Below are 288,358 nucleotides of genomic sequence, written 5' to 3'. Positions count from 1 at the left end.
ATTTGTATTTATATGATACTTTTATTTATATGAAATGTTACCCACAAGAGGTAGTGAAATAAACGTTCCTTTTCTTTACTGCCCTAATTGTATATTTTTTCGACATTTTGCTACTTACAAGGCTTTACACTGACGTTCCCATTAATTTGACACTGGAAATAATCGAAAAAACCTTTTATAACATAAAAAACTGACAGAATAAAAACTCTCTGAACATATGAGTGCATTCACGCTGGTGCTGAAGTAAAATCATTTTATGTTTTAGCGGAAAGTATTCTAGAGGATATTTTGATCAATTCCCCAAAAGAATCGTTTCTGAAAATTAATTCCGAGCTGAGGAATAAGTTAAAGTACGACGCCCGTTATGTTGGCTTTATTTTCGTGTTCCATGGCACTGATCACGAAGTTGAACAGTTGCTTCAGATTTTCAAAAGGTGGCATGAATGAATTAAGTTTGAAAAACAAGTGCAAAATGAGAAAGGTGAATGTAATTTTCTCAATCTGAAATTTTCCATATAGAGTCACAAACTTTACTTCGACATTTGCAATGTTATTCCATCTAACGCTTTCGATCCACAAACCCATAAAGTAGCTTCCTTCCACATATTTATAATTCGTACCTTAATTACGCCACCATCCCTTAACTGTCTACACTCTGCAGGGAGGAATTAACTTGGTTAAAACGAGTGCGATTAATAACGGCTATGACCCATTTGTACTCAACGCGATCCTACGTAATGAAACGGCAGTAAGAAAAATCCACGATTAGCAATAACAAAAGCAAGAAAAGGAAGAAAGAAGGAAAATCGAAAAGTTTACTTCAATAACATTTTTGAATACTACTAAAAATTTGGGTGTAAGGTCACATAACCTAAAGATTAAAAATGTATTACACACGCTTGGGATAAATGAAGAACTTCTTAGCAACTTAGATCTTTACGTTATGGTGTGCGGCAGCCATTGCCCGAGATATTGTATGGGATGATACGGAAGGGTGTTAAAAATAGGTATAAAAATACTTCTATTCACGGGAGGTAATACACTAACACCGCATGTAATTCCAAAAACACAGAGTATTAGTTAAATTATGAACAATCGTCGATACAGCTAGACGAAACGCTAATTTTGCGTAACGAAGAAAAAAGGCTAAGAGTTAGGTTTATTAGGAGAATATGATATTTTTAAATAGATAGCTAATAGAGATGGTATTATCTTGAATGAATAGCTGCAGCTTCATGATAAGAATTTCCTCGATGACTTTAAGGCCTAACCCACGCTCACTCAACGGCTATTTACCGGCTGCGCGTGCTGTCTTGAGGGTGTCATTTACATCATGCACACTTCCTTACGCATCTTGCACAGCACTAGATAGTTTAGATTACAATCTAATTTCCAAATCGCGACCAATCAATTCCATGTTGACAACTATTTGAACATATCATGTTTTATTTCACTGCGTCAAATTTTTAACTACAATCTAAGATTTATTAGCTCTTCATGTATTGAACACAACAGGTTATGTTGCTGTAGAAGGAAGACATATCCACCGTGCCTGTAATTCTTTTAACTAGGTCATATATTTATGGAATATTTACTGTTACAAAGATATTTTAGGCGAATCTTGTAAATAACTTTTTGTAAACGTTATTTACATTGAAAAATATCCTACGTACTATATTGTAGTGCTTAATCTGGGCTTACAATATTCGGTAATCAAGCACTACTTTAGTTATTAACTATTAGATATAAACTATTCAGCGTGATTATCTGAGCCTAATCATGCGCAGTTCTTATTTGTCAACAGATTTTACACAAGCTTTAGAATATGCTTATTTGCGCATTACCCGCGCGTTGTACAACAGCCGAGTATATTAGTCAGTTGACAAGTCTTATTGCTGAAGTTCACATTGTAGTTATGTGTTGGCCATGGCTTGTTCTTTTATTATTTTTGAGATGAACTTTTTAACTTTGCAAGAGCCAAATATCTTTATTTTAAGCCATCCTTTGAACACAAGATGTAACAAGTAACTGTGTACTCTTGGCTTGTAGTATCTTATCCAGACTTGTTATTTCGGTTTTCTTGAAGGTTTTAGTAGCGATGTGTAATTTCTAGGCCTCACATCTTTTTTTAATGAAGATAATTTTATAATTATCGAAGTCTACGTCAGATATTCTAATGAATTTGTGTCACAATAGTGGTTGGCTGATTTTCTCATCTTTTTCAAGACAAATGAAGTATACTGGTATAAAAAAGCACCAACGCGGATGAAATATCAGCAAATCCACGTTCGGAGCACAGCATTGTTTGGGAAAATCATTTGCTACTGAAGGCTGCCGAAAGCTATGTGAGCTGATATGCTAAGAACTGTTGTGGTTAATCATAGTACCGACAAGGAAAGAAACACATATTGAACACTGAAATGGAGGACAGGGATGATAGGACTCTTTCTATTTCTGGCCATCTCCTTTACCGTCACGGGCTCTGAATTTTAATCTGAATTTGGGAGTCTTTGAGGTATAGAGTGGCCGCATGACTTCCTGTCACCAACTCCCCCCCCCCTCCCCCTCCGCCCAGGACGAAAATGTTTTCGTATTCTGTGGCTGAGGTACCAAGTGTGTACTAGGCCGGTATTCACCCAGACAGATGTGGAAAACAACCTAAAAGCCACTGCTAGGCTGGCCACCACGCTGGTCCTCATAGTTAATCCGTCGGGCATATTCCCTCTGGGTGCGGCGAGCCTTCCCAAATCCCGGAGGGGCCGTACTAAAGAGCAAGGCTATCCTGAAAGGTTAAAGGATGATAGGATACGTGTTATTAAATCATAGAATAACCTTCACGCTACTAAAGGAAGCTGTAGAGGGTAAAAAGTTTACTACAAGAAAGAGAAAGTAATATATCTAGTGTCACCATTGTTAACACCGTCCTACCTAGTACATTCTCTAACAACTATGAGATATCTCATTTCTGTTGCTTGTGTACAACTTTCTTACTGTTTATATATGGCCCATGAGAAGCTTCACACAACGAAGTTGAAGAAACCTATCTCGTCTCATTGTTTCCCACGCTCCTACAAATTGTGTCAAACATTTCTTTTTTATATAGTTTCGTATCCGTATGGTCTACAATATTAATACGCGATGTCACGCCTTAGTTTGTTAAGATATTTCACTTGTTCAGTAACTTATTTATAAACAATAGTGTGCCGTGTGCTAATGCGATTTGATTTTTCCGGTGTAGTGTGTTCCATGTCTTTCGATTTGCTTTGCGGTGCGCGGGTTGGTGCGCCATCTGGGATTCCGTGCGGGAAGCCGAAAGCGAGTCTCGGGCAGAGAGAGAGAGACGAGCGGGCCTGGGCGGAGCGACGCCGGAAGATCGCGGAAGTCGCGTCGGCAAGTGGTGTGTGTGGGGTAGTTGCATTGGGGCCGGCCGACCAGCCGAACTGGAGGTGCTGCAGTGACTCACTGTCATTCGTTCTGTTTACGAGTTCAACCATCCTCACGCTGTGGCTACGGGCTGGTGTTATTCTCGCCATTACCTTGTTAGCGATATTCGGATTAATATTGTTAAAGGTGAGCTGTTATTTTGGTGCATCTTGATCTCGTGGAGTTACAGCGAGACTTCTTTCTGTCGTATTCTGGCTTGCGCTGCTGAGCAGTGAGTGTTCCCACGTGGCGTGTCGAAATACTGACTTGTACCCTGGTTGATTTACGTATGAACTGGAGTGCCTATGAGGGCATGTTTGCTTAAATTGTTGATGAAGTGTTTCACAATATCCTTATTTGAGTGTCATTAAATTGCATTTCAGTTTGTTACTGAACGTATGTCAGTTAAGCGACGCCCAAATTGTCACGCTAGTCAAGTAAAGTTTAAGTCTACCGTGACACCACTGTTTACCTGTTGCATTAAAATTAATTCAATGTTAACCACAGCTAGGAGTAATTCAAGGCTAATTGTAAGTGCCGTGTGTGTTTGTTTTTTGTCCTTTTCTCTTACTCACTACTGTTGAGTGTTAAACTGTTTCGGAAACCCCTCTGACGTCATTTCACGGTGTGGTTTTAGTAAGAGTTCTGTGGGTGCTGCTGTTAACGGCTCCTGTTGCAACGGGGTTTCTGGCCCACACGTCTATCGCACGCCAGGGGTTTAGTGCCAACCACCAACAGTGCGTTAACTCGTTATCAGTGCTCCTCGAATCAACGTCTGGCCTACTACTATTGATGGATACCTGTGGTAAAATTCAAATGGAGGTACTGTTATTAACTTGCCTGAACTGAATGTGCTTGCCTTGTAAAACAGTTCGTTACTGAATCTGAGTAGTTTAGACAGTGGCAGGGCACTCGTTATTCTGGACCAGACTGTACTTGGCATTAATAGCATTGTCTCGGTAAACCGGTGTATACGTAAGATTATAACGCAAGTGTCATTGTGGTTAATATTTAACTTTTAACTATATGAGTTTGTTCTGTGAATCATTGTGGCACACAAGGTCACGTAAGACAGTGCTGTAGTAGGCAGATATTGCTATACGCCTGTGAAATTATTTCCTGTAAGCCATTGTGCCTTTTCGGTTATGTAAGGTTTAAATACAGTGACCAGTTTGGTAATTTTCTGTATTTCTTAATAACATTTTGGATTCATTAAAATTTTGGGAAGGGTTCTAATCTCATATTTGCAGATTGTTTGCTGTTAGATAACTTGTTGATGAGTCATGTAAAATCAGCTGATGTAAATTTACATTCAACACGTTATATGTCGATATGTTGTTACTAGTACCTTGCATGAATCTTCTTGCGAAATAAATTAAATTTTATATTCTATCCTCAATTTGTTGCTCAGCCTTCCACTCCAGCAGCTCCTGTATCCTGTTTCCAACCATATCAAATAGTCTTCGATGTTTTGGAGTCAGTCCTTCTAAAAGCCGTACGTATTCACTTCCACTTGGCATCTTTTAGATACATTGCTTATACAGTATTTTCTCCTCAACAAAGTAATCTGGTTGTTGTAGGATGTCTTCGTTTTCGGCCACAAGTGTGTGGTATTGTTTCTATATAAGGTGTATCTACCTATCCGAACACCGGAATCAAATTGTGCTTTCCATTATCATATTGCTTCGTTGGAATACATGTGAAAAATTTGTGGGAGCTTCTCACTAAAGAAGATATTAAGAACACTGTTTTACGCTTTTCCTCAAAATTATTCCAAAACATGGCTGCTGAATGTCACAAATAAACAGCCTATCAGTTGAAATCACTTTTACTGTCTCTCTCGCAATTTCCTGTGTATATGCAGGTTACGTCTGTGTATCGCTATGTTGGTGTTTTGTCTACAGAAGACGATAGCGAATCCAGGTTTTTTGCGCAATTAGAAACTGGATGCACAATTTCTTTTGAGTCTCATAATTACGAAATCGTCTTTGTACGTATTGTATTTATCTTGAATCAATGAATGTAAAATCCTCTTCATTTATTATATTAAGTGCTCCTCCATACGTCTGTAAATTCAATAATCACACAACGAAAACGATTCGTTCGGTTATCACACTATTACGTACTTAATCGAACATTATTTTAACCCCTAGAAGAAGTCATATGAGACCCAAGTGCCAATAAAGAACGTGCTAATTCCTCTGTCACTCTGAAAATTTCCTAGGAGTTTTATAGTACAATTTAACTACACCTGTCACATTAATCACTGAGATAGCGAGCAACAAAAGCCACCCTGAGGAAGGCCCCTTGCAACAGTCGCCGAAACTTCGGAATTTTATAGATGACAATGCGGCCTCAAACCCACAAAAATTTTATTGACTGTGACATCGGCCACGGAAACCTACGTTTACAAAGACCAATTCATTGCTATCGTTAGGTGCTTGACTATAACGATACATATTAGCCATTACGTCACTGTCTGGTGGAATTATACGGAGCTTCAAACTTGTTCCTTCGTACTTACTGTTTCATGGTATCAGTTTCTCCTTTCGGTTTTACGTTTGGTTTCAATGAGAATCTAAGCCCAGCAATAGTGAATGTAAAAGACATTTCTTACCTTATTAAGGAGGCGTGACCCCTTCGGGACATATTGCTTTCTCCAGAAAACACCAGTGGGTGCAATACAGCCTTGGGCCCCAATAATTATACTCGTAAAGTATTGACAAAGCCTCTCCATAATATGTAATACCAAAGTATAGACAGTAAAACAGGAAGGCCTTATATAAGATTAGCATGTGTGAAGAACTTAAGAATATGGAAGGTTAAATTTTCTAGATATTCGTTTTCTTACTGCTTCTACCGTTCCCATCACGTTTCACGCGTTTGTTAGGTATATTCTTCATTTCGGCTAACAATTTTTGAGTCATTTTCAAAGTTAATCGCCTGCGAGTTACACTCCTGGAAATTGAAATAAGAACACCGTGAATTCATTGTCCCAGGAAGGGGAAACTTTATTGACACATTCCTGGGGTCAGATACATCACATGATCACACTGACAGAACCACAGCCACATAGACACAGGCAACAGAGCATGCACAATGTCGGCACTAGTACAGTGTATATCCACCTTTCGCAGCAATGCAGGCTGCTATTCTCCCATGGAGACGATCGTAGAGATGCTGGATGTAGTCCTGTGGAACGGCTTGCCATGCCATTTCCACCTGGCGCCTCAGTTGGACCAGCGTTCGTGCTGGACGTGCAGACCGCGTGAGGCGACGCTTCATCCAGTCCCAAACATGCTCGATGGGGGACAGATCCGGAGATCTTGCTGGCCAAGGTAGTTGACTTACACCTTCTAGAGCACGTTGGGTGGCACGGGATACATGCGGACGTGCATTGTCCTGTTGGAACAGCAAGTTCCCTTGCCGGTCTAGGAATGGTAGAACGATGGGTTCGATGACGGTTTGGATGTACCGTGCACTATTCAGTGTCCCCTCGACGATCACCAGTGGTGTACGGCCAGTGTAGGAGATCGCTCCCCACACCATGATGCCGGGTGTTGGCCCTGTGTGCCTCGGTCGTATGCAGTCCTGATTGTGGCGCTCACCTGCACGGCGCCAAACACGCATAAGACCATCATTGGCACCAAGGCAGAAGCGACTCTCATCGCTGAAGACGACACGTCTCCATTCGTCCCTCCATTCACGCCTGTCGCGACACCACTGGAGGCGGGCTGCACGATTTTGGGGCGTGAGCGGAAGACGGTCTAACGGTGTGCGGGACCGTAGCCCAGCTTCATGGAGACGGTTGCGAATGGTCCTCGCCGATACCCCAGGAGGAACAGTGTCCCTAATTTGCTGGGAAGTGGCGGTGCGGTCCCCTACGGCACTGCGTAAGATCCTACGGTCTTGGCGTGCATCCGTGCGTCGCTGCGGTCCGGTCCCAGGTCGACGGGCACGTGCACCTTCCGCCGACCACTGGCGACAACATCGATGTACTGTGGAGACTTCACGCCCCACGTGTTGAGCAATTCGGCGGTACGTCCACCCGGCCTCCCGCATGCCCACTATACGCCCTCGCTCAATGTCCGTCGACTGCACATACGGTTCACGTCCACGCTGTCGCGGCATGCTACCAGTGTTAAAGACTGCGATGGAGCTCCGTATGCCACGGCAAACTGGCTGACACTGACGGCGGCGGTGCACAAATGCTGCGCAGCTAGCGCCATTCGACGGCCAACACCGCGGTTCCTGGTGTGTCCGCTGTGGCGTGTGTGTGATCATTGCTTGTACAGCCCTCTCGCAGTGTCCGGAGCAAGTATGGTGGGTCTGACACACCGGTGTCAATGTGTTCTTTTTTCCATTTCCAGGAGTGTATAATCACTTACGTGTGACGCATGAGCATATAGTACACTGTGTGTGACGTCATTTAAAACCTTGCAATCGACTACCCATGAGAATCGGAACAAAATCACATTAATTATATCCAGGATGCAGGACCCTAAAGTAATGGAGTATTGGATCCCGAGAGAAAACTTTAAGAAATACACTTCCGTGTTTGACGCTTGGACCCCTCTGCTCCGATATTCTTCAGGACTCTTGGCTAAGAAATGTAAAAACGAGTAACGTTTCAACTTATAAATAAGATGATGTTTTTCTCCCCGTTTCATCGGAAAAGTGTAATTATTCGGTAAAATATTACATGTTAATGTGGCTGCTCCATCAAAACTGTACAGGTCACGATAAGAGTGAGCGAGAGAGAGAGGGAATATTTAGCAATATATTTTTGTCGTGCCACCAAGGCAGATTTCTGGCTGTTCTATGTATTCCTCGCGCCCTGGGACTCGGTAGAATGTTCGTTGATGGTGGGAAGAGAGGACGCTGGAAACCCATAACGCTCATCTTTGTTGACATTACGTTCATTCTATTAGATCTCATTTCGTTTTCTTACTTCCTTTCTACAACTGTCACGTCTTTTTCCTAGCCCTCGTATGTTATTTGAATATGCGTCTTCACCACAGTCTTTCTGGAGTTCCGGTACCGCAAAGTTTCCGACCTCCCACGGTCGTGGTTGGCCACCCCCAAACGGGGGGCGTGTTATTTGGCCAAACTGGGAAGACAGACTGCGTGAACACCATGCACATTCGATACTGGGTTTCTTATCTTAGGTAGCGAAACACCAAATGAACTTGAGCTCTTAAATATATTTCAATAACGTTCGAGCGCTAGCCAATGAGAGTAACATTTATAAAAGGAAGTTCAGTTGACGGCAATAGGCAACCAGTGTCGTGAGTTCCTCCAAGCCGGCGGGAGTGGCCGAGTGGTTGGCCGAGTGGTTCTAGGCGCTACAGTCTGGAATCGCGCGACCGCTACGGTCGCAGGTTCGAATCCTGGCTCGGGCATGGATGTGTGTTTTGTCCTTAGGGTAGTTAGGTTTAAGTAGTTCTAAGTTATCGGGGACTGATAACGTCAGATGCTAAGTCTCATAGTGCTCAAAGCCGTTTGAACCATTTGAAGTTCCTGCAATCAGTGAATAAATTTCACTGCTACAGTTAGCAAGGAATACGAAACACTACCAGGACGCCACCGCAGTGGAACGACACACTTGTATTGGTAAGTATTTAGCCTCTCTTTGAAATAATATTAGTGTGTGATGTCCAATTACGATGCTTCGCAAATGGAAGACTTAATTATTCCTATAAAGATATATTTAATATTTTAGTACTATTTATATTTCTGTTTAGTTATCGTTGCCGTCCCTATTAGTAGACGACTGGGGATTCCCTTCATTCCTCATATTAATAATGGTAGTAATTTTGTCGGCCCTCTTTCCACTTACGGTTTTCTACAAACGATATAAGCGTGCAAGAGACTTGTAACCTACCCTGTCGAAGATAATAAAATCAGCCATCACAAAATGCTTAAAAATGGTGGGTTACATGGTGCCATACCTGACATTAATAAATTGCAAGCCCGAATGTCGGAAACATGGTGCCCCATTGTATCTGTCTCGTTTGACGTGCATAACATCTGATGTAAGTCTGATGGATGGAGTTAGAAGAAATTGTGAGGGTCTTAGAATACACTTCACGGGGGTAGGACGTCAAACGGGCCGACTTGGAGCAGAAGAGGCACCACAGGACATTTTAATTTCCACTGTCTCTACTTTTACAAATAAACTCATAAAACTTTGTCAGCGTGACTAGAACGAATACAGGATTCACACTCATAGCAGCGGAAGCTGAAATAAGTAACAAACTAAATTTATTGTACGTGTGAAATTTCTTTATTTCTTCACTTAGTGTTGGCTGCATTTGTTGCGTTGGGTACAGATTTCTTCACAAGTAAGAGAGATTATTCGATGATTTTTGCACACCATACAAACGATATGTCATGTTTAGAAAAACTCAAATGTTATAGTTAATTATCCCACTTATACCACAGTTTTTAATAAATTAGGAAAATTCTAGAGTTTGGCACTAAAGAGTTTGTGTTTAGTAAGCAGTGCAAAATTCATCAGAGAATCTCTCTTACTTATAAAGAAAAGTGTACCTTCAGCAACAAATGCAGCCAACAGTAAGTGAAAAAACCGTGAAATTTAACACGTAAAAAATTTATTTAGGACTTTAACTGCTATCTGTGTAAACCCTGATTCCTTCCTAGTCGTGCCGACAGTTTTATTAATTTAGTGGTAAAAGTATGTCAGTTATAAGATTCGAGGGGCATACAAAGGATTCAGTGGTTGAGAAGTGAGTGAGACAGGGCTGTAGCCTCTCCCCGATGTTATTCATCTGTATATTGAGCAAGCAAATGAAAAGAAAGTTTGGAGTAGGTATTAAAATCCATGGAGAAGAAATAAAAACTTTGAGGTTCACCAGTGACATTGTAATTCTTTAAGACACAGCAAAGGATTTGGAAGAGCAGTTGACCGGAATGGATAGTCTCTTGAAAGGAAGACATAAGATGAGCTTAAACAAAAGCCAAACGAGGGTAATGGAATGTAGTCCAATTAAGTCGGGTGATGCTGAGGGAATTAGATTAGGAAATGAGACACTTAAAGCAGTAAAGGAGTTTTGCTATTTGGGGAGCAAAATAACTGATGATGTTCGAAGTAGAGAGCACATTAAATGTAGATTGGCAATGGCAGGGAAGCATTTCTGAAGAAGGGAAATTAGTTAACATCAAATATAGATTGAAGTGTTAGGAAGCCGTTGCTGAAAGTATTTGTATGGAGTGTAGCCACGTATGGAAGTGAAACGTGGACGATAAATAGTTTAGACAAGAAGAGAATTGAAGCTTTCGAAATGTGCTGCTACAGAAGAATGCTTAAGATTAGATGGATAGATCACATAACTAATGAGGAAGTATTGAATAGAATAGGGGAGAAGAGGAGGTTGTGGCACACCTTGACTAGAAGAAGGGATCAGTTGGTAGGGCATGTTATGAGGCATCAAGGGTTCACCAATTTAGTATTGGAGGGCACCGTGGGGGATAAAAATGGTAGAGGGAGACCAAGAGATGAGTACACTAAACAGATTCAGAAGGATGTAGGTACTGGGAGATGAAGAAGCTTGCACAGGATCTACATCTACATCAACATCTACATCGACATGATTACTCTGCATTTCCCATTTAAGTGCTTGGCAGAGGTTTCTTCGAACCTCAATCATACTATCTCTCCACCATTCCACTCCCGAACAGCGCACGGGAAAAACGAACACCTAAACATTTCTGTTCGAGCTCTGATTTCTCTTATTTTATTTTAATGATCATTCCTACCTATGTAGGTTGGGCTCAACAAAATATTTTCGCATTCGGAAGAGAAAGTTGGTGATTGAAATTTCGTAAATAGATCTCGCCGTGACGAAAAACGTCTTTGCTTTAATTACTTCCATCCCAACAAGCGTATCGTATCTGCCACACTCCCTCCCCTATTACGTGATAGTACAAAACGAGCTGCCCCTTTTTGCACCCTTTCGAGGTCCTCCGTCAATCCCACCTGGTAAGGATCCCACACCGCGCAGCAATATTCTAACAGAGGACGAACGAGTGTAGTGTAAGCTGTGTCTTTAGTGGACTTGTTGCATCTTCTAAGTGACCTGCAAATGAAAGGCAACCTTTGGCTCGCCTTCCACACAATATTGTCTATGTGGTCTTTCCAACTGAAGTTGTTCGTAATTTTAACACCCAGGTACATAGTTGAATTGACAGCTTTGAGAATTGTACTATTTATCCAGTAATCGAATTCCAACGGATTTCTTTTGGAACTCATGTGGATCACCTCACACTTTTCGTTATTTAGCGTCAACTGCCACCTGCCACACCATACAGCAAAACACCCCCAGGGGATCCACAACTCTTTGGTGGATACGTGCGTAGTGAGCACGGGACCTCGAGCTAATGTGGCCTTCCTTCCTTTCCCGGCTGCATACCTTTCCTTTCCGCATCCTTCCCCATCCCCCATCTTCGCCCCCCCTCCCTCACCTCTGGCTCTTTCCTTCCCTTTCTCCCCCTCTGGGAGTAGGGTTTGTGCCTACGTCCGGAGACGGACGCTTGTAAATGTACCGTATTCTTCGCCGTTCCTTTGCCCTTCTCTTTTCCTTACCTCTTCTCTTTACCCTTTTCTCCGCTGCGGCGTTTGAGACCTCTCTTCTTTCCTTTCCCTTTCTCTTTCATCCTCCCTGTGCATGTCTGAAGGTCGACCCACGCACTTCCATGCGTAGCCGGTGACGGGGTAACGCGTAATTCCCCGCACCGGGTAGACAGGTAGGACACGTACGTACCCCCTGGTAACGGCCAGGCCAAGGGAGGGGTGATTACCCGAGCTGATACCTTCCGAAAGTGCCGATTGGTCCCTCCGTCCGTTTGTCGGGAGGTGTGACCTGAGGTGTGAACAATCACCTAAGGCGGGAGTGCCCTCAGAGAGGGCCCTCACAAGGGAGGAGCGCGCCATCGGAGACGCCGGTAATCATGGGGGATTCTTCCGCAATGGTTTCCTCACCTTCCACTATGTATGCTCACAAACGTAAGTTCACTGAGTCTCAGCCACAGTCAGTTCTTCCATCGTTCCCACAGTTCCTTGTTGTTTCTCGGTCTGACGAAGGTCACGACTTCTCCACAGTCAACCCTTTCATTATTCAGAAAGGTGTCGACGCAATTGCAGGTCCTGTAAAGTCTTGTTCGAGGTTACGGAATGGCACCCTGTTGTTAGAAACAGTCAGTGCCCTCCAGGCACAAAAATTGCTGCGTACCACACTTCTACACACCTTCCCTGTCCGGGTGGAACCGCACCGTACTTTAAATTCCTCGCGTGGAGTCGTTTATACACGCTCCCGCGATGGATTGTCTGACGAAGAAATTCAGCACCACCTGTCTGACCAGGGCGCAACGGCTGTTCATAGGGTTATGAAAAGGGTTGACACGAACATCATACCAACCTGCACTGTCTTCTTGACATTTGACAAAGTTCAACTCCCATCGAAAATCAAAGCAGGCTATGAGATAATTTCCGTTCGCCCTTTCTCCCAAACCCTACGCGTTGCTATCGGTGTCAGCGGTTCAATCACGCCAGCCAGTCCTGTTCCAATCCGGCCAAATGTGTTACGTGTGACAAGGATGCCCATGAGGGTGCTTGTCCACCTCCATCCCCTCGCTGCATCAACTGTATGGGTGACCACGCTGCTTCCTCTCGAGATTGTCCCGTTTTTAAGGACGAAAAGCTCGTCCAGGAAATTAGAGTAAAGGAAAAGGTGTCGACCTTTGTTGCTCGAAAATTATTCGCCAGTCGACAGCCCACCGTGCCTCAGAAAGGAAAATACAGCACTGTCCTTGCTTCTCCTCGGCCAACAAAGGAGGCGGCCACGCAGACTTGCGACCTCACCTTTAGTGCCACGGTCGTCAGATCGGCCAGCGCAAATATCGCCCGTTCAAACTCACCACTTTCGCCTGCCCACTCTCTGGCTCACCCTTCGTCGAGTTCTGCTAAATCTCGAGCCCAAAAGTCAGACACCAGGACTTCGAAAAAAGAGCATACTCGTGAAGAGTTTTTACGTACGGCAACTTCCCAACTATCGGTTCCTCCTTCCTCTAAACATCATACTTCCAAGAAGGCTACAAAGAAACCCAGTTCCTCTCGTTCTCCGCCAAGGCGTGTCCCATCTACAGCACCACCTGGCGGAAATCGCCCTCGGCCGTCTTCTGTGTCGCCGAGGCGCACTGCTGGCGGCCGATCAACCGGCCGATCGCTGGAGGCAGGAGCTGCTCCTGACCTTCGGCTGAATCCCATTCCATGCTGTCGGTCGCAAACTCAGAGCAGTCGTTGAGTTGACAGCGGCCTTGGTCACAATCCCCCATTTTCTGTTCACCCTATGTCCATTATCCACTGGAATATCCACGGTATTCGAGCCAATCGGGATGAATTGTCGATCCTCTTACGATCCTACTCGCCGGTCATCTTCTGTCATCAGGAAACAAAGCTGCGTCCCCATGACCGCTTTGTTCTCCCTCATTTACAGTCCGTCCGATATGATGTCCCCTCTGTTGAAGGCACTCCAGCGGATGGAGGACTCATGATTCTTCTCCATGAAACTCTCCATTATCACCCAGTCCATTTAAACACTTCCTTCCAAGCTGTCGCCGTCCGTCTTTCCCTTTCCGGATACACGTTCTCTCTTTGTACTGTGTGCATTCCATCGTCCACACCAATGGCACGAGCTGATCTTCATCATCTTGGTCAGCTTCCACCCCCATATTTGCTGGTTGGAGACTTCAATGCCCACCACCCGCTTTGGGGATCTCCACATCCTTGTCCACGTGGCTCACTATTGCTAGACGTCTTCCAACAAGCAGATCTAGTTTGCCTCAACACTGGGGTCCCTACATTTTTGTCTGCCTCCACGACAAATTTATCTCATTTGGACCTTGCGGTCGGTACTGTTCCGCTAGCTCGGCGCTTCGAACGGTTCGCCCTTGATGATACACACTCGAGTGACCACTTTACATGTGTCCTTAGACTGCAGCCTCAACTGCCCTACATGCGCCCGCGACGCTGGAAGTTTGCCCAAGCCGATCGGACACTTTTTTCGTCTCTAGCGACATTCGATGACCGTCACTTTCCCAGCGTCGACGATGAGGTCACACATATTACCGACGTTATTCTTACAGCTGCGGAACATTCAATACCACGCACCTACGAATTGCCCTGGCGCCCCCCAGTTCCTTGGTGGAACGAGGCATGCCGTGATGCAGTACGTGAGCGGCGACGTGCTCTCCGCGTTTTCCGCCACCATCCTACTTTGGCCAACTGTATCCGCTATAAGCAGTTCCGAGCGCGATGCCGTCGTGTCATCCGCGATAGCAAGAAGGCAAGCTGGAAATTCTTTATTAGCTCATTTAACTCCTTCACTCCCTCCTCGGAAGTTTGGAGTCGGCTTCGACGGTTCTCAGGCGCGCCTAGTTTCTCCCCGGTCTCTGGGCTCACTGTCGCGCATGACACATTAGTGGACCCCGTCGCAATTTCTAACTCGTTGTGTCAGCACTTTGCTGAGATTTCGAGCTCTTCAAATTACCCGCCAGCGTTTCTCCCGAAGAAACGTGCAGCGGAAGTGCGACCTCTTGCTTTCTCCTCTCAAAATCGCGAAAGCTACAATACTGTTTTCTCCTTGCGGGAACTCCAACATGCACTCTCTTCTTCTCGCTCCTCCGCCCCCGGACCGGATGGTATCCACGCCCAAATGTTGCTGCATTAATCAATCCATAGTCTGCGTTACCTCCTTCGCCTTTATAATCGAATTTGGACCGACAGTACTTTTCCCAGACGATGGCGGGAAGCTATCGCCGTTCCTGTTCCGAAACCTGGAAAGGACAAACATCTCCCCTCTAGCTATCGCCCCATTTCTCTCACGAGTAGTGTCTGTAAGGTTTTGGAGCGTATGGTGAACTACCGATTAGCGTGGTGGCTGGAATCCCGCAGTCTTTTAACGCCAGCCCAATGCTGATTCCGAAACCATCGTTCTGCAGTTGACCATCTTGTTGCTCTCTCCACTTATGTCATGAACAATTTTCTCCGGAAACGCCAAACACTAGCAATATTTTTTGATCTGGAGAGAGCATACGATACCTGTAGGAGGACAGGCATCCTCCGCACACTGTTCTGTTGGGGCTTTCGAGGTCGGCTGCCCCTTTTTCTTCGCGAATTTATGGCAGAGCGCACATTTAGGGTGCGGGTGAACACTACTCTCTCCCGTACTTTCTCCCAAGAAAACGGGGTACCCCAGGGATCCGTGCTGAGTGTTGTACTGTTTGCCATTGCCATCAATCCTATTATGGATTGTCTCCTTCCTGATGTCTCGGGCTCCCTCTTTGTGGACGATTTTGCGATCTACTACAGCTCTCAACGGACCAGCCTTCTTGAACGACGTCTTCAAGGATGTCTCGATCGCCTCCACTCGTGGAGCATCGAAACCGGCTTCCGTTTTTCTCCCAGTAAGACCGTTTGTGTTAAATTTTGGCGAAGTAAGGAGTTCCTTCCGCCCTCCTTACATCTAGGTCCTGTCAACCTTCCATTTTCAGACGTCGCTAAATTATTGGGTATTATGTTTGACAGAAAACTGTGCTGGTCCTCCCACTTTTACTATCTTTCGGCTCGCTGTCTGCGATCCCTCAACACCCTCCGTGTCCTGAATGGTACCTCCTGGGGAGCGGACCGAGTGGTCCTTCTCCGCCTCTATCGCGCCTTAGTGCGCTCGAAATTGGACTGTGGAAGCATAGTCTACTCCTCTGCTCGGCCGTCTATTCTTCGGCGTCTCGAGTCTATCCACCACCGTGGATTACGTTTAGTGTCTGGAGCTTTTTAAACCAGCCCTGTGGAAAGCCTTTATGCTGAGACTGCTGAATCTCCGCTGTCCAATCGGTGAGCAGTCCTTCTGAGTCGTTATGCTAGCCATATGTCTTCCATGCCTGCTAATCCAGCCCATGACATTTTTTTCGACGCCTCCTTTGTTGTAGGGTATGCAGGCCGCCCCTCCTCCCTACTACCACCGGCAGTCCGCTTCCGTCAACTGCTCCATTCTCTTTCCTTCAGCTTTCCTAAAACCTTCTTGACAACTTGGGGTACAGCACCGCCTTGGCTCCGTCCCCGGATCTGCCTGCTCCGTGAGCTTTGTCGATTTCCCAAGGATGGTACCCCTTCACTTGTTTATCGTCGGGCATTTGCTGCTCTATGTGCACAAATGACGGACGCCACATTTATTTACACCGACGGCTCGAAAACATCGTTAGGTGTAGGGAGTGCCTATATTGTTGGCGACACCCCAAATCACTTTCGGCTTCCCGACCAGTGTTCGGTTTATACTGCGGAGCTTTACGCTGTTCTCCAGGCTGTCCACTACAACCGCCGCCATCAGCGGATACAGTACGTTATCTGCTCAGATTCTCTCAGCTCTCTCCTCAGTCTCCAAGCTCTTTATCCTGTGCACCCTCTGGTCCACCGGATTCAGGACTGCCTGCGCTTGCTCCACCTGGGGGGCGTCTCGGTGGAGTTCCTCTGGCTCCGGGACACGTTGGTATCTGTGGAATTGAGGCGGCCGATATTGCAGCCAAGGCTGCAGTCTCTCTTCCTCGGCCAGCTATTCAATCGATTCCCTTCGCCGATCTACGGAGCGTTCTATGTCGACGTGTTGTTCATTTATGGCACACGTATTGGTCGACACTTCCCAATAATAAATTGCGGGACTGAAAGCTCTTCCTTGTGCTTGGACCTCTTCCTCCCGAACGCGTCGTCGGGAGGAGGTAATTTTAACAAGACTCCGGATGGGGCACTGTCTTTTTAGCCATCGACATCTTTTAAGCGGCGATCCTCCCCCACTCTGTCCCCACTGCTCTCAGCTGTGGACGGTAAGACACCTTTTAATTGAGTGCCCCTATCTTAATCCGTTACGCTCCCGTCTACAGCTTTCGCCTGATATATCGTCGATTTTAGCAGATGACACGCGCTCAGCCGACCGCGTTCTCAAGTTTATTAGTGCCAGTGAAATGACGTCAGTCATTTGAAGCTCTTTTTGGGGACAACCAACCCCTTTCTGTAGTGGATTTTTAAGCCTTCCTTCTGCTTTTAGTTTCTCCAATTTTATGACTTTCGTTCTCATTGCTGCTGGTTTTCAATTTCGGCTTTTTACTGTTTCCTAAGTCACGGACCGGGCGCTAATGACCATAGAAGTTTTGCGCCCTAAAACCAAAACAAACAAACAAAAACCATACAGCAATATTTTTTAAATCGCTTTGCAACTGATACTGGTCTTCGGATGACCTTACTAGACGGTAAATTACAGCATCATCTGCGAACGACCTAAGAGAACTGCTCAGATTGTCACCCAGGTCATTTTTATAGATCAGGAACAGCAGAGGTCCCAGGACGCTTCCCTGGGGAACACCTGATATCACTTCAGTTTTACTCGATGATTTGCCGTCTATTACTACGAACTGCGACCTTCGTGACAGGAAATCACGAATCCAGTCGCACAACTGAGACGATACCCCATAGGTCCGCAGCTTGATTAGAAGTCACTTGTGAGGAACGGTGTCAAAAGCCTTCCGGAAATCCAGAAACACGGAATCAGCTTGAGATCCCCTGTCGATTGCGGCCATTACTTCGTGCAAATAAAGAGCCAGCTGCGTTGCACAAGAACGATGTTTTCTGAAACCATGGTGATTACGTATCAATAGATCGTTCCCTTCGAAGTGATTCATAATGTTTGAATACAGCATATGCTCCAAAACCCTACTGCAAACCGACGTCAATTATTTAGGTCTATTGTTCGATGGATTACTCCTACTACCCTTCTTAAACACTGGTGTGACCTGCGCAATTCTGCGTACAGATCTATCGGTGAGCGAGGGGTTGTATATGATTGCTAAGCTGGGAGCTATTGTATCAGCGTAACCTGAAAGGAACCTAATTGGTACACAATCTGGACCTGAAGACTTGCTCGTAACTAGCGATTTCAGTTGCTTCGCAACCCCTAAGGTATCTACTTCTAAGAAACTCATGCTAGCAGCAGTTCGTAGCATGGAGAGGTGCATCACACCAGTCTCAGGACTGCAGACCACGACAACAACAACAACAGTAAAAGTATGGGCATTGGAAATTAAGATGTCATGTGGTGTCTCTCCTGCTGTAAGTCGGCCCGTTTGACATCCTACCAGGCTTAACGAACCAAGCAGTGCCAGTAGCGCTAGGTCTCGTTCAGGGAATTCGTAGCTGCAGTCAGCGACACATACTGACACAAGCACCTTCCGCCCCGAGATAGTTTCGCTCTACGCCCTACGTGCACGATGCAGTCACCGACCTTCGATGCTGCCAATCCATCTATAAACTTCCTCCTGTTCGACGAACGCAGCGATGTTCCTCCTTGCACATGATCGGTCTTCAGACAGCAGTATTTATACCCCCCTTGAGCAGTCATGACTGAACACTTGGGCTATATTGTGATGTCTGCACTGTGTCGGACGCTGACGTGACGGCGACATTTTCGCTGGGCCTGACCGCCCAAACTCTTGGTTACACCGTACCCCGCCGCCACTCGTCGGTATTTAGCCACCTTCACATATTACAGAGCTTGAATTAGTGTCTCCTCAGATCTGCGCCGCTGTGGCCTGACTCTGCCAGTTGTAGACGTCCATCCTCTGGTCAGGAGTCCGAGGCGCTGGGTCTCCCGGCCGTACTCCATGTTACGGCAGAGACCACGTGGCTTGGGGCGATATGGTGTCAGTACATCGCTTCAGTAAGAGAAATGAAGAGCAAAATCGGTGTGAAATCAGTGATAAGCTGTTTTGTGATTGCCCACATGAGAGGAAATCAGTGTTCAAGTTTTTGTCAGCTATGGGATCACAATTCAGTGGCAAGTAGAAGTATACCTGGTGAAGTAAAGTTGAATCCACTGTGCAAGGTTAAGCGACGTAAGAATTGGGGTAATGTCCATTCATTCGGTTTGGCAATGCTAAAGGTCCCTGTGGGGGGAGTAGCACCCGACTTCTTTATCAAGTATTCTCCACTTTCCGTGTTTGGACATTACGCCAAAGTTGACTTGTAATGGTGTATAGTAGGACTCAAATGGAACACCATCTCTTCTGGGTTTTGCAACCTGAAAAACCACGCTACTGCATTGAATACCCATAAACACTGCACAAAGTCACTTGAATTCATCTTGCGCGAAATATAGAAAATTACAGGAAGGCTGATCCGAGCAGCCGTAGGAGTAGATTTGCTGGTTAATACAAGCAGTTGGTTAAGCCTTTGGGAGAGAACGAAAAGTTAGATGAATCATAACGTTTCATAAGATGTTGTTTATCCTACTGAGCCGTGGTAAAAATTGCTATTTTGAAGAGCTCGCCGCAGCGCATAGTGTGAAGCAGTCGCCCTCCGTTTCTGGCGGTGGCGTCGCTGTGGCAATCGCGTCTTTGGGGTCTTCTTCTGGTGGATAAGGGGAAAGGTTGCCTCTTCACGTGCAGTTAAGGGGCGCTATGAGCTCGCCGGTCAGTCTGGGTCGGTCTGTCATCCCCAGCTTGCTAGTCCGACTCCCGCCCGCATTTGTGAGGCAGTGAGTGTCTGTCTGTCGTTCGGAGTGCTAATATGTTGGTGGTTCGGATCAACCTTTAAAGTCGGCAAAATGAGTCTTTCCACTCCGCCAGTAAGAGAACCCAGCGAGTGGTCACCCGGTCGGGATTTAGTTCCTGCACCTGAGTCTGTGCGTTAGGCCGCCAGTCTGCTCGAGTTTCCTCTGGCAAAGATAATTGGCGGCTAGATCGATTGGTTGGTCGGTCGCGCACTGAGACACGAGATAACTTGTCCGTCTTGAGCGTCGGCGCATGGGAGGTCGCCACGTGAGTCCAGTGGGCCGCGCCGTTTAGCGAGGGGTGTGGCTTCGCGGTCGACACGAGAGCAACAAGAGTCAACCAACGACATCAGTCTGGCCGGTGCGAGCTGCGACGCCGTGGTGCACGTGGCTCTCCGAGTGCTTCTGGGCCCCTTCAGTTACCTTTTGTGGAGCTTGGCTCGGTCTTTTCCTGGTGCGGGGATGTCGTTTTCCCAGTGGACGTGTTTCCTCTGCATGGTTGGGTCCGAGCCAGTATTTTCGCCGTCGTGTGCCTGGAAGTGAGTCGGAGACGCACCAGCAGGGCAGTCGCGACGGAGCAGCAGTCGCGGACGGAGCAGCGGGCAGTCGGTGGGTTGGTGCGGACCAGGAAAGACGGTAGATCGGCGCGCCTTCCTGCGTCCGTTAAAGCGGCTGGAAGCGGACGGTTCGTGAGAGCGATTTGGGGGTGCTGCGCCGGGTCTTCTAGAGAAATCGCAGTTTATTAGAAGTGATTGATGATATGTTGTGTGATTTACTCTTTTTAAATTCTACTTGTTTTCTTGGTCAGTCTCTCTTCGGCATTTGTTAGGCAGTTAGTGTCTGTCTGTCGTTCGGAGCTGCCTGTGTCATGTTTGTCGGATTTGGTGTGTTACCGAATTTTTTGCTTGCAGTGTAACGGCCCAATACCTGAAATATGTTTGATCTTGCCGATGATCTTGAGAGGCGGTGTCTGTGTACTGTAGAGCATCTTAACTTGTTTGGCCAACCTTGTAGAATTTTATTTAAGATTACATTTCATGGGCTTTTATTTAAATGATCATTTTAGTATATAAAGTAGCCACCCTTTAAGCGTAAGACTTTCCTTAGAGGTTAAAATCAAGTTGCAACTTCGGTGGCAAAGTGAATATTTTAATGTTTAGTGTTTTGCACCATTTCTATCCCTCCTACAGGGGTGCATGGTTTGTGTGCTTCTGTAAATTGTTAAAATCTTTAATTTAAAGTAATCTTGTGTGTTGCAAATTTGCACCAGTGTAGTCTTTCAGAGGCTGTTGTGAGCGGTCGTAACTTCGGCCGTGTCAAAAGGGAGCGGCATGGTTCTTTATCCTATAGCTCATACAATCAAAACTTGTTTCTATCTGCCTCTGAATAAATTGTAACTTGATATTTAGAGGGTGCTTTCTGATTATAATTTTAAATCTGTTTGTTTGAAAAAATGCTTTTCGACACTAGTAAAGTGAATAAAATTCCCATTTGTCAAAAGGAATTTGCTTATGATTTCATCAGTTACTCCCTGGCAGCTACTTCCACGCTCACCCAGCGTGATTAAATGTGTTAATGTTCTTGATGAACCGCTAGTAAATAAAATCTTACGAATATTTTTTGAGAATAAATCACGGTTCACCTACATTCAAGAACTCGATGTAAGCAAGGTTGCGCCCGTCATCTAAGAAGAAGAGCTATCACGTGGGGAGAAAGAAAGGGAAAAACAAAAGTTATTGACCCAAGACAGGGATAGCAGTTCCAGCACCAGGGATCAAGCACAGAACAAATGGACACAGAAAACCCTCGTCGTATGGGTGAGCCTGCTTTCGTTGTTGAGTTGTGACAGAAGCGTATAAGCTCATACAATCAAAACTTGTTTCTATCTGCCTCTGAATAAATTGTAACTTGATATTTAGAGGGTGCTTTCTGATTATAATTTTAAATCTGTTTGTTTAAAAATAATTCATATGACGCACGGAACCTGAGGTGGATTGCAATACATGGCGATGGAAAACAAAATAAAACAGTAGTTTGATCTCTTTAATACTGCAACTCGCGATAAGCGAAACAAGGGAATTACGCCACACTGCAGAAAGACTTCCGTAAGTCTCACGGTAGACGGTCTGGTAGAAGCATGTGGTCAATTCTCGAGAAAATTTTTGGTACAATGGAACAAAAGATCAGTAAGGCAGTACACAAATTGCAAGCGGATGTAGAAGACAGCCATGGAACCGTAGACCAATACCCCATACAGATTCGCAGCCTTGGTAAGGACGTACTAAGTAACACTGAACAGCTATGCTGATTGGCGGCCGCACTGATGATCCGTAAGTCGGTATCGAAGATACCACAAATAACGACTTGGGCATAACTATGGACCTTTTGGAAAGCGTGGACTTCCAGCTGAAAATTGCGAAGCTCCTTCGCAACCCTCACTTATAACATTACCAGCGCATTCATAGAAACCACAGAAACGCAGGCATCTCTTTCCCACGCTGTCCGAGATCGTCTAACCGTTTTATTCCTACCTCTGGATCAGTTCTTAGGAAGCTTACACAACGTTCCAGTTGAATTACCATTACACGGCGTTAGAGTGGAATTACCAACCAGCTGGAATTAGTATCAACTGTGGTGGATGAATTTTATTGCTGTACTATCGCGCAACCACCATCACTGGTACAAAAGAGGGTACATGGTTGAAAATTCAAAAACAAATAGAATTGACTTAACGGAGACTGAACATTTGAGTGTTTCGTCCTCCTTTCATACCCTGCGGAGTCCTGCTAATGTTTGTGCGTCTGGAAGCACACGACATGCAACTAGTGGCTCCTGCCAATGACACCAGGCTCTGCTCTCGGCCCAGGAATTATTGCACTGCCTACCTGGGCCAATCACCATCTTCCCCACACTACATATAGACACCATCCATAGGTCATGTCAGATGAAACGGAATTTTTACAAAGTATGGGTTTGTGTTGGTTGTTCTCCGTGTCAAACACAGTGGTCATTATTTTCACTTGTTACGAAAAAGGACGCTATGGTGCAGCACAGTGTATAGACACACAAGAGCAAGGGTTATTGGTCAGCGACTCCTGTCGTCGCCCTTCTGTACCCACCACAGACCTTGGTACCTGTCACTGTAATTCGAACCAAAACCCCAAATACAACCCGTATATTAACATATACTTTGAGATCCCACCCACAGAAAATTTGACCCATTGAATAACACATTAGATCCAACACTTACTGTATCCCACCGTCTCTGAAACCATCAATCTAAATATCGCCTACACTTCCAGATCCTCCTCGGTGAAAACTTGAGCTACCTTAATGGTTTATTAGACTCGACATTTCTCGCTTCCCTCGATTAGATGTTAGGTGCACAAAATGGCGGCAAGTCAGTGGAACACCTACTCTAGCAGATGACAAGGTACCGTACAGAATTTCTCCACCTTGTATCAGCGGGAAGCACAACATTGCCGCGATAAGTGAAGTTTATCCCCAGAATTGCTCTAGGAACTGAACTTGTTGTTTGTCGTTGTTGTGATCAGTCTGCGGACTGGTTTGCTGCAGCTCTCTACTATACTTCGTCCTGTGCACGCCTCTTCTTCTCCAAATGACTACTGTAACTCACATCTATCTGAATCTGCTTACTGTACTCGCCTCTTGGTTTCCATCTACGAGTTTTTCCCCCCTCCTCTCCCCGTGACGCTCCATTCAGTATTAAACCGACGATACTTTGGTTTCTCAGAATAAACCTAATCAAATGATCCCTTCGCTTACTCAAGTTGTGTCACAAATCTCTTTTCTCCCCAGTCCTCATTAGTTACACGGACCACAAATCTGTTGCTCGGCATTCTGTAGCACCACATTTCAAAACCGTCTACTCTCCTATCGTCTGATCTGCTCATCGACCGCAATTCACTTTCGTACAAGGCTACACTCCAGAAAAATGTCTTCAGAAAAGACTTTTTCACACTTAAATTTTGTATATGGGGTTAACACATTTGTCTTCTCCAGAAACGCTTTTCTTGCCATTGCCATTATGTAGCATGTATCTTCTCTATTTCATGCATTACTAGTCATTTACTGCCCAAATGGCAAAACTCATTAACTACATTTCCTCATCAGCGCCTGATTTAATCCAACAACCCTTCATTACTCTTCTTTTGTATTTGTTAATCCTCCTTCCAAGACACTGTCCATCCTATTCATATTCACCTCCATATCTTTTTCTGCCACTGGTTGAAATACAATGTCATCGGTAAGTATTTGTTTCTGATTTAATTCAGTTTCTTAATTTCTCCTTGGTATCCTTCACGGCTTGCTCGATGTAGAGACTGAACAACTTTGAGGAAAATCTACACACCTTCTCAAGCACTGCTTACCGTCCATCACATCGACACTTATAATGGCTGTATGGTTCCTGTACAATTTGACGCTCCCTGTAATCCCCTGTTACCTTCAGAAATTTAAGGAGTGTTTTCCAGTGAATATTTTCAAGAGTTTTATCCAAATCTACAAATCCTATAAATGTAGGTCTACATTTTCTTAACCTATGTTTTCAGGTAAGTCGAAGGATCAGTGTCGCTTCACTTATTCCAACTTTTCTCTGGAACCCAGACTTCCTGAGATGGGCTTCTACCTGTTTTTCAAGTCTTCTGTAATAAATCGTCTCAGTAATTTCGATCCGCGACTAATTCAACTGAAAGTTCGGTAACGTACATAGCTGCCAGTACCTGAGGGGGAAAACTTACATAAGTAGAAATAAATATTACAGTGGTTTTGTTGAGGTCAGTTCTCAAACAGGAATTTGTGGTCGGATTCAGGGGGGAAAAGAAAGAGTGTAACGAATCAGGTAATGATGTTAGTGGAGCGCTGTGTTCCAGTCACTGACCACCACAGTGAACGACCCACGCTGTCACAATCACCGTCCGCTGCCTCACGCTTCCACAGATCTGGCCTCGAACCTCGGCTGCCGCCTGATCACCTAGACTCTTGGCAGTCCCGCCCTCTGCCGCCACTGCCCGTCAACTCTTTCGGCTGTAGCAGCCGTCTCGCATTCCGTGGATTAAAAGGGGGTCTCCACAGCCCTGTGCCTCCTGGGTCTGACCCAGCGATCCATAGTCGTCCATCCCTTGGTGCGGGGTTTGGGAACGTGTGTCGTCCTGCCATTCTCTTTGGGACAGCTGCAGACGCAGCGGCCGAGCATGTTGCTCGCACGATTGCATGGGAGACGATTACGTGCTGACCGGTGTTAATCGGTAACGAAAGCTAGAATGGTGACTGATATAGAATCAGATGGCGCTCCGTAGCAACTGCCGCTTACGGAGCCATGTGGAGGGTATTTGCCGCACCCTCCGAGGTTCCAGAAATCATCAGTCGAAGACTGAGTGTTTGTAAATAATAAACAAAAAGAGCGTGCCTGTCCGCGGGCCTGCTTGCTCTGCACTACACGCATCCATCTCAGGCAGACAACCGCTCACCCACACCAAGCCACCTCAACACCTAATAAACTACCATCGATCTCTCTCTGAGGGAACTGCCTGATCTCGTATGGGCATCACCGTTTACCCTCTTACAGGGCTGTCAGGTGACTAATTTCGATTCAGAGTTGTAACCGAAAGGCGGTTGCTACAGACAGTGATCATTGGTTCGCTTAAGAATAGTGGTTGCAAAACGTTAATGGACGTTGTTTCTTACCCTTTTTGGAAGGAGTATTCTGGTGGAGATGGTGATATCGATATTTGCATCTAATTTGTACGCTAAGTCTGTTGCTCTTATACGCCTCTGCTACTACTGCTACAACCTCCTTTAAACACATATAGTGCACAAGCCACTGTAGATTGCTTGGAGGTTCATTGTGTTTAATATGATGCATAAAGCAACCGCGAGTGCAATGTAGATTTTGCAGCGAACTTGGTAACAACGGATGAAGAATGCAATAAGTGAACTGTTTAATTCCACGCAGTCCAGTACATTATGTCACTACTGCCTTCGTTCAACGCCAACGTATAATAAACACTCACAGACGGTAGGTGGCAACATTAACGGGGGAGAGCATATGTAACGTGTCGGGAGGAAGCAGAAAACAGTGGAGTTCTTGGAAAGATTTATCTAAAATCCAAGAGTATGTGATCAATGTATATCGGAGCAATGGGGGAAGCATTTCCGAAATGGCTAAGTTTGCCAGCTGTTCGCGTGCCGTCGTGGTTGAAGTACATAGAACATGGCAAAATGGCGCTATCGAGAACTGGCGCCGAGGCAAATATAGTCAGCTGCGAAGATGTGTATGGGTGAACAGACGTGCAGCTGTTGAGCTACTAACAACCCAGATGAATCAAGGAGCTACAAACAGTATCTTCTCAACGGCCGTTCACGAACACCTGCTGCGTATACGCCTGCGCAACGGGCGCCTAGCTCATGCACCCTTTCTAGCTGGTGTTAACCTTCAACGAAGGTTGGGACTTGCTTGGCAGTATCGTAATTGGATGTCGACTGTGTGGCGACGGGTAGCCTCTTCAGAGGAATCACTTTTTATGTCCCATCAGTATCAAACAGCTGGAAGCAAACACCCTGCAGTAATCGTCGGAACGGTCCAAGCTGGAGGAGGGAACGTTATGGCCTGGGGAATGTTTTCGTGGCATTTCCTGGGTGAACTCGTTATTCAGAAAAGCACAATGGTTCACCACAAGTATGCATTTATCCTTGGTAGTCATTCAGGCTTTTGAAAGATGGTCATATTAATGAGTGGACTGTCTATATGTTAGGTGGATGAGGTTTCAAGCCCTTATTCACTGTTTAAGCAAGGAAGGAAGACAGAAAGACTGCACACAATAAGGGATGCAAGTCTGTAATATTTGTTACAGAAATGGGTGGTTGCTTGTAGTGATAAACGGCTTGATAGGAAATAGCTACGTCGAAGTGCCGTACAATTGGAGTATGTAATTTTATCTATATATTAACGATAAGAGTGCATTACGATCACTGTATCGGGAAGATGACATGTCTCAAGCCGCCGAAGTCGAACACATCCTTATTGGTCACAAACTACTAAGAAAAACCTGTAAGATAATCCGTAACAATCTGCCGATCCCCAAGTCGTTGTAACTCCGTTCTACACTGTTACCTTGTTTCCATGACCAAAGTTGCAAATCAAGCGGGAGGACTCACGTGAAGTCAGGAAGTGAGGAGAGACTAGCTGGCGGAATTTATACTGTGGTAGCGGGTCGTGAGCCATTCAAGGGTAGCTCAGTCGGTAGAGAAATTGTGAATGAAAGACGAATGTTCCGGGATTGAACCCCAGATTGAAACATACTTTTAATTTACAAAGCAGTTGGTATATGATCTACTTTCCTCACCCACAGGTACTGTGGGCATTGCTAACATGCCACAATAATTTAAGGCAACTGGAACAACGTAGGCAATAATTTACAATAGAACGCGATACCAATATGTGTAGACTGACTTTCTTTAGGAGAGGGAGGCGGAGGAGGAGGAGACTAGTGTTTAACTCCCGTCGACAACAAGGTCATTAGAGACGGTGCACAATCTAGAATTAGAGAAGGATGGGGAAGGAAGTCGGCCATGCTTTTTCGAAGGATCGATCCCGGCATTTGCCTCTAGTGATACAGGGAAATCGCAGAAAAACTGAATCAGGATGACTGGATGCGGGTTTGAACCGTCGTCCTCCCGAATATGAGATCATTGTGCTGACAACTGCGCCACCTTGCTCGGTGTTTTGTTAGAAGAAGGAGTCAGTGTCTCATTCCAATTGGAGAAATAATTAGTCACGTGTTTATGGTAAAAGAAGTGTACATAGGTATTGTGTAAAGTAGAGAAAATGTTCTCGGTTTTCAAGTCATTTCAATTTCAATAAAATTCTCGACCTTTCGATGGCTAGCTCCACCGTCGTCGTCAGGAGTAAAACTACTGACTACTAGGACTGTTTTTTTTTCATTACGGTAATATCATTCCCTGTAACCATATGGTCAGGGTAGGGCTGTCAGCAGCATGCAGCATGGTCAGCCACCCTTCATCCGCACGACAGTACCAATAAAAAGGCGATAAAGAGAGGGGAACATAAAAACATAATAAGGGGAGACAGTGGGGGTTACAACATACACCCTACACAGAGGCGCCCGTTGTGGGACAGTTCAAAAAATCCACATGCACAGAAGTTGGCCAGTGTCCAAAAACACACCACAATAACTCCTTAAAACCACTGCACTAGATAGAGTAGACACAACGAAGAATAAAACCTGCTATGAGGGACCTGACGCAGGAATGGAGACCTGAGCAGAGGGGAAAGAGGTTAGACGATGGGGCAGCAGGGGTGGAGGGCATGACGGGGTGGGATGAACAGAAAATAGGTCAATGGGTCGCACCCAAGTAGCAGGAGACGGATGGGGTGGGAAAGCGAGAGGCTAGGCAAATCAGTAGGAAGCGCAGACCTGGAGAACGGGTGCTTGGGAAAGGGAAGGGATGGACGATAAAATTACTCAGCTGAGTAGGTGGGGGGCGATGGCGGGGTGAGAGATAGTAGGAAGGTTGTACATCAGAGTGAAGCTCGTGTGTTGTGAGCGGTAGATGCTGGAAGGTACATCGGTAAAGGACGTGAGAAGATGGTGATGAAGAGAGGGCGATACACAATGGTAAAGGCGTGATAATAGGCTGGTGTAAAGAGGGCAGGGTGCGGATGTGTTCAAGGAAAATGAGAAGATTTGGGAAGGAGATGAGGTGACAGAGAATCTCGGACGGGGATTGGAGGCAGGTACGGAAGGCGAGGTGGGGTGCATGGCGTTCATGCATTTGGAGGGCTTTATTGAAACTGGGTGGAGGGAAGTATAGTTAATGTTAGCTTAACAAAGGATGGGACAGATCAAGGATTTGTAGGTGTGAAGGATGCTGCAAGTATGCAGTCACCATATTCGACCGGACAGGAGATTCATGAGGCAGTTTATTGTGGGCTTCGTGTTGGATCATAAGGAGATGGGAAGTCCAGCGACTGCGACGGTTGAGGGCGAGGCCAAGGTATTTCAGTGTAGGAGTTAAGTGGATAGGATGACCATAAATAGTAAGGTAAAAACATGATGCCAAAAGGAAGGAATGGTGTTACCTATGATGATTAGCTGGGCCTAGGAAGTGTTAATGTCAAGGAGCCATTGCTTGCACCAGGCAGTAAACTGTTCAGTGTGGGTCTGAAGTATATAGTGGGACTGTTGAATGGTAGGGCAGAGGACCAAAAACGTGGTGTCATCAGCAAACTGGAAGAGGTGAATAGGTGACAGAGGTTTGTGCATATCTCCAGAAACAAGTTTACTAAGGTTAAGGTGGTGGTCATCAGCTGAAGATGGTCAGAAGCCATACTGGGTAGGAGAGGGACGTGGTGCTGGGTGGGGTGGTGATTAACATGGTGGAGGAGAATGGACTAGGAGCCCTCACTGAACATGGAGATGAGGCAGATGGAACGATAGGAAGAGCTGTCAGAGGGGGCATTTTGGGTATAGGAAACAGCAGGATGTGGCAAGCCGTGCACAGGTAAGGATAAAAGCTGATGGAAAGGATGACTTCCTAAAGGGTAGCAAATGTAGCCAGGTAGGAGGGGGAGGGGAATTCCTAGAAGTGGCGGTAGGTAACACTGTCGTGACCAGTGGCAGTGTTGCATTTGGAAGAGAGTACGAATTTGATGTCAATTGTGGTAACAGGTGTTTAAATCTGAAAGTTAACCGATCCAGATACTGAAATGTGAGGGCGAGTGGTGGGACAGATGTATCAGAGTGTTCAAGGACTATGGGGAAGAGGTATTAATCACATTGAGAACCGTCAGGAGTGGAGGTCCTAGGAGAGGTTGGAAGCAAAATCGCTAGGATTAACAATATTGTCAGAGAACTGGCGGTCCTTGTGGAGAGGTGGATAATGTGTGGTGGGATGGCTACCATTATGGCGGTAGAAAGGAGACCAGTGCTCGGAGGTGTTGGCAGGGAGGACAGAGTTGGCTTGTGTATATTTCTGGCACCAGTCCTGGCCTTTCTCTGCTATTAAGAGTTTGCGGATGTGTTGCTGTAACTACCGCTGGTGAAGGAGTGTATCCCAGTTATGGGTGCAGATGAAGTAGTGGAGCCCAAGGAATTCACAGAGAAGAAGGATGGCCTGTGGAGGAAGAAAAGGGAGGTGACGATGGATAAGTGTGGTAGGAATGTGAGTCCCAGTAACGGTCTTCTGGAGTAAGGACGACAGATGTATGACATTAGCAGGATGGAGGAAGGTATGTGAGAGGTTTTCTACCTGTGAGGCCAAGGATTTTCTGCAGACGTCCCAGTCAGTGTGGTGGGAACATCAGAGTCGGCAGAAGGGCAGGGGGCAGGAGGCAGCGATTGGCTGAGGAGGTGGTGAGAAGAATGGGGAAGTGGTCGCTACTACTGGGGTCGAAGATGTCCATGGCGGTACGACGAAGGAGGTTAGGGGAAGCGAAGACGACATCTGAGGTGTATCACTTTCAGGACAGGTGCGTTTTGGGAGTAGACCAGATCACCATGGAAGGTAGCGAGGAACTGGTGCCACCACTGAAGTCTTGGCTGGGCCACAGCTGTGGATGTTGATGTCTGTGCCCATTTCATACGTGGAGAAGGTGCAGTCAACAAGGGAGATGAATTCGTAGGGGAGAGGAGCTGCAGAACAGACAGAAAGTGTCACAAGGGATGGTGATGCAGCGAAAAAAACAGGACGAAGTGTTCAGTTGGGTAATTGAGAAGAAGTTGTGGATGGAGAGGGATTCATTGAGGTGGCCCCACCTAGTATGAGGTCAGTGTGATGAAGGGGGTAGGAAGAGGAGCAGACAACATGTTGAGGTTGGAGGAAGATTTCTTTAAGGTCAATCGAGTTGACATGGTGCTGGGATAGGAATGTATGAGAAGGTATTGTTGCCAGAGAGGAAGCGGATGTCTATGTATAGGAGACATTATTATTTGCGTGCCAGGGTGGGAGGGAAGAAGGGAGTGGAGGGAGGAGGAGGCTCAACAGAGGGTATCAACTTGGGTGAAGGTGAAGTCTGGCTGGTTGTGGGTGTTTGTGGTGTAGGTATTCATGTGAAACATGGTGTCGGCACCAAGGGAGTTCTTCTGGAGGGCATGGGGGCAATGGAAATTGTGGATATTTTGTAGTATAATGAGCTGGAACTCAATTATATCTTTGGCCATAGGAGGTGGGCAGAGGGAATGGTCAGTGGATGGGCTGATTGATGAGGCAAAGGGGAAGAGGTAGCTAGAGATTGGTGGGAGGGAGTGTGGTCTTGCTTTTCGTGGAGTAGGTAGGGAGGGGTGGGGTTCACTTCAGATGTCACAGAAAGGGGGATAGGCAGTTTGTGGAAGTCCAAGGTAGTACAGTGGGGGCAAATGAGGGATTTTTGCTGTTTTGTGTGAGGTGGTCATTGTAGAGGAGAAAAATTGGCAGCAGTCGAATTGAGGAGGAAATGGAGGGATCAATGGCCTGGTGACAGTTGAAAATCAGTGCTTCCTGCAAGGAGCTGTTCTGTGGAGCAGGGAGGTAGGGCTGGAGTGGGCATCCTATTCCACCAACACCCCCACCACCATGGCCATAAGTCTGAGTTTTGTTATCATGGCAGTGTGGGATGCTAGATGATGAGGGGGTTGGGGCAGCTGGGTAACGGAGGAAGTAAGGAAAGGTATAAGAGTTGCATGTGGCCCATAGGTGACACAGAAAAGTTTCCAAAGGAAGCAAGTACGGAAAGAAGGTGACGGGAAATTCATATGGATAGAGTTTCTGCAGGGAATAAGCTGTGCAAAGGTGGCACTACGGATATTCTTGTGGCTTTCGAGGGTGTGGGTATCGTGGAATTTAGTATCATGTCTGGAATGGACGAATGTAGGTGGGGCAGGGGTGGGGATGTAGGAAGAGGGGTGGTGCCCATAGGGGGATCAGGAGGAGGAGGAGTGGGCGGTGGTTTGTGGGAGGAAAGGGTGGAGATGTGGTAAGCATTCAGGCGTTTGGGGTTTTTGGTGGGGGTGGTCTGGAAGGAAGACTGAAGGACTGGTTGGAGAGGGAGGTGGTGGGAGGCAGATGGTAGCAGCAAGAGTGGGTGCAGTAGCATGAGTGGGAACAGGGGGGATGAGCAGTGGTAGGGACAGTATACAGGTGGGGATTCAGGGGAGGGTAGGAGAAGTTAGGGGAGGAGACTGTGAGGAGGGGAAGCCTGTAGGCGGCACTCCGGAAGTAGTGGTGGGAGCTGGGGATGGGGTGGTATATATGATTGTAGTGATGTGGGTGACCATGGTGGACTGTTGGGTCTGATGGAGGCAGGTGTCCCTGAGGGAGGGTAAGAGAACGGCCAACGAAGAGATGGGGACCGTGCGACGACGGCGGTGGCGGCGGCGGCAGCTGTGGCGAGAACCAGGCGGCGGCAGTGGGGTCGAGCACTGGACGGAGGCAGCGGTGGTGGCAGTGGCAGCGGAGAGCACCGGGTGGCAACAGCGGCGAGCACTGAGCGGCGGCGGCGGCGGCTGTGGAGGCGGCGGCAACGGTGGTGACGACGACTACGGATGGACAGACAGCAGCAGACGATGACAGACGGCACCAGACGACAACGGCCGGCATCAGATGGCAACAGACGGCAGCAGACAGCGATAGCGGTGAGCTTCCAAAGCGTCGATTTCGCCTTTCAGGGTAGCCCAGGAAGCGACCATCTTCCGGTTTGGGAGTTGTGGGACTCTAACCAACAGGATAACTGACTGGTGTTGTGCTATTTTTGGCTTATATACCGACGATTACGGCCGCTGGCACCAATTAGACGAGCGCGTGGAATTCGAGTTGGGCAGCTCCTAGCAGCAGCAAGACCGAGTCATTTCAAGTGGCGCGAGGAACGCGCCATGTTTGAAACTGCTGCTCCCACTTCCCTACAAGCATTGAGCACCTGCAGTTGCTTCTTTTCGACATCTAAAGCTCGTCCCCAGTCAGTAGTTCTACTTCTGATGACGATGGCGGAGCTAGCCATCAGGAGCTCGAGAACTGTACTGGAATTGACGCGGCATAATAAGCGAGAAGACTTTATCCAGTCTTGCCGCCGCGAAAGACTCCGTGGACACATCGTGCAAACTAAGCCCATGATGCGGAAATATTGAATATCTGATTTAGTCTCAGTTAAGATATCAGCCTGGGTGAATCTCAGGAGAGGATTACCTCGAAGCGAGGAATAAAGCTGAGATGAGGATTAGCTTGACATTTCCGTTTTCAGTGGTCGTTTCCGGCCACATATATGCCTTTCACTTCTGCCCACCTTTTGTTAGCGATGAAGTAGGAACGTACAACTAACTCCCGTTCTCATCTAATGTATAAGCACGACGAATAAGTACAAGGAGGAGTAGAGAGACATATCATAAAGATAACCAAGGTGAATCCTGAGGAAGTGTTCGTGTGTGAATGATGACAGTATTAGAGATTATGAACAAAAAAGTCAACTTTAACGTTTTCAGAGGGAGCTAATGAGAACAATGGGGAACAGAATCAATGCAGATGATAGCAAATGAAACATTGTCATCTAACGTTATATTTAATTGTGTACATTTTCTCAAAGAAGGTGTTCAAAAAGTCCACCGTCAACTGCAAGGTATTTTGCAGCTCTCGTAGAATATTTCTGTGTTGCCGATCTCAGCTCATTCGTACTGTCCCTTACTTGATCATATGCATGCGAAATGCAATTGAGAAGTTCAACTTTTTCGTCCACTATGCGCTTGTAGACTTCACTCTTAAGCAAAACCCACGAACAGTAATCTAATCGAGTAAGACAGGATGAACTTAGTGGTGAAGAAATTACTCCTCAGCGACAGACTTAACGCCCAGGATATGTTTCAGTGTGTTATCACTGAGTGCGTCACTGGCCGATCGGAATTTCCAGGAGCTCCATCGACCTGAAAGCACATACGAGGTCCTATTGAGAAACGAGAAGCCTCCAAACTTGTTGGTAACACAATTTGAAGGAAATCAACATACCGCACTTCATGAAGACCGTTATCTGAAATAACTGGACCGATGAGTTGGTCATCAGTGGTATCACACCAGACGTTCAGAGAGGAACGTCGCAGAATATTTGTTTCCACAACAGCGTGCAGGTTTTCATATGCCCAGACGCGAGAGATGTGAGTGTTATTGATGCCGTTGCGGCTAGATGTTGACTCATGAGTGAACTCAATAGTGGAATACAGCGTTCATTGGCAATGGACACTGACATAATTTCTTCGTTCGGTGTCATCTCCTACATGCAGGTGTTGCACACTCTGTCAATGAGACAGATGCAGACACTGCTGGTGTACTGCGGACTTCATTCCAGTTTATGGAACATCAATCTGTGCAGCAAATTTTCTAGAGGTGGTAGTTATAAGAATGTCCTCACCTTCACTATGATCTTGTTGGATAGAACATTCGGATGCAAAAGGTACGCTCGGAAGCGTACCAATGCTCACGCGATCTGTCAGATACCTGCTAAATACCCTGTTATCCAGAACTCTGAATTTAATTATTTGTACTCGCATACAGCGGCTTTTGAATTCCCATTGCAAAATCTGTAGACAAAGATCCTGCGACAGTATTCCGTATATGCCAACCCTGTGGCATTTCCAGTACACTGATCATTTCTGTTTTGACTCTAAAAATTAACAACACTGTAGTACACTGGTGCAACCACTGTTATATTCAGAAGTGAGGCAAACTGCTATACCACACATGGAAATACGTCGATAAGCGATAAAAAGAAACCGGTAAACTAAAACAAAGGTTTGCTATGATTGCAGCACAGAAATTTAATAACAAATGAAAAACTCTTCGAATAAATATACTACTTCTCAGACTCTATAACAGGCACACCGCTGGAACACGCAGTGAATATACGCAGGGGGACGCCACTGATAATCCATAACGACGGAGGTTGACCGATCGACGTAGTTGGACGAAGGCTCATCTCGGAATATCGTTGGAAAGTCGTAGCTTTTACTGCGGTGGGTTACGACCGGGTTCTGACTTATAGGCTGCTAAGACCCAAGGCATGGATGGCTCAGAGCTTTGGCGAAGTTTTGGCTTGCATCACCCTATATAGCCGGGGCGGGTAGGAATTCGTGGTGATCCAGTTCCGGACATTTGATACGGGGGAGGAAATAGGTTCCTAGAACGAAGGACCTCTGGCAGCGCTTGTTCTCCCTTCGCCGTCCTTGTCATCGATGCAGATCGGGGATATAATCCCTTGGCCATATGCATCTCCGTGAAGCTTCAAAGTTTGAGGAGCTGCCTAGGCGTTAGGCGAACATCAAGCCCATGGCGTAAACAACGCCTACACTTCCAGTACACGTCACCCCACCAGGTGAAAGTTAAGTGCACATTGAAGTAGTCAGTGAAGACAACACTACTTAGCGTAATGTCACTTTGTATTTGCATGTGAGTGCTGGTGAAGGAGGTTGTACGTCGGATTCGGGTAAGAAAAGAGCATATGTTCATTTGAAGTTTTAGCTTCAGAATCACCAATCTGTCACTCCTCAAATCATGTAACTATCCCATAGACCCATTCGGTATTGACATGTTGTTGTTGTGGTCCTCAGTCCAGAGATTGGTTTGATGCAGCTCTCCATACTACTCTATCCTGTGCAAGCTTCATCATCTCCCAGTACCTGCTGCAACCTACATCCTTCTTAATCTGTTTTGTGTATTCGTCTCTTGGTCTCTGTACGATTTTTAACCTCCACGCTGTCCTCCAATGCTAAACTGGTGATCTCTCCATACCTCCGAAGATGTCCTGCCTCTCGATCCATTCTTCTAGTCAAGTTGTGCCACAAATTTCTCTTCTCCTCAGTCCTATTCAGTAACTCCTCATTAGTTAAGTGATCTACCCATTTAACTTCAGCATTCTTCTGTAGCACCACATTTCGAAAGTTTGTATTCTCTTCTTGTCTAACTATTTATCATCGATGTTTCACTTAGATACATGGCTAAACTCCATAAAAATACCTTCAGAAACGACTTTCTGACACTTAAATCTATACTCGAAGTTAACCATTTTTCATTCTTAAAAAAAGCTTTCCTTGCCATTGCCAGTCTACATTTTATATCCTCCCTGCTTTGGCCATCATCATTTATTTTTCTACCCTAATAGCAAAACTCATTTACTGCTTTTAGTCTCTCATTTCCTAATCTCATTCCCTCAGCATCACCCGACTAAATTCGACTTTAATCCAATATACTAATTTTGCTTTTGTTGATGTTCATCTTTTATCCTCCTTTCAAGACATTGTCCATTCCGTTCAACTGCTCTTCCAAGTTCATTGCTGCCCCTGACAGAATGACAACGCCATCGTCGAACCTCCAAGTTTTTATTTTTCTCCATGGATTTTAATTCCTACTCCGAATTTTTCTTTTGTTTCCTTTACTACTTGCTCAATATACAGATTGCATAGCATCGGGGAGTGGCTACAACCCTGTCTCACTCCCTTCCCAACCACTGCTTCCCTTTCATGCCTCTCGATCCTCATAACTGCCATCTGATTTCCGTACAAATTGTAAATAGCATTTCGCTCCCTGTATTTCACCGCTGCCATCTTCAGCATTTGAAGGAGAGTATTCCTGTCAACATTGTCAAAAGCTTTCTCTAAGTCTATAAATTCCAGAGACGTAGGTTTATTTTTCCTTAATCTATCTTCTAACATAAGTCGTAGGGTCAATATTGCCTCACGTGTTCAACATTTCTGTGGAATCCAAACTCATCTACCCCGAGGTCAGCTTCTACCAGCTTTTCCATTCGTCTGTAAAGAATTGGCTTCAGTATTTCGCAGTCGTGACTTATTAAATTGATAGTTACGTAATTTTCACATCTGTCAACACCTGCTTTCTTTGGGATTTGAATTATTATACTCTTCTTGAAGTCTGAGGGTATTTCGCATGCCTCACACATCTTGCACACCACATGGCAGAGTGATGTCGGGGCTGACTCTCATAAGGCTGTCAGTAGTTCTAATGGAATGTTGTCTACTCCAAGGGGCTTGTTTCAACTTAGGTTTTTCAGCGCTCTTTCAAACTCTTCACGCAGTGTCATATCTCCCATTTAATTATCATCTACATCCTCTTCCATTTCCATAATAATGTCCTCAAGTATATCGCCCTCTATATACTCCTTCCAACTTTCTGCTTTCCCTTGCTTAGAACTGTGTTTCCATCTGATCTCTTAGTTCAAATGGCTCTGAGCACTATGGAACATAAATGCTTAGCTCATCAGTCCCATAGAACTTAGAACTACTTAAACCTAACTAACCTAAGAACATCACACACATCCATGCCCAAGGCAGGAGTCGAACCTGCGATCGTAGCGGTCGCGCGGTTACAGACTGTAGCGCCTAGAACCACACGGCCACTCTGGCTGGCTCTGAGCTGTTGATATTCATACAAGTGGTTCTCTTTTCTCCAAAGGTCTCATTAATTTTCCTGTAGGCAGTATCTATCCTTCCCGTAGTGAGATATTCCTCACTTTACACTTGTCCTCTAGACATCCCTGCTTAGCTATTTTGCACTCCTGTCGATCTCACTTTCGAGACGTTTGTATTCGTTTTTGCCTGCTTCATTTACTACAATTTTATATTTTCTCCTTTCATCAATTAAATTCAGTATTTCTCTTGTTACCCAAGGATATCTACCAGCCCTCGTCTTTTTAACTACTTGATTCTCTGCTGCCTTTACTATTTCAATCCTCAAAGCTACCCATTCTTCTTCTACTGTATTTTTCCCCATTCCTGTCAATCGTTCCTTGATGCTCTCCGTTAATCAGTCTACAACCTCTCGTTCTATCATTTATCGAGGTGCTATCTCTTTAAATTCCCACCTTCTTGCAGTTTCTTCAGTTTCAATCTTCAGTTCATAACCAATAGATTGTGGTCAGAGTCCAAATCTGCCCCCGGAAATGTCTTACAATTTAAAATCTGGTACTTAAATCTCTGACATACCATTATACAGGATGGTCCATTGATAGCGACCGGGCCAAATATCTCACGAAATAAGCATCAAACGATTAAATTACAAAGAACGAAACTCGTCTAGCTTCAAGGGGGAAGCCAGATTCCAGAAAGGTTGTCCCGCTAGATGGCGCTGCCATAGGTCAAAAGATACGAACTGCATTTTTAGATAGGAACCTCCCTTTTTATTACATATTTGTGTAGTACGTAAAGAAATTGAATGTTTTAGTTGGACCACTTTTTTCGGTTTGTGATAGATGGCGCTGTAATGGTCACAAACCTATAGGTACGAGGTATCACGTAACATTCCGCCAGTGCGGACGGTATCTCCTTCATTACCCGTGTTGAAATGGACAGTTTACTAACTGCGGAAAAGGTCGATATCGTGTTGATGAATGGCTATTGTAATCAAGATGCCCAATGGGCGTGTGCTACAAATCCTGCTCGGTATCCTGGACGACATCATCGAAGTGTTCGCCAGATAGTTACGTTATTTAAGGAAACAGGAAGTGCTCAGCCACATGTGAAACGTCAACCACGACCTGCTACAAATCATGATGCCCAAGTAGGTGTTTTAGCTGCTGTTGCGGCTAATCCGCTCATCAGTCGCAGACAAACTGCGCGAGAATCGGGAATCTCTAAAACATCGGTATTGATAATGCTACATCAACATCGACTGCACCCGTACCATATTTCTGTACCATATTTCCATACACCGAGAATTGCACGGCGACGACATTTTAACGTCGTGTACAGTTCTGCCACTGGGCACAACAGAAATTACGGGACGATGACAGATTTTTTGCACGCGTTCTATTTAGCGACGAAGCGACATTCACCAACAGCGGTAACGTAAACCGGCATAACATGCACTATTGGGCAACGCAAAATCCACGATGGCTGCGACAAGTAGAATATCAGGACCTTCGCGGGTTGACGTATGGTGCCTTATTATGGGAGGAAGGATAATTGGCACCCATTTTATCGATGGCTATCTAAATGGTGCAATGAATGCTGATTTCCTACGTAATATTCTATCGATATCACTGTAAGAGGTTTCACTGCAATGCAGAATGGCGATCTACTTCCAACATGATTGATGTCCGGCACATAGCTCGCGTGCGGTTGTAGCGATATTGAATAGCGTATTTCATGACAGTTGGATTGGTCATAGAAGCTCTATACCATGGCCCTTACATTCACCGGATCTGACGTCCCCGGATTTATTTCTGTGGGGAAAGTTGAAGTATACTTGCTATCTTGATCCACCGACAACGCCTGACAACATGCGTCAGCACATTGTCAATGCATGTGCGAACATTACGGAAGGCGAACTACTCGCTGTTGAGAGGACTGTCCTTACACATATTGCCACAAGCGTTGAGGTTGACGTACACCATTTTGAGCATTTATTGCATTAATGTGGTATTTACAGGTAATCACGCTGTAACAGTATGCGTTCTCAGAATTGATAAGTTCGCAAAGGGACATGTATCACATTGGAACAACCGAAATTAAATGTTCAATCGTATCCCTCCGCCTGGCTGCTGCTGTGTAGATTCTCCGACAACGCGTGCAACGCTTGCTGCTGATCGCACTGGGAGCCTCAGGCCACAAGTGCTCCGATGAAGTCAGGATGCCCTGTGGTTGAGATGAACTCGTCGCCGCTCGGCCGCGTCACCATATCAGCTGCCGATGCCTGCTGAACCGGCGGCTGGGAAGCCTTCAGTCGTGATGTCTGCGAGGTCCCGTCATGGACGGACCACACGCCGTGGGGCCAGGTTGCCGTGAAGTGTCCGCAGCTCGTGGTCGTGCGGTAGCGTTCTCGCTTCCCGCGCCCGGGTTCGATTCCCGGCGGGGTCAGGGATTTTCTCTGCCTCGTGACGACTGGATGTTGTGTGATGACCTTAGGTTAGTTAGGTGTAAGTAGTTCTAAGTTCTGTGGCACTGATGACCATAGATGTTAAGTCCCATAGTGCTCAGAGCCACAGAGCCATTCTAAATTTTTTTTTGTCGTGAAGTCCGAGCATCAGTCCCCGGCAGCGCCAGTGACCGCGCTGCGGCCGATCCTGCTGGAAGTCCTCGCTGTAGTTAGTCAGCCATGGTGCCGACCGAACTCAGGCCGACCTCCCGGAGCTGAAGTTGTCATCAGGCGGCGAATGGATGACTCCTGGGAGCTGGAACAGACTTCCGGAATCGTCACCTACGAAGATTGAACATTCGGACAGAACCACGTCCGTCCTCAGATCCGAACTGCTTCCTAATGGCTTCTGTCTGTTGCTGCCTGCGCTACACTGTTTATATCCGGCAGAAGGACGTTTTTTACCCTCGGTGGTAGCTTTTTGTTTTTACTCCCACAGTATATTGCAGCGTAACTTAGCTTGCTGGCCTCACTTCGCCTTACTCAGCACTCTCCGGGCTTCGCTCGCCGCTCGGTCTGTGCGCGTCCTTTCGTCAGATGGTTGGTAGACTGCTGCTCTCAGTGAGGCTATCTGTGCGTCCCTATTTCGCAACGCCTCGGTCGCCGGCGTGCCTTTGTTTTGCCATTCTCAACTGTGTGAAGCAACGCTTAGTACATGTGGCTGCAACACTATGCAAGGAAAGATATATAGCTTTTCGTTATGAGGTGGCTTGATGTTGCTTCCTGTGCCTGCTAAATGCAATTACGTTCCACACTATTACAATTTGCAGAACGTAGGCTAAGTAGTGTCTTCCTATTACTCATTACTGATGCTCTCGATGTCTGAGACTGAACTGGCACCGGCCAGTGGTGGGCGGATGGTTAAATCAGCGAAGACAGGGGACGCTTAACTCGGTTTCCTGATGGTTCGGTGCTGCCTATCTCTCCATTGTTGTGCAGGTCAGCTCCTTCTTGATCCCGTTTCGTTGCGTTACACTGGTCGGTGTGCAGTCCATGCTTTAGAACTGCACACTCAGTTGCTGTCATAACTAGTAAATCTAAAGGCTGATTGCTGTTTTTTAAGTATAACAACATTTACAACTGACGGTAATTAATTATACTATGGAACCAATAATTTTATTATTTTAGTGCTGCCTGAAATTTTTGAACACTTTCTGAGTGTTTTGGTGCTGCTGATTCCGAAAATGCCATCAATTTTGTTCTAGCAGGTCTAGTTTATTAGATATTGAAGTTATCAATACAAATTGCTATTAGGACTACCAGAATGACTTCGTTTTTGTCCCAACGTTTGTAAATTGATTGTTTCCATAATGCTAATTGATTTTATCCAAGGTCTATTCGTAATGTTTCATATGTACTTTAACTATTCTGAACTCATTTATGTTTGTTATAGATACCAACATAGCTTCATCAAGAAGAAATTTAATAAATAATGGTGATGTGATGTGTCTCATCTATGGTGAGTACACATTCATCCAGCAAATATTATAGTGAAGATAGATCTTCGTTAGTTTATGGTTTGACAAACTCCTTTTACATAACCGACTTATTAAAATGATGTTATTTGGCCTAGTTCAAAATAACACTGGGAGAGCAAGATAAACCTTGGGCATCTCACACTGCATATAATACGTGTACAGAGCATCTGCGAGAGTTCACAAATAGGTAACGGAAGTGACTGAAATAAAACAAATAAGCCGCAGTAATAGCTGTTACTTTTGTTCAGTGAATGTAAATGGCATCAATTACAATAAACAGAAGGGGTGGATGTATCCCGATCAACCCTTCGCAAAACACCACGTCCTCTACTCAGAGACGGTACCTGTTCCTATATTTCTCAGTCTTCCAGAATCATAAGAAGAAGAAGATGAATAAGCTAAACGCTGTGCTGAGCAGAATGACAGGACCTTCGTCAGTTGCCACCGACGTTAATCAAGCGTAATTGAGGGACCTCATTAAAGACGTAAATCTTCCAAAAGAGCAGTCAGAATCGTAATCTTCCAGGGTGGTACAGGAACACAGTTACATGGAACAAAGTCACATTTTGCTGAAAAAGGGAAACAAATTTCCTGCCATTCTTCACAATAGAAAGCCAATTTGGTTTTTGTACCATTGCTGATACTGACGGCAATTTTTTTGATAGTTAAAAACGCAGTGGCTTAACTGGATAGTTTGGCACCCAGTGCGGAGATTCAACTTGTAGCCCCCACTACCTCACAATCCCACCAATCACACAGACACATCTAATAATTATTTAGGGGATACAGCTATTGATACAAGTGCATAAGTAAGCACATTGTAATTTTAATTATTTTCTAAACAGTTTTCGTGGATTGGAAGTAATATATGTACAACATTTTTATAAGTAATTAAAATGAATTAATGTATTATAAACGAAGCAATAGAAGTAACAACATCTTCTTCGTCGTACGTGATTTTAACATGTAGCTTACAATACCTTCCTTCGAACTTTTCATGCTAAAAAATTTGAAGTTGTTTCATCAATGCAATACAATTAGCGACACTATATACCACCGATAAAATTCTACAATTAGAGAGACAAGCCTGGCTCATACTGGACCGAAGATAATTCTTTAATAGTTTATGTTCTGACAAACTCCTTTTCACATAACGCTACCGCAACATACAAAGTTAGGAAAAATCTTAACACCAGAAGAGGTTTAGAACGTAGCTGAAATATTAATATCCAGGTATAAAGAATCTTAATGATGACCAACCAAGAGAAACTTCCTTTAGAACTATGGCGGAAGTCTTCTTAAGCGGAGCGTGTGAGGATACCATCCTCAGAAATCCCATCATAGATGACAATCGTATGAAGTTCCTTTCCTGTCCTTTTCATCCGACTGCTGGGCTCTAAATCAGAAGAATGATCTGATAGACAGTCTTGATGCCTTGCAAACACATCTCGATCCACTATAACATTGACTTTACTATATCCTGATGCAAAGACAGCGTCTCATCTTCAGCCTTCTCTCTTCACATAATTTTCTTCTTCCTGTTAGTTCTACTTTTTCCACAGGAACGCATATCTCGTCATACGCATCATTCGAAAATTGAAGTGCTTCCTGAACAAGATAATTCGTCTTCGCTTTTAAAAAGAGCTTCAGACTTATCATATATACGCATTGCACATTCTGAAGCTGACTCGAAGAATTTGTAAATTCTTTTCTGCGTGGTTAACTTCTTGTAATGGAGTATTCTGTAAACACGAAAAAGAGAAATCGTGCAACTGAGACAATAGAATCTGAAAACTCCTCTGGTCTCATTTGCTCCCGAAAAATCTAATAGTTCCTCAGTGGCATCGATAATCTTTTTAAAGTGCTGAAACACAGGCTTAAAGGCTTAATGAGTACTCCATTGTGTTTTTAAAAGCCTTTTAAATGTAACTCCAACGTTTTTCACAAGGATCATCCATTTGTGGTCTGAAGATGAGTGAAACGCATACAAACCCTCTGAAGACCAAAAACGAGTCATGCATAGCACAAATGTTCCAAATGCGCTTAATCAAGACATTTGAGAGAGCGGTCTGCATATGGTAGAGACAGTGTCTCTGATAAGTTCACATACACTTGCTTGAACTGCTGTAGGCACTCCAACTATAGTAGAACCAGTACTGTATCCTTGTGATCAGCACATTGTTACGTCGAGACTATCCTGTTCTGAAATCTGTGAACTATCTTCTGCTGTCTTAACCGCTTTCTTCTACGTTCGTCGGAAATAATCTAGAAATAATTGCTTTACTTCTACTTGTACTTTCTGCATGTGAACGTAATGAATGATTTCACTGCTTTCATATCTGTGCGATATGTGGAAAGCATCGAAATAGACCAGAGAAAATTTTCTCACGTTACTGTAATCCGACGCAGGTGATTATCTATTTGCAGTATACAACTGAAAAATGTAAACAATTTTGAATAGAGCGTTGCGTCCAACAACGTGTTAACGCAATTATATGATACAACAGTCACTTACGTCGACTAGAGTACCTGATGTTGAAGAAATTGATAATTTAATATACATAATTATATATATAATTATTACATATAGTAATTGTGTGGAAAAACACATTTTTGTATACAGGTGCCCCTAAATCGGATAGTGTTGTTGCCACAACCTGAATTTCTTTACGATCACATTACGTTCGCTAACAAGGTATTGGCTTTCTTCACTTGACATTCTGGCATCAACACTTACAACAAAACAACAGCAGCACGAAAACCTCCAAGGCTCAACGAAATCACAAAAACATTTCACTGACTCAGATACTGTGTTAACAACGTCCTCGTGTTAAAAGAGGAAGAAATCAAACTGTGATAACTGGCATCATTATGTTATGTACTGCATGAGAAATTGTTTGTTTACACGATGTTTTACTGGAAAAATGCGTGTACACATGCGAAAGTATCAGGCTGAGTCCATAAGCTCTCTAGTTGGCGCCAGCACCCTTATGTATCAGGAATGACACAAAGAAAACATGTGTATTTCCAATACTCGTGCCACAAAACGTGGCAAGATTTGTCAGCCTTACGAAGCTGGTATCCTATGCGCACCGTACGTCACGGACGCCCCTTCGTAGGCCCCTGTCGAGACGCAACCTAAAATCTGCTCGTTTGCATAATGGGAGCATATGCAGGTCAGTCCCAGTTGATTTCTCAGTTCCTATGATTGAAATTCAAGACACCAGAGAAGCAGTCCTGGAGAACTTAGTCATCTGTGTCGATTTAAAGATGGTGAATTTTCTTCTTGGAAAACAAGGGGATTCACAAAATACATTTGCTTCATATGTCTATGGGACCTTAGAGCTAAAGATCGACACTGGGTGAGAAGACAGCGTGATCGTTGGAGACCGAAGCATCATCACAGAATCTTCGGTTCACAGAAACAATATCATATTGCCACAACTTCATCTCAAACTTTGACTAACGAAGCAGTTCATCAGGGCTTTGCACAGAGATGGAGAATACTTTGCCAACATAAGTATGAAATTTCTTGCATTCAATATGACGAAAACAGAAGCACGTATAGTTGACGGACCAAAAATGTGCCAAATCATAAATCACAAATGTCAAGTCCCGCAGAATGACACTGAGGCAGCTGCGTGATAGTTCTTCTATTTAGTAGTTAGAATTTCCATGGAAACTATAATACTCGTAACTATGAAGAAATAGACGAGATATGCTCGGTACTTTTAGTGCAGTCGGTCGTTACAAGACCGTAAAATTACAGTGCCAGCAGGGATTTCTAGATTGTCTTAGTGATGTGAGCGAGGGAAGAGGAGTGAACGCTTTCACCACGAAACAAGTTCAGGGGAAGAACAGTATAGTGAGCGATGGGATATGCGTATGATGGCGGACTATTGATGGAGCATCCACCGTGAATCTCCAACTACAATGAATAGGAGGAAATCACTACGAGTATTCAGTGACATAATGCAAGAAAATTAATGAACCAAATGCTACTTACGCATAGATAAATTATGGTGGTTACATTGATACAAGTGCTTACGAGAAAAGAAAACGATGGATCAATCGAAATGTCTTCAGAATTTAATTGGGTCTGTGTGAGATAGTTATATGTGCGGACCAGTATGATTAGGCTGGCATATGATGCGAATGAGCTACATCTAAAAAAAAGACACAAAATTGATGGGACAAAACAGAGAGAGTTTCTGGAAACAGTGACTAAAATGTAACCAGAAATAGCTCAGACTTGTGAGGTACCAAAACCTGCTCCCCAGTCTTACAAACAACTGAAAATACCCAGCTGCCTCTGTTAGGTAGTCCGGCTTTCAGGAAAAATGTCTGGCTTATTACAACACCTAGTTCGGCTTTTCTATGTTAGGATCTGGCAAACCTACCTGCGATTCCACCACACAAATTTTGCATTGCTGCAAGTACGAATGTTGCAATGAAGACTAAAAACAGAATTCGACAGATGATATATATTCAGGCTATTGTAAGTCCCAGACGTAACGTAACACGAGAAGGTGTTCAAGGAAAACTTCTTGTTAGCAGCATCAAAAAGAAGCATTTGTCATTCACATGTCTGAAACAAAGACAAATTTTGTGAGCTTGTTGCAATTTTATCTGACCAGATCGCACCGTCATAGCTCGCTATCACGGTGCTGGGTGAAATGTTGGTGTATAGTAAAGAACTGATTGGCAAGTAGTAGTGAAGAGAAATGTAGAAGGAATTAATGGCGCTATAGACCGAAGGAAAGAACCCGGAGATGAGGACGGCTGTGGGTTACGCAGGTACATACAAACAATATTGTGGCAGAAGGAGTAGAGGTTAATGAGACACGTACTAACAATTTCCGTAATTACTGACTCATGTTTAGAGTCAGGAATAGTACTCATCGACAAAAACAAAAAACAAAACAAAAAATCAATAACGTGTAGTCGAAGAAGTTATGTATATGAGTAGAGTCTTAATAATACCTTAAAGACAGACTTGTAACACATATATTCGGTTGCGTCACACTGTCTGAATAACTGTCTCCTATTGCTCTGATTCCTCGTATTCAGTATAGCGAGGCGTTAACTGTTAGCACTTACTTCTCAATTTGGGCGCGCGGAAATGGCCGCCTAAATCGCAGATATTGTCTTGCAGCGGTAGGAGCTATTAACGGCAAACAGGCCAAGCGACTCCTCGCAGTCGACAATGGAGACCGACAATAATATTAGGAAACAACAGAGGGCTTATTAGCAAGGGATATTAGGTTATCCCGGCAGTGGAGCAGCCGGCTAACGCTAAACGCCCTGCTGTGAGCCGATGTACGAGGAGGCGCGCTCGCGTAACAGGATTCACGTTATTTCTGATTAAATTCTGTGGATTATTTAAGTAACATCTATCATAAAGAAACCTTCTTACGAGAAACTACAATTTCTACTTTCACTTGCACTAACGTCGCTGTTCTGTTCCCTTTTACAGTGAAAATTACACGTTTGTGTCAGGTGTAACCAGACATTAAAATACTACATTCTACTAACATACATTTGGCATTGAGCTTTTGATACTAATTTCCGGTATGTTGTCGAAAACGTAATTTTTAAAAAGTCCTACAGTATAATAGCACTAATAATGATATGAAATATATTTCGTAGAAATCGTTTCACTGATCTTCGTCCCTTACTTTTTTTGTTACTTAAGCGATTGGAGTTTGCACAAACGTAGTAACATAAATATCTACAAGATCATAAAAATGAACAGAAAATTTTCGATACAGGCAATTACTTTTGAAACCCTTAACATTTATTTCCCAACATTTGTTCTTACTCTCTTACTCATTGCAGTTTGGACACGAGCAGGTGACACGTGTTGTGCGAATATGTTCATTATATTTAGCACACAATATGTTTGTTTTACTGTCACTCCTTGCTGGACGGAACATACAGCGTGCACACACAATAGGTTGTCCTGCAGTTACTAACACACTTGCCACACTCTCAGGGAGTTAGATGTTCATTACGATTCTCAGAGACCCTTCTGTTCTTAGGTAAAGCGTCCTTGAAGCTGTGTGTTCCGACATCGGTGACTTTCTAAGTTCATGCAGGAATCGAACATTTTCTGTATCCAGATAGGCCCGTAAAGGACCTGCAACATGCGGTCGTGCATTATCCTGCTGAAATGTAGCCCATTTTATTGCATCCCAATTAAGGCCAGTCGAACTACGCACCATAGATGCGTTACAAGCAGAAACACCAAGAAAATTGAAATACTATCATGTGTCACATTTTGTTTTCAGTTTGCATGTATTTATTAGCTAATCAAGAGTATATACAGCAACTTCCATCGAGTTGTAATCGAAAATAATTTTGAGCCTCTTATCAGCACTGTCACTGATTTTCTACGCTATGATGGAGCCGACTTATTAATAAAAGATTCTCATTCCTCTAAGGAATATAACGGACCACAGTAGTGTCATTTGGGAAGCAAACTTAAAAACTGAATTGAATGGTCGTATTTTGTGGAATCTCTGGTTTATTTTTCCCAGCAACTACCCACAATTCCTTATTTTTTATGGTGTCTCTCAGCTATCCTTTCCTGTATACATTTCGTTTTTCTGTAGGCATGAAGATTTGCTGTCACACTGTCCATACTTTGATCCCATAGTTTGTGAGTTTGCTTGGACTAAGCTCTTTTATGAATAGTGACAATAACAATTGACAATAACAATTTATGGTGTACTACAGAACATGCAAATCTGTCACTACGTCGTCCTTCCACTCTGGAGCATTTCTTATCAAATAGCATTCTTACAGAAATAGCCATTTGGCTTGATTTCTCGAAATACATTCCGCCAGTACTCGTGTTCTACGAAACTTTTGTAGATTCTCCATGTGACTGACATACACCAACAGGGAGTTAATGCCTCTAGAACAAAATGATGTTTGTCCACAATTGACCAAAACGTCGCCGCCATTCACTATGTGACATCTGTATTAATTCATATTGAAGCTCTGTAGAAAATATTACTTCATATGAGCTTTTACCGTCAGTTATTCTGCTAGTTGCACTCGTGGCAACATCTATGTTAACCTTGATGACATTCAAAGCTCGTAGGAGGCCATGTTGTGCTGGTGGATGAAAGTGCCATTCAGTATTCCCACTTTTGGAGGAAAAAAGTGTACATGGTTTTGTATAGGCTGTGCACTGTCATAACTGTCGTCAGGAAACTTAGTTTCAGACGCGCTGCTGTCTTGATCTTCAAACGAAGGAAGTTTGAACAGTGTCTGTTGAATAATGCATTAATTCTTCCAATTCATCAGTTATGTAATTACCACAGTGATTCAGTTCAACAGGAACAGAAACGATAACCATTTAGATAATTGAGAAGTGCTAAATAAATACTTGGAAACAACACGAAGAAAGCAAATGTTGGGATATCAGAGGCTTTGCTGATTGTTTAGAGTAATTTGGAACAAAGACCACATTATTAGTTTAATACCATCTATCGACATCACCCTACTGGCGTCTAGCAGTTGGCAGAGGAATTGCTCCTCTCCGTCCAATGCCGATAGTGGTCGCGCAGGATCCGGCAGTCCAAATGGTCCGCGTCCACCGAGCCACACCACCAGTGGCCCCTGCCTCCGCAATTTAGGACGGCCAGCAGCGGCCCCTCAGCGCACCCTAAATGGAGCCTTGTGTAGCTTTCTTGTGAAATCGATATTTGGACTCTGTTACTTGTTCCATCATTTGTAATGAGTCTTTACACAATTGGAGAAAGACAATTTAAATGAATCTTCTGATCGAGGTGTTATATTGTTCGCTAACCAGTTCTGCTCCAACTTTCCTACGATGACACTTACCACACCACTCTGCCGCAAAATTTCCTCACCGTTGGACACTAAGTCATGCACAACAATTACGGTAACGCATAACGCAAAACTAAGAAGTACACTGCTACCGACAGGAAGAAGATGCTGTGATATGCATATGATTAGCTTTTCAGATCATTCAGACAAGGTTGGCGCCGGTGGCGCACCTACAACGTTCTGACACGAGGAAAGTCTCCAACCGATTTCTCATACACTAAAAGCAGTTGGCCGGCGTTGCCTGGTGAAACGTTGTTGTGGTGCCTCGTGTAAGGAGGAGAATTGCGTACCATCACGTTTCCGACTTTAATAAAGGTCGGATTGTAGCCTATCGCGATTGCGGGTTATCGTATCGTGACATTGCTGCTCGCGTTGCTCGAGATCCAATGACTGGAATAGGTGGGCTCAGGAGGTAATACATAACACCGTGCTGGATCTCAACGGCCTCGTATCACTAGCAGTCGAGATGACAGTCATCTTATCCGCATGGCTGCAACGGATCGTGCAGCCCCGTCTCGATCCCTGAGTCAACAGATGGGGACGATTGCAGGACAACTACCATCTGCACGAACAGTTAGACGACGTTTGTAGCATCATGGACTATGAGATCGGAGACCATGGCTGTGGATAACCTTGACGCTGCATCACACACAGGAGCGCCTGCGATGGTGTACTCGACGACGAACCTGGGAGCACGATTGGCAAAACGACATTTTTTCGGATGAATCCATGTTCTGTTTACAGCATCATAATAATCGCATGCGTGTTTGGCAACATCTCAGTGAACGCACATTGGAAGTGTGTATTCGTGATGGCCATACTGGCGTATCACCCGGCGTGATTGTATGGGGTGCCATTGGTTACACGCCTCGGTCACCTCTTGTTCACATTGACGGCACTTTGAACAGTGTGTTACGATCCGTGGCTCTACCCTTCATTCGATCACGGCGAAACCCTACATTTCAGCAGGATAATGCACGACCGCATGTTGCAGGTCCTTTACGGGCCTATCTGGATACAGAAAATGTTCGATTGCTGCCCTGGCCAGCACATTCTCCAGATCTCTCACCAACTGAAAACGTCTGGTCAATAGTGGCCGAGCAACTGGCTCGTCATAATATACCAGTCACTACTCTTGATGAACTGTGGTATCGTGTTGAAGCTGCATGGGCAGCTGTACATGTACACGCCATCCAAGCTCGGTCTGACTCAATGCCCAGGCCTATCAAGGCCGTTATTACGGCCAGAGGCAGTTGTTCTGGGTACTGACTTCTCTGGATCTGTGCACCCAAATTGCGTGAAAATGTAATCACATGTCATTTCTAGTACAATATATTTGTCCAATGAAACCCGTTTATCATCTGCATTTCTTCTTGTTGTAGGAATATAGTGGCTAGTAGTGTATTTGACTTTAGAGTAGTCATTTTTATTTCACATCATTATGACCCGAACACTGCACGTACATAACTATTTTGTGTTTATTATCAAATTACTGAAAATATTGAAAAACGATTTTCTACCCGTATTTGCCATGCATTTTCAGACCTATTCACCTAATTCCATTAAGCTACCGTGCCATGTGAACAATGAGAAACGAAATTTATAATCGTTTTTGTCATATAGATGTGACGAGAACAGCAGGGTTAGGGCGTAAACAAACACTGGAAAAGTAGGGATTCTATCGTTCATCTCGACTGCTAAAGTTCTATCTTTAGCGAAGTACAATTCTGTATCTATACTGTATCATATTTGTTTGTATATTTGCACACGTGACATTGTAACTGTGAAAGAGTTGGCGAAGAACTTGCCAGAGCAGTTAATCTGAAAGGATAGAATTTTGAAATGAGATTATAATGTAAGCAGCAACAAAACAAGAGTAATGAACTGTAGCGGAATTAAATCAGGTGATAATGATAAAACTTGATTAGTACATGAGACACAAAAGGTACTAAAAGCATTTTTGCAGAAAAATAACTGTGTAAGGATAAATCAAACCGGATATAAAATGCCGACAAGTGGTAGCCAGAAAAGGTTTTATCAAAAGATAAATTTACTAACTCAGAATATAAATTTCGGTGTTACAGATGCAGGAACATCATTGGGTACATCGAGTAACTAATGAGAACGTATTGAATCCAAACGGATGAAGAAACATTTTGTGGCACTACTTGACTGAAAGACAATTGTCATTTTCAAGCATCAAGGAATCGTCATTTTAGCATTGGGAAACCAAGACCTGAACACAAGGAAGGAACATTTGGTTCTAATTTCCCTTCGAAAGTGCGGTGAATGAGAACAACCTCATATTACGAGAATATGGCAAAAGACATCAGTCCTGCACTTTTCAAAGGGTCCACTCTGGTGTTTACCTGGAGCAGTTTAGGGTGTTCACAAATGTCGTATATTTGGATCGCCGGTTGGAGATTTGACCTGTCGTCCTTCCAGATACGAGTCGAGTCTGCTAACACTGCACCATTTCAACACAGTAAATGGGTTCATATGCATAGAGGCACCACTGGCTACTCAAACAAGAGGAGACTAGCACAGAATAGACTAACGTGATGAGTTGCATCACACCACTCTTGAGACACATGTCAAAAGCAACAACAACAGCTAAGCGCCTGCTGGCCACTCTATATTATGATATTTTACAACCACAGACAACAAAGCATCCTCGTCAACATGCTTTTATGCTGTCCACAACGCTGGTAAGGAATTCACGTGAAAGGGCGTTCCATTTCTTCACCAGGGCCACTCGCTAGTGCTGCATCCTTATTGGTGCATTTTGTCGTGCTGCAATACACGTTACCAGCGCTTCCAGATCGAACTCGATGGGATTTAAGTCGGCGGAACGGACAAGTCAGTCAGTTCACCGAATGTCCTGTCGTTCATAGACCTGCTCCGTCTGCTTCTTTTCATTCTGTCTCACATTGTCATCCTTATAAATGAAGCCAGAGTCTAAAGCATCCCCGAAAAGACACTCATGGAAGAGGAGTGTATGTCACGGGGAGGTCGGCCAGTCCCCCTCGCCAGAACACCAGACTCACCAAACCCGCCATTATCGGCAAGGCTGAGGATGCTCTCATGTAGCGAGTGATGCGAACACGTCAACCACAAAGGATCATTGTCAAATGCGATCGTTTTTGGGGTCCAAGTGTCGTGGTGTGGGGACTCATAGATCTTCGCCGGCATACTAACCATCAAATATTTGAACACGATATTGTGACACTGTACTCGTTCGCCATGTGCATCTTTTCAGAGGTGCATTCGGGCCTGGCTTAGTTTTATAGAATGACAGAGCGCGACCTCATGGACCATTTTAGGCGGAGAAGCTATTGGAAAGAGAGGTTCAAATGGCTCTGAGCACTATGGGACTTAACATCGGAGGTCATCAGTCCCCTAGAACTTAGAACTACTTAAACCTAACTAACCTAAGGTCATCACATTCATCCATGCCCAAGGCAGGATTCGAACCTGCGACCGTAGCGGTCGCGCGGTTTCAGGCTGAAGCCCCTGGAACCGCTCCGCCACCAGCGGCTGGCGGAAAGAGAGGATATCCGGCGAATGGTCTGAGGTGCCCAACCCCCACCTTAAATCCCATTGAGCAATTGTGTCTGCGTTGCCGAGAAGAGGAATTGCAGAACCTCCACATGCAGAAGCAGGCGCCCAGGAGTTGTCAGCCGCCCTCATGGGGGTGTGGAAAACCCTGCCACAAGAATTCCTAAGCAAAGTGGCAGCCAGCTTGGCAGCCTGTTGCACTGCAGTCCGTCACGATCATGCACCTTACTAAAAATAGTGTGCTGCCTTATAATGTCTGAGTAGTGATCATAAGTACTACTTAAAGCCATATTCCGAACTCTAATCTTCAGCAAACGATCATATATCGCGGTGATTTCAATGTAGTTATTGTGTTTGAAAGAAAGTGTCCAGTCTCTTCGTGTCACTGCGTATTTCTTAAATTCTCGTTCTGCGGAACACTGCAAGACTTCTATCTACATTTAGTCCAAGTTTGGTAGAGCTTATTAACTTGTCAGTGACATATCAGGCGAAAGTTACTTTCGTCCTTGTGTTGCACAGCAGGCACTAATAATCAACTTGTAGGTTACTGCGCCTTGTACGGGTCTAGTGATATTGCCATGCGAAAATCTGAGCTTTATTCAATATTTCATCGCTGGGTTTTAAAAGTTTATTTTGTTCTCACACCTAAAAAAGAAACACGCGTATTCATAAATAGGAGCCCTCTTATTTTCAACGTTTATTTATTTACTCTATCAGCATTTACAAGGTCAAATATTAAACTGCGGAATTAAAGCATTGATATGAGATATTCAGCTTTACTTAATTACATAAAACAAAATTTGATACAATATGTTATTTCTTTAAGCCATTCAGTGGCATTGTCCGTGAGGTTACGTATATCCTCCAGTTCACTGCTAAACCCATGCACAGTACAATCGATCAAGTGGACCATTGATTGATTGAGTCCACATTCGAACTGAAGGTCGTTCGCTTGGCTCCATGTTGCCACCATTTCCCTGTATCTTCCAACACCCGTGCTCGCACGGTTCAGCGTATTCCACACACTCCTGGGAAGTTTAAAGCCCTGTAATTGGTATGCTTGGGTCAGTGAGCAGTTTTCTGTTCAATACTGTGCTTCTACTCCGTAATGTTTTCCATTCGTTTTCTGGCTCGAAGGGAAACATCTCTTCACCTAACTCTTCAGGCTTTCCCGTCGAGATCTCGACATGTGTAATAATTGGGTCTACTGCCGGATGTCTGTGTCGCTCAGACACAATATTTTGGCCACATAACTCTTTGCTTTCTTCAGGTGCTACCTGAGACTGCCGTGTTAGAGGATCTTGTCCAGTATTTATGCCCAGAGGGCGCTGGGTGCTCTCTTTGCCGTCGGCGCCCGCCTGGCGCTGCTTGTAATGTGTTGTCTCTTCCCCGGTGTTGCCTTAGACGTCCGCGCCCGACTTGGGCGCCATCTGTGCAGCTCTCTGAGGCCTGTCCTGTGTCGGGCGCTCTGTTCGCGGTCCGCGCCCTCCAGTTTCTGCTCCTGAGGTTTTTACCCCTCCCTGGTGCTCCCACGGACGTCCGCGCCCGGCTCGTCCACCATCTGTGGTCGTGGCAGTTGTCTGGGGGCAGGACCCACATGTGGCGTTCCGTTCATGGTCCGCGCCCGCTTGGCGCTGCTCCCGAGGTGTTGGCATTTCCCTGGTGCTCCGACGGATGTCCGCGCCCGCCTAGTCCACCATCTGCAGTTTGGCTGCTGTCTGAGACCCGTCTCGCGTCGGGGGCTCTGTTCGCGGTCCGCGCCCGCCTGGCGCTGCTTATAAGGTGTTGTTTCTTCCCTGGTGCTCCCTCGGACGTCCGCGCCCGACTCGGTCTACATCTGTGGCAGCTCTCTGAGGCCTGTCCATTGTTGGGCGCTCCATTCGCGGTCCGCGCCCACCTGGCGCTGATCCTGCGGTGTTGGCACATCCCTGGTGCTCCGACGATCGTCTGTGCTCGGCTCGTCCATCATCTGCGGTCGTGGCGGCTGTCAGAGGCCCGACCTGCGTCGGGTGTTGCGTTCGCGGTCTGCACCCGACACAGACAAGGCCTCAGAGAGCTGCCATAGACGGCGCCCAAGTCGGGCGCGGACGTCCGAGGGAACACCGGGGAAGAGACAACACATTACAAGCAGCGCCAGGTGGGCGCGGACGCCAAAGAGAGCACCCAGCGCCCTCTGGGCATAAATATTGGACAAGATCCTCCAACACGGTAGTCTCAGGTAGCACCTGAAAAAGGTAACGAGTTACGTGGCCGAATTATTGTGCCAGAGCGACACAAACATCCGGCAGTAGACCCGATTATTAAACATGTCATCTCTTCACCTGTTTTAGCGCTGCTACGTGATGGTAAGTTACACCGCTTAAACATTTCAGTGTTACTGCCACTTTTGGGGCTTCATGTTATCGTCGATGTCTAGTAAGCAGTTGTTGTAGTTTCCAGTTTGCATGTTGTATACTATGCTATTAGTTCGCAGTATACAGAATAACCGGTAACATGAGTCCGTGTCCTGAATACTGAATAGGGTAAAATATGTGAGAAAATGACGGAGGCCTCATTTTAGGCATGCTCATTGAAGAAAACTAAAATATTAAGTACAAAGAAGAAAGAAAAAAGAAAGAAAGCAATGCCGCGAGGATTGGATGCGCGGTTTTTGGCGTCATGTCACGGATTGCATGGCCACTCCCGTCTGAGGTTCGAGTCCTCCTTCGGGCATGGGTGTGTATCACGGGCTTAGAGCAAATTGGTTTAGGTTACTTTAACTAGTGTAAGTCCAGGGACCGCTGACCTCAGCAATTGGGTCCCTTAGGAATACACACACATTTGAACATTCGAAGAAAATCATTTTCGAGCACGTCCATATACTTCCATTTAACCGTTTGCTGCAAGGTCACGTTTTTCTTTGAGAAAATGTGATTTATCATAGTGACACTATTTATTTAAAAGCGCTTTGTAGCATCCTATCCATCAATGCAATTGCTTCTGCACTGTTTAGAAGACAAGCAAAGAAAAACGACGCCCGGCCTTCTCGGCATTGTCCACACGCACCGAGGCCGCCTCCATAATACATATTTAGCTTGAAACGACTTGTCCTTAATTAAAAGGCAAACGAGGATTTTATGTTTTCGCCAGCTAGAGATTACGCCTTTGTAAACATTGTTCCAGTCGCTGATGAGAAAAGAGGCCGCGAAGAGATGAGGGTGCTTCTCAAGCTTTTAATTAACTGTAATTAGCCAAAAAAAGAGCTTAGAAATATGGAAGCGTCCTGTACACAGAACAAGTTTCTTGCGATTAATTTTCGTCAAGGTTTGTGTAACGACAGCCGTAAATTATAAATGTAAATTTTAACGGATTTGTCACAACTAACAGAAGATAAAGGAATTAACTAATCCTATTTTAAGCTCACCAGGCAATTGGAAGCTGTGAATTAGACTCATTTGATAAGTCACTAAATAATTCACCGGATGTGAATTAAGTTTGGAAACGGTGGATCTCCTCCATAAGAAAAATGAATGGAAATGTGTTTAAAGCTTTTCCTCGTATAAGGGAATTCGTTTAATCACCACTGTGCTGTTCAATAAAGGTGTTGGTTTGATTACCACTTTGCTCTTAAATACTGTTGTAGTTGGTGCCACAGCCTTATTAACAAAGTATCTGTCTCCTTAGCTGCGTCATCGGCGCAGTTGACGGCTATGAGGCGTGACGCAAGTGAACGAGAGGGATGGGGTGCTGGTATGAGTGGACCGAGCCTAATGAGGCTAACTGAGGAGCTGTTCGACCGATTAGGAGTAATTCCAAGGCCAGGAAACGTGGCAACGTCGTGGAGAACGACCTGCTGACGTCAAGATCCTCCACACCGCATCCGATGACGCCATTAACAGAGGGCGACCACACCGCCGATCGGCCTCGATTGGCCTATCTAGGGCCAGAACGCGTAAGTTTACCTCTTTACTGACAAAGTACCGAAAACCTCAAACACGTACTGAGGGAACCAGTGCTACACACGGAAACTGCATGAGCCTCCAACAAATTTTTTACTAATACGTGGAATATTTCATGACTCGAATGTTGATTTGATCACAGGAAAACATTTTACAAACTTCCGGAGATATAGTGGCGGACGTCTACATTCTCAACAAAGTGAAAGAGCTCCCAGATTTCATGAAATTGTCTACGCACAGTTCGGCACATAACTGTAAATATCAGGACGAATGGTACTTTCTTTTCTGCCAACGGATAGGTTTCTTCACCTTTCAGCTATACATAGAATAATTTCTCTCGGTCTTCTATTTGATCTGATATTAGCCTACTTTCGTCTAGGCTACCAGCTATTGGTGTCTAACAAATAGCTGCAGACTGTGTCCTGGATAAAAGTTATTGGAACTTCTTACATATCTTTCCTGACTTACTTTTAGTATTTCGTGTCCTGAGCTGTCACGTTTTCGGCCCAAATAAGTCAAAAGGTTCAGGCTTGCTTAGCCAGAGGTTTTCTAGGGAGCAACGTAGAGGACAATTTCGAAGATGTTCCAAGTTTTGCGTTTCCCCACATTCAGAGTTATTGTCATTTGGCCATTGTCATAGGCCTCAATTTTTCAAATTGAATGTTACAGGGGCTACACCAGTTCTGATATGGTTTATCATTTTCATGCCTTGTGGTTCAGCTCAACACCGATTGGTGGATATTCTGAAACAGAATATCCGACAGGAGGTTCATCCATAGTGCTATTGAGGAACCGATATCTTGATTTTAATACTTTTAATTCATAAAGGGTACCATTTAGTGCATAACGCTCATTAAACGTCTTTTAGAACTGCTCGTTATTTTCATTACCTGCCCTGAATGCCACGAGACTGCTGAAACCAGAAGCTTAGTGGAGCTTTTCCAGCGGAGTGGGCTTCATGCATCCTGTAGACAGCTTACATCTTTCATTAAGCCTTACGTCGATCTTCTTTCTGTATACCGATCTAGAACAGACAGGGAACGCATACTCATCCACGGAAAAGCAAAGTGCTAAAGTGTGTAAGTAGACTGTTTAGTTTTTTATACTGGTAACGCCACGTAGCGCTCTGTATGAAAATCACTGGATGTGCTGTGTGCAGTCTGTGGCTGATCAGCATTGTTGTAATATTCGCTAATCTAGTGTTGGGCAGTTGGATGTGAACAGCGCGTAGCGTTGCGCAGTTGGAAGTGAGCCGCTAGCAGTGGTGGCTGTGGGGAGAGAGATGGCGGAGTTTTGAGAGCGGATGATCTGGACGTGTGTCCATCAGAGACAGTAAATTTGTAAGACTGGATGTCATGAAATGATATATATATATATATATATATATATATATATATATATATAATGACTTTTGCTCACTATTAAGGTAAATACATTGTTTGTCCCCTATCAAAATCTTTCATTTGCTAACTATGCCTATCAGTAGTTAGTGCCTTCAGTAGTTAAAATCTTTTATTTAGCTGGCCGTATGGGCCCTCGCTGTATTGCATAGTTTGAGTAACGTAGATTTTTGTGAGGTAAGTGATTCGCGAAACGTATACGTTATTGTTAGTCAGGGTCATTCTTTTGTAGGGATTATTAAAAGTCAGATTGCGTTGTGCTAAAAATATTGTGTGTCAGTTTAGTGTTGATCAGAATAAGTAAAGAGAGTAATGTCTGATTACGTTCAGTTTTGCTCAGCTGTTTGAAAAGCAAATGATGTGAGAGTTTTATCAGCACAGTAATTCATTAATTTATCTAAGGGGACGTTTCATAAGTGGTGTTTCTGAGCACAGCAGATTTGGCGCCAACTTACAAACAGTTATGTCTCTAAGGATATTGTTCCTTGAAGCTACATTATTTTGGTTTTCTTCCCACTGATGTATGTATGTGAGGCACCTGTCAAGCGTCAGTGCGAAGTATGTCGTCTGGTCTGTGTGCAAAAGGGTACACCAATTAGAGTTAACGCTCAGCTTTCTATTTGCTAGGCGTGTGTGCAGGTTAAAAGCTTTCTGTTTAGTGGAATTTGAATTGAAAGAGTGGCCTCCGTAATGTGTTGACATAGCTTCTAGGATATTCTCCAACTTCACCTCTACTTCCTCAAAGTTCCTTCTTTGCGCCGTGATACCCAAATCATCAGCATACAGATGACGTCTCCTATCTTTGCGTAATGGCCGACCTTTCGTATATTGAACAGGATGGGAGCATGAAGAAGGTCGTTTTTCTGTTTCCTCCAGCGACTATTTTTATCTTCGAGAGTGACGTAGAATTGTCGGTTCTGCAGCAAGGATTGTGTAACATTTATTAGTAGACGGTCCCTAGTAATTCATTAATTTTGAATAATAGTTTTCTTTGGTATGCTGTATCGCAGATGGCACTTAGATCGACCAGAGCCACGGCTGTCATTAAATTATTTTCATATTCCTCCTCTACACGCTTAGTGAGCCAGTGCAAGATTTAGCTGGGCTGAAGCCATCTTCCTACGCAGTTAACTTTGAATCAATGACGTTATTGATTCGATTAAGGATCAGCCTTCTATACTGTTTCAAAAGGAGGCACAAAAGGGATATGGGCCAAAAGATGCTTGGTGAGTCTGCTTCCTTTCGTAGTTTTTTTTTTTTTTTTTTTTTTTTTTGCGTTATTACCTTGGACTCCCTCCATAGTAGAGATTTTGGGTTTCTTCGCAGTTGTTCATTAGGCTTAAGACCAAGTTTTTGACATTCGCTCCATGATGCTTTTCCTGTTCCACACACACGTCATCAGCACCGTGTATGTGCAGAGGTTATTGTTGGCAACCGGAATAAAATAATAATTGAATCCATTTACCGACCTCCCAATTCAGATGACACAATTACTGAAAGAATCAAAGAAAACTTGAGTTTGATTTCACACACTAACCCAACTCATACGATTATAGTTAGTGGTGACTCTAATTTAAGCTCGGTATGTTGGCGAAAATATATCTCATATTCTGAGGTAAGAATGCAACACCACGTATTCTCTGAATATTATTTCGAGCACTTAGTTCATGAGAACATGCGTGTAGTAAACGGTTGTGAAAACGCATTTGACATCTTAGCAACAAATTATCCTGAGTTAATAACGAGCATCAAAACGGATACAGGAGGTAATAAACACAGGGTTGTCGTAGCGAGACTGAATGTTGTAACCCACAAATCCTCCAAAAACAAACGATAAACGTACCTGTTCAAAAAAGCAGATGTTCACTTCACGTCTTACTGCCTCCTACCAAATTAGCAATGTAAGCCTGGCTTGAATTCAGAGAAATAGCATCTACAGAAATTGAGAGATTTGTAGTCAATAAATTATCGAACGACGGAGCTGATCCTCCTTGGTACATAAAACGGGTCAAAACACTTTTTCAGAAACAACGAATCAAACATGCCCAATTTAAACAGACGGATAATCCCCAAGACTGGCGGTCATTTACAGATACTCAAAATTTAGCGCGGGCTTCAGTGCGAGATGCTTATAATAGTTTCCACATCGAAACTTTGTCTGGAAACTTGGCAGAAAATCTAAAGATATTGTGGACATATCTCAAGTATACTAGCGGCAAGATACAATCAATGCCTTCTGTGCGCAATAGAAATGAAGATACTATCGAAGACAGCGCTGCTAAAGCGGAGTTACTGAACACAGCCTTCCGAAATTCCTTCTCATGAGAAGCGAAGTAAATGTTCCAGAATTCTAAGCAAGAACAACTGACAACCTGAGTAACGTAGAAGTAAATATCCTCGGAGTACTGAAGCAACTTAAATCACTTAATACAAGCAAGTCTTCTGGTCCAAACGTTATACCGATTGGGTTGCTTTTCAGATTACGTTGATGCTCCATACCTAAAAATCATATACAACTGCATGCTCGACGAAAGATCTGAACCCAAAAACTGGAAAGTTGCACAGCGCACACCAGTAGAGAGAGAATGGTAGTAGGACTATCCCACTAATTTACCGGTCCATATCATTAAGATTGATGCCCAGCAGGATTTTTGGAACATATGTTGTGCTCAAACATTATGAATTACCACGAAGAAAACGGTCTACTGTCACACAGTCAACATGGATTTAGAAAACATCGGTCCTGTGAAACACAAATAGCTCTTTACTCGCATGAAGTGTTGGGTGCTATTGTCAAGGGATTGATTCCGTATTTCTGGAGTTCCGGAAGGCTTTTGACACTATACCACATAAGTGGTTTGTAGTGAAATTGCGTGCCTATAGACTACCCTCTCGGTTATGAGACTGGATTCATGATTTCCTATGAGAGAGGTCACAGTTCGTAGTAACTGATGGATAGTCTTCGAGTACACAGGAATGATATTTCTGGCGTTCCGCAAGGTAGCGTTATAGTCCCTTTGCTGTCCGTATCTATATAAACGATTTGGGAGACAATCTGAGCAGCCCTCTTAGGCTGTTTGCAAATGACGCTGTCATTTAAGTCATCAGAACATCAAAACAAATTTACAAAACCATTTAGAAAACATATATGTATGGTGCGCAGATTGTCAATTGACCCTAAATAAAGAAAAGTGTAAGGTCATCCAAATGATTGCTAAAAGAAATGCGTTAAACTTCGGTTCCACGATAAAACAGTCAAATCTAAAGGCCGTAAATTCAACTAAATATCTATGAATTACAATTACAAACAACTTAAATTGGAAGGAATACATTGAACACGTTCTTGGGAAGGCTAACCTAAGATTGAGTTTTATTGGCTGGACACTTACAAAATGTAGCAAATCTACTAAGGAGACTGCCTACACTACGCTTGTCCGTCCTATTTTTGAATACTGCTGATCGGTGTGGGATCTTTACCAGATAGGATTGACGGAGAACATAAAAAAGTTCAAAGGAGGTTAGCACGGTTTATATTATCGCGAAATAGCGGAGAGGGTGTCACTGAATTGATACAGGAATTGGGATGGACATCACCAAATGAAAGGCATTTATCGTTGAGGCGGAATCTCCTCACGAAATTCCAGTCACTAACTTTCTCCTCCGAATACGAAAATATTTAGTTGAAACGCACCTACATAGGGAGAAACGGTCACCATGATAAAATAAGGGAAATCAGAGTTCGTACGGTTCACTTTTTCATAGACTTTGTACTCTCATGTGAAATAAGTGGGGAAGTGTATTTGCGTGCGAATATCATATTGCAATTCCCTTTTCTCACATCTTTGGGTTATTTTCTGTCGACATTGAGCCTTCTAATCACAATCTATGCAATCCTGCTGTTGTTTCATGTCCATTTTCTCCAAGGTTTCGATCCATTACTTTTCCATTATTTCACTTAGGGCAGCCATAAGAATTTTTCCCGAAGTTGTTGTCTCGTCATTGAAAGGATCCTTTGAGAAGAATTCTTCGTACTTCACTAAGATATTTTTGTTACCATCATACAATCCTGATACGAAGTTCTGTCTATAGCCTCTCGGAATGTGTTTTTTTATTTTTATTTTTATTTTTGACACTTTACGGAGAATTTATATAGAAAGTGCGTATTTTTCAGGTACGCTTTTTGTGCTGTTAACTCTCATGTCTAGTTCCATGACGAAATCGGCCTGTCTGGACTTCTGTAAAACTGAATCTTCTTAGAAAGCATATGTTAACGGTTTTTACTATCGAAAAGACCTAAACTGCAATGGTCCTACAATGAGTTTCTGCATGAGTATGATATACATCTTTAACACAGCTATCTTGGATGTTGCTTCTGGCAAAACAGTTGTCAGTTACGCAGTCTCGTTTTCAAGTTTTGATCATGTTGTAGTAGATCATATTCGAGTCATGGAGGAGAAGGAAATTACTCTATTCCATTCATTCTTCTAGCAACTGACCTCTACCCTCAGTTTGGTTGTATCCCAGTTTGTTTTCTGACAGTTAAAGCCTTGTACGTAAACTTTGTCTTTTGGTTTCTGGTCTAGCATGATAAGTTTACCGAGCGAGGTGGCGCAGTGGTTAGCACACTGGGTTCGCATTCGGGAGGACGACGGTTCAATCCCGTCTCCGGCCATCCCGATTTCAGGCAAATGCCGGGGTGGTTCCTTTGAAAGGGCACGGCCGATTTCCTTCCCCGTCCTTCCCTAACCCGAGCTTGCACTCCGTCTCTAATGACCTCGTTGTCGACGGGACGTTAAACACTAATCTCCTCCTCCTCCATGAAAAGTTTAAGGTTTCGACGTGGAAGCTTATATACGCTAATATTAGTAGCAGGTCGTCATTGAGAGTGACCCTGTCATTCTGCAGTTGAAACGCTGACCTTGGACACAGTAGCCAGCTAGCCTACCTTGGACTGATGCCTTCCAGAGCTACGTAGAGCTGCCAGTAGTTGTGGCTACACAGAGAGTTTTCCTATAGACGCCGTGGGTCTCCTGGACAATGGTATCTCGGCCCATAACTGTGCATGTGTTTGGAGACTATCTTACTCTCAGGTCCTTCAGACTCAAACTTTCTCCCATTTTTCCTTGAATTACATAATGAGCAAGATAAGCTGTTAGCAACTTCTTCAATCCGATCAGAAGAGATTGTTATTTTCTACTGCTCAACTCCTTTCCATCATCAAGAAACCATTTCGTACTTTAGTTATGTTTTCATTGGTCTCGGTGTACTGGAGAACTTATTAATTCTGGTATTTGTCGCTACCAGTCACCAAGAGATATGACAGAAAATTAGACAATTTACCCATTCGAAGAAATAATAAACATTATATCTTTGTGGTTCGCAAAGAGAGGCCTTATCATCAGTTGTAAGGGAATCACTCTGAATGAGCAACTCGGTTTTGTAACTTGGCACACGTGACCGTGCTGTGTTGGTAATGCAAACTACATTCAAGAAAGGTCAATGGATGGGTTGACGTTACAAATAATAAAAATTAATGAAGTGCAATGGCAGGAAGAACAAGTGGGTAGAGGATTTAAAATGTAAAATTAAATGGAGGAAATATGGCAGGAAGGACAAGTGGGTAGAGGATTAAAAATATAAAATAAAATAGAGGAAATGTGGGAGTAGATCTAATAAGAAACAAGAAAATATGATTTTGGGTAAGCTAGTATGAAAGAATCTTGAACTCATTACAATAAGCAGAATAGACATGAAGCCAACACCCACCACAGTAGTAGACGATTAAGTGCAAACTAGCTCCGTACTTAAGTGTCAGCTGCCGCATGGAGTTTAAATTCGTCATTGCTAATACTTGGATAAGGAATAGTGTAAAAAGGCTGTATGCGTGGAAGGGACCTGTAGTCACCGGAAGGGTTTCGGTAGGTTAGGTAGTAGTAAGATAGCGATTTATAAACCAGAATTAACCCTTCAATTTATTCGCTATGAACAGTAGGTGAAGACAAAAAAATACGACAAAGGGAGGAAGTTAAATAGATGCGACCTGGATAAACTGAATGCATCAGCAACTTTGGAGTGTTTCAAAGGGAGTACTAGGGAATGGGAAAGCAATAGACGGTGGAAATACAACGGACGATTAAAAGGTAGAAGAGAAGAAATGGAGAAAGCTGCTGGTTAAAATAGAAAAGTAAAGGAGGTCTAGTGGGAACTTTGGATAACACAGGTTTTTTTTTCCTGTCAGAAAGACTGCAGTTCATGGTAATCGCTGGAAAGTCATCGAGTAAAACAGAAGTGAGGGCGGGGGCTATGCAAGGAGGTGTTTCATGCCATCTGCTGTTCCTAAAGTACATTAAGAAATTAGGAGACAATCAGAAGATACCAGTTAAATGGCTTGCGGATGAAGCTGTCATTTACCGTCTAGTAAGATCTGATGATTAAGAAAACAACTGCGAAAAGTGAATGTTGACTGAACTTATAAATTATAAGGTCCTCCACATGAGTACTAAAATGTTCTGCTGAATTTCGGCTTCGCGATAAGTAACAGACCGTTAAGTACTATAAATTCATCCATTTACCTACGAATTTGCGTTATGAAGAACTTAAACTGGAGCCATTACGTAGAAAATGTTGCGTGGGAAAGGCAAATCAAAGACTGCATTTTATTGGCAGAACTATTAGACGATGAAACAAATTTACTAATGAAACTGCCAAAACGACACTTGTCCGCTCTCTTCTGGAGTACTGCTCTTCTATATGTGATCCTTACGAGATATGATCGAAGAACGTCATAGGAGAAGTTCGAAGAAGGTCGGCTTCTTTTGTAGTTTCCCCAAATTAGTGAAGAACTGCCACGGATACTATCCGTATATTGGCGAAGCAATAATCAGGACAAATACATTTTTAGCTGCGATGAAAACTTTTCAAGGCATTTCGAATACCAACTTTCTCCTACACAGGTAAAATGACTACCATAATAAAACAACAGAAATCCGAGATCGCACGGAATGATATGTACACTTTTCCCACGTAGCGTTCGCAGTTGAAACAGTTTAGAAAGAATCTGAAAGTGGTTGTGTGAAATTTCTGCGAAGCACGTGATTGCGAATCACACATCAGTCACGTGCTAGTAGATGTGGAAGCAGATTACGAATTTAATTCACGGAAAGAGATAATATAAAACGCTGCAAATGTAGCAGGCGTAAGAGTCTACAGACGTCTTTAAATGACAGTGTCGGCAAGTCAAAATGTCGGAGCATCAATGAACACGGACAAATTTGAGGTTGTACAAGCGTACGCCGTGGCCAAGGGAAAGATAGATGTCACCCATAGGAAAATGAAATAGACCGTTGGAGAAAGAGCTGTATGATCATCAAAATCACAGATGACAATTCAGTACCAAGCATACAAAGAAAGATTGAAGACTGGAGGGTGGAAGGAACACACAGAAGGACTATGCAGGGGTATGAACTCGAAAACAGAGCTATAGAAGAGGACAGGATGTAGGTAAAGACGAGGTGGAAAATGTAATAATGTGAGAAGAATTTGACAGTATAATGACAGATCTACGCCCAACAAAGGCTCCTGAAGGGAACGACACACCTTAAAATTGTTATTGAGATCCGTTGGAGTGACAGCCATGACAACATTATTGTACCAGGTGCGCAAGATACCTGAGACTGCTGATATACCCTCAGATTCTATGAAGGATGTAATAATCCACTTACAGATGTGGCAGATGGAGACGATTATGAATATTACCTAAGTAACTGCTTGTAGCTCGTGGTTGCAAAATACTGACGAAAATTATTTGCAGAAGACTGGAAAATCTTTTAGAATCTGCTCTGGAGAAGATCAACCTCAGACTTATCTAAAATGAATAAAGGAGAATCTCCATTTATAAAACTGATAAATTTAGACAAAATGATTGTAAATATAAACTGGAAAACGGTCTTCGGAATTATGAAGGTAGCATGGATAAAATACATATAGAACAGAAATAAATTTAGACAAAGCTTTTGACAATATAGACTGGAAAACGGTCTTTGCAATTATGAAAGTAGCAGGGATAAAGTGCAGAAAGCGTGAAGTGTCTACAATTTGAACGGAATCCAGAGCACAGTTATTAGAGGTAAACGACGGGTAAGGGGCTCATCCCCAAATAGTAATCAATCTGCTCTTGTGCTAGCTTTAACAACGCGATGCCGATGTATGGAAAGGGATGTGCTGTTTGGGTAAAAGAAAAAAAGTTTTGAACTTTGCCTATGGCTTTGCAATGCCACATGGGCACAACGGGGCTTAGAAGAGCAGTTAAAAAGACATTATGAGATATTTATGAAGAAATGTAAGGTTCTAGAAACGTGTGTGACTAGGAGAATTCCCGGGTTCGATTCCCGGTGGGATCAGGGATTTTCTCTGCCTCGTGATGACTGAGTGTTGTGTGATGCCCTTAGGTTAGTTAGGTTTAAGTAGTTCTAAGTTCTAGGGGACTGATGACCATAGATGTTAAGTCCCATAGTGCTCAGAGCCATTTGAACCATTTGACTAGGAGAAACGAAACGGACCTTTGGAGCAAAGAAAAACGACTGTATGAAAATAAAGAGCTCAAATAAGTTCGGTTGATTGATGGAAGTGACTAAACATCGGGATCATCGGCCTCATCGGATTAGGGAAGGCCCGCGGGAAGAAAGCCGGCCGTGCACTTTCAAAGGAATCATCGCGGCAGTTGATTGAAGCGATTTAGGAAATTCACACAAAACCCAAATGAAGATGGACGGACGAGTGATTGAACCGTAGTCCTACCAAATGTGATTCAAGTGTGCTAAATACTGCGCCACCATTTTTTTTAAAGAAAGGTACAGATCAGAGGGCAGAGTGGGCAGGGATCGTGCTTGGATGTCTAGCCACGGGTACCCCTACTCCTGACCGAATAAGTGAGAGGCAGAAGGGCGGAAGCATTACACATTTATGTAATTCTTTTTATTTTTTATTTATTTAATTTTAATGTTCCAGAAAAAAATCACATACGAAAAAGAAAGGAAAGAAATATAGGGCCGAAGTTACACCCTTGTCATTTCGCTGGCAGTAATGTCCTATCCCGCGAAACTACATAAGCCTGGGACTCCCCACCGCTTCGGTGGCTCATGAAACATGCTGCCTAGAAGGTCTGAAACTGTGTTTTGTATTTAGAGTTACGTCGGACGATTTCGTGTTGTTCTGGTAGATAATGTCAATAGTCCATGCCCGATATCATGGTCCGCGAGGGCCCGTAGTGCGATGCGTGTCCTACAATCCAGCGGACTGTTGACGTTTTCTGTGAGGGGAAAAAGACAACGTCTGGGAAAAAATGAAAGCGTCCGTCGTGATCGTGGAGCCGTCGGTGCGTCGGAGGAGTACCATGATTCGTTGCGTCAGCTGCCAAAAATCCTTTGCCTCAGCGCACTGCAGAGAACGTCGGTGTCCTGCAGGCCACATGTAAGGCAGAGCGGGGAATCTACAATGTGAATGTCGTACAATCGTTAACGTAGGTCACTAGCTCAAATGACAAGCCAGTACTAAGCAAAGGGAAGACAGCTAGCGCAAAGAGATGTAGTCTAATAAAATTAGGCTGCTCTGAGGAAATCGGAATGGGAAATGAAACACTTAAAGCAGTAAATGAGTTTGGCCATTTTGGCAGCCAAAACCTGAAGTAGTGCAGAGGATATAAAATTGAACTGGCAACAGCAATAAAACAATCTTTTAAAAAGTATTGTTTGATGACATCGAATACAGATTTATGTGCTAGGAACTCGTTTTAGGTTATGTGTCTGGAGTGTAGACTTTTACGGGAGTGAAACACGAATTATAAAAGTTAAGACAATAATGGAGGGAAACTTCTGAAGCGTATATCTTTGGAAAACTGCTGTAAACAGGAGAGATAGATCGATTAATGTATGACAGGCTCCGAATGGAAGAGAATAGAAATTTATGGTACAGTTTGAGTAAAAGGAGGATTAGTTGATGACACTCATCGTTAATGATCAGGTCATCGTCATTATTGACTCTGAGTGTGGCTACGAATTGTTTTGCGTTTTGATGTTTGTGTTGATGCTGTTTGAAGAGCTGCGTACTTAGAATTTGTTGATTACTTTGATTAGGTGTTGCAGTCAAATGGTTCAAATGGTTCTGAGCACTATGGGACTTAACATCTGTGGTCATCAGTCCCCTAGAACTTAGAACTACTTAAACGTAACTAACATAAGGACATCACACACATCTATACCCGAGGCCGGATTCGAACCTGCGACCGTAGCAGTCCCGCAATTCCGGACGGTGTTGCAGTCGATGATTGAAATTCAACGATATTGAGTTTTTCTGCTGGTGCTAGTTATCGTTAAGCGAACACGAGCAGGGACTTAGAATTTATTACTTCCGGTGATATTTTGCTGTGCTTTTGCATTCTTCCTTGAGAGGAAACCATTCACGTTTGTTTATCGGTTGATAGCGTTGCCTTACTTGGTATTTAAATAATTATGTCTTTAAGTCCTGCACTGATTAACTTGGCACCTATTACGCCCAGTGCAATGATGATATGTCGTTGAAAATATACCACGTACAAGTTTGTCGGTGTTAGTAATATTTATCAGGAGCTACATCGAATCCAGCACAAGTGTATCATTTGGAGGGCCTTGCCTTTGTTTAGAAGTATTTCTCAAAATTGTGTGCTAGTAAATAGTATTACGGTGATGTTTCACTTGATTATATTCCAGTGTATCCAGAATTAAGTAGACTTACTTCATCAAATTCTTCTAACACGTCGCTGGACGCTGACATTCATTTTTATTCTTTTCTCATTAAGTTTCAGTAAGTGTGAGATTCTATGGTTTATCTGGGAGTCAATGGTTTTTAAATTAGTTAAGTAGGGCAGTTTCTGGAGTATTCAGCTGGAGATAAATTCTGTTGTAGTAGCAGTGTTGCCATTCTTTTCCTCCCCTTCACCTTTCAGTGGTTGTCAATTGCATCTCCGTTTAGCGACCTTTAGACGATTCTGAACTGCAGTGGAGGTAATGCCTGATATAAACAGGGTGAAGATTAATAAAACCGACAAACTGGAAGGACGCACTTCTGATTGGCAATGGAGGAAAAATATTCCTATTAACATGTGTCTGGAAATGCATCGTTGTCACCCTAGATGGCATTGAGAAATGAAAGTTCCTCTCACCACGTGTCATGCACTGTGTTCCTTGTCTGTTGCAGGTTGTGTGATTGACGCAGCCTACTATAAGCAGCGGAATGTTACGGCAGTCATATCGGGAACAAGTGGAGATGGTGTTTGTTACGGCCAAGCAGATAGAAACGGTCGAGTGGCAGCACGCCAATACCAAAACAAGTATCCTCAAAGACAGCAACCACATCACATAATATTTGAAGCGCTCTTTGAGCGTTTGTGTGATGATGGGTCCATTCAGAAAGATGAACGTACAGGAAGGCGGCGGACTGTTCGTAAACCAGTTTTGGATGAGCTGGTGCTACAGGATACTAAGACGAATCCTTAAATAAGCTCCAGGGTAGTGGCCCAGCAACATGATGTAAGCCAAAGTACAATTATGCGTATTATGATTAACATTCGCTACTATCCATGCCACCTGCAACGAGTGCAAAGATTATTTGAAGGGATTTGTCGATTGTTTTCTGCACCAGACCATCACAGTTATGGAATTTCTGTCATCAGACCTCGTTACCAATACCGGCATCATCATCTTTGGACCACAGGCAAGCCTCGGGGAATGGTTGAGGCGTCTCATCAGCATCGGATCAGCATCAATGTGTGGGCAGGAATTCTTGGCGACCACAACTAGGACTGCTCATTATTCCACAACGTCTCGATGAGGAAACGTACCTGATCTCCCTGCGAAATTCTCTGCCTGAGATGCTTGAGAATGTGACTGTGGGAATGCGCCAACAGGCAGTTGTGTTTTCTGGATGACGCAGAGCCACCCCTCTTTCTCCTTACAGCTCACCGACACCTCAGTAACACTTCTTCGGACGTTGGATAGGACGCGAATGTCCTACAGAGTAGCCTGCTGGATCACCTGACTTAGACCCCCCTCGATTTCTTACCTCTGGGGGCATCTGGAAACCAATGTGTCTGATGAGCCAGTACCTGGTGCGCGGATCCTTCAACTTCGTGTTCACGATGCGTGTGACGCTATTCGGAGAGAGAGCGGAACATGCAAAATAGTATGTATTGCATAACATGGAGGCCACTTTGAACATGTGTTGCGACGTGGACGCGATGCAGCTCTGTTCTCTGTTCCGGCACTATTTATTGTCGTTGCATGCACAGCGTTCATTCCCGGACACATGTTCATAGGACCTTTGTCCTCCATTTCCGGTCAGAAATCCGTCCCTGCTGTTTATCGGTTTTGTTACTGTCCGTTAAAGCGGCTCACTTTCTGTATTTCGTTGCTGGCCTCAATATGAGGTCGTGATTCAGCTACATTGTGAAACACGTATGACCTTAAGCCTTGCAGAGCTGTAATTGATGTGTGGAAGAATTGTCCTAGTTGGTTTTTGGTTCTGATCGCCTAGTTAGGTGTCATAATTACAGGTCGTTCAAATATCACGAAAGGGCTATCCAATGAAGTACTGCTCGTCGACCGAGGAGACGTTTCACATTTATGTGGATGACATTACGCCAATTAAGGGCTCGAACTACGTATTGCTATCATACTTCTCTCATACATGATATGCAGAACTCGTAATAATTAGTTGTTAGAAAGAAATCTTCCTGCCATGAATGTGCAATGGCACATCCTGAGGTTTGCATAAAAAGACCAAAGGGTACTCCATGTAAGAAGTAAAGGCAACGAATTGTATTTAATCAAGTAAACTGACATTTTTAAAAAAATTTATAAAACGACACAGATAAGCATTATGGTATACAACAATTTTGTTCACAGGTCATTGCATAGAATTAATAGAGAATCAGAAAACAATAGAAGTATCTTGCCTATGCCCAAAGTTATGATTAAAAAGTCAGAGAGCATTGTTAGGTAAATCAGTATTAAGTCCATATTATAGTAATGACCATATCTGAGTAGAAATTCGAATGAAATATATTGTATTTAGGCTGCAGATGAGCCCTTAAAAGCTTTTTATTTATATTTAACTGTCTTCCAACCAATATTTAAAATATTTATTTGTATACTACGTTGATAACCTCTTCAGAATAAGGTGTAAAAATCTTCATACTACGTTTTGATGTCACTCGTCACAGGGTCACATATAACTGGCGATATGAAAAACAATACACGCTTTGGTCAATTCCAGCAACGTTCAATGTGTGCCCCTTGCTTTGTTAATTGTCACACCAATGGCGAATTTAAAATTCATGGGTAAGTCTGCGGGTATCGTTAACATTATTGGTATCAAAACAGTTTGTGCAGTTCCACAGCCAGTTAGTGCTGTATACTCGTTCAAAAATTAATTAATTAATTAATTACATGAAATAAAAAATAAAAAGAAATAAGAAGTAAAAAAAAATCAGGGTGGTTATTCGGCTTCTTGTTCCGTTGCAATGTCGAGATGGGTTTAAATTTCTCAATAAAATAATATATGCAGCTACGTTTAGTAGAAATTTGTCTGGTGCAGTACCAGGCGGCATCAATGAGTTTAAAAATTAAGTAGCCTAATGCAGTGCTTTACCTCTAAGACCGTGTCAACAGAGTGATAAATACACTCCTGGAAATGGAAAAAAGAACACATTGACACCGGTGTGTCAGACCCACCATACTTGCTCCGGACACTGCGAGAGGGCTGTACAAGCAATGATCACACGCACGGCACAGCGGACACACCAGGAACCGCGGTGTTGGCCGTCAAATGGCGCTAGCTGCGCAGCATTTGTGCACCGCCGCCGTCAGTGTCAGCCAGTTTGCCGTGGCATACGGAGCTCCATCGCAGTCTTTAACACTGGTAGCATGCCGCGACAGCGTGGACGTGAACCGTATGTGCAGTTGACGGACTTTGAGCGAGGGCGTATAGTGGGCATGCGGGAGGCCGGGTGGACGTACCGCCGAATTGCTCAACACGTGGGGCGTGAGGTCTCCACAGTACATCGATGTTGTCGCCAGTGGTCGGCGGAAGGTGCACGTGCCCGTCGACCTGGGACCGGACCGCAGCGACGCATGGATGCACGCCAAGACCGTAGGATCCTACGCAGTGCCGTAGGGGACCGCACCGCCACTTCCCAGAAAATTAGGGACACTGTTGCTCCTGGGGTATCGGCGAGGACCATTCGCAACCGTCTCCATGAAGCTGGGCTACGGTCCCGCACACCGTTAGGCCGTCTTCCGCTCACGCCCCAACATCGTGCAGCCCGCCTGCATTGGTGTCGCGACAGCCGTGAATGGAGGGACGAATGGAGACGTGTCGTCTTCAGGGATGAGAGTCGCTTCTGCCTTGGTGCCAATGATGGTCGTATGCGTGTTTGGCGCCGTGCAGGTGAGCGCCACAATCAGGACTGCATACGACCGAGGCACACAGGGCCAACACCCGGCATCATGGTGTGGGGAGCGATCTCCTACACTGGCCGTACGCCACTGGTGATCGTCGAGGGGACACTGAATAGTGCACGGTACATCCAAACCGTCATCGAACCCATCGTTCTACCATTCCTAGACCGGCAAGGGAACTTGCTGTTCCAACAGGACAATGCACGTCCGCATGTATCCCGTGCCACCCAACGTGCTCTAGAAGGTGTAAGTCAACTACCCTGGCCAGCAAGATCTCCGGATCTGTCCCCCATTGAGCATGTTTGGGACTGGATGAAGCGTCGTCGCGGTCTGCACGTCCATCACGAACGCTGGTCCAACTGAGGCGCCAGGTGGAAATGGCATGGCAAGCCGTTCCACAGGACCACATCCAGCGTCTCAACGATCGTCTCCATGGGAGAATAGCAGCCTGCATTGCTGCGAAAGATGGATATACACTGTACTAGTGCCGACATTGTGCATGCTCTGTTGCCTGTGTCTATGTGCCTGTGGTTCTGTCAGTGTGATCATGTGATGTATCTGACCCCAGGAATGTGTCAATAAATTTTCCCCTTCCTGGGACAATGAATTCACGGTGTTCTTATTTCAATTTCCAGGAGTGTATATAATATGGCCTCAAACTTGGACGTAGCAACTCAATTGTCTTGTTCATTTTCAGATGACGATATAGCCCTTTCTTGACCAATCAAGTTTCTTATCTGACATATTGCGAGTATCTGCGTACACATTTTTAGTTAATTCCGAGTCATTTTCTACGGAAACAAAGACACTATTAATACTTATTTTACCGTACGTTGTTTTAAATTCTCCACCGCCTACTATGAGTAAGTTGTTACGAACATGTTTTATTTTGTCCAGAAGCCAGAACCCTGCCATTAGTATTAAATTCCTCTTTAATTATATGGTGCTTGCATTTGACCTATTTAAAGAGGCCACGACATCGTCTGCTCTCGTGAATCTTGCGATTACTGGTAAGACTGGATGGCAAACTTCGGAGAATAAACGGCGCAGCCGCCCATAGGGCTATTCTTTTCACGCGAATCTCGAATTGCTCCAACTCTTAAACGGACATCTTTTGGGACCACAAAACCTGAATAATCAAAGCGCAACCCTGAATCATTTTACCAGCACAGCTTTGATTAGAAACATGTTACAACCATAGAAATACAGTAGAAGTTTGGATGTGTAATGAGTAGTTCGGCCACCCTCTAGAAATATCGCTGTAACTTCAGTAGATGCCACAGTCAGAAACGTTTTTTCACCTGATCTGACATTTGATAGTATTGAATTAATTATAATTGTCTTGTCAGTGACTCCAAGCATATCTAAGAAAAAATTTCCTTTCATTGTGGTTGACAGATGACATTATAATACCGTAAAATTTTTGTGTTTGTGATTCAATCAGGAACGATCTTTAACAGTCGCGATAGGTCGTAGTTCGATTCTGGCAATTACTTCCTCTTGATTGATATAGTTAAATTTGAAAGTGTCAGTAAAGAAAGTTCGAAACAGCAAAACCAAAAAATAATTAATGTAGAGTAATGATATTTAGGGAGTACATTGGCTGATGTAACATATTTAAGTGATTAACATTGCAAGATCACATCTTTATGCAAGCGCGAGGTAAGTCATTGGAAGTCTGAAACGCTGATGCATAAATAACCGATGCAAACGTTAGAATTCTGCTTGTAAGCGTGCAAACGGGCATGCGCTGCGTTTTACCGGTGGCGGAAGTCAGTTAGCTGGATGGGGTTCCATGCCTGCTTCACTTGGTCGGCCAAGACAGAGACGATTAATTCCGTTTGTGAATGGCGCTGCAGTTGTCGTCCGATGGTGTCCCATATGTTCCCGATTGGAGGCACATCTGGTAATCGAGAAGACCGAGGCAACGTGTCAGCATTCTGTAGGGCATGTTGGGTTACAATAGTAGTATGTAGGCGAGCCTTATCTTGTTGGAAAACTTCCCCATATTGCTGTTCATGGATGGCAGCACACCTCCTCGAATCATCAGCCTGACGTACAAATTAGTAATCAGGGTTCGTTGGATAACCACGTGAGTGCTCTTGCTATCGTACGAAAACGCACCCCAGATCTTACCTCCAGCCGCAAGTCTGGTGTGTATAGCACGCGTACCGTTTCGGCCACGTTTACTGCATTTTTGCATTTTTTTTTTTTTTTTGTTACGTAAGTCATCGCATCTTGTACCTCAATACTCCTTTAAACGTTGACTGAAGTATTACCAAGTGTGCAGTATTGTTGCTATGTTCACATGAATGCAAGGCTTCCTGGAAGAGAACATAATTTTCAGCGTGCAGATTTGTTGGATTGAATCGTATAAACTCGAAATATTCTGATTTGCTTTTAGCGTGCTGATCTGCTAAATTTTGATTAAGTAACCCACTGCACGTAAATGAAACACTAAAGTTGCGCTCGCGTTCCATCATACGGGAGCAATAGCAGTTCGTGCTTGGAACTTTCTTCTGTAGTGTAGAACTATTAACAGGATCAACTTGAAGGATATCGATTGAGTATACATCCTCAACTCGACGTAGCATTGCAGGATACCGTAGGTTGTCGTAGTATCGATGTAATTCTGTTATTTTCTGGAGAGTCTCATTGCGACTTTGCAACACGATATCTCATTTGTTGCATTGTTGTCAAGCAACCACAACTGCTACTTCGGTATTTGATGGAGCATTATAGCGACTGCGACTTTCACCAGTAGTCAGCCTATTGGGGTGAATAACTACACTATAGTCTGCGGCATTAGGACGAATACTTTCCATAGCAGTTTTGAGAAACTGTATGTGCGTACTGTATGAATGCAACATTTATTGTAACGATCTCGCTAATATGCTGCCAAGTGGTTCTCTCGACTTTTCACTACTTCGTGTAGCTGCTTACGATCCTGCACCGTAAATGAAGGCATAAAACCACGTTCAAACACTTTGCGACATTTCGATGACTACTTGAAGTGCGTTTCTGTATCGACAGTATTCCATCTGAAATCTCTGTTTTGCGTCACTTCGAGTAAGAAGCGAACTGAAGGGTTCTGGTGGTGTAATAATTTCACCTAACGTAACTTTACCACTGGAACTAATCAACTCCTTGTTTCCATCTTACCATGTCAAAGCTGAACAAAACTGACAAATGTAAAGGGGATAAACTACAATAAAAGCTTATTGGCTTTTATAATCCGATGTTATTGTTGTTGTGGTCTTCAGTCCTGAGACTGGTTTGATGCAGCTCTCCATGCTACTCTATCCTGTGCAAGCTTCATCTCCCAGTACCTACTGCAATCTACATCCTTCTGAATCTGCTTAGTGTATTCATCTCTTGGTCTCCCTCTACGATTTTTACCCTCCACGCTGCCCTCCAATACTAAATTGGTGAGCCCTTGATGGCTCAGAACATGTCCTACCAACCGATCCCGTCTTCTGGTCAAATTGTGCCACAAACTTCTCTTCTCCCCAATCCTATTCAATACTTCCTCATTAGTTATGTGATCTACCCATCTAATCTTCAGCATTCTTCTGTAGCACCACATTTCAAATGCTTCTATTCTCTTCTTGTCCAAACTATTTATCGTCCATGTTTCACTTCCATACATGGCTACACTCCATACAAATGCTTTCAGAAATGACTTCCTGACACTTAAATCTATACTCGATGTTAACAAATTTGTGTTCTTCAGAAAAGCTTTCCTTGCCATTGCCAGTCTACATTTTATATCCTCTTTACTTCGACCATCATCAGTTGTTTTGCTCCCCAAATAGCAAAACTCCTTTACTACTTTATGTGTCTCATTTCCTAATCTAATTCCCTCAGCATCACCCGAATTAATTTGACTACATTCCATTATTATCGTTTTGCTTTTGTTGATGTTCATCTTATATCCTCCTTTCAAGACACTGTCCATTCCATTCAACTGCTCTTCCAAGTCCTTTGCTGTCTCTGACAGAATTACAATGTCATCAGCGAACCTCAAAGTTTTTATTTCTTCTCCATGGATTTTAATACCTACTCCGAATTTTTCTTTCGTTTCCTTTACTGCTTGCTCAATATACAGATTGAACAACATCGGGGAGAGGCTACAACCCTGTCTTACTCCCTTCCCAACCACTGCTTCCCTTTCATACCCCTCGACTCTTATAACTGCCATCTGGTTTCTGTACAAATTGTAAATAGCCTTTCGCTCCCTGTATTTTACCCCTGCCACCTTTAGAATTTGAAAGAGAGTGTTCCAGTCAACATTGTCAAAAGCTTTCTCTAAGTCTACAAATGCTAGAAACGTAGGTTTGCCTTTCCTTAATCGTTCTTCTAAGATAAGTCGTAAGGTCAGTATTGCCTCACGTGTTCCAGTGTTTCTACGGAATCCAAACTGATCTTCCCCGAGGTTGACTTCTACAAGTTTTTCCTATCGTCTGTAAAGAATTCGTGTTAGTGTTTTGCAACTGTGACTTATTAAACTGATAGTTCGGTAATTTTCATATCTGTCAACACCTGCTTTCTTTGGGATTGGAATTATTATATTCTTCTTGAAGTCTGAGGGTATTTCACCTGTGTCATACATCTTGCTCACCAGTTGGTAGAGTTTTGTCAGGACTGGCTCTCCCAAGGCCGTCAGTAGTTCCAATAGAATGTTGTCTACTCCGGGGGCCTTGTTTCGACTCAGGTCTTTCAGTGCTCTGTCAAACTCTTCACGCAGTATCGCATCTCCCAATTCATCTTCATCTATATCCTCTTCCATTTCCATAATATTGTCCTCAAGCACATCGCCCTTGTATAGACCCTCTATATACTCCTTCCACCTTTCTGCTTTCCCTTCTTTGCTTAGAACTGGGTTTCCATCTGAGCTCTTGATATTCATACAAGTCATTCTCTTATCTCCAAAGGTCTCTTTAATTTTCCTGTAGGCAGTATCTATCTTACCCCTAGTGAGATAAGCCTCTACATCCTTACATTCGTCCTCTAGCCACCCCTGCTTAGCCATTTTGCTCTTCCTTTCGATCTCATTTTTGAGACGTTTGTATTCCTTTTTGCCTGCTTCATTTACTGCATTTTTATATTTTCTCCTTTCATCAATTAAATTCAATATTTCTTCTGTTATCCAAGGATTTCTACCAACCCTCGTCTTTTTACCTACTTGATCCTCTGCTGCCCTCACTACTTCATCCCTCAAAGCTACCCATTCATTTTCTAGTGTATTTCTTTCCCCCATTCCTGTCAATTGCTCCCCTTTGCTCTCCATGAAACTCTGTACAACCTCTGGTTCTTTCAGTTTTTCCAGGTCCCATCTCCTTAAATTCCCACCTTTTTGCAGTTTCTTCAGTTTTAATCTACAGGTCATAACCAATAGATTGTGGTCCGAGTCCACATCTGCCCCTGGAAATGTCTTACAATTTAAAACCTGGTTCCTAAATCTCTGTCTTACCATTATATAATCTATCTGATACCTTTTAGTATCTCCAGGGTTCTTCCATGTATACAACCTTCTTTCCTGATTCTTGAACCAAGTGCTAGCTATGATTATGTTGTGCTCTGTGCAAAATTCTACCAGGCGGCTTCCTCTTTCATTTCTTAGCCACAATCCATATTCACTGACTATGTTTCCTTCTCTCCCTTTTCCTACACTCGAATTCCAGTCACCCATGACTATTAAATTTTCGTCTCCCTTCACTATCTGAATAATTTCTTTTATTTAATCATACATTTCTTCAATTTCTTCGTCATCTGCAGAGCTAGTTGGCATATAAACTTGTACTACTGTAGTAGGTGTGGGCTTCGTATCTATCTTGGCCACAATAATGCGTTCACTGTGCTGTTTGTGGTAGCTTACCCGCATTCCTATTTTCCAATTCATTATTAAACCTACTCCTGCATCACCCCCATTTGATTTTGTGTTTATAACCCAGTAGTCACCTGACCAGAAGTCTTGTTCCTCCTGCCACCGAACTTCACTAATTCCCACTATATCTAACTTCAACCTATCCATTTCCCTTTTTAAATTTTCTAACCTACCTGCCCGATTAAGGGATCTGACATTCCACGCTCCGATCCATAGAACGCCAGTTTTCTTTCTCCTGCTAACGGCATCCTATTGAGTAGTCCCCGCCCGGAGATCCGAATGGGGGACTATTTTACCTCCGGAATATTTTACCCAAGAGGACGTTATCATCATTTAACCATACAGTAAAGCTGCATGCCCTCAGGAAAAATTACGGCTGTAGTTTCCCCATGCTTTCAGCCGTTTGCAGTACCAGAACAGCAAGGCCGTTTTGGTTATTGTTACAAGGCCAGATCAGTCAATCATCCAGACTGTTGCCCTTGCAACTACTGAAAAGGCTGCTGCCCCTCTTCAGGAACCACACGTTTGTCTGGCCTCTCAACAGATGCCCCTCCATTGTGGTTGCACCTACAGTACGGCTATCTGTATCGCTGAGGCACGCAAGCCTCCCCACCTACGGGGCAAGGTCCATGGTTCTTTGGGGGGGGGGGGGGGTATAATCCGATATGGTATCGTAATTCATAACGGAAAATTCTTTATGCAACGTGTATTAAGATTTTGCACTCCACCCAAGGTTTATCTAGCATTTCTTTGCGGGACATTATCATTATTTGCTGACACTTCTCTGTTTCCAGACGTTTCTCTTTTCATCTGAGCATTATCTCTATCACGATGTAAAGGCAAACGAACGTTACATTCCATTGATGACACTAGTTGCCCAAGGCTGTCTAAAGAAAGTCGCACGTTTCGCCCAAAGATGTTTCACTTTTTCTTAGAGATGTGTTATGATGTCTGAGATTTGACAAAACATTTCTCGTTTTTCATTACTTTATTTATTGTGGGTTGATATATTCTGTTAGCATTAACAGTACTGCATCCTAAATTTCTTCTTCGTCGAGGATAATTAAACTAAACATGAAAAATACTAAGTTGAAACGGAGTTACTCAAACATTGTAATGAAAGTATAGATTAGAAGATACTCAAAAAATCAGCTCACAGTTATCATTAGCTAGCACTATGTCAACTATAACCACTCTCTCACATGAAAGATTATTTTTTTCATCTCTCACGTCTCCTATGGGTAGATAATGGGCTGTCAGCGGTACTACACTCAGCTCTTCAGCCAAAAGCATTCAAAAAGATATAACGAAGCTGATAGAATAGAAGAATTATGGGGGATATTTACATTGTAAATTGAAAATATTAATGACAGACAGCTAAAGGAACGAAAAATGTACACCGTTTAAATCAGACGGTTTCGATGAGGAGATATTCTTGTATGAAAAAAAGCATTGGAGTAGTAAACATTTTACTTAACATCTGAAGGACCTGCACTGGATGAGAAGTATTGTATGAGGAGAGAATATAGCGCGCAAAGATTGAGGGCTCTGGGTAACGAGATAGGGGTCTGTTGGGTGGTGAAACTTTGGTGATGAATTTAAATAATGGAACTGCACCAGTTACTTACGTTATGATGCTTAGCTTTCGAAGGTTTATTCTCGTTTTCTAGTGTGTTTGAGCAGTTCTTTACGTGAGTAAGCTTGGTGATACTTGCGTGAGTGACTTTTGCAGTTAGAAGGTATTGTACCTCCTCCATTACACATAATATCACATACACGCAAATGATGGACTTGCGTTCTAAATAATGATTCTCGTTCACGTGGTATTCTGACTAATGGAGCAGGCACTAGCACCATATAACCGCAAAAAGACGCAAGAAAAGCAGAAAATAATCCACGCAAACACCACTAACTGTACTAAAGTATAAATGCACACATCCAGCTGGAAATAAAAATGAATTCTAGAAACCTGTTGTGCTTGGCATCAAAAGATAAGTAATTGGTTCATTCTTCATTATTTAAATCATGAATGACACAGTCGCAGACTTCCCCGAACGATCTAATACGATGAACGAAATTAAACTCTAGAAACGTCTGGTAGGAGGTGAAGTGGATATCAGGAATACAGGTGGTGGGAAGGACAGAGCACGAGGAGAAGTAGTATATTGGGAGGGTGCAAGAAGGAAACGATAGAGGCGTGTGGAGAGGGAAAAGGAAAGAGAGGCCCTGAGGTGCAGTGGGATACGTAAGGAGGAGTTACATTTAGTGGGAGGGATACGAGTATCTCATTGTCTATGGGAGGGAATTGATTGAATTTGCATTGACGTAACGCACAAGGCAATTGGTAGGTCTCATACACAACCAACGTGTGGCTTCTACAATTGAGTGACACACGGCAATCCGAGAAGCCAAGTCTAATCGCTGCCTTAGAAAATATTGCAAATACAGGTGGCGAAAGAAACAGAATGTATGAAACGTCCCCTTTGAAAAATTGTACATGACTGTGCTTAAACTGACACACAATATTTTTTAGCGCAACGCAATCTGACTTTCAAAAATCCCTACAAAAGAATGCCCCTGACTAACATTAACCTATACCTTTCACAAATCACTTACCTCACAAAAATCTTCATTACTCGAACTACTGCAATACAGCGAGAGTCACTACTGCCAGCTAAATAAAAGATTCAAACTATGGAAGGCACTAACTACTGATAGGCATAGTTAGGAAATGAAAGATTTTGGTAGAGAACAAACAATGTATTTACCTTAATAGTGTTGAAAATTCATAATATACATAACAGATAATGACATCCAGCCTTACAAATTTCCAAACTCCGCCATCTCTCTCCCCACATCCACCACTGCTTGCGACTCACCTCCAACTGCGCAACGCTACGCACTGTACACATCCAGCTGCCGCTGCCTAACACTACAATGGCAGACAACAATGCAAACTAGCCACAGACTGCCCACAGCACAGCCAGTGATTTTCATACAGAGCGCTACGTAACATTGCCAAAAAGTCAACACAAACAGCCTACTTACATAGCCCCCATGCTCCCCACAAAAAAATTTACAAATTGTTTTGGGCAGTGGCCAATAATGATTTGATAAAATTTTTCATAATTGCAATAACAAAGAAATCAAATGCACACACTTAATGTTACAATGTTGGTCAAAAGCTAAAATTTTCTCACAGTCCATAAAGACAGTCCTGATCGTTCATCACAGTAAAATAGCAGTGTTTTTCTCAAAGTCTGAGCAGTAAAAGAAAATGAACACAGAAGTAGTGGATTTCCATGCTGTCTTGAAGAAGTAGTGTTGTCCTTCCAACGGAAAGACAGTGCTAACTCTTGACATGGAGACAGGTAATGGGCCACAACAGAGCAAACCCACAGCAGAGTCAGTCAAAGTTTTGAAGAATATTGGTAAGTAGGTCATCACAGAGCAGACCCACAGTAGTGCTGGTAGAGATTATGGTATTGGTGGGCCACCAGAGGTGCAGACCCACTGTAATCCTTGTAGAAATAATGGTATTGGTGGGTCATCAAAGATGCAGACCCACTGTAGTCCTTCTAGAGATGGCCAGCAGCCATCTGTTGTGACTGTTCAGGTGCATAATCACCATTGAAGAGTCTTGCGGATAATGTAGCAAGTCCATAACCACCACTTGTGCACTCACAAAGATTTTGGAATTGTCCTCAGAACCAGCAATGCTGTTATACAGTCCCTTGCTGAATTTTTAACACACGTGCAAACACTAACAGTCCCTACTTCTCACATATTGTCCATATACTATGACCAACAGAAACGTGTGCAATAAAATGTAACTTACAAGTTAAGAATATGATGAACTGGTGTCAATTACAATTTTATAACATAAGATTACAATTACAAAGATACAGAATACATCATTAAAGAACATAACAATACAGATAACATTTGTAGTAATTGGGGCTTTACAAAAGAATAGAAATAAACATATACACCAGTGTTACAGGAATTATGACATGAGTACACAGATAAAAGATCAGAATAACTTTCGGAATATCATCTTCACACATGAGCATTAAAACAAAACAGCATAAACAATGTCTAAACATCTTTACAAAGAAAATAACGTAGTATTTGAAAAATTCTACAATATAAATCTTATTAGCTAAACACATAAAGACAGGAAAAACACAAATACACAAGGGAACACAAACACATAGTGGGATAACACAAGGAAAGGACAGGGTTTCTTTTACTGCAGTATTTTGCAAACAAAACTTTCTTTACTTCTCGGAGATCTCCCTTCGTTCCTCTTTATTTCCAAAAAGTCCTATCTATACCTGCTTTCTGTGCTTTTTCGTATGACTTCTCAATGCATTTCTTCCAATTCATCGCAACTCATTCTCTTATAAAGTCTACCCCCTCTTAAGCTAACTTAAATCTACTGAGCTCATATGCTAAACTAAGGGACGAGGCAATGCAGCAGCACAGAACAATTAACACAAACAGCAATGACAAAAAATACAAAAGGCAAAGCAAGCAGCATAAATTACAACTAATATAAGGCAATGAGCAGCAAATAAGAAAATTAAATCAGTAGTAAAACTGTCTTAAAAGAATAATACAAAGTGAAATTTAGTAGCCCTATGCCTGGCAAACAGCAGCAGCAAATGCAAGAACTTATATCTAAACATGACCTAGCTCAAGCAGAAAAAATATTACACTAAAAATGGCCATGTCTAATACCTATGTCACATCTTAACACTAGAGTGATGCATTATGAGAACTTACACTAGCAGATAAGTTACCAAATCGTAAAGAAATTATTTATACAATTCCTGTGAAGGGAAAAGTCTATTTATGTGCCCTCGTTTTCTTGGAAGTAGACCATAAATTTCTTATTGACTGGATCTGTAGGCATAAAATAACTATATTAGTACATATATTAAGTTTTATTTTAACCAATGCTGCAGTGCAGCTAGAAACTAGATATTAAAGAAAATGAGCAAATATGTACAAAGGACGGCATGAAACATCATTCATTAGCCATATGGCATTTCATAAGGCACTAAAAATTCTCTCTCAATTCTCGAGAAAGACGCTTGTCATAATCAGGTGTGCAGATGTAAGTATCTTTCCAAGTAATGAGCGTGTCGTATTTGCGGTGCTTTCTACAGGGAATGTCAATAGCGAGGATAATCGCCTCCCTTTCTTTTCTTTTCTACCTGTGCCTCTGAAAAGGCACGCGCTAATGCCCTTTTCTCCAGGCGTCTGACACAGCTGGGTGCCCGCGACGCATTACGTGCAGGTGGTCACTTAACTCTCTTATGGAAATATTTACGACAGCAGTTTCCGCTACAGTGGCAGTCTCATAAAAATATTTCACAGGTCAAGAATTTGCGTTACAAGTGTTTAGAAACAAAATCCTATGAATATAACAGTGTCAAAAAATTTTCGCCGGCATTATGATACATTCACGCATTTACACACATTTCATAACTCTTAAAGTACGATTCTTGGTTTCCAACATCCTTTTTCACAAGTCAGAGTCCCTAACCACTATTCATTACTCCTTACCTTATTACACATACAAATATTCGCCGACACTTCCTCAATATTTCATCATAACAGATACGTAGAATAATCAAATAACTCATATAGCATCAGCTTATTGACCATAAACATACCGGAACAGCATAATACACCTCATCATCATAATAATATCATAAATCCTCAACCAAATCTCAAAATTGTCGTAGCTTCCTCTAATAATTTCAAAACCTAAAAAAATTCTCTGCTCATGTCAAAAGTGTCATCTGCCTCAAACGTACTTTAAAAATCGTTATCCCATACCAAATACATCATTCAAAGCTCTCATAGTATCACAATGGTACCGAAAAAATATGAAGAGTTCACAAAGTACTGACAAAATACAATTTCATAAGTGTGAAGTTACCCAACTGTGTAATTGCGTAAACATGCGCCACTGATGTAGTAAAATAATGTTTGTTTCTCTGTTAAATAATCAAGTAGCTGTGTAATTCTGTGCTGGAGAAATATGGTACCGATGTGTAAAGTTGTATAAGTAAATACCATATTAGCTTGGGCTTCTTGTGCTTGCCAAACACATGCTACACAAAGTAAGCGTGCACCCCCCTGAGGATTAATGTAATTATACCCTCAGGTGTTACAGATTACAGCAATGGAATGAAATGTATCACGGAAAGCCTTTGTATCGTTGTACTTAAAAAATCTTTGAAAATAAATGATTTAAGTACAAAATTAATCACTCAAATACGTGTCCTGTAGCGCTAAATGTGCTTCTTGTTGTAAAATAATCTCTGTGGAAGTGTCTTAGTTATCGTCCTCCGAAAGCATAGTTCTGCAGAAGCCAATGTACTTACCTCATGATACACAAAAGTGAAATGCTTTGCATATAGATATCTTAGTTATTCATCTGGCATTTCACAGAAAGCACCTCAAATCCAGAATTCACTCTCAAGCAAACCAAAATGTTGCATGAAAATCTCATTAGCAGTGCCGGTATATGTTCTAAGTATGTAAGCCTTATAGTCGTTACGTAATCGTGCAACCAACAAGCAAGAATGTACACACACAATAACACTGTGACGTCTGTTCACTATAACAATGCATTCGTAATTTCTGTTTAAATAAGTTCTCTTGGTTCTTGACTGGAAATTTAACTTCAAACACTGTTGCATGTTAACAGATACTAAGTCTGATAAAGCATACTGGTAATGTAAAGTGAAAAGTTATATGGCAAAGACAAAGTTAAAAAGTAGATTATCTTTCAATAAACGGTTTTACATGTGAAATGTGGTGTGAACCTTTACTCTTCCTAGTACGCAGAGTTTCAACTTCAATGCAATTATCATGTGGTATACGTCGGATTCTGTAAGGTCCATTGTAAACTACAAAGAAATTGTGACTCAAGTGTTTCTTCTTATGTGACAATGAATAAGCTTTAATGAGAACTTGACCAATATATAATTTCTTTGCATTTGCTTTACCGTGTAGTTTTCTCCTTTTGTTTGCTACAGATTTTATATTTTTAAGAGCCAAATCAATTATGTCTTTGTGTCGAAGTTTACGTGTATTCTCTGATTCTGTTCGGTGGTTCTTCATTCTTTAGTACAAGAGTAGGTGGTAAAGCAATGGAATCATGAGGCATTTCATTCAGCACATTTTGAAATAAGTGTAAATATCTGTCCCAATGCTGATGCCTTCTGTGACAATAAAGTCTGCAAGGCTTATTGATTTCTTTCATAATCCGTTCAGACGGGTTACAATGTGTTGAGTACAATGAAATAAAAACAGGTTTGATTTTATGAATCCGAAGCATGCGTGACCAAACAGCAGATCTGATTTGCGGTCCATTATCTGAAATGACTTTACTAACGTGTCCAACTTCACGTAAGAAATTTTTAAAAAATGCGTTGGATACAGACCGTCCAGTGGCTTTACGTAACGGAGTGAAAGAAACAAATTTTGAAGTAAGTTCATCAGCGACTAGAACGTACGAAAATCCATTCGATGTTGTGACACGGGGTCCCAAGAGATCCACAGCAGCAAATTCTTTTAATTTAGAAAGAATAATAGGAAACAACGGAGCATGATGTGAGATAGTAGATGGTTTCGCCTTTTGACAAAGTTTACAAGTAGACAAGACTCTTCGAATTCTCTTTTCCATATTGTTAAAATAACAAGTCGTTCGAAGAATATGATAACATTTTCGTGGACCAAAATGTGCATAGCTGAAATGAATGTGCCAAATGAGCTTATTAACAAAATCGTCAGGAATGCAAAGTACCCATAGCTTGTCATCAACAGTGCAGCGTTTGAACAGTATGTTGTTTCTAACCAGATAATAATGACGAATCTGAGTGTGCGGCTTTTCATGCCATTTATTTTTGATGTCTTTCCAAATCGGATCTTTATCTTGTTCATGAGCAATGTCCTTTAAAGATGTGGTGATGAAGTTTTCAAAGGCGACTTTCTGAATGTAAAGAATACTGAAATTTTTCTCGATGTTGCCTTCTGTGTTACTTTTCTCAAGCCCAGCCGGTGCGCGTGACAGCGGGTCCGCAACAATGTTCTCCTTGCCAGGAATGTAGACTACTGTGAAGCGGAATTCTTGCAGAAACAATGCCCAACGTTTTAACCTGTCATGATTTAATTTTGAAGACATAAGAAACTGTAATGCACGATGATCACTGTATACTTTTACGTGCTTACCAGAAAGAAAGAAACGGAATTTGTTAAATGCCCAAACGATAGCTAAAGCTTCTAATTCAGTAACGGAATAATTTTTTTCAGATTTTGTTACCACTCGGCTAGCAAAAGCAATGGTTCTCTAAATGGTAGTGCCATTTTCTATGGCTTCTTGAAATAAATGGGCACCAAGACCGACTTTAGAAAAATCTGTGCTAAGGCAGAAATTTTGTGACAGATCTGGATGAGCTAGTATAGGCGCGTTAAGTAGCGATTCTTTCAATGAATTGAATTCCAACTGTGCTTGTTCGTCCCAGTTCCAAATAGTATTTTTTCCAGTGAGAGAACAAAGTTTTGGTGTAACAAGAATGTGAATATTCGGAAAACGACGGTATAAATTTACGAGACCTAGAAAACTGCGGACTTGTCTTTTTGTGGATGGAACTGGAATGGCTCTGATTGCTTCCAACTTTTCAGGATCCGGCTGAATGGCTTCAGAAGAAATAATATGTCCCAAAAACCTCACCTTTGACCTACCGAATTCAGACTTTTCGAAGTTAACTGTAATTTCAGATTCTGCAAAAATACGTAACAAACTGTTGAGGATGCGATTATGTTGTTCCCATGAGGCTTCTGCTATTAGAATATCATCCACATACAAGGTGATGTGACGTTTTAAGAAATCAGGTAATATAGAATTTAGCCCGCGAATGAACGCTGCCGAAGAAATGTTCAAACCAAAAGGAAGTTTCCGAAACTGATAACAAACGCCGAAACAAAGGAAAGCTGTGTATTTTCTACATTCTGGATGAAGTTCGATCTGATAAAAGCTGGATCTGAGATCAATAGAAGACAACACTTTTACACTATTAAAATTTTGAAGAAGTTCTTGTAACGTTTGCGGCCTGTCTGTTTCAGGAATGATGATAGTATTGATTTGTCTCGAATCTAAGACAAGCCTGATCGATCCATTTTTCTTCTCAACAGCATGTAATGGATTGTTGTATGAGCTTACTGAAGGCTCAATAATGCCCTCGTCAAGCATAGATTGTATTTCTGTTTTAACACGGACTCTACAATGTGCTGGAATTACGTATGGTCTAACACAGAATTTAGTATGCTCACGAACACGAAATTGGTATTGAAATCCCTTGATTGTTCCTGTTTTGTGAGTAAAAACTGTGGAATGTGCTTGTAAAATCTCAAAAAGGTCCTGCCTATCAGTGTGATTACAATTCTCAATTGTTTCAATTTTATTCTGAATTAACTCATTAGTTTCAAATATGCCGTCGATATCATCCCCGTCAGTACTTGCAGAGTGATTGTTAGTGTCAAGTTCCGTCGAAAATTCCGAACTGTTGTCTAACAGGAGGTAAAGCCGATTAATCTCTTCGTCATGGTTTGAGAGCCAACTGCCTATCAGTGTGATTACAATTCTCAATTGTTTCAATTTTATTCTGAATTAACTCATTAGTTTCAAATATGCCGTCGATATCATCCCCGTCAGTACTTGCAGAGTGATTGTTAGTGTCAAGTTCCGTCGAAAATTCCGAACTGTTGTCTAACAGGAGGTAAAGCCGATTAATCTCTTCGTCATGGTTTGAGAGCCAATCTTCAAATTTCAAAGCTACTGACTTACCTTCTTTCTCTAAACTTATTTCAGCATCGTGAAAGCTTAAGATTGCTTTGTATTCATTCAGAAAGTCTACTCCCAGTATAATTTCCGTCGACAATAATGGAACAATAAGAAAGTTCATAGAGAAGCTGTGGCTTTGACAAAAGAATTCTAAATTGGTTTGGTGGCGTACATCTAAACTTTTTCCAAAGATTGCACCTTGTAATTTAATCTTACGTAACGGAAGTGTGGGGCAATCGTTCGATATGTTGCATTTTCTAAAAGCTGTTTCACTAATTACTGAAATGGGACTGCCGTAAATTTTACGTCATTTACAGTAATGTGAATCACAGGATATGCAAAGTTGTTATTTTTTACGTCGTGTTCCTGGAGTAAGATGTCCCTAATGTCTTCCATTTTTACGTAATTACTAGCTACGGCAGCTGCGTCGTCAGTTTCGTAAACGGTATGAGTCATTGCCTATTGTGTCTTTGTTGGCGCGCGTCGTTATTGGGATTTGGAGACCTAACTTCTACAAATTCACCTTGTCGAGAGGGCTCTGCTCTGTTTGAATCCCGCCAATTCTGATGCAATTCAGGTCTGTCGTTACGATCATATCTTCTGTCGTCACGTCGGTAGTTCCTGTAGTTTCTTTCTTGTCGGTTAAGTGGTGGAGAATTTCTCCCTGAATCGTAACTGCGCGTTGGACCGTTGCGTTTAAAGTTATTCTGTCTCCCGTAATAATAATTGTTTTGGTTCCCGTATTGTCTGCTTCTCTGATTGTCACTGTGATAGTCATTACCGCGGAGAGGTGATCTTTCTCTGTAATTATTACTACTCTGCCAACGGTTGTCATACGGGTGGTATCTGCTTTGGTCACGATTTGTGTTGTGAGAATAGCCTTGTCGCGTCCAGTTATTATTTCTGTCATCGCGGAATTGTGACGGATGGGACCTGTAATTGTTGTGCTCCTGTTTTCGCGTTCCCCGATTTTCAGCGTCAATTTCCAGTTCTTGTAACAGTCCCTGAAAAGCTTCAATGTCGTCTTTGCTACGTTAAAATAATATGTCGTAAATGTTCAAGCAATTTGATTAAGCAAATGCGGATGAGTTCTGAGGGGCTGTATGGGTTTGAAAGATACTGATTCTTATGCAACATGTCATCAAAATATTTGAAAAGACTGGAAAATTCAGACTGTTCAAAGTGTTTCATCATCATGATGCTACGTTTTACTCGGTCTTGTGTAGCTTGAGACCAATATGCTGAGAGGAAGGCATGGTAAAATTCACCTTCACTGTGACAATCGTGAATGACCGATCACATTCTTACAGCTGGTTCATTCTCCAAGTAGCCACACATAAATTCTAACCTGTGCTCCAATGACCAGTTGGGAGGAAAACAATGAGAGAATTGATGGAGCCACGCTTGTGGATGAATGTTGTTGGCAGAGTTCTTAAACGTTTTGAATTTACGTGTAGTAATGAACAGCTTATAGTCAAAATCATCGTGTCAGCAAGTAACATATCGGTCATTGTTACGTCGTGTCGGCGGTTCCATCTCAAAATTCGGTGCACCTTGCCAATTTCTTTCATAATTTCCGAAATGCCCTGTGTTATTATTTTGTGGCTTTTCCGTATTTCTAAGTTCCTCCTCCCGTGTTGGAGCGCGAGTGTCCTCTAAAATATGAAATTTTTGTATTACTTGTGCCAACTGATCTTGTACTTCCCGGATTTCCCTTTTGTACTGTGTATTGATTTGATTTTGATTTTGTTTGAATTTTCTAATTTGTTCGAACTCTTCTGTGTCATTAAAGACTACCGGTTTTGTGTCATTCAGATTATCATCTACCTTCGTAGATAAATTATTTAGCTGATCCGAAAGTTCAACTACTTTCTCTGATAATGAACTAATTTCCTCCATGCGTCTTTCTGAACCCATTTTCAGAGTATCTACTGTGTCCTTTAAGTTTTCTTGAGTTTTTGCAAGTTGCATAACCGAATCGGTAGATGCAACTGAGTCAATTTGAGCTTGCGGGGTCTCATGATTTTGATGAGCGATAGTTTGCAGTTCTTTTATGGCTGCTTCGTGATTCTGTAATGCATTTTCATACCGCGAAAAAATAGGTTGAAATGCTCAAAAATTTGTGTTTTTAAGTCATTACAGGTTTTTTGACACTTCGATTCAATGTTATGTAACTCAGTAGTTAAATCTTCACGTGTTTCTTCAAGTGTGGTGTCTAACTTCTGAAGCTTTTGCTGTGTTTGTCTCTGATTTTGTTCCACTGTGTCTAACTTTTGAAGATTTTGTTCCATTGTGTCTAACTTTTGAAGCTTTTGCTGTGTTTGTCTCTGATTTTGTTCCATTGTGTCTAGCTTTTGAAGCTTTTGTCCCATTTGTTGCATTAATTGTAATAACAATGCACTCGTGTCTGAAACATGTTCCTCAGTGCTATTCGGCAATGCATTTGAACCGGCAATATTCGCAGTTTGAAAAGCAGAAAATGTGTCTTGACTTATTTGAGAAAAGGGTGAGGACGCAAAACCTGAATGTACAGTATTTGCAAGATTGTGTCCTGTAATTTCGGATTCCTGAGGCAAGCTGTTGCCGGCCGATCGATCGATAATGCTTCCCTATTCACTAATTGTTTCACTGTCTACACCACTGTTTGCAGCCCGCTCCATTTCCCTATGTACAATTACCAAATTGCTACATTGAACATTAGTTAATTCAGTACTCGGTGGCGCTAACACACTGCTTTCGTCTTCACTGTCATTTCTCAGTTTACTTTGGAGCCTAGTATTACGTTTTTCACACGCCATTATTGTCACAATATTTCACACGATAACACAGAAAAACACAATTTGAAGAGCAACAATAAGAGAACACATTAACATAGGACTGAAAATGATATCTCGTTAATTGCAAGCGCGGCAGCGAAATACTTGGTGCAAATCTACATGCATGCCACAACTGTTTTACTGTACAACAGTGAAAGACTGCAACTATAAAGGAGATTCTCTCTACAATTACGCGCTAGCAATAAACAAAATCTACACTAATTACACAAACCACAAGAAAAAATCAGAAGATTACAGTGAGGTATCCTCGGCTAAGGGTTGACATATGAAACGTCCCCTTTGAAAAATTGTACATGACTTTGCTTAAACTGACACACAATATTTTTAGCGCAACGCAATCTGACTTTCAAAAATCCCTACAAAAGAATGGCCCTGACTAACATTAACCTATAGCTTTCACAAATCACTTACCTCACAAAAATCTTCATTACTCGGACTACTGCAATACAGCGAGCGCCACTACTGCCAGCTAAATAAAAGATTCAAACTACGGAAGGCACTAACTACTGATAGGCATAGTTAGGAAATGATAGATTTTAGTAGAGAACAAACAATTTATTTGCCTTAATAGTGTTGAAAATTCGTAATATACATAACAGATCATGACATCCAGTCTTACAAATTTCCTAACTCCGCCATCTCTCTCCCCACATCCACCACTGCTGGCGGCTCACCTCCAACTACACAACGCTACGCGCTGTTCACATTCAGCTGCCGCTACCCAACACTACAATGGCGGGCAACAATGCAAACTAGCCACAGACTGCCCACAGCACAGCCAGTGATTTTCATACAGAGCGCTACATAACATTGCCAATAAGAAAACATAAACAGCCTACTTACAAATGTTACGGAAGTTGTTGTGGGTAGCCCAGTCGCGCGTTTCACTTCGAGAATAGAAAGTATTCCGACCGTGACTGGGGCGCTGTACAGTACAAGAGGTGAGCGTTAAGGCCCGCAAGGACAGCCGAACTCCGGCGCGGGCTGCGGTCCACTGCCTGGGCGACCTGACGGGGTCACACCTGCTTACCGCAGACGTCGGGCGACCTTTATCGGTTTCTACAAAATTTTTGGACTGCAGGCACTACTTGTCTCCTCTGGCATAGAAAGTTTTATTCTGCCTAGACTGCCTTAAAGAAATGGTACGTTCTTTCAAGATTTCCACTGCACTGAAGATGTATTGTTGCAACAGCGCATATGGAGTACATGAAATAATTACATTTACAGATCAACAACACAAGCGGTTTTGAGGTACCAGGTATAAATCCATGCTGAAATAGCGAAACTAGTGCGTGGTGTAGCCTTCACTGGCGTCGATGTAGGTGCTAAGTCTGGCATCCAGTCGATCTCACAGATGCCGAGTAATGTCCCTTGATACGGTGCGCCACGACTCCTCGACGTGTTCACGTACTTGGGTGAGGGCCAGTGGTTGACGAATCGTGCGATTGACATTTCTTCCCATCATATTCCTCACGTGCTTGCTTCGAAAGATTGGAGATCGTGCTGGCCAGGGAAGTTGCTGCACGTCTTGCAGAGCCTCACGTGCAGTGTGTGGTCGAGCACTGTCCAGTTAAAACAACACATCACCATCCTGTTGCAAGAACCCAAAAAGAACGGGTATAAAAACATTCTGCACATATCGAGTGCTAGAAACACCAACGGAGAACGAAAGTTGTAGCTCATCGCACACCAGCCCTTAGGGCCTCGGGTGACGCCAGTGCGTTTCGGGTGAATGGACCCTACAAGACAGCACTCACCAAGTCTACGTTACACCTGATCATCACTTCCACACAGGCAGGAACTTCTTTCATCGCTGAATACCAATGCGCGCCATTCCGTCTTCCGAGTGATCCTCTGACGGTAGCAGTAGATCTGGGGACGTTGATACTGTAGGATGAATGGAAGACGGGCTGGGTGTATGGGTTCCCGTATTTCCATTGCTAATAACCGATTCGCCACAGTCAAGTCTGGGCTCACAAGCTCTCTTATCTGTTGTGTGGTACTGTACAATCTGCCGCTGCTGCCCTTACAACGGGCATCTGTGCTGCGTGGACGTTCAGAAGCTTGTCCGCGGGCGTGAGAATGTTCACGTGACCACTAATACCAGCATCATAGTACAACTGATGCAGCACGTTCGACTTGCGTGGCAGTCCTCCTAAAGGACCGTCCCACCACGCTGAAGGCCACAATTTGACCCCTTTCTAACACTCTCAGTTGTGTGTAGGACAAGAGTGCTTCTCTGTGGCATGGTTACCTGCTTGCGTCGCGCCTTTGCACCATACTGGGGCTTCCGGCTGCGAACATTTCCTATTAATGGGAAGACGCAGATATCGTTCTGGTAGCTATGTCACAACGCTATCTGTTGGCGGACAAAGTTGAAACCATTTTAAGTACGTCTATTGTCCCTCTAGGTGGCATATAACGTCATCGGATCAAAATCAACGTTCTCTTTCTAGGTGTGATAATTTTTTTCCGACAGTGAGGATTAGGACTTTAAGAAAGCAACGGTGACAATCAGTGTCTTTCTGTTTCATACTGTAATACTGTGTGTAGCACTGGTTTGTATGCTGGTAGCTTTTGTTTATATAGTGGATTAATGACTTGTCTTCGTTGTAAAAGTCATTAGCAGGGCTGTGGGGGCTTTAACCACTTTGAAACATGCCCATCTCAACATGTAGGAGCATGGGCTTGCTTACATGAAGTGCTTGCAAAGCGTGGCACAATGTCGCGGAAAATAACATTTCGACAGCAAATATATAACTGTATTTTCTGTGTTGTTAACGCGTTTCTCAATCGTTTTGGACTGGAAAGAACGTTGTTGCAATTGATCATCATCATGAATTTAGACTTCCTTATCTAAATTATTAATGTCAGTGGCTGCGGTTCCTTACACTAAGCATGAATCATAGAGCGAAGTACGAACGTTTAAAGGTGGTACCATCTGTTGATAACGATAACAGGAGCATAAAACAGCATTTTATTTTATTTCTAACATTGATGTTTTGCAGAGAAAACTGATATTCAGCCACTAAAAACTTGTAACTCGTTAATTACAATGCTTAAGCGAATGATTGTTTTTAATCGTTTACGAAAAGTATAGTTTATACTCGTTCTCACGTAAGAAAGATGTAAATATCGCGTTATATTATATGCTGGTGGTGACAGCTAAAATTCATCACACAACACACACGTTTTCAAGCAATAGATCGCTTTCGCGATCTGCCTTATAGGATGGACAGTCCCTAGAGCACAAGACGGTGTTTCAGCCAGAGAGATCTCAGGCAACTCTGTGAATTAATATAACTCTCTCTGACCACTATTCGCTCTAAATATCTGGAAACAATTAGAGGTATCAGGACTCAGCGACTTGGTCCATGTACTCTCTGACTTTTCCGCAATGAATTCTAGTGTACTATTTGTTAACATCGATTCCAGACCAATAATTATGAATCATTTATTAAGTTTTGTGTAGTCAGACCCATGTTTCAACAGCTCATATTTTCCTCAAAAACTCCTCTGAGTTTTATTTCATAAATCTAGTGTCTGCAAGGTAAGTTTGTAGAAGAATTTTTTTTCCAATTCGTTTTCAATCAAAACATGTGAACCGTAACTGTGTCAGAATTTAGCGGTGTTACATCATAAAAGTTAATACATTAACACAGGAATCAACATAACAACCAGCGAGAATTTTCAAATAAACTGTTGCTTTTTCATTTCCATGGTAATTTCAGTGTTCAAAGTAATTCAATAAGTGGTGGAAAACGAGTTTAGATTATGCGAGTAACAACGTTTCCTCTGGTAACTCTTGTCGACAAGTGAACTTTAAGCTTTAAGTTACGGCAAGTAGTTACCATATTCGTTTTGCAATGTACCATGCATTTCGTATTATACAGACTCTCTGTCAGTAAGACAAAACTTGTCAGACCAAGCAAAATCCTCAGCAATTGAGTTGAGTCTTTCCAATAGCTCTTGGAGTCCTTCGCGATACTTGACATTGCAGAACAATGTAATCTGGAAGATCATTAATTATAGGCACCGCTTGATTTAATTTCTGGATAAATATTTTTGAATATGTTACCAAAAAAAAAAAAAAATCTGACGGTTTAGACACTTTTGATGATCATTTAAAGTATTTTGAATCGCTTCAAATTGCACCCTTTCCATCGTTATTGGATAAACGCACTTGAATATGGCAGAGATTAACGCAGAAAATTAGGAAACCCTTGAGCACAATGAAGTTTAGGTACATTATGACTGTTCCAATGTAATGATCTGTGATTGGTGGTGAGTGGTAAAACTCACAACTAGGCTAGTTCAAACGCTCTCAGATTTTGTTGATATGATCCCACAAGCAAAACTGGGTTAGTTTTACTATCTTGTAATATGGTTGGGTGGAAAAAGGGTTTGGGGACGAAAGAAGAAGGGGGCAGAGGTATTAGCCACGGTTCTGCGAGTTCTGCCATCTTGGATTTTGTTTTAATTTTCCCACTAGCCCAACTGGGTTACCACTACCATCTTTCATTTTGATTAGATGGCAGACTAGTATGGGCAAGGTGAGGAGAGGGCGATGGTGATGGAGGTATTTTGATTTTCTCGTGATGAATAAAGAGGCATGTAGTCTGCTGACGTCTCGAACTGTGATGTCATTGGCCTTGCATATAGGCAAGTCTCTGCCCTGCCTATGCAAAGAAGGTCAAAATCGTACGAAGTCCCCATATCCCTACTACTCGAATGACTCGAAACTAGTTTTCTATTAGATGACAGAAGCAGATTAACGTCAGGGTTCCTAAGGTATTTTAAATAGTATTATTTAGAGCAAATATTCCGATTTCAAAGATTACAGGCCGACTGAACACTATAAAAAGGCAAGGTGCCAAGAGTCTCTTAAAATTATGGTCGGACACTCATTCATCACTACCAGTAATATTCGTAAATTGGAAGCCAGATATTTTGGACTGAGAATAAGCTATTAAAAAACAGTGACTTTATTTAATAGGAGAATGAAAGCACCCTTATGATAATACACTGACGGAATAATATCGCAACGCATAAGATAATTAATTTAAGGTAATGATATTTTCGGAACACATTTGTATAAGTAACATTTGTAAGATTACAGATTAATGTAAGCACGAAATACGCCATTGCAAATGTGGAGTGCTGGTATATTAATAACCGGTATAACCGCCAGAAGGTTAAATGCAAGCATACGAACGAGCATGAATTTTGTTGTACAGAGAAGGACGTCAGTTTGTGGGATGGAGTTACAATCCTGTTGCTTCTCGTCGGTCGATACAGACAGTGGAAATTAAAATGTCTTGCCGTGCCTCTCCTGCTTCCAATCGGCCACTTTGACGTCCTATCCCCTTAAACTTTAAAGAGCATGCGAAATCGACAATGTGTGGCTGACTGTATCATTGCTAGATTCTGGAGTACGCCGTAGTAATCGTCTGCTGTAGGAAATGTTGTAGTGTCACCACGTGCTATCAGGTCATATATCTCAAAGTTATGGTCAAGTAGCTGTGAGTAGCTGACGTTTCAGCAAAATATTCATTCGCTTCTTTTAAGTACTCGTGTATACGAAAATTTCCAGAGATTATTGTAGAAGTGTTCCGCAACGCGGATTGAGTTCCACGGTTTTTCTGTTTTAATGTATACATGCACTTTAGCAAAAAGATACATGCTATTGCATCTTTCAATGACGCAGTAAGTTTTTGACTTACGAACTACTATGTATCCACATATTCAGCATGTCATAGTACTCAGTGGCACTTTTTGGCTTATATAGATTGTCCCCAATGAACTTTCTTCGAATACTTTGCCATATCTCACAAGCACTTTTCCTTTACTTTGAAGGAATATACTCTACGTTTTCAAATTGTTCACAACAGTTACTTACCGTTTTTTGGATATTCTGTTTTATTGTGTTGTTAGTGTCGTCTACAACAGCACCTAAAAATAAACTTTTTTTTTTTTTTTTTTTTTTCATTGGACACTTTAAAATGGTGCTCGCACAAGCCGACGAATGATTCTAAGCCATACGCCAGTTCTTCGTATGTGAAACGACACACTACTGGCCAGTAAAATTGCTGCACCAAGACGATGTGCAGATGATAAACGGGTATTAATTGGACAAATATATTATATTAGAACTTGCATGTGATTACATTTTCACGCAACTTGGGTGCATAGATCCCGGGAAATCAGTAGTCAGAGCAACCACCTCTTGCCGCAATAACTGCCTTGACATGCCTAAGCATTGAGTCAAACAGAGCTTGGATGGCGTGTACAAGTACAGCTGCCCATGTAGCTTCAACACCATACCACAGTTCATCAAGAGTAGTGACTGGCGTATTGTGAACAGCCAGTTGCTCGGCCACCATTGACCAGACGTTTTCAAATGGTGAGAGATCTGGAGAATGTGATGGCTCAAATGGTTCAAATGCCTCTGAGCACTATGGGCCTTAACATCTGAGGTCATCAGTCCCCTATAACTTAGAACTACTTAAACGTAACTAACCTAAGGACATCGCAAACATCCATGCCCATGATAGGATTCGAACCTGCGACCGTAGCAGTCGCGCGGTTCCGGACCGAAGCGCCTAGAACCGCTCGGCCACAGCGGCCGGCAATGTGATGGCCAGGGCAGCAGTCGAACATTTTCTGTATCCAGAAACGCCCGTACAGCATCTGAAACATGCGGTCGTGCATTATCCTGCTAAAATGTAAGGTTTCGCAGGGATCGAATGAAGGGTAGAGCCACGGGTCGTAACACACCTGAAATGTAACGTCCACTGTTCAAAGTGCCGGAAATGGGAACAAGAGGTGACTGAGCCGTGTAACCAATGGCACCCGATACCATCACACCCGGTGATACGCCAGTATGGCGATGACGAGTACACCCTTCCAATGTGCGTTCACCGCGATGTCACCAAGCACGAGTGAGATCATCATGATGCTGTAAATAGAACCTGGATTCATCCGAGAAAATGACGTTTTGCCATTCGTGCATTCGTCGTTGAGTACACCATCGCAGGTGCTCCTGTCTGTGATGCAGCGTCAGGGGTAACCGCAGCCATGGTCTCCGAGCTGATGTTTGTTGTCTTGCAAACGTCCCCATCTGTTGACTCAGGAATCGAGACGCGGCGGCGTGATTCGTTACAGCCATGCGGATAAGATGCCTGTCATCTTGACTGCTAGTGATACGAGGCCGTTGGGATCCAGCAGGGCGTTCCGTGTTACCCTCCTGAACCCACCGATTCCAGTCATTGGATCTCGACCAACGCGAGCAGCAGTGTCGCAATACGATAAACCGCAATCGCGATAGGCTACAATCCGACCTTTATCAAAGTCTGGAACGTGATGGTAGGCATTTCTCGTCCTTACACGAGGCATCACAACAACGTTTCACCAGGCAACGCCGGTAAACTGCTGTTTGTGTATGAGTAATCGGTTGGAAACTTTCCTCATGTCAGCACGTTGTAGGTGTCGTCACCGGCGCCAACCTTGTGTGAATGCTGTGGAAAGCTAATCATTTGCATATCACAGCATCTTCTTCCTGTCGGTTAAATTTCGCGTCTGTAGTACGCCATCTTCATGATGTAGCAATTTTAATGGCCAGTAGCGTATTATATTCAAACACTTCTCAATGATTACGAAAATTTATTACCAGTATAGTGCAGTGCAGCTGTCATGCCATCAGACTACGACGTAATGAAAACACAAGTTAAGAGTCGTCGTAGCTGGCTCAGTTATACGAACAGGATAACTAGGGTTAGGGACGAATAACGTAATCAATAGATGAAAGAGCCAAGAAGGTAGTTAAACATAGAAATAGGTCATGCGCGCTAACGAGTTTAATGTCAATTTTATATCCTTGCTAACGTGAGCGGCATATACGAGTACCATTGCTCATGGGGCTCGTAATGCAAGAGGCTAAGTCACTTATTAAATTCGTCGCTAATGGAGGGGCCGCTCTAGAGTAATGAAGGTAATGCACCAATTTCCGGCAAGGCGGATCTCTCGTGGGAAACCTAAACTGCTCATGTGATGCTATTTCTAGTTTTAAGCGTCGAAATAAGAGCTTGTGAATCTTATTAGTCCCGGCAAAAGCTGAGATACGGTGCAGCTACCACAGTCATACGCTTGAAGAAGAGAGACCGATCTGTTTCTGTACTGATACGCTCACAACAAAGATTGAATAAAATCAATAGAAAATGATATCGCAACTACTGTAGAGCAAGGTAAATACTCTGAAGAGGCGAATAACTGGTACATCTGACTAATATCGTGTAGGGCCCCCGCTAGCACGCATAAAAGCCACAACGCGACGTGGCGTCGGCTAGACTAATGTCTGAAGTAGTGCTGGAGGGAACTGACACCATGAAACCCGCAGGGCTCTTCATAAATGCGTAAAAGTACGAGGGGGTGAACATCTGAACAGCCCGTTGCAAGGCATCTCAATAACGTTCATGTATTGTGAATTTGGGGGCCAGCGGAAGTGTTTAGACTCCAAAGAGTGTTCATGAAGTTAGTCTGTACCAATTCTGGACTTGCGGGGTGTCACATTGTCCTGCTGGAACTGCCCAAGTCCGGCGGAATGCACAACGGACCTAAATGGATGCACGTGATCTGATTGGTTACTTAAGTACGTGTCACCTGTCTGAGTCATATCTAGACGTATCAGGGATCCCATATCACTACACCTGCACACGCCACACACCATTACAGAACCTCCATCAGCTTGAACAGTCCCCTGCTGACATGCATGGTCCATGGATTCATGACTTTGTCTCCATACCCGTACTCGTCCATCCGTTCGATTCAATTTGGAACGAGACTCGTCCGACCAGGCAACATGTTTTCAGTCATCAACAGTCCAATGTCGGTGTTGACGGGACCAGGCAAGGCGTAAAGCTTCGTGACATGCAGTCATCAAGGGTACACGAGTGGGCCTTCGGCAACAAAAGCCCGTATCGATAATGTTTCGTTGAATGGTTCGCACTTCTATCACATTAAACGATTCTCTTCTGTCGTCGTTGGTCCCGTTTTTGCAGGATCTTTTTCGGCTGCAGCGTTGTCGGAGATTTGATGTTTTATCGGATGCCTGATATTCACGGTACAATTGTGAAATGGTCGTACGCGAAAATACTCACTTCATCGCTGCCTCGGGGATGCTGTGCCCCATCGCTCATGAACCGTCTATAAAATCATGTTCAAACTCACTATAATCTTGATACCCTGCCATTTTAGCAGCAGTAACCGATCCAATAACCGCGCCAGACACTTGTCTTATACAAGCGTTGCCGACCCCAGCGACGTATTCTGCCTGTTTACATATCATTGTATTTCAATACGCATGCCTATACCAATTTCTTTGGCGTTTCCCTGTACATATTAGCACTCAGTTTCAGATCCTTGTGTTCACTTTCCATTGCTACTTCACTTAAGTGCAGTAGAATAACATGAGAGATACGCTACAACAGTCTCAACCAGTTCTCAATCACTGCCATATTTTCGCACCCTTATGGCTTCTATAACTATATGCTTTTTTAAGCGCAAATAGGAGGTACAGTTTCGCTCCCAGTATTTTATCCCTTATAACTCCATAATTGTGAACACTGCATTAAAATCAGCATCACCGAAAGATTTTTCCAGATTCAAGAATGCCATTATGTCACGTTTCCTTTTTGTGCAATCTGTTTACTGAGATAAGTAACAGAATCAGCGTTTCCTTGCGTGTTGCTACGTTTCTCTAGAACACAAACTGATCTTTTCCGAGATGGATCCTAGGGCGTGTCATGCTTCTTCTACACGATCGCCGTTTCGACCCTCTGCTAAAATCTTCATCTTCTGGTGTCCATGGATAGCCGAATATTCAGCTCAGTATTCAGCTAACAGCTAGGAACGACTTTCTGCCGGTACACACATTTGTATTCATTACAGTATTAATGATAACGCAAATATTTGTCTAGCAAACGTTATAATTAAGGGAGTGTGGCTGTTTGTTACTGTAAAAGGAATTTTTGACGCACTGATTTGTAAGACATGCAGAAACAGCCAGCTTTATTGTGCCGAGAAAGACGATGATCTGATTACAAATTTCAGTGAGGGTAATATCTCATTTATTGCAAGGTTTTCTAGGTGTTCTCGGTTAGCTGAACACTTAGTTAAATGTTTAGCTAATAGTGAACACCAACAATCTTGAAGATGATTCCAGCACAGATATCGAAACGTCGTTGGTGTAGAAGAAACATATCACGACATAACAAACTATAAGGCTGCAGGCTTACGTTACCACAATAGCCCAACGTCTCAGAGGTAATCACAGTTACGATCAGTGATGATCTAACTCAGTTAGATCTGATTTTGCGTCCGATTTTACTTTTCTTTTGATAACTTGCCGCATTGTGCCTTTACTGTATGTTCATTTCAACGCATTTCATGTATACTTCCACGTGTAACCCATTTAGATATACCAGTGTGTTTATTCTCCCATGACGCATGTCACAGTGCTATGTTTCCAGTGTTTGCTACTAAGCAATATGCTTTCCTAATCGGTGCGCATATACTTTCCTAATTTTTACAGTGTAGTGCATGCTGTGGGGTATGACACGAAATTCAGTTACTCCAGTGATCTAAATTTTATAAATGAGACTTGTGACACAAATTTCAGAGGATCATAATCTGATGTGTATAATTTTTTCTGTGTGTTTTTCCTAATCGGCACGTAGATGCATTGCTACTTTTTTTCTGTGTAGCGTTGTGCTATGGAGTGTGACATGAAATTCTAATTTTTTCAGAGGTCAAAATTTTATAAACAAGGGCCTACTTTGTTTCGAAAATAATGAGAACTATGACACAGATTACAGAGAACCATAATGTGATTTATATACTGTTTTTTCAGTGTGTGTTTTGCTTCAACATTTAACTAATAAGTAAATCTGTAGATGGACGTATGGGTGTTAAACTCTGTCTAGGTATTGCTGTTCTAATGTAGATGTGTTACACGTATTCCACGTTTTTGTTGTTTGTGCATAATGTAACTGACGCGAAACGATATTCAACCCACCAGACGGTAGCTGAGTACGAGTAACCGCCGGAAAACCACAGTGCCCTGACCAATAGAACAGACTCAGAAAGACTCAGAACGATCTGGGAGGCATTTGGGACCGACGTCGCCACACGAGCGGATAGTCCTGACATTTTACTGCATAGCCACTTCAGCAGGTAAACTATTATCTCATTGAAAAGGCACTCAAACAACACGGTGACATATGAATATTTACTTGTGCAATAGGGACTTCTCCTTTGAGGACTGTGGGATGTATAGGGTGTTACAAAAAGGTACGGACAAACTTTCAGGAAACATTCCTCGCACACAAAGAAAGAAAATATGTTATGTCGACATGTATCCGGAAAAGCTTACTTTCCATGTTAGAGCTCATTTTATTACTTCTCTTCAAATCACATTAATCGTGGAATGGAAACACACAGCAACAGAACGTACTAGCGTGACCTCAAACACTTTGTTACAGGAAATGTTCAAAATGTCCTCCATTACCGCGGATACATGCATCCACCCTCCGTCGCATGATATCCCTGATGCGCTGATGCAGCCCTGGAGAATGGCGTATTGTATCACAGCCGTCCACAATACGAGTACGAAGAGTCTCTACATTTGGTAGCGGGGTTGCGTAGACAAGAGCTTTCAAATGCCCCCATAAATGAAAGTCAAGAGGGTTGAGGTCAGGAGAGCGTGGAGGCCATGGAATTGGTCCGCCTCTGCCAATCCATCGGTCACCGAATCTGTTTATGAGAAGCATACGAACACTTCGACTGAAATGTGCAGGAGCTCCATCGTGCATGAACCACATGTTGTGTCGTACTTGCAAAGGCACATGTTCTAGCAGCACAGGTAGAGTATCCCGTATGAAATCATGATAACGTGCTCCATTGAGCGTAGGTGGAAGAACATGGGGCCCAATCAATACATCACCAACAATGCCTGCCCAAACGTTCACAGAAAATCTGTGTTGATGACGTGATCGCACAATTGCGTGCGGATTCTCGTCAGCCAACACATGTTGATTGTGAAAATTTACAATCTGATCACGTTGGAATGAAGCCTCATCCGTAAAGAGAACATTTGCACTGAAACGAGGATTGACACATTGTTTGATGAAACATTATCAGAAGTGTACCCGTGGAGGCCAATCAGCTGCTGATAGTGCCTGCACACGCTGAACATGGTACGGAAACAACTGGTTCTCCCGTAGCACTCTCCATAGGTCAACTGCACGAAGAATTGCCTCGTCCATTGCAGGTGTCCTCGTCGTTCTAGGTCTTCCCCAGTAGCGAGTCATAAGCTGGAATGTTGCGTGCTCCCTAAGACGCCGAACAATTGCTTCGAAAGTCTTCCTGTCGGGACACCTTCGTTCTGGAAATCTGTCTCGATACAAAGGTACCGCACCACGGCTATTGCTCCGTGATAATCCATGCAACAAATGGGCATCTGCCAACTCCGCATTTGTAAACATTGCACTGACTGCAAAACCACATTCGTGATGAACACTAACCTGTTGACGCTACGTACTGCTGTGGTTGATGCTAGTACTGTAGAGCAATGAGTTGCATGTCAACACAAGCACCGAAGTCATTACCTTCCTTCAATTGGGCCAACTGGCGGTGAATCGAGGAAGTACAGTACATACTGACGAAACTAAAATGAGCTCTAACATGAAACTTAAGCGTTTCCGGACGCATGTCCACATAACATCTTTTCTTTATTTGTATGTGAGGAATGTTTCGTGAAAGTTTGGCCGTACCTTTCTGTAACACCCTGTGTATATATATATATATATATATATATATATATATATATATATATAATGTCTAGTAATTTTGCCTTTCATTTTCACTAAGCAATTACTGTTTTAGGACAAACATTCATACCATTTTGGTTTGTGTCGCTTAAGTAAGTCCATAACTTTTATATTATTATTATTATTTCAAAGTCAGTCAGTGATAGTTTTCTTTAATAAAAAGTATTTATGAATTAACTTATTCAGTTGCATTCACCTTTTTTCTATGTCCATTCATTACTGTTCATACTTCACTACTGAGGTTTAAAAATGCCAGTACAACTAAGTGTTTATGACATCCATGTTATCCAATATCAATTATTCATCATAGAATAAAATTTAGAATAATTTTAGTTCCGTTTCTGGTCAAAAGATTTATTATACCTCAATTGGAAGCCTCTTGGACATTGCGCCAGTGTAGCCAGTCATGTAATCAACGATTACATTCTTCAAATACAGCAAAGTAGGAATAACCTTTATTGTTTATATTATAGGTAACTTACGCTTCATTCTAGAATTTCAAAACTCATCTTTTAACGCTATTCAGAAAATTGTTCAATTCCAAGAATATTAACTCTCATTAACATCAAAGTACTACAACTCATCTCTTAACGCTATTCAGAAAATTGTTCAGTTCCAAGAATATTAACTCTCATTAACATCAAAGTACTACAAATTAATTTTATGCAGAATTATTGTTACCACCCACTAGAAAACTATACAAACTCTCACAAAATATTTCGTTTAAAGAATTAAATCTATATCGTACAGTATAAGAAATATCCGGTTATATTCCATAAAATATTCATACAGAACTTATCCATAGATGCATAGAGTTATTAGCGTAGAATAATAAACCTCTCAGGCAATTGGAATAATATTTTAACTGCAGTGTGACTCTCATAATGGAAGGCTCCAAAAGAATTTTCTGTTTCCTCCATCTTTTCAGCTACTAGAATTGATTACTTTGTTGGACTTTCCTATCTGAACAAAATTTCAACTTGAAAAATGGTCCTTCCCTCTGAGAAAATTGAAAATATTGTTTCCCCTGTATAGATGACAAAAGGTAAAATGATTATGCTTATTACCAATTAATCTGTACTATCCTGTAGCAAGAAAACAGAGTTCTTCCTTTGATGGAGTATAAAAGGTACAAAGATCTTGGTAATAATAAGTATACTCTCAATGAGTCCCCAGCCCTTCACATTACTTAAATATACACTAAAAAGTTCCCCACCCCATAAAGAAGAAATTTGGTTCCGATACCAACATCTTAATAATGCTATGATGTGCAAATTTCAAAACCTATTATAATACATTTTTGTATGAGCCTCATACTGCTATAGTGGAAAAGGTCCTTAGACAATACCACATTTATATTCATACACTGTTACACATTGAAATACCAGAATGTGTCATAACACACCAATGTAGGTGATTTATTTACTTTTAGCTTGTTTGTCTTTCTAATCTTCACCCTATAATTACTCAACGACATTTTGTTGTTCTCTAGCCATCCACCCTCAGCAAAAAAGGTAAATACCATTAGCTAGATAACTATCTCAAAATACCTTTTCACATCTTCAAATTTCCAATTATTTATTCCTGCAGACAGACCTACCACTGTTTGAAGGATTCTGGAGATAATTCAGTACCCTGAAACTTAGAAATGAGCTTAGAGGTCACTTTTTTATTCTTTCATTATTGTCACCAACTGTAATCATTATTATCAGTTGCTCTTTCATAATCAGTACTATCTGCTGTGACTACTTGTGTCAACTATCAAATGCCAGTGGAAGTGTACCTGTTTCTCTCCAGCCACGAGGCAGAGTGGATTAACCTTGTACACAGCCACAAAATTCGAAAATGGTTTAGGCCTAATAAAATGTGGAATACTATGTATAACTGTACTGGCTACCCTCACTTTCTGACACATGTTGTACATCTTGCCGTTTTCATTACAATACAAAATATAACTGAAAAATATTAACGTTCGATAATGTTTCTTCTTCTCCAGTAGACAGATCCTATGACCAAAATATTAAATATCTATGTGAATACTCAGCTCAAGTGTAGCATAATCAAAGTTTAAGTAATAGCTAATAGAAGATCTGTTGTCCTTAAGACTACAGTGAGGTCGATATCTCAAAATGACCAGCAGTAACAAATAAGTTATGATCAATAGGAGCGCATAGTAGTTGCTTTTTGTAGTAACGTCTCAGGCATAACCATATTCAGTAGTTTCACAACAGAAACAAGAAAATGTTGACTTATAAGTGGCAACAGAAGATGTTAAATTGTCAGTACTAAAAGACAACAGCGTTTCTGTGCTCACATAATGTAGTAACTTCTCAGTAGTGGTAGGAGCTGTAACGTGGCAAAAGAAGGTATTAAGTTCTCAACAGTAATGAAGATAGCAATCTGTCAGTAATAACAAGAGTTGTTAGTTTACCACTATTAAACAGCAGTTACGATATGCCTCAACGCTACCATAGGATATCACACTAGTTTACAATTTTTGCATTTGAGATATCTTTGTATCTGTAAATACTCTGACACCTTCTTCTTTGAAATTAAAAATTCCTATACTAAAAAAGTGTGGCCTCGAAATATCCATCACTTGAAGACGTAGTAAAAAATTCCCATTTCAGCCAATGTTAGTATTCCAGTAGTGTAAATGTTATTGATATTTAATTGATACCGCTTAATCGCTGTTTTTCTGTATCACTTTCAAATAAGTAATAATTCACTATAATGATGGAGCGACAAGCTGAATCACCGGTGCTATTTGGCTTGTAGTAATCACAAACTGCTTAGTTACTTTTCTACATTGTACAGTTGCATAGACTTGCTCACTGTTTAACAAAACTTACATACTTAATAGAGTTGTCTGGTTAACAAAATGAAACTAGTGTACTACTTTTCTAAATAAGTATCAACTCCTCCGTTAATTCTCATGTCGATTTTCTTCAATACAGATTCCTATGTCACACATAGTTGCCATTGAGAGAGAACGTGACGACGCAACTGCAATAAATTCTCATAGCAGAATTCTTCTTAATTAATGTCCAGTTTGAATTTTTCCTTGATAGTTCGTGTATCACAAAAGGAAAGCCACATGAGAGGACCCCATGTGGCATGACCTGGAACGTATGGGTACAGCTTTCTTTTTGTATATATTAGTTATCACTTGAAACTTCCTGGCAGATTAAAACTGTGTGACCGACCGAGACTCGAACTCGGGACCTTTGCCTTTCGCGGGCAAGTGCTCTACCATCTGAGCTACCGAAGCGCGACTCACGCCCGGTACTCACAGATTTACTTCTGCCAGTATCTCGTCTCCTACCTTCCAAACTTTACAGAAGCTCTCCTGCGAAGCTTGCAGAACTAGCGCTCCTGAAAGAAAGGATACTGCGGAGACATGGCTTAGCCACAGCCTCGGGGAGGTTTCCAGAATGAGATTTTCACTCTGCAGCGGAGTGTGCGCTGATATGAAACTTCCTGGCAGATTAAAACTGTGCGCCCGGCCGAGACTCGAACTCAGGACCTTTGCTTTTCGTGAGCAAGTGCTCTCCCATCTGAGCTACCGAAGCACGACTCACTCCCGGTACTCACAGCTTTGCTTCTGCCAGTATCTCGTCTCCTACCTTCCAAACTTTACAGATGCTCTCCAGCGAACCTTGCAGAACTAGCACACTCCGCTGCAGAGTGAAAATCTCATTCTGGAAACCTACCTCAGGCTGTGGCTAAGCAATGTCTCCGCAATATCCTTTCTTTCAGGAGTGCTAGTTCAGCAAGGTTCGCAGGAGAGCGCCATGTAGTGATCCTGCTCTCGATCTTGGCAAAGACTTACGCAGTATCTGTAATTCGAACATACTCGAAATGCTTGAGGTCATTGAAGTGTACGAGTGTTAATGTTGTTCAACACCAGTAGATGAAACATGTTTAGTACTAAATTTAAGGAGTCGACGCCTCGGCGACTGGTGATTGTAGTTATTCCATATTTTGCAGAAAATCCAGTATTTTTAGTAGTATGCAGTCAACATGCGAAATCAGTGACTTCTTCAGTACTAACAATAAATCTGTAAGACTGAAGTGTCTGCCTGTTATTGACTGTGTGTACCATTTCTATTTAATGATACCACGCATAGTACTTAAAAGCCACAAAAGGCACGTTTTATAACGCTTAGAAACTTTTGGATACTTTCAGGAAACTGCTTTACCCACTAAACGTTCCTAATTCATGTTACTTTCATCTCTTTAATCTTAAATCTACTGGACACATTTTTTTTGAGTTCTTACATTAAATATTACAGTACCGTTTTTAATCATAATTTACAAAATTACTTGTAGTTGTAATGAAGTTATAGTTTTTTACATTAATCTTCTTTTAATAACGTTGTATACTTGTAGAAAGAACTACGCTGAGGGGGCGTGTGCGAACTTCCCATCTGACCACTGTGTCTCGCCACGATATGTGCATAATTAAGTTGAAACAGTACATAGCAATTTCACAATGGACTGCCCGTGAATAAGAATACCGCAATATCAACATATTTTGTTACGCTGTATCTCGTTTTCACTAGTACACATGAGTCTTTGACGTCTACGTAGGAGTCAGAGAAATTCGACTGCCGCACCAGGCCATGACCAGATGACTACCTGGAACTTGGAAACCATGACGGTGTGCATTTCACTCAGAAATACGTACAGGGAATAAAAATCTAAATACAGACATCGGACTGATGCTTGTAAAGTGCAGGTACACGATAGATGTCCTGACGTGAGGTTTCACTGGAAACAAGGTTAACCCTCAGGACTGTATTATTATTCTATTCATAAACTTAACTGTAATAGTTATCGTCTTGAAGTTGGTACTGTCAGAGTGGCTGTAGCATTTGATGGATCATGGGTTGAGACTCTTTGAAACTGGAGGTTGGTTTTCCTGTTCCCTCTTTACAACCGCCCTGGGTGGGCGAGCGGTTCTAGGCGCTACAGTCTGGAACCGTGCGAACGCTACGGTCGCAGGTTTGAATCCTGCCTCGGGCATGGCTGTGTGTGATGTCCTTAGGTTAGTTAGGTTAAAGTAGTTCTAGGGAACTGATGACCTTAGAAGTTAAGTCCCATAGTCCTCAAAGCCATTTGAACTTCCTTTACACGCCGTTGACTTAAGGCCATCCGCTGCGGCGAATAATCCTCAAGATCAGCCACAAAAGCCGCTGCGCCCGTGCAAGCGACATGTAGCAACAATTCGGCAGCCTGTGGTCATACCCGCTGGGCGGTTTAGCAGCGCGGCCACATATACCGCATGAGGAAGCAACTGCCTCTTCGCCACATAGCGCTGCGTTCTTCGTTCGCTGGCACCTTGTGATTGCAGAATCATGTACGTCACTGGGTTATATTATTTTGTGCAACAAAAATGTCTGTTAAAATAAGCAGAGAAAGTGGTATCAATGAAGTGGTCAACAAATCGTAAGGTACTGTTGCTATCTTTCGATCGCTTTTTATACAAATTATTTTTTGTCTACTTATCGATACATTCTATTGTCAGCTGTGATTTCTTGTAACAGTATTCATCAACGTTTGGTAATCTTAATTTCGAGTGTCGTCCTTCGATTGCTGTTATTCATCACCAGTTGTGGCTCGCCGGAATTGAGCACAGCGCCATGAGCAAAGTCACTTTCAAGATGAATACATCCAACACACTGAAGGCTTTCAACACATTTCCGCCAGCTATCGATATGCTTATTCTGGAAGTAAGAGAAACTTTTTTATCTTGCACCACCATGGTCTAGGAAAATGCACTGACTTACGTGAAACAAGCCATGGTACTGCAGACAGATTCGTTCAAGAGAGTAACGAGTGATACTAGATGATTAAGGGAAGCCAGTATCAGACTAAACTAAACCAAACTCCTCCCGAACCGGCCGTGAAGGCGAAATGGTACCGACCGGCCGCCGCTCCATCCTCAGACCACAGGCAACGCTGAATGCGGATACAGAGGGGAATGTGGTCAGCATATCGCTCTCCCGGCCGTAAGTCAGGTTACTGGACCGCAGTATCAGACTGATCAGAGAAAATTAAATATCACGCACGATTTCAGAGTAATAATCGTAACGCCCCTATGGGAGTTATCAACGTTTTGTTGCGGCATGTGCACCGCAAGACTAAATGTAGAAGACGTGTAGTGCTAACGTGAAAATATTCCTACCTCTACATTACCCGCGGTCAATTCTGCTGCGTTTTGCACCATTTCTTAACATTGTTCTGGGTTTTTAGAATTTTTGACTCACAAGACCTTGTACGCATACGAGTATACTACCGTGAGAGTCATACGTATAATTAAGTCTTTCGAGAAACAGTTACGTGTCACACTAGATAGGAGGATGTAACGAAATTAACCGATATGTGACTAAAACTATTTTTATTGATAAACAAATTTCTGTATTTATTACTTCCACCTCTCCCTATGTTTCTTTAATCCTAAGTGCAAATTTATGCTGACAGCAGTAGTCTGGACGGCGTAAAAAATAAAGACGATTCTATTCACATAACATTCAGAATGATCGCGGATTCATTTTAATATTTACTTTATTAAGAAACAGTCCGAATCTATGTGCACCTTGCATCTACTATGACAGAAGTACAGCTTCGATGTCTCTTCATTTTTGAGAAACTACAAGATGCGTTTATTTCTCATCTTCACAAAGCAGTGAAACAGGATGTAAGTGCAGGTGTATGCAAACAAATCGAACCAATACCGTGGTTGTGTGTTAGTTCCACTAGAGCGGTATAAATTTTCCCTCATAGCAATTTCACGCTTACAAAGGTGTTCGAAAAGGGTCCCGGTGGCGCTGGAAAGGTGTCCAGGGGAAGAACTGTCATAAGGTGTTTTGTGGAATGCAATAGTCATTTCTAAGGACGTGGAGTGCATTGTACCACGCTATCGTACCCTCTATGTATCGCAATTGTGAACGAGGAAGAAGCATGCTATTGGATTTTATACCTGGAGAACGAGAACTGAGAACGTGCTAGAAAATCATTAGGTGAATTATATCTCCTTTTCTTTTTTACTATTCCACTTTCTCTACGGGGTCTACTTTGTTATTTATCGGTTTCGCAGTGCTTGTAGCCTTTGGTGGCCGGTTGCCCTTCCTGAAGGGCAAAACTAGCACCATCCGTCGCATCTAGAATAGAGACGTAAGTACCACGCCGGTATTCAACTACCTGAACGAGGGAAACTGCTTAAAAACTGCATCCTAACTGTCTGACATACCAGCACTTTCCAGTAGCCCATGAGGTGGATTCGGAGCTGGCTCGCTTCCCAGTGGTCCGGCAGAGCACACGTTGGTGCTCTCGTGTACTCGGGTGGGTCATTAAATATTTAACAGTAGAAGAAATACATAAAAAATTTAAATATTGGAACCAATTCCGAATTATACACTTGACTCAGGTAAGAATGAGCAAAAGCGCAGTATCAAAAGGAGCGATCTGCCACTAAGGGAAATACAATTCAAGACTCCCGGATTCGTACTTTAAAATTTTACTTTTGGTGCAAAAATCAGATAGCGGATAGAAAGAAACACTTGGGATACCACAGATTTACTTTTGTGATTAAGTTGTCATCTCTAGATTCTGACAGCGGTTTGGGCATCCAAAGTGGGATGATGTGGATAGAAAGCTGCAGAACTATTGACATGTAATTCTCGAGGTAAGAAATTAATAAATGACCTGCCCACTGAACGTAGGAAGAAGAAATCTGCAGTAGATTTATACAGACTTAATTTTTTACGTCAATTAAACACGTCGATTGGTAGAGCAGTTTGCTCCACATCCGATCCAATGTAGAGCTTACGTCTTGTTATCAATATACGACATACGACACAAACTGGCGCGTGGAGCTGAGGAGTCCCACTTCGGCAATATTACTGAATACTTCTAGCATTTGCCTTCTGACCAAAGGGAAACATCTCGAAATCACTGGCCAGAACCGGGACACGGGAGCTATTATTACACCATTTGCCGGGGAAAACTATCTTACACAAGAAGACATAGTGTGAGGCCCAGGGAAAGGACTCAAGGTGAAAACTGGAAGGAATAAGCAATGACAGTTGAAATTGAAACTTGGAATATTGTGCAGAGTTTAGCAACTTCAAACTTATCTCATGGCTCCACCGAAGCAGAGTCCCTAGATCGAAATTTTATGAATGAACGTTATGTGAAAGATGTATTTATTGACTCTGTTACTAAAAACGTGTTAGAAATGATCGCGCTACCCATAAATGCACTTCGTGCTTGAATCATCCTAGTGAGAGTCGTCTGGCGTAAAACATTGTTGTCAGTTGCGTTGATTTCTTTGAATGCTCACCTACAGTATATCAATATTGTGTTGATTAGATTCATAAACTTTCTCCTTTCAGTAGCCACTAAGAAAATAATCGCTGGCAGATAACTCTAGGGAACGCTGAACCCACAGTCCATTGCTGACAACTCGTTAACTTATGGAAACTACATTAAGGGGATTCACTGGAACGTTTTGTGTGTGACACTTTGTACCGCCTTATTGGAAGCAGCTGTATTCTTTTTCTTATCAGTTAACAGAGTATGAATTTTTCGAAAATTGTGACATAACCTTAGTGCTGGAAGTATAGTGACAGAATATTGGCCTCACTATACTGAGCTGGTATAAGCGAATCATTTGTCACACAGTTCTCTATTTTCAAAGTACTGGATGTAAAAATATGATTAATACATGAATGAAACCGTAAACTGAGCGAGTTTGCGTAGCGAGCAACAGAATTCTTTACGAGTGCAGTGTTTTGACATAATGTCGACAAAGTATGAAAAGAGTTTTGTGTGTTGGAATTTGCGAGATGTGTACCTGTTACAACAGTGCGGAGTCACTGAACGTTTGCAGTGTCGAACACGCAAACGTGGTGAGTTTATGGGACTGTTGAAGCATCTTTCACATTTGTACGTGTATTACTTTGGAAAATATAGCGATCTGGAAAGGAATGAGTCATTTATAGTAGCCCTAAAGTGTTACCGTAAACAGCACACAGAACAAAAATTTTGTTATCTTGAAGTGGACATTGAAATATCTCGTGACGATTTTTCGCCATTCAGTACGTGATGTTCTGCGAATTAACATTGATATATGGAGCAGTGCCTCATCTGACATGAAATACGACATCGGGTCTATTTGTCGGCCAAAAATGATTTCGAGAAGCGAGTTGCAATTATCCATCCGTTTCAGTTTATCTGTCTCTCTGCGTTGTTACCTAGTTGTAACGCTATATGGTTTCATTTGTTATTCTTGAGTAATTTTGCAACATATTCATTTAAAACCAGATTGCTGGGATAACTTGCTTACTGATTTCTTTTGAGTGGTAGTAATTTTCCTTTAATTTTCAACAATGGCTTGTCGAGTCATAATTACGAGCTGCCTATTTCATTTTATATTTATACCAGAACCTGTTGTACGCCATATTTTGAACAAATCTTGTGTGTTACTCTTTTTTGGTATACTGGAACTCGGTAATTTTTCTACGTGTGACTTCAGACGAATATATGCATAAACTATAGTTACCATCTCTTGGATTCAAAAACACGTTTTACAAATGCACAAGTGCACTGTCCATACCAAACTGAAATTAAAAATATACTGCGCTTACACGTAACTATCTGATGAACGGCAACAAAAACTAGTAGTTACATATATTTCCGTTATCCGCGCTAGTTGGATGAGAGTCTCTCATATGCAGTGTCAGGCACCGAATTCGTTGTGAGTTTTTGTTTTAAGTTGTTCAAACTGTATAATGAGGAATATTAATAAAAGTACAGACTATGAACTGTTTTGTTATTTGTTTTACTCCCATTATAAAGAACTTCATCACAATTTTGGCGCTTTACTGAACATAAAAGATAACATTTGCTTTTCATCATTGCTTTTTATCACTTATTCCACGTAACCACTTCATTTGTAATTAGTATTTGCGTTCTCCAACGAAAAAGAACGATAAACGTTAGACTGAGTTAGCTGTTGGTGAGTTACAGCTACCCCATTTCGGTCACGTGCTTGTGTGACATCTTTATGGGTCTTGCGGCTGTCTGTAGAAGTCCAATAGAACTTTTCTGTGAAGAGAGACGGTTCATTTGTCGGTAGACCGACTATGGTAATTGGAATGAAAACTTTACACAGAAACTTCTTCCAGTATCTCCATTCCTCTTCGCTGGCAAGGAGAAATGCGGCGTAAGCTAGAGGGAAACACCTGCGCATTCACGAGTCCCTCTTACCGCGTGGGGAAGGTGTTAAGTATTTTTCTCCCTATTAGTTGTACAGATTTTTGCTTTTGGTAAATTATCATTGTCCAAAAACTTAATTGAGAATCACGACTTTCTTCAAGAAGAGGGGCACGGAAGTTTGCAACATATGCCATAATTTCACACATATTGTATATTAGCATGTATTTGTTACATGTTCTGGAAACAGAAGACATACTAAATGTATAATATGATTAGCTCATGACCTTGTTGAACACCTCGTCAACATGAAAGGCCTTGAAGGCAATAACATTTCTAGTTTTTGCGCTCTCCATAGCTTGAATTAAGTTAATGTCTACTGCATGAATTAACGAAACAGTAAACCAACCATGTCTCTGAGTTCCGTTGTCATTGTTCTCTATACTAAAATTTAAAGTGGCAGCAACAAACACAGATGAATCGGATGGAACATTTTGTGCACCACATGGTATAGCATTAATCTTAATGTTATCAACGGATTTGTAGATGGTAGATGGGGCACGTCTTCTTCCCATTCTGTACCGCGGCGTGTTCTTGGCTCCGTTCAATGCAGTTGCCTATGAAACAGCCCGACCAAGACTGACAAAGGAGTCAATGTCGGAGGGTCTTGTATACTGTGGCCTCTGCCCCGGGTTCTCGATGTACGCTTAGCGACCGCGGCTGACGCAGCCGATCTTACTTTTTAGCATCACAAAAACAGGTTGTTGTGTATAAATTACAATTCTTCTTACTTGACTCCGCGTGGAGTGATTACGTAACCATATCAAGGCAGCTCTGCCCATATAAAGCCGCCACTAATCCCTAGGTCGCACCAGCTGCAGCGTGCTGCTGGAGTGACTACAGCACGCTACGGAAGTAAGGATTCTGAGTTACAATTTCATTTTGTTGGAAAACAGGACGAATAAAATTGCAACCAATTTTCTCTTCTTGAATTTAACTATACAGACATCCATAATTAAATTCCTACATTCGCCAGCCGCTACAAAGAGCATGAATAGTGTATCTTTTGTGTATTGTATTACAATTTTCTGCAGTTCCATTTTAGCAAGTGGGGGAAGACCATAGTTGCAAGTTGTGGAGCAACAACTATTTACTGACATAGGGAAGAGGACACCTCCCTGGTAGCTGGGGAAGGAAGGGACGTCGGATAGGTTGAAAGTTACGCTTTAAACGGCACTTTAACTTCCATAATTATTTTGTTCAATAACTACATAGTGGCTTCTGAGTATAAACACTTCCACTGCCCACCAAACTCACCTGACATGAACATTATTGAGCATATCTAGGATGCCTTGCAACGTGCTGTTCAGAAGAGAGCTCCACGTCCTCGTACTCCAACCGATGTATGGACAGCCCTGAAGGCTTCATAGTGTTAGTTCTCTCCAAAACTACTTCACGTATTAGTCGAGTCCAAGCCACGTCGTGTTTCTGCACTAGTGCGTGCTCGCGGAGGCATTAAACGATATCAGGCAGCCGGCCGCTGTGGATGAGTGGTTCTAGGCGCTTCAGTCCGGAACCGCGCTGCTGCTACGGTGTCAGGTTCGAATCGTGTTTCGTTCATGGCTGTGTGTGATGTCCGTAGGCTAGTTAGGTTTAAGTAGTTCTAAGTCTAGGGGACTGATGACCTCATACGTTAAGTCACATAGTGCTTAGAGCCATATTAGGCATGTTCACCAGGTTCTTTGGCTCTTCAGTGTATTTAGTACAAGAGTTGCCGGACGAAGTTATCATTTCGTCAGAATGATAACGAAGTGGCAGATGAAATATTAGCGTTTCTGCAAGATGAGTCAGTATAATGTGTGGTGTCGTATATGCTTGACAGTGCTGACAATGTACATTAGGATTACAATGATGATACGTGCTTAACAAGTCAAAGTGATACTGAAGCGAATGTCAAGCCACGTAATTCATCATCCTTGTAGGTAAAGAGCCACAAAACTCGTCTCCAGTGAAGCGTGGTGAAGGACAGTTGTTGTCCAAGGTGCGGATATTAAACATTATTATGCACGTTGAAGATCATCCGCAGCGTAGCATTATAACAATTATGAACAACATGGAATAATTCCTCGGCAATATGATCGTGTGAATCATAAAAAACCTCCGGAGGGCAAGGCATAACTTTTATATAAAAAGTGTGTTCTGCTTTTCCAGAACGCTCTACAAAATTTACAGGATGTGCTTGTTAGTGAACTACTATGTCAAGCATAGCAAAGTCCGAGCATCACAGAAAACAGTGATTTTAAGGGAAGCTGTGAATAAAATGGCTCTGAGCACTATGGGACTTAACTTCTAAGGTCATCAGTCCCCTCGAACTTAGAACTACTTAAACCTAACTAACCTAAGGACATCACACACATCCATGCCCGAGGCAGGATTCGAACCTGCGACCGTAGCGGTCGCGCGGTTCCAGACTGTAGCGCCTTTAACCGCTTGGCCACCCCGGCCGGCGAAGCTGTGAATAACTTCAAACTGTGCTACATAAATGGAGGACGTAAGGTAACTAAATATCAAACAAAGCGTCAACATGACGGTGCACAGCATACTGCGGAATAGGCCAAAAAAGTGGTTGATGAGATACAAAAACTTGTTTCCAACCCCGATCAGTGGGCTTTGAAGAGGAAATGTATGTGAAGGGTACCCAGGAAACTTGAGGTAACAAGAGTGTTGTATCAAGATCAACTAACATCAATGCTTTAAGACATTCGTTTACAATTATGCCGAATGTTAATCTGGAAGTTAATTTGGGTGGAAAGTTATTTATTGTGTTGCGAGAAATTGGAGATGCTCTGCACCGTACCATTCCTTCTCGTGTGCTTGATCTTGCAAGGGAACTAGGCAATATTTGCATCACAGCAAGGAAGAGCGGGAAGATAAGCGTAGGAGAACAATAACTATGGTATAGGCACTGCTTTGGCCAATAGCAGGTCAAATTTCCTAGTCTGTGTATAAAAATCATACTCTCTAACTATCCCTCATGTAAAGTATGCGACATTGCAGTTCACGCCACATGGAACAACTGGACAACTTCAAGCACCTGGATGTTTGTTTTTTCCCGTGTCTACAATACATATTATCGCACTGTCTGCAGCTACGCATTAAAAGATAGCCAGTTTCACAATAAGCTCCACGACAGACTCTTTCGCATTCGGTTGCATGCCTTCACATTCTATCAGTTCTCATCACCCCGTTACATGAACATATGCACACTTCAAGAATTGATACCGAGCTGTTCGTCCTGCACGAGTTGTAACTGCCAAGGAGTTCGCCTTAGATCTTGAGCGTACCTTTGTGATCGCTGTCGTGGGCCATTCTACATACACTGATTAGGGTGCAAGTTATTGGTTTGTTTTGAACATTTCTTGAATGTTGACCACGTCCATTGTTTGAAATTTAATACATAAAAGGGATACGCAAAATAATGTGAACACCTGTACTTACTTGGGAATGGTTTAAGGCGTTGGATCCCCATTTTCCCGTAATACAGCTGTCATGGAGTACTGGAATATAATGATTATATAGTCTCCAGTGGAATGTTATGCCACTTTTCGATCAGAACCACTTCTAACAGCTGTACTAACAAGGCAGGCAGAAGTCTACTCCGGAGTCTGCGCTCCAATACCGCCAACAAGGATTTGATAATGTTGAAGTCCGGTGACTGTTCTGCCAGACAAGGCAATATAGTTTAGTTGCGTGCTCCAGCCTGTGTGAACTGGTGCATTATCGTCCTGAAATATGGCATCGTTGTAGGGGAACAACATTTGATGACGTAAAATGTTCACATAATCATCGGCTGTAATACGGCCTCCGACAGTAATGATGGGACCAGCAAAATACCATGATATGGCTGTCCACACCTTCACGCTTCCACATCCCTGCTTAACCGTTGGAATCAAGAAATCAGAGTTATACGCTTCTTTTGGCGTACTGTAGGCGTAAACGCGGCCCGATGTTGAAAATAACGAAAACGTTGACTCGTCGGACCATATGATGTTTCTCCACTGATCAGCCGTCAAGGATTTATGTTCCTGACACTAAGCTTTACGCTTGTTTGCGTTGGTTGGCGTCACTAGTGGTTTCGGTATAGCAGCTATTCCATGAATAATCGCTTTATGGAGTTTCGGTCGGCAGTGCCGATAGGTAGGGGGTCTCGAAGATGACTACTGAGCTCTGCGGTCACTTTAGCCGCCGTAGTCTTGCGTTGTTTTGATGCGATTCGTGTTAGCGTACGACACTCTCTGTCTTTTAGTTTTGATTTGCGCCCACTGACACGTTTACATGATGATGTCTTTCCGTGTTTTTTGTAGGCTGTCATGACAGTTGAAAAAGTCGCTCTTGAAAAATTCAGTAATTTATCTGTCTTGGTCACTGATACTCCAGCCCCCACAATCTGCCCTCTTTGGAACTCTGTTAGGTCTTTAATTGAACGTCGACCTCGGCCTCTGAATGCAAATACGAATTGTGCACTACTCGTAAACGACCTACACTGATGGATGCGTAGTCCTTATTGAAGACGCACAGTCCAGCGCGACAAGTGACTTACCTACTTTGTTGCTCGTCAAACGCAACCATTCCATTATTACTGCTCTTCACATCAATTTGCCTATCCCCAGTACATCGCATTGAAGGTTGGTCTCTGCACCTAGCAGCTTCGCAATTTCTGTCGCCCTCCTGATGGACATGGTGAGTGGTTAGCAGCTAATATTTTTCCTGACGTAATGGTTAACACAACACTTTCAATTGAGCCTTATTAAAGACTGAACTTGCGACTTCGCACTCAAGAGGTTCCTTGTCAGCCAGTAGGATAGCAACCGGGGAATTTGCCAATCCCTGTATATGGTCTGGACAAATTTAGTTTCTAGAGTCACGTGTGGGGCAAACGTATGCCTGCGGCAGCAGCAGCATTCGGCAGTTTTTGTGAGGAACTTGAGTTTATTCGAAGTGGTTGCTAGTAGGTGAGGTGTTGTGATAATTTTACGCCTGTAGTACTTACATAGCAGGGTTAGTTTTCAGTGATTCGGCGTGGTAAACTTGTCATGATCTGCGAAGGCGAGCTGTTCGATAGGCACAAGGTGTTGCAGAAGTTGGGAGTCTTTGTGTTGCTCAGGAGCTTGAAGTTGATTACGGGATGGGGCAGGCTGTCATAAGCTTCAATTTGAATCGGCACGATTACTGAAATTCTCGACATATATTCCGCTTGTGTCTTGAAGCAATTGGCTCAAGTCATTTGTTTACTTATTTAGAACTCAATGTACATCATTTAATTTCATTTTCTCTACTCATTTCTATTTGGCTAAATAATTTGTTTGGTACTGAAATATATTTCTGGGGCGAAGTTTGTCTGGCGTCACCTTGTGCGCCTGTGTTGCAAGGCACTCCCTTTGGTCATCTGATTATTGCAAATAGTGCAGATTACGAAACGCTAATAATTTCCCACACCTTTTCAACATTAACAAAAAAATGTGTGTGAAATCTTATGGGACGTAACTGCTAAGGTCATCAGTCCCTAAGCTTACACACTACTTAACCTAAATTATCCTAAGGACAAACACACACACCCATGCCCGAGGGAGGACTCGAACCTCCGCCGTAACGTGCCGCACAATCCATGACTGCAGCGCCCTAGACCGCTCGGCTAACTCCGCGCGGCCAACATTAACAACTGTCAGTAAATGCGCCGCTCATAGCACGCAAATTATGAGATATGTTGGCCAATTTTCTGGTAGGGTTCTGTATGCCTGGTTGCAGTGGCAGATTTTCTTTGGTGTGCATCCATGTTCCACTTTCGCAGTAATTTTAAGTGCTGTATTTAGCATTCCATAATGCTTCTCGTAGATCCCACTCTTTCGCACACGTCATTTAATTAATTTGAAGAAGTATTATCAGAGTATTGTCATTTCTTTAACTAAGTCAATGATTAAAAAACTGGGCCAATATCCTAACTGCACTGTGTTTCGACTGCATGTTGATCGCTGTTCCATTCTTGTAATTTTCGTACTGCCTTACGAATCATTTTTCACAGTACTTAATCTTCCTGCATTTATTAGTTGCGCGATATATGTGTAAGCGTGAGCTGCGGAATTTGTATGTTATTTGTTTCAAAACTAAGATTGCCCCACTAACTTGTTTATTGGGTCGTTAATCGGTTTATGTCAAGGCACAGTGTCACTGAATCCAGATCTAGAGACAATACTTGCACTGGCAGTCCCATCCACAATACATTAGCTTCTTTACTAGGTGTTGCTGCATTGTTATTTTGGACGGAACCGCAATAAATGTCACCTGCGTAAGCAATTCGTAATTCTTTGGCAGTATGCAGGAGAGGTTCATAATCTGTATATTTGATGATTTACAGTTTACAGCGATTTGCAAGAGGTAGATTGTGTCCTTTATTCATCCGTTACTCAAGATGTATAATGTGATGTTCATAAGGGACAAATTAAAAAGGCAGTTTTTTTACGTTTTCAGCGCTGAGAACAAAGATAGTGTTTACTATGTTGAATCTGACAGCTAGATGTGGGTAAACGTTACCTTAAAACTTTGGATCAACCATGGATCAACACAGGTATGCATCTATCATTGGGGACCATATGCACCCCTGCGTGCACTTTGTTTATCCCCTGCAACCTGTCACACAGCTCCCGGTGTACGTGCTTCGTTCGAAGAACACCAAGATGAGTTTGCCGTTCACCCCTTGCCATCAAACTCCCAAATTTAAAAGGGAATCTGAGAGACCACCTCGATCCGGTTGTTGGCACCATGGTTCCTCAGTCGAGAAACCTAGCGCTGCTGGCCGCTGGACTGGAGTCGGCATGGCTCCACTTCTATGTCGGTACCTTCCAGAATCGTATTGACTTTCTTTCTGCACGTCTCTCAGTGGTCCACGTCGAAAAAGTTGATTATTCAGGCTTTTGCCTGGTAGTCACATTCACGTGACGGGGCAGTGTGTATTGTTTCTGAACTTACAGTACATATGTGTAAGGTTCCTTTGCATCTCCTGTTATATATAATATTTGTAAATCCATCACATTTGGTAATAACAATGGCTATATCAGATGCACCCGAAAACGTCCTGAATGTGAAAGGCAGAGCCGGATGAGATCTTAAATAAGTAACATATCAGCAATTACAGCTAAATACACGGTTGCAGGAAACAGCACCATCCCAATACGAAGAAACATGAAGCACAAATATGCTTTCGATGTTGCTCTTAATGCCACGAATATAATAGTGGAGGACAATGTTGCGAAATGACCAGCTTCTAAGCCTGCTTGGATTTATTATATTTAAGTGGACAATCAAAGTTCGCTATACGCAAGAAAAACAGTTTTTAATGATGTGATTCTTGACTTTCTCCCGACGTATTTGATAATCAAAATATCCACTGGTGTACTGCCGGTCTACAGTGTCCAACAGGCACAATATTTCGGCGATCATACATGTCGCCATCATCAGGTGAACTGACGGACTGAGCTCTTGTGAACATGCCGGCACGGAGATCTGTACGCTATGGCTGCTCAGAGGGAACTGGGTTCGGTCGCGGCGGCGGCAGATTGATATACCCTCCGCCCGCAGCGCGCTCCCTCCGCTGTCCGCGCCCCGCGCCACGGTCGCGCGGTGGAACAGATTGCGACGGTGTGATGGCTCAGTCCGCCGTGGTCGTCACAACCATACGTTTGCTCTATTTACTCTCGATTAACCCAGTCGCAGGTTCCCAAGACTTGCTAAGATTATAGCCACAGTCACGGTTTATGAGGTCGTCATTGGTGCGAATTTCGATGGCCTCTCTAACAACGCTGTCCCAGTATCTCGACGTCTGTACCAGCATCCTCGTGCGTTCATACTCCATAGCGTGATTTTCCGACAAACAATGTTCAGCGACCGCCGACTTGCTCGGATACATCAGTCGAGTGTGCCTCTGGTGTTCACGGCATCGATCCTCGACGGTACGCATCGTCTGATCAATAGGCGCGCACTATCTTTGACGCAGAGAGTCTACTCCAGGAATTGGAACATCTGAGAACTGTATTTCGAAAAAATGGGTACTCAGAGTGGCAGATTCAAAATGCTCTCCGCCCAATCACTGCAGCACAACCTGTGGACATGGATGAAATCACGAGGGAGGAAGTAGGCACTGCGTTTATTCCATATACAGGCGCACTCTCGGGGGAAATCGCCCGCATTTTGAAGAAACACCGGCTCGGAACTGTGTTTTGTCCTCCGAATAAAACTCGTGCACTGTTGGGGAGCGCCAAAGATAACCTCGGTTTGAGGAAGGCCGGCGTGTACCAGATTCCGTGTCAATGTGGCAAGTCGTATATAGGTCAGACGATTCGTACCGTCGAGGATCGATGCCGTCAACACCATAGGCACACTCGACTGATGAATCCGAGCAAATTGGCGGTCGCTGAATTGTTTGTCGGAAAATCACGCTATGGAGTATGAACGCACGAGGATTCTGGTACAGACGTTGAGATACTGGGACTGCGTTGTTAGAGAGGCCATCGAAATTCGCACCAATGACGACCTCATAAACCGTGACTGTGGCTATAATCTTAGCATGGCTTGGAAACCAACGATTGCGTTAATCAAGAGTAAATCGACCAAACGTATATTTGTAACGACCACGGTGGACAGAGCCATCACTCCGACGTCATCTCAGACGCCGTCGCAATTTGTTCCACCGCGCGACCGTGGCGCGGGGCGCGGACTGCGGAGGGAGCGCGCCGCGGGCGGAGTGTATTTAAATCAGCCGCCGCCGCGACCGAACCCACAGCAAAGGTCAGCCAGACCCCAGCGCGAGAGATGTCGAAGCGAACGGAGCTACGTACTGCGAAGGGTGTGGCAGATCGCCGTCCGGCGGAGCTTGCTACGTCAGCGGCCCCATCTGGCCCCCCACTTATGACGGACCACGCAACGAATGAGGACATGATGGATATCGCTATGGATGCGCTTACAGTTCCGCTTCCGGAGTCGGAAGAAGACGAGCCGTCGGCCGTACCACCGCCTCGTCGGCAATCCGGCAAATGCAGAAGAGAAGAAGATACAGCCCCTACCGGCGGGCGCAGCACACCGGCAGAGAAGCGATCGAAACAAACGCCTGCTACCGATGCTGACGGATTCACTCGCCCGAAGCGACGCCATACAGCGCGACGACGGGTGCTGTCCACCCACGAGCCGGCATCCACTGTCAACACTTTTGCTGCCCTTGAGGATGCCCCTGAGGAACCGCCGCGCCCTTCCACGGCACCAAGGAGGGATGCGCCACTTCCGCCGATCGTTCTGAAATACGAAGGGACCTTCCGGCAGCTTCAACAGCTTCTCAATAGCTGGACGACGGCAGTCTACAATGTGAAGGTCGCCGGAAGAGACATGTACAAGATTACGCTGCGCTCAGCAGACGACTACCGACGCGTAACGCAGGAGGCGTCTGAAAGGGCAATCCCTTTCTTCACTCACGCCACCACACCGGACCGCGTCCTGAAGATTGTCATCCGGCATCTGCCCTTCAACATGGAGCCGGATCACATTAAAGAAGAACTCGAAGAGCCCGACTTCAGTGTCAGAACTGTGGTCAAGATGAAGCAGCCCAAATCACGTGACTACATGCCCCTGTTTTTCGTCATCGCAACCGATACAATTGAGAACAGGAAGCTCTACCAGCTCACCCGACTCGCCAACGTCTCGGTGACCACAGAAGACTTGCTCGCCAAGGGAGGCCCTGTTCAGTGCTACCGGTGCCAGGGCATCAACCATGTCGCCCGGCATTGGTCCATGCCTGAAAAATGTGTGAAATGCGCCGGTGCACACCCAGCGAAGGACTGCCCCATCCCTCGGAAGCAGCAGCCAACGTGCGCTCTCTGTGGGGGCGCTCACGTTGCCAGCTACCGCGGCTGTGAAGCTTGGAGACGCGCCAGTGCTCGTCAGCGCGGCCAGCCAGTCGCCGCGAAACAGAAGAAGTCTGCCAAGGCTGAACCTACAATCTCCCACGCCACGGTTGTCGCCAGAGGACTGGCGCCCCGCCGACCCAACAGCGATGACGCCGACCATGCAGGCCCTCAGGTACGTCGCCGCAGTGGCGACTCACACACCCGCGATGTTTTTGAAGACGCAGGGGCACGACATCCACTACTAAACTGCGCCACTCCACCTGAGCAGAATTCGTCGGACCCGGAACCGGGCCCCTCCTCTGCTGCCCTACCCGTGACGTCTGATGCACGCCCCCAACGCCGCGGCGGCCGGCGCAAGAGGGGGGGTCTCACAACCAACGCTCCAGAAGAAGCCAGATACAATGGCGAAGAGGTGGCCACTTCCATCGGCGCCAGAGACGATACGGCTCCTGCCGCCTCCGCCACGGACATCGCCAGTCTGATTACTCAACTCACCGCACTTTTGGCGAGCACGACAAAACTGCTTGATGTCCTCTCGCAGCACCTGACCGCTGCACAGAAGATTGCCGCTCCGGCAGCTACCAGACGCTCCTCCACTACTCATTATGGGAAGTGTTAGAGGACTCACGGTCGTCGCGTGGAACACCCTCTGTCTACGCACACAAGCTGGCGAATATCGTCAATTTCTTCGCGATGAAGCCGTGGACATCTGTCTGCTCAGCGAAACCCGCCTTAAACCAGGCATTGCAGTCAAAGCGCCGAACTACTCCTGTTATCGTGCTGACAGGCCAACTGCCGGCGGAGGAATGGCCATCTACATACGGAATGGGATCCATCACCACCAGATTCAACTGCCGCCGCTCGTGACTCTGGAGGCGATTGGAGTTGTCGCGCACACGTCAGCGGGAGCCATAACCTTCATTGCCACCTACAAACCACCGTCGCATCCATGGGTAGATGCGGACTTAGAATCTCTTCTCTCCATCGGAGGCAAGCTGTTCATCGCTGGAGACTATAACTCCAAGCACGTCGCTTTGCGTTCACGACTCACCAACAGAGACAGACGCCGCGTCCTACGAATCGTGGATCGCAATGACGCCGTGGTAGTGGGTCCCTATGATCCCACCATCTTCCCCGCTAATGGACAATCGGACATCGTCGACTTTGAGGTCGTGAAAGGCATTCCGCACCGCATCCTCGCCTCGACACGGAATGTTCTCTCCTCTGACCATGTGCCAGTTGTTTTTGACGTCGACCTCGACCCACTGCAGTTACCCAGGCGTGGGGTGTCACTCTCTGGAGTCAACTGGGATCTCTTTCGCCACACCCTGACAGAGTACCTAGCTGGGATGCCACCTGTCGACGACGCCGAAGCTGAAGATTCCCTCCTCCACTTCACGGACGCCGCCCTCGCCGCAGTCGAAGATGCGACTCCGCCCACTCTCGACAGCTGCCCCCCGATCTCCTTGCACAAATTGCCGAGAAGAACAGAGTGTACCGCGAATGGCAGTGTACACGGAACCCCGCCACCAAGCGGCAACTCAACCGTATGCGGCGCGAAATCACGGTGGCTGTGGACAATCACCGCAACCGGGAGTGGGCTAGCCGTGTGGCGACTCTTCAGCTTGACGACGGGTCTGCCTGGAGGACCACGAAACACTTCCTACGGCGAACGCAGCGTATGCCGCCTATCCGAACTGCAACCGGAACTGTCTGCGAACCAAACGCGAAGGCTGATGCCCTCGCCGATGTTTTCGAAGAGAACTTCAAGTCTGTAGAGGATACACTGGACGCATCACATGAAGAGATGGTCGCCGACCGGCTCCCTCGCTACCTGGAAACGGAGGGCAATGATGACATCGCGGCCACAACTCCTGAAGAAGTCTCGACGGCTCTGAAGGCCCTCAATCCGAAGAGAGCTGCAGGCCCTGAAGACGTCTCCACTGCCATGCTGAAACAACTGCCTGAGGACGCCTCTACTCACCTGGCTGCAATCTTCAACAAGATCTTTCGCACCGGCCACTTTCCCCTGCAGTGGAAGCATGCTGAGATTGTGGCTATTCCTAAGATGGGAAAAGATCTCCGGCAGCCGAAGAGCTATTGCCCAATTAGTCTGCTGCCTGCCATCTCGAAAGCGAAGCGAAGCGAAGAGGCTACAGCAACACGTCACCACCGAAGCTCTACTCCCAGATGCCCAGTTCGGCTTCCGTAAGAGCCACTCTACGGAGCACCAACTTCTCCGACTCGTGGAAGAAGCCTTCGATTCCCTGGAGAGGCGCGAATACTTCGAAGCAGTCTTCCTTGATGTCTCGCGCGCTTTTGACAGCGTCTGGCACGATGGGCTGCTCTTCAAACTTCTCGAAATGGGGGTCCCTGGATCCCACATCCGTCTGCTACGGTCCTTCCTCGATGGACGGACTTTTCACGTCCGTGCAGAAACTGGCCTGTCAACATTCCGTCCCATCAGAGCAGGCGTGCCACAAGGGTCGGTCTTGGGGCCGATTCTGTACACGCTCTACACGGCTGATACGCCGATGGTCCCTCGTGTGCACCTAGCACTGTACGACGACGACACTGCGCTCTACTCACGAAGTATGCGCGCGGACACACTTCACCAGAGGTTGCAGCACGCTGTCGACACCCTAGCCGATTGGGCCGTCAAGTGGAAACTCCAGTTCAACGGCGCCAAGACGCAATTTTTCATTGCAACCCGTCGTGTCATCCCAGCCGCTCTGCCCCCACTCGTCGTTGGAGGCGGTCCTGTCAACTGGCGACCGACAGCGCAGTATCTTGGGGTCACCATAGATCGCCGTCTCACCTGGGGCCCACACGTGAAGGGCGTCGTAAACAAAGCAAGGGGTCGACTTCTCCAGCTCTACCCCCTGCTCAACCCGATGTCGACTCTTCCTCCGCGACTGGGCGTCACGTTGTACAGGGCGCTAATCCGCCCTGTCTTCGATTACGCGGCTGTCGTCTGGGGGAATACGGCAGACGACCATCTGAAGAAACTACAATCTCTGCAGAACAGGGCTCTCCGCCTCGCGCTGCACCTGCCGCGGGACTTCCCATCTGGACCACTCCACGACCTCGCTGAGGTCCGCAAAGTCAAGGACCACGTCCGTACGGTTGCCCGCCGCTTCTACGAAAAGGCGCGGCAATCCGAGAACCGGTACATACGCTCTCTGGGACAGAAGATACGGCGCAATGCCAATACACGCTGGCCCCAGCTCCTTACAACATAGGCTGTCACTGAAGAAGAAAAAAGAGTGGAAACAACCAGAAGCCAATCACCTCTAGAAGACGCACCACCAGAATTAATGGGAGGCAAAACATGTATATGTTGTGAACTCCGCTTTACTCGAAGAATGAAGTTTCTTCGCAAAGAAGCCACGCAGTGACCGAACCCAGTTTCCTCTGAGCAGCCATAGCGTACGGATCTCCGTGCCGGCACGTACACAGGATCTCAGTCCGTCAGTTCACCTGATGATGGCGACATGTATGATCGCCGAAATATTATGCCCGTTGGACACTGTGGACCGGCAGTACACCCGTGGATATTATGATTATTTTTAATGAAGTCTTTCATATAAAAGTGGTCGCTTCTAAGAATCACCAGGCAAATTTTCAATGTTGTTCGGCAGGTAATTGCACATTTTTCTGCGAACTTGTCAGTGGAGTCAACCGAAACAAATTATGCTCATCACGTTGTTCATGCTACGCCCAGCCTCGAAGGAAAGCGTCAGTTTGTTTGAATTTTACTTGTCCATTCTATAGACCCCGCTCAGATAACTCTAGGACGTAATTCATTTTATCGATATGTATTAACAAGAACAATAAAGCAAGAGGAGTAAACAGTACTTCAGCAGCCACAGAACATCGCTGGCTAGGGCTGACTGCTATCGCCGGGCAGAAACGCGTTACTCAGTCGCTGCGTGAGTTCTTGTTATTCATCCAATGTTATTACTCCTGTTAACACATATCGATAAAATGAATAATGCCCTAGGGTAATATAGGAACCGTCTATCGATTGGGTACGTAAAATTCGGATATAAAAATCATTTCGTTTGTAACAGGAAACAAACCGATGATTCCAAGGTAATATTATATAGTGAGATAATCATTAATATTATGTGACATCCAATACTGTTCAAAAATATATTTGGAACGCCATTAACTTAAACGTATGAAATATTATTCTGACATGTAGCTAAGTGGTCAGTAATGAAGGCGGTATGATCCACAGGTTGGATGTTTAAGTGGGTGTTCCTGGTCGATGGCAAATTCGGGATCGTTGCAGAACAATCGTAGGAGATTACAATCGTCTATTCACCAGATGGTTGGCTCTCAAAGGGTACCTGCGTAACATGATTTTGTGGCTGCTTTGACTCAGCACGTGTTTGAAAACAAAGATCATTTCTTCACGGAATTAATTTATTGAACTTTCTGAATTATATTGCTTATTTAAATGATTTATACAATAATTTTAAGAAAATGGATTCGCCTCTGCGAGGAGAAGTTTAGATTTTGGTTACAGAAAAATCATCTGTTGTAGTGTTCCTGCCGAACCCTGCACTGCAGAAAAAAAATTGAGGCTGGAATCACATCTATCACTATCTGAATCTTTCCTCGGTGGAATAAAGTGATGGTGACATTACGGTTTACTGCCAGCCTTTGAAAGCACTTGAAACAGACTTGTAATTGTATGATTATTTCCTGGATCTTCTCCACAAATGACTCAATTATATTTTATTTATAGGTTCGCTCCTTGTCTCGCTACACGCTTTGCCTCATGATTCAGAACTCGAGTTCAATGGTTCTAGGCAAACCCCTGAGAAACTATTATAAACAGAGGACAACAAGGACCTTTTACCTGATTCGTTAAACAAATTAATTACATGCGCAACGGATAACGTTAATGGGGCGAAGTACCACCAAGCAATACAGAAATTTAGTGGTAACTTGTAATCTCATCATTCGGACTGCCATAGATTCATTCATTAATTTGTTCATTGAAATCTATTGCAACTATTAATTTAATAGTTGCACCAATCGTTTAAATTCTATGGTGAAATTAGATTCATTAGGAGTAGGCAAAGGGGGCACGGGGTTGAGCATGTGACGAAATTTACTTTGCTGAGAATTGGCATTTATTTATTTCTAAAACAGACCAAAAGTAGCTGCAAAACTTATAGTACTTTCTCTGCATATGTTCAATTACTTTGACGATAAAATTGCAGAATTTATCATCAACGGTCTCACTAAGTACATGATTATGGTCACACGTTGCTTTTCTTGAAAAATAATGGAAAGGAAAATGAACGATTCACTCAGCTACACTGTGCAAACAAAGTAGACTACGTACACATGTAGTTAGGGCGTGCACCGAGATCTACTTGATAGTGCTGAGAAAATTTCTGCTTGGATATCAAGTGCACACATATTAATTAACTGTCTGGCTCATTAGCAGTGGAACGAAACATCTAATTAAGCAACACATTTGGAATTCACTTTCTGAAGTGAACAATGAAATACTTATTTACGAACATTATTGCAACATTTGAGTACATAGCTAAATCTAGGCAGTGGAACTAGTGGCTTTACCATAGAAATCCGGGAACTTCTGTAAAAGATTAACTGATTGCAGAAAAATTATTCAAACAGCATAAAATTATGAGAAGAAATGAGATGAGTGGAATGCTTGAGCAGAGTTGGTTTATTTCCAAACAATCTCTATAATTACTCAGCTTGCTGGCTAAAACGAATCAAGGATTGTAGTTGTATCTCAAATAATATAGATCAATACTACAATCCATTAAACAAGATTGCAGACGGGGATCTTAAATTTTGCGTAATGCAAGTAACACGACTTCTCGTCATACACCAGGTAGAAAGAGCACTGCAAAACCAATTAAAATTCTCACAAGAAACCTCTCTGTCATAGGTCGTAGTCTCATAATTACATTTCCAGGAGCCTTAACGTCAAAATTTTATAGAAATAGACACTATATAATCCAAGAAAGGAGACGCACGTGCTGTATGGTTGAACACAACACACAAAGAAAACTCCACAAATAAACTAACATTGCCCCACATAATTACTGCTCTGGGGAATATTTTGAATTTACTTTACTTTTAATGAAATGTGGTAACAACGATTCATAATCCCTGACAAAACAGGTTCACGTGAGGCAAAAGACGAGAACATGTTCTCAGTCACAAATCATGAAAGAAATAGTGAAAATTAAATAAAACTACTTCACAAAATTACTGTAGTTTGGCCTATTGGCTTTAACTGAGCTTAGAAAACGATCGGACAGGCACGAAATTATATTTTAACTACGTTTTAGCAGCCATGAGACAAATGGCACCAATATGTGCCGATGTGCATCGTACAAAGAAAAGGTCTAAAATTTTTTAACCGATGCACCAAAATTATACTGTTACGGCAACAGAAAAACGTTTTGCGTGAATGAACGACATAAAACAAGGTTCTAGAAAACGAAATAACGACGTGAAGGTCCACATTCCACGTCCTCTCGTGATTAAGTCCCTACTTTCTGTCTCTTATTCCACCAAAATCATGATAATTAATCCAATCTTACAACTTTCACTGAATAATTAAGTGAAATTCACGTCATTCGCGTTCTCCACGACGAAATAACACATTGTGATACCTGCAATTGTTACCCAAATATGGAGAGCCGCACCCGGCTGCGTCCACTCATCTTTTCAGGTCTCGCTAGAATAGGACACAGCGTGATACCCGACAACACCTGTCCCGTTCAAACTTGGGTTCGGTTGTACGTTACGACGACTAGCGTTGTGACCAACGTGACGACTTGCAGTAGGACGTGAAATTGAAGCGTCACCCATCCACCATTGTGAGCCCAGTTTGCAGGTGAATATAAGTTAATTTAGTGTTTTGTTTATGTATTTTTGTAATATTTGTAAGGGCTGTGAATTAACTAAAGTTTTGTATTTATTTTTTATGTTTCATGTACGGAGAGGGTGGCGCAACGAACGGAGACAGCATCTTCACTGCCGGGTTCAAATGGCTCTGAGCACTATGGGACTTAACATGTGAGGTCATTAGTCCCCTAGAACTTAGAACTACTCAAACCTAACTAACCTAAGAACATCACACACACCCATGCCCGAGGCAGGATTCGAACCTGCGACCGTAGCAGTCGCGGGGTTCCGGACTGAAGTGCCTAGAAGCGCTCGGCTACCGCGGCCGGCTTCACTGCCGGGACCAGAGAGAAAATGGCTGGCCACTATACGTCGCGGGTCGACAGCCAAAGAGCAACAGAAGATCCTGAAGCCGAGTTGTTGCGTCATGCTTCTAAGAATTTAAAAGTTAAGAATTTGTAATGTTTGTACAACAATGACGTCATAGATAGTTTAATCGTGTTGTAATTGTTCAGTCCTATCTTGTCACGGCTCAGGTTCACGTCTATATATAGGAAGATAATAAACTAGAGTATACTACAAAAGTTTAAATACGTGTTCTGAGAATTTATTTATGAAGAATTATGTTACGTAATTTATTTGACAAGATTATTAATTTTTGACAACGTTCATCGCGAGTTTGAGTCTTGAAAGTTTATTCAGTGTGGTTCTAATATTTATTAAATCAGATAACTTGTATTAATATAATTTCTGAGGAGAAACAAACGACATCTAAATTGAAAAAGTTTGCGCAAACCAATTGGCCTGAGTGACGTAATTCTGCGCATACGACTCAAATGATGTCTTAAAGTTTCGTTCAAGAACCATTCTGAGACAATTTAAAAAGAATATAAATAATTTTGAAATGTGTTGTAACTGACGTAGGTGACGAAGTCTGACACATGGTCATATGTCAAAAGAAAATCATTTATACAAAACTTACGTCGTTACACTACAGACTCTTAGTATCTAGGTTATCTTTGGTGCTACCTTCTATTTGCTAAACTTCCCCACCAGATTAAGTTACTATTGTCTCTACATTAGTCTACCTATGTTGCACCCTTCTCTCGCTGAATTAAACCGGTCCTCCCCTTCATTCGATCACTCATACAAGGATCGAGAAGGGAAAAAGAAGAAAAGAGATTCTGACACGTAACGCAAAATAAATGAAAGAGTCCAGCTTTCCCTTTACCAGGCGAAGTATATCAGCGAAGAGTACGAAGTGGTTAATTATATCACAGCTGTCGACATCGAGATTACTATCCCTCGAAAGAAATGCAATGAAGCGAAACAAAAGTAACGCTTCACAATGTTACTGATGTCCTGAAGTCCTTAACATCTTCATTCTAGATTGCATACAGCGCCTTTCTCAAACCCACAAAAACCCGGATTATCACTACGGGAGGAGCTGATATAACTGTCTTCATATTAAGAGCTAAAACTGACATTAAAAGTTCATATCAAGGATATTGGCTTCAAACGCTGATCCCAGTATTGTGGGTTGCAAAAACGTACTTTTTCATTGCATTTCCATCATCTTATGTAGCCAAATGAGGATGAAGTGTAGTCAGCAATTTACTGAAAAAGGAAACAAAATGGTTTTCAGTAGTGAAATGTTACTAATGTACTAAGTCATGAAAAACATGAAACCAAATATATAAGAATTATTGTCACTGATTTAAGCTGAGGCCTTTTCCTAATAATGTGGTATTATTCTTTAAATACGAGGTGCATTCAAGTTCTAAGGCCTCCGATTTTTTTTCTAATTAACTACTCACCCGATATCAATGTAACTGGCGTTACTTCTCGACGTAATCGCCCTGCAGACGTACAAATTTTTCACAGCGATGACGCCATGATTCCATGGCAGCGGCGAAGGCTTCTTCAGGAGTCTGTTTTGACCACTGGAAAATCGCTGAGGCAATAGCAGCACGGCTGGTGAATGTGCGGCCATGGAGAGTGTCTTTCATTGTTGGAAAAAGCCAAAAGTCACTAGGAGCCAGGTCAGGTGAGTAGGGAGCATGAGGAATCACTTCAAAGCTGTTATCACGAAGAAACTGTTGCGTAACGTTAGCTCGATGTGCGGGTGCGTTGTCTTGGTGAAACAGCACACGCGCAGCCCTTCCCGGACGCTTTTGTTGCAGTGCAGGAAGGAATTTGTTCTTCAAAACATTTTCGTAGGATGCACCTGTTACCGTAGTGCCCTTTGGAACCCAATGGGTAAGGATGACGCCCTCGCTGTCCCAGAACATGGACACCATCATTTTTTCAGCACTGGCGGCTAATCGAAATTTTTTTGGTGGCGGTGAATCCGTGTGCTTCCATTGAGCTGACTAGTGGTTTGTTTCCGAATTGAAAAATGGCATCCACGTCTCATCCATTGTCACAACCGACGAAAAGAAAGTCCCATTCATGCTGTCATTGTGCGTCAACATTGCTTGGCAACATGCCACAAGGGCAGCCATGTGGTCGTCCGTCAGCATTCGTGGCACCCACCTGGATGATACTTTTCGCATTTTCAGGTCGTCATGCAGGATTGTATGCACAGAACCCACAGAAATGCTAACTCTGGAGGCGATCTGTCCAACAGTCATTCGGCGATCCCCCAAAACAATTCTCTCCACTCTCTCGATCATGTCGTCAGACCGGCTTGTGCGAGCCCGAGGTTGTTTCGGTTTGTTGTCACACGATGTTCCGTCTTCATTAAACTGTCGCACCCACAAACGCACTTTCGACACATCCATAACTCCATCACCACATGTCTCCTTAACTGTCGATGAATTTCAATTGGTTTCACACCGCGCAGATTCAGAAAACGAATGATTGCACGCTGTTCAAGTAAGGAAAACGTCGTCATTTAAAGTATTTAAAACAGTTCTCATTCTCGCCGCTGGCGGTAAAATTCCATACGCCGTACGGTGCTGCCATCTCTGCGACGTATTGACAATGAACGCGGCCTCATTTTAAAACAATGCGCATGTTTCTATCTCTTTCCAGTCAGGAGAAAACAAAATCGGAGGCCTTAGAACTTGAATGCACCCCGTAGTATCTGTTTGTTAGTAATTTTCAGTGCCACATCAGTAGAGTTACCTTCTTTCAATAACTTTGTTTTAAAAATCTGTCCCTTTTTTCAGTATGCTTAGTGGTTAAAAATGAATATTTCGAGAGATGGTAGTATCCGCTAAAACAAGAAAAGAATCTAGTAAACATGGACCCTAAAACGCATAGCTTACACGTTATGAGCTCTTGATCATACTCGGCATTGTGAAACACATATCTTCTACTGCAGCCTCGGTGCTTTCCATATTTTGGCAGGGGGTATTATGGGCCAAAAGAAGAAAAATATTCTGTAATCGTGGTCTCTGAAACACATATCCTAAGAGCTAACGTCTCTTGTTGAACGATGTAACTAGCAGCTGGCGACAGAGGTGAGGTGTAAGGGAGCTCTTGTGAATCGATCACGGCCGCGAAAGAAATACAAAATCTCACGATCTCGCGATCAGGAAGATGGACCGCAATTTACCCTCTACCAGAGTCCAGAATTCACGGAAGATCTTACTGTGTCACACACCCGTTCACTGGTCGTACCGACGACCAATTTCACTAACTTGTACGACAAAACAAGCAAGGATGCCAAACATCACGACTGGTAAACCAAGCAAATATAAGTTGCTAAATGATCCTTGTCAACTGTTGGTATATAAGCATATCAAATCTGACGGTGCGGACTACTCAAGAGAATACTGTCGTCGCTAAAAATTCAGCATTCTGTGGGTCTGAGAGTGGAATTTTTGATCCTCTCACAACGGGGGGGGGGGGGGGGGGGGGGGGGGGGGTGTTGGTTACAGAACTGGCAGGAAGAACAAGACTGCTTCTCCAGTCTGTAAAAGGTTATTAACACAACATCAAATACGATTAATGGATGAGTTGGTTTAATAACGTATAAGAAAACTGAAATGCGGGGAAGCGACTATGAACAGCGAAGTCAATACATTACACTAACCAAAATATACATGACACACCCACGACAGTAGTTCACTGAATGTCTATTATTTCTGCAGATAACGTGGAGATCAAAGAATTTCTGCAAAAAAAAAAAAAAAAATAAATAAAAATTCGAAAATTTTTTTGTAATGAGGGGCTTTGATCGATTTTAGAAAAAGGACGAGATGGGAAATTACTAGGAGAATATGTGTTGTGGGAGATGATTGCAAGAGAAAATAAGGTGGTAGTGTTTTGCGCCTGGCACTATTTAATCATTAGTAACGATTAAATGACATGAAAGGAGGTTGTATACGAGGAAGAGACCTGGAGATGCCGGCAGATACCAGATAAAGGACAGAGAATTCGAAACCAGATTTTAGAATAGAACATATTTCCATGGGCAGAGGAGGAGTCTGGCCTGAATTCGTTGGCTATGAACAGCAGATTGAAACCTAATAAATTGGAAGAAGGTAGGATTTTAAGGATATGAGAGCTGTATAAGATTAGACAGACATTTTTCAAACAGAGCGTTTGACAAGGACTGACAGATATAAGAGTAACACAACAGTATGTGAATAAGATGTGAAACATTTACATAACGCAAGAGATGTTGAATCTAAATGATAACAGGAGAAAATATAATGCTGCAGCAAAAAAAGTAGGAAGAAGGGATATAAACTTCTAAAAATGAGATTGACAGGAAGTACAAACTGACAAAGTACACATTATTAAGAGCCGTTATGTATTTCGGGATAGGGATTAATTACATTGTAGACGGTTCTTACATGCAAAATAATGAATGTGAATTCATATTTTCTTACTCTGCAACGTGTTGCATCGTTCACGGAAGTACGGAAACAATTTGTGATGGAAAGAAAAGTAATGTGAACAGTTGCTTCAGAGGGAACGCAGGGCCTTCAACATACATTTTGTATTCGGCAATTGATTATTGATGCAGTGTCTATCAGACGAATACAGGGTGTGCCTTCCGGCGCTCGATGTAACGTGTTGTTTTAAGCTGAGTGGTGAGAGTCAGCCATAAAGAGCCTGAGTCGTAAGCAGACGCAAACTTAATACGCCTGAAGGATACGTCGTTCCCACCAAAATTAATTCTTTGCCTGCAGGAAGTTTTGCCACAGATAAGATCCTCCTACACGGCTTCCGCAGAAATTTTAGACGCCGTAAACAAGAGCTGCGTAGTTCACTGCAGAGCATTTGCATAAAATGAAGAATCCAGCCCCGGGGGAAGAGGGCAGGCGGGCTTCTCGCGAAGGCGCTCGCGTGGGGGCGGCGTGGAGTGGGAAGAACGATGGCGGACGCGCTCCAGATAAAACCCGAGGGGGGCTAGGAGCGGGAAGCACCCGCAAAGCCGAGCGAAATATTGGAGCTCATTTTTATCAACACAGATTTCTTTTCTTCTCGTCTTACTGTCTCCTGACACTCTTCTCATTGCTCCCATTCTCTCTCTCTCTCTCTCTCTGCTTTACTTATTCACTTGCTCTCTGTATCTCCCTCCATCCCTACCTCCCACTCTCTCTCCTCTCTCTCTTTCTCTCTCTCTCTCTCTCTCTCTCTCGCTCTCTCTCTCTCTCACCCACCCACCCACCCACATACACACACACACACACACACACACATACACACAGATCGGCCTACATTCCAATATCTAAGAAAAATACAAGATGAAGATAAATGTATGTTTGTGTTTCACGCCAACAATTCCACTGAAATGTGGATTCATGTGATACACAGTACGTAGTTTGGTAGTCAAGAAATAGTGACTTCTTGACTCTATAGTTAAGGCCTGAGCTTCAATACCTGGTCAGTTCTAGCATTTCTGCCACTTGTTGCATCATTCATCTCTGTCAGTGTATGTTAATGTAAAAATTCCGAGCTGCGCTATACTTCTTAGTCTTTGCTAAACTGTAAGCACACCACTAATTGACTGTATTCGTTAAAAAGTCGAAGAATCATAAATGCAATCCATCTCCAGCAGAACCACGCGTAGTAAATCAGTGTGATGTACCATCAAACTTTCGGTTTGATGACAGCTTTACATTTTAAAGTCTCTACAGTTACTGACGTTGAAGGTAATAAAGCTCATTAATACTAAGACCTAAGAAGTACACTGGAGCGTCAGAGAAACTAGTATAGGCATGCGTATTCAAATACAGAGATATGTAAACAGGCAGAATACGGCGCTGCGGTCCGCCAACATAAAACAACAAGTGTCTAGCGCACTTGTTATATCGGTTACTGCTGTTACAGTGGCAGATTATCAAGATTTAAGTGAGCTTGCACGTGGTGTTATAGTCGGCGCACGAGCGATGAGACGCAGCATTTCCGAGACAGCGATGAAGCGGCGATTTTCCCGTACGACCATTTCACATGTGTATCGTGAATATCAGGAAGCCGGTGAAACATCAAATCTCCGACATTGCTGCAGCCGGAAAAAGATCCTGCAACAACGGGACCAACGACGACTGAAGAGAATCGTTGAAAGTGACAGTAGTGCACCCCTTCTGCAAACTGCTGCAGTTTTCAATGGTGGGCCATCAACAAGCGCCACCCGAAGGCCCTTTCGCGTACCCTTGCTGACTGCACGACACGAAGCTTTACGCCTCACATGGGCCCGTCAACACCGACATTGGACTGTTGATGACTGGAAACATGGTGCCTGGTCGGATGAGTCTCGTTTCAGATTGTGTCGAGTGGTTCGACGTATACGGGAATGGAAACAACCTCATAAATCGATGGACCCTGTATGCCAGCAGGGATGTATTCAAGCTAGTCGAGGCTCTGTAATGCTGTGGGGCGTGTGCAGTTGGAGTGATATGGGACTCTTGATACGTCTATATACGACTCTGACAGGTGATTCCATCATAAGCATCCTGTCTGATCGCCTGCATCTATCCATGTGCATTGTCCGTTCTGATGGGCAGGATAATGTGACTCCCCAAACCTCCAGACTTGCTACTTAGTGGCTCTAGGAACACTCTTCTGAGTTTAAACACTTCCGCTGGCTACCAAACACCCCAGACATGAACACTATTAAGCATGTCTGGGATGCCTTGCGACATACTGTTCAGAAGAGATCTCCACCCACTCGTCCATTTACGGATTTATAGACAGGCCTGGAGGATTGGTGATGTCTCCGCGCTGGATTAGCCTAGCGGTCTATGGCGCTGCAGTCATGGACTGTGCGGCTGGTCCCGGCGGAGGTTCGAGTCCTCCCTCGGCATGGGTGCGTGTGTGTGTGTCTCCTTAGGATAATTTAGGTTAAATAGTGTGTAAGCTTAGGGACTGATGACCTTAGCAGTTAAGTCCCATAAGATTTCACACACATTTGAACATTTGATTCTTGGCGCAGTTCCCTCCAGAGCTACTTCAGATATTAATCGAGTCCCTTCCACTATGTGTTTCGGCACTTCTGCGTGCTCGCGGGGGCCCTGCATGATATTAGAAGGGGGGGGGGGGGTGAGGGGGGGCCGTACCAGTTTCTTTGGCTCTTCAGTGTATGTAATTTGGTCAGTAACATCGAAAAATTACGCATTACTGCTGAAATTATCCTTAAGCAACAAAAATCTAATAACATGTGTATGATAGAGCCCAGCTACAAAACGGGTTGCGCCAGATTGGAAATTCAAAGTCTCCCCGAGAAGATAAAATGGCAACTGATATACCGAAACTAGGAGGAATAGAGCTACCAAACAAGTTACTGTATCAGTGAAAAATTGCTGAACTTATAATGTTCTTCAACAAGAACTATAGAAAACAGAAGTGGCCTAAGATTTTTGAAGTGTCTTCATAAAACATTGTGACTAAAATCTTTACGAAATAATTTGTTGGACAACTGGAATGTACTCGTCTTTCAGACACGACTTATATCGTAAAGATTTCTAGTGTTCATTGCATCTATACCAGTAGAAACACGTAATGGAAAAAAAATCCCGTGATGTTTCACATCAACCAATATCACGTACAGGTAACAAGATTTTGTTGGCTACAGCGTTCAGCAATGTGATTTTCTCCGAAATCGTTCTTGTCAATAAGTATCTGAAATTGTTATTGCCTATCTTCTCGGTATTCGCTACTACATGTGAGTTGTAGCTCGTTAACGTAAATAGCTTCATGTTGAATACCTTCGTAAATGTGGTATTAGAACAGAAAAATATGTGGGAGCAAGCGAGAAAAGTCAGTTTGCATTTTTCCGCTACATATTGAGTGATATCAGACATAGTTTGTTAGCCAGATGGAGTCTTTCAGCGGAATGAACTCTGTTTTGAAAATGCTTGGCACATTAAAGCATAGAGCAGAGCCATAAGTTTTGATTGGAGGGAAGAGCAGAACTTTAACCAGTTTCTTCGCAATGTTGTGTACACACAGCTCTCAGTAATGTAAAATTTTCACGAATTGTTGGGCTAATTGTGAAGTATTAAAATAAATACACAGAAGGTGTGACTTCCTTGTAACAGGATGACGATGCGTTTTTTAAAATTAGTTCACTTTGATTTAATTTTGTAAAGTTAAATACCTTATCGCATGTGCGCAACACTTGGAAGCAATGGGTTATAATAATATAATAAGTATAATATAATATAAAGTAATATTACAAAAATAATACGCGGTGTTTCGTTTCACAAAAGCATGCGAGTAGAAATTTTTTACATCACGGTAACCCGAGTTTGTGCGTAGTTTCTTCCGCTATGATTAATTATTTCGTTTTAGATTTCCCGCGAACAAGAGAAAAATTAAGAGCCTGAATAATTTTCAAGGCACCATAAACAAATCAAACGAGTTACAAAGATCCGACAAACGAAGATCAACTAGTCAAGACCTTTCCGAAGAAACCATCTTTCGTTTGCGTTTTGTTGTCGTCATTACTGCTGCAGTCTTCACTCCGACAAATTTTACACCCTCTCCCCCCCTCCCCAATCCCTGTGGACCCCACCTCACCCTTCCGCCGCCACACAGATACTGATATCCCACAATGCGTCTAAACCGATCTCTCCTTTTAGTGAAGTTCCGCCGTAAATTAATTCTTTCCTCGTTTCTATTCTGTATCTCCTCATTGGTTGTTACATTTGCCTATCTAATTTTTTGTTACGCTTACCTCTCTCTCTTCTCTTTTCACGAAACATTTTTGCAGCAGTTGGCATCTTCTTCTTAAATCCGCTCTAATTCTGGCATTGTCAATTATTTTTCTCCCCAAATAACAAATATTAGCAACTACATGTAATCTCTCATCTCCTCATCTAATTCTATCAGCAACATCTGGTTTAATTCGGCTATATTCCATTAAACTTTCTTTTCTCTTCTTGATATTCATCAACTGCCAAAGTAGGGAGTTGGAAAGCAACAGAAATGATTAACAAACAAGTTAATAGAGCAGACAAAAGATTTACTTAGCTTGTATTTATGCAAGCGAACGAAGACTTACTGCAACTGAAACTCCAAGAAAAATAGTCCAGCTATGAATGTCAACATGGATGACGCTACACGCGGCGTAAGCACGGTGGGAGAGGGCGCACATTTTCCAGAGCCGCTGGAGGCATGGCCGAGCTGGCATATTTCATTCGTCCTCCAGATCCCTCGTGACTGCTGTCGGCCTCTGACGGAAAATTGCAGTTCCATTGCTATTAATCCACTTGGCTTAGTATCGTTACGTAATATCACATTGGACACGTAAAGTCCCTGTCACAGTCCATTCTCAATTACTGATTATTTTTCATTCCCTTTGTCCTGATTGCAAACAGATTTTTGTGTGGAAACTGCATATAACTTTACGCTCTCTGTATTTCATTTTCAGATGTCATGCACTGAATACCAGTCAACAATTTCAAACGTTTTCTCTGAATCTGCAAATGCTATGAACGTAGGTTTATCTTTCTTTAACCTTTCCTCCACGTTAAGCCCTTAAGTTCAGAATAGCCTCGCATGTTTCTACATTTATCCGGAACACAACCTGATCTTCTACGACAATGGATTCTAACAATTTTTCCATTCATCTATAAAATGACGTATTAAACTGATTTTTCTGTAATATGAACACCTGTCAGCCTATGATTTCTCCGGAATAGGAATTATGACATTCTTCTTGGAGTCTGATGTTATTTTTCGTGTCTCATATCTGTTGCATATCAGGTGGAATAATTTTCGATCTCTGACTTACTCAATGATCTCAATAATGCTGAGGAAATGTCGTCTTGTCGAGAGGACATCTGTTTCTTTATATTTCCAAGTTCTCTCTGAAATTATTCTCGATCCTACCACTCACATAATTTTCATCTATCTCCTCTTCCTTTCTATATTTCCCTTACACAGACTCTCTCCGTATTCCTTTCACCATTCATCCTTCTGTCATTTAATTACTATTCTAATTCTTTACATCCAAATGGCTACTTATCTTTTATCCTCAAGTCTCTCTAATTTCCCCACAGGTGGCATCTAAGTTTCCCCTATTAGTGCACGCCTCTATAGTCATGCATACCTCGTCTAACCATTACTACTTTGCTAGTTGCGCTTCCTGTGGATCTAATTTTTTAGGTGCGTGCGTTCCCTTTTGCCTGCTTCTTTCGTTGCCTCTTTACATTTTCCCTGTCATAACTTACATTCAATATCTCTTTCGTTAAACTAAGTTTTTTAGTAGGCATTATCTTTTAACCTGTTCCATCGTCTTCTCGCTTCACTGTTTCTTCTCTGATGGCTACTCTTTCTTCTTCTGTTGTTTTGCTTCCTTTCGTTTCTGTCAGTCCCTTTGAATTATCTATGCCTCTTTAATCTTATCCAAGACCAGTCTCTTTAAATTTCGACCTTTCTCCATTTTCATCACTTTTAATCTTGCGTTTGAGACTAACAGAAGTCCAAATCAGCCCTTGGGAATGATTTCAGCTTATAATCTTGTTTAGAATTCTCTGTCTGTTCCCTGATATCTCCTAGTATTCCCAGGTCTCTTTCACGGATACAACTTTCTTACATAATTTATAAGCTATTACCAGCAGCATAGTGACCGCGTTGTTGTAGCGACGATAGACAGGAAGACCGCGTCTACCAAAGTAGTACAAGTTTATACAGCAACTAGCTCCGCAAATGATGAAGAGATTGAACAAATGTTTGACGACATAAAATAATTTATTCAGATAATTATGGGAGACAAAAATTTAATAGTCATGGGGGACTGGAATTCGAGAGTATTAAATGCAAGAGAAGAAAAATTAATAGGTGAATATGGACTGGGGGTAGGGAATGAAAGAGGAAACCGCCTGGTAGAATCTTGTACAAAACATAACTTAAATATCGCTAACACTTGGTTTAAGAACCCTGGCAGAAGGTTGTATATTTAGAAGAGACCTGGAGACACTCTATGGATTCAGATTGATTGTATACTGGTAACACAGAGATTTAGGAATCAGATTTTAAACTGTTAGACATTTCCAGTCGCTGATGTGGACTCTGACCACAATTTATTTGTTATGATCTACAGACTAACACTGAATAAACTGCAGAAGGGTAGGAATATAAAAAGATGGGACGTGGCTAAACTGAAAGAACAAGAGGTTGTAGAGAGTTTCAGACATAACTTTAGGGAACGATTGACAAGATCAGTGGAAAGGAATGTAGTAGAGGAAGAATGAGTGGCTTCAAGAGATGAAATAGTGAAGGCAGCACAGGACCAAGTGGGTAAAGAGACCAGGGCTAGTAGGAATTCTTGGGTAACATAAGAGATATTGAATTTAATTGATTAAAGGAGTAAATATAAAAACTCAGTAAACAAAGCAGGAGAAAGGGTATACAAACATCACAAAACTGAAGTTGACAGCAATTGATAAATCGCTAAGCATGAATGGCCAGAGGCCAAATTTAAAGATGAAGAAGGAATATATCACTAGGGGAAAGACAGATGCCACATTCGGTGAAATTATGACACCTCTGGAGAAAAGAGAACCACCTGTATGAGTATCAAGAGCTGAGATGGAAAACCAGTCCTAACCAAAGAAGGGAAAGCAGAAGGTGGAAGGAGTGTATAGAGGATCTCTACCGGTGCGATGTACTTGAGGGCAATATACGGAAATGGAAGAGATGAAGGTGAGATGGGAGATAAGATAGTCCCTTAAGAAATCGTCACAGCACTGAAAGACGTAAATCAAAACAACGCCCAGGGAGTAGACAACGTTCCGTTAAAACTACTGACAGCCTTGAGAGAGCCAGCCATGACTGAACTCTTCCACTGGTGTGCAAGATGTATGAGACAAACGAAATACCCTCAGACTAGAAGACTGTAATAATTCCAATTCCGAAGAAAGTAGCTGCTGTCAGGTGTGAAAATTACGGAACTATCAGTTTAGTATGTCACGGTTGCAAAAAATATCACGAATTCTTTACGGTCAGTGGAAAAACTGGTAGAAGCCGACCTCGGGGAAAATCAGCTTGAATGTGCAGAAATGTAATAACACGCGAGGCAGCACTGACCTTACGACTTATCTTAGAAGATGAGTTAGGGAAAGGCAAACCTACGTTTATAGAATTTGTAGGCTTAGAGAAGGCATTTGACAATGTTGAGGGGAATACTCTCTTTCAAATTCTTAGGGTGGCAGGTGTAAAATACAGTGAGCGAAAGGCTACTTACAATTTGTACAGAAACCAGGTGGCAGTTATAAGAGTCGAGGGGCACAAAAGGGAACCAGTGGTTGAGAAGGGATTAAGACAGGATTGTAGCTTATTCCTCTTGCTGTTCAATCTGTATATTGAGCGTGCAGTAAAGGAAACAAGAGAAAAATTTGGAGTAGGAATTAAAATCCAGGGAGAAGAAATAAAAAGTTTGAGGTTTTCCTATAACATTGTAATTCAGTCAGAGACAATAAAGAACTAGGAATGACAGTTGAACGGAATGGCCAGTGTCTAGAAAGGGTGAGGTAAGAAGAACATCAACAAAAGCAAAACGAGGAAATTCTATAGTAGTCGAATTAAATCAGGTAGTGCTGAGGGAATTAGGTCAAGATACGAGACACTTAAAACAGTAGATAAGTTTTGCTGTTTGGGCAGCAAACTAACTGATGATGGTCGAAGTAGAGAGGATATAAAATGTAGACTGGCGATGCCAAAGAAAGCATTTCTGAAGAAGAGAAATTTCCTAACATCGAGTATAGATTTAAGTGTCAGGGAGTCTTTTCTCAAAGTATTTATATCGATAGTTGTCGTGTGTGGAAGTGAAACATTGACGATAAACAGTTTAGACAAGAAGAGAACAGAAGCTTTTGAAGTGTGGTGCTACAGGAGAATGCTGTATATTAGATGGATATATCACCTAACTAACAAGGAGGTACTGTACAGAAATGGGGGAAGAGGGATTTGTGGCACAACTCGACTAGATGAAGGGATCGGTTGATAGGTCACGTTTTGAGACATCAAGGGATCCCCAGTTCAGTATTGGGGGGAAACGTGGAGGGTTTAAATCGTTGGGGAAGACCAAGAGATGAATACACTAAGCAGACTGAGAAGGATGGTAGCAGTAGTTACTCGGAGATGAAGAGTCATGCACCGGATAGAGAAACATGGAGAGCTGCATCAAATCAGTCTTTGGACTGAAGACCATACCAACAACAACAACAACAACAATAATCCACATATTTCTAATGATAGAATTATGCTAGGTGCAGAATTCCATGATGCAACTTCCCCTTGCAGTCCTCTCCCCTAGTCCATATTCCCCTAGTATTTTTCCTTCTCGGCCTCTTTCTAACCGAATTCCAGTCCCTTCCTACACCTAAATCTTCAAATAATTTCTTATATCTCACCATACATTTTTTCAATACATTTATCATCTGCGGCGCTGCTAGGCGTGTAAAGTAGAATAACTGTGTTGTTTGTTGGTTTCATAGCTATTGTGGCTACTCTAACATGTTCACTACGCTCTTCGTAGCATTCCTGTTTTCTTATTCATTGTCAGACCTACTCCTGCACAAACGCTGTCTGACTTAGTATTGATAACCTTGTACTCACCTGACAAGTCGCACTGTACTTCACTAAACCCACTATATCTAACTTCAGCCTATCGATTTTCCTGTTTCAGTTCTCTGATCTCTCCCTCCAATAACATGATCTAACTTTCCACTCTCAGACCTGCAGAGTTCCAATTATGCTTATCCTGATGACAATATCCTCCTGAGCATTTCCCAGCTGCTCATCTGATTAGGGACTATTTTACCTACACAACAGATAACGTGAGACGGTACCACTTCTTCAATAAGACGAACTACAGAGATCAGTGCTGTAAGGCAAAATAACGGCTGTTGTTTCCTCTTACTTTTATCCATTCGCTGTACCAACATAGAGAGGATATATTGGCTAATGTTAAACGGCCAAATCAAGTTCTTTGAGAAACTGTTCTCTTCAAACATTCCATGATCTTTTTAGGTCTTCATATATATATATATATATATATATATATATATATATATATATATATATATATATATTGTGGTGTCACCGCCAGACACCACACTTGCTAGGCGGTAGCCTTTAAATTGGCCGCGTTCCGTTAGTATGCGTCGGACCCGCGTGTCGCCACTATCAGTCATTGCAGACCGAGCGCCGCCATACGGCAGGTCTAGAGAGACTTCCTAGCACTCCCCAGTTGTACAGCCGACTTTGCTAGCGATGGTTCACTGACAAATTACGCTCTCATTTACCGAGACGATAGTTAGCTTAGCCTTTAGCTACGTCATTTGCTACGACCTAGCAAGGCGCCATTACCAGTTACTATTGATGCTGTAAAACATGTACCGTCAAGAGCGATGTTCGCCAATTATGAATTAAAGTTAAGTATTCCAGTAGTTGCGTACGTTCTTTGCTACTGTAATTTTCTTGTCCTGTTCCAGACCTCACGCCAGCCTGCGTGAGCTTAAACACGTGCCTTTCGGCTTCCTGTCCTAGTGGATTGGCTGTCTTGCCAAACCACAACATATATATATATATATATACATATATATATATATATATATATATATATATATATATATATATATATATATATATATATATAGTGGAGCAGGTACTCAACAGGCTTTGTAGCTTACCACTGTCAAACAAATTGTTAACTGCCCAACCGCAGACTGCGATAATGACAAGCATGCTTAGCTTTACCTCAGCTATCCTGCAAATGTAGTTCTACTTACGATACGGCTATTCGTATCATGGAGGCATGAAGCCAACCCACCGCAGCAAGGTTCATGTTTCGTTGCGGGAGTTTTCTTCTTGATGGGTACTTATGTACGCAATCCATACTACGAAGTTGAAGAGTTTCAGCCTGAAACGTCGCTTCATTGATAAGCATTTCACTAAAACCGGTATTAATGAATAATAGTATTAAATTATCTCCCAAGTCCTGCCCTTCACCTTTGTACAACATCATTGAAGTGGAGGTGAAGGACAGCGGGGACTTGGTGGGCCCTAAGAGCGCAACGGTATGTGTGAGGGCTCTATAAGTACCCTGAATCGATGGTGACTAAAGCGGCTCTGATGGAGACTCAACGGGAGCATCAGTGAAGGAGACAGACTTTGTATGATAATGCTGGTGGAAGATTTTGATTTTTGTTTGAAGATACTGGATAAACTTTCGCCTTTAGGTTAGAAAGACAATCATTCTAGTGGATGGAAGTCACAAATATAAAAGGAGCTGTTCCTCCAAGGGGGGGGGGGGGAGGGGGGAGTTCGAGATCAGACTCTTCTCCGACATCTCGTAAAACTAAAAGCGCAAATTTTTCCAAACAAGCATCAGGAAGACGAATTCTGGCATGGAAAACGAAAATACGTAAAGTAACATGGAGTACACAGGTATACCCACTAAATCATATGATCAAAGGGCTTAACCAGTTAAATGTAGAATTGTTCTTCACATGAACAAAATGAAAGGTCGGGAAACGGGGATAGATACATCTACATACAAGTAAGTTAAAAAGGAAGATCTTGTCGTGGACTGTCACCAGCTGTGAAAAAGAAGTACAAGTGAACAAGATAATGATCGAATACTTCATGCCTTACTGGTCATGAAAGATAATCGTGGTTAAGATTTTCGTTGTGTATGGCATTGTGGCAGTAACAGAATTTATATTGTGACGAGTTGGCAATGGCGTTAGAAGGTATCTCTGATGGTAAGGAAATTGTAATAACTGTTGGCCTAAATGCTACTACCGGCTCCATAATAAATTAGCAAATTCTTGGAAGATCTGCTGAAGATGATAATAGGGATAAGTTAATTGAATTATGTCAGCAGCACAGCCTCAAAACACGAAAATGGATGATTCAAGAATAAAAGCAACCATAAATACTTGTGGACGCAACCAACATGTGGATTGAAATCTGCAACTAATTATTTCAGTCCTAGAACAAAATACTTACCTAGAACTGAACGATGAAAGAATTATGAGAGGTGCAGAATATGTATTGGAACACTACCTTCTGATCTAAAAAGTTATTCTCTCATTCAGGAGAAGTGTTGCACGAAAAGCAAGACAATACAGAACAGTAATAAGTCAGACAAAATAATTTGGACAGCGTAAAAGGTGAATATGTAAAAATACTTTATCAGCTCAAACTCGCAAGTAAATTGTGTAATATACAGGATGACGAGAAAAGTAAAGAAGCAGTTCTCAAAGCCACTAAGTGGGCCATATGGAAAAAACAGGAATTATGTACATGACGTATTGTTGAAGCCTTGTGGGACCGAATAAAAAATGCATATTTTGAAACATACGTGATGAACTACGAAATTGTAGGACCGGTATAAGAGCGAATGAAATCTGGAAAATAGTCGTAGCTGTGGGGCGGCGGGTGGAATTGACTGTTTATATACATGTTTGAATGTTGAAACATTTCCCGGCCGATGCACCATATGCGGGGAGGCGGGTGGAATTTATTGTTGTTAAATGTTCCTATAATTTAGAATGTTATTTATCCTGTCTTTCGCCGTTCTCAACACTGGCTCTTTAACTACAATATTGGCAATCAGAAAGTGATTAGCAAAACGTGAAGCCTGTAATTAGAATTCCTAGTGCCCACTACATCAGAGAAAAACACTAATAGCTGCAGCTTATAGCTCAGAGAAATTAGGAGATTGTCTGGGATTCATAATTAATAACGATTTTCTAAAATAATTGAGTATATTCTGAAAGTCATAGATGAAAACAAAAGAAGAAAAACAATCCACGCAATCTAACTAACAGAGCAGTTCAGAGTCTAATGCGCTGATGCAACTATAACTGTCCAAATTAAATTTTTAAATGAATGCTCGCCATAATTTGATGATTAGGTTCATCAAACGCCACGCTAAATAATGGTAGAATGTTTGTCCCACGGCGGCACGTGAAAATACGACAATACGCTAGCTGAAGATCGATAATTAAAGTCATCCCATAATTAACGCTTCACTCGAAAATGATTTCATCGTTACGCGTATCCCGAGTAACTTACTACGGCATCCGAGGCTGTTTGTAGCAATGATACCGACGCTACGCGACTCCCGACACAGATGGCGTGCTATTCAGCGACTGGAGAGAACTGGGGCCTTGCTTCATCGTGCAGCGTCCTTATATATAAAGCCGTGGTGCGGACGACTAAGGGAACGCCTGATCAAATCGGCTCTCCCGACTAGCCGCTGGGATAGTAATGCACCACATTAAGTTACCGAATACATCATAGCTTCTTTTGCTGATGGCCGATGAAGCTCACAATTAAAATGTGCAATCAGCACACAGGTAAGTAATCATAATAAAATTTTGACGTGGCTAAGTTAAATATTTTGGGTGAGAGAATTAATTTAATTACACTGCACGCAGTAGATGAGCTCTGAACTGGCCCTTTGGAGATACGCTATCGCTATAGTTTTATAGGTATTCAAATGAAACTTCTCACCTCTTTATTATTATACCGGTTCTCCATACTACATAAATATAAACATCCTAGCCTCATTTATTAGCCTACTTAATCTATCTTGCTTCCTTAATTTTTAAGACAAAAACCAGAAAATCATGAATTTCAACTAAAATCTTAATTTGTGAGATCCAGAAGACTGTTTCTATTAAATATTTATGAAAAAGGAATCTAAATATAAATTTGTAATTCTCTAGCTCTTTCCTGTTGCGCCAATGATTTTTACAGAAAAGCGTCACAAATTTCGAAAATGGTTAAAGTTATCGAACTGATATTCAACACATATTAATTTAGTATTACTCCTGACATGCTAGAAACATTTCAGGTTATTCACTTGATTTTTAAAGTATTGCGCAATATTTATGACGTCAGAGCTAGCTACAGCGGACTGGCTGGCACACAATGGAAAGACTGCTGTGAATTTACTACGCCGTGAGTAGGCTGCTTCCCTACAAAGCGATGAGGACGCAAATAGAGAGATGATATCAGCACAATATTTATGGGTCCTTAGGTGTAGTATAATCGGAAATTATTTAGAAAAGACCGGGATGAATAAGAAAAGTGTAGGATACTGGGGCAGGAAAGTGAGGGTTTAGAGGACAGAGTTGAACGTGGAAAATGTAGAGCACTAAGGTAGAAAAATGAGGGGTATACCAAGGTGCAAGAAATAACTCGTGATAAAGCAGTATATACGCTTAAAAAAAATGAAGTAGATCTGTAAAGCTTCGGGATCAGGCAGAGTAAGTACAGAGTTAATAATGACTTCATTGATAGTGTTATTTCCCAATTCTGGCAATGGTCTGGTATACGTTTAAAAGACGATTGAGTCCCTGATGACTGCAGTAAACCATATATTACTTCCATGTGTAAACAGGTGACTCGAGATAACGTTAATATTACAGACGGATTAGTGTGATGTCTTCAGTTGCTAGACTGTATGTTAGAGTTCAACAGAAACGGATAGAGGAACAAGTACATTAGCATAGCTTTTTTTCCTTAACAGAAAATCGATATTTTCTAGTTATAATCCTGGCTCATGTCGAAGTAGTCCCCTTTTCTCTCTATACACAGATGCCAATGTTTCTGGAGTTCTTGGAAACAAGCAGGGAAAATTTCAGCTGCAATGGTTGTAAGATCATTGTTCACAGCAGAAAAGTGAGGGGTCAAGAGTACAGAGTTGAATATGTAAACTGTAGAACACTGGGCAGGAAATGAGGGGCCTAGAAGATGGAGTTGGATATGAAAACTGTAGAATAGGGGGCAGAAAAATGAGCGATGAAGTCTGCGATATCTTGAGGAAGCTTTCCTTTCAGTCCCCTTTTCACCCATGGAAACAAGAAAAAGTCAACGGGAGAGAGGTCGGGAGAATACGGCGGATGTGGGATGACAATAATAGAATGTCTGGGCAGATACTCGGTAGCAAATGAAGCACTATGGTGTCTTGCGTTTTCATGCAGTAAGAACCACTCTTGAGACTGCCACGAAACAGAGCGGCGACGTCGAGTTGCTTGTCGCAAACGACTGAAGACGTCGATGTAACCGGTTTGGTTTACTGTTTGACTTGGAGGAACATACTCATGGTGAACTTATCTTTTACTATTAAGGAATGCGACCGACATTGTCACTGATTTCGAAGGTAGTCGTACGACTTTTTCCGAGTCTGGTGACTCCGCCATTCAGCTCTGTGACGCTTCGTGTGAGGGTCACACTGGTAGCACTAACTTTCATCCCCAGCAATAAACTGTGACAGAAATTGAGGATCACTTGTGGATCCATCCTGTAGTTCAGCAGACATTCTTCGCCATTCCTCTCTCTGTTGGTCTTTCCTTGAGTGAAGGACGAATTTTGCGTTAAGTTTCCATTTCCCTAAATCTTCATGTAATATCTTGTGACAGATATCACGTTTCAAATTAAGTTTTTCTGATATCGCACAGACAGTTACATGACGGTCTTCTTGCAATAACTGCCTTACATGCTCCACGTTTGAATCGGTATGTACCGTAGACGGGCGACCAGCTCTGAGATCGTCTTGCACCGAATTTCTGCCTTCAGGAGACCTTTTGAGCGACTTGAAAACACGAAATCTAGAAAGTCCCTCGCCTGCGTATGCTTTCTTGTTCATCATCCACGTTTCACTAGAGATTTTCCCGAGATAAACACAGAATTTAATGTTTAGTCTTTACTCTCAATTACCCTTGTGCCACCGTAACTAATGCGCCAAGAACCGGAATAGTGTGTTTCTAAGCACAGCCCTGTTAGCTAATGAGTTTGGGCGGAAGCATGGCCAAGGTTATTGCAAGTACGAGCGCATACTAAGTAAGACAAAACTACATTTGTTCCTATTTAGTATTGCAAACTCAGAAATAAAAAAGAACATGTCCTGGAACTTTGCTGACTAAGGGAGTAGAACAGTCAGGAGTCGAAACTGTGTTTCGACCTGGCCGCACGTGTATTGATGGAATATTCACTTTATGGAATTTATCCGAGAAGAGAATGGCTGCAAATCGGAATATCCATTTTATATTCGTGGATCTACATAGAGCTTAAGGCATGGTCCCGCCAAGCAAGTCGTGGGAGAGCATGATGAAGTACTACGACTGTAAGACTTAACGCACAGTGTTGCCTGTGAATGACTTTCATTCTGTTTGCTCTAGTTATATAAAGATGGGAAAACAGCTATCCGCTGAATACAGAATCACAAAAACTCGTGCTCCATTCAAAATCTGTTTAGCGTAACCTTCACAAAAGTGAAAAATTTGAATGCAGGGGCATGGGAATTCAACTGGGAATGTATTCGTTGTAAACATTGTTTATTGCGAAAGGGCAAGTGATCGGTGCAATTCATTCTGAATAAGTGGAATACCTGTTCCGGAAACTGAGAGAATAATATTAGCAACAAGGTCTTTCAATAAATCTGGCGGAAAGTGAGTATCTTGCTGTGGGACAAAAGGGGGCAATGTATTTGGAAGCTATTGTGGGTAAGATAAAAAGAAGTAAACCTTTTAAATTTCATATGGGTGTGTTCCTCTTTCAGACTAAATGAAAGGCTGTTTGCTTTTCGTCATACACGTTTCACTTTTTTTATGAAGCACATTCAGTATGTGTGGTTTTATAGCTATCATAAAACTACTATATAAAAATAACAAGTAAGTTAATAGTTACGTTTCCACTTGTCACTGCCTTGTTTCCTGCAGCACAAGTTTCGTGAGATTAAATTACCTTTAGGAGTAGCATTTCCGTGAGTGTAATGAGGACAAATGGAATAAAAAAATTTAATTGGGTCGTAAGTTCTGTATTCCTCGCGCATCGCGACGCCAGCTTCGTAGCTAACAACAGTCAGTTAAGTAACTACCCAGCTACGGTGAGCGATAATTACAAGCAATTGCCAGAAAGGCACCGTGGCTATGCAACTATAAAATATTTTTAATTATTCCTCCTCCTTGACAGGATCTTTTATGACCGCCTACCCAGTGACCATAGGTTAGCAATAATAACAAGTAAAATTCACTCAATAGCTCCTCATTTTCGAACAAATTTCGGGAACATATGCTTTTCTACGTGAACACGAGACTGGTTTTCGACATCCTGTAAACTTTATTACACCAGAACAGCAGAAAAGTCCCCCTTTTAAAACAATTTGATACACCACCCTTACAGATCCTATCCCACAGACCTATCAGCCTCATGTCAGTTTTCAACAAGATTTTGGGACGAATAGTTATCGAGGAAATCAATGTACACCTTGCAACGCACCTCATGATTCTTAAGGGTTTTTTTGGTGGTCATCTGTTTGATGTGGTCAGCCACGACTCCCTGTCATTTTCCAATCAGCGCATCTACGACCTGATGTAGCATACCTCCAGGAGAGGACACAGTCCATGATGTCATGCTGGGACGGGCAAGAATTCTATTACCGTATTGACGTCTGCCGAGTCACTTAAGGTAAGCATATTGAATGTTCCCCCCCACACCATGAACCATGGACCTTGCCGTTTCTGGGGAGCCTTGCGTGCCTCAGCGATACAGATAGTCGTATGGTAGGTGCAACCACAACGGAGGGGTATCTGTTGAGAGACCAGACAAACGTGTGGTTCCAGAAGAGGGGCAGCAGCAGCCTTTTTAGTAGTTGCAGGGGCAACAGTCTTGTAACACTAACCGAAACGGTCTTGCTGAGCTAGTACTGTGAACTGCTGAAAGCAAGGGAACACTAACCGAAACGGTCTTGCTGAGCTAGTACTGTGAACTGCTGAAAGCAAGGGGAAACTACAGCCTGAAACACGTATGTATGCAGGGTATTCATTACCAGCGATGGCGAGCCATGACAGAATCTCTGACCAGAGAGTTATTTATCGTTGCTAGTCTGCGCTTGACCACGCGAGAGTGCAGTTGCATGTAGGGAGTCGGCAGGTGTAGTTGCGGTCGAGTTGCGACAGAGTTCAGTTGCTAGTTGCACTATGTCAGTGCTAGTAGCGCGCGAGAGATAGTCGGAGTTGTGTGTGAGGAGTCGGCGGGCATCGACATGGCGCTCTGGTCAAGATTCAGGACGAGGTATAAATTTTAAATAAGGTAATGAAGCAGCATTGCGCACATCTGATACTATAATGTATATTAACTGTAATTAATTTGTTCAAGAATCGCCCCAATAATAATTTTGTTTTCAAAGCAATTTTTTAAGACAACAATCATTTGAATCGAAAGAAAGTTTTCCATGCATTTCCTTAAAGAAAGATTTCACTTAAACTCAAAGTTGCACAGGGCCTAAGATCGACATTTCGGTCTGTTTGCGTTTTTATTGTCACTTAGATTTCATTATAATTGAATTGACTTTCATTTTTGTGGGGAGCTTACACTTGGTTCAGATTGCTAGTTCTCATTTAATTGTCATTGTCAATAAATAATTTTATTTGCTGGGAGGTTATTGTTTTTTCGAAATTTTGTGGGGAGGTTACAAGCTGTCAGATTTTCTGAGGGCATGCAGCTTCACTGTATGGTTATATGATGATGGCGTCGTCTTGGGTAAAATATTCCAGAGGTAAAATAGTCCCCCATTCGTATCTCCCGGCGGGGACTACTCAACGTCGTTAACAGGAGAAAGAAAACTGGCGTTCTACAGATCGGAGCGTGGAATTACAGATCCCTTATTCGGGCAGGTCGGTTACAAAATTTAAAAAGGGAAATGGGTAGGTTAAAGTTACATGTATTGGGAATTAGTGAATTCGGTGGCAGGAGGAACAAGGCTGTTGGTCAGGTGAATACAGGGTTATAAACAAAACATCCAATAGGGGTAATACAGGAGCAGGTTTAATAATTAATAAAAAAATAGGAGTGAGGGTAAGCTACTACAAAAAGCATAGTGAACGCATTATTGTGGCCAAGATAGTTAGAAAATGGTTCAAATGGGTCTGAGCACCATGGGACTTAACATCTGAGGTCATCAGTCTCCTAGAACTTAGAACTACTTAAACCTGAATAACCTAAGGACATCACATTTATCCTTGCCCGAGGCAGGATTCGAACCTGCGACCGTGGCGGTCTCGCAGTTCCAGACTGAAGCGCCTAGAACCGCTCGGCCACACCGACCGGCGACACGATAGTCACAAAGCCCTTGCCTACTACAGTAGTAAAAGTTTATATGCCAACTAGCGCTGCAGCTGACGAAGATATTGAAGTAATGTATGATGAAATAAAAGAAACTATTCAGGTAGTGAAAGGATACGAAAATTTAATAGCCATGGGTGACTGGAATTTGCAAGTAGGAATAGGGAGAGAAGGAAATGTAGTAGCTGAACATGGATTGGGGGTAAGAAATGAATGAGGAAGCCGCCTGGTAGAATTTTGCACAGAGCACAACTTAATCAAAGCTAACACTTGGTTCAAGAGTCATAAAAAAGGTTGTATACATGGGTGAAGCCTGGAGATACTGACAGGTTTCAGATAGATTATATAATGATATGACAGAGATTTAGAACCAGGCTTTATATTGTAAGACATTTCCAGCGGCAGATGTGGACTCTGACCACAATCTATAGGTTATGAACTGTAGATTAAAACTGAAGAAACGGCAAAAAGGTGGGAATTGAAGAAGATGTGACCTGGATAAACTGAAAGAACAAGAGGTTGTACAGAGTTTTAGGGAAAGCATAAGGAAGCAATTGACAGGAATGGGGGGAAAAATACAGTGAAAGAAGATTGGGTAGCTTTGAGGGATGAGGAAGTGAAGGCAGCAGAGTATCAAGCAGGTAAAAAGACGGGGGCTAGTAGAAGTCCTTGGGAAACAGAAGAAATACTGAATTTAATTGATGAAAGAAGAAAATATAAAAATGCAGTAAATGAAGCGGGCAAAAAGGAATACAAACGTCTCAAAAGTGAGATCGACAGTAAGTGCAAAATGGCTAAGCAGGGACAAATGTAAGGATGTTGAGGCTTATCTCTTTAGGGGTAAGATAGATACTGCCTACAGGAAAATTAAAGAGACCTTTGGAGAAAAGAGAACCACTTGTATGAATATCAAGAGCTCAGATGGAAACCCAGTTCAAAGCAAAGACGGGAAAGCAGAAAGGTGGAATGAATATATAGAGGGCCTATACAAGGGCGATGTACTTGAGGACAATATTATAGAAATGGAAGAGGATGTAGATGAAGATGAAAAGTGAGATATGATACTGCATGAAGAGTTTGACAGAGCACTGAAAGACTTGAGTCGAAACAAGGCCCCAGGAGTAGACAACATTCCATTAGAGCTACTGACAGGCTTGCGAGAGCCACTCCTGAGAAAACTACTATCTGGTGAGCAAGGTGTATGAGACAGGCGAAATACCCTCAGACTTCAAGAAGAATGTTATAATTCCAATCCCGAAGAAATCAGGTGTTGACAGATTTGAATATTACCGAACTATCAGTTTAATAAGTCACGGCTGCAAAATACTGACGCAAATTCATTACAGACGAATGGAAAAACTAGTAAAGCCGACCTCGGGGGAGGTCAGTTGGGATTCCGTAGAAATATTGGAACTCGTGAGGCAATACCTATCCTACGACTTATCTTAGAAGCTAGATTAAGGAAAGGCAAACCTACGTTCCTCGCATTTTGTAGACTTGTGATGCTTAGGGAATTAGATTAGGAAATGAGACACTTAAAGTAGTAAAGGAGTTTTGCTATTTGGGGAGATAAATAACTGATGATGGTCGAAGTAGAGAGGATATAAACTGTAGACTGGCAAAGGCAAGGAAAGCACTTCTGAAGAAGAGAAATTTGTTAATATCGGGTATAGATGTAAGTGTCAGGAAGTCGTTTCTGAAAGTATTTGTGTAGAGTTTAGCCATGTATGGAAGTGGAACATGGACGATAAATAGTTTGGACAAGAAGAGAATACAAGCTTTCGAAATGTGGTGCTACAGAAGAATGCTGAAGATTTGATGGGTAGATCACATAACTAATGAGGAGGTACTGAATTGAATTGGGGAGAAGAGGAATTTGTGGAACATCTTGACTAGAAGAGGGGATCGGTTGCTAGGACATATTCTGAGGCATCAAGGGACCACAAACTTAGTATTGGAGGGCAGTGCGGGGGGTAAAAATCGTTGAGGGAGACCAAGAGATGAATACACTGAGCAGATTTAGAGGGATGTAGGTTGCAGTAGGTACTGGGAGATGAAGAAGCTTGCACCGTATAGAGAAGCATGGTCGAGGTAGAGAGTAAATAACATGTAGACTGGCAATCGCAAGGAAAGCATTTCTGAAGAAGAGAAATTTGTTATCTGCGAGTATAGATTTAAAAGTCAGGAAGTCGTTTCTGAAAGTATTTGTATGGAGTGTAGCCTTGTATGGAAGTAAATCATGGACGATAAATAGTTTGGACAGGAAGAGAATACAAGCTTTCGAAATTTGGTGCTACAGAAGAATGCTGAAGATTAGATGGGTAGATCACACAACTAATGAATAGGTGTTGAAGAGAATTGGGGAGAAGAGGAGTTTGTGGCACAACTTGACTAGAAGAAGGGATCGGTTGGTGGGACATGTTCTGAGTCAACAAGGGATCACCAATTTAGTATTGGAGGGCAGTGTGGAGGGTAAAAATCATTGAGGGAGACCAAGAGACGAATACACTAAGCAGATTCAGAGGGAGCTGCATGAAACCAGTCTCAGGACTGAAGACCACAACAACAACAACAACATTGAACGTTCGAAAAAAAAAAAAAAAAAACAAAAAAAAAACTTTCTTATTAAAATCCAATATGTATGACATCTATATAAAGCTTAGTTACAGTTCAATAAATAATTGAAAGTGTTCCGGGACATTATGTACACCCTGTAATTTTTACTCTTTTCTATCACATAAGTTATTCTCTGCTATCTTAACGCATGCCCTATTGTGCTATCCTTCCTTAATGTCAGTGTTCTCGACGTATACGATTCCGATTTTGTCAGGAAGCTCCTAAGTTCGTATTTTATCAAATGCTTTGATTGTCTTCTATTCCGGTTTTTTTCATGGTCTGCGATTGAACTTATGAGAAGTAGGACCTACAATCCCCTATGTGGGGCATGGGAATGAGACAGCAACTAACTTACTGCATGCTATGTACATACTGAAAGCCTCGAATTCATCTCCTAATAAATTCGTAATACGATACTGTTTTCACGATCACAGGAGTAGAGCAGGCGTTATGATTCATTAAGAATGGAAAGGAGGAGCATAACTCCAGTTAAATAACATGAGACTGCGAGCTGAACATATTAACGGTTTAGCTCACACGACTTGACAAGGAAAAAGGGCACTGAAATAGGTGACGAAAGTGGCTGGATACAGTAATGTTATTACTGGACCGGTAGAAAAATACGGTCATTCGTAATTGAGGGTGAGTGGGAGACATGATGTACAGTTCTGAGGCACGGAAGTAGAACGTGGCACATTACGTGGCATGGTGGCGTGGTTAGAAGCGCGGACTTAATTACGAGTTGCTGTTGTAATTCCGGATAATCTGAGTGCTGCAACCAGCGACCAACAAGGTCATTAACTGTATCTCCAAGTAACTTTCATCGACCTTTCTGGGGCCAGTGGCACTCAGTTAAACTAGGTCCACGTGGCCTGGAGACTGTATATGCCACGGAAATGCGTCTTCATAAAAAAGGAAATCGGGTAGCACTGAGAGTTATGTCATATATCGGGTTTCGAAGATAAAGGCCTCCTGCGCAGAGAACTGTACTTTTCGCAGCTAACCTTCAGTGTTCATTTGCATATTTTTGTGCATGCTGCATAGCTGCTTGGATTCGGTGACATTGACTATTTGTAAAGGACAGTACCACTTCCCTGGTCCCTATCTGATGTACTCATGCATGAACTACGGCTCAAACCTAACACAACGGCTCTTTGACATCGGAAAACTCCACTTTGTCGAAAATTGATAGTTTCTGAATTCATTGCAGTTATGACCAGCCAAAAATATCGACAACCTGTATACTGGGGCATCATTACTGTCTATATGGTATCTCTGGTCCGCCATCACTGTACTCAGATAATTACGATTAAAATCACAACAGATATAAATAACATTGCTAGCCTCAGAAGCTCGTTAACCTCTAATGAACGTAATTCTGATACATCGACAGCAATTGGCCGCCACTAGGGAGTGTGACATGACAACATCCATACAGTGGCGTGCCCCAGTCATAGATTCTCAGAAATGTCTACCTGTAGTTAATGACATTGTTTGATACTAGTAGACTTCTTTCAGCGAGGAATCTCTATTTGATTTCACTGGAATGCTTTTAAAGGCTTGCATGCTTCGTCCATCATACGTTATATTGCTTCTGAGGTAGTAGAATTCTTTCATTACCTCTACTCTAAAGTTCTTAGTTTTGATGTGGAGCTTATCGCTAATCTAACTTCTGGTAGCCCACATTATTTCCCTCTTTTTTTGGTGTCCTGTAAATCCCTATTCCGTACGCAGTAGACTATTCATTCCATTCAACATACACTGCTATTTGTCCTCACTTTCAATGATTATAGCAACGCCCTCAGACAATCATATCACTTTATCACTTACATCGTTTCTACTTGAATTTTAATTTCACTCCTGAAACTTTCCGTCATTGCTTCTTCGACGCATAGTCGCATAGAGTAAGGTGATAAAGACTTCATCCCTGTTTCGCAAATTGTTTATTCCCAGCACTTCGTTCTTGGACTGTTGGATTGTTTTACACATTATCTTCTCCTATAGTTTCCGCCATTTTTTTGAGAATTTCGAACATCTTGCACAATGTTATATTGGCCAAAGCTTTTTTCTACGGTTCCCTATCTCGTAAGTATTGGTTTCTTTATCAAACACAACGTCAGATCTGGCTTTCTGCTTCCTCTCTTCTGTGTATCGCACCTGTCATCAATTTTAATGAATGTGCTGATAAGCTGACTGTTCAATATTTATCATATTAACCTGTCTTTGATTTCCTCGACAAAGTGTGGATGTTACTTTTCCGAAAGTCTAACGGTACACCTTCAGACTCATTGGTACTACACACCAGCTTCAACAGTCGTCTGGGCGTTACTTTCCCCAACTATTCTAGAAATTCCAAAGAAACATTACCTGGGGCTTTCGCAATGTTTTGCAGCCTACTTTCCAAAGCTCTGCTACACTCTGACAAGTATTGCGTCTGCTGTGCCTTCCATACCGGCTCCCATTCCTTCTTCTGTCACATCATTGGACAGTTTCTCCCCTCATAGTGGCCTTCCTTGTACTCCTTCCACCTGTCCGCTCATTCCTCAGCATTCAACAGAAGACTTCCTATTGTTCTCTTAATGCTGATTTCTTTGCATTTAAATTTGGCGAAGACTGATCTGAATTTTCTGTGTACTGTATGCATCCTTCCGACATCCATCGGGTTCTCGATTTCTTCAAACTTTTCTTCCACCCATTTCGCTTTAACTTTCACTAACTTCATGTTTAGTTCATTCAGCAGAGTGTCACATTGCTGTACTCTGGTCATCTATGGCACATTTTTGTAATGCCTCCGTTTGTTAATCAATTGCATGCAATACCTCTTCTACTCCTCGTGGTTTCTCCGCAGTTACCGTTTTTCTCCTGCGTTGGCCTCCAATCTCTGTGACTGCTCTTTTTCGAGGTGTTCATTCCTCTTACCTCACTTCGCCGTTGTGATAATCATTAAGGTGGCACCTACCACATTACAGAAGTTCAAACGCACGTCATCATTTCTCAGTAGATCAATATTTTTCCATACTGAATCTTCCGCACGTGTTTCATTTAGACTTAAGCAAATTGTTTAACATTACTAGCTCCTTCTTCATCTTCGTACTGTAGCGGCGCAGTCAGTACAATTTCATGCAGCAACCGATGTTGCCAGATTAAGGCCCAAAGTCTCAACCAACCGATTAGGCATCACACTCCATAACTAGTGCATTATATACAATAAAATGTACAGAACTTTTAGATCAGTGAATATGGGAATTTAAAGCAATCACATCACAGATAGTTATCTTAATCTACTTTACGAATGAAAATGTCAATAGAGGTAGAATGATACGTCTCATCATTGAGTGAGATCTGAAATAGTAACTAGAAGAACACCTTCAGCAGTAAATTTTGAACTCCCTACTAAGCTACCGCACCCTGTGTTAGATTATATAGACATCAGCCCCCTTGACAAAAGTGTATCAGATAAAATCATGTTGCGTGCAGTCACTATAGAGCCACAATAAGATATCCGGTGTTTGCAGAGCATTAGTATAAACGACGCGATCACATCGTGCATCTACTGCCAACTATTGGCTTTAAACCAGCATTTATCGGTAGATGCACCAAGTGATGGCATCGTTTATGTCATAGATGTACAGACACCGACTATGTGTTTGTGATTATGGTGATGATGATGATGATTAGTGTTTTAGGGTGCACAACAACGAGGTTATCAGCGCCCGTCCCCAAAATAATTGTTGACGAGTGCAGCCAAGATCTGTTAAACAAGGATCAATTCAGAGCCGATCTTTGCGAGAATTGTAAATGCTCAAATTTCGAGATTGGACACAGCACATCAAAACAGATAGATAAAACAAAAAATAAAATACCAATACAAAACAGGCAAAAATAATTAACTGTGGCTGGGTGACCACTTACACATAATGGGTGACCAAAGCACTTCACAGCACATTAAGATCTCAATCCCAATATTTTGGGAAGAAGTCCAGGCATCACACAAAAACGTAGAACTCTAGCCACACTCGCCTCATTATTAGTTAAAATAGAGGGAAATTCTGGCGGGAAACTTAAATCTTCCCTCAAACCCGCATATAAAACACACTCAGTTAAAATTCGTCGTATCGACAGCTGTGTCCCACATGTCTGACACGTTGGTGGGTCCTCACGACGTAACAGAAAACCGTGTGTCAATGGACAATGTCCTATTCGAAACCGTGTAAAGGCTACATCCTATGCTCGTCGTTATCGGGAGGAGGTAAGCCACGGTCGGACATAATCCTTCACCGCTCGCAACATATTATCCCTCACTTCGAGCCACTGAGCCTTCCACCAACGCACCTTTCGAGTCACGAATGATGTTATTGCTGCAGGGGGACGGAACAGCGAGCAGGAGGTGGGACGGAGCAAGCCTGCTTGGCAGCCGCATCTGTAAGTTCATTTCCGGGAATTCCTATGTGCCCTGGAACCCAGCAGAATATTACATCCTTAACCTGGTTTTGCAAGAGCAGGAGTGCGTCCTTGCACCATCCGATCTGCTGGGTACATCTGTTCAAGAGCGTGTAGAGCACTTTGGGAATCGGAGCAGATGATGAATTTCTTGCCATGATGTCGTCGCATATGCTCTAATGCTTTCAGAATGGCAAACAGTTCGGCAAAGTAAACTGAGAACTACTGTGGGAGCCCTACCCTACGGACAGTATCGGGAAACACAGCAGAGCAGCCCATAAAATCCCCCTGTTTAGATCCATCTATGTAAACAGAATTAAAATCTGAATGGCGGTCTAAAATCTCAGCAAATTTAATTTTAAAAAGGTGGTCCGGGGTACAGTACTTCTCGTAAGCAGCCAGATGTGTAGTAGCCATGGAGATCCACAACTCCATCCCTGGTTGAGGACCTCCAGGTGTACTGACTCGAGACTCTCCTTTGCGCGGATGCCAAACTGCTTTGTTGCCTTCGGACGGTGGCGGTGGTTGTGTTTCAAACAATAACTACACGCAGTTTTATTTTACCCCATCTACTTTTGTCAAGGGGCCTGATGACTATGTAATATAATATCGAAACCAGTAGCTTAGTAAGGGCTTCAAAGCTTCCAGCTACATGTGTACTGATGGCTACTCTGTTTGTCCAGCTAAGTCCCAACCACCATCTTCTACAAAGAAGGACATACAATGATTCGATCCGAATCCGGTTACAAACTAACTGGATTCTGAGCCAGATACTTAGAAGTCAGCACTTGGGAAGAAAGTAGTTGAGATCAGATGATGAAAATGCCATTCTAATATAGGCAACGGATGTCTGCCAACCAACCGTTAACCCAGCTATCTACCTTAATTCAAGTTACTGGCCAGATACCGGATAATTGGTCATCATCCTACACATACTGGGTTTTCAAAAAATTACGAAAATTTCACAAAATCGTTTTTATTTAGTTCACATGTAAGCTACTCTAAAAACAAATGGAACCACAGTATCTTAAAAACAAAACACCTGTAATTACTCATTTCATCAAAAACATACTGCAATACTCATTCTGAACTAGAAGCAAATAAAGGTGAAACAAAACCATTTTCTGTGCATTAAGACGGAACTATGGATTTCGCTTGCCTTCGTAAATAAGGGCGGCAACCAGAGATGAGTGTTCTGTTACATTTACTGCAGCAATGAGCATAGCCAGTTACAGTGTCGTACTGGCTGATCACCAAATTTATGGATTACGATTGTGATCGTTTCGAAATGTCTTCAAATAAAGGTCAGGCTCGCTTACAATTGCGTTTATTTCTTGACCAAAATACACTACTAGCCATTAAAATTGCTACACCAAGAAGAAATGCAGATGATAAACGGGTATTCATTGGACAAATATATCACACTAGAACTGACATGAGATTACATTTTCACGCAATTTGGATGCATAGATCCAGAGAAATCAGAATCCAGAACAACCACCTTTGGCCGTAATAACGGCCTTGATACGCCTGGGCAATGAGTCAAACTGAGCTTGGATGGCGTGTATAGGTACGGCTGCCCATGCAGCTTCAACACGATACCACAGTTCAAGAGTAGTGACTGGCGTATTGTGACGAGCCAGTTGCTCGGAAACCATTGAACAGACGTTTTCAATTGGGGAGAGATCTGGAGAATGTGCTGGCCAGGGCAGCAGTCGAACATTTTCTGTCCCCAAAAAGGCCTGTACATGACCTTCAACATGCGGTCGTGCATTATCCTGCTGAAATGTAGGGTTTCGCAGGGATCGAATGAAGGGTATAGCCACGAGTCGTAACACATCTGAAATGTAACGTCCACCTTTCAAAGTGCCGTCAATGCGAACAAGAGGTGACCGAGACGTGTAACCAATGGCACCCCATACCATCAAGCCGGATGATACGGAAGTATGGTGATGACGAATACACACTTCTAATGTGCGTTCACCGCGATGTCGCCAAACACGAATGCGACCATCATGATGCTCTAAACAGAACATGGATTCATCCGAAAAAATTACCTTTTGCCATTCGCTCACCCAGGTTCGTCGTTGAGTACACCATCGCAGGCCCTTCTTTCTCTGATGCAGCGTCAGGGTTAACCGCAGACATGGTCTCCGAGCTGATAGTCCATGCTGCTGCAAACGTCGTCGAACTGTTCATGCAGATGGTTGTTGTCTTGCAAACGTCCCCATCTGTGGACTCAGGGATCGACACGTGGCTGTACGATCCGTTACAGACATGAGGATAAGATGCCTGTCGTCTCGACTGCTAGTGATACAAGGCCGTCCCTATTACCCTCCTGAACCCACCTATTCCACTGGATCTCGACTACGCTACGGTCGCAGGTTCGAATACTGCTTCGAGCATGGATGTGTGTGATGTCCTTACGTTAGTTAGGTATAAGCAGTTCTATGTTCTAGGGGACTGATGACCTCAGAAGTTAAGTCGCATAATGCTCACAGCCATCTGAACCATTTTTTGATCTCGACCATCGCGAGCAGCAATGTCGAGATACGACAAACCACAATCGCGATAGGTTACAATCCGACCTTTATCAAAGTCGGAAACTTGATGGTACGCATTTATCCTCCTTACACGAGCCATACAAAAACGTTTCACCAGTCAACGCCGGTCAACTGCTGTTTGTGTATGAGAAATGGATTGGAAACTTTCCTTATGTCAGCACGTTGTAGGTGTCGCCATCGGCTACAACCTTTTGTGAATGCTCTGAAAAGCTAATCATTTGCATATCACAGCTTATTCTTGCTGTCGGTTAAATGTCGCGTCTGTAGCACGTCATCTTTGTGGTGTACCAATTTTTATTGGCCAGTAGTGTAGTAATTATTTTTCTTTTTATTTACCATCTCGTTAAGGCAATATCAAAGCTTGTCATGAGCTTCGTGACAGTTTATTCAGTCTTGTCTTCTCTACTCTCCTTTACCAGGTACAGGAGACGAACTGCTACTAGTTTAAGAGTGCTCATTAATTTCCGACAGAATCCTCTGTCACAGTTTTTCTGCTCCAAAAATCCCAAAATAATCCACCTTCAATCTTTGGTCTGGAACGGTTGCAAGCGACTAACTTAGATCTTTATGCAAGGAGGTGTAACAACTTTTGGACTTACGGGGCTCTCGTGTAGTAAATCCGGGGTTGTTTTTTGCTCTGTCAACCTTATGTAACTGTTTATAAGTGACACAACATATGGTTGTTTCGGATATGCGGGAGAGATCTGCTCTTATTTTTTTATTTCTTCAAAGGGATCCAAAGCCTGACGCATTGTACCCTGAAACACCACATACGAGACATGAAATTATCAACCGTATCGTGAACGGCGTTATACAAGGACGTAGACCAATTTTGTTCCACAAGGCGCTCTGCCATATAAAATGAGAGATTCCCCATCGTATTGATATCGTGTACTAAATTTTGCTTCCGTGAATGTGAGCCCTTCCTATCGCAAACATTTTGATTGGGCTAAGGTCGAATGAAGTCCGGATCGAGACCTCTACCAGTAGCGACCATTCCTGTTACTTATGGCTCGGTCATCAATGACTCAGTGACAACCAAGTGAAGAGAATGTATGTAACACGTGTCGCAATCACACTCAGACGCTCGAACGGTTTTCATTACGTTTAGTAAAATGTAACGAATGATTTGGTCGATATCCCAGCGATCTGCGATAGTATTGTGGTCCCTTGCTATATATTTTCCGGTGTGGGAATCTCAGAATGGCTTCGTATCGAGATTCTGTCTTCTAAGTGGAATTCAGGCGACAGCAAATGAGCTATAAAACACAGGAAATAATGCAAGCAGGTCCACATACTAGAAGTTACAGGAACCGTTATAGCGTTTAAAATGTTTCATTTTTTTTTTCTTGTAGATGTTAGGAACACATTTCCAGAACTGTATGTACGGCTAGGCAGTATATAGTGGGGTACGCATTGTTCTCGGAGTCTTGTAAATCTGGTTCGTTCTACGATGCATATGATGGCTCGTTGGGTAGTGCAGTCATATGTGGTATTAAGTAATTACGTGTTTCGGTTTTTACGTTGTTTACATCCCGAATCCGCCTGGTTAGCCGGGGGCGCTAATGCGCTGCTTCCTGGACTACGATAGTCGCGCCGGTCCCATGAAGAATCTGTCTAGCCGATTACTGACGAGGGCCGCTGTGCCGGTCAGCCTGGATGTGTTTTTTATGTGGTTTTCCACATTCCACTAGCTGAATACTGGACTGGTCCCCATGTCCCTCCTCTGTTACACGGCTCGCAGACATCTGAACACTTTCCCACTATGCCATGGATTACACTTGACGCAGACAGCTGGGGTAGACTAATTCCATCCTGGAGGGTACAGGATGGCGACAGGAAGGGCATCCGGCCACCCTCTGTCAATAACATCGCCAAATCCATAGTAACCAGGCCGACCCCACGTTGCAGTGGAACAATGGCCCAAAGAAAATGATAACATCGTTTACATCCCGAAAGAAATTCATTTTGAAGTATTGTGACACAGTCAGTTGATTTTTTTGTCGATGTAGACGACGGACTGGCAAAGGTGATGGCGGAAGACTGTGTAGGCACGGCAGCGATTATATCTTCAATAACTGGTTGGAATTCATCAGAAAGTCTTGTTTCCAAATGCCTGTTCATAGCTGAGGTAACTGTTAGACAAAATAAATATTTCAACGAGATTAAAGGAACGTTCCAGATTTTCTGTTAGTTTGGATGATTCTCAATGACTGCGTTTCTCACAACGATCTGGGTATAGGAAACATGTATTTGTCGCACTTGGCCCCCCTGTTATCGCTGAAAGTCTTTGAGAAAAAGTTCGAGTATCTACGGTATGTTTACGCTATTGCCAACCTAACAGTATTCTGCGCCGCATTAATCCGTAACAAGTTCGTTTCTTTTATAAGCTATAAGCTGGATGCTCTGGAAGAAGAAGGCGGGGCTTGCCTCTGCACCCAATGTGTTACGAGCAGATCGCATGTTCCCGTTCCCAGCATCCGACGCTCATGGGCCAAGTGAAAAGGATGGATCAATATAACGGAACCGAGTATTGGATAGAATGATACCAAGTTAACGACACGCTTCATCATATCCATTGAAAAACATCAGACTGACGACTGAAATAAACCCATTCAATAAAAAAAAAATAAAAGACAAACTAAGGTTTTGTCACACACCTGCTTTTGTTTTCTTCTCCGCTAGGAGATATTTGAACTCGGCACAATGACGAAACGTCAAACTTCTTATTGGCACTTTTTACAAGAAAATATTCTCTGAAGACAACTTCCCCAATTTATCTTGCAATTACCAAATTATTTGTAATAGCAATCCCACAGGAAAACGAGTGAAAGTGATTGTAATTCGCAATAAACTAAATAATCAAATCAGTCGCCCAAAATGTTACTCGCTCCCTTCAGTCTTGAGCATCGGCGCCTAAATTTATCGAATCCGCCTGACCGTCCGCTTCTGACCACCGCAGGCTCAGACAAATCTACACATTATGCCATACACTGTGGCAATGTTCATTTAAGTATCCTGTCATTTGATACCAAGTTGTCCAGCTTATAGGATGGCCAGATATCTGGTACCTGTATCAGGCCCAACAGCTATCTTTTACTATTCTAATGGAATGAAGACAATGAAGATGATCGTGTCCACATTCGCATCTCGAATACACTTGTTTCATTTTTTTCCTTATTGTTATTTCAATTCCAAACCAAGGGGCAGCCTGCCAACAGATAAAAGCTCTATTCAGGCAAAGGTTACGCAACTAGAAGAGGTTTTAAAATTTATAAAAACGGAGGAGAATAAATGATGATTTAAAAATACCCATTGTGGGACAATATTTATGATTTGTACCCTATACAAATACAGATGATAATAGATGAAGAATCGCTGTTGAACAACACTGATGAGTTTTTCAAACTTCATGGTTGACTTTACGTTACAGTTAAAATATAGTTACTGGTGTAATTCTTCAGACTTTCCCAGTGACCAGTTGATACGTTGAGGTGTCGGATATTCTACCAAACATCAGCGTCGTTCATGACGATATTTCGACAACGTGAGTCGTTATTTTGTTCAGGTGCTACCAGAGACTGTTGGCCGAGTGAAACGGGTCCCGTAATGGTACCTATGGCTCCTTCCCTCTATGGTCGAGCACTGTCAAATTCCTCTGCAATCAGTTCCAGCCAGTCTATCAGTGGCACCATGATGAAAAGGCATGAAACATCACAACTGACCATTACGTCAGATTCTGTGAAATGAAGTTGCTTGAGACGTTGCAAGAAATTCTTTAAATTACTGAAGTAGTAATACACTTTCCACATATAAGAAGAGCAGTTTCTTCATGTATTTGGCTGTTGAGTATGTTGACTTGCCATTGGTGCCAACAGTGGTGCATAGTGGAACGGTCTCTTTGTGTACTTTCAGCGGCCGATATAGCCTAATTTTAACTGGTGCTCTCGATCATAGTTATTTGACAACCTTGACATGCACACCAGTCAGCTTCAAGGGAGCCCTGGTCTTCTTAATATCATTTTCTGGAAGGACAAGTTCCAAAATACTTCATGAGTGTCCTCCGGTAATTGACGCACTATCTCATCAAAATCAGCCACTACAAAATGAATGTTCCGTTTATCTACTGACTGAGCCATGGTAAAAATTGCTGTTTTGAAGAGCGCGCCGCAGCGAGTAGTGTGAAGCAGTCGCCCTCCGTTCCTGGCGGTGGCGCCGCTGTGGCAGTCGCAGCTTTGGTGACTCCCTCTGGTGGGAAAGGGGAAAGGTTGCCTGTTCACGTGCATTTAAGGGGCGCTATGAGCTCGCCAGTCGGTTGGCTCCTGTATGAACTGATCCCCTTCCCCCACCTCCTCCAGTTCCTCCAACATCTCCGCATCCTTTACATTATCCGCAGGCTTGATCCCCCCCAGCCTCTGGTTTCCTCCTTCCTCTCCACCCCCCACCCATTGCCGCGCCTCTATCGCTGTATCCCTCCCTCTCTCCACCTCAACACCCTCCATCTCCTTCATCAGAGCAATTTCCAACGCCTCCCCCTGCCGGCTGACGAACTTCGCCATGACATCTACCCTTCCTTCCAACTATGACCTTACCTAGTCCCCCCCCCCCCCCCAGGGCCTCCTTTTTCCTCTTCCCTCCTTCTCCCAGAGCGGATTTTCCTCCTTTCCCCACTCCCCTGAGACCCTGCACCCCATATTTGCCTCTTTCCTTCCCACATCCCTCCCTACCTGGCCGTCCTCAGCGTGCCCCCACTCTTCTCCCCCATCTCTTCCCCTCCCTCCCATCTTCCGGTCTCCCTCATCTCCTTGCGCCTGGCAGATCCTCTGTTTCGACCATCGTCAGTGTGCCACATCAGTGTTGTGTTTAGTGCTGTTTCTCCTGTGTGTCAAGAGGTGTGATTTTAATTGTGTACTGCCTTCAGGTTCGCCGTCAGTGTTTGTTATGTGCTACGCCATCTGTCAATACCTTTTATGCTCCAGTCATACTGTGCTTTGTGTTCTTTTAATTGTCGCAGTGTATGGCTTCTTGTGTGTGCTACTTTTAAACAGTTTTTTTATCTCCATTTTACAGTCACCCCGTTTTTTGTCTATTGTCTTCCATCATGTTCCCCTTTTTATATCTATGTTCACCATATTCTCTCCTTTGTTATTTTTAAATGTCTTCTATTGTTTGTTCTATGTCTTTCGGCTGAAGAGCATCGCATATGCTGCTGCCAGCCCGCCCCGATGGGGAATTGAAATACAATAAAGGAAAAAAAAGTCGCCAGTCGGTCAGTTCGTTAGCCGCGTCAGTGTGGGGCAGTCAGTGTCTGTCTGTCGTCCGGAGTGCTAGTATGTGTTAGGCCCCCAGTCGGCTCGAGTTTGTTCAGGTAATGGTCATTGGCGGTTGGATCGATCGGTTGGTCGGTCGCGCACTGAGGCACAAGATGACTTGTCCGTCTTGAGCGTCGGCAGATGTGAGGTCGCCACGTCAGTCCGGTGGGCCGCGCAGTATAGCGGGGGATAGTGGCTTCGCGGCCGACACGAGAGCAACACGAGTCAACCCACGATATCGGTCTGGCCGGTGCGAGCTGCGACGCCTCGAGACGGGAGATCGGCGCTCCTTCATGCGTCCGTTGAAGCGGCTGGCAGCGGACGATTCGGGAGACCGGTTTGGGGGTCTACGCCAGGTCTTCGCCAGATATCGCAATTTATTAGAAGCTAAGCGATTCGTTATATGTTGTTTCATTTACTTGTTAAATTCTACTTGTTTTCTTGGTCAGTCTCTCGTCCCCAGCTCGCTCATCTGTCTCTCGTCCGCATTTGTTAGGCTGTTAGTGTCTGTCTGTCTGTCGGTCTGCCGTACGTTAATAGCTGCCTGTGTCAGGATTGTCGGATTCGGTGTTAACGAATTTTTTGCTTGACGTCTAACGGCTAAATTATGTTTTTATCTTGCCTATCATGTTGAGAGGCGGTATATGTGTAATGTTGAGCATGTTTGGCTAACCTTGTACATTTTATGTAAAACTGCATTTCATGGGTTTTTATTTAAATGGTCATATTAGTATGTAAAGTTGCCACCCTGCCACTGTAAGAGTTTTTATTTTAATTAAGTTGCACCATCGGTGGCAAATTCATCTTTTAATGTTAGTGTTTTGTACCATTTCCATCCCTCCTGCGGGGTGCTTAGTTTATGTGCTTGTGTGAGATGTTAAAACTTTTAGTTTAAGGTAATCTGGTGTGTTGCAGATTTGCACCATTGTGGTCTTTCAGAGGTTGTTGTGAGCGGTCGTGACTACGGCCGTGTGAAAAGGGAGCGGGAAGGTTCTCAGCCAGAAAGCTCATACAGTCAAAAAATTGTATTTTTTACCTCTGAATAAATTGTTATTTGATATTTAGAGGGTGCTTTCTGATTATAATTTTAAATCTGTTTCTAAGAAAGGCTTTTAGGAATAAAATTTCCATTTGTTGAAAGAAATTTGATTTGTTTTCCATCAGTTACCCAGTGGCAACTACTACCACGCTCACATATTGTGAATAAATGTGTTAATTTTCTTGATGAATCACTAGTATATTAAGTAAATTCTTAAGAAAAAGTTTTGAAAGTAAATTCATGGTTCACTGACAACACGACGATTTTGCTGTCTTCCTGGAGCGTACTGAGTGCACTCCTGTCATCGCTAGGGCTGTTCCATTTCAGTGGCTTTGTATAGGTGAGTGCCCTGTTAACCTACTAGCTAACTTCTTCTGCCACATTTAGTGGAATTGTGTTGGCTACTTACTCCAGTGCACTGATGAAAAATGAAATGGTCACCTTTCTACGAGTCGTTGCGATGTTGGAACTCCTGCTCAGTACCTTTAATCACAGAGCGAGTGACCTCCATCTACTGTGCTTTCTTACTGATACGCTCAAATGTCCCAAACTGGCAAACTCGACTAGAGAGCAAGAGGCACTGTCTGCTCTGTTATAATATTCACCGCCTTAGGTTGCTGCAATGTGCAGGTGAAGGTACAACAGGTAACTGGCTAGCATATCTACTCCGTGCGGTATCTCTCGAATTCTCTCTCTCTCTCTCTCTCTCTCTCTCTCTCTCATGTCTCATGCTCTATAAACGTTTTATCTTGATCGTTGCGAAAACTAGTACTACGTCTCCATCTCCGTTGAAGTTTGTCCGACTTCTTGATATTTCGGTACGTCTGCACCCATAAATTCTCTTGGTGTAGGTCTTCAGGTTTCCACAACGATCTGTTGAGATCTTGCGGTGTCGAATATTCTGCTGGAGTCTATTAAGTTGCTGGATGTGCAGTGCTGGTATATATTGCTGGATGCAACTGAGGTGTGTCTTTGGTTGTAGGAATCTGGCTTCATATCCTCTTGAAACAAAGGAAGACCATGCCGCTGGATTTTGATTTCAATCTGCATGTTATCAGTTTCTGATAGGCTCAAACGATATATATATATATATATATATATATATATATATATATATATATATATATATATATAAAGCTTTGCGTGATCCTTCTGGGTCTATTCGCGATAAGTAAGTATATATATATATATATATATATATATATATATATATATATATATATATATATGAATAATGGATGCATGAATAATGGCAGGTAAACATTTCCTGAGTTCCAACATCGCAAGGACCCTACGATCGTATATAGAGAGAGAGAGAGAGAGAGAGAGAGAGAGAGAGAAAGAGAGAGAGAGAGAGGGACAGTTTTAGGTTGTGTGTCAAAGGGAAATCATGGAATGAGTGGGGTTAGGAAATGTTTACCTGCCATTATTCATGCATGCGCTTTTGCTGGTGCTGTTGATGGCGTTGTGGCTACTGCTAGTGATGATGTAACTGCTGCTGTTGCTGACGATGTTGGGGCTGATTGAAGTGGTGTCGCAGTTGCTGCTGATACTGCGATTGCTACTGGTCATGGTGCTGCTGAGGGAGCCGTCAGTGGCAACGTGGGTGTTTGGTGCTGGAGTGTTGTGGAAGGACCCTACGATCGTCTTTCTGGAGCCGTAGCCCATGTAGTTGGGCAGGTAGCCGTCGGTGTCGTGTAGACTGCGACCCATAAAATTATTACTGGTTCACCAAAGGTTATTAATCACAATTAATACACAAAATGTAAAGTGGAAGTGGGTGCCAAGGAATAACTGGTGAAACTACACACAGTTTTCAGTAACACTCTTTATTCAAATATGGTGCAAGGCTTTACGATATTCTAAAGAAAACCAACAATCATTTAACGAATAAGTCACAATTTACGATAGGAGAGGACTTCAGAAATTATTAAATTATTATAAAAACTTTCACGCCAGTAAAAGGCAAGCAATTTAACCTATACAACGCGACGCTGTATAATATTTCAAGCTCAGCTAAATTTCGGGTGAATTTCACTCCATTAATAAATGACTACAATTTGAATATATGGCTTCACTTTTGGGCAGACGAATTTCCGATTTAGTTACAACAGCCGTAGCTACGGTCGCCCACAACAGCCTCACTCAGACTCATTAAATGGTGCAGAATCTGACTTGTCTGCAACATACAATGCTGTTTAAAAAAGTTCGGAAAATAGAAAAACCAAAATTAATGATTCATGTACATTGTGGTTGGGGGGTGGGGGAGGGGGGGGGGACACCCACAGTTAATAACATTACCATTTCCAAAATGTATAAAAAACAAATTTTACAAATTTCCGCAAGTTAACTTACGGCAAACACACAATCTCGCAAGGTAGGACTTGCGAACCTTTACAATATTCTCCTTTCAAGGCAACAATTTCTACCCGTAATGAACTGACAAACTTTTGCGTGGCAAGAAAACACACAAATAACCAACTACCTGTATCAAACACGTAATCACGTTGAGTAAAAGCCTTAAAAGGTATTGAATTGGAAAAACACACAACACTTTTTGCTGACTTGAAACAATATAAAAAGAAATCCACTACGGAGTACATTAACAACCTTGCTTGATTCTAGGCAAATATGCATAAACAAAATTTACGTAAGTCACAGCTTCCAGATGAGCAGGAATTCCTTATGCCACTGGCTAGTTCTTACCACGAGGCAAGAGGAATTTATCTTATTTATTAGAGTACCTTTTACACGTGAGTCTAGTAATACTAGTTATGGCAGGCGAGAGAATGGATCAGGTCTTAGTGCCTTGCATTTTAAACAATACAGCCATTGGTGCCTTAGACTGGCACAGACATGGCAGAGGCTAACAGTCGAATAAACCCGCAGGTAAGCTGGGAGGGGAAAGAAGAAATCCGAATCACAGGTTTACTCTGATCCCCTCCCCCCCCCCCCCCACCCCCACCTTTCGACCTGTAAAGGGGACTAACGGTCCACCCTTTCTAATATTACCACCTTCCCACTGGTGGGCAGACGAGAATAAACGGCGGGAAACCCCCAAACTCTACAGCTGGTGTAATTAACAATAATAAGTACAATGAATTCAATTTAACTTCATAAAATCTGTTAACAATCAATACTCAATTTCCGGTGTCTTACGACTCCCAGAACTGAACCAACGCAGCACCTCCAAATGCTCTGCCGAGCCGCCCGCTGCCAGCCGTTTCAACGGACGCAGGAAGGCGCGCCGATTTTCAGAGCCTCCTCGCCGGTCGAATGCATACGGCCGAACTGCGGGATTAGGCCCCGTGCGGACACACGCTCAGGAATATTCCTTTCGCGACGAGCAATTAACGCCCCATACCACGGAGCCGCTGCTCGCGTCGCTTACGCTGATGCCGCGGTCTGCGTGCTGTCCCTCTAGCACCGGCAGAGTAGTCGCTTTTTGATGCTCCGACTGCCAACTCTCCACGAGAGCCCAAACAGCCACTTCTTAAACCCACGCGAACAGCCCATTCTTACCCTTTGCCGCTAGAGGGAGACACCGAAGCCTTCAATTACGACAACGACGCCACCGCCAGAAAACGGAGGGCGACTGCTTCACGCTACGGGCTGCGGCGCGCTTTTCAAAGCTAACTTTGCTACGGCTCAGACTGCAGCTGTTGTGGTCGCAGCAGCAGTTCTGGGCCAAGGCCCCATTCTGGTGGCTTTCTAGTCTCTCCCGATACCTCTGACAACCCCTAGAAATTCTCTGCTTTGTCGTGCATATTCTGCACACGGGACTTCTTCCGAGTGAAGCACTACCTTAGAATACGTGGAAAGTTGCACCCCTCTCTGAGGCTACCAACAACGGGAAAATCCCTGCTCGCGTCCTGTATGCAAACATCCCCGACAATACCAGCGCATCCATTCGTTTGTTATCCTTTCTAGTAACTCTACGTTAGTCCGCCGAGCCACACGTAAAACTCGTGACGTCATACTCTTCACTGAGGTCCATGTCTAACAGAATCTCTACCGATAACCCGTCCTTACCTACATGGGAAATATATGTCTGAGTGTAATTTATCAATGGCCAACATTAAAACGATGTCATTCGTGTTTTGGATTCACAGCAAACTATTCGAGCCGCCAATTTTGCTGTGAGTGTCTCACAGTACATCTCAGTTGGTTACGATGTGTGGATCTCATGAAGTCTTGACGATTTGCAATTAATTGATTTGGCAACTTTCTTGGTCATTCTGAGGATGTTGGTTGCATAACTAGGTGTCAAGCACTGAGTTGCGTGCTTCTAGGTAAAAGATGATTTCATTGATAAGTGGATGATAATGTACAAAATCACACTTGAATTTTAATTTTACATAAAAATGGTTTTCACAAGCCGCAGTGCTTACGAATTGCTGCAAGACTTTCGTCAGATTATGCAGTTGTAACATGAACATATGCATCGACATGAAAGACAATACCCCTTCGTAGTAATTGAAGATTTCTGAAGGGCAACTATAAGTGATATGGTCAGCTAAATTTCTCATAGGAAAGTGGTTACGACGCAGGGCATAAACGGAAGCACATGACTGAGTCATCCACTAAATCCTGAGCTACTACTTACGGTACCATATTATATGACACTACACTTTATTTTCTCTGTGCCATTGCATAATATAGAACATAAGTCTCACTGATATTATGAGTGTATATATTTAGCTATGTCTATTAATAATACTGTTATTTTGTTCCATTTTACAGTAGTTGTATTTCACTAGGGGTAAATATAACAGTTCTTAAATTTACTGTCTCCGTATTTCCCTATGTTATTTTTAATTACTATTGAATGTTCGAAACGGTACGTAATTGAACGTGCCACTTTATTTCACTGTAAATGATGGAGTTGCGCATGGAAGGTGAATACTGTACTACGAAATATCGAAATATGGAAGACGTAACAGTCCGTGTACGGCATGTTGATGAAGAACAACGACATCATTGACCTCTATTGCGACAGTAGCACACATAAAACAGCAATACCATAAAACTCAACTATGCAACTACAGGTTTCCCTAGCCCATATGCACCCTTAGGAGTCTGTAAATAATTTGTCGTTAAATCTATCGTAATAAGTTGATAAACATCATTGAAATCGCTATTGAAATACTCCAATGACCGTAAATCAAAATTACATCAAGAATCGTAATATGATAGTTACTGTACACAAAAAGAAAGAAGAGCTCGAGATTTCAAGGAGCGACATTTAAAAAAAATCGTCCTCAAAAGTCTATGAGTGTATACAAAATTGATACAGCTACTGATAATGAAATTTGGGCAGTGATTGGTTATTTATACGTTCGAAGCACAGCAGCAGGCAATCAGCCTCAACTCTTTATTGGGCAATACTAATAAACGATTTGGCATGATTACCTGAAGTTTCTGACTGACGATAATGTCTGGCGCATGGTAATAACCACGACTTTAGGCTCAGAGCAATCGGTTCAGGATTACGTAGTATAATTCACTGTAGGTTCTAACATGAAGTACTCAATTTGCCTGGAGCCTGCATCGCATAACGCTGCTATATGTGGAAAACCGAAAAGCCTTCTACCGTGACCGAGTGATCGGTCAGTGGCCAAGAAGAAGCAAAAAAATACCTTTTATACACTGAAAGTTTCCAAACTGAGACATTTTAGATGGAACATAACTATTAACCAGAGACACTGTCATGTGAAAGCCTGTATTTCATCTTTCTTAAACAGTTCACGAAAAACTACAAACCTGTTTGTTTTATGGAATAACATACGGTATAAGATATGTTGTATTTGATCTAGAAAGCTTGACTGAATATGAAAAATGAGTCACTGATTATTAATTCTATAGGATCATGTCCGAGTAATGTTATAGTTGATGTCAAGGGTGTTATTGTCATGATATTCTCTTAAATTTGCAACTAAAGTTACATACGTAATCCGAAAACCACCGTATGGTGCGTGGCGGAGGGTACCTTGTACGACCACCTTTCATTTCCTTTCACGTTTGAATCGGAAATAGAGCGAGAGAGAAACTGCTGTCTGTATGCTTGCATACGAACCATAATATCTCTAATCTTACCTGCGTGATCCCTACGAGGTATATACATTGGTGACAGCAAAGCCGTTCTGGAGTCAGCTTCGAATGTCGGTTCTCTAAATTTTCTCAATAGTGTTTCGCGGAAAGAACGTCGTCATTTCTTCAACGATTCCAGTCCGAGTTCACGAAGGATCTCCGTAATTCTCGTGTGCCTATCAAAACAACCGGTAACATATCTAGCTGTCCGTCTTTGAATTGCTTGGATGCCTTCCTTTAATCCGACCAAGTGGGGATCCTCAACGCTCAAGCAGTACTCTAAAATGGCTCGCACTAGAGTCCTGTAAACGCTTTCGCTAATAGATGAGCTACAATTACCTAAAATGATTCCAATAAACTGGAGTTGACTAGTTGCTTTCGCTATTACCATCCTTATGTGCTCATTCCATTACAAATACAATTGCCATGTTACGCCTAGACATTTAATCGACGATACTGTATCATACAAATATTGCAACCACCCTTTAAATATTCATTTCCAAATGAGTAGCGAGAGGATTGTGATGTCGCGTTTTCGGGTTTAATTGAGGAATGGAATAGTGTGGACTTTGTGCATTATCATTCTCAACCGACTTCTTGTGAAAACAGTTGGCAGCTACCTTTCCACTCTGTTTAGAAAGGTTCGTTGCCATGAAATATGAACATTAAGTGCAGAACTGTGTTCGTTCCCTCAGGTATGTGACAGTGGAAAGGGCTGGCTAGTTAATCAAGGACAATTTTCGGTGTTCTGTTCTAAAAGTTTCTGTCTTCTTTTTTCCTTTATTGAGTTTTGATTACCACCAGAGGGAGCGGGCTGGCAACAGGTTAGGACGCTGATCTTCAGCCTACTGAATAATTAAAAATATATTCAGAAAATAATAAACAATAAAAATAGGTGATAAAAGCGGTGACTTTTTAAAATTGTAAAATTGTGGTAAGTTGTGGAAATTAAAATATAAAAACAAATGGTTGGTGATGCTAATTAAGACACACAGTGAGTAGACAGGTATAATAGTAGATAGACAATTAAAAAAACACGGCGACAGGCTGCTTTCTGTTCGCAAGAGATAAAAAAATCACAACTAGCGACAGTATGGTTTCTTTTCGCTACACTAGAAAAACATAACATAAAATAAAAGGACGCACAAGACGTAACACTCACTCAACCACTACACTAAAGAGGAGACACGAAGATGACACACCATAATCTAAGGCAGAATAGGGGGGGGGGGGTGCGTAGGAGCGGTGATAGGACCTGGACATGTGAGGGGGAAAAAGGGGGTGGAAAAGGGGGAGGAGAGGAAAAACCAAAGGGGAGGGGGGAGGAAAGATTTCTGTTCTAATGCCGCTGCTCTTCTCTGAAACCATAGTATTTCATTTTGTTATATGCTTCCGGAAAAGACAGCCTCACGTCCATAAAAATGTGAAATACTACCAATACTTAAATAGGATGTACAACCGATGAGTTCCCTATTTCAGAAATAAATATTTCGAAAACTAAGATCGATAGAGGAGTGCGACAAACGGAATGTTTATTGTGAAAGCTGTAAGTATTTTATAAGGAAGCTGTGAAATAATTCGAAAAACAACTAACAGACGGTGCTGTAATCGTATTGCATAATGCCTGTAAACTGTGCGCCGCCGCTCAAAGCGGTCAGTTCCACCGTTCAAACGTGATACAAGGTTAGCATGTCGAAGGAAGCAGTTGGAATCATGTATTCTATTGAACAATGTCATGGTACTACAATACCACAGGTTACAGCACATTCCTACGAATAGAATGCAAACACGAACTAATGTCTATGAAAACTTGATGTGAAAACGGTTCGCAAACTGTTGGCCAGTTTTCAACGGCAGGCAAACTGTAGTTACCCCTCAAAATGGTGTCACACTTTCAGAAATTATTCAGCAAAAACCTATGGTGTCCTTTAGAACAGTAGAAGCAGAGGCTGGTTTGCAGCATTCCAGTACGCAAGAGATATTGAGTAAGAGCTCATAAATGTTTCCACTCAAAATCAAAAGCCAATACGAGCTGTGCAAGAGATGACTGACTTTACGAACCACTCTCTCAAAATTACTGATACTAAAAGATTTGGTGTTGACTGCATCTGGTTCACCGATGAAGCACACATCAACCTGAATCGTCAAGTGAACAAACAAAACTGGCGATTTAGGGGTTTAGAAAAATTCCGATTTGTGTGACGGAAGACCACTTCATTATCCCATTGTTAGAGTTTGGGCTGTGGTATGTGGCGGAGGCATTACTGGCTCTTTTCTCGTGAGAGAAACAATCGCTAGAGGACATTAAGTGGCAATTTGTAGTCGCACAGCTAGCGTTGGGGTACTGACTAGGCGCAAAGTGGTACACGCAAGATAGGACCACACCACATCGCACCGAACAGGTGTTTCGCATTCTTGATGAGTACTTCGGAAACAGAGTCATTGCGTGGGACTGTTGCAAACTAACTGGCGCAGCGACGGACTGGCTTCCATGTTCGCCCGGTCTGACTCCTGGTGACTACTTTTTATAGGGCACATCACAAGACATTGTGTACCGGAACCATACCATCACCCTGGACGAGCTTGGATTGGAGATCTGTGTGGCGAATTTAGTTATTCGTTTGCGCCATCTCGCTGCGGCGAGCAGTGGACGTTTAGACAAGACTGTTATGTGATTACAAAGACTGCTTCGAGAGGACTAGTTCATTTATAAATACTCACGCTGTACGAGATACACATCGTAGAGCGCCATCTGTTGGCATCTTTGCGAACTATTTCAAAATTTCTGTAAGACTTCTGTACAAAATTCTTACAGGTCTCACAATGAACATACCTTTGGTTGAACTTCTGTATCGATCTTAGCTCTCGAGATATTTAATTTTGAAATCAAGCATCTCATTGATTGACATCATGTGCAATAAAATGAGCCTAACGATAAGGATCTTGCTATATATTGCTCAATCACTTTCCTTTTTAGATTTGACGTGTTTTATCATTCGCACGCGACAGTGCGATTTGTGGCAGTGTTCAACCTTTAAAGAGCGCAGTATTGGTTAATGAAGTCGAGAACTGTGGCGGTGAAAAATAAATCTTCTCTTAGATAACTGCAGATCGACAGAAACCGGAACTAGATGTTTTACGATTTGCAGGTTATTTTGCCCATGTAACAACTTCAATGTACTTGTATGACCTCCAAAGTTCTGTATGCAATATGTGAACGAAGTCTTTCGCGAAGGCACTGATATGTAAAACAACCTCGGTTTCCTTGCCGCGTCAATTCTGGATAAAATCTCTAACTTTTGACGATAGCTTCCATCGTCACCCTCAGGAGCAACTGATGAACTGACGCGATAAGAAAACCGAGAATGTTTTACACGTTACGTCAGACAAGTATAGTATGGAGGTCAACAATGAGAAAATAAAACCTGAGATCTGTTTGAAAAATAAAATTGTAGAAAGAGTGAACACAGATATTACGCTACAAGCTACCCTTTGTGGAAGAAAGAGACCTAGCTGAAGAATCCAGCAGGTATGAGAAACAATGGGAGCCATTAATAATGCACTGAAGCCTTCCCCAGTTGTGAAGCAAGACCCCAGCAAGATCTGGTCTGTGCTATGGCAGTGAAATCTGGACAATAAATACAAAAGTCTGACAGCCTGTGAAGTGAGGTCATTGAGACGAATAGCTGACTACACCAAACAGGATTGCAAAGGGAATAAAGATTTTTTTGTAGTTTCGTAAAATGGAACCAATCACACCTTATACTTAGAACTACCAAAAGAACTGGAAAAAACATTTACAAAGAACGTGGTGGAAGAGGATTCCAATACACATGCTACACTACGACCCCATTGGTGTAAGATAGCTCCTTCTATCAGTGAAAAGATGGCAGAACAACTTACTGAGATGACCGTAACACGCCATGAGCCCTAATACTTGGACAGAAGATGATTATGTGTAGGTACGATAAAGTCAAGTACGTTAAAGACTGTGGTAGCTGTGACATCAATAAACGTTGGCGTAACTGATTATTATACCACAATTATTCTGTGTACCTGGATCCACAATACCTAAGATTTTGCTTAATACTTCTTCCCGCTAGCATCTGACTGAGTTTAGTTAATTCCCTGTACAATAGCAAAACTTAAGCCTGAGGTAACTTTTAAGTACCATGCCGAAAAGTCACGAGGTGTAAAATTGATTTAATTCCCTGGTATATCATAAAAATCTTCGACATCATATAATGCTGGTTCCTTCCACTTAATGTGTGCAAATCACATCTGCAGCCTGGCACATCTGAATGCGATGGAATATGCATAATTAAGATTGTACAACAGGACTACAAATGTGTACATCGCTTCATGATGTTACAATCAAATGTGGTTGTAAATCATATATGCACATTCGATGTACATGCTGTGGATGATGATCATCAGTGCTCAGGGGTGATGGATGTTGCAAAGATGTTTTACAAGTGATACAGTACTTCATAATTATCTACCATAGAGTATAAAATCTTAGGTACATTGGGTAACTTTCATGACGTTACAAGTACAGTATGGCATGTATATGTACAACATACGTACAGGAGACATGGAGGACAGCATTTGACATGAAAATTTCGAGGGTCTCTCACAAAATAATGCACAACTTTTTTTTTTCTCCTAAACAACAATGGTGAGAATACGAAATTATAAGTACGCATGAGCTGAAACTTCCAGAGTGCACACGTGAGTGTTGCCTTTCCTCCGATAGTTAGCATAGTAGCAGCAGTATTTCAAAATACCGTTTATAAGTGATGTACGTCACAAGCAGCGTGTCGTCATTGAATTCCTTAGTGCGGAGAAAGACACTGTTGGGAGCATTCATAATCGATTGAGTGCAATGGAACACGGTTATTAGCTGGAAAATGAGTGTAAGGCCATTACGAGAAGGCAGTTCAGCAAATCTATAAGATTTGCAGCGTTCGTGGAGGCTGTCACCAATGACAAGATGCAGTTTGCTGATGTGCTCATTCACGACTCGTAACGACTCGACAGTTGTCTCTGAAGGTGTCAACCAGCAAAGGAGGTGTGGAAAATTTTTTACTAGAACTAGGAGTGGTACTAAAGACCACCCACGCACATGTATCTCGCTGCAGGAACGTAAGGCAGATTACTTGGAAAAATGGGGAGTGTAGAAGAATCATCATTCTTTCTTGTGTGTAAGTTTCACTATGTTCAGTAAATATTTGTTGAAGGAAAAATACGTTGCACTTTACTGCCTGGGTGATCTTCGTATGATGTTCACACATTCAACTAATAAGTAGTCAGTTTATGATTGTTTGTAACTAATCATTGACATGCTAAAGAATTAATACTATTTTATGTAATACGTACTTTCGCTGGTTACTGGGAAAAGGTATCACGTCGAGTTACTACGGCAGTACGAAAAACATACCGAACACCAATAGTTACAGCTACGATGGAATCATTTAAAAAATTCACCCCCAAATTACATGACAATACAATAAGCATTACTAGCAAACAACTGTATGAGCTCAACAATTGCAAAAAGTTGGTATAACATGGATCAATGTGACTTTGTAAAAGCCGTGGTGTGGAATCAGTGTGATTCAATACAGGCATTGCATATCAAATTTCGTAGTTAGGTTGCGTGCCTGTAGTGTAAAATAGGGTTTGCTGGAGATGTGCAACAAAAGAGGTTTCTGTCACGTACCGTTCAGGTATGGTGGGTGATCGCAACGCCAAGAACAGCAGGTGAACATTCTTCCCAGATCAACAGTGATGTTTATGCGTCCCAAGGGACTGGAGAAAAGCGCAGGTAACTCCTATCACATCCGCAGAATGAGACATCAATATCCTTAAGATACATTGGTTGCAGAATACTTGAATATATTCTTCCTATATAATAAATCTCCTCGCAACCGAAAAGCTTCTTCAGACTAAACAGCACGATTTTAGAAAGCATCGCACCTTCAAAATTCATGATATATTGCTAACTATGGATGAACGGCAACAGGTAGGTTCCATATCCTCGGGTTTCCGAAAACCGTTGGACACAGTACCACCCTGCAGATTGTTAACGAAGGTGGGTTCCCAGATTCTAGAGTGGCTCAAAGTCATGGAAACCAGTACGATGTCCTCGACGGTGAATGTTCGTCACTGACGAGAGTACGGTCAGGAGTGCCGCCAGGAACTGTGATACGACCGCTATTATTTTCTATATACATCATTGATATTGTGAACAGAATGAGCAGCAATCTGCTGTTGTTTCTGATGATACTATGGTGTACGGTAAGATGTCGGAGATGAGTGGCTATAGAATGATACAAGATGGGTTAGACAAAATTTCTAGTTGGTGTGATAAATGGCAGTTGGCTATAAACGTGGAGAAATGAAAGTTAATGTGGATGCATAGGAAGAACAAACACGTAATATCTTCATACAGCATTAGTAATGTCCTGCTAGACACAGCCACGTCGTTTAAATACCTGGGCATAACGTTGCACAGCGATGTGAAATGGAACGAAAATGTGCGGATTGTAGTAGGGAATGCGAGAGGTCGTCTTCGGTATTTTTGGGAAAACTTTAGGAAAGTGTGCTGCATGTATAAAGGAGATCGCATATAGGACGCTCGTGCAACCTACTCCTAAGTACTGCTCGAGCGTTTTGGATCCGCAACAAGTAGGATTGAAGGAAGAGATCGAAGTACTTCGAGGGCGGGCCACTATATTTATTACTGATACGTTTGAATAAAATGCAGGTATGATATACATGTTCCGGTAACTCAAATGAGAATCCCTGTAGGGAAATCAATGTCCCTTCTGAGGAAAACTCTGAGCTAATTTGAAGAATTAGCGTTTGCAGCTGACTGGAAAGCAATTATACTGTCTCCAACTCATTCACATAAGGACCACGAAGATAAGAAACGCGAAACTAGGGCCCATACACAGGCGTATACAGGGAAGGAAATGGCTAGTAGTGACACACAGTACCCTCTGTCATGCACCCCACGGTCGCATGGGGAGTATGTATGTGCATGTGGAAGTACATGTAGAAGTCCTTATCGGTATTTTTCGGAGCTTGAAAGTGAATTAGCCTTGATGACTTCGCACTAAATTCAGCTGGTCTTAACGCGATAGAACACATATTGGACGCCGTACGGTGCCATTTCCTCACCCACAAATCACAAGTCTAGTTTACAGGGACTATGTAACCCGTGTGTAGAAGTCTGGTGGCATATACCACCAGAAATTTACCGAGGACTTATCGAATTCATGCTACGAGGAAACGCCTATGTTTTGCGTTCCATAGGAGGACCATTCCGCTGTTAAGGACGTGGTCATTATGCTTCAGCCCATCAGTGGAAGTTCGTTTGCCATGGCCGTCTAGACACGGAGTGGTATAATCGTTCATATTGTTTCGGATTACTTAGCGTTTCTATGAAACGTAGTTTTCCATTCCAATCCACCTCCGCTGTATACCTGTTTGGGTGCATGGAGTTGATAGGGGCTCGAGCTGCTTCAGAGCTTCAATACCATGTAGCCTAGTTAAAAAGCATATTGTCACCGTAACATAATGAAGAGGACAGACGAAATGGATCTGCATGCAACACTTTTTTCTCGAAATCCGACACTGAAAATTTAGTAACGTTATGCTTGAGACAACAGCCTCTACAGAAACATTGGTGACGCTCTTTGCAGTACATGGTAGCGGCCTGTCGATAACGAAACTATTTTCCCAAGGAGACTGATATATGCCGTTCTTAAACCCTAAAGCAACTCAATTCAGCCACATTTGCATTTAGAATCATTGTTGATCTTGGGGAGAGACAAATCAGTAAGTTGACAGGTTTCACATTTTTAGTTCAGTAATGTCATCTGGAATAATGTTCTGGGTATTCTTCTGTAAGAAAGCATCTCTACTCAGCTCAAAAACTGTGCTGTAAGAGTAAGATGTGGCGCCCACCCACTATCACCCTTTAGAAATCTGTTTAAAGAGTTAGGAATTATGACCACTGCTTCACAGTGTACTTAATTACTCATGAAGTATGTTTTAAATAATTCATTAAAATTCAAGAAGAACAATTACGTACATAATTAGAATAACGGAACGTAAAATGACATTCATTACTCCACATTAAGGCTGTCTTTATCAGAAAAAGGAATGAGCAATACTGCAACCAGAATTTCTTATAATCTACCTAATGACATAAAATGTATGACATACAGCAAATTAAAATTTTAAAATAAACTGAAATAATTTCTTTCTGTGTCTTGATAACAAGATCTATTCCACAGAGCAATTTGTATTATAGTATCGTATAAAATTTGGTGAATAGGAATTACTAACTTACAACTAACAACAATGTCTACATTGTCTTAAAAAAGCTATTTGATAATGATGAGCAAAGAGGAATGTGTATGTCTACTTTGTCCTAAAAAAAGATACTTGATAATGATGAGCAAAAAGGCGTACAAGCAAAATAATTTGTCATTTAAATTTCAAATGACTCGTTCCAAACCATTATGATTTATCGTGCAAATGATTCATGGAACATGAAATTCACTAATATGCATTTTCTTGCTCTACAGATTATTCCCCACGTTATCTTTGGTGTGAGATTTCAGCGTCTCCTCTTGAAAATGACTGACGTTGATGCCATTTTCTGTCATTTGTGTTAGTAGCCAGAGTGACTCTTGATGTTGTCACAGTAATAAATAGCAGATTCAGAGTGCCATCTTTCCCATTTCGTAAGAATAGCTATGCCCTGCGTTTCAGTTCCCTTAGGCCATCCTCACTGTTTTTGAACTCCACAGTTCCTCATACCTGGCACAGTGTGTTAGCAGGACGAGCGTTCATTTTCCGTAGTGTGTTAGTACGAGCAGGTATCATGTCTCTGTTGCGCGCCAATTAGCAGGAAAGGAAATCAAAACTTTTTCTATGTGGATTTTGTTTCCACTTATTAAAAAATTCTGAGTTACTCTTCCGTGGTCGAACGAATTTCTCGTTGGAATTCCACCTTCCCGCTTCAAGGGGAAATTTGGCGTTATCTAAGGTATACTCTGACTAAAGTAAAAATCAATTTCAGCATACTTCCGCACAGAGGGCTAACGTCAAACGTTTTGAAAACTCGAGCCCAGTAGGTTTTTGTTAGCTGCTGTCCTCCGCGGTTTCCACCATCCCATAGTGACACACTTGCATGATACCCACGGCCAAAATTGCCACTGGCACGGAACTGCAAAATATCTCAACCAAAGCTGACTGAGTCTACACAATATTTGTTCCAAAATCATTGAAGAAGACACATGTACAATAAAATGGTGGCGACTCCCTGACTACTACAGATAACGAAGTGGAATCGGACAAGAACTGCAACGAACTGGGTCCCAGAGATCGTCTCCCCACGCTCCTGTGAAGTTAGACCGAGCGCAGCAAGACGTGTCCTCCGACAGAGCAAGTTCCCTGTACACAACTTCACTGGTAGTGTCAGAGGAAATGGTTTCTCCTGCTTTCGGCCGGTGGGTAAGTTCGGCCTATTGCAGCACGTAAGCAGTACGATTCTGCAACTGCAACACGTTCTTAATTTAGTCGCACTACGTTTCTTTGTAAAGAGAATGGACAAGGTAGCCACTGAGGGGTCATCACACGTTTCTAACATCCCGAGAAAGTCTCTTGGTAACCGGATGAAGGATGTTTATGAAGTAAGGAAATCGTACATAGGACATCCTTATTGTCAGCAGAGAGATGGGTATTTCAGGTAAACTGGTTTTTGTTTCTCGAGAAATGTTTACTGGACCCTTCTCTGCGGTCTGATTATTACCACATCTACATCTACATCTACATTTATACTCCGCAAGCCACCCAACGGTGTGTGTCGGAGGGCACTTTTCGTGCCACTGTCGTTACCTCCCTTTTCTGTTCCAGTCGCGTATGGTTCCCGGGAAGAGCGACTGTCGGAAAGCATCCGTGCGCGCTCGAATCTCTCTAATTTTACATTCGTGATCTCCTCGGAAGGTATAAGTAGGGGGAAGCAATATATTCGATACCTCATCCAGAAACGCACCCTCTCGAAACCTGGCGAGCAAGCTACACCGCGATGCAGAGCGCCTCTCTTGCAGGGGCTGCCACTTGACTTTGCTAAACATCTCCGTAACGCTATCACGGTTACCAAATAACCCTGTGACGAGACGCGCCGCTCTTCTTTGGATCTTCTCTGTCTCCTCCGTCAACCCGATCTGGTACGGGTCCCAGACTGATGAGCAATACTCAAGTATAGGTCGAACGAGTGTTTTGTAAGCCACCTCCTTTGTTGATGGACTACAATTTCTAAGCACTCTCCCAATGAATCTCAAACTGGTACCCACCTTACCAACAATTAATTTTATATGATCATTCCACTTCAAATCGTTCCGTACGCATACTCCCAGATATTTTACAGAAGTAACTGCTACCAATGTTTGTTCCGCTATCATATAATCATACAATAAAGGATCCTTCTTTCTATGTATTCGCAATACATTACATTTCTCTATGTTAAGGGTCAGTTGCCACTCCCTGCACCAAGTGCCTATCTGCTGCAGATCTTCCTGCATTTCGCTACAATTTTCTAATGCTGCAACTTCTCTGCATACTACAGCATCATCCGCGAAAAGCCGCATGGAACTTCCGACACTATCTACTTGGTCATTTATATACATTGTGAAAAGCAATGGTTCCATAACACTCCCCTGTGGCACGTCAGAGGTTATTTTAACGTCTGTAAACGTCTCTCCATTGGATAGATCCATGACTATAGGACACTTCTCAACTATACCCTCAAGTAGATAGGAATATTGACAGAAAAATGATATACTCGTTCTGCATTCTAACCCAAAATCACCATTCTACAAGAGGTGTCTTCTTGACTACCAAAAAGTGCGCTTCGAGTTCTGCATGACGTTTTCAAACGGTCTGCTTATTAATGATAAATGGTTGCAGATCCCTTAACATGAATTACTTAAATATGAACAAAAATTCAAAACTTTCTGTGAATCTAGAAGAGCTTTCGCAACTGCATCAGCAGCTACTGTGGTCTAAATAATTTATCCTTCTCATTAGTATATCTGTTAGATTTATGTTGTCTTCAGGATATCTTTTTTCTGTCCTAATATTTCAATCTGTTCACACATACGGCACCATTCAGTATTCAGTGTATGTTTAAGATAGACATATAATTTTCAGACCACAAATGGCTGCATTCAGTTTTTTTCTGATTTCCAATTAAATTTTTCTTATACGCTTCAAAATTCACCCATCTTACTTTCCAATTTACACATAAAAGTTTTGTTTTCGTTATTTTCCTTACATGTCTTATCATGTACCTATCCTCCTCATTGTTTCCTCTTTCTTTTGAATATTTCATAAGCTTCTGTTGTTCCACATTCACAATGCCTCTATTGTTTGATTTATCTCAGTCACATTTCACTCTTTCCACTGTGCACGAAGCATTACTCCAGAATTTCAATTTCAGAAACAGGTTCCGTAATTCCATGCCCCAATTTAATAGCAGTGACGCTTGTGTTGCATTGTACCATTCTTCATGTTCACTAAATTATCTGATTTCTTGCTATTAGTGGACCTGCACAACTTCAAGAGCAGCCTGCATCGTTGATACACACGGAAGAGCCAAAGAAACTGATAGACTGGGCTAATGTCGTCTAGGACCCGCGCGAGCACGCAGAAGTGCCGCAACACGACGTGACATGGACTCTACTAATGTCTGAAATAATGTGGATGGAACTGACACCATGAGTACCGCAGGCCTGTCCATAAATCCGTAAGAGTACGAGGTGGTGGAGATCTCTTGCGAATAGCACGTTACCAGACATTTCAGAATTCCAGATATGCTCAATAATGTTTATGTCTGGGGTGTTTGGTGACCAGCCGAAGTGTTTAAACTTAGAACTTAGTTCCTGGAGCACCTCTGCAGCAATTCCGCACGTGTGGGGTGTCCCATTTTCCTGTTGCAACTGCCAAATTCTGGCGGAATGCACAATAGGCATGAATGGATAAAGGTGATGAGACAGGATGCTTTCGTAAATGGCAACTGTCGGTCATATCTAGACATATGAGGGTCCTATATCAGTCCAACTGCACAAGCCCACACCATTATAGAGCCTTCACGGGCTTGAACAGTCCCCTGCTGATATGCAGGGTCCATGGATTCCAGATGTGGTCTCCATACCCTTACACGTCCATCCGCTCGATACAATTTGAAAGGAGACTCGTCCGACCAGGCAAAATGTTTACTGTCAACAGCAGTCCAATATCGGTCCTGGTGGGTCAAGGCAAGGCGTAAAGCTTTGTGTCGTGCAGTCATCAAGAGTAGATGAGTAGACCCTCAGCTGCGAAAGCCCATTTCGTTCACGTTTCGTTGAATGATTCGTATGCTGATAATGATGACAGCAAAGAAACGTTCGTGTAGTATCCTGTACCTCCTGCATTACAGTTCGTCAGTAGAGCCAAACTCTTGCCAGATACCTCAAAAAGTTACCTGATCTAAAGGCTCATTTGTTATGAACGCTGATGACCTCGATGTTTAGCGCCCATAAGCCCCCCCCCCCCCCAATTTGTTATGAACATTAAAGGTGCTTTCTTACTTCATCATTTTTTATGCTGCGTCCCTGACAAAGCTTTTATTAACAAACTCAATCTGTAATACAACAACACATTTTCCTCACATTGTGATCGTAAACGTATTTGTCATTTTTGGTCAGTACTAATTATATGGAATACTGTAATGCAAAGTTGTTGCAAATCATTGACAAATATTGTTGTTGGTAAAATGAAGGTTACTTCTATAGCAACAATCTCAAACCAAACAGAACCTCAGCACTGGAGTAACATTCTTGGTACCTGAGAATGCACATACAACAGTTGCGAGTTGGCATTGAGACAGACTCGATATAGACAATTGCGAATGCGCGTGCAAAGCTTAGTGGCGCTAAAATATTGGTCAACACATTTAGACGATAGCGATCAATAGTACAGACCACAGCGCAAGCACTTTTACAGAAGACTTGAAAAGTGTTAATGGATGAAGAGTACTGAGAGGTAACATATTCTTAATTCTGTTCATAAGGTAAAGTAAAACCCTTTACCTAACAACGGGTATCACCACATAGCACCTGCAGAAACTCTACATCAGAGTAAGGCCGTCTGTTTCAGAAAGTTAGGAATGAAAAATACTTTCGAACTTATTAGAATCAGCAACCTAACATAACATATATTTTGTTAATTTCAAGTCATTCAGTATTGATATTTATCCTGAATAATCATTATCAACAGTAGAATTCTGTTCCAATGATTAAGGCAAATAAGCGACTTACGTAAACATGGATTTTGTGAAAGAGCCAGACAGTCTCTCTTTAATTTTGTTTGTTCAGTGAAAAGTGAAACTATACTATTTACCATATTGATTAATTTTTGTAATTTGAAGTACATTCGTTATCTTTCTCAGAACGAGATTTATTAATGAGTTAACTCGGTCTGCTTGACAAAATTATGGTACGAATTTGATTTATTCAGTATTATAGACATTTATATGTTTATCTGTACCTTGATCGATTCCTGGCTTTTGTACATATGGCGTTACCTGTTTCAATGCTTATTTATTGTGTTTCTGCTAATGAGCTGAGTTTCTAAAAAGGAAGTAGTTATGAAACTCAAAGACAGCAATTTTTACAGTTAAGGAACGTTTCTCTACCATTACCGCATTGCATGTTACAATTAGTAAATGACTTTTAATTTTATTTTGAAGAGTTGATTAACTTTCAGTTGTTTTATAGCGTTTTGCAATTCCACCCCAGCTTGAACGCTTGCATTGATTGTTATTGCCTGCATAAATTCCAGTAATTATTATGTAAATTCATGTTTTCACTCAACGTAATCAGTTTCATAACATTTGCTGAAACACGAGCTGGCGACCTATTATTTCAGAAAAAAAACAACTGTTTCGCAAAAATTTTGTTCATAAGCAATAACATTTTCAGTAAATGCACAAAAGCGATTAACAGAATTACATATTTTTCTATTTTCGATTTTTGTCAGTGAAATGTGTTTTGTGGGCTTAACAATATTCAATAATATACTTACCTATTCTATCGGTACCAAGTTCTACAGAAAAGACTCATTTTCTCGTAATTTACAGAATGTTAGGTAGACGTGTCATTTGGTCACTGGACAGTGCACATACATTCCAAGTCAAACTTGCCCTTCTGCCCTGTTAAGTACACACATCCAGCAACGTGAAACCCTGTCTTCCAATGTTCTCAACTGGTACTAGTGGAACTTGCCAATTAGTTGTTAGTCGTTGTATATGTTAACACGCCTTACAGCATGGTTGACCATGAGTCTGGCACAACGCAACGAAGCCCACATTTGTGCCATTAGTATGAAAAACTATATTCTGCAGACCGTCACCTAGATTATATGCCCAGTCCATATCTCGAATGTTTTCTGCCTCAGACACTGTTACTACAGCAAGGTCGGTTGTAAAATCTCTACAGAAGGAACGAAGTCCTCTACTACTTGACTCAGCATTGAAGGGTTAAAAAAGGTAGTGGCCACAGTACTCTGACTCTAGCATTCGCAGCAACTGAAGGCCTACACATCGCCCATGATATTTCTTAGCAGGAATACTTTCTTCTCCCAAAAATTTTTGACACTCATTGGCTTCCAGATCAGTGATGGACCTTTAACACAACTACCATAACATTATTCTGAGTCATGTAACTACTATTAACCCCATAAATGAATAAAAAGACGAGTCAGCCTATGTGAAGATACTGTCTCCCCAGATGAAAATTGATGGACTTCCAGTGACCATAATTTGTTTCATTTTATTCTCCTGTGTGCTGTTGTTGTCAGCATATTACAAATTGAATGTAGAATTTCTTGGCATATTATCATACTTGCCTGCTATATTACTTAAGTAGACTGAAATATTGGACGTCTGGGAAATTTCGGTTTGCAAAGTCTTATTTGTGAATTTTAACCAATACATCAGATAACTTTCGATTGACTGGCATCGGAAAGAGCTTTCGTTGTGGACAAACAATCATATGTAATTCGTAGAGAAGTACATGTTCTCTCCCAACTTACTCCAGATTAATTCTTTATCTTTCTGTATTGTGTAGCATAACAACTATTCCGGCCATACTATATAAACAGTCCTGAACTCTGATATCCATTTAGTATGCACTGAGTTCGCTAAGATTATTACATATCTCTTTCAATTTGTTGCATATCCTGCTGTACCACACCGTTAATATGTGCCTTTAATATTACTAAATTTTCTTAGAACATATTTTTCTTCTGAAGAGATGTATATAGGCTTCGTGGTTTCAATTCCTAAGTAGTTATATGTTCGTTCCATGCATGTTTAAAGTGTTCTGGCAATCTCTTCTGCCATGGGAAATCCAGAATGTTGACATGGTTATTTTACCCCATATACTGTATTGTTGTTGCTCTCTTAGTTTCTCCTACTTTTATTATTTTGTTTTCCAATTATCTTCAAAATCTTTTCTCTAAGAACTTCCTACATTTACATTATTTTGCCTATTTATTGTTGCCTCAGATAATCACGAGGTAGCTGGATTTTGGTTTTTGCTGAAGTCGCGGTGCATGGCTTTTATTTTTATAAAATCGCAGTGCATGGCTTTTATTGTTACAAAATCTACGTTTATTGTTCCACACTTCTAGGTTCCAGCAAAGATTAAGCATTCATGTTAAGGTGTCCTTTATAGTTTTGTATCAGTTTATTCATTCTTTCTGTGTTCGTGACCTAATTGTGTGTTTTCAGTTATTTACTTCTTCACATTTTGAGAACTGGTTGTTTGGCGAAATCAGTTATTTCACACACCTTCTAGAGCTATTAGTTTATATTGTTTGTTTCTTCCAGTAATTCTTGTTGCCTTTGATTCTAGTATAGAGTTCGATTGATCCAGTATTATCAAATTATACAATATCACACTTTTTAGGAATTACTGTGATTAGTCACATATTATTTCTATTATTTGATCACTAGTAATCGAGATCCCCTTTTAATCTAGTCTGATGATAGTAGCCAATTCCTCCGTTACACTGCTGCGAAAAGTAATTACGTCCTTAAGTGCATTCCGTACTTGGGCGTTTGTGACTATTCCAAGAAAACGTTCATCACACGCAGTTGTTAACGTTGTTGTAAGCGGCCCTCAGACCTGAAATTTGTTTCCTAACGGCATTTCATCAGATGAATGCCTGCTACGTAGACCTCAACATATCTACCCCTCCTAGGTACCCTGTATTCCTAAACACTTTGCCTCGATAATATGCAAGCCCAAGGCTTTGTCACCATGCTTCTGATAATTCTATCCTCTTCAGCCTTCGCTCAGATATTCGAACATTGGCAAAGAACACAAACATCCACCGGCAGTCCTCGACTGTCGCGGAATGAATTTTTTTTCTTTAAAACTTTAGTTCTTGTAGGTGAATCCACTGTAAATTAACATCTTTAGCTAAGAGGAAAACGGTATATGCTAGTAAAAACTCGTTACGGCCATTAATGAGGCAGTCCAGCAAATACTTTTCTCAGCACTGAAGAAATCCGTAATATGTTTTGGAGTCCACTCAGTAAATGAGAGCGCCGATTACAGGTAATATTCAGATTCAGAAACTGGGATGTGATGATGCATCACTGAAATGTGTTTGTTTTACAGTCTGTATCAAGCAGATAAAGCATTTTTGCCCCTAGTAGTACCAACGTATTTTCCATAACGTGTATTACGTTTATCATAAAATTATTTAAAAAAATTTCGTTGTCGTGTTAACTTTTATTAACAACAAACTTTTAAATAGATAATGATGTGTAAGTAGGATCCAGAACCTGAAAATATCTCTCAAGAAATTATTTGAAATGACTCGAATTTCCCATAAGCAAATGACGAGCGACTTTAAGAACACCACAGAAAACTTGAAAAAAAAAACTGCAAATATCGTTAGCTGTTTTCGATTTGTATTCACACATAATTTTTATAGGTATATTGATGTCAAAGAATATTTCTGAATTTGAAAATATGGGCACCATTTACCTTTTCATAATTCCATTCACTTCACTACTTACATTATCTCACTGGAAGATGAAAATCAGTCGTGACTCTGGGATGCCAAAAGTAGCATATAAGTAGATGACCACACAGTAATTTTTCCACACTTACCCAGATAAATGTGAGACCAATGCGGTTGCAACATTCTTGTGCTTATTCTGCTTTCTATCCAACAAGCCAACCCGGCAATGTTTCGAAGTTGCAAAATATTTATAAGAATGGGATATATGTACGTAACGCCTTCTCCCCCACTCTCATTCTTATTGCTCTTCCCACTGTCTTCGCCCTCGTCTTCCGCCTCTCTACCCATCTCCTCCACCCACCTATTTCCCTCCACCTTCTCCTCCATCCTCTCACTATCTTCACTTTCCCCCTCTGAATACCCATTTTCTCCCCCCTCTTTGTCCATCCCTTCTTTTCGTGTCTCTCTGATCCTGAGTCTGGTTTAATGCTGTTGCCAACAGACTATGATTGAGAACTGAAGTCGCTAAAAATTAATGAGAAAATCGGCTGGGATAATTGATATACAAGATATGGAAGACCTTTCGTACTGCTGGATCTGTGAGGATGGTCTCTTTTTTGACGCTATTACGCACTGTCTTAATCTGCAAATAGTTCGGATTACAAAGATTCCGATGATTCAGATATATTAGTGATATTGTAATTGAAAGTCGATAAACCGTAAGTCAAACTTTACTATTTGTGATTAGAACAGTCTGCCAGAAATAACACAAAACAGGATGTAACTGTATAGATTTCTGTTTAAAATTATATATAAGCAGAGAGAACGTATATAGGAGAAACAGTCATATGTGTAATGGTTTTAATGACTTGCTACTGTAGTTAAATCTGAATCCGAGAAATAAAATGGAACCATACATTTTCAGACCACAGCGTAGCATACATTTTCCCTCTCGCAGCAGTGTTAACAGGAAATCTCTACATTGTTGTTAAGAAAAGTAGTTAGTCTGAGTGAATATTTATTAGCGTACTGTGTAAAAATTTCAAATAAATTGGTCAGGATCTTCTCCAGGTACTTTCTTACAGCCTTTAAACTTTATACATTACATACATTATGAAAATATATAGATAATGTCCACCTCAATGTTCATTAGTCTATCGTGTTCAAGTCTGAAATAAATCGGGCTAAACCTTTTCGAGAATATGGATGAAAAGGGTTCCTATTTTACAGCTTGTATATTTGTATGCCATATATACTAATAATACGTAGCCTACTTTCAGCCAAAAGTTTAATAGAGTATTGGATAAAAAAAATAACGTAAATAAAAATAAAGTAAGACAAATCCGTTCAGAACTCTTCGAAATCTGTGATAACAGCTCAATCCTTCGATATGTAAGTGCATAAACCGAAATGTTTGTTACATTGTTAATGTATATACTGCATCCCATAAAGACCAACACTTTGCATACCTGTTGTGGATGTGATACGACTCTGTACTATGTTTCGGGATCATTTCTTGTCGTTTCAGTTAGCAGTCAGCTCCTGCCATTTGTTTTTTTTATTTGGATTTATGCTTACATACTTTCCCATTTTCCCATTTATACAGGGTGGAGTAAAATTGTGTCACGAAAATTGAAACCCTGAATAGCTGATTCCAGTAGGAGCCAAAATTTCTGATGGTGTGTAGGTCGACAACGCACACCTTTTAAACTAAGGAAACTTGGCGGCACACTCTACGATTGGCCGTGGGAATGCCCTGTTGCCGTTCGATGGTTGACGGGCAGCGCTCCGTTTGTCGGTTCAGACACACAAACGTCCCTCGCCCCGTCGCTGCCCCAACGTGATACGCACACATGTGGAACAAAAAAATGACTCTGAGCATTATGGGACTTAACTGCTGAGGTCATCAGTCCCCTAGAACATAGAACTACTCAAACCTAACTAAACTAAGGACATGATACACGTCCATGCCCGAGGCAGGATTCGAACCTACGACCGTAGCGGTCCCGCGCTTCCAGACTGTATCGCCTAGAACCGCTCGGCCACTCCGGCCGGCAAGTGTAGAACAGGTCTTGCTGTTTGTCTCCACCTCACGTCAGAGGCTTTCACACGTAAGCTTCGCTTCGGAGCACACAGACGTCACCTGCGATTTAGTGTTGCAGTAAGCATGGCGGCACAGTATTCGTTCGAAGAACATCAAGATATGGATTTTGTTTATGGACTAGCCGATGGTAATGCGCATGAGGAGCGCTACCCAGCTAGACGCCACCCACACCCGCAAACGTTAACAGCGGTTCACCGTCGACTTGGTGAAACATGCCCGTTCGCGGGATATCATGGTGATGCTGGAAGACCTCTAACATGAAGAGATTCTGAATTAGGAGAGACTGTTCTCCAGCGCTTCGAGTTAGCAACTACGAAAATTACTCGAGTGGTTGGACACGATATGGGGGTCACTCTTTCGTTAGTCTGTGAGGTTTTGGAGGATGACGACCAGCATCCATTTAGTTTCCACCCTGTGCAAGACTTAATTCCTGTGGCGGACTGTGAACGCAGGATAGGGTTTTGGCGGTGGTTTCTGCGACGCGTTGCACAAGACCACGACGTTCCGGCCATTATGTTGTTTATCGACGAGTTGCACCTTTCATTGGAGTGGCCTTTACAATACTCGAAACGTTCATTACTGGCCAAGGGGAAATCCTCACGGCACGTACGCTCACGGACACCAGGAACAATTTTCGCTCAACATTTGGCCAGGCATTGTGCTATACCATATGATTGGGCCAGTCCTGCTACCTCCTTTACTGGGGAAAATTACCTTCGCTTTTTGCTATAAACACTAACCGGCCTCCTGGAAGATGTCCCCCTGAACATACGGCTACACATGTAGTTGCAGCATGATGGATCGCCCACACATAACAGTCGTGCTACGCGCGGATATTTAAATGAACTCTTCGACGTCAGAGGTGCCCGTAGGACAAGCAGGCTTCACGCCACCGGACTTCTCCTGTGGAGATTCTCCTAGGTTCTAATTCACCCACCAGGACGCAAACCACCTAGAAATGAAGAGAAATTAATAGAGAGCATCCAGCATGCCTCCAATCATGTCGGGGCAGTGCCCGGAATCTTTGAAAGAGTTCGGAAAAACACCGTTAGACGTTATCAAGCTTGTGTCGCGTCAGAGAGTCGACAGTTCGAACACTTGTTTTAAGTAAAAACGCCCTAGTTACAAAATAGGCCTTTTCAGGAGCGACACAATTTGCAAAATACTTTATGTACGCGAACTAACAGTTGTTGACTCATTTGTTCCCTGTACGTCGTGAAACTACAATGGATGATGTGTCGGGACACCGGCGGATTCGCCTCCACAGTGGAAGGCTGGCGCGCTATCACCGGACGTGCGGGCCGCCTTGGCTACATCGCCATCTCCGGCACTTAATGCTTTCGCGGTCCTGCGTTGTCCAAAGCATCCGGCAACAGGGCAATCCCGCGGCCAATCGGAGCGCGTGGCGCCAAGTTTCCGTAGTTTAAAAATTGTGGTTTGTCGACTTACACAACATTAATAATTTTGGTTCCTACTGTCATCAGCTATTTCTCTTTCGTTCTTGGGGCCTATGTCCCGCTCCAACGCGCGGCCGGCGTTGCTGTTACGGGTTTGGCAGTGTTAGTAGCAGAGGGTGGCCCGATGCCCTTCCTACCGCCATCCCGAATCCCCCGGGACGGAAGTTGAGTATCCCAGCTGTCTGTGTCTAGTGTAAGTCATGAAATAGCGCGAACGTTTGTAGACGTCTGCGAGTTATGTAACTGAGGCGGAACGTGGGGACCATCCCAATATTCACCTAGCGGGATATGGAAAACCACCTAAAAACGACATCCAGGCTGGCTGGCATACTGGCCCTTGTCGTTAATTCGCCGGGCGGAGTCGACTCAGGGCCAGTGTGCCTATTCGAGTTCAGGAAACAGCGCATCAGCGCTCTCGGCCACACCGGCGATTCACTGGCATCAGCTATCCCGGGGTAAAATTTCGTGACGCAATTTTTCTCCACGCTGTATAGTACATATAGATTTACAAATCATACATACTGAAAATTTGTAGCGTTTCTCTATCCAACCGCTTGTTAGAGTATCGTGTAGAATCTGAAGTAACTCGGTCAAGAATTTTTCGAAATATTTGCTAACAATGTTAAAGGCTTGACTTTATATAGTAGAATAGATCTACAAAAAATGGCTCTGAGCACTATGGGACTTAACATCTACGGTCATCAGTCCCCTAGAACTTAGAACTACTTAAACCGAACTAACCTAAGGACATCACACAACACCCAGTCATCACGAGGCAGAGAAAATCCCTAACCCCGCCGGGAACCGAACCCGGGAACCCGGGCGTGGGAAGCGAGAACGCTACCGCACGACCACGAGATGCGGGCAATAGATCTATATATAGTAGAGCAGGCAAGTAGCACACAGAAATTTATCCAGTAACCCCACTGCTTCAACGTAAGTGGGAAAAATTCCCTGTTTTAAGCGACCAGGACGCTGGTCTTTCACAGCTTTCAGATAACTGTGAACACCAGAAGATCCTGAAGACCACACCAGCGGATGGTTCTAAACGACGATTGAATGTAACGCATCCTAACATCCCGGAGATTTAACCTGTAATGATAACGGCCAGTAAATTTTCCAGACATACATAAACTATTTGGATCTCAGAACAAGATGAAGATCGCATGAAACGTCCACATAAATCTTGACTCTAATTCGTCATTGCAGCATTATCGATAGATGAACAGAGCACCACAGTATATAAGTCAGTCTATTCTTAGACTGAAACCCTTATTTCACCGAGGAAATCGGGTAACAAATTTTCCTGCACTCAGATATGATCGGCATCTACCATATTTAATGCCCACCAGCCAACGGGAGAAAATTGTCTAACGTTATTCGAGGAGAAAGTGTCTCAGTAACGATAAAGGTTTTTATAAAAACCTTACAGTAAACGGTATGGGACTAAAAGTAACTAAGTGAGTGACCAAGATTAGGGTCAAATACTAACGAATAAAATGCTGATTTGTGTTCAAAACGATATTTCCGGATTTCCCTTATAATTCCCTTGAAAAATTTTCAAGACGTGGCTCTACTTCACTTTCCTTTCGTTTTATTTGGAATTGATGCCATGAAAATTGAACAGTAAGTGGACTTCTTAAACTAAAGAAAATTCATGAAGCGAAATAACTGCATGTGAGAAAAACTGAGTTACTTAAAAAAATTACGTTTTACAGGAGGACCTCAGACAAAAAATTACAACCTGCTGTAGACTAAGAGAAATCTGTAATATGGCTACTTCTTTCATGGCTAATTAAGTTTCCGGAAAAACGACCAAGGAAAAATAAACAAATACTTACAAATTGTGCTAACTTTTAAGGTGATGAATGTCTCAGACTCACAAACATTCATGATGGTTTTTAATTTTTATCTTTGTTTCACTACTGTGGGGAATTTCTATGCCATCACAGTGAACTAAAGGAATTTCAATCTAAGTGAACTTTCACAGGAGATTTCTGTTGAAAGGTGAACACGTGGGAGGCAACAAACTGTAACTGCTAAAAACGCAAGCTCCAGAGGTTGGCAGATGTTATTTTAGTCCGCGGTGAGATTACAAAGCAGCAATCCGCTTAATGGATTCCGTTTGTAGCTGACGCGCATGTTCTCATCAGCTAAGTACGCTAATTGAGCAGTGGTTTCCAAGTAGGAATGTTGCCTTCTCTGCATTTGCGGGATCTGCAGGCTGGTTCCTTAGACTTCAGTTTAATTGAGAAGAAGCTTACGGAATCAAAAGTGTACTGCTAACAACAAGAAACTAAACAAAGTGTTATTATAATTAATTATGTATACTAGGGTTCTCTGTCACGCTCTTATTTCCATTTTCGTACAGTGTTTCGACTACCAACGAAACCGTCTTATTCAGGTACTAAGAGTTTTCTATTATGTGCCTCAACTCCTACCAGATTTTGAGCTACTGTCCGGCTTGCGCTGTAAATTATAGCAGAGCTCGATTGTAGATACGGGCAAAGTCCTTTAGGTTTTCTGACATATTTATTTCTGTAGATTCCTTAATAATGCATTTCAAGAAACTTGGCTAAGACATAGCTGGAAATTTGCCCAGAAAAATTGAGAAGTGATTCACTGATTACCACTGAGCTGTAATTCATTTAGACAATTTCATCACAATGTCCTCTACCGTTCGCTTATCTGTAACACCAAAATAATTGTACATTATGCTAGAATGGGTACCACATTAAAAATTTACAACCACGTATGGAAAAAATAATCACGTCTCGTTTTCTCCTTGTTTCACTTTTCAATGGTAAATCTCATAATCTTATTTATGAGAGTTTCGCTCATAGCTCCATAAAGTAATTTCAAACGTGAATAAAGTGGGTTATACGAGGATTATTGCTGTTTTGACCCAAATACTCATTTATGCTGCAAGGAATCTTCGCTTTTATTTGTACCTCAACTGCTGTGACCGTCTTACTGGACAGTAACATGCCAGGCTTCAGTACACTCAAGTCCCTCGGGTGCCAAGCTTCAGCCATTGTCTGTCACAAAAGGCACAAACACCTGCAAGCCAAGCACTGATCCTTAATCGTCTCGCATGTTGCTAAATGTTCCGAACAATAACAACATCAACAACAACAGGAACACCCCGATTTGTTGTCAGCAGAGTCTCTGTAAGTTACCACGAGAGTTGCAAAGTCCACTGCCAGCAAAGCGTGTCTCAGTGGCAAACGTACTGCAATGGTGGGCACTATTATCCAACGAAAAGTTAAATTTCTCACACAAACTCGTGCTGAATGCGTACGCCGAGACTACATTTAGGTCAGCGCTCAACCACAGATTTACAGTTAAGTCTCACTCATCGAACCAGTCATTTCTTCGAATTCACTGGCCCAAGATCCAGCTGCATCTGCAGCCCTTCAATCGGACCTCTTGCTAGGAATCATTGTCGGACAGTCTCCGTGCAGTGTTTAACTTCTCATAACTATCGAGCTTACGGTATTGGGTTCATTTCTTTAGACATCCCCTGTATGTCTGTCGTTTCCTTTAGATGAGACCAAGACTAATTTTGTTACTAACTTCTGGACGTTCCTTGCAAATCGAGACTTGAGCCACTTCGTTACTCATTTTGGGTTTTGGTTATTTGCTCATTATTTGTGTTCCTTACAAGTATTCATAGTACCAAATGAAGTTTCATTTGTACACAAATCAGAGTTATGTTTCTTTAATATTCAATAAACCTGTCCTACAATTTTTTCCTGGAAAGCGTTTCCATTTAGCACAAGATATGTTATTTATTGCTGAGAAGATTTTTTTCGGCCCACGGTGCTCAGTGTTGATATCTCCTCCGCCATGATTTATTTTCGACGAGCAATTATACCTCCCTAGGGTCCTCCATCCGACCCCCTTACCCCAAATCCCAACTCCCAGTTTTCATTTACTTGCAGTGATGACAGGACAGTTTTGAATTTTCGTGCCACCATTTGGTGATGAGTATACATTTTTTCCGTACTCAGTGCCGCCTTTTAAAGTTTCGTTGCAACACTGGCAGCAGCTTCTACATTTTGTCCTACCACTTGGTGGGTTATCAGAGTTTTCGCGGGATCCGGTGCCACCTCTTCATGTTTTTCCCCCTACCAGTTGGCGACAAGGATATTTTCTAACCCCAATGCCTCCACTGGCTCCCCTGCCACCTCTAAGTTTCGTCCCAGACCATTTGACGGTAAGGTATCTACTTTCGAACTCCGTTCCTCATTCAACCTGGGTAGAGAGTATTTTTATTTGGCTTAATATTTTCGTCCAACCATTGATGATGGTCTCCATATTTTTGCCCACCTAGTGCCGACAGCTTCCACATTCTCGTCCCACCAATGGCAATGACTTCCTAACGTCTTGAACAATTTAAATTTTGGAACGAAGGCGGACAAATCATACGAAGGGTTCTTGATTTTCCTTATATCTTACTAGAATTATCAAGTGCAACGCCAAAACTGCCTCTTTGGTACCTTTACCTTTCGTAAAGTCATACTGATCGACACCTAAGAGATACTGAATTTTTTCCATTTTTCTGTATATTACTTTTATCAGGAACTCACCGGGATGGTAAGCCGCGCGGTCTCAGGCACCTTGCCACGGCTCGCACGTCTCCCTCCCCTCCCCTTCGCAGTTCGAGTCCTTCCGCGGGCATGGGTGTGCCTGTTGACCTTAGCGTATGTTAGTTTATTAGATTATTAGTGTGTAAGCCTAGGGACCGATGACCTCAACAGTTTGGTCACATAGGAACTCACCACCACCATCATCAGGAACTTGGTTGTGTGAGATATTAGGCTAATGGTGAGATAATGCTTGTATTTATTTGCCATTCCTGTCTTCGGAATTGTGTGCATGATATATTTCCGAAAACATCATGGGGTTTTTCCAGGCTGCTAGGTTCGGCACAACAACTTCAATAATGATTTATTAGCATTTTTCCCCAGTTATTTTACATATCTTTCAGGAATGCCATCTACGTCTTCCGCTGTAATTGATCCAAGTCTTCCAAAGCTCTGTCTAACTCTGTAATACTCGATTAGTTATGTCTTCCACACCGACTTCCAATTTTTTTTTATCACGTCAGCACACAGTTCTTCGATGTATTTTTTCCGTGTATCCGCTGTCTCCTGTACGTATAACGGAGGAATTCCTCCGGCACCCTTAATGTTGAGGCCCTAGCCTATAACCTCTTTTTGACTTTTTCTGTGCACTGAACCAGCACTTCCGAAGACGTTTCTTTTTCTATTTCTATACGATTTTTCCAGCGGCCATTTAGCATTAGCGTTCCTACGTTTCCTATTTATTTCATTGCTAAGAGTCTTACACTGTTCTATTTGTGTCTTTACCTTATAATTTTTGTATCTTCCTCTTTTATTTGTCAAATGATATGTCTTGTGTCATCAAAGGTTTATTCATAGCTATCTCCCTTGCACCTCAAATTATTTGTCCAACTTGGGTTGTGTGTAAAGAATAAAACAGGATGTTTGAAACACGGTAGCATAGGGCTGTGTTGGTACATCCCATGTTCCATTTTTGTTGCATGAGTGAGTGATGATTGGGCCACATTACACAAAACTGTTCCTTAGCACCATGGGTAACGATAATGATTGCTAGGATCAAGCAATTTTTTATGTCTCGTAGCATGTTTTTTTGCTATATGAGTTGTACGTCTCTCCACAAGATATGGATAAGTGGCAGAATAGGCAGCCTGGGAAGCCATTTGAGGGCAATAGGTTTGTCTCTGAAGATAGGGCGATTTCTAAAGTTAAGTCCACCCTAGAAGAGAGCGCTTATGAACAGATAGTTTCCGTCGGCCACGCCACTTCCTTTCAGCGGCAGCTATAGATCGTGTACGGCTCCAAATTCTCACGATTGCAATCTATGTCCGGAACGGTAGGGGCAACTCCCTAAAAGGCTTGGTTTAGAACAATACAGTGCATCCGACCAATGCAAAATAAATAATTTTACAATTCCTGTTAACGAGTCGCCATCTCTGCATAATACAGCCTCTTGGTGGTTTGTTTCTGTGGGAAAGCCTGCAAAAATGCTGGAGGGAATCATCCTGTTGAAAAGACAGCGATATCGTTGTTTTCTCGTGGGAAACGTATGTGGCACTTACTATTAAAGTGTATTCTGAGCATAGTAAAGCTGAAAAAGCACCTAATTGAGAGACTCAAAAAATATCTGCTATGCAGGAAGTTCACTCTGGTCTTCTCAAATTTCTTCGGACAGTCTTTCGTTGATCGTTGCTATTGGTGGAGTTAAGTTGGCGTGGTCTGTTGCTGGCGACTCTGCAGTATAGAAAAATGCAAAATTTTAGAGAGACTTTTTTGGGGGACGCAGTGGAAGACACTGGACCACAAGGCTGGGATGTAAGGCGTGAACTCGCATTCAACAAAGAGTCTGGCACTCTATGATTAACGACTAGTTGCCGCCAGTAAACCACAGTGGATGCAGGCCGTGTCACCTCTGGCGAGAACAGTTTACAGTGGGGCTATCTCGAGAGACATATAGTTAGGTGTTTTCGATTAAGTTCTCTGAAACTTCATTAGACAACCCGATTTTAATTTCTTCTTGTAGTAGAAGGCTTATCCTTGTCTAAGCGAGTATTCAATATTTGCTTGTGGAACCATACCTTATTTCTTGGTATGATTGCAGCAATCATTGTCACCTCTGGCGAGAACAGTTTACAGTGGGGCTATCTCGAGAGACATATAGTTAGGTGTTTTCGATTAAGTTCTCTGAAACTTCATTAGACAACCCGATTTTAATTTCTTCTTGTAGTAGAAGGCTTATCCTTGTCTAAGCGAGTATTCAATATTTGCTTGTGGAACCATACCTTATTTCTTGGTATGATTGCAGCAATCATTGTGCACAGAACAGTGGATATGTGTTTAAGGTGAACAAATTTTTGTGATGATTATCGTGCCTTATTCATTCCTTGCGGGCCTGTCAAGCAGATCAAAGATGCAGTTAAACAGTCCTGACGTTCATAGCTAGCGTTACCATTTGATTTTGTGTTTCATTATCTCATTAATGCTTCCTTTTTGTGTTTATACTCACAAAGGCTAAATAAAAGTCGGCGTTATCTGGAGCAATATTATCAACTCAATAGAAACATAACCTTCCTCAGCCTTCAATCATTAATAATTTACAGTAAACAAAACCGAAATCTCACTAATGAGGACCTTTGTTTTCTCACTGTGCGATCCTTTGGGCGCCACAATCAATTACTTATCTCAAATAACGGGAACCCACCACTCAGTCGACTGGTCCTGCCACAACAGATCACAAAAACGAAAGCTCGAGTCTTTGTACAGGGTGTGCTAGTGCTACTTGGAGAAGAAGACGTTGGCACAAGAGAGGGCTTTATGGGATACCTATTAAAGCAGATCCACTCATGACCATGCCCATGCCCCTGCCCACTGCCTATATCAGAGAAATTTTACCGTTGGGCAGCGATCTAGCATATGTGGCCTCGTGCTATTTGCAGCGTGTAGCTAAGTGGTGCGTGGAATTTGCAATATTGTGGTTGAGAGTGGAGGTGCGTGACGTTCACCGACACTTGTCGACTGGTTTTGAACGTCTTGGCTGTCAGCTTCGGAGCTGATCCCTTCTTCATGAAAGTCCTTATTTCTACCCATCCAATAATGAACCACATCTGGCACATTGTAGACGTTACTGAATCTCTGGCCTATGGCATTTCGTTTGACGTGTTACACTGTAGCAGCAACTCCCCATCGCTGAGTCTTCAAAAAATTAAATTCTCATGCATAAAACCGCTAGATATTCACGTATCTCAATGTTTATGATATTATATTAATCGTCCAGCCACAAATGCGTGTCCTTTGAGTGCACTGGGTAATGGTTCATTTTCAACGACAACCGATGAAATATTAATTCACTTCATTGCATAAATGAATAAAAAGATGTGGTTAATGTGGTGTCACCGCCAGACACCACACTTGCTAGGTGGTAGCCTTTAAATCGGCCGCGGTCCGATGGTATACGTCGGACCCGCGTGTTCGCCACTATCAGTGATTGCAGACCGATCACCGCCACACGGCAGGTCTAGAGAGGCTTCCTAGCGTCGCTCCAGTTGTACAACCGTTTTTGCTAGCGATGTTTCACTGACAAAATACGCTCTCATTTGCCGAGACGGTAGTTTAACATAGCCTTCAGCTACGTCATTTGCAACTACCTAGCAAGGCGCTATTATCAGTTACCAATTGATATTGTGAATCATGTACCGTCAAGACCGACGTTCTTCATTAACGGACTACAGTTAAGTATACCACCAGCTACGTCCGTTTTTCTAAGTTCTAATTTCCTTGTCCTGTTCCAGACCTCACGCCAGCCTGCGTGAGCTAAAACGCGTGTCTTTCGGCCACCTCTGGTTACACGGTGTTGGCTCTCCTGCCAACCAAAACAGTTAACATGAGACAGCTGTTGCCACAGGAGAGTATAGAATATTTACAACTGTCGTTGCGTAAGAAAACATCACTTGATCACAAACTGTTCTCTTGAAGTACTACGTTCACTAATAACACAACTACATGTTCCACTGAAACTTCGACTAACACTTCCCTACAAGATGATGTTGACCGCTGAAGCAGAGGTCACAAAGTGGTGTGAGCTCTTCCCAGCTTTGCTCTACATTGTCCTCAGTGGGAAAACGCTGCAGCGATAAGGGCGAAGTACAAAATAAAACGGCATACCGAAAGTTGAACATTCACTTCATTAGCACGAAAAATGTATTTAGCGATAAACTTTTGACGTTTCTTTATTTGGTGGTAGTCGCCAGTGAGGAAAAGTTTCAAAAAGGTTTCTAACTATGTGTAAAGTTTGTTGGAGGTAACCAAGTGCTCTCATTCACAGATTCTGGGCAAATACAGTGTGGGTACATTGCGCTCCACTAGTTACATTGCCTCAAGATGTAAACACAATCTCTCATATTAACAAAATGGCTCTGAGCACTATGGGACTTAACATCTTAGGTGATCAGTCCCCTAGAACTTAGAACCACTTAAACCTAACTAACCTAAGGACATCACACACATCCATGCCCGAGGCAGGATTCGAACCTGCGACCGTAGCAGTCCCGCGGTTCCGGACTGCAGCGCCTAGAACCGCACGGCCACCGAGGCCGGCTCTCATATTAACAGTTGTCGTGTTGTACAAAACCGTTATCTGATGTTCTAGCGCATTAACTTACATAATTTTACATTCGATCGATAATTATATGAACTACTGAAAATCAAATTGGTTTTTATCCCAAGAAATCAGATGGGCAACCTTCATCTTGGTGACACAGAGACTTTGTGACCGTTTTGGCTTTTAGTGATGGAGATGCTTTGGAAGTCACCAGAATAATTCCACTTACACAGAAGCAACCCATAATGGAGAGTCAGTGGAGTGCTTCCGTCATGAATAAGAGTGTGGTATACTCTTCGCTGATGGCTCATGATTTATGCTGGAGATCCTTTATGTCTACTAATCTATTTGGACCCTCACTCTACCCAGCTCCTGTCACAGTACAGTAAAGCGGTATGCCAGCACCAGTATCCTCATTTACGGTAGAAACATTTCAAAATGACGTATGCCACTTACGTGACGCCGACGGCCAATAGAAATAACATTATTCTACTTTTATTTGGAACGTATTGTGATTGGCTTCTGCGGAATTTACTGTCTGAATAGTTTGATGTGACCAGCCAAGACTTTCTCTTCTGTGTAAAATTCATCTCAGAGTAGCATCCGTACAAAGCGGTCTCGATAAGCTCTTTGGTCTAAACACATCTCTAACCGCCCGTTATGATTTTTTCCTTATGGCTCATTAGAGTACAGTGGGAGTTATTCTCTTATGTTTTGACACTTTCCTGTCTTCTAGTCAGTTTTTTCCACGTAGTCTTTTTTGCTGATAGCCCACTCACTTTTTATCGTCCTGCTTACTTTTTTCTACCCTACTGTGACACCAAACCCCAGACTCTCCCACCCTCTTTTTACAAACTCACTGACTATGGCTCGCCACAATATAATGTTATGCTTAAGGCGCCGATTGTCAAAAACATTTTCTTCATGTTATGGGGTATTTTTTAATGATAGTAGATCTCTTTCATCGAGAAGTGCGCTATTTACCGGTGCTAATTCGCTTCCTATGCCCTCCTTACATTAAGTTAATCACTAACTTGAATTCTGCCAAACCTAACATGAGTACAGCCATGCCATCAGCGACTCTCTATCATTTGTATTCTATCATGTTGAATTTTCAACCCACTCTTGAACCTTCGTTTCAGATACTGTTTCTTCGACGTGCAGATTGAATAGTAGAGGAGAGAGAGTGCATCCCTGAAGTACACAGTTTACAATCAAAGAGCTCCATGAATGGAAATAACTAATCTTATTAATATTGTGTACATGTCTAGGTGCAAGATGTATTAATACCTTATGACGCTTAATATTATAATACTTAATATACCTTATAATACTTAATATTAATACTTTTAGTTAAGTTAAAGCTCTGCTGAATGACGCCAACATATGCGATTGCCTCGGCAACATTGTCATACATGACACAGTGATCTCAGTAGAGACTATACCAGATGGCTGACACGTCGTACTACCATCTGAGGTGCCCACCGATGCCATTCTAGTCGTTTGTACAGGATGCGTTACTTTCGCACTGCAGTACAGGATACACAGCAGTTCTCGACAGGTCAGTCCCAGAGGACGTCTTCACTTCGGGTATTACTGACCACTGTTCGAGGAGCAGTGTCTTCTGTGTGACACTGGTGCACGGTGGTAGCCTTAGGGCGGTCCATGCATACTCAGTAGGACTTCGACGGTTTGGGAAGCAGGTATCACACTATGGGAGATGCCGTCATTTTAGATGCACTCAACCACCAGACCTGCTCTATAGTCCTCTGAAGTAACCTTGTTACAATGATCTAGGTGAACTTAAATAACTAGTTGTTTTATCGTGAAACTGTTTCACTGGTCTTTGTTTGCATGAAAACAACAATATCGGACTGTGGGTCGGATTTGATGCAAAATGCATTTGGTTTTATAGACCTTATAATTAAATGTTTCCCTGAGACATTTAAGTTTCTTTTCATTATCTACGATAATGATCCAAGCAGACGAGATGAATTAAAATTTGTGCTGTGGCCGAGACTCGAACCCGGGTCTTATTGCTCGTTAGGCAGAAAAAGCTACCCATGGAAACATTTAATTATAAGATCTATAAGATCACCAGCGGTACAAGGACGTCCCATTACGTCCAATGCTAGGGTGCTTGCCAATATCGGAGAGCACTGGCAGTAGTGACAATAAGTAAGGGAAAAATGAATTTTAGTTTGTGTTATGGAAGGCACTCAGCTTAGGTAGTTGGCGCAGCAAGGCTGCGGTGGTGAAATGGTTAGCATTTGTGCCTAGCAAGCAAGAAGACCCGGATTCGTGTCCCGACCGCAGAACAAATTATAGTTCATTTAGTCTGCTTCTAGCATTTGGTTTTATTTACATTATATTATATCCCAATCTACTTTCACCAACAACACTGCCATCGTCAGTGTTTTTTGTCCTTTATTCTAAAATATGCAAGAATTGCATCGTCATAAAGATTATAAAACATTATTACATGTGTACTGCTGGTTTCCGCGCGGGATTAGCCGAGCGGTCGATGGCGCTGCAGTTATGGTCTGTGTGGCTGGTTCCAGCGGAGTTTCGAGTCCTCGCTCGGGCATGGGTGAGTGTGTTTGTCCTTAGGATTATTTAGGTTAAATAGTGTGTAAGCTTAGGGACTGATGACCTTAGCAGTTAAGTTACATAAGATTTCACACACATTTGAACATTTGTTGTTTTCTATGTATTGTTTTCTGCTGTTCCTGTTCTGTTTCGTATGCCAGTTCCCCAGAGCCGTAAAGAATGTGTTGTTGCGAAGAGTTTATTACGTTTATCCCATTCCATTTGGATGTAATAACAGTTAGTTTTAATTTAATCTTCTGACTTTAATCTATGTTATAATATGTAACAAACCACAGGTTGCGTTCAAACTCTTTTTACTTTTAGCCTTAACGCTGCGTGATACTTGTGCAACGAGACTTGTGACAGTCCTGTTATTGCGTCAACGAATTCATACATCACTGTCACGAATTGTATTTTATTTGAAATTACCTTTTATTTATTTTTAAGTTCAGCTGAATGCAAATTTTTATCCAGTTTCTAGCGCATCATGATAAACATCTGAATCCTTCTCAGATAGCTGGTTTTCATTTGGACGCAAACTATGTTCATAATACATAAAACATATTCGCAGTTGAGATTATGGACAACCATCAGCTGTATAACCGAATGACGGCAGTTAAAATTTGTGCCGTACCGGAACTATAATCCGGAATTCCCACTCGTCGCTAGCGGTAGCTTCATCATTAGGCAATCCGAACACGCCTCATGACCATGCCCAAACTTCCATACGTCGTCAACCATTTCCCTGCAACATGCACTCGTACATCCATCATGTATAATCCGTATAAGGGCGACATCTTAAATGAAAGTCGCTTGGCCCCTGTCGGCAAATACATACCTTATTACAGTGCCTATGTTGCTTAGCATTACAATGCTGCGTTCCTTCGGACATGTATGCATGCGAATCTGCCGTTATTACTGTCATTATGAAATAAGAGAAATATGGTTGCAGTTGCGAATATGGACAACTATCAGCTTTAGGGGACAGTAGGGTTATTGTGAACACTTAAGGGAGAACTGAAATAAGGCAAAACCAGGTAAGTTACGAATACTATTTGTTATGAAACATTACTGAAACGTATCATTCATAAATTTCCATTATCAATACAAAATCATATACTGTATTAACAAAAAATAAAACCTTCGTGTCTAGGACTACACCACAGAGCGTGGATTAATCGTGGGTTGTGTGTGGGTCATCATAGACATGGTCTAACCATGACATAAGCCATAGATAAATCCTCTTGATGTACTTTCACCAATCATGCAGTTTTCGTTTATGGCATTTTATCCATATTTTCCTTCACAGATGAGGCATTAATACTCATTCTCCATCGCAGCTTCTTCACTGCGCTTTCATCTTCTTGTGTGATATGTTTCTTTTCTTGAACCCTTACCTTAATGTTATCATTTGCAATTGCTTCAAACTTATTGACACCTTTCTTACCTGTATTGGAACGCACCGTTTATTCATTTTCTTTCATCTGCTCCTTACTGTTTTTTCTTTCTTCCTTTTCTAAAGTATCTTTGATGGGAGAAATGGTTATTATAGCTGAGTGTCATTTTCTGATATTTTCGTCCGCCGGCTTAGGTGAGTGGATACGTGCTTGCATCAGCGGGCCTTGGTTCGATTCATCGCTCGCGGACTGGGTGTTGTGTTATCCTCATCATCACTTCATCATCAGCGATACGCTGAACGTGGCGTCACCTTTAATATTGCTTGCAACCCGGCGGCCGAACTTTCCCGGTTGGGGTCTCCCGGCAACGATGCCACACGATCATCTTTCATTTGTTCCGGAGATTTTCTTTACGTTTCGGATGTGGCAGTTGGTGAACATCAAGCCTGATGATATATTAAAGTGGAGATGTTTTGTCTAAAACAGCTACATGGGTCACTGGATTCAGCTGCACGTTTAATATCGGTACTAGGACTAGGTGCGTAACACGTATCACAGCTATTTGCACATCTGATGCCAATGCACGAGGTGTCAGTGATGTCACATCTACAAAATGTGCATAAAATTTAGTTGTATCTATTGGAGAAATACCAGCTGCCCAATAATAGTTTCCTCTTTTCTTTTTATTGCTCATGCGACTGAAGGCTTTTGCGAAAGATTCGACAACTTCATAACATGTAATTCGTCGGTCTACTTTTGAAGCTGTGCAGAAATTGCTTTCTCTGATCACGAAACCTTGAAAGGTCCAGAATATGTCAGCTCCAGCTGTTGCATATGCTGTGATGTATGCGGTGGAAGGGAAAAAATATTATCCCATTCTCTAGACAAATCAGATGGCCGGGAATACTAACGTCACTTTCATGATTGTCTAATGTACGTTGAATTGGTTGTGCTATGGTTGGCCTAGCCTAGGACATGAAGTGCTGTAGATAACTCACGAGTATTTTCTCATTGACCAAACCCGAATCACTGGCAGCCCATATCGTATTAGCATTGCCTCCAAGGAATAACAGATCATACGTTTCCTTCCCCTTAAAATAAAGTAAGGAAGAACATATTTTACTGAACTTTTAATGTGTAAATAACTGCTGTTGTAGCGCCTATTTCACCGCTTGTTGCCAAACCCACTTTTTTCTGACCGATTGCTGCTTAAGTCCATGAATTTCTTTGGACATTAGAAATGCGTGTCAGGTCAGCATTGTAAATCTGGTCAGCGTGGAAGCCGTATTTTGTTTGCAAAGCTTACAAATTATTTAAGATCATTTTCACTTTCTCTTCATTAAAATCTGTAATTATATTGATGGGAATGGACTAAAATTTGTTTAGCGAAACATTAGTATGCCCTTTTTATATCCGTAAAACGAGTCTCTCCTGCCATTTGGGATGTCTTTCCTAAATTATGCTTAAAATTATATACTTCAGCAGAGCTGAAAGCTGTTTTCCGCACCATATCTATGGTCAACCCATCAAATAGTTTACTAACTTTTGAAATATGTTCTTCTAATTCCCTTTCTCGTGCGTCCAGGTTCTCCTTGTTGTATGACTTCTTTCTTGAGACGGTCGTGTATACTAGTCTTTGGAACAGAGTAAGTAGCAGCTGCTTCTCCTAGTGAAAGTGTTTCCTTCTTTGACATCCTTAATGGCTCTCTCTAAGTCATCTCTTTTTTTATTTGGTCTCCTTCTTTCTTTGGCAATTTTGTGGCATCTGAGACAGATGTGATTAATTGTGTAGGGGAAATTGAGGACTGTTTAGATGTAAAAATGTTCGCCATTACACATTCGGTAACGCGAAACAATATCTATATTTGATGCTAGATTAGCATGATGCCTGCGTCGAATGCGAAAAACGTTTAATTAGACGTTAGTTCTGAAAAACGATATAACGTTTCAATGTTGAACGTAAAATATTATTCACTTGTTGAAGTTTATTAACACGTTTTAAGAAATTGTTGAAAAAATGTGAAGTAGACACACCTTGCACAGCGAGCGCGGCGGCGATTGACAACTGTTTGTTCTGCATTGCTTTCAAGTTCGAGTCACGACTGCGCCATTGAAAATATCTTCCATCCTTCTCTAACATAGCCAAGCATACGTGTCCGAAATCACAGCACGGGATTTCTCTACTCTAACCTAATACTCTAGACCGAAAGTTATTCTATGACTAATTTTGTAGCGCAGCACAGAAAACAGCAGGAAGTCGATTACTTGTTCCCGGATGGCAGGCGCAAATATGAAGTGGTGACAGTGTGTTGTAGCACCTTGTGATGCTCAGATTTGGTCGACCAGAATCTTGACGACGATTATGCCAACCCTCATGTTCCTCTCTACACCAACACCGTGCCACTGTCACATCTCACGCGCCACAGATCTGGAAAGAGCACGATACGGCCTGTCTCGCTAATGTAGACCCACAACAAGGACGCTCTCTAACTCAATTAGGTGCTTATAATGCTGTCTCGTAGGTGTGCGTTGCACCTCCGAGTCGTTCATTGTGATCACTCATCTGACGCTGTTCACACCCGTTATAATTATAACCAAATAGTTCTGGTAACAGCACGAATCACGAACAATACTTCTGCAATGTGGGACCTGATGCATTCCTGGCATAGATGGTGCTTCCAAGGTTCTCGGATGTACTGCCAGTTTCAATCGTCGGAAGTCCATAATACGAGGGTAAGTCAATTATTATCCGTAAAGTAGTTATGAAATTTAATTTTAATCAAATAGGAAACTCACAAGAACATCATTTAGCGACATAATCTCCATACGTTACAACGCACTTGGTTCATCGTTGTACAAGCCTCCTAATGCCCTCATAAAAGAAGGTTCTCGTTGAAGCTCCAAGCCAGGAATGCACCGCTTCTTTCACTGCTTCTTGCGAGGCAAATCTACGTCCCCTTAATGCCTGTTTGAGTGGACCAAAAAAGTGATAGTCAGAAGGGGAAAGATCGGGACTATATGGAGAATCTAGTACGTCACATTTGAGTTTCTAGAGCGTTGCAGCAGTGTGGGAAGCAGTATGCGGACGGACACTGTCGTGCAACAACACAACACTCTTTGGCAGCAACACTTGGCGTTTGCTTCGAATTGCAGGCTTTAGCCCGGCAGTTTATTGTTGCGCCCCTTTCCCCATAATGTTCCAGTACTGGACCTTGTGCGTCCCAAAAAAACGTAAGCATCATTTTTCCTGCGGACCGTTGGGTCTTGAACTTTTTCTTGCATGGCGAATTTGGATGTTTCCATTCCGTAATCCATTTACCCTCCGGCTCGTAATGATGGATCCGTGTTTCGTCACCAGTAATGATCCTGTCCAAGAAGTTGTCCCCTTCGTTACTATAGCGATCCAAATGTTTTCTGCAAATGTCGAAGCACGTTTGTTTATGCGACTGTGTGAGTTGTTTTGGAACCCATCCTGCACAAACATCATGAACCCTAAGTACACTCCTGGAAATTGAAATAAGAACACCGTGAGTTCATTGTCCCAGGAAGGGGAAACTTTATTGACACATTCCTGGGGTCAGATACATCACACGATCACACTGACAGAACCACAGGCACGTAGACACAGGCAACAGAGCATGCACAATGTCGGCACTAGTACAGTGTATATCCACCTTTCGCAGCAATGCAGGCTGCTATTCTCCCATGGAGACGATCGTAGAGATGCTGGATGTAGTCCTGTGGAACGGCTTGCCATGCCATTTCCACCTGGCGCCTCAGTTGGACCAGCGTTCGTGCTGGACGTGCAGACCGCGTGAGACGACGCTTCATCCAGTCCCAAACATGCTCGATGGGGGACAGATCCGGAGATCTTGCTGGCCAGGGTAGTTGACTTACACCTTCGAGAGCACGTTGGGTGGCACGGGATACATGCGGACGTGCATTGTCCTGTTGGAACAGCAAGTTCCCTTGCCGGTCTAGGAATGGTAGAACGATGGGTTCAATGACGGTTTGGATGTACCGTGCACTATTCAGTGTCCCCTCGACGATCACCAGTGGTGTACGGCCAGTGTAGGAGATCGCTCCCCACACCTTGATGTCGGGTGTTGGCCCTGTGTGCCTCGGTCGTATGCAGTTCTGATTGTGGCCCTCACCTGCACGGCGCCAAACACGCATACGACCATCATTGGCACCAAGGCAGAAGCGACTCTCATCGCTGAAGACGACACGTCTCCATTCGTCCCTCCATTCACGCCTGTCGCGACACCACTGGAGGCGGGCTACACGATGTTGGGGCGTGAGCGGAAGACGACCTAACGGTGTGCGGGACCGTAGCCCAGCTTCATGGAGACGGTTGCGAATGGTCCTCGCCGATACCCCAGGAGCAACAGTGCCCCTAATTTGCTGGGAAGTGGCGGTGCGGTCCCCTACGGCACTGCGTAGGATCCTACGGTCTTGGCGTGCATCCGTGCGTCGCTGCGGTCCGGTCCCAGGTCGACGGGCACGTGCACCTTCCGCCGACCACTGGCGACAACATCGATGTACTGTGGAGACCTCACGCCCCACGTGTTGAGCAATTCGGCGGTACGTCCACCCGGCCTCCCGCATGCCCACTATACGCCCTCGCTCAAAGTCCGTCAACTGCACATACGGTTCAGGTCCACGCTGTCGCGATATGCTACCAGTGTTAAAGACTGCGATGGAGCTCCGTATGCCACGGCAAACTGGCTGACACTGACGGCGGCGGTGCACAAATGCTGCGCAGCTAGCGCCATTCGACGGCCAACACCGCGGTTTCTGGTGTGTCCGCTGTGCCGTGCGTGTGATCATTGCTTGTACAGCCCTCTCGCAGTGTCCGGAGCAAGTATGGTGGGTCTGACACACCGGTGTCAATGTGTTCTTTTTTCCATTTCCAGGAGTGTATATTGTTGATGATTTCGTAGGCAGAATCGTGACTAATTTGCAGACAATGTGCCACTTCGTCAATAGTTAATCGTCGGTCTAAGAGCATTATTTCACGTGAACGCTCAATGGTTTCTTCGTTTGTGGCGGTAACCGATCGTCTGGCTCCTTCATCGCGGGTAACACTTGAGCGACCATTTCGGAAGTTTTTAATCCATTCGTAGACACTCCGTTGTGGTTGTCTACCCAAAACCGATGACTTTCGGCTCCTGATACGCCTTCCGACCACAAAAAACGGATCGTTGAACGTTGCTCTTCTTTAGTGCAACTAGACAGCGGAGCAGCCGTGAATAACAGCACATCATCGATAATGTAACTAACCTAACAGCTTGAACGTTGCAAAGATATAACTACAAATAAACAAAACATTCGTCATCAACGTAAAATTAAAGTACTACCAAAATAAACTAAAATATAACTAAATTGCGAATAATAATTGACTTACCCTGGTATTTCGGAGAATAACCGTTCCCCCATCATCAGGTGGTACCATATAATTCATACCATTGCGGATGAATATAGATATAAGCTCAAAACAGACATCAAAGGATTATTAGGCGAACCATCCATACTCACATACTTTAAATAAATTCGGTGACTTTATATGAAAAGACCTCAATTTCGCCCCACCAACTAATTCATCAGATATGCATACAGTACCCCAACGCTTCAAATAATAGTCCAGTATCCACAATAACAAGACAGTTTAGGGAATAACAGATACATACAGCTATGCATGCAAACAATCTTTTCGATGAATAAATAAAAGCTTTCATCAAACACTCATTTAGCCTTGCTAGAGGTCAGACGGGCAAGCCCTGTGTTGCTTCAAACGGAAATACATATAAATAACAACAGTCGATGGGTCTGCGGTTCTCTCGCGGTTTATGTACTTGTGGGTCCTGAGGTCTTCCTTTGTAGGCTAACCACCGTCATCGAAAGAGGGGGTGGGGGACGTGATGCGGCGTCGCTGGTGGGGAAAGCCTCAGTTGTCCGCCGGCCGCCGGCCGCCGCCGCCCAAAATTTTGGGACTCCATTTTTAAAGCAGCTATTGAAATTCGTGTGACGCATAATGTAATAAAGAGGGTCACTGGTTTTCAACTAACTCAGGCGTAGGAGTCAGTACTTAGCATGCGAGATGCACCGCGGACGGCGACTGGCAGAAGACTGAGGCCACTACCACTGCGGCCGCACGTCCACCCCTTCCCCCCCCCCCCCCTCCCCCGATCCCATTGCCGAACACGGTGTGGAGCGGCCGGCCGGGTGGCCGAGCGGTTCTAGGCGCTGCAGTCGGGAACCACTACGGTCGCAGGTCCGAATCCTGCCTCGGGCATGGATGTGTGTGATGTCCTTAGGTTAGTTAGGTTTAAGTAGTTCTAAGTTCTAGGGGACTGATGACCTCAGAAATGAAGTCCCATAGTGCTCAGAGCGATTTGAACCATTTGAACGGAGTGGAACCCGCAAGACCAGAATTCTGGACCGTCAGGGTGGTCCAAAACTATGTGTCAAAAACGTAAAGGCAGGTAGAGGGGACCTAAGTAAGGAGATTTCGTATATGAATATGTGTGCCGTAATGCCACTTTACAGCGCTAGCTTGCACAGCAGTATAAATCACAAGAAACTGAAAAGACGTGTAAAGACAAATGACATCAGATATTTATTAACATATTACAAGAGGTGTTCGAAAGAGCGCCCACCAGCAGCGATACACGATTCACAGCGACGGCGCGTGGATACGCCACATTAGAAAAAGAAGTCAGGCATGTGGATCACATGTCCAGGAGAAGCAGAAACGCGGGCATCTACATCTTCAGAATTAATGTGACTTTTCTTATGGCCCCACAAGAAAACATCCATGCAGGTTAAATCGGGAGAACGCGGTGGCCAGGAACGGCCCCGTCCTATCCTCTGCTGCCCGTATACGGCGTTCAGGTGATTCCTACCGTTTCGACTGAAGTGAGTAGGGGCTCCTTCGTGCTGGAATGACATTCGACTGCGGACAGCTAGAGAAACATTGCCCAGAAGTTCGGGTAAGACCTTCTGTAGAATGACGTAGTACGTTTGGCCAGTTAAGTTACTAGGTGGAATGTACGGTCCTACTAAATTATTATGGACAATCCCTGCCCAAACATTAACGGAAAACCTTTCTTGGTACCGTGTGCTGTTGTGCCATGTGGGTTACCATGAGCCCACAGGTGAGAATTATGGATGTTCAACATACCTGCCCATGTAAGGGTAGCCTCATCAGTAAAGACAACATCTGCAGGGAAGGTTCCATTGGCTGCTCGTCTGCAGTAGGTACCAGCGAGAAACGTTGTAATGGATAATACAATCGGCACGGGTCATTGCTTGCACTCATTCTAAATCTTATGGATACATTCCGTCTTCATGTAAAGTCCTCGAAACACTTTCATAGCTCACACCCAACACTCGTCCTACAGTTCTCTAGCTTGTCGAAGGACTAATTTCTACTGTCTTTAGTATTATTCCTTCCACTGCAGGAGATCTGCGATATCTTCCAATGACAATTCCACTCCTGGAAGCATGAAACGGTTCAGTCTTGCGTAACTCCCAGTGGAGACCCTCAAATGTTCGACGATCCGGCTGATTCCTATTCGAGAACCGCTCCCTGTACATTCTTTGAGCAGCCAGTTCATTTCCTTGTGCAGCCCCATACATGAAATGCTTGTCCGCCCGCTCCGCATTGGTGAAACGATGCACACTAATCGAGATGCGTGCGGAACAAGTTGAATCTATCTAGCGAAGCGCTTTGATACACCGCAGTCATCAGCGCTCTCTACTGGCCCAAGGTGGCATTACAGCACGGACATTCCTATATGACGTCTGTTTTGTTCTGCCAGCTCGTCTAATACGGGGTGCGTAGGGAAGCTGCTTTCCCGGATCGCTAAACAACAGTTTTTTTTTTTTTTATCATTTATTGAATTTCAATTCCCCCCGAAGGGGGCGGGCTGGCAGCAGCTTAGTATGCCGCTCTTCAGCCGACTGATTTGTGACAAAGATCAAGAGAACAAACAATAAAAAACAGGCGATAAAATCGGAGACTTAGAGAGTAACAAGGCGAAAAGAAATCGTGGAACTTAAAACAACAACACAGGGATGATGACGCTAATAAAAATACATACGAAGCAGACAGGGAAAACAATAGACAATTAAAAAAACACGGCGACAGTCTGGATTCTGTTCGCAAAGGACATAAAATGCACACCTAGCGACAGCATGGTTTCTGTTCGCAACACGAGAAAGACAAACAACACTGAATAGTCACTGGAACACTGCACTAAAGAGTTGGCAAATGGACACCACAGTCGAGATCAGGTGGGGGAAACTGGACAGAAGATGGAAAAACAAAAAAAACAGAAAAAAGGGGGGGGGGGGGGAAAGGAGAGTAAAAGCGAAGGGGGGAGCCGGGAAAGGAGCTGAAGGAGGATGAGGACCCATAAGAGGGGGGGAGCAGACGCAACAGGGAGTGGGGTAGGCAGAGGAGGGGAATACAAAAGGACTGGGGGGGAGAAGGGAGGTAGGGAGAGGTTTAGTGGGGAGAAAACAGGACGGAAGGGGGGGGGGGAAGAGGGAGCCCAGGGGAAGGACAGAGGAAAGGAGGGGGACTGAGGATCAGAGTTGATAGGAAGGATAAATGGAGGGAGAGAGGGCATCGTCCGGGAGGGGGAGTTGACGGAAGCCAACTTGGGAAACTAAACAACAGTACAAGCAAATCGTATTAATTGGGTTTATTACAGTAAGATAAATTGAGGAGACTTAACTTTGCATATTCACAAAGGTGTGTCGTAAGCAAATGGCGACATGCAAATAATCAATTTCCTTCGTTATGTACAATTACAATGCAAGCGAAACATTACATTTCATAATCCACTGCTGTAGAGTCCGGAAGACGGCCGCGGCTAGGGGGCGAGGCGCTTGTATTCTCTTCGTGTAGAGGCCGCTCCTGTCTCGGTGTCTTCCCAGAGAGGGGTCCGTCAGTGTACTAATAGCTGACGTCATCTCACAGCCGTCTCTGCTGTAGCGTTATCGACATACCGGGACAACATATGCTCCTTTCGGTCCCCTCTCCCTGCCATTACATTTTTGGCATACAGTTTGGGACCACCACGTATACAGGAAGGACACCCTGGACCCGTCACTCCGTCAGTATCACCTAATGGCGGCGGAACGGTTGTTCGCCGAAATATCATGGACCTTCGACGATTGCATCCGGCAGTACACTCGAGGACATTGGAAGATATATTAATGCAAATTAGCGTACGTATAAACTGTCTCAGACAGTTCCACTTCCAATCATTTCCATACTTTCTGATGGCGTGTACGTGTACAAAGTGACGTGGACATCCGACCACGTCCCTAGGTTCTTCCTTTTCTTCGGGCAGCGTACTTGTATCAAGCCACTGGTGAAACTGCCTCAGTGAATAATTTTAAATAAAGTGAGATGGTTAAATTAGATACTACTTAGTAATAAAACGTTCTGTAGCCTACTCTCGTAAAAAAAAAAAATTGGTATTCACGTAAAATACTAAAGTAGTCTCTTGTTAAGTCACAATAAATTAGAAAATGGACAAAACGTTCACACACACGGTAACGTTTTACTGAATTAGCGTGACATTACTGAGAACAGGCTAACAAGAGCGATCTCCGAGTACCTCTATTGATACAGAGGAATGGTGACTGCAGATCGAAAGAAAAGAAAACTGAGAAGAAAGTGGTAGTCTCGTGCCATCCTTCGGGCGCCATAACGAAAGGAAAGGAAAAAACAAGTACAGTGGATCGCGGCTGTCAGAGAAGTAGCATGAGAGCTGTACTTCCTTAGAAATGTGCAGAACTGTAGCCCAGAAGAATGTAGTGCAGTGACGGACTGGAACAACCATTTTCCTGTTTAATTAGCTAAAATCGGTGCAGTGAGTTGCTACGAAATTGGAAAACCCCTTTATGTGATGCGTTTTGTCGGTGACTGAACGCAACCTAATTTCATTACGAGTACTCTACATAGAAACTGATTTTGAAATCTATAATAGTATCAGTTCAATTCTGCTCGACAACTGAAATCTTACACAAATAAATTTATTCCTCAGTAACGCAGTGACAGTTAGTGCCATGAAAGCTTAGAAAACCATGTGAACTGACATGTGTTAATCGCCGTAGCCTACTTCAGGTGCCTATAATTCTACGAAAGAGGCACGTCTCAATTATTTCATATGAAATGTCTCATTACTGTGCTTTTAATACTGCTTTACTTCGATCGATTTTGTTCATGCAGCACTTATAAAAAAACGTTTCTTCCCTTGCTCTGTCTGACAGTAAAAGATATCATTATATTTTATAAGACACGGAAGAATCTGTATTACAGAACCGTGAATGATATTCCTCAATGAACGCCACCATAACTAGCTCTGCGTTTTGCACAATACGCTCACACAGTTAGGCAGTCACAAAGTTTAATTTTTAGATTTGTTGCCGTCGGAAACAGGGTGGCTCATGACCGTATTAATGAGATGCATGATCTACATCTACATCTACATCCACCCTCCGCAAGCCATCTGACGGTGTGTGGTAGAGGGTACTTTGAGTACCTCTATCGGTTCTCCCTTCTATTCCAGTCTCGTATTGTTCGTAGAAAGAAACATAGTCGGTATGCCTCCATATGGGCTCTAATCTCAATGATTTTATCCTCATGGTCTCTTCGCGAGATATACGTAGGAGGGAGCAATATACTGCTGGACTCCTCGGTGAAGGTATGTTCTCGAAACTTCAACAAAAGCCCGTTCCGACCTACTGAGTTTATCTATCATCTCCGTAACGCTTTCGCGATTCTAAATGATCCTGTAACGAAGCGCGCTGCTTTCCGTTGAATCTTCTCTATCTCTTCTATCAAGCCTATCTGGTACGGATCCCACGCTGGTGAGCAATATTCAAGCAGTGGGCGAACACGTGTACTGTAACCCACTTCCTTTGCTTTCGGATTGCATTTCCTTAGAGTTCTTCCAATGAATCTCATCTTGGCACCTGCTTTACCGACGATCAACTTTATATGATCATTCCATATTAAATCACTCCTAATGCCTACTCCAAGATAATTTGTGAAATTAACTGCTTCCAGTTGCTGACCTGCTATATTGTAGCTAAATGATAAAGGATCTTTATTTCTATGTACTCGCAGTACATTACACTTGTCTACATTGAGATCCAACTGCCATTCCCTGCACCATGCGTCAATTCGTTGCTGGTCCTCCTGCATTTCAGTACAATTTTCCATTGTTACAATGTCTCGATATACTACAGCTTCATCCGCAAAAAGTCTCAGTGAACTTCCGATGTTATCCACAAGGTCACTTATGTATATTGTGAATAGCAACGGTCCTACGACACTCCACTGCTTCACTTCGGAAGACTTATCTCCACTGAGAATAACACGCTGCGATGTGTTGTCTAGGAACTCTTCAATCCAATCACACAATTGGTCTGATAGTCCATATGCTCTTACTCCATTCATTAAACAACTGTGGGCAACTGTATCGAAAGCATTGCGGACGTGAGAAACATGGCATCTGCCTGGGAACCCGTGTCTATGGCCCTCTGAGTCTTGTGGATGAATAGCACGAGCTGGGTTTCACACGATCGTCTTTTTCGAAAAACACGCTGATTCCTACAGAGTAGATTTCTAGTCTCCAGAAAAATCATTATACTCGAACACAGTACGTGTTCCAAAATTCTACAACTGATCGACGTTAGAGATATAGGTCTACAGTTCTGCACATTTGTTCGACGTCCCTACTTGAAAACTAGGATGACCTGTGCCCTTTTCCAATCCTCTGGAACGCTACGCTCTTCTAGAGACCTACGGTACACCACTGCAAGAAGGGGAGCAAGTTCCCTCGAGTACTCTGTGTAAAATCGAACTGGTATCCCATCAGGTCCAGCTGCCTTTCCTCTTTGGAGCGATTTTATTGTTTTTCTATCCCTCTGTCATCTATTTCGATATCTACCACTTTGTCATCTGTGCTACAATCTAGAAAAGGACCTGCAGTGCAATTTTCCTCGTGAAACAGCTTCGGAAAAGGACATATAGTATTTCGGCCTTTAGTCAGTCATCCTCTGTTTCAGTATCATTTTGCTGACAGAGTGTCTGGACATTTTGTTTTGATCCACCTACCGCTTTGACATAAGACCAAAATTTCATAGGATTTTATGCCAAGTCAGTACATAGAACTTTAATTTCGAATTCAATGAGCGCCTGTCGCATAGCCCTCCTCACACTACATTCCGCTTCGCGTAATTTTTGTTTGCCTACAAGGCTTTGGACGACTATAGGTGGAAGGGCAGCGTCGATTGTAAATGTTTAATCTATTTATTGTAGATTTGTCTCAGCTACCGTGTAGCTATATTCAGTTCATTACATAATGCGCTAAACATAGCTACACACTAGCTAGGAACGATCTGCAATAAATAGATTACAAATTTAGGACTGGCACTGTCCTTCGTTCTGTCGTGAAACTTGGAAAGATTTTATTCCAGTTCTCGGCATTTTGCTTCAAGAGGCTGAATGAACGGTTTTGCGGACAATGGTAAGTTTCATATATAGATGGAAATGAACGTATGAACGCGCACGCGTGCCGGCGCGTTTGTGTGTGTGTGTGTGTGTGTGTGTGTGTGTGCGTGTGTGTTTTACGGGAGTAACTCTGTTGACGCTACAATCGGCATGCAATTAAGAAGGACCTGCCAACGATAATTTGAACTCTTCAATACATATGTACTTAGCATGAGGTTTAATTGTTTTTATATCCCAGAATTTATTTATTGAATATACAGACGTTTCTCTCAGTACAGCCTGGAAGTAAACTTGGATGGCGAAGGGTGGACCCTTCCAGACAATGATTTTAACTTTTCTGTGGAGAAATTTTAATCCGTGGAGAATAGGCGAAAAATTAGCAAGCGTTCGTTCGAAACAAGATTGAGAAATTTAGTAATGTAAACTAATGTAGAACTTCTAACAAAGTTATTTTTATTCAAAATTAAATACTAAAATTAAAAAGGGTGAATAACGCTAGGTTTTAAGGAGACTACAGAAATAATCAATCCTAAAAGCATATCTCTAGTGAAAAAATGCAGAAAGGTCATAAACGTTACCACATTCCTGTATAAAGACTTTGAGCTTTCCCGGATACTACCTGGTAATGCTATCATATCTACCTGCAGCCAAAAACCAGACAACTGTAAAATCAAAAAAGGAAAAAAAAAATGAACCAATATACAATCCTGACGTGGAGGCTATGGCTGGATTTTGCATGGTTCGTTCGCGACATGCCAAAAAACTACCTACCTAAGGCTATTCAAACGACGACCGCGTTTGAAAGCGTGCGTGAATACGCATGCGTGTGTGTGTGTGTGTGTGTGTGTGTGTGTGTGTGTGTGTGTGTGTTATGTCGACAAAGAAGAAACGGTGACAACAGGGACACACTGTACGTACGCTATCAGGAGTTTTCAGTGGCTGCACCATCCTGCGTCACACAAAGCAAACTATTTACGTGCGTGCCCCATGACCTGGACAAGGCAAAGTATCTTCCGCAAAGGCTCGCTCGAGCTAGTATGCTCACGAAGATGGAATGAAACTCTCGTATCTCAAGGAATGTGGCACAGTTTTTTCTCATAGTGGAACGTTTAATTTGCAAGATGCAGACTAATTCTCTATGCGGTACAGTTTTTGGATCATCTTCGATCATTGTACACATTAATAACTTTACAGGTAAAACTGGACTTGCAAAAATATCATCTCTTCCAAGAAAATTAACGTTGGAATCACAGAAAAGCATAGTGCCCAAATCTAACGCTCAGCGACTTATGAAAATGGTTAATAAGCAATAACAGTAACCGTATAGGAAGAAAACAGCTCCTGTTTCCTTTTATAGAGGTGAAATAATATTGTGGAATAATAGGGAAATGACAATCATTACAATACGTGAAAAATAAAATATGTTTTAGAGATCAGTACTAAATGCTAGTCAAAGTTACACGAGCACACGAAGATACTAGGAAAGAAAACGTCTGAGCATATTACGGTCTTACATTCATCTCATCATTTTATAACACCACGTGCCTCGTTGTTACGTACTGGTTGTCTCTACACGAAATAAATGAGAGTGCAATTGGTCCTTTGATAAGGAACATTTACGCAGCTTTCACACTGCATTCTTTGGCTGTAAGAGAATTAATAGCAAAAATATATTCTCTGTAAACATCTGTTTAATGGATTGGGCATTCGGCTCCTTTCACGTTCACGGAGCAAGAGATAGAACTAACTTCCATTCATGAAGAAAAGATATACAGAAAGCTTAAAAGAGGATTTCCTAACAACACATTGCGAAGGGGAAGACAGAAGTAAAACTAGTACATCTTTTTAAACAGCCTGTTGAATTGTACTTCTTAATACGTTGGCAGAATATAGTAAAATGTCACTTAGAAATCATTATTAGCAGTTTTTAAAAATTTAACATAGATTAACAGTAAGCCCAGGTCTACACAAGGACTTCACATATTACTACACGTCAATGGAAAACCGAAGTGTTAAACTTTGTAATGGATAATACCATCTCCTTTAATTTTCTATGCTCAACATCTCCGTCAGCACGTAAGAAGACCGTATGAGTTTATGGCTGAGATAAGAGCTAAAACATGAAAAATGTGATTTGAGGTGTTGCTAACATCCTGCTGTCCAATGAAATTCTGGATAGGTAGAATGTGTGCTAAGCCGATAGTGTGAATTCCATGAAAGCGGTTATTAATTTTCTGTAAATGAAATGTATATCATCAATAATATATTCTCGTTCACTATTTACAATAGTCTTCCAACGCTGGAATAACTTTTCAATTCCGCGACTGTAGAAATAACGTGATTTTGAGACGAAGAACTCGTCAATACAAGTTCCGAACGCATTATCTTCAGGATGGTTTTTCGATAGAGAGCGGAAAAGGCGAATATCTGAGGGCACAAAATCTGGTGACTGAGGTGGGTGAGGAATGACTTCCCATCTCCTCTGTATTGTTTTGTTGTCAGCCTAGGAGAATGCGGGCGGGTGTCATAGTGGTGTAGTCTCACTTCGATCAGCCTTCCTGGTCGATGTTCTTGGACAGCGACTGTTAGACGTCTTAGTTGTTGGCAATAAATGTTATCAGAGACGATCACAGCTCGGGGAAACAATTCGTAGTGCACCACGTCGTTGTCGTTCCACCAGATACGTAACAGTATTTTTTTGTGGATGCAAGCAGGTCTTCGTTCGAAGAGTTGCTGCTTTGTTTGCTCTCAAATATTCCTTCCTTTTCCTTATGTTAGCATAAACACACCATTTCTCTTGATCAGTAACGATTAAGGATAGGAATGGTCGCTGTTTTTCACGAGACAATTGATGACGAGCAAGCCGCAATGCACATATGGCCAACCGCTGATTTTTGAGATTTTAGCTTTGAGCACGCGCTACCAACGCACCAATTTTTTAAGCTTCCCTACTGCACGTAAATGTCGCACGACGGTAGAATGATCACAGTTTATCACATTTTCCACTTCTCGGCTACTCTGACGCGGTTCACTAAGAATTAATGGGTTTAAACTATCTGTATTAAATCCTGAAGCTCTTCCTGAACGTGGAGAGTCACTAATATGAAATCGAACCTCCTTAAACGAGAAAAATATTGTCTTGTAGTGCTCTGTTCAATGGCATTATCCCCATATACGACGTTATTATATCTGGCTGCCTCCGCCGTTGTTAGCCGTCTACCGAAATCAAACATCAGAATATGATTGAAATGTTCCGATTCCTCCAGTTGGCACTCTATTTCTACTTTCCACGGCTGCACTCACTATCTCCATATGACAAAATGACATTATGTAAACTCAGATAACCACAGTGAGCTAATAATTACCATGACACTCGACAAATGAACACATAGCAAACGGAATACCAACACGCAATAAAAAAGAAAAGCTACGAACTGCGCACCAGACCAGTAAATAATGGATGTTCCACTCGTAAGGATTGTAAGGGTTCCCAGGAAAAGTGGTATAAAATTCATAACAAAAATTGAAAGGAAACCAAATTTAGATATGACATACCTTTATTGCAGCGAATTGAAGGTACTTCGCAACAGTTCCTGAAAGTGACATGCCCTCAGCTGCACTGAAAGTTCAACATGGTCTTGCATGTGTGTGCTGTCAGAGTACTTGGCGTGGCAACCTGCTTTTCATGGAGTAATTCTCATGTAGCTCGACGATGATGCGTTTGTTCTGTAGGTATTGCTTTAAGGTGACCCAACAGAAAAATTTGGGCGGGGGGGGGGGGGTGAGTGGGGAGGGAGGAAGTGAGGTGTAGCCGCGTGGGCCACGTTTCATAAGAAATCGCTCTGTCGGAGGAATGCGATTCCACCATAGCCGTACTCACTTTGAACGTGTGGCATGTACCCTATTTTGGAGCAGCCAGCCAAGTTTCAGTGCCTCGTCATCGAGCTAGTTTAGAAATTCGTGAAAGTCTTCCACAGAATAAATGAGCATTAGAGAACCAAGTAGCACGGAAAACAAAGTTACAGTAAGTCATGATATATTGTAACGCGAGACCTGCACACAGTTTGTGGAATTTCACTACCGCCAAATTTCGCAGATGCTGTAAAGTGAGAACATCCTTATGAAATCCAGTACTCTGACAGCAACATTCACGAACAAGCAGCGACATACTGACATGTATATACAGGATGGGGAGGCAGTTTCCAGGATCTCTTGTATTGGTCGACCACAATGTAATTGCACCTGGGAGTGAGGCCGTTCGTTCGTCTTCTCGGGAAACAATGCGTAATTGGGTGTTGATAGTAAATACGCAGCTGACCTGAAAGCACTGACAGTGCGATGTGTTTTCGTTAGCCATAACTGTACTTGTTTACCGTAAGTGACCGCGTGGTTCAGGTAACGGCCACGGGAGGCCAAGTGTAATAACATCGTTGATCACTAGTATGTACCTCGATTCCTCAACTATAAAGATGTGTTAGTGTTGTGTCTAGACAAGACAGCCTAGACACAATGAGAGGAAGCCGAAAGGCACGCGCTAAGTTAAAGCAGGATGGCGTGAGGTCTCAAACAGGATACGTAATGAATGCTATAAAGAAAAGTACGTAGCTTCTGGAATACTTAACTTTAATCCATCCTTTTGGTACATCTGGTGATTGTGGCGATACAAGTGAGACTCTTTAGATACATGCAATGTTACTAATGGCGCCTTGCTAGGTCGTAGCCATTGACTTAGCTGAAGGCTATTCTAACTATTGGCTCGGCTAATGAGCAATGCTTCGTCCATGTAGTCGCTAGCAAAGTCGTCCGTACAACTGGGGCGAGTGCTAGTCCGTATCTCGAGACCTGCCTTGTGGTGGCGCTCGGTCTGCGATCACACAGTGGCGACACGCGGGTCCGACATGTACTAATGGACCGCGGCCGAGTTAAAACTACCACCTAGCAAGTGTGGTGTCTGTCGGTGACACCACAGTTACGTATATATTTGGTTTCATATCCCCATTCAATGAATTTTTTATAACACCTTTCCCATGGCCCCTTGCAAGTAGAACTACCTGTAGAAGTGACAGTTCTACAGAATGTAGAAAAGCCTTTTGAAGCCAGGGTTGTAACGGTATCTAAACTTTATGTGAGATTTTAAACTTTTTCTGATTATTTGGCGGTACATTTCTGTTATATACTATTCTTGTATTCACCACACGTGACAACGTAATTAAAATTACCAATGTATGAACATACAGTGAATAACTAACAAGGAAGATCGATGCGCAAAGCTTACAACGACTACATCAGTCATTGCCGAGAAACCGAGAATTTTCAGGTCCTACTCTCTGGCTTCCGGAGGCTAACTGATTTGGCGAAGACTGCCAGTCTCGCTAGCGGGATAAAAGCAGAGCTCACCATCTGCAGCATCGTAGACAGGACTGACTGCGGACCTTTGGTACAGAGCCGAGTGGAGGGTCTGAATCAGAGGCTGAGACGGTTCTGCGAACGTGTGGGCTGCAGATTCCTCGATTTGCGCCATAGGGTGGTGGGGTTTCGGGTTCCGCTGGATAGGTCAGGAGTCCACTACACGCAGCAACCGGCCACACGGGTAGCAGGGTTTGTGTGGCGTGGACTGTGCGGTTTTTTAGGTTAGATGCCCTCGGGCAAGTACAGACAGGGCAACAGCATCAAAGCGTGCGGGGCAAAGTCAGGACATGCGGGGACCAAGCAGCAATCGGTATTGCAATTGTAAACTGTCGAAGCTGCGTTGGTAAAGTACCGGAATTCCAAGCGCTGATAGAAAGCACCGAAGCTGAAATCGTTATAGGTACGGAAAGCTGGCTAAAGCCAGAGATAAATTCTGCCGAAATTTTTACAAAGGCACAGACTGTGTTTAGAAAGGATAGATTGCATGCAACTGGTGGTGGCGTGTTTTTCGCTGTTAGCAGTAGTTTATCCTGTAATGAAATGGAAGTGGATAGTTCCTGTGAATTATTATGGGTGGAGGTTGTACTCAACAACCGAGCTAGGTTAATAATTGGCTTCTTTTACCGACCTCCCGACTCAGCAGCTTTAGTGGCAGAACAACTGAGAGAAAATCTGGAATACATTTCACATAAATTTCCTCAGCATATTATAGTCTTAGGTGGAGATTTCAATTTACCAGATATAGACTGGGACACTCAGATGTTTAGGACGGGTGATAGAGACATTATACTGAGTGAACCAACCGAAAATTACCTCGAGCAATTAAAGAGAGCACTGACTCGTGGAGATAACATCGTGGATCTACTGATAACAAACAGACCCGAACTTTTCGACTCTGTAAACGCAGAACAGGGATACAGTGATCATAAGGCCGCTGTAGAATCCTTCAATATGGAATACGAATATAAAAAAAGGGAGGATGGTTTATCTCTTTAGCAAAAGTATCAGGAGGCAGATGTCAGTCCACCTAACAGTCCAAAACGAAAATTTCTGTTCCGACACTGACATTGTTGAGTGTATATAAAAAAATTTAAAGGCAATCGTAAAATGCGTTTTAGACAGGTAAGTGCCCAGTAAAACTGTGAGGGACGGGTAAAACCCACCGTGGTTCAGCAATAAAGTTAGGAAACTACTGCGAAAGCAAAGAGAGTTTCACTGCAAATTTAATCCCAGCCAAAACCTTTCCGACAAACAGAAGCTAAATGATGTCAAAGTTAGCGTAAGGAGGGCAATGCGTGAAGCGTTCAGTGAATTCGAAAGTAAAATTCTATGTACCGACTTCACAGAAAATCGTAGGATGTTCTTGTCTTACGTTAAATCAGTAATTGGATTGAAACAGCATATCCAGACACTCTAGGATGATAATGACATTGAAACAGAGGATGTCACGCGTAAAGCTGCAATACTAAACACCTTTTTCCAAAGCTGTTTCACAGAGGAAGACCGCACAGCAGTTCCCTCTCTAAATCCTCGCACGAACGAAAAAGTGGCTCACATCGAAATAAGTGTCTAAGGAATAGAAAAGCAACTGAAATCACTCAACACGGGAGTCTACAGCACCTGACGGGACACCAATTCGATTCTACACAGAGTACGCGAAAGAACTTTCCCACCTTCTAACAGCCATGTACCGCAAGTCTCTAGAGGAACGGAATGATCCAAATGATTGGGAAAGAGCACAGGTAGTTAGTTTTCAAGAAGGGTCGTCGAGCAGATGCGCAAAACTATACGCCTGTAACTCGGATATCGATCTGTTGTCGAATTTTAGAACATGTTTTCTACTCGCTTATCAAGTCAGTTCTAGAAACTCTGTTGGAATCAAGATGAATTCCTGAAACAACGATCGTGTAAGACCCAACTCGCTTTATTTGTTCATGAAACCCAGAAGATATTAGATACAGGTTCCCAGGTAGATGCCCTTTTCCTTGACTCTCGGATGGCGTTCGATACAGTTCCGCACTCTCGCCTGCTAAAGAAAGTAAGAGCCTACGGAATATCAGACCTGCTGTGTGGGTGGATTGAAGAGTCTGTAGGAAACAAGACACAGCATGTTGTTTTCAATGGAGAGACGTCTACAGACGTTAAAGTAATCTCTGGCGTGCCACAGGGCAGTGATAGGGGACCATTGCTTTTCTATATATATATATATGACCTAGAGGGTAGTGTCGCAAGTTCCATGCGGCTTTTCACGGATGATGCTGTAGTATACAGAGAAGTTGCAGCATTAGAAAATTGCAGCGAAATTCAGAAAGATCTGCAGCGGATAGGCACTTGGTGCAGGGAGTGGCAACTGACCCTTAACATAGACAAATGTAATGTATTGCGAATATATAGAAAGAAGGATCCTTTATTGTATGATTATATGGTAGCGGAACAAACACTGCAGTTACTTCTGTAAAATTTCTGGGAGTATGCGTACGGAACGATTTGAAGTGGAATGATCATATAAAATTAATTGTTGGTAAGGCGGGTGCGAGGTTGAGATTCATTGGGAGAGTCCTTAGAAAATGTAGTCCATCAACAAAGGTGGTGGCTTACAAAAGTCTCGTTCGATCTGTACTTGAGTATTGCACATCAGTGTGGAATCCGTACCAGGTCGGGTTGACAGAGGAGATAGAGAAGATCCAAAGAAGAGCAGCGCGTTTCGTCACAGGGTTATTTGGTAAACGTAATAGCGTTACGGAGATGTTTTTTAGCAAATCCAAGAGGGAGACCCTGCAAGAGAGGCTCTCTACATCGCTTTGTAGCTTGCTGTCCACGTTTCGAGAGGGTGCGTTTCTGGATGAGGAATCGAATATATTGCTTTCCCCCACTTATACCTCCCGACGAGATCACGAATGTAAAGTTAGAGAGATTCGACCGCGCACGGAGGCTTTCCGGCAGTCGTTCTACCCACCAACCATACGCGACCGGAACAGGAAAGGGAGGTAATGACAGTGGTACGTAAAGTGCTCTCCACCACACACCTTTGGGTGGCTTGCGGAGTATAAATGTAGATGTAAAATTGCTAAGTGTGTCTAAGACTAATTTTCTCTCAATCGTTGACCAATCTGGTGTGCCGGTATGAGTATCGCATTTAAGAAATCGTTCACGCAGGAAAAACGTACAAACATACGGTTGTTCGACCATCTCATAAACTCTTCCATGGAGGACAAAGTAATAAGCATCTCTTGTGTACAGAAACAAATGAAAGAGTTGAAAGCAAAATAGCCCACAGATCCTGATGGAATCGCAGTTCGGTTTTGCAAAGAGTACTATACAGCACTAATCCCTTACTTAGCTTTCATTTATCGCGAATCTATCACCCAGAGCGAAGTCCCAAGTGACTGGGAGAATGCGCAGTTGACTCCTGTATATAAGAAGGATCAAAGAACGAACTTTAAAATTACAGACCAGTTATTCAACAACGGTTTGCAGCAGAATCCTTTAAAATATTCTATGATCGAATATAATAAATTTCCTTGAGAGGATAAAGATTCCGTCCACAAATCACCACGATTTTAAAAAGCATCGCTCGTGCGAGACTGAGCCTTCCTTTCTCTCATCTGATATACTGCGAACCAAGCACGAAGTCAACAGGCGGAATGTGTATTCCTAGATTTCCGTAAGGCATTTGTCACTGTGCTACACTGCCGTCTTATGTGGTAGATCACATTAAGTTGTCCTCGAAGGCGAGTGTTTACGAGAGACAAGGATATCGCCAGGACTGCTCCAAGGAGTGTGATAGGACCGCTTTTATTTCCTGTATACGTGAAATTTATGTTTACAGCTATAGTGATGACGACAGTAGCAGTGCTGCATAAAAACATAAAGGAAGGCCCACAAAAGGATGGAAGCGAAAATCTGAAGGTTTGTGGAGAGAGCAGCGGAAGATACTAAAAATATGTGGAGTCAAAACCGTTTAGAGATTCTGTAACTGATCAAGAAAAAGTAGTGACAAAACAAGCATACAGGAGACGACACTGTGATTTGACAATTTTCGGAAAAGTGGAGCTTATAATATACAAACTGCAGTGTTAGGTAGAATTATTAGGCAACATGAGGTCTTCCGTCACCGAGGAAATTAAGACAATAATTAACGTATTTACTGTAGGATCTTCACAATTAATGATATTATAGTATGCAGGTATTGCTTCTGCCAGACATTGCGTATTTCAACAAAGAGACTGAATACAGCAATGGAGAAGAGCAGTTCCAAAGATAACAATGCGTTATTGGATGAAAGGAAATGTAATGGAGGTCGTGAAAAGATTACAAATCAGGAAAAGCGGGATACTATGCACTATATTTGTAAGTTCCTGAAGTATGTAAGTCACTGTAGCAGAAACAAGTCAGATACAGAATACGTTGCACCTGAGTTAACGATAAGCAAAATGTTTCAATTATATATGGAAGAACATTGTGATATTCTCCCATTTTCCAAGTACAAAGAAATATTTCGTTTAAAGTTTAATTTAAGAAGGAAGACAGTTCAAAAAGACACATCCACTGTTTGCGACAAATATAAGACAGAAGTTTTATCAGCAAATGCTGTAGTGGTTAAGGTAATGCTCAAAAGGCCAGCATGCCAAACACATATGTAGAGCAGAACAAGTTCAGAAAATGCCCAAAGAAGTCATAATTACAAGTTCAGATAATGACGAAAGAAGTCGAAATTAGAGCTCAGGAGGAACATGAGACTGAAACATTCACTGACGATCTAGAAAAAACATTGTCATTACCACGGATGTAATATTTTACAAAAGACAACTCTGGATGTACAACTGTGCAACCGATACTGACAAATGTAATGAAGCGCAATGCCATACCTTGAGAGAAGGCACTGCTGGCCGTGGGACTAAAGAAGTTCGGTCATGTCTTCGACGCCACACACCTAAAAATGTAAATCCTGGAGTGAAGAAACTGGTTTGGTGGTCGGATTAATGTGGGGGACAAAACAGTATTAAAAAAAATTGGTTCTTTGGAGATAATTACATTGAAATATCCTCTCTCGGGCAATTGTTTTCTGCCTAACGATAGTGATTTTGGCGATATAGTGAAAGGTGGCTACACTGTGCCACTGCGCCAGAGATTGCGCCAAAGAGTACTATTAAGCCGCCTCCACAGTGCCTGTTAAGAACTCGTAGAAGTCAGTGCTTGTCCAGAGCTCGTAGTGGTCAATTCGTGCCGAGATGTGCTAGTGGGCACTGCTTGTCGTGAAGTCGGAGTGAGATGTGATAGTGTAGAGTGTTGTTCCATGTTTTATGCAGTTATTTGATGGGAGAGATAGCAGATGTTATTCTAATGGAAATACTGTAACGATCAGAGTGCCTTTCGTCAATATATATGAAGGTAAAATATTGCGTGTTTTTTCATTAATTCCATGTTTTAAATAATGCATCATTACAGGTTCAGTCAACCAAGCATCTGGCTTGTGTTCTTGTATTAGAGTGTAATTCTGGTTTTCTTGAGTAATTATGGTATTTCTATTTCCTTTAGTTACTTCTGTATAAATGGTATTTAAAATTCTTTTCTTGTTGAAGAAGAACCGTGCCAGATGTGCGTTGAGTCATACTACCACATACAGAACAGCTACACTTGTGCTTTGGTTTAGTAGGTTTTATAGTTGCTGGGGACTTAATTAATTAATTGTGTTAATGAAAATTTTTATCTCATTCTTTGTTGTTGTTCTAAGCAGTCAGATTGCGTAATAATAATAGTCGGGCCAACCGTTTACGAGACACAGCGTAAGCGGACAAACAGCTACAAAAATCTAAAAAGTATTTTCAATCATTATTTAACTAAGCCCCCATGCACGTGGCGACCGCTGCTTCGGATCGTCCCTTGGATTCTACTGATTGTAAAAATAGTAGATGGTAGTATTGTTGTAGTAATTTGTAGTTAGTAATTGTAGTCTATTTTGCGTGTGTAGATTTGGTGATTGTCATTCTTCTAATGGTATTTTTTTTTCTCAGAATTTGATTTGTTGTCTTGTTTACGCGTTTGACAATCTAGTGCAATTATGTCAATTGTTTGTTAATCGTGTTTGAGGGAAACATTTCATGTGAATGGTATTGTTGGAGATAAGGAGTCCTTGTGTGTAATTTTAGTACAGTGACGAATTTTTTTTTATGTTTTGTAAATGATTACGCGATCAATGAAAAAGGCAAAAATGATGAATAGTGAGAATGACGAAATTGTTAACATGGCGAACTCGCCAACAGAGGAAAACAGTGCGATGAATAATGAAGTGGAAAACAATGTAATAAGTCGGGAAAATAGTCCGGAACCATTTCAAAATTTTTCTCAATCAGAAAATTCACAGGATACGAGATTAACGATAGAAGATTCTGAAATAGTATCGAACACAGATAGCTTTACAGCTATGACGAAGGAAACTGCTTTTGCGGGAAATGTTAGGGGCGAAAGGAGTTTCGAATCAGTTACCATGGGGCAGTTGATGAGTGCTATATTAAAAATGGAAACACGGTTTGGATCTGAATTAAAAACAGTGGGATCACGAATAGGAACAATGGAAACACGAATGGAAACTTTGGGATCTGAATTTAAAAATGACATGGGAACAATGGAAACACGAATGGAAACTTTGGGATCTGAATTAAAAACTGATATGGAAACAATGGAAACACAGTTTCGATCTGAATTGAAAACACAGATGGAAACAATGGAAACACGGTTAGACTCACGAATAGGGACATGTTTCAAAAATATGAAAGATGAGTTAAGGAAAGAAATCAGAGAAGAAGTACAACCGATTTTGAATTCTCACAATAATAGATTAATTGCAGTAGAAATTAGACAAAGGGAACAGGATAGAGAACAGGAAGAAAGAGATCGCGTGATAGTACAAAAATTTTCAGAGTTAAATTTACAACGTGCAAACGATAAGAAAGAAATATTTGAAAGAATCGAGGAATCCGTACCGAATGATAGATTAAATAACCTAACACAACAGTATGAACAGTTAACTACTAAATGTGCTAATACTGAAACGCGAGTCGCGACACATACGGAAGACGTAAATAAACAGAAAGAAAAAATAGGTGACTTATCGGAAAGAGTTGAGGAAATTTCAGATAAATTGACAAATCTTAGTTTACATGGGGACAGAGATTCGGATAATACAGCTCCATTACCATTCGCAGAAACCGAGGAGTACCAGAGCATAAATAAACATGTTGAAAATCAGGGAAAATTTAATGAACGCGTTAAAAGGGAAGTTGAGGCATTACGAATGCAAGTCAAACAAATTCAAGGCGAAATCGTAGGAAAAGACGGCAAAGGAAATTTAGAATCACAGATAGCAGAGGGGTTTGAAGAAAATAATTTGTTTCATTTACGGGATGCAACAAGAGAGCGCCAGGCGCGCGAACTTTACAATAATCGACATTCGGACTGGGACAGACGCGGTAGGTCTTTGTCGCCACGAGGCGAAAGTTTTGACTATAAACACTTTTTGACTGTTCGGAAATTTAAGATCTTCCGCAACTCTAAGAATGACATACATCCATGTTCATGGCTAGATCAATTTACGTACGCACTTCCGCCAGATGTGCCACAAAGTCACAAACTGGAAATTATGTGCGACTATTAAAGTCCTCAGGGGATTCACTACTCTAAGTGAATATGTGCCGTAGCGAGCCTACTCTTTTACTATTCTTTGCATCTGTCAAACCAACTCTTCGACTATCAATCTATCTAGTGAGTAAGTAAACAATAACCGGATTTGACTAATTTACCCAAAAGTGACTTCGGAAATTACCGTTTGGACTTACTATATTTTCTGCAGCATTCATTCGTAGTTTAAACGAAATGTTACCTGTTTATATTCGTGACAATATTACTTCGTATGTTGACGACTTTCTTATTGCTAAACGTTCTTGGAGTTGAGCATAACAAAATTTTTGGATTCATCATTACGTATTTTTGCAAAAGTTGGCATTACAGTGAACTTAGAAAAATCTGAATTTGGTCGTTCTCAAGTGAAATTTCTCGGTCGCATTATTTGTACAGAAGGTATTCCTCCTGATCAAAAAAAAAAAAAAAAAAAAAATTAGACGCTATTCGTAATTATGCTGTTCCTACCACAAAACGTGAGAGGTTCCTAGTTTCCAAAATTTTTGTGGAATGATATACTTTTGAAAAAATTTTGTGGAATGACATACTTTTGAGAAACCAACAGCTAGATGTAAACATGCGGAGAGTAGAAGGATACCGCGCTGTGTTTTGGCGGCGGCACATACTCAAAGCAACAGTCAAGTCTGCGCGCCGCACAAGGCAGTCGTTGACCGCGAACAATTGCTTCCTACGTCACGCGCCTACAGCTGATCGAGCGCTCAGTGCGAATGCACTGACAGCCGTAAACAAATACACAGTTTAATTTCTCCGACTAATTTCAGTATAAAGCTATAGTGACTTGATGAATTATGTTATTAACATTCAGTATTTTTCAGGATACGGTTCTATAAAATATTTAAGAACTTCAGGTAAATTCTGTGTGTCTCCGACGTTAAGAGGACTTGCTATCGAGAAATTTTCAGGAAGAATGTAATTTCGAAGAAGAAACCAATAAACTAAAAAGGGTAACTATTAATTGAGTTTATTTTTCAGGTAACAAATTTCCACTTAGGTACGATTGCTGGGTGCAACTGATGAACTGTTTCTACTGAAATGAAGTCACTTGTTGCTGTCTGCACCTACTCAACATTGCTGGGTGCCTCTGATGGATTGCTTCTACTGAACTAATGTGACTTGTTGCTGGGTGTACCTGCTAAACTTTACTGGGTGCCACTGATGGACTGCTTCTACTGAAAAGATGTCACCTGTTGGTGTCTTTTTTTTTGTATGAACTAATCATTGAAAGTATTTTATGTGAACATTTGTATAAACTGATTTCTTACGTATTGTGTAAACTATTATGTAAAGCCACATGTATGAAAAGAAGTTGTATTACTTACTGTAATTTATATACTAGGTTATTGAAAGGTCAGTGCAAAGCCAAAATTTTAGCTGATTACGTGATATTTAGGTATTAATATTATCTTATATTTTTGTCTGTATTTTTCTGGACGAATTTGGTGGTATTTTCACCACCAATGCTGGCAAAAATACCATCAAATTCTGGCCTGTGGAGGAGGGGCATATGAAAGGTGGCTACACTGAGCCACTGCGCCAGAGATTGCGCCAAAGAGTACTATTAAGCCGCCTCCACAGTGCCTGTTAAGAACTCGTAGAAGTCAGTGCTTGTCCAGAGCTCGTAGTGGTCAATTCGTGCCGAGATGTGCTAGTGGGCACTGCTTGTCGTGAAGTCGGAGTGAGATGTGATAGTGTAGAGTGTTGTTCCATGTTTTATGCAGTTATTTGATGGGAGAGATAGCAGATGTTATTCTAATGGAAATACTGTAACGATCAGAGTGCCTTTCGTCAATATATATGAAGGTAAAATATTGCGTGTTTTTTCATTAATTCCATGTTTTAAATAATGCATCATTACAGGTTCAGTCAACCAAGCATCTGGCTTGTGTTCTTGTATTAGAGTGTAATTCTGGTTTTCTTGAGTAATTATGGTATTTCTATTTCCTTTAGTTACTTCTGTATAAATGGTATTTAAAATTCTTGTCTTGTTGAAGAAGAACCGTGCCAGATGTGCGTTGAGTCATACTACCACATACAGAACAGCTACACTTGTGCTTTGGTTTAGTAGGTTTTATAGTTGCTGGGGACTTAATTAATTAATTGTGTTAATGAAAATTTTTATCTCATTCTTTGTTGTTGTTCTAAGCAGTCAGATTGCGTAATAATAATAGTCGGGCCAACCGTTTACGAGACACAGCGTAAGCGGACAAACAGCTACTAAAAATCTAAAAAGTATTTTCAATCATTATTTAATTAAGCCCCCATGCAATAGTACGGGCTCTGAAGAAGCGGGATAGACCCTATACGCTAGAAGACTAATGCCGTCTGCGCGACGGCTACGGTCGCAGGTTCGAATCCTGCCTCGGGTATGGATGTGCCCGGTGTCCTTAGGTTAGTTAGGTTTAAGTAGTTCTAAGTTCTAGGAGACTGATGACCTCAGATGTTAAGTCCCATAGTGCTCAGAGCCATCTGAACCATTTTGAACTAATGCCGTGTAATGTAGAGGGCAAGGAAAAAGAATCCCTTACATGTCGCCTGCGACAAAAAAGGAGTTAGACGTTTCTTTTGTTTTGAGAGGGCGGCGTGGGCTGCTTTCGGTTGGTGTCATGTTGCCGGAGGCTTTATTTAAACGCTTAGAAAGTTTTCCACGCTTGCATTGTGTAGGTATTCTTACTCTTTTGTGCCAGTAATATATTCGTTAAATACAGTGGTCGGGTTTTAGGTTAGGAACTGCCGGTAGACGCTTTGTTCTACCGCTTAGGAATGGCTGATCCCAGGCTTTGTATAATGTCTGCATTCATACCTGGAGCGCTTTTCCTGTCGCCGAAAACCTCCAAACAGAAAGCCTGCTTTGACCTATAGTACGCCTGCCTAGGCCATCAATTCATTGCACCACATCGCTCCACCATACCATCACGTCTCCCTTATACATCACATAATGCCAAGAGCACAAGACTCCAACGTCAAAACCAGTGTGAAATTCACGAGCTACAGTTTCCCCCACATTGACTGCATCGGAGAGACTAGTCTCTTAGCTACCAGTTCATAAGAGACGTCTATGATATATTTTATTTGGCAATAAGTGTTATAAAATATCAGTACTGCAGAAATGCGAGTGCAAGGTCTACATGGATAGTGACCATCGCATGTCCGTTGATAACTATCATGAAGGACAGTATTCTCACAAAGTAACTACCAATTCCATGTTTTAATTGGCATATATGTGAGACGGAAGAGTTGTGGGAAGAAATTAGCTGCCAACGAACATAATGTAGAGGCTTGAAGAACTTACAAAAGTGGAACCTAAGTGGGGTAGCTGGAAGGGGTCGTACGTCTTTGCAAGTAAGGGGCGCATTCTTCTAAGTCCATCCATCTCCCGATCTCCAACTCCGGAAGTATGACCCTGAATGCACCTTGTTGTGTTCGAATGTCCAAAACGCACCCCTCCATTCATGGCGATAGTTTTCCATGCGTTTAAAATTGTGAGAGTAAAATTTCCTGCCAGCCAACTAAATTCGCCCCAACACCGGCCAATGGTATAATACTATCTTTCAGACCTCCTCCAATGGCTCTGGAAAATCTCCTTTCCCAATCAACTACTTTACCACCATTCTCAGATCATGACGTGCAACTCAGGACTTTAGGTTACAGATCGTTTACCTAGGGCACACCGTGCTTCTTCCGGCAGCACAATTTAGCTGTCGTAGGAAACAAAGAGAGAAAAAAAGAGGGAAAGGTCATATTTCCTTGGCGTCAGGTTGGTGGGCCAGCAACCATGTAAAAAAGTTACAGTCAGTGGTATTTTTGATATGCTTTGGAATGATGTTAATGCAACCTTAAGCTTTTGCACACCCAGTGCAGCGTTTTTCTGAGATCTCCCACACCACTAGACAGGTTTCTCTTGTTAGAGTTCTCGCAACAGGGTGGGTTGGAAAACCTCTCCCCCGCTCTATTTGCCTTTGTATTCCTGAGCGGTGTAGTTCAGGGCTTATCCTTAGTTAGTATATTCTTATAGCTCGTGAGGATCAGAGTACTGGAGCGATTGCCAGATCCGTGGTACGTAACACCCTCTCTACATACGGTCCTGACCTTGTTTTGCACGTCAGGGAGGCTGTAGTAGATTTCCATTCAACCTTGTTAATATTGTTACGTTTTTGTTCTATTATAGGGTATACCACTATGGCCCGCAAAAGTTCGTTCACGAACCCATAAGAGGATTTAGAGGAATTGCAAATGCAAATTGGGGTGGATTATGATGATGAGGATCAAGACAATTTTACTGGATCTTGCTCCGAGACATGGGATGGTGTATAATCTGATGTCGAGGCAATCGATGATGATTTGTAACCCGAGGAGGACAGCTACCACGGACGACGACGAAGAAGGAAGATATTTAACGCTGGGGATAGATTTAGAAACAATACATACCAACACACTTCTAAAGTCTACATACGCCTGAACGCCAACAAAAAATATAGTGTTACACCTTCTGTAACCGAAGGATATTGTTATGGCATGACGGGTGACGGAAAACTATTTTCGTAGCCAAGCTATTCAGTTCGGTCCAACGATATACCGCACCTCAGACAAACTTGATATGAAAGCGCTTTGTCGATACATTAGCGGATACACGAAGAACTTCCGTTTAAGCACCGAGGAAATATTAAAAAAAAAAAAAGGAGGACCATTGATTTTTCGATTTACAATGTCTAAACACAGGTCTGGATTTCTTATCTGTGCTCTTAGGTTCGTCCACAAGAAAACAAGAGATCAAAGGAAACTAAACAACCAATTTGCCGCCTTTCGAGTGTTTTGGACTCTTTTTACCACACAGTGTGAAGGCCATTATACGGCACCTGAATACTGTACTGTAGATGGAACGATTCTGAACATTCGAAACGTTTATGTCAAAAATACCTGGCTGATATGGATTGAAAGTTGTCAGCGTATGTTATGCAAAGACATTTTATTTTCATGATGGTATTCCTTACGTTGGGAAGAAACCGAAGAACAAAGAACCAGTATTCTTTTCCAAGCCAAAGAGGCATTAACACAGCTTTGCGAATCTGCGAAAAAGACAGATATGTCACGACCGACAATTGACTCACATCGTGTGAACCGACCGAAGAGTTGACTAAAATGAAACTCACATTATGACAGGTTGTGCATAAATAAACAGCCGACACCACCGGAAATCATCTTCTCCAGGATGGCACCTGTTATGTCATCCCGTTTTCTCTACGACCCTGATAAAAGGCTGGTTCTTTTACACCAAATAAAGACAAAAATATTATTTTCTCAACCATGCTGACTCCCTAAAACCTGAACAAATCAAATTGAACAATATGACTGTGGTGTCACCGCCAGACACCACACTTGCTAGGTGGTAGCTTAAATCGGCCGCGGTCCATTTAGTACATGTCGGACCCGCGTGTCGCCACTGTGTGATCGCAGACCGAACGCCACCACAAGGCAGGTCTCCAGATACGGACGAGCACTCGCCCCAGTTGTACGGACGACATTGCTAGCGACTACACGGACGAAGCATCGCTCATTAGCCGAGCAGATAGTTAGAATAGCCTTCAGCTAAGTCATTGCCTACGACCTAGCAAGGCGCCATTAGCCTTACATAGCAAGTGATAGTTAGATAGTTATCGTCTGAAATGTCTCATCCAGAACGTTGTAAACCAATGCGGAAATAAATGTTAAGTATTCGAGGAGCTGCATACTTTTCTTATTAGAATTCACTACTTATCCTGTTCCAGAATTCACGCCCGTCTGCGTTAGATAGCGTGCATTTCGGCCTCCTATATCTGCAAGGTGTTGGCACATTTGCCAACACATCAATGACAAACTGCCTAGGGGACTCTTCTGACTAACTTCGTTACTAATAGTACCAAGTAGTATTCGAAGACGACACCTGCGGTAATTTTATGGAGTTCTGAATACCGGTGGTGTGAATGCATTTGTACTTTCGAAACTGAATCACAACCATACTTATGTTTTCTCTAGAATGTAACGCGGCCGACTTCTTAAAAAGCTTTCCACTGATTTACCGCAATTACTTGTGAAGAAGAACTTAAAATTCTCGTCTACCAAGGGAACTTTGATTTTCTATCAAGTATTACCTCGGCGAAGAATAAGATGATAGAGAATATGGGAAACTTCTGAAAAACCTCGTCGATGTGACACCTACAGTGAAAATAAGTGCAACACTCACTTCGTTTTTGTTATATCTGAATTGTTTTGTAATACATTGCATACCATATTGGAGTATAGTTGTATAGTCAAATGAAGTGATGAAAGGGCCTAGCTATCTGCGATTTGACACTAGTAAAATAACACATGTAGTTCTCCAGATTTTTGGGCATAGGGTTTTGTGCTGCCTATTTCAATAAAATGTGACATTTTCTTGTTTCTTTTTCCTATCGATGTCGACAAACACTTCGTTTATTAATCTCAGTTATGGTACATTCAATTATGCTTACGTTTATAAATGTATTTCAGTCCGTGGTGTTTCAATCAACCTTGTTGTTAACGTCTTTCCAATACATCTTATGGGCAGAGTGTTAATATGAGGTGCGTTGTACAGCCAGCATGTTAGACCGTGGGAACACTGGAATTATTTTTACCATCGCTATAATGTCTTCGACCATGGTAGTCTGGGGCACGGTGGTGGCCTACCGACAGCCTCGTCACCTTCACAAGGCCCCACTCTTCTGCTTTCCCTTGGCCGTAAGTTAACTAACTGTCCCACTTGTTAAAGGACATCGCCTCCTGCGTCCAAATCGAACGAACCCCAATGATGGCCATTCTTCCTAGGACTCGCCCGCTCCTGACACTCCAGTGTCAGCCTCTACAAACCTTATATGGCATGCATGAAATTCCATCAGAATCACAAAACAGTGAGAGTTAGTTCTTTCCACGTAATCACTGTCAAGTCCCTCCTTAGGATTATAATTGCAATTGGTGTCTTTAATTGACATTAACATAGTAATCCATTACATTACTGCTTATATGGATGATTGTGGCTAACTGGAATGCTTAGCGACCTCCCACGTGATGGATATCAATAGGTTTTACATTAATAGTCACACAAAAATCTATCAATGTGCGACATCATCTGCAGAATTTATCCTCCAGAGTACACGAACATTCACGCTGATCCAGATAGTACCCTGACTGTGATAATCAGTAAGTATTCTTCAATCACAGGACCACTTTTCATTTTTTTCTCTATGAATTCAATCTTTTGATATCAAAATCGATGATATAGATAATTACAGAGGTCGAACTAAGCTATCCCTTTTAAAGTAACCCTGATTTACTATAAACTATTTGATTTGCATGTAGCACTGGGCTGGAGAATTCGGCCGAGTGTTGAGCTCTGCGGCTAGAAAACACCTGCTAGTTAAGGGCAACCCAGGGGCAACCTATCCTGATACGACATCTAAAGAACCTTACTGTGCAGTAAAGGGCGTCACCATGTAGCGACAGCTCATCAAGGCTGACGGTTGGTAGCCAATACCATGGTGTGATAGACCAGGAGGTGGCGTGCATGTCGATGTTTCAGTGAAACTGTAGACAAAAGGCAGGCGTCACCAATTGTACAGTCACGTAGCAGTATATTTTTGCTGGTGGTAATACAAACAGACATAGACGGAGGTAGGTGGATTGCACAAAGTTTATCACGCACAATACGTTATCACTCAGCCAAATGAGAGTGTGTTGGAAGGTTAGGATTGTGAAGCTGTGTACGTGCTCAAGGTTGTTATAGATTGTAGTTGATGTCCGTCTGGTAGCGACTGTGGAGTTGTCGTATTTTTAATCTTGGAGGAATTGTGTCACTTACTGCCAACAGAAAGCAAAACTATCCAGGCAAATCGTATCCAAGTCTCGCTCGGCAGAGCAGCTAAGTGATTGTAATGTAAAGTGTGATTACATAATTTGGTAGCGTGGAACTGTCTTGTCAATGGGAATTACTTTCAGTCTCACAGGCCCCCTGAATTCTGATGTGTGCTTCTATCAGCTAGGCATATATTCTGTAACGCGTGTGCATGAAACAAACTGAATGGCAGAGGTCGTGATTAATATATTTGCTTTTACCAAGTTTGTTCGCGCTTTCTTTAATGGTGCACCGACCCCTTTCAGCGTGTTGTTGCCTTCATGGAAGGTTCAGTTAGGTTCACATGTGCGTATTGCGCCATCATAGCCGAGATTTGAAGGTAGTTGTCCAGAATTTTATTAATGTAAGGGAATGCAAATAGACACTGTAAAGTGCACAAACGAAAAGTATAAAACTTTAGCAAGAACGCAGGCCCCCGTCAAGCGCCAAAGGAAAAAGCCAAGAATGGAAATGGAAATTACGAAGTACCTAATCAAATTACGAAGCGTCGCCCTCATTTAACTGAATGAATGACAACAATGCCACTATGAGACACTCACGTAATCAAAAATTCAGACTCATAACCAAGAACGTTGTCAATGATGAGTAAAATGAACAGCAGTTCACTCTTGATGTCAAGGGTATGGTGTGATTTTAATACGAAGCGGACTTATTTGGTGTCACAGCCGAAGTTCACAAATTTTTTCCAGTGTTTAATTAACGTAAATGTGTGTAAACAGACACTGTAAAGTGCACAAACGAAAACTATAAAACTTTATGGATATATGAAATGTATCAGAAGTACCAGAGCAGTAACATAAATGTAGTCTCTCAATGGACAAAGATAATCGACGTAAGTTATTATGTGAACCACTGCAGAAGGGTCTTCTATCTAACGTTTTGATTTCCATTTTTGCTTATTTTGCTCGCTCATTTTGTTAGCTCAGTCGATTCTGAATTATACTAGCTTTGACCTGATGTTTATTTAGCTGGTTAGCTGGATATTCAGCTTCAAGTCTTATCTGGAGCATTAACATTTAAGCAGATTCCAGGAATAATTAAATGTGTAGGAATCATATAAAATTTTATGTTCGGGTACAAAATTTTCATTTCGTTTTTCCATGACTATTAATTAGTCGCTGTGACGGCCAAATGCAAAAGTGTGACCCAGTTACATTGAAAATATGTTCTCAAATTTAGTTTATATTTCATTAAATATATTACTGACTCCTTTCCTTGCTGATGCAAATTTAGTTTGTAAAATTTCTAGTTTTGTGATTGTATTATGGGTTCTATGTTTCATGTATCGAGACATATTTGAGACAATAACATGCACTAAAGCATAAAAAGGCAAAGAAATTGAAAAAATCTGCCTAGAGAATTCAAGAAAAAACGCGATAATAGATTGCAAACTCCAGGTCAGTCATCTCGTGTTGAGAATGAAAAGTATTTGTGTTCCAAATCAGGATTTCCAAAGGAGACCTACCTCTACTTCTTTCCTATATAGTGATTTTAACAGAAAAGCGTGTGGAATTTTATTTGATAGAAATGTTAATTGAAATTTACAGGTCACAAGACATCAAACTTTTGGTATCGCGAATACATAATGCCTAGGCGAAGTTGGATTATTAATTTAATTTTAATAATTTTTTGGGAAAACCAATGGAGATGGGTAAAGTCAGTAAAGTCTCGATAACTGCGGAAGCGAATGATGCGCCAGATCAGGAATCAAATGTCGAAGATCGGCAAATTCCGTACCAAGAAACTGAACAAATTCCGCTGTGGGTGTTATAAATTTATCGGTGGAATTCGAATGTAACATTGAACTATCATGTCCCGTGTCAGGTCTATTTTCTCAGCTATACAAAGGACTAAGCACCATTATAGAGAATAACTTTACATCTTGTTAAGGAACTAATAGTACGAATTAGTACTCGTATTCAACACCAGATCGACGAGAATTTTAAACAGCTTGATAATGAGCAAAAGCTCCAAATAAGTACAGAAATCCAACAGCTAGTGAAAAAAAACTTCGAACGTTTTGCTAATGAGCAAACTGTGCTAATGAGTATACGTATCGTACCAGAGCAAGTAAGGATTTTAAACGTTTAGCAGAAAGAAATCCGCTGAATTTACTAGACTGAGTGCTAGTCTAGAAACAGTCACGAATGAATTAGCAAATTTCAAACTTTCTGTAAACGTTTACCAGAATCAGAAACGCAACTGAAAGCTGTTGTAAAAGAATGCAGTCTGAGTTACAGAAAGCTGCACAACGAAGACCTTCGCAAAGTAGCCAGACGAACGATGAATCTGTTACCTGGTTACATAACAAAGATGGACAAGTTACCGGATGTTTAAGAGCACAAACCGATATAATTAATAAATAATTTGTTAACTGGGTGCATCAGAAAGACGCTCAATTTAGTGAAACACTGAAAAACGAATAAAGCACAGGAATACAAAACTGAAATATATGTGTTCATACCAGTAGTAAAGAAGAAAACGATAAAGTCAAAGGAGAATTAGTTCAGATTAAAACTATGTTACTACATGAACTTTCACGATGGAAACAAGGCGTAGAAACTCACGTAAATATCGCAAGAACTAGCCACTCCCCGCCGAATTTTAGGTGAGAGTCCAGCATCTGTAGCCAGCAACGACGAGGAATACTTTGCTTCAGCGCAGCCTTCACCCAAACCCGTACACAGAATACTCGTGGTACGAGGCGGGGGCAGCGAATGCTTTATCCACAATATTGATGGAAGAAAGCCTTCTACAGCATCGTCAGTTTTAAGTGTATGCATCCGACAAGAAAGAAGGACTTCATCCCTTAACTTTCGAGGGCTGCTGCTCAGACCTTGGGCAGACACAAAGAAGAATCAATTTGTCGTTACACATATTCACGGTGATAGAGCTCTCTAGGCAATGGAAATACTCGATCTGTGAAAAATTTAAGAGTAGTCTGAAATAGCTATTCTTCCCCAAAGAAGTTTATTCCCCAGAAGCCTACAACAGTAAGCAGGGAACTTAAAGTAAATATTTCGAAAATTATATACACAAAACTAGCTACTTGGCTGATCCAATAGCAAAGAAGGACGTAATGCCAACCCTCATCGCAAAACTGCTTCTGAACCTGAAATAAAGTTGTTACATTCATCTGAAACTGACATGGAACAGTTCACGTCAGTAGTTGATTCAACTGACTTTCTGCACAAGGACATGAAGACGTGGATTCATGGTAATAGTCGCAATAACGCTTAAGAAAATCTACAGCAATATAACAATGATAATAATAATAATAACAATAATAATAAAAAATAACAACCAAAGCCGAAATCAAAACGGTAATAGTAATGGTATATCCTCACCCCAAAAAAAAAAATGTAAAAAAGCTATGCTAATGGCGTTTCTAATAGGCCATCTTTTGGCAAAAGGAGAAGGCACGAAATACTACAATCTCGGGTAGCGAAATGATAATAATATCCGTAATAAAAACAATATGAGATCAAATGCTTGGCAAGGTAATGTCCAAAGTAACTGCCAACAGAATCTTGTGACGTAGAACAGTAGTGCAGATTTCAAATAAATATAAGAATCGAAGAACAACAGTCATAATAACTGTAGTAAAACGGGAGAACATAAAACCAACCAGTGAGACTTACTGAAGTTATTCAAAGCAATCGACCATCTAACAGCAGTTCAACAATCTAATTTCGACAACATCCTGCCCTCAGATAGCGGTCGGAATAATGTAGCCTGCAGCACTACAGAACAGATCAATTTCATCAGATACAATGAAGGAAAAGGTAAACGTGACGAATTATTATCTGATGAGAACTACTGTAAGGAAGATAATGACGCTGTAGTCCGAACTTCATTTGTAGGCTATTCAGTGGGTAAAGTACCTACCGTAGTAACTGTAAACACAGATGCGTCTGAATATGTACTTTCCTTCAATCTACTTAAGCAAATACGTGACAAGGGTGATTCTTTATTTTATGCGTACTTCGAGACTTAAACATGTATTTTGGCCAACATATGGAGTGTAAATTAATGTCGCCACCAACTATAATCGTATTAGTCGGGTATGTGTTTGAAATCAAACTCAAGTTTTCATTGAACCTTTCAGCAACAGTATCATCTGAATTGAGATGTCGGTAAAGGTATCCAGTTATTACTTTATTCCGGTGGCCAACATTTACCTCTGCCCATACTAACTCACAGGTACAATTTACTTGAATTTTGCGACAAGATAAACTACTTCTAACAGCTAAAACACGCCAAAGCCAACCGTGTTTAGCCTATCCTTTCGGAACACCGTTAGGTTCTTCGCAAAAATTTCTGCTGAGCTTGTCTCCTTCTTAACCTGCTTTCAGTGCCTATAACGATTTGAAGATCAGTGCTTTCTATTAGCGCTTGGAGCTCTGATACTTTCCCAGGACAACTACGACAATTTACAAATGTTATACCGATGTTTCCTGTATCTGCGCTCTTCCTGTGTTCGGCCTGCACCCTTTGTGACTGAAGCCCTTCTTGTGTTTTCCCGATACCTTCTAATCTAAAAAACGGCTCAGTCCTACCCACACAGCCCCTCCTACACGTATAGCTGCCTCCTGTGTATAGTTGACACCTGGCCTACTCAGCGGAACCAGAAACTCAGCCACCCTTAAGCGCAAGTCGAGGTATCTGCAGCCTACACGGTCGCAGAACCGTCAGAGCCTCTGATTCAGACCCTCCACTGAGCTGTGTACCAGAGGTACGCAATCGATCCTGTCGACTACGCTGTTAATGGTCAGCTCTGCTTTCATCTTGCAAGCAAGACTGGCAGCCTTTACCACTTCTGTTAGCCGCTAGAAACCAGAAAGAATCTCTTCTTATCCAATGTGAGACACATGAGCAATCACGTGCAGTTGCGAGCACCCTGTGCTGTTCATGGTATCCGTGAGGACCCGTTCCACATTTGGGATGACTCCACCCGGTATGCACACGGAGTGCACAATGGTTTTCTTCCTCGTCTTGGCAGCCATGCTCCTAAGGGGCCGCATAACGCGCCTAACGTTGGAACTCATTACTATCAATAATCCCACCCTCTGTGATTGTCCGGATGTTGCGGGCTGAGAATTTTCCTACGAAAGAGGACAGGCAATAGCATCTGGCTCTTCGACGGTGTCAGTTACAGACACTGTGCATTTAATTTTTAGCACTACCTGATGTCGTTGCACTTTAGTTGTACTCTGTAGTGAGTCTGTTTTCGGGATTTTCTTTGTGTTCAAGGCACAAAGATATAAAAAAGCTCTTGAATTGGTTTCTTTCAGTCAATGAATGATGCCAAATAATCATGGAATAGACGTAAGTGAAGTACGGCAACACAGCACAAAGAAACGAGGCCACAACCTGTCCGTGTCGCGACTCGTAAAGCGTATTAGCAAGATTTATTGAAAATAACGCAAATATATATTAATGTCTTCACATTATGTGTAAATCAAGTTCTTTGAAGAAATATTCGAGTTAAAAGACGACTCCCGCATTGAAATGAAAGCTAACCTGTACTTTACACAAAGCAAATAGTTTCAGCATTACATTGGTCTAAAAAAAAGACTTCATGTAATCCAAAGTTGCAGTGAAACGGAATGCCGAAGCCACGACTATTACAGACTTTCATCGAAAGCCATAGTACATGAACTTCAAGAGGAAAATCTAAAGAAATAGTGCGACTGTAAGAGTGTGTTGTGAAGGACAACCATGTTAGTGGTGAAAACGCATAAGAAAACTTACACTTACCTTAATCGAAGTGACGAATCGCATGGCCAAGTGCTGTATCATGTGAAAAAACTCCTATATGAACATGAGTGCTCCGACACAAAACATTACGAGGTGACTGAACACAATGTGTACCACGAACAGCCGCTTCTGCGAGGTCAAGGCAAAGCGTAACAGCAAAGCTCCGCTCGAGACTCTAGACTGTCACCGTGGAATGTCAGTCACGTGATCGTGCTGTACTGGCAGTAACTGAAAGTCTAATTGACATATATGTGTTCTATTATGGACACTCCCTCTGTGCGAATAGTAGTAGCACAATGTAAAGACATGTTAAACGTGATGCGTATGAAAAGTAGCAAGCAGTGCCTGTGGTGCAGTATAAATATCTATTTCAACTTGGACTACAGTACCTCATAGCCATGAACTCTATCAATGACAAGTAAAATGAACACTAGGTGAATGTTGATCTCCAATAACAGCGTGTAGTGTTATCTCAACATCCAAGGGGGTTTTTGTGGCGTCGCTGCCGCACCTGAATTTTATTGATGTATATATATATATATATATATATATATATATATATATATATATATATATATATATATATATATGTAAAAAGCCACTGTAAAGTATCAAAGATATCAGAGCAGTATTCATAACTGTAATCTCTAAATCTGATCTCTTCGACATAGGTGATTATATAAAACACTGCACAAGGGTACTCGATCTCACTTTTTGATTTCAATTTATTCGCATGTTTAGGTAGCTCTGAATTGCGCTACCTTTGACTTTATGTCAATTTAACTGAGTGTTCAGCTTTAATTCTTATCTGGAGACTAATTTAAGACAAGATTCCGGGAATAATTAAATGTATAGGAAACATTTAAATGTACAGTGTTCACAGATAATTCTTTCCGTCCTAACAATCCTTTAGTAACTGTGATGGTGATGTGAATGTGTATCTATTACTCTGAAAGTACATTGTTAAATTCATTGCTTATTGCATTTAAAATACCACTCCTTTCTTTGTAAGCTTATTAATTGTGAAGTAATTAAAGACGCAAGCTTTTCTTTTGGGCCACGTCATTTTCAAGCGACCTTCCAATCAGCAGCTATCTTTTGTCTTTAAATTCCGCTAGAACCTGCAATCTTAGTTACATTACGAAGTCCGATTATAAATTGCACATTCTTTTCCGAAAGGAAACAGCATTAAATGCCACGGTCAGTTTATAGATTATCAAAAGATTAACGTTGCTACTGAAGTTGTTTGATAAAGCATTAACAATATGATGAAGGGCGCTATATAACACGTGTACAGGCCCCAGTTTTCTTTGATATTCTAGTCCCTGCTACTTATTTCAAATCAGAATTAACAGAAAGTTAATATTTTCATTTCTTTGTTGCTTTACGTAACATCAATTCATTTAAAGAGAGGCGGTCACGTTAAATTGGTGACTTCAATTGTGGACAGCCAATAAGAAATACGAATATAATTTTGTGTTGTATATTTAGTTTGTATAATTTCGTATTTTATAACTGTGTTATGCGTTCTTTGCGTCATGTATGCAGAGTTATTTGACAGAATTACTTGACGTTAAATAGTGCAATGTAATAACAACTGCATCACAGGGAACAGCATGCACGATTAACAATTCGTGAATATGCTTCTGGGCGTAAGTACGCAGCATCCAAGGGTAGGTCTTTGTTATAAGTATGTCGCACAACCCTGTTAGAACACCGCTTACCGCTCTAGGTAGATTGTTAGATATTGCTTTACAGAAAAGGATTACTGAATGATTCTGTCGCTGGGTGGAATGCGATGTGTGTATGCTGCTGCAACAATCCATCTGTGATGTTATGTAGAACAGGTTTGTATTCTAATAAGCGTTAAATTGATGAGGCAGTAGACATTAAGTATCCAGGACGGTATCAGTCGTGTTTTACACTGATTGATCGGCTACTGTGATGTCATACAGCGACAGATCTACCCACAGTATATCAGCAATATGTTAGTTTTTCATATGTGTCAATAGGCCGTGACACCTTCGTGGAAATATTCTAATGCCGTTCACGTGTATGATGCGATTCACGGAAAACCAATATGAGGATTTTTATGTCTGTACTACACAACTGTTATTAAGTTCTCCCATGGGAAGTCGGGATGAGCGTGAACTTGTACGAGTTGTTTGAATGTTATAGGTGCAAATGACAGTGGCGAGTGAAGGAAATTGAAACAAGCATATCATCATAATCAACGTGGATCCGGAGGCGATGGCTTTCCCGTGCCATATATTGTAACTGAGTACTTGAACATCCTACAGCAGTGACCACGAGGTCCTAGACTGCCGATAAGCACTTGAGGACAAACACATTGCAAGTGTTCCACACAACCAGTGTTCATGACAAACCTGGCTTCCTCACGTCCCCTAACTGATTCTCAGAGACGTTCCAGAATTCCTAAGTGTGTTTCGATGGCACTGACAACCATCAACTATGCGTTACCAGAGCTCAGCACTGTCAACTGGGAATATTTCCCAGGGGTGTTCCGAAGGTACTGACAACCATCAACAATGCGTTACCATAGCTTAACAACGCCTACTGGGAACACACCAAAACTTTCTAATATTCACACGTGGAGAAAAAAGAAAAAAAAAAAACTTTGCGGGAGACGTGGGGCGACGTGATATTGGTGATCCTTTGTTGAAAATTGATACTAGGCATTTTCGAAAAGTGATACGAAAGTGTGCCTTTGTGCCATCATGCATGTAACACGTACGTCTCCTTTTACCATAAGAAACGTTATCCAAATAGTTGGTTAGGTAGTACATGACTGCATTTGTGCATATAAGACATTCGGGAAGCCAATGGTTTCCAGAACTGTGTTTATCATGTTTAATAGCTTCTTTCACTGTCTTCTATTCGCTCCTTTCACTTGTCCCTATGACTGTCAAAAGCCCTTCGGTTTGCATACAACACGAATACTGAGAATACCAAAGCTGCCAAAGGATAAATCACGATGTTGCATTAGGACGCAACTACAAAGTCAGTAACACAAGTTCAGATACCTAATTGTTAGGACAAACACAAATACTGTCCAAATACCGTGATGAAGAACAGAAATATGTGGGTCCACGTCAGGATAGACGTAGCATTCGTCGGAAAACAGTATGCTTATCGTACTTTGCAGAGACGGCCTTTCTGTTCATGCTTCCGCCAGATAGGTAGGCCACGAGGCGTACCTGATAGTGATATGTTACATTTCCGCACCAGTGGTGCAGATATTGGTCATTCGACCTGAGACGTCTCCTCCATCATCCAGTCCTGGAACTAAAGGGAAGGGATCATAGAACAAAATTGGCTGCTTAGTCCTGTAAATGATGACTTCCATAGAGTTTATTATAACAGCGACGAGTACTCTTTCACAAATTGCCTCAGACATACTGAGTGCCACGATAGGTGGATAAAATATTACCACACCATTAAAAGTATACAGTGGTATCTTTTCAGTACTCTAGATGATGTGGAATTAATGCCAGATGGCCACGTGACTACACACCGCTTACGATAAGAAATGTCCCTTTAGCGATTTGGAATCAGCATTATAAGATCGGTCGAAGTTCACAGAATGGGAAGAAGGCGCTACCGTGCTTGGACATGCACGCATCCACAAAGTGCATGAAGCTTTCCTATTCGTTGGTGTATCAACTCGGACTGTACAACGTAAATAAGACGAACAGTGATCCCACGCGACCAAGTAACACGACTCAGGAACTGTAGTCGTAAAAAGATTCCTTACCAACCAAAACCGGAGACGAGTGCACGACTTGTCACTCACTATAGATTTCAAACAGGACGGAAAATGTCGTTTTCAGTGAGTGCTCGTTAATCTCAACCACTTTCAGAGCGAACACTGCGAAAAGAGTCGCGTGCAGTTGTCATTTGAAGTCGGGAAGCCTGGAAAAGGCGACCCTCACAGCGGCACATTATCTGCTCTTCTTTAGTGGACAGAACAACACTTAAATATTATAATAACAAACTGGAGGCATTTGGGGGTATCGGATGAGTAATGATGTTACCTATTTTGAAATGACGATAAACAGTAAGGCTCCATCTAAATTTACCAATAAAATAAGCGAATTTTACGACTTTATTTTCGAGAAGCTAATGACTCAATAAACTAAAATATTGTTACACATTATTTATTGATTCTTGCACAACATGTCATGATTTTCTTAAGAAATTCAGCCATCATTAAGTTCCCCATTCGACAAATTAAGTTGCTCCGTACAAAGTGAAGAGTGTCCGCCACACAAGCCCTGCAGTCGCAAATCGTATCTGAAATTCCATAACAAACAATTTTCTTAAGCTATAGGGCATTGCACAAGGGGAAATAGCACTGTTTTTGACATTTGGAAAAATAATGAAATGGGTGATGTTCGAAAGAAAAATGTGTTTTTGTCATGTTTCTTCGGTTGCATTTTTGTCAATAATCAATGAATAAATTCAAGTAAGAAGTAGCCTGATACATGCTGCTGACATGATCTACGAGAGATTCCACCTAATTTCAGAAATAAGTGATTACTAGTGTCTGAGAAATCCATTTCGTCACCTTGAGAAACACTACATTGAGAAATACGGTTTTGAAGATAAAGTATGGTTTCTGTTCTCGCAAAAATGTCCATACTCACAGCTAATCTGCTACCCCGCCACAGTACAGTGGCCTTCCAGTAGCTCGAAATCCTGCTGCACCACAGTTCCCGTACGTTTGCTGGCCGCCTGCTCTTGGCGGGAATCGTGCAGCGCGCTGTACTGAGAATTTTGCAGGCGATCATTGTCTCGATATGTGGCAAATACTTCGACTCGAATCATTTTAGAAACGGGTGTGAAATGTTAATTGAAAATCTAATATGCAGCAAAGCTCGGCATTTCAGTGGTTTTCGAGCCGCAATTGATGTGTTTTACTAGAAACTGCGAGATTGTTCACACCGACTGGCAATTATGTTTGCCATCGGATATTTCACTTTGAGTGGGAGAATGCCCACATTCTAGTCTACCTTCTGGCGTGCTACGGGAGCCACTGTGCACCCGAACTAAATGACGCAAATCTTTCTTCCTCTTGAGGTATCACCTTGGGGTTTTGATATATTATTCTACATCATTCCAAAAAATTCGCTGACTGAGAAGAATGGATCCTTAACTGCATCTACAGCGCAATGAGGCACTTATTCGCAGTGTATGGTAATTTTAAGTGAGGCAGTTGGTGATCGTTAGATGATTTTGGTGGTGTTCGTTGTACCATGATGTGGGACCACTCGTTCGGATCGTGGTGAACCTGCACCCGTCTTCCAAGATGACATCACAAGTGTTTACAGAGCCGCTTGCATACGTTTCTCGTTTGACGAAGATAGAGCCACGCTATCGCACGTCGACTGCTCCTCTGAATTACTGGATTTTGAATCCAACAGGAAATATCAAGGAATGTTTAGAAGAAAGGGTGAAACGTAGCAGGCAACAGCTTCGCTATTTGGTAGTTAAAATGGGTATAGTCGTCACTTCATGCTTTCAGCTGTATGCTGTGTACCTGACGAAACATGTGGACGCCGAACTGACATCATCAATATAGCTACTGGCGGTGTTACACGGTATTAGCGTGTCTCTCGATCGTGAAGAATTTCGTATACGGTGGGTTTGAATTAATGGATTGCTCTTATGGCACGGAGAACTGTATCAAATCAGTGTCTGTACTGCAGACCACAGCAACAACGACAACAACGTATGACGCATAACTCTACTTGTAAAGAAGGAAAAAGAAAACACCTGGCCATCGAGGTAATACTTGTGAGAAAAGTTGTGAGAGTGCCCCTCATCACAGTGCTGCAGAAAAGACAGCGTCTCAACGGAGGACATTTGCTACAGTGGCCGAAATGCTGGCATACAAATATGATGGTGCGGTCATATTCCCGGAGAAGTTTTATCGTTGACAATATTTTTACTCACCGCGGACGATTGCGTAATGTTCGACGGTCTATATCACAGAAGTTGCACAGCTCTTGGGGATCGTAAGGGTGTTCTCTCACAGATTTGCTTCATATTGACAAAGTGTGTTGGACACGACAATGACTTCGTTTGACATATGTAAACAGCAAGACACAACTCTTCACCATTTTGGAAAATATCGAGTTTGAAGCTTTTAGGTCGGCTTATGTACTTTGTGCGGTTGTTAATATTCAGGGATTCTGTAGCCGAGCGAATAACAGCTTAGTTTCATAATAGCGAGAGCTCTAAATCGAATCTTATGGCTGGTACTTTTATCTCCCTACCCAGGTAATTCTAACAGTTGATATCAAGGTACGTCACGTAACTGTGATGACTGAAAACAATTCACAGATGTAAACCGTGTTTTGCAGTAGACATGAGGAAAAATAACAATGCCAATGCAAAAGTTTGGCCTTCAATAAATGTGCTGTGGGCCTCAATAATAACTGTTTTCCATGTTACTCTCATCGGTATCATCCCGATTCGGGTCAGTGCTCCGTAGGCTACACATTGCACTTGTCACAAATGTCTATACAATAATTTAAATAAAATGACTGAATCGATGTGATGGAAAGTTGTTGTGTATCCTGTATTTACCCCTAACCTCCGTACTACAAATGTTTTTGGCTTTTTATCGGGATAAAGAAAATGAAAATAATAAACGAATAATTAAATATGATGGTCTGCACAGTCATAATAAATTTTTTGTTAACAATGCGTAGAAATGAAAAAGAAGTACCAGCAGTGAGAACTGATACTGAATCCTTGTGCTAAGGCCGCTGAGTCCTTGAATATTATCCACGATGCAAAGTATATTAGAATGCCTTTAGGTCTGGAACTTGATTTTCTCGAAAGCAGCTGAGAGTGGTGTCCTCCTGTTTATGTAAGTTGGTGTCTTAGAAGTACTCTACACATCCTGTCAATATGAAGCATATCGGCGACGGGACCCTCGTAAGCTCACCATGCAGGTGTGTAGGATGCGAACTAAAGTTGCACTTCAACATTTAATCCATCCGCCTGCAAATGACACTAATGAAGGTTGGGAGTCCAGGTCCGGAATGCAGTCTTGCGCAAATTGGAGTAAACCATTTGCAAACCATTAAATAAAATCCTAGCGTATCGAATCTAATGGAAATAGCATTACGATACGTCGCTGGTACAGTCATGCGCAGTTTCTTTGCAAATATGCGATCAAAAACTCAACTCTGTGTATGGGCTCTGGTGGCCCCGTTGATACCGACCGACTGACCGCCGTGTCGTCCTTTGCCATTAGCTCCATTAATGGGTCAGCACACCTCCTCCTGGCCGTTGTCAGTCTTCCTGACCTTGAACCGCTACCCCTCAGTCAATTAGTACTGAAGTAGGCTTCTCGAGGCTAAGCGCACCCCATTCTTGTTCTCTCACCAACGGTAAATTCGTATCAATATGGGGACTCGAAATCGGGTCGAGCGCATGGCAGTCAGCGGAGCTGACCACTCAGCTACAGAGGACGACAACTATGTGATTAAGACGATAAACAATTGACTAACAGAATCTAGTAAGGTACAGTGGAACGCAGAAACGTTCGGATGGTTCCTTCGAAAGGGCACATCATATTTCCTCTCTCAACAGTGAAACAATCCGAGGTTGTCTCCATCTCTAAGAACCTTGTTGTCGACAGGATGGTAAAGCCTAATCTTCCTTCCTTGCACAGAAACAAAAGTAACATCTGGTGCACCCCGACGAAGCGTAATAGAATCTCTGATCGTAAAGATTCGTCTGACCGGATCATCAAGGAAGATGCTGTTCTTTGCAGCACAGTATCGTCGTAGAACGACTTTAAGGAAAAGACTTTGATCAAATTTCACTTGTGACATCTCTCTTCAAATGTAGATAAAACAATTACAAAAAATAAATGTAAGTTCATAAGAATGCAGTTATTGTACTGACGGTGAATATATTTATATAAAATCTTGTAAGTGTTTGGAGGTGACACTAAGAAGCGATACGAAAGGAGACAACCACCTAAAATCACTATTGCGTGAGGACAAATGAGGATCTTACATTTGTTGATATGAATCTGGGAAAATACTGTGCACGTTTAGACGAAATTGCATACAAAACGGTAGTCAAACCAATTCTGGAGTACTGATGCAGCCACTGGAGCATTTAACAACAAGACATGAGAGTAGATATCAAATAAGTTCAGACTAACACCGCTAAAATCGTGACATGGCAATATGGCCCTTATGAAAGTAAAACAGGAATTTTCAGGAAAGGTAGACGGGAGACCTTGGGCGAAAAATTACGTAGTTGTAGCGGAAACATGTTTGGTTGATTTAGGGAACTTTAACGTGAAGAAAATTGTGCGTTCAGAGACATATAGGTAGACATATACCATTGAATCATAACTAGAGCTGAATAATACAGAATTTCAGTGATAATGATGCAAAGTACTGTGTGCTATATTGTGTCCAGTGGCTATGTAGAATCCATTGAATGTGTTGCTGGATGTCCTGTATGTACGCATCAAACAGGTGAGAACACTGACCACCACTCATAAAAAGCATAGATCTAGGACAGTTACCGTGTAACAGCTTCCCTGTTACTTTGAGTATTTCGTTAAGAGCAGAGAGGATCAATAAGTAGGCATTTCTGTTTTCGTTTTCGTTATCAGTCTTCTGTCTGGTCTGACGCGGACCGCCACGGCTTACGCTCCCGTGTCAACCTCTTCTTCTTTGACTAGCACTAACACCCAACTTCCTCGATTATTTGCTCTGTGGCGTCACCGCCAGACACCACACATGCTAGGTGGTAGCTTTAAATCGGCCGCGGTCCATTAGTACATGTCGGACCCGCGTGTCGCCACTGTCAGTGATCGCAGACCGAGCGCCACCACACGGCAGGTCTCGAGAGGCGGACTAGCACTCGCCCCAGTTGTACGGACGACGCAGCTAGCGATGCACACTGACGAAGCCTCGCTCATTTGCAGAGCAGATAGTTAGAATAGCCTTCAGCTAAGTCAATGGCTACGACCTAGCAAGGCGCCATTAGTAGTTTATTGCCTGAATCTACAGAGTCTCACTTGTATCGTCAATAGCGATGTACAACAAGGATGGATTAAAGTTAAGTATTCCAGCAGCTACGTACTTTTCTTTATAGCATTCATTACGTATCCTGTTTCAGACCTATCTCTAGCCTGCGTGAGTTAACGCGTGCCTTTCGGCTACTTCCGAGTGGCATGGCTGTTAACCTACGCCACAACAGTTGGCGACGAGGCTTAAAAGAGGAATTAGCGTTCGTGTTGCTCTACTTTGCTTATGTCATGGCTTCGCCACTATCTCCGGAAAGACAGCCGAAGAACATTTAGCAAATCTAAGAACGTTATTTCAGGTATTGCGACAAAATGGTCTTCGCTTGCGGAAGGACAAATGTGTGTTTCTTGCTCGTGACTTACCATATCTGGGACATGTAATCAATGCCCAAGGCATACATCCCAGTCCAGAGCACCTTCGTGCCATACAAGACTTGCCTTCACCGCAGAATTAGAAGCAGCTCCATAGTGTGTTGGGAAAAATTAACTATTATCATAACTTTATCCCGCATGCCTCTTCCATTTCAGCTCCGCTTCATCGCTTACGCCGTAAAGGTGTTCCGTTCATCTGGACGACGGAATGCGAACGCGCCTTTCGCCAGTTGAAATCGGCGTTGCTTTCTAATACTTGCCTTACGCCATTCGATCCCCAGAAACCCCTTTTGTTGATGGTAGATGCATCGGATTTCGGGATCGGTGCTGTGCTTGCGCACAAAAATGGATCACATGATCGCCCTATTGCCTTTGCGTCCAAATTGCTCTCGTCTGTGCAAAGAAATTATTCACAAATCGAGAAAGACGCTTTGGCTCTCGTGATTGGTGTTTCTAAGTTCCATGATTTCTTGTATGGTCGTCACTTTACCATCATCACAGACCACAAACCTTTGACATCGCTTTTTCATCCGAACAAGCCTGTACCTCCACGTACAGCGCAGAAATTCATTCGCTGTTCTATTTTCCTCTCGCAGTACCGCTACGATATCTTGTATCGGTCCACTGCTAAGCACGGAAACGCCGATGCGTTGTCCCGTTTGCCTGTTGCTGAGGATAGAGCATTCGATTCTTCCGAACTTGCTTGCATGTTCATTGATTCGGAAACCGATGACGTGGTCGAATCGTTTCCGATTGATTTTCGTCGTGTAGCTACAGCCACAGCTGCTGACCCTGTCCTTGCTACGGTTTTGCGTTTTGTTGCTACGCAATGGCCCTTGTCGAAGTCGCGGATTGAGGATCCGCTGGTTCGCCGATTTTTTGCTCACAAGGAGAGACTTTTTGTACGACGTGGTGTTTTGTTGTTGCGTTCTGATAATGATCAGTCCAGAGTCGTGGTCCCACGTTCGTTACAGTCCTCTGTCTTCCAGGCTTCTTCACCAAGGACATTGGGGTATAGTGCGAGCGAAACAACTTGCTCGTCAGCACTGTACTTGGTTCGGAATCGATGCTGCGATTACGAATATGTGCTCTTCTTGCATGGCGTGTGCCGAACCACAATCCGCACCGCCGCGGAAATTCTTTGCATGGCCAACAGCCACTTCCCCTTGGCAACGCTTGCACATCGATTTTGCTGGCCCATTCTGGAATGCTAGATGGTTGGTTGTGGTAGATGCCTTCAGTAATTTTCCTTTTGTTGTCCGGATGTCTTCCACGACGTTATCTGCCACCATCCAAGCGTTTTCTGCTATCTTTTGCATTGAAGGTCTTCCGCGGACTATTGTTTCCGACAATGGCCCACAATTCATGTCTGCAGAACTTCAGTCTTTCTGCAAGGCCAATGGTATTCAACATCTGACATCCGCGCCGTTTTCGCCTTAGTCAAACGGTGCCGCTGAACGATTGGTCCGGACTTTCAAGTCCCAGATGTTGAAGTTGAAAGAGTCGCATTCTCGGGAGGACGCGTTGTTGCTCTTTTTGTCTTCGTATCGCTCTCAGTCCCGAGATGTTCGCTCGCCAGCTGAGTTGCTCCACGGTCGTCCTCATCGAACCTTGATGTCTTTGCTCCATCCGCCGCATCAGCTTCCTGTGCAGCGGCAGACTCCTGATTTTGCTCCAGGCGACGTTGTATTCTATCGCCACTATCGAGATTCACGGCGTTGGCTCGCAGGGCGCATTCTTTGCTGCCTCGGCCGCGCGATGTATTTGGTTTTGGGGGCCTCTGGTGAGGTGCGTCGGCATCTCAATCAGCTGCGCCTCTGTCGTCGCCCGCGTTCTGCCGCTCCCCGTCTGCTTTCAGCGACGGTGCCGTCCGGTCAGCGCCCTGGGGACCCATCTACTGGCTCGCCTCATCCCCAAGTGTTACCGACGCTGCCTTCCATTTTGCCCCATGGCGACGCGTCGCCGCCGCCGCCGCGCCGCTTGGTCTCCCGCCGGCGCCGCCCGCAGTGGACGCTTCGCTGCACCGCCAAGCGCCTCCCTGGGTCACGCGCCGCCGATCGCTTCCCGTGACCAGCCGTCCTCCGCCATGGAACTCTTGCCCGCTCCGGACCACATGGCGCCTTCGCGCGTCGGGTACCCCGACGCAATGGAGGTCGACCCTTCGGCCCCTCCTGTCTCTTTACGGGCGCATACACCGCACGTTGGCGTGCACCCTGGACTTGGTTTTCAGGCGTTTCCTAGCTCCCCTCGGACCGAATCACCGGGTGCGGGTGGCACAGCCTCGCCTGTTGTTAGGCTCCCCACCTCATCGCATACGCCAACATGGGGTCCTCCCCACGGCGGGCGGAAGCCTTATCAAACGACCGTTCGCCGATTTGCGGGAGAGGAATGTGGTGTCACCGCCAGACACCATACTTGCTAGGTGGTAGCTTTAAATCGACCGCGGTCCATTAGTACATGTCGGGCCCGCGTGTCGCCACTGTCAGTGATCGCAGACCGAGCGCCACCACACGGCAGGTCTCGAGAGGCGGACTAGCACTCGCCCCAGTTGTACGGACGACGTAGCTAGCGATGCACACTGACGAAGCCTCGCTCATTTGCAGAGCAGATAGTTAGAATAGCCTTCAGCTAAGTCAATGGCTACGACCTAGCAAGGCGCCATTAGTAGTTTATTGCCTGAATCTACAGAGTCTCACTTGTATCGTCAATAGCGATGTACAACAAGGATGGATTAAAGTTAAGTATTCCAGCAGCTACGTACTTTTCTTTATAGCATTCATTACGTATCCTGTTTCAGACCTATCTCTAGCCTGCGTGAGTTAACGCTTGCCTTTCGGCTACTTCCGAGTGGCGTGGCTGTTAACCTACGCCACAACATGCTCCATGTTTTCCAATCTCGGCTCTCCCCTATAGATTGTACTCTATCACCCTCTATTACCCTAGTGTCTTAACACATGTCCTATTGTCCTGTCCTCCTTCTTGTCAAATTTTTCCACATATTTCTTTCCTCATCGGCTCTGTGGAGAGATTCATCCTTCTATAGTACAACATCTCAAACGTTTAGCTTCACCCACAGTCTGTGCCTCACCTCCATACTATACTGTCTTCCCTACATTGATTGTCAGACATTTCATCCTCATATGTAGGTCAATGTTTGATAGTGGTAGACTTCTTTTGACCAATAATGCCCTCTCTTCCTGCGCTAGAGCTGCTTTTCATGTCGTCGTAGCTACTTTCGCCTTACCTTATTTTCCTTCAAAGGTAGCACAATTCCTTCACGTCGTCTAATTCCAGGTAGTTGATTTCGATGTTATTTTGATCAATAACGTCATTTCTGCTTCTCTTCACTTTTGTTTTTCTTCAATGTACTCTGTAAGTCTTCCTTACTTCCACTGAGGAGAGCAATGTCATCAGCTTATCTTACTAGCCATACTCTTTCATCCTGTAGTTCCACTACTGGACCCATCTTTTATCCCCATCGTACATTCCTCGATGTGTAGACTGAATACTAGACGAGTAATGATGCGTTATTGTCTTATACCCTCTTTAATGCGAACACTTGGATCTTGCTCGTTCCTTGTTTTCGTCCCTTCTTAATTACACCTGTCTTTTTCTACAGCTTACACGTTTCCTTCTGACAAGCAACCCCTTGAGTGCGACGTCGAAAATCCCAATGATGTTTACGGCATTCTACTAGTATTATATTGACTACCACGCAACCGTAATACTGGGCAACAAGGTTGGGACTCGAGGTATCCAATGGTGAGCACAGTGTGAGGGTACGAAGCATAGTCGAACTGCTTAGTCGACGAGTAACTCACAGCAGTGCTACAGTGACAGCAGTGTTGACCCAAAGCAGAGTAATTGTAATGACAAACAAAGCAAATATTGCATTATATCGACAAGAACAGTTACTGAAGTTGATATTTCATCAGAAAGAAACTTGGGAAATTACGTACAATGAGGAAGAAACGGCAGATGAAATACTAGCGTTTCTGCAAGATGAATCACTGGAACATATGGTGTCGTATACGTTCGATAATGTGGACAATATACATGCTTAACAAGTGTAAGTGATACTGAAACAGATCTTGAGCCATGTAGTTCAGCATTCTTGTCGGACAGTGAGCTACAAACCCCGTCTCCAGTGAAACGTAGTAAAAGACAATTGTCATCCGAAGATAGGGTACGAAACAGAGTTTCGTCGATAGAAGATCATCCCCAGCGTAGTAAAAAAACAATAATGAAAAGATTTGGAATAAGTCCGCAGCAATGTGACCGTGTAGTGCATAAGAGAAACTACGCATATTGAAGGGAGGATAAGGCACAGTCGTCAAAAAATACTGGTGTTTGCTCGTTTCAAGGATGCTTAGTACAGTTTACATGATGTGCATGATAGTGACCGACTACGTTATGCGCACCAAATCGCGCGATACTGATTACAGTCGTTTGAAGGGAAGCAGTGGATGGTTGCATAACTTCAAACAGTGCTACGGAATTGGAAGGGGTAAGTTAACTACATTTCAAACTGTCCACGTGACCATGCACAGCAAACTGCGGAATCAGCCTCAAAATCTGTAGATGAGATAAACAAACTTATGCCATCGTTCAGCAAAGAATTTGTTTTCAACTTCGACCAATCGGGATTTGAATAGGAAATGCATACGAAAGGAACCTTTGAAACTACAGGTACGAAGAGAGTTTTATCAATGTCAAATAACATCAATCCCTTAACGCATTTGTATGCAATTATGCTGACTGTTCATCTGGATGATAAATTGTATGGAAAGTTATTTATTGTGCTGCGACAAGTTGGAGGTCCTCTGGCTCCTGCGACTCTTTCTCATGTGACCCGAAACCACTGCAAAACATCAGCCTCTAGGTGCTTCTTTCTTATGTGCCCATAAAACATATTATCGAACTGTCTGCAGCTAAACCTTAAAGGATAGCCAGTTTCACCATAACCTCTACGACCGACTGCGACACATTTGTTTGCGTGCCATCACATTCCATCCCCGTTACACCAATTTGGTTCTATATGCATTCTTTAAGAGTGGATATCTTGTCCTGCATGATTTGTAACTATCAAGTTGTTCCCCTCCTCTCTTGATATTGCGAGTCATTGTGATACTGTGGATCACCATTTTACTTAATGTCGAAGGTGTCCATTTTGTGAAGTGTAGTACACACATCCCATAGAGGGTTGATCTTTGCACCTCCCGGACACTCATTTTCCTGCGCCCTCCAGGTGCACATGGTGAGTCATTAGCAGCTAATATTTTTCCTTTCATAACAGGTAAGTGACCTTGTGTATGACATCGGAAGTTCACTGAGGCTTTTTGAGGATGATGCTGAGGTATATCCAGAGGTTGTAACAATGGAAAATTGTGCTGAAATGCAGGAGGATCTGCTGCGAATTGATGCATGCTGCAGGGAATGGCAATTGAATCTCAATGTAGACAAGTGTAATGTTCTGCGAATACATAGAAAGAAAGATCCCTCATCATTTAGCTACAATATAGCAGGTCAGCAACTGGAAGCAGTTAACTCCATAAATTATCTGGGAGTACGTATTAGGAGTGATTTAAAATGGAATGATCATATAAAGTTGATAGTCGGTAAAGCAGATGCCAGACTGAGATTCATTGGAAGAATCCTAAGGAAATGCAATCCGAAAGCAAAGGAAGTAGTTTACAGTACACTTGTTCGACCACTGCTTGAATACTGCTCAACAGTGTGGGATCAGTACCAGGTAGGGTTGATAGAAGAGATAGAGAAGATCCAACGGAAAGCAGCGCGCTTCGTTACAGGATCATTTAGTAATCGCGAAAGCGTTACGGAGATGACAGATAAACTCCAGTGGAAAACTCTGCAGGAGAGACGCTCAGTAGCTCGGTACGGGCTTTTGTTGAAGTTTCGAGAACATACCTTCACCGAGGAGTCAAGCAATACATTGCTCCCCCCTACGTATATCTCGCGAAGAGACCACGAGGATAAAATCAGAGAGATTAAAGCCCACACGGAGACATACCGACAATCCTTCTCTCCACGAACAATACGAGACTGGAATAGAAGGGAGAACCGATAGAGGTACTCAAGGTACCCTCCGCCACACACCGTCAGGTGGCTTGCGGAGTGTGGATGTAGATGTAACAAAACAGTTTCAAGTGAGTCTTATTAAAAATTGAACTTGCGACCTCGCACTCACGGGTTCCTTGTGAGAATCTCGAACATCTTGGATCATTCGATTTTTTTTAAGTCTCGCTTCCGTTAGCAAGCGCAATCGTGAGAACTGTCTCGTTGGGACCTTCCGTGCAGTAAGAGGATACTGAAGCTGGCGGCAGCAACACTTGTACGTCGGACGCCAGCGAGACGAATAAAGTAGAACGCCGGTAATCCCGTCACGTGGGGACGCCGACGGCGATTTGACGCCGAGGGTCGCAGCGACGGCCGTCCAGGCCGGCGGCAAACACCAGCAATTGGTTTCCGGACGGTCGGCGGGCACCTCGGCAAACACTCCGCGCGGATTGCATCTCGCACGCCGCCGTAGCCGCTGCCGCCGCCGCCTCCACCGCCGCCCCCACTGTGCCGCCCGCGGAATTTCGGAGGCACATACGCTGAGTCAACACGGCCCGCCACGTGTCCCCACCCAGCACGGCGCTCTTTCGCGGCTGCTGTGCGCCGTTAAGTGATCGTAAAACCTCCCGGCGTTGTTTGTACCCCGTAATGGCGCAGCAGTTCTCCCCGCTGATTTCGTGGTCCGGCCGTCCTGGAACTGCACATCCGACTTCCAAGTCGGTCGTTACCAAGCTCCTGGCGCGTCGTTACGGTCGAATCACATGTGCGTAACGGCGGCGCGCCGCAACAGCTGCTGAGAACAATGTCGGCGTATCCGTTAGAGAAGTTTCTCGAGTAAATAATTAAAACGTAGAGAATTTCATTTCCGAATTCATTAAGGATGATACAAAATTCAGCAACAGTTTGCCTAGTGTCAAATTCCGGTATATAGCAAGGTATGCTTTTCAGATTACCCTGGCCACGGCAATCAATAATTTATGTATTTTTCATTTCCTTCATCGTTCATTAAGGCGCTCTATTGACAACGTTCCACTTCCAGTTCTTAATCCCTTGATATTCTTTCTTTTTCTTCCACTATTACTTCGTAGTTTTGCTTATTTATTTATTTATTGTTCCGTGGGACCAAATTAAGGAGAAGTCTCGATGGTCATGGAACGAATCAATACATGAAATTATAACACGATATTAGAAACAGATAAAATGAAATATAAAAAACATTTAGGTGACAAGTCGTAAGTTTAAATATAGAAAATCAACAATGTAACACTGGAATTTGCTTAATTTTTTAGTTCTTCCAGGAGGTCCTCGACAGAATAGAAGGAGTGAGCCATGAGGAAACTCTTCAGCTTAGACTTAAAAGAGTTTGGGCTACTGCTAAGATTTTTGAGTTCTTGTGGTAGCTTATTGAAAATGGATGCAGCAGAATACTGTACTCCTTTCTGCACAAGAGTCAAGGAAGTGCATTCCACATGCAGATTGGATTTCTACCTAGTATTAACCGAGTGAAAGTTGCTAACTCTTGGAAATAGGCTAATATTGCTAACAACAAACGACATTAAAGAAAATGTATACTGTGAGGGCAATGTCAGAATTCACAGACTATTGAATAGGGGTCGACAAGAGGTTCTCGAACTTACACCACATATAGCTCGAACAGCCCGTTTTTGAGGCCAAAATACCCTTTTTGAATCAGAAGAATTACCCCAAAAAATAATACCATACGACATAAGCGTATGAAAATATGCGGAGTAGACTACTTTTCGTGTTGAAGTGTCACTTATTTCAGATACTGTTCTAATGGTAAATAAAGCAGATTTTAGTTTCTGAACAAGATCCTGGACATGGGCTTTCCACAACAGCTTACTATCTATCCGAACGCCTAGGAACTTGAACTGTTCCGTCTCGCTTATAATATGCCCATTCTGTCTGATCAAAATATCAGTTCTTGTTGAATTGTGAGTCAGAAACTGTAAAAACTGAGTCTTACTGTGATTTAGCATAAAATTATTTTCCACAAACCACGAACTTATTTCATGAACTACATTATTTGTTACTGTTTCAATATTACACACAAGATCCTTCACTACTAAGCTGGTGTTATCAGCAAACAAAAATATTTTTGAATCACATGTAATACTAGAAGGCATATCATTTATATAAATAAGAAACAGCAGTGGCCCCAGCACCGACCCTTGGGGAATCCCCCTCTTAACAGAGCCTCATTGGGACTGAACATCACTACCACTCTCAATATTGCGGAGAATTACCTTCTGCTTTCTGTTCTTAAAGTAAGAGGCAAACCAATTGTAAGCTACTCCCCTTACCCCATAATGGTCCAACTTCTGCAGTAATATTTTGTGGTCAACACAGTCAAAAGCCTTCGTTAAATCAAAGAAATTACCTAGCGTTCGCAACCTTTTATTTAATCCGTCCAAAACCTCACAGAGAAAAGAGAATATAGCATTTTCAGTTGTTAAACCATTTCTAAATCCTAACTGAACATTTCAGAGCAAATTATGTAAATGTAAATGGTACAGTAACCTTGTATATACAACCATCTCGATAACTTTAGCAAACACCGATGGCATAGAAATAGGTCTATAACTGTCAATATTATCCCTGTCTCCCGTTTTATAAACTGACTTCACTACCGAGTACTTTAATCGGTCAGGAAACCGACCACTCCTAAGGGAAATGTTACAGATATGGCTAAGTACTGGGCTAACATACGCACAACAATACTTCAATATTCTGCTAGATATCCCGTCATATCCATGAGAGTTCTTGGTCTTTAGTGATTTGATTATTAACTCAATCTCCCTCTTGTAAGTATCATGGAGAAGCATTTCAGGTAACAGTCTCGGAACACTTTTTTCTAAGAGCGCTATATGATTTCTTGTTGGGACTTGTTTTCTATTTGGTTCACCTGCTATATTCAGAAAGTGATTATTAAATACTGTACATATATGCGACTTATCAGTAACACGGACATTCCCACTACGCACTGATTCTGTATCCTCGACCTGTCTCTGCAGACCAGCCACTTCCTTTACGACTGACCATATGGTTTTAATATTATCCTGAGACTTAGCTATTCTATCTTCATACCACATACTTTTTGCCTTCCTAATAACATTTTTAAGCACCTTACAATACTGTTTGTAATGGGCTGCTGTATTTAGTTTCTGACTGTTTCTAACGTTTTGATATAATTGCACTTTGTTCTACAAGATATTCTTATCCCTCTAGTCAGCCACCCAGGCTGCCTGTTTGTGCTAGTACCCTGTTTTGAAAGTTCTAACGGAAAACAACTTTCAAAGAGCACGAGAAAAGTCTTGAGAGAAGCAGTATATTTATCATCTACCGTATCAGCGCTATAAACATCTTGCCACTCTTGTTTCTTGATAAGGTTTACAAAAGTCTCTACAGCAACTGGATCAGCTTTCCTAAACAGCTGACTATATTTAACACGTGTTGCAGCAGAAAAATCTTTTAGAGTTAAAATTTGTGTATTATGATCTGAAAGGCCATTCACCTTTTTGCTAACAGAATGCCCTTCTAGTAATGAGGAATGAACAAAAATGTTGTCTATGGTATTTCTACTGTTCCCTTGTACTCTCGTTGGAAAGAATACGGTTTGTATAATATTATATGAATTATGGAGGTCTACCAGCATCCTCTTCCTTGCAAAATCACTTATACAATTAATATTGAAGTCACCACATATAAGTAACTTTTTGTATTTCCCATAAAGTGAACCAAGAACCTCCTCTAGCTTTAGCAAAAATGTTGTGAAATCGGAGTCTGGGGATCTATAAATAACAACAGTTAGAAGTTTAGCTCCATTAAATTTAACAACACTTGCACAACATTCAAACACCTTTACAGTGCAGCACTTTGAAACATCAATTGTCTTAAATGGGATGCCGTTTTTCACATACATGGCTACTCCCCCACACCGGAAAGAGCTCCTCGAAAAGCTGCCAGCCAACCTGTATCCTGGTAAAGGAAGCCTCTGAATTATCTCCTTATTTAAGAAGTGTTCAGATATACCAATAATTTCAGAGTCAACATCTATATGCAGTTTACTAACTTTATCTCTAATACCTTGTATATTTTGATGAAATGTACTAATTCCCACATTACTCGGATACCTAAGCTTTGTCAAAAGTGTTTCCTTTGTTGGAGAGACTTACCTTAAGTAGGAATACCTATCAGCTGACTTCAGTCTATAAAGGGTGCAGCTCTAACACCGACTACTGCAGGAATTTTCCCATGAGTGATCCCACCAACCCAACCTATGCTGTCACTTATAAGCTTTGCTAACCTCCCCTTCCCATACCTGTTGAGGTGCAGGCCATGTCTAGTGAAACCCGTGCTGCTGATAGACTCCACCGACACCACTGAAATGTGACCCATGCTTTCTGTCATCAGCGCACCGTCAAGTTACATGTTATTACTCCTGACGGCTGTATTAAGATGAGGCCGATAGTGACGCTGAAACAGTTCCACGAAATGCACATTCGTGTTGCCAGTCTGAGTGGCTATCTTTTCCAGGTCACCATCTATGTCATACTCCCCATCCCTATCAATACTATTACCAGCCCCACCCACAATCAATAACTGATCCTCTTTAGTAAAATCCCTACATTGCCCCACTTTGTTTACAGCTACCTGAGCCAATCCTGCATTAGGCTTCACAATGCTGGTGACCTGGTACTCACTTCCCAGCACTTCCTGCAACTGCTGGCCTACACCTTTGCCATGAGAACTACCTAACAGCAGAACCTTCTTCTTCCTCTTCGACTTTGGAACTGTTCTAGCCACCGTAACTACTGATGTCTGCTGCATACTTCCTACATCTACAGCTACTAGGGATTCCTCTCCACTAGACTCTGCCAGTTGGCCATATCTATTGTAAACACCAATAGTAAAACTATCTGAAAATCTTCTTCTCCTAGCAGATCTCTTGCCAACAGCCAGCTCCCTTTCCCCAACCCCCTTTTCCCTTCTCATCTTATCTAGCTCTTCCTGTGCGTTTTTCAACTGCACCTGAAGGGCACAGATCTTACGCTCCTGCTGACTTCCCCACTGCATTGCCCCCAGTGAAAATACTTCGAACGAGTCTCACACCGCAATCCACTACTCAAGAACCTACGGCAAAGCCCACACTTCTTACGCATGGTAAAATTTTACTTTTTCTAAGTTCCGCTACTACAATAAAATGATGTTAAAAACCTGACTACAATAATCACAAACTTACTTTACAAGGGAAGCAACCACTATTATTAATAGTATTAATAAACAACAAATGTGAATATAACAAAAGACTAATACAGAAAGAGAATCAAACGTCTAATGACACAGTAACGAAGCTGAAAACAGTTCCCAAAAGGTTCTTCCGAAATTATTTCACCAGAAAACACCAAGACACCCGTTGAAGACTACTAAAGTTCCTAAATAAACCACTATACACAAACAATTAAGTAGTACTTAGCTTTCGATGCGCCGCTACAGCTGCTACTGTTGTTTCTCTTTAATGTCCCCATACCCTTTTATGAGAGCTTTATTTTCCTTCCTGCCTCGGAAACTTTCCAGTTCTAAAACTTTTGTCCATAAAATCTCTTTTTCTACTACGTCTTCTTATATATTATTTCTTTCCAACTCTTTCCCATTCTCTTCAGTCCAGACCGTTGTTAATTTTCTTTCCTTGACATATTAAATACTCTCGTTGGTTAGTCTATTGTCATCCATTCTGAAAACTTGTCTACAAATAGTAAACTCCTTCTTGTTACTGGCACGTGTTCTACGTTCTGACAAATTGGATGATCCTTCCTAATTTTAAATAAGGCCCCATTTATCTATACACCAAATATTTCCCATGTAATACTTGTGTCTAACTTATAAAGCTTACAATTTAATACTAGACATTTGTTAGCACGCTGGCATTACGGTTTCACTGGTGTGCTGCAGTGCTTTATTTTAAAATTTTTGGGTTAGTGTCCTTTGTTTTCGGATTCCAAGCTACAGTCTTCGTCTTATACACTCCGTGTATCCTTTCATCCTAAGCAGCTTTTTCTAAACTGTTTTTCTTAAAATGAATGCCTCGGCTATTTGATTTTCATCCATTTTCTGTTGGCCCAATATCTGATGTTAAATGTTCTGGCGCGCTTCCTCTATCAGTCATAAATTTTGTTTTACCTGCGCAGATTCTTAACGCTGTTACCTAGGCCACTTCTCCTTCAAAATCGGATAAAAAAATCAAATGGCTCTGAGCACTACAGGACTTAACTTCTGAGGTCATCAGTCACCTAGAACGTAGAACCACTTAAACGTAACTAAAAAATGACTCAGGTGGCTCTGACCACTACGGGACTCAACATCTGTGGTCATCAATCCCCGAGAACTTAGAACTACTTAAATCTAACTAACCTAAGGACATCACACACATCCATGCCCGAGGCAGCATTCGAACCTGCGACTGCAGCGGTCGCGCGGTTCCAGACTGACGCGCCTAGAACAACTCGGCCACACTCGCAGGCTAAACGTAACTAACCTAAGGACATCTCACACATCCATGCCCGAGGCAGGATTCAAACCTGTGACCGTAGCGGTCGCGCAGTTCCCAACTGTAGCGCCTAGAACCGCTCGGCCAACCCGGACGGCGAAAATCGGATCCTTTTTTTCTGAAAAATGACTTGCACTGTCACATCAGGCAAACTCTCAGACAGTAGAGCAAAATAATCCACAAAAACTCGGCTGTCTACAGCAACACCTTTTTTCTCTGTCTCTCACTCTCTCTCTCCCCCTTTCTCTACCTCCCCCCCTCCACTCACTCTCTCTCTCTCTCTCTCTCTCTCTCTCTCTCTCTCTATCATGACTCACAATATTTCGCATGGTTTGAGTTTTATATTATTAATCTTCTAGTTTTTGAGTCGTCATTCTTCTGATTCATGATGATGATGTCTAGTTTTTGGGGCGCTCAACTGCGCGGTTATCAGCGCCCGTACAAAGTCCCAATTCTTACTCAGTCCAATTTCGCCACTTTCATGAATAATGATGAAATGATGAGGACAACACAAACACCCAGTCCCCGGGTGGAGAAAATCCCCAACCCAGCCGGGAATCGAACCCAGGACCGCGTGATCCTGAGGCAGCAAAGTGTTCAGATTGGTTAGATGCATATCACCACAGCTTTCTTTCTGGGTATATTCATTTCACAGTAGCACTTATACCCTATTTTCTCCTGCCTGCACGTTTCGTTGTTATCCTCTACGGCTCCCTCATTATCTGGCCATAAATCCTCTCCCCCCACTGCTTTCACTTCACTTCCTACTTCTACATCTATATGAAGCTTTTCTAATTTCCGTTCCAAATTTTCTAGTTCCTGGACTGTATTCATCCTCAGACTTATAAGATGCTACCGTTTCTTAGTTTATCTATTTTTTTTCCTCATACCTACATTGTCCGCCGTGCGGGATTAGCCGAGCGGTCTAGGCTTCTGCAGTCATGGACTGTGCGGCTGGCCCCGGTGGAGGTTCGAGTTCTTCCTCGGGCATGGGTGTGTCTGTTTGTCCTTAGGATAATTTAGGTTAAGAAGTGTGTAAGCTTAGGGACTGATGACCTTAGCAGTTAAGTCCCATAAGATTTCACATACATTTGAACATTTTAGAAACTACATTGTCCTTGGGTGTCCCCTCCCATCTACACTCCTGGAAATGGAAAAAAGAACACATTGACACCGGTGTGTCAGACCCACCATACTTGCTCCGGACACTGCGAGAGGGCTGTACAAGCAATGATCACACGCACGGTTCAGCGGACACACCAGGAACCGCGGTGTTGGCCGTCGAATGGCGCTAGCTGCGCAGCATTTGTGCACCGCCGCTGTCGGTGTCAGCCAGTTTGCCGTGGCATACGGAGCTCCATCGCAGTCTTTAACACTGGTAGCATGCCGCGACAGCGTGGACGTGAACCGTATGCGCAGTTGACGGACTTTGAGCGAGGGCGTATAGTGGGCATGCGGGAGGCCGGGTGGACGTACCGCCGAATTGCTCAACACGTGGGGCGTGAGGTCTCCACAGTACATCGATGTTGTCACCAGTGGTCGGCGGAAGGTGCACGTGCCCGACGACCTGGGACCGGACCGCAGCGACGCACGGATGCACGCCAAGATCGTAGGATCCTACGCAGTGCCGTAGGGGACCGCACCGCCACTTCCCAGCAAATTAGGGACACTGTTGCTCCTGGGGTATCGGCGAGGGCCATTCGCAACCGTCTCCATGAAGCTGGGCTACGGTCCCGCACACCGTTAGGCCGTCGTCCGCTCACGCCCCAACATCGTGCAGCCCGCCTCCATTGGTGTCGCGACAGGCGTGAATGGAGGGACGAATGGAGACGTGTCGTCTTCAGCGATGAGAGTCGCTTCTGCCTTGGTGCCAATGGTGGTCGTATGCGTGTTTGGCGCCGTGCAGATGAGCGCCACAATCAGGACTGCATACGACCGAGGCACACAGGGCCAACACCCGGCATCATGGTGTGGGGAGCGATCTCCTACACTGGCCGTACACCACTGGTGATCGTCGAGGGGACACTGAATACTGCACGGTACATCCAAACCGTCATCGAACCCATCGTTCTACCATTCCTAGACCGGCAAGGGAACTTGCTGTTCCAACAGGACAATGCACGTCCGCATGTATCCCATGCCACCCAACGTGCTCTAGAAGGTGTAAGTCAACTACCCTGGCCAGCAAGATCTCCGGATCTGTCCCCCATTGAGCATGTTTGGGACTGGATGAAGCGTCGTCTCACGCGGTCTGCACGTCCAGCACGAACGCTGGTCCAACTGAGGCGCCAGGTGGAAATGGCATGGCAAGCCGTTCCACAGGACTACATCCAGCATCTCTACGATCGTCTCCATGGGAGAATAGCAGCCTGCATTGCTGCGAAAGGTGGATATACACTGTACTAGTGCCGACATTGTGCATGCTCTGTTGCCTGTGTCTATGTGCCTGTGGTTCTGTCAGTGTGATCATGTGATGTATCTGACCCCAGGAATGTGTCAATAAAGTTTCCCCTTCCTGGGACAATGAATTCACGGTGTTCTTATTTCAATTTCCAGGAGTGTATATGAACGCAGAGATAGCAATGGATCACATTCCGACTGCGAAATGGCAGACGTTTTTCACTGTTTACGGCATGAGATGGCAAGACAGAGATGATCACCCCACCGGAACACTTGTCCATACTCCGGTAAAATTGGTCGGTCTGCCATGGCACGAGCAGTCTGTGCGTCACTCGTGTGATTTGAGATGATTTGTGGTACGTAAGAGACAGTTGCAAGTGGTGTCACAGACCAGAGTCTGCAGTATGAATACACGATCTACATTGCCGGCAAGCGTTGGTCCCACACTGTACCAGATGCTCCAACAGCCCCTCATCGATTATGCAACTGTTTCCTGTGGCAACACCACGGCACAGCAACTCGGTCAACCACAGCGAGCGTGTCTACGGCTGTGTTCTTAAGCAGACAATGCATCCACCGTGAGAATATTCAATGAGAGTGGTTCAACAGGTGACGGCGCTCGCTACAAAGGGCAGTACTTCCCCACGAAGTCACGAGTTTTGTTTGAGATGGCAGAAGACTCCTGTAAGAGATATGTCCGGAGGCTGATCGTCAGACGTGCTGCGTACATACAGAGGCGGCAGATAACAAACAGAGCGAAACAAAGCAAAGAGAATATAAATCACAACCACGTGCAAATTGAAACAAGGAAACAACCTAGGATAGGAGGAGAAACCATAAAATGGGAAACAGTAACTGTCTTGTAGCTGGTTTGAATCAGCAGTTCGATGCTGGATGAGAAATTCCCTTCGGCAAGAAAACATCTACGGTCCCGGATTGATGTGTCAGCGTATGAGTGTTGCTCTCTAGATTTGGCCGTTTACCTGTGGACTGATTACGGACATTTATGGAAGCCTTCTGGGGCCACATTTTGTGTTAGGCTGCTTTAGCTTGTATGTGTGAAATCATCTTCTTCAGATTTGTTTGATGCGGCATTCCTCGTATTTCTCTCAGGCAGCTCTTCATCCAGGAGTACCTCTAACAACCTGTCCTCAACATTTAGTTCCACTTACCGGTGCGCAATGCCAGCTGAAAGACGTACGTTTATTTGAGTACATCTTTCATTAGAGTATACAGGGTGGTTCATTGATCGTGACCAGCCAAATATCTCACGAAATAAGCGTCAAACGAAAAAACTAAACAGCACGAAACTTGTCTTGCTTGAAAGGGGAAACCAGATGGCGCTATGGCTGGCCGGCTAGATGGCGCTGCCATAGGTCAAACGGATATCAACTGCGGTTTTTTTTTTTTCAAATAGGAACCGCCATTGAAACTTCCTGGTGGATTAAAACTGCGTGCCGGGCGGGACTCAAACTCTGGACCTTGGCCTTTCGCGGGCAAGTGCTCTAGCAACTGGGCGACCCAAGCAAGTGCTTGGGTAGCTCAGTTCGCAGCGCGTGATTAGCCGAGCGGTCTAAGGCTCTGCAGTCATGGACTGTGCGGCTGATCCCGGCAGAGGTTCGAGTCCTCCTTCGGGCATGGGTGTGTGTGTTTGTCCTTAGGATAATTTAGGTTAAGTAGTGTGTAAGCTTAAGACAGTCTGGCTTTACCTGTCACCGCGGTCGCACGCTCCTCAAGTTTGCTCCGTGAACGCTCAGTGTTCATGCCAGTGTTTTCGTCTTTCGAGATTGTTTAATGGCGTTTTGCACGTGAGTTAAGTATTATAAATTGAGCTATTGGTCTTCGTTCGTATCGTCTTTCTACGTAGCGCCGTTGGGATTTCGGTGTTGTCCGAAATTTCTTCGCTGCAGAACACCATGGTAAACTCCGTGAGAAAAAAACACCGTGATTTTCAGCTTCGACAAGTACACCCCTCGAGTACAGACCTCTGAACTTGAAATACACGACTGGATTACCGAGGTAATTGGCCTTCATTCTGAATCGGTTCATACCACGCAGCTAGACTCTGATCAATACTGCATTTTTGTAAAGTTTAACGATCCCGTGAGTGTGGACCGCTTTCTGGAAAAATTTGGCTATGAAACGGAATTTACACACCGTGATGGTACTAAAAGTCTGTAATTAGAAATGTTAGGGTTTTGAGTATTCCCATAGAAGTAGACAACTCGAAAATTAGAGATGTCCTTTCAAAGTATGGGGTTGTCAGGCAAATAGTCAACGAAAGGTGGGCTTCGCATTTCAACCTGCAGTGCTTTAACGGCATTCGCTCCGTGAAGATGGAAGTGAAGGCAAACATTCCCTCCCACATCTTTGTTGACGGGAACAAGGCGCATGTTATTTACTCAGGGCACACCCCTACATGTCATGTATGTAACGAGTCTGGTCACCTCCGACAGGACTGTCCTTGCCGTGTTTTTGTTGCTAGAAAATAACCTTACGCAACGTCGGAAATTAACATTCAACGATTTGTTGCCAGCCAGTAATACAACAGAGCCGGCGCCTGTCGTGGATTTTGTTACTACCTCTGAAAATGATGCTCTTAATGTTAATGAATTTCCGCCTTTAAAACCTGCATTAACTGCTGACATTCCGTCCCGTGACAGCGAGATTCCCACTAAAAAGCGTCCACGAACAGATAGTGCCGCAGCTGGTAGTGACCTTTCCCAGAAATGTGACCCTGAGCCTGAGGTCACAGCTGCAATAACTGCATCAAGTGCACAGCCCATACAGTGCGAACAGTACGAGGAAGTACCAAGTAAACAACCTGCTGACTCCGAAGCGCAACATCGCGCCGAAGTAGGAAATAAACAAGCACCACCGCATCGCCAGCAAGACAATACAACAGACAACACGCCGGAGCGAAATATTGACGACTCGCAAGACACCCCCGTTGCTCCAGACGGCCACCGTCGGAGGCTGCGACCGAAACCAGGTCTTGCTGTCACGCGTCATCAAGCGAAAGCCACACCAGAGAAGAAAGACATCAAGAAAAAGAATATTAAATATGAAGTCATCAGGGCGAACACTGACGAGGAGAAAGAGAAAGACGACAGTGACTTATAGCAATGCATTGTCAGAATCTCAGGATAATTATATTTTGAAGCACTTTGTTTAAAAGCAGTAAAAAATTTCTAGGAAGTTAGTTCATGTAATGGGCACACAGCTTGTAAAGATCGTGACTTGTAGAGAAGCATGTTGCTGCTATAATCATACCGATCCTCATCCCAAATAGCTTCTTCTGGGATGTCTGTGATGCAAGCTTATAGCATTACTACTATTAACATTAATAAAATACAGTCACCCTAGAAATTGGCAGCACTGAAAGAATTCCTGTACCAGTCTGGGACAGATATCGCGTTGTTACAAGAAGTTGCGACAACTGAATTTCGCATCCAACGGTTTTTTGAAATTGTTCATGTTTCTACGGAAGCCAATATCGATACAGCCATTCTTATAAGCGAAGGCATTCCGGTGACTGAAATCGAACGACTAGAATCAGGAAGAGCCGTAGGTATAAAAATTTTCGATGTTACTGAGCTTAACCTTTACGCCCCATCAGGAAATTCCCATAAATTGGATCGTGCGAAGTTTTTTCAAGATGAACTACTTTATTTATTGAGGAAAAATCCGTGTTCTCTTATACTAGGTGGAGATTTTAACTGTGTTTTAAACCAGAAAGATCAACATCCCAATTTCAACTACTCGCCACAGTTAAAAAAGTTAGCAAGTGATCTACAACTTAAGGATTTGTTGGAACTTCAGCACCCAACGTCAGTCGAGTTCACGTACACAACCAGCCACTCCCGCAGCAGACTATAAAGAATTTACGTGTCACCAAATTTACAAATTTTTTTATTAAACATTGAAACTGTTCCTGTGTATTTTAGCGATCACAGTAAACTTTTAACTTGCTTTAATTTAAGTGTACAACCAACCCGTCGATTCAGAGGCCAATGGAATTTGAACATCTCTGTTTCAACTGGGGAAGAACTGTAACAGGAAATAAGAGTAACGTGGACTATTTGCCTCCGCACAGCAGACAAGCACCCAACAGTCATTGACTGGTGGACTAGGAGGGCTATACCAAGGCTGAGGAAAGTTGTCGTGCAGTATAGTGTAGCGAGGCACAGGGAGTTGAGGAATACAATGGGGTTTTATTATAAAGTTTTAAGAGACTTATATCAACAGGCACATGATGACGTAATTCGTCTGAATGATATCAAAAAAATTAAAGCCAAGTTATTAAGCATTAAGCTGGAGCAGATGGAGGGACTAAAACTTAAATCGAAAGCCACATCAGTAGTAGCAGATGAAACAGCTTCTATGTATCACTTGGTGCGGCATGCTAAAAACAGACGTCAAACTTTTATTGATGAAGTCCAGAAGCATACTGGTACAAGGCTCAAATGCCAGAAAAGAAATACTGGCCGAAGTCCACAGGTACTATGACAACTTATATGCCCCTACCACAGTGGACGATGCAGCTCTCGAGGACTTTCTCAGTATTTTAGGTCCACAATTGTCGGGAACAGAAAACGCTGACATCCTGTCACCTATTACTAAAGATGAAGTGCGTGAGGCAGTGCGTAACTCACCTCTCAAAGAATCTCCGGGGCTTGATGGCTTCCCTGAGGAGATTTATGCCCGCTACTGGTCTATGATTGGGGACAAGATCACTTCCATGGCGAATGAGGTCCTGAACGGAAAAGCGGTCCCTGCAGAGTTTAAGGAAAGTAAAATAGTACTGATTCCTAAGAGTAAAGGCCAAACCAACTTAAACAATTTTCGGCCTCTTTCGCTACTAAATTCTGATTACAAAATAATTTCGCGTATTATCAACAAAAGACTCTTTGCCTTTTCCAACAAAATATTGGGTAATCATCAATCTTGTTCTCCAACCAGAACGATATTCGAAAGTCTATCTGCATACAGAGCCGTCATTGCAATTATCTCTGTGACAAGTATAAAATTTACTTGAATCTTTATAGATTTCAACAAATCTTTTGACCGCGTTGGTCGTAGATACCTCTTTGCGCCGCTGTCAAGAATGGATTTCCACCCTCAGATTGTCAACATGCTAAGAAATATTGCAACAGGTATAAATGCGAAAATAGCAATCAATGGCCAAACATCTAAACCCATGCAGATAAGGCTAGGGGTTCCACAGGGCAGTCCCGTATCTACCTTTTTATTTTCTGTATCTTTAGAGCCCTTTCTCCACACTGCCCACGCAAGATTAACAGGCATAACATTGAGTGGTGAGAAAACTGTCATACGGGCTTATGCGGATGACGTGGGTGTTGTAATAAGGAATAAGGAGGAGACAGTTACACTGTAAAGAGATATCCAGAAGTATTGTCTAGCGTCGGTAGCGACAACAAATGAAAACAAAAGTAAAATATTCACTCTGCGGGGCCTATATCACCTCCGACTGGCGTGGGCAAAACACGACAACAAACATGAAACTTTGGGAATAACCTTAATGGAATGTCCGATGAGGATGGCTGCTTTTAACTGGACGGAAACTAGGATGAAAGTTCATGGTGATGTAATGGAGAACATCCATCGAACTATGGACCAGGTGCAAAAAGTCAGATTCATCAACTCCTGCATTTTGTCTAAAGCGTATTTCACTGCGCAGGTATTTCCAATCCCCAAACTAGTAGCGAAAGGGATCATGTCCACTGTTACCAATTATTTATGGCAAAGAGACATATTCAAGGTTGGTGCAACTACCGTTATACGAGATGTCAGAAACGGGGGCCTTGGTTTGGTGGATATTCGAAATAAAGCGTCTGCTCTGTTCCTCAAACGGACTTTCCATATACTCAGAGAACTTCCACAACGTATAATCGCAAAGCTCTTTGAGGCTGTGACACCACATAGCCTGAAAGCATCGGTTGATGTGCGAAGTATTATTGCTCGTCTGCAGTATGTGAGGAACGTTTTCCTCGAAACAAGTTATTTAATGACGAAATCAGAAGAAACACATGTATCACAGCGAGCGACATCATACTTGAAAGTAAGTTAAATGAGGGCAGAAAAAAATTGAAAAGAAATTCCCTAATTTTGACTGACGGTATGGCGGAACATCAACTATGCCGTGCTATCTACAGACGATATTTCCGCATGGTACAAAACAGTTAACAATATCATCAGCACCAACGAGACACTATATGGGATCGGTTTAAACCAAGCACACCTTTGGGGAAAATGCAGTCTGGTGGATACACTCATCCACAGATTCACCTGTGGCGACAATGTGAATAACTGGAATTGGCTAAGGCAACAGATCGCCTATCTCACCAGATCCTCGACGGAATATATAACGCCATCGTTCCTCCTGAGACCAGACCTGACATACTTTCCAAAATTAAAAGCCAATGCCATTAGCTGGTTACTGGGAAAATATGTTAGTTATGTCATCAACAAACTTGGGTCGGACAACGAGATAGAATTCCGCGTTTACATGACGTGTGAATACGCAAAAATCATCACGTATCGCACCCACAAGAAGCACTACGGCAACATGCTGAAGATCATTTTGAAAGAATGGGTGTCGGTTAAATATGTGGGACCACTACAACACCTTGAACGAGAACGAACAGAAGAAAACTAAAAGTCACTAGTGTTCTTATTATTATTTACTATTACCTTGCCTCCGAAACTTCTATGTTACACGAAGAGTTTTTTTCAAAACATTTTGTTCAGAACTACTCGTGTTCGATTTCCAAAGTATTTGTGTGATTCAAGAGGAATTGTTAAGTTTCATCGGTGTTCAGTTTCTACTCAGAGAAGAGGTCTCTTTGTCTTTCTTACATCGGAGAATGGGAGTTTTGTGTTAAGATTTCTGCACACTTAGTGCTATGACCCAACAGAGGACATGAAAAAAGGGATGGGAGGGGTTTGGGCCTCGACGCAATGGCGGTGCCTTGAAGAGACCCCACTGCTAGTGCGGCGTGTACCAAGCCCTGACATTCTTTTTTTTTAAAAAAAAAGAAAAAAGAGAGAGAGAGAACAACTACGGTAAAAAAAAGTTGGTAGAGCACTTTCTCGCGAAAGGCAAAGGTCCCGAGTTCGAATCTCGGTCCGGCACAGAGTTTTAATCTGCCATAAAGCTTCATATCAGCGAACGCTCCGTAGCAGAGTGAAAATCTCATTCAGGAACCCGCATTTTTTATTACATATTCGTATAGTACGAAAAGAAATATCAATGTTTTAGTTGGACCCCTTTTTTCGCTTTGTGATAGGTGGCTCTGTAATAGTCACAAACATATAATTTACAAATTTAGACCAGCAGTTGGTAACAGGTAGGTGGTTTAAATTAAAATACAGAACGTAGGTACGTTTGAACATTTTATTTCGGTTGTTCCAATGTGATACATGTACCTTTGTGAAATTATCATTTCTGAGAACGCATGCTGTTACAGCGTGATTACCTGTAAATACCACATTAATGCAATAAATGCTCAAAATGATGTCCGTCAACCTCAACGCATTTGGCAATACGTGTAACGACATTCCTCTCAACAGCAAGTTGTTCGCCTTCCGTAATGTTCACACATGCATTGACAATGCGCTGACGGATGTTGTCAGGCGTTGTCGGTGAATCACGACAGCAAATATCCTTATACTTTCTCAACAGAACGAAATCCGGGGACGTCAGATCCGGTGAACGTGCGGGCCATGGTATGGTGCTCCGACGACCAATCCACCTGTCATGAAAAATGCTATTCAATACCGCTTTAACCGCGCGTGAGCTATGTGCCGGACATCCATCAAGTTGGCAGTACATCGCCATTCTGTCATGCAGTGAAACATCTTGTAGTAACATCAGTGGAACATTACGTAGGAAATCAGCATACATTGCACTATTTAGATTGCAATCGGTGAAATGGGGGCCAATTATCCATCCTCACATAATGCAGCACCATACATTAACCCGCCAAGGTCGCTGATGTTCCACTTGTCGCAGCCATAGTGGATTTTCCGTTGCCCAATAGTGCATATTATGCCGGGTTACGTTACCGCTGTTGGTGAATGACGCTTCGTCGCTAAATAGAACGCGTGCAAAAAATCTGTCATCGTCCCGTAATTTATCATGTGCCCAGTGTCAGAACTGTACACGACGTTCAAAGTCGTCGTCATGCAATTCCTGGTGCATAGAAATATGGTACGGGTGCAATCGATGTTGATGTAACATTCTTAACACCGATGTTTCTGAGATTCCCGATTCTCGCGCAATTTGTCTGCTACTGATGTGCGGATTAGCCGCGACTGCAGCTAAACACCCACTTGGGCATCATCATTTGTTGCAGGTCGTGGTTGACGTTTCACATGTGGCTGAACACATCCTGTTTCCTTAAATAACATGCCTATCCGGCGAACGGTCAGGACACTTGGATGAAGTCGTCCAGGATACCGAGCAGCATACGTAGAATACGCCCGTTGGGCATTTTGATCACAATAGCCATACATCAACACCAGGTCGACAGTTTCCGCAATTAGTAAACGGTCCATTTTAACACGGATAAAGTATCACGAAGCAAATACCGTCCGCACTGGTGGAATGTTACCACGTCCTTATACGTTTGTGACTATTTCAGCGCCATCTATCACAAAGCGAAAGAAGTGGCATAACTAAAAGATTCATATTTCCTTATGTAATACACGAATATGTATTAAAAATGGGGGTTCCTATTTTTAAAAAAGCAGTTGATATCCGTTTGACCTATGGCAGCGCCATCTAGCGGGCCAACCATAGCGCCATCTGGTTTCCCCCTTCATGCTAGACGAATTTCGTTCTTTGTAGTTTCTTCGTTTGATGCTTATTTGGTGAGATCTTTGGTCCGGTCACTATCGATGGACCACCCTGTATACTATCAACTAGGTATGGTATATCATTTTTTTATGCCATCATATTCTACTTGGACCAATGCCTACACGAAGTGAGGATATATGATAATATGTGTTTTATTTTATCCCAGATTATGATCAGTAGACAACATGAAGACTCCGTGTCTTACACAAAATCTGTTAGTTTGGCAGTGGGATAAGGCGAATATTCTTGTCTTTCCAATCTTAGAGGACTGAACCGCTGGAATCCACAGGATAGAGGCAGTGGTGAGGGTTAGAGGAACGTGACCTGGAAAGCGTAGGTGGAACAATTTTTCCCACCGTATTCGTGGGCGAGTGTTTCCATAGGTTGCTAAAGGTAGCAGTAGAAACTCAATCTTTCGAGAAAACTGTCAGTTAAAACTAGCGTACAAAGGATCTGTACAACTCGCTTTTGACGCGAGCCGAGTGGACCGTTGTGTTGTGTCCGGAACTTAGGTCTCAGATAGGCTGGAATATGAGCCATAAAGTGCATGTTTTCGGGGGTGTTGAGTAGCGAATGGTGATTGGTTGTAGACGGGGCAAGCTGCAGTCTTAACGCGTGGGAGATGCTGTTGGTCCGTGGGGTAACGCTGAGCAGCTGCCCCACGAGGCAATGACGGTGAGACTCAATGCAGCTGCTTGCTGCCTTACTGTTAGTTCAGTCGCGATCAGAACTTGTTAGTAGACATATTCTCTGTACCAAACTCATCCCGAATTGCTGAAATCTTTTCCACAGGTGTTGTAAGCTAATTTATTTCCAGCGGCCAGTGCGTCCTTTTTCTTTCTGTAACTGTAAGCAACATTAATTTTTCTCTCGTTCTGCAAGTGTCCCATGCAAATCGGTTAACGAGATTATAAGCTTATCAGCACCACGAATCTCTGAATGACTAAGAGCATCTCCCTCTCTTGTCCTTTGCCTCAGCAACTCTTATCTCTCTTGCAACATGTTGGATCACGCAGAAGCTAATAAATTCATTTCCCCTGTTGCCATAGAGGCAGACCCTCACTATGTTTCTCACTTTATCTGCTGGGTTACTGTTAATATCTCATTTCACATGGTACAGTAGCATTTAAGGACATTGTCTGATACGCGATTAAAGTTTCCTTCATGTAGAAGTAATTGTAAACAAATCTAAATGTTTGGATTCTGTCCTTTATTTCAAGCATCCCCGGTCATTTTCGTATGCACCAGTTAACATTCTACGAAGTATAATAGCTACGGCTAAATACTGTGTTTGTTTGCATAAGCCCACACTGTGGTGCTTGTTTCCTTTGCGTTATGTCAAAGACATGATTGTAATCGTTTTCGGGGCAGAAATTCATCCTACTTCAATTAATAACAGTCTGGACACCGCAACTGTAGTGTAGAACACCATCATCAGTTGACGTGTTGAAAGGGCACTAGAAATTAGTGATTAAGTATATTACTGTCACTAGTTTACCATCAGATCACGCCAAGATATCAAATTTTAAATCGCAGCGCCTCTTCCCAGCAAGAAAATTATGAATTTACCATGAGTTGGTTCCAGACTTTTAAGCGAGTAACGATATCTTCTATATACTTTCTCAATTACAGGCCATATATTGTATTGCACGATCTACCCGCGGTCTAGGGATAACGTCTTATATAGTAATCGAAACGTCTTCGGTCCCGAGTTTGAAACCCGTCGCTACTTAAATTTTTGATTAATAATCAGCACTGGCGGCAGAAGATTTCCGGCAGAAGAAGTCACCCTTATTCTGTCCACGGCCTTGTCAAAGACGGCGGAGGAGCAAACAGAGGTTCAGGGCACTCTCTTGTCTTTGGGATAGGAAACTGAACGTAAAGGTGGAAGAATCAGCAATCATCAGCGGCACGAAGGTGCAGAAGGCAATGGAAACCACTGTATTAAAGACACGCAACGTGTATTCACAGGACATAAGGCCTGTAACTGAAAAAATTGTCATGATGACCTCTCCATTGGCCCCATTCGGGTCTCCGGAACGGGAGTTCAAATGGTTCAAATGGCTCTGAGCACTATGGGACTCAACTGCTGTGGTCATCAGTCCCCTAGAACTTAGAACTAATTAAACCTAACTAACCTAAGGACATCACATACATCCATGCCCGAGGCAGGATTCGAACCGGCGACCGTAGCAGCAGCGCGGCTCCGGACTGGAGCGCCTAGAACCGCACGACCACCGCGGCCGGCTGGGACGGGAGTGCCAAGAGCGATATGACAATGAGAAACAGATTGAATAATCTACGAAATTGTAACGTTCTACGAGTCGGGGCATGGAGAATCAGAGGCATGAATGTGGTAGGAAAGCCAAAAAATCTGAACAGTGAAATGGAAAGGCTGAGTCTACATATAGTAAGCGCCGGTGAAATGAAATGGAAAGAAGACAAGGATTTCTGGTCAATGAACATACGATAATATCAACAACAGCAGAAAATGGTATAACGGGAGTTATGAAGAGAGAGGTAGGTAGGACAGAGAGTGTGATACAGTGACAGTTCAGTGATAGTTTTGCTCTTGTCAGAATCGACAGCAAACCAACACCGGCAACGAGAGTTCAGGTCTACAAGCCGATGTAGCAAGACGAAGATTAAGAGATAGAGAACGTTTACAGGGATTCTGAGTGAGTAATTCAGTACTTAAAGGATGATGAATACCTAATACTAACGGGGGAGTTGAATGCAGTTGTAGGGCAAGGAGGAGAGGAAAAGGTTTCAAGAGAACATTGGCTTGGAACAAGGAATGAGAGAGGAGAAAGAACAATTGAGCTTTGCAATAAATTTCAGATAGTAATAGCGAATACTGTGTTCAAGAATCACTAGAGGAGTAGGTATACTGGGAAAAGACCGGGTAATACGGGGGGATTCCAGTTAGATTACATCACCGTCGGAAAGAGATTCCGAAATCAGATACGGGATTGTAAGGCGTACGTACGAGCAGACATAGACTCAGATCACAATGTGGTAGTGATGAAGTGAGGCTGGAGTTCAAGAGATTAGTCAGAAAGAATCAATACGCAAAGAAGTGGGATACTCAAGTACCAAGGGACGAGCAGATACACTTGAATTTCTCTAATGCTGTAGATACAGAAATAATGAATAGATCAGTTAGCTGTATAGTTCAGGAGCAATGGACATCTCTAAAAAGGGCAGTCTCTAAGTTGGAAAGAGGAACATAGGTACTGAGAAGGTAACTGTGGAGAAACCTTGTGTGAAGAAGAAATACTTCAGTTGATCGATGAAAGAAGAAAGTACACAAATGTCCTGGAAAATAATGGAATACAGAAATACAAGTTACTTAGGAATGAAACCAACAGGAAGAGCAGGGAAACTAAGGCGAAATGTCTACCTGAAAAATGTCAACAAATCGGAAAAAAAGATTGTTGGAGGGACTGACTCGGTATGAAGAAAAGTCAGAACAGCCGTCGGTGAAATTAAAAGCAATGATGGGAACATTAACAGAACAATAGGAATTCCACTGTTAAACGCAGAGGAGAGAGCGGATAAGTGGGATGAGTACAGTGAAGGCTTATATAAGAGAAAGGACTTGTGTGATGGCGTGATAGAAGAAAAAACAGGAGTCGATTTAGAAGAGATAGGGGATCCGGTATAAGCATCAGAAATTAATTTAGCTTTGGAGGTTTTAAGATCAAATAAGGCAGAAGGAATAACATTACATCAGAATTTCTAAAATCATGGGAGAAACTGGCAACAAGACGTTTATTCACGTTGGTGTGTAGAATGCATGAGTCTCGCGACATACCGCCAGACTTTCGAAAAAATATCATCCACACAATTACGAAGACTGCAAGAGGTGACAAGTACGAGAACTGTCGCCCAAACAGCTTAACAGCTATTGTACCCAAGTTTCTGACATGAATTATACACAGAAGAATGGGAAAGAAAATTGAGGATGTGCTGGAGGACGGCCAGGTTGGCTTTACAAAACGTAAAGGCATCATTGAGGCAGTTCTAAGATTGCGGCTGATAACGGAAGCAAGACTTAAGTAAAATCAAGACACGTTCTTAGTAATTGTCTACCTGGAAGAAGCGTTCGGCAAAGTAAAATGGTGCAAGATATTCAAAATTTTGAGAAAAATAGTGGTAAGCTGTAGGGAGAGACTGGTAATACACGATATGTACAAGAGCGAAATAGGAAGTAATAAGTGTGGACGACCAAGAACGAAGCGTTCTGATTAAAAAGGGTGTAGGACAAGGATGTAGTCTTTTCCCCTTACTGTTCATCCTGTACGTCGAAGAAGCAATGAAGGAAATAAGAGAAAGGTTCAGAAGTGGAATTAAAATTCAAGGTGAAATGATATCAATGGTACGATTCGCTGATGATATTGCTATTCCGAGTGAAAATGGGAAAGAATTACATGACATGCTGAATGTAATGAACAATCTAATAAGTACAGTATATGGATTGAGAGTAAATCGAAGGAAGATAAAAGTAATGAGAAATAGCATCAATATTGATGGTCACAAAGTAGGTGAAGTTAAGGGGGCTGCTACCTAGGCAGCAAAATAACCCATGACGGACGGTGCAAGGCGGACTAAAAAGAAGATTAGCACTGCAAAAGGGGATTCTTGGCCATGAGAAGTATGTAACGTAGGCCGTAGCTTGAGGAAGAAATTTCTGAGAATGGACGTCTGGAGCACACAATTATGTGGTAGTGAAACACGGATTGAGGGAAAACAGGAACAGAAGAGAATCGAAGCATTTGAGATGTGGCGTTATAGGCGAATGTTGAAAATTAGGTGGACTGATAAGTTAAGGAATGAGGAGGTTCTGCGCAGACTCTGAGTGGAGTAGAATATGTGGGAAACACTGACACGGAGAAGGGATAGCATGATAGATATCAGGGAATGACTTCTGTTTCCTACTATACGTAACTGTTGAGTACAAAAATTGTAGAGGAAGAGAGAGACTGGGATACATTCAGCAAGTAAC

The sequence above is a fragment of the Schistocerca serialis genome, chromosome 5, assembly GCF_023864345.2.
Source record: "Schistocerca serialis cubense isolate TAMUIC-IGC-003099 chromosome 5, iqSchSeri2.2, whole genome shotgun sequence".
NCBI classification, from domain to species: Eukaryota; Metazoa; Arthropoda; class Insecta; order Orthoptera; family Acrididae; genus Schistocerca; species Schistocerca serialis.
Note: the sequence above shows the minus strand (reverse complement) of the source record.